Source organism: Toxotes jaculatrix, chromosome 2 (genome assembly GCF_017976425.1).
Source record: "Toxotes jaculatrix isolate fToxJac2 chromosome 2, fToxJac2.pri, whole genome shotgun sequence".
In the NCBI taxonomy this organism is placed as follows: Eukaryota; Metazoa; Chordata; class Actinopteri; family Toxotidae; genus Toxotes; species Toxotes jaculatrix.
Genome location: NC_054395.1, coordinates 11,641,754 through 11,878,186, shown reverse-complemented (window position 1 = coordinate 11,878,186; position 236,433 = coordinate 11,641,754). Strand labels below are relative to the sequence as shown.

The 236,433-nt window shown below is 41.9% G+C and overlaps 5 protein-coding genes and 4 long non-coding RNA genes across 12 annotated transcripts; 5 read left to right on the top strand and 4 right to left on the bottom strand.

Annotated features, from left to right (window-relative positions):
* Positions 1 to 27,639: 27,639 nt before the first annotated feature.
* dalrd3 (DALR anticodon binding domain containing 3) lies at positions 27,640 to 38,263 on the bottom strand. The gene is made up of 13 exons (XM_041047083.1): positions 37,831 to 38,263; positions 36,386 to 36,693; positions 35,879 to 36,189; positions 34,865 to 34,923; positions 34,590 to 34,691; positions 34,429 to 34,493; positions 34,002 to 34,060; positions 33,804 to 33,886; positions 33,491 to 33,617; positions 32,901 to 32,959; positions 32,599 to 32,715; positions 32,445 to 32,513; positions 27,640 to 32,174 (listed from the first exon to the last, which is right to left on the bottom strand). The coding sequence occupies exons 1-13, from the start codon at positions 38,062 to 38,064 to the stop codon at positions 32,055 to 32,057; spliced, it is 1,713 nt and encodes a 570-aa protein (XP_040903017.1). The 5' UTR covers positions 38,065 to 38,263; the 3' UTR covers positions 27,640 to 32,054.
* Positions 38,264 to 39,448: 1,185 nt separating this feature from the next.
* LOC121187723 (formin-like protein 10) lies at positions 39,449 to 43,026 on the top strand. The gene is made up of 2 exons (XM_041047116.1): positions 39,449 to 40,029; positions 40,181 to 43,026. The coding sequence occupies exons 1-2, from the start codon at positions 39,495 to 39,497 to the stop codon at positions 40,468 to 40,470; spliced, it is 825 nt and encodes a 274-aa protein (XP_040903050.1). The 5' UTR covers positions 39,449 to 39,494; the 3' UTR covers positions 40,471 to 43,026.
* A 5,194-nt stretch (positions 43,027 to 48,220) lies between these two features.
* Positions 48,221 to 158,812, bottom strand: impdh2 (IMP (inosine 5'-monophosphate) dehydrogenase 2). 2 transcript variants are annotated; one of them, XM_041047095.1, is made up of 15 exons: positions 158,347 to 158,812; positions 155,914 to 155,962; positions 56,301 to 56,402; positions 56,110 to 56,184; positions 55,486 to 55,692; positions 54,902 to 54,989; positions 54,550 to 54,749; positions 54,156 to 54,246; positions 53,750 to 53,845; positions 52,613 to 52,684; positions 50,708 to 50,851; positions 50,178 to 50,322; positions 49,469 to 49,612; positions 48,856 to 48,939; positions 48,221 to 48,662 (listed from the first exon to the last, which is right to left on the bottom strand). In XM_041047095.1, exons 1-15 carry the CDS (start codon positions 158,442 to 158,444, stop codon positions 48,641 to 48,643), a joined length of 1,617 nt encoding a protein of 538 aa, XP_040903029.1. In that variant the 5' UTR covers positions 158,445 to 158,812; the 3' UTR covers positions 48,221 to 48,640. The 2 variants fall into 2 exon arrangements, with proteins under 2 accessions (XP_040903029.1, XP_040903038.1); XM_041047104.1 differs by lacking the exon at positions 52,613 to 52,684.
* Positions 68,863 to 69,307, top strand: LOC121187750. Its single transcript, XR_005894622.1, has 3 exons — positions 68,863 to 68,975; positions 69,076 to 69,153; positions 69,241 to 69,307. It is a non-coding gene; the product is annotated as an uncharacterized LOC121187750 (long non-coding RNA).
* On the top strand, positions 78,348 to 78,830 carry LOC121187736. Its single transcript, XR_005894619.1, has 3 exons — positions 78,348 to 78,487; positions 78,576 to 78,650; positions 78,776 to 78,830. It is a non-coding gene; the product is annotated as an uncharacterized LOC121187736 (long non-coding RNA).
* LOC121187742 lies at positions 102,699 to 103,143 on the top strand. The gene is made up of 3 exons (XR_005894620.1): positions 102,699 to 102,811; positions 102,912 to 102,989; positions 103,077 to 103,143. It is a non-coding gene; the product is annotated as an uncharacterized LOC121187742 (long non-coding RNA).
* LOC121187731 lies at positions 112,185 to 112,667 on the top strand. Its single transcript, XR_005894618.1, has 3 exons — positions 112,185 to 112,324; positions 112,413 to 112,487; positions 112,613 to 112,667. It is a non-coding gene; the product is annotated as an uncharacterized LOC121187731 (long non-coding RNA).
* A 2,365-nt stretch (positions 158,813 to 161,177) lies between the features above and the next one.
* arih2 (ariadne homolog 2 (Drosophila)) lies at positions 161,178 to 178,622 on the bottom strand. Of its 2 annotated transcripts, none has more exons than XM_041051907.1 (15): positions 178,466 to 178,622; positions 174,200 to 174,731; positions 170,531 to 170,598; positions 170,064 to 170,136; positions 169,229 to 169,370; positions 168,108 to 168,229; positions 167,349 to 167,458; positions 166,820 to 166,937; positions 166,540 to 166,590; positions 166,178 to 166,199; positions 165,592 to 165,743; positions 165,170 to 165,313; positions 164,552 to 164,620; positions 164,206 to 164,331; positions 161,178 to 162,945 (listed from the first exon to the last, which is right to left on the bottom strand). In XM_041051907.1, the coding sequence occupies exons 2-15, from the start codon at positions 174,464 to 174,466 to the stop codon at positions 162,874 to 162,876; spliced, it is 1,536 nt and encodes a 511-aa protein (XP_040907841.1). In that variant the 5' UTR covers positions 174,467 to 174,731; positions 178,466 to 178,622; the 3' UTR covers positions 161,178 to 162,873. The 2 variants fall into 2 exon arrangements, with proteins under 2 accessions (XP_040907841.1, XP_040907851.1); XM_041051917.1 differs by lacking the exon at positions 178,466 to 178,622 and adding an exon at positions 177,352 to 177,652.
* A 1,388-nt stretch (positions 178,623 to 180,010) lies between these two features.
* xpc (xeroderma pigmentosum, complementation group C) lies at positions 180,011 to 190,590 on the bottom strand. 2 transcript variants are annotated; one of them, XM_041061591.1, is made up of 14 exons: positions 190,302 to 190,590; positions 188,911 to 189,228; positions 188,671 to 188,767; positions 188,358 to 188,442; positions 188,085 to 188,242; positions 187,787 to 187,907; positions 187,574 to 187,663; positions 186,465 to 187,337; positions 186,032 to 186,192; positions 185,006 to 185,087; positions 183,851 to 183,982; positions 183,263 to 183,432; positions 182,679 to 182,772; positions 180,011 to 181,994 (listed from the first exon to the last, which is right to left on the bottom strand). In XM_041061591.1, exons 1-14 carry the CDS (start codon positions 190,411 to 190,413, stop codon positions 181,662 to 181,664), a joined length of 2,826 nt encoding a protein of 941 aa, XP_040917525.1. In that variant the 5' UTR covers positions 190,414 to 190,590; the 3' UTR covers positions 180,011 to 181,661. The 2 variants fall into 2 exon arrangements, with proteins under 2 accessions (XP_040917525.1, XP_040917530.1); XM_041061596.1 differs by having other exon boundaries at positions 188,911 to 189,213.
* Between the last annotated feature and the right edge of the window lie 45,843 nt (positions 190,591 to 236,433).

Here is a 236,433-nt window from a genome sequence, read left to right as displayed (position 1 = left end):
CTTTTGCCTCTCTGTTGATCCGTCCCACAGGGGGGTTATGGAAGGGGGTTGTGGGTGTTGTGGGGCAGGCCACAGGCTGTCTACAGCCCGGCATCCCCCTCCTAACAACCCCCCCCAAAAAACCCAGGGAGATCCTGAGCGGCAGACCAGCAGGTGGCCACAGGCCTGCTGCTCATCTGTCCGGTCTGGAAGTGATGTAGCAGTGATGCATATTCAACACAGGGCGAGGGTGATGGAGGTGGGACAGGGTGTGTGTGTGTGTGTGTGTGTGTGTGAGAGAGAGAGAGAGAGAGAGAGAGAGAGGCAAGCATCTCCTGCCATTCAGACAAGCAGTCAGTGACAGAAGAGCCACTTGCTGGAAAAGCCCCCCCCCCCTCCACACACACACACACACACACACACACACACACATACACACACACACACATAGAGAGAGGATGGCATATGGCAGCAGCTGCCCGGCACGTGTCGTAATTGTGTGAATTAGAAGCTGTGTGGTGCGCGCTTGAATAATGAGCCTCGCCTCTCCGCGGGGACGCGCCTCACTTGATGAAAAGATGAAAGAATTATGGGAAGGAAAGAGGTGAGAACCTCCTGCAGAGCCGCTTTTCCTCCTGTGATCCATAACTGTTGATTTAACAGCTGGCTACTCATTTCATCATTAAACTCTCTGTCCTCAGCTTCTCTTCACTCTTTCTTTCTCTGTCTTGTTCTCCTCCAATTTATTTTTGTGGGCATTTTATTCCTTTTCAGTTTGAACATGGTCTCAGCTGTTTACCCTGCAAGAGCAGATTAAATGGAGTGTAATTACATAGGGGAAATGGCTCTCAACCTTTAGCTGGTTACTTCTTCAAACAAAGGTCATGTCTACCTGGGACCAACACTGACACGTGTGCTCTGACAAAAGCTTCCTAACATGTTCTGGGGGAAAGTTATTCCCCATAAGAACAACTGCTTGAGCGTGAAAATGATCTTGACTCAAGGTTTTCTTACTAGATTATTTGAGAGCTGTCATCTCCAGGTCACCAGTGGATGGAGTTTGCTTAATGTGCTTTGCTGTAAACTGGTCTCTCTTCCATGTTGCCCTAAATTGTGCAAACATGAATCTGCATTAATAGTTGCTCTGTATTAAAGTGATGGCAAACTTTCCTGCAACACACACTTTTACAGACCTGCAGAACAAATAATGCTCATTTGGTTGTATTTTGACATGGGAAGCCGAAGGAAATATATCTTTGTTAGCTTGTTTTGTTTGACACACAAAAGTGGAATAAATTAAAAAATCTGCTACTTTTACTAAAAAATTAGCCACATCTGTAAGATCTTTGATACAGAGCCATTCGGGTATAAAACATGTATAAATAGCTTTACAGATGTACGTTTACTTTTGGTAAGTGTTTACTATGAAGTTGTTTTAAGATGGAAAAAAATAAGTGCAAATAAAGTACAAATAAAATACAGAGTTTAGGACACTCTCCATTGACAGACAAGACAAAGGTGGTTCAATCCAACAAAACCAAGCTAACACAAGTTGTGCGTATGTTACTTGATCACTGCAAAATACTGGACCACCAAAGAACATGAGTAAAGATGGTTGAACATCTATCAAGCCAAAGAGAGACAGATCATTTCTGGTGCATTAAACAGGATTTAACACAGTGAACACTGGACTTTTAACAGGTGGTGAGAGTGAGTGAGGACTCCTGTGGGATGTTGGTTTGTTTCTGCTGGATGTGTGAGTAATGCCAGCCACTGGAACTTGATAAACTACTGTATATCCACAACAGGCTTTGTTGTTGTAACATTGTTTGTGGTTCTGCTTTCAGCTCTTCAGAGTTAATTTAATGCAGGTTCTGCAGCTTTTTCCATTTCATGCCTTGTTTCTCCTGATGCTCTCTACATAGGCTCATTTTTTAGACTTTACAATTGCTATAAAGTCTAGTGTAATAATAATAATGTGTCATGTATGTATGTCAACATTAACAAAATAACCAAAGCAGCTTAGAGTATGTTTAATTTTGTGATGATTACAAATCCAAATTGACTTCTTCCCCACTCACAACCCCCCTGTTTCTGTATTGTCTCTACATTTCAGCCCTTTATTTTCCTTCCTTCACCTTGTCTCTGAAATCTTTTCATCAGCCTCTCTCTCTGCTTCATGCACACTCTCTTTGTTCCTGTTGCTCTATTCTCTCTCTCCCTCCCTCTCTCTTTCTCTCTCTCTCTCTATTACCTCTGGCGACCAATTGGCTGACATCGTAGCTCCAACCAAAAATGATGTCATTAATTATTTGGGTAGAGATTATGTAGTTAAGCTTCTGTGTTGTGTGTGTGTGTGTGTGTGTGCCTCAGAGAGCATGCATTCATGTATGTATGTGTGACCGTGTGTTGTGTCTGGTGGCCACATTATTAGATTCAGATGAGAGTGGAGAGCCTGCATGCACAGGCAATTTGTTTTTTAAATTGTTGACCTACTGCTATTCCACTGATGCAACGCAAACAAACGCAAGAACAACAAACAATCAAAGCAATAAATAATATCAGCTCGGGATCTCTCCAGCTGTGAAAAGACAGTAAGGAAACAAAAAGTTGTGTCATCATTTGTGTGAAAAAAAAATGTCACTGATGTTCAAAGATCAAACACCTCCAGCAGAGATCTTTGAGATGGGAAAAGAGCAGGATGTGGACACACACGCGCACAACCACATACTCGCTTAGTAATTCTGTGGCACACTCTGTTTTATTCAGGTCACAGAGTTTTGTTTAGAACAATGAGGACCAGAAGTAATGAAAATAAAAGGAGAGCACAGAGGATAACAGGAGAAAGAGGTGAAGTATTGAAACTGAAATAAAGAAAATGTGATTAAAAAAAAAACAAAACAGGTACAAGTGAAGAAGTTAATACAGAAAGAGATTCAGGATGTGAAGTCCAGCATAGACTCACATGACCAAGTAAACAAATGGGTTTCAGGACACTGTCAGTTAGTGCCAGGGCCAGATTGTGATTCATCATACTGTGTGTGTGTGTGTATGTGTGTGTGTGGGAAGGGAGGGGAGGGGAGGGGAAGGGAGAGGAGGGCAGAGCGGTTTATAGGCCAGCTGTGTGTAGTCTTTTAGTCAGTCAGTGACCTAAATCACAGAATAAAAAGAGTGAGGGAGAATGAGAAGGGTAAAGCAAGAGAGAGTGTGTGAAAGGGGGGTTTATAGATAGAGGGATGTGGAGGGGAGATAAACTAAGAAGGAGTAAGTAAAAGACTGAGACAGGAGGGAAGAAAGAGGATAAGACACAAAGGTCGAGGAGGAAAAAAGGCATGAGGAAAAATTAAAATAAGGGGATGTTGACAGGGAGGGAAGGAGCAGGAAGGAGCTTGGATGTGAGCAAAGAAAGAAAGAAGGGGAGCGTGAGAGAGATGGCATTTATGAAGCTGAAATTATGCAGCGCTGATATAAATATCTGGGCTTGTTATTCGTTGTTCGCCTGCTTTACATTTCCAGAGCAAAAAAACTTCCTAACCGCCATGGTGCCTCACCGCTCAAACACACAACCGCTCCCTGCAGCCACTGCTTTCTTCCTCTCTGACTGAACACAGCATCACACCACAACATACATAATGGAAGAACAAATATCCAGAGCATGCCAAGCTGTAAAGTCGACACATCGAGGAGGATAATTAGCTGCATTTGGAGAGTAAAGTGCCCTTGACACAAAATGCCACATTAAGAATTTATCACTATGTTGCAAATCAAAGAAGAAATTCATCTTTTTAAATAATTAAATTGATGAAATCGTGTTGGGGTGTTTGTACCATCACACAACATATACAACAGATCAGAAAGAGAGAATCTGCCATATTTCCGTGTGTTGTAAATATTATCATGGTCAAATAATTACATTTGTGATTCAGAGCAGGGAAGCACACTACAGGGGATCAGAAACAAGGGCAGAATCCATTAGCCTCACTTTCAGACATCTGCTTGCTGCCCTGCCAGCTCAGGACCACAGCACTGCCGGGGCTTCTGCACCAGCGTGCGGTGCCTAATAGTTCAGCCACAGTTTGAGCTTTTTGTCTAATGTTGAAGAAATAAAAGGAAATGTCAAATATTTCTGTTTGAGTACCAAACACTCACTACTTTCACAGCCTCGAGGAAAGGCTGCGAATAGTTTGTGGTTTGCTGCTCCTCGGAGAACAGAGGCCGTTGGCCGGCGTGGATTCATGGTGGCTTCAATGCAGTGACAAGTTTTCATGGTTAGAAATGGTTTCTGCTAATGCAGTGTTTTCTTTGAGGTTGCTCCACAGTCTATGCAGCTGCTGGTTGTGAATGTCTTAAAGTGCATGGTGCTGGTTAAAAAAAACAGCTGATCTAGCAAAAACGTCTCCTGGATATCTAACAACATTAAAATTTGTGGTTCTCCTTCAAATGCTGGCTTTCTTCTAAAGAGTCTCTTCTTCTAAAGGTTGGTCACCTCATCCAGTAATAGTTGACAACCCACTAGCTCAGTGAGCCTTATTTTTTATATTTTATATAATTTTTTTGTTCACCTGTTGCAAAACAGCATGAAAAAAAAAAACCCATGATATTCTCATGTGAACGGCATTATGGTGTAGTGCTTTTTATGCAGATTCGGGGCCCACAGGCAACAACCGCAATCATAATCCACACCCACTTCTGCTGGGCTTTGCCATATTTCCGGCTGACTAGTCAGGCGGGATCTAAATGTTTGGGGGCCATGGTGCAGATGATACACAGAGCACCAGACCATCACCAGACACAGTCAAAAAAAAAAGTGGACCTTTTTTTTTTTTTCTCCCACTCTCTGAAATCAGATTTGAAAACACATTGGAACAGCCTGTGAAGCATGTAACACTTCAGGTCTCATATTGTTAAGTCTACATGGATTATTCAGCACAGTGGTTTAAGATCAGAATACTGTTTTCTGAGTGTCCTTAAATTCATATAATTAAATGGCTATGTGTTAAATAAATCTGAGTCCTTAATATTCACAAGACACTGAACGACCAACAACAACTGCTCAGCTAAGAGGACAGGTCAAACGATGCAAACTTACCTGATTGAGAGATTTCAGTAATTGTTTGGTAAAAGGAGCCAGTGGAGCCCGTGTCCAGTTTGTGTAATGCGCTGACTGGAATACGTCCAAAACAACCTGTGAACACAGATGGATTTTTAACCACTCAAACCAAATGAAATTTGAATAATGTTCTCATTTAATGGCTTTATTCGGATTATCACATAAATAGTGAAAAAGTTAGATTGTTCTAATTGAGCCTCTTTAAAACCACTTTAAAATCAATGGTTGTTAAATATTTTCAGCCTGGGGGGCATCTCTGTGTGGCCCATGTTGTTGTAGAGTTGTATAGCAAACACACTGACTTTCTCTAGACTTGTATTGTCTAATATGTGAGGTAGATATTTAGCTTATTATCATATAAATATGAACACATCTTGTAAACATCCGTGTATACTGGTTTCAGAGAGGCACATTAGAGTCAATGTGAATGAATATTTAGTTTTATCATGCAGTAGGTACAGATAAGCAGATTATTTTGAATCTGGAAAGAGGTCCTCCACAGCCTTTTAAATTGTTACATATTTCTATTCTGTTTGCATAATCTTTAAACAGTGATGGATAATAAATGACATATGCAAAGCCATAGGCTGGACAGTCTAGTCAGATTTATTTGTACAGTCCTTTTAGTGTGTCAGTGGGATTTACAGGCTCTCAGCAACGTTTCCCAGCCCAGCTCAAACTCTCTAAGGAAACAGGGAAAAGCTCTGCAAAAAGAAAAAAATAATAATAATAATGTAAGGAACCTCAGAAGGAAATTCAAAGAGAGTTCCCTCCTCCTCAGAAACCCAGGTGGTGAGTACACAACATGAGCAAACATTTCAAAAAGAGTTAAAAGAAATACAAAATACAACAACATGAAAATTATCCAATAATAACAAGATTTCTTAAATCCAGTGCTAATGTTGTAAATCCAGCATAGTAGCACTAGGAACTAGACTCACACTGAGCAATTAATACGTATAATGTATTGTAAATGGATATAATCCCACTAGAAAGACTGGGTGAGTGTTTGGAAGGCACATGACTTTTTTCCATGGAACTGGTTCAGATCTGTAACACTGTGAGAATGCGACAGACATCAGATCCCACTGAGCCAGCAGGACATTCAGGAACCCAGATTGGTTGTAAATTAGTTACACATGGTTACAGGGACAGACCTCCATGTTGGACAGAACAACAACGCTCCACAAACAAATCTTTACTGCAATTATGTTTATGACAGTGATGCAGTTTGATTTTCTGCACATGTCTGCAAGCTCAGAGGCATAATAGTCTTTATATAGGAGCATATCTGCATAACAATGCATGTGCAAATACTCACCTCATGCTGTACACATGCTGAACATTAGAAGAAATATCTAAATAATAACAGATAAAAAAAATATCATACAAGATAGGAAGATATTAAAAAAACAGCAGCTGGGACGTCTTTGATCAATCAAAACATGACACAAAAATTGCAGTGATTTTTTTTTTGTCTATAATTTCAATGCACTGTGGCTGTAAAACACTTTGATTCGTGCTGTGAATGAAGAAGAAAGCTATGTGTACTATCGGTGTGTTCCCTGCATCAAAATCTGGTTATTTGTATGTATTGTACCTCCTCCAAAAGAAATGCACAAAAATTAGATTTTTCTTCTAATCATTTTTCAATTCATTATATTTCCAGGCGCATGGCCCACAAATGCCAGCCTCTGTTTGTGAAGGAAATGAGGAGAGTTGTACAAAGTGCTTTGTTTAAGCCTGGTCTGATTTTCAGTTTGTGTGGAGCAGCATTTTCACAGCAGCATTTCCCTCTCTCGTTCCCTGAATCAAACACATGCCTTTTGGACCAGTGCATCACTTCCCTCTGCTTCTCTCAGTCTAGAATTCATTGAACATTGCTTCACATCCCTCCTACTGCTGCACACACAGTAATAACAAAGAGAGACACTCAGCAGATCAGACAACCAAACTGGTAATCAACCTCTAAACCAAATCTGTAATCTGACTCTAAGTACCACTCGTCACTGGATCCCATTCAGTTTCTGTTTCAGCCTGGACTTGATTCAAACTGCATTCATATTCAGATCAGCATAGCTTTGTGCAGCTCTGGCTCCGGTTCCCTCCAACACCCAGTCTGCCTGTTTGGCACCAGGCGAGTCGGTCTGTAGCCAGAGCTCAGATGGAAATCACACCAAATTGGATCAATATTGAATCCAGGAGGGAGAGCTGTGTCTTATTACAGCTAAGTATTGGAAAGTTAGGCTCCTGATTACCTGCAATAGGATTACAGTAATGCACAGAGGAAAAAAAAAAAAAAAAGGTAACTGCACCTGAACAATCTAATTTAACTCACACTGTTAGACAAAAAGCAGTAGGTGGTAATCAGACTGCATTGGATCAGCGTTTAATCCAACTGGGTGACTGAGTCTTTTAACTGGACAGAATTAGGAACTTACTCATTTTGTGTAATAGGATTACAGGATTACTGGGAATCTGGTTACAAAAAAACAGTATGATACATTTTCTAAAGAGGACTTAAAGCCATGATAGCAGCCCCACGGGGGCTGTGATGTTCATTACACAGCCTAAAACACATTTTTTGGATGGATGAGAAATGAAAAGGCAGCTTTGCTGTTCTCATTTCTTTTCCAGTAGTAAAAAAACGTAAAGTTCGTCATAAGGTCGACACCAGGGTAGAAGTCATATCACCTAAATCAGATGGGCTGAACCTCTATACGATGGGCATTTTACTTTACATCTCACACTGACCCTGCCAGCCTCAGCTTTACTGTGTAAGCATGAATTTACTTGGTCTTCGCTGAAGGAATCCACTGATTGCAGCAATTCCACTAAAATGAGATGTTTTCTGTGTGAAATGTTGGTTTTATAAACGCTGGTGTGATGGGACTCTTCCAACATCAATCAGTCTAAGCTGTATTTTGTTAGGCTTAGCTATTCTTAGGTTCAGCCAGACTTTGGCTTGAAGAAAGTCACCTGATGTAGAAAGACACTCTAATCTCCTGATGTAAGGGCATGTGGTAGGCTAAAGTGTAAACAAATTTCTTGTAATAAAAAAGAAATTGTAAAACGACTAAAACATAACACGTCAGTATTTCTTGCACGTGTACAACTAACAACAGCATTAGCATTGGGCATATTTTAACAAATAAACGGACTGATGGTAGCAGATGCTTCAGCTGAGTAGAGACATCCCCTGTAGTTTTCACTTGCAGTGCAGACCAGACAGAAACTGAAATTCTGCTCACTAATTCATCTTCACTGTTTGTGTTGACAAGGCCGTCAGCCTGATATCTGCAGACAGCTGGTTAACTGGCGTTAGCTTCCCGGCAGGGACAGACTGAATAACGCAGAATCACACATTGTTCACTCGACTTCCACGTGGAAGCAAACCATCAGGAGTCACAGCAGTCTCACACACTGCAGCAGGTCTGCAAAGACTGTAATTATTCACGTCCCAGTTTACAGGACGGTAGTGACTCCAAGCAGCTTAGATTGTCAGACTTGGTGCAGCCCAAACTGAACCACGAGCAACAGGTAACCAGTACACGTGGGTAACATTAAACTGAGAAAAGCGGCAAGTGCAAAGATCAATGTCAATATTTTAAGAATGGATGTTGGCGTATTCAAGTAAAATTCAAGATCAATCCAAAATCTTTTTTTTTTCTTTTTCAATCCAGCCTCACAATATGCTCCAGGTAGATACAAAAAGTGAGTGAAAAAAAGTGTTATTGAATAACTGAAGACGGAGAGAACTGGTTTACCAGCAGCTCCTCTATGTAGCAGTATTTCACCGTACTCCTGCTTGTGTGCAGTAAAAAGTTTAGACTTCAGTGGAAGAGACATCTGTAGAAGCTGCTTCAGAGTCAAGTCTGTCTTCACTGGGTATTGCAATTCAGATACACTGTGATTTTTTGCATTTTCATTTTTGCGACGTGAGGAAGATTCATCGCACTCACTACTTTTATTTCAGTCCCTTGTGTCCGGAAACAGAAGGCGAGCACTTTAGCTGTTCTCACGCAAACATGAAATATAAAAGATCTGATGTTTAAGTCTTTGTCTCACAGATCTGATCAGGCTCACAGTCGTCTCGGGGGCCTGAGAAGCTCTTATACCGAGCAGCCAATCACAAGCTGCCATTCAGCAAAGCACTAATAACCCTCCAACTCTCCACATTTACACCTGTGCTTCTCTGCTACGGTAAAAACCCAAACTACTGTAATAGGCATCCTATTATAGTAGACAATTTACATACATATTTCAATCATTCAGTTGACAGTGTAGTTGAAGTCAATACCAGTGGACTTTCCGTGGTGGAAAACCAATCCTATGGGGATATAGAGGGAACAGACTCATCTTTTTAACATAATCACAGAATCAGTGAGACGTGCATCAGAGCAGAACAGAAAGGAGTGCTCAGCAGAACAGAGGGAACATCTCATCTTGTATTCTTTATATGTGCCTGTAGACTGCAAGGCATTCCGGTGCATTTACATTTCCACATTTACATTTTAGCCTCATAAAACAACCCAGCCACTTATCATAAGTGCATTCAGCACGAGCCTGATGAGAACCCGAAGACTCATCATCTTATCGGAAAAACCCTCTCAGACAGATGACTGGGGTTTGGATGCAGACATCATCTTTCCTGCAAATATGGATGGAAATTGGCCTCATTTATTCCTCATTCACCACCTTTTATCACATGAAATGTGACAAGAAATGGTGCTAACCACCTCGGAGGGCCGTCGCCGACACGTCAGAGAGCGTTCTCCGGATAACCATTTCTTTTTCATCATCTGGTCCAGCAATTTAACTCAGTCCTAGTCTGTTCAACTCATTTTGATAACTGAAACGGCACTCACGTTAATCAGCTGTGTCCTGTGTGCACAGATAAAAATCTTCCCCTTCTCCCATGCAATCAGCCTGTCAGCCTGTCCGCCTGCTGTCGGCCATCCCCGGGCCAAAGTTGAGCCACAGTTTACTGTAGCTTTGGGGGTGTCCAGCACTGTTGGCACTTATCTGCTCAGAAGTGGAGGCAGTCAGTGAGAGAGAGTTATTGATTTCACCCCTTCAATGCTGTTTCTCCTTACTGCTTCAGTTTACCTCAAGAAGTTATCAGTTTTTTCCTGGGCTGACAACACAAGCAGAAAACTAAGCATTCTCTGTGCCAGCTGCAACTTTTCACCAGACATATTCTGTCTTTGCTGTCCAAGCATATAACACGATTCACGAGCGTCTGGTTAGTTGGTTTGGATTGTCTTTTGTTTGTTTTTTTCTCCAGGTTTTCATGTTGGGATTAGAATCTGACGGGTTATTTTCCTTTCACACAGGCACAGAACGTGTGTGCACGTTGGCCGTAGGCTGCGTTTTTTTTTTGTTTTTTTTTTGCTACGTGTTCATGAAAAGGGGATTTGAGGCGCTGTGAAGAGATGCAAAGCATTTGATCATTTAGCCTTTGTTCCTGCTGGTTCTTTGAGATTGGCTTGGTGTGTCAACAACAACAACAGCAACTACAAGAGTGAGTACAAAGATCAATAAACGAAAGCGTTCTCTAACTGAACGATCAAAGAAAACTGACTGTGGGGAATTTAAGTAGATCATGGAGAGACATACCAGTTAGTGGGTGTTTTGAATAAGTAGCAAACCACCACAGATAATTTGGTATTGAATATTTCAGAAACACACTTATTATTGTACATTTTTAAACTTTTTCTAAAATCCTTCAGTCCAAGTTGATCATTGAAATGTTATTAATCGCTAAAGTGTTTTTGACCTCAGTATGAGGATTAGCTTCTTTTCCTCTGTGTGTATGTGCTGACGTCCGTTGACAGACAGGACTTCTTCAAGTCTGGTTCGAGCAGAACTTGACAGTCACACTGTCAGACAGCATTTGACAGGGTCTTGTCTTTGCTGTGTGACGTTAAGTGTCGTGCTGTTCCTCAGTGATGTAACTGAGACTTGAGGAAGTCCCATCCAAACCAGATGGGACTCACAGATCGTGTCACTCTAGCCAGTGATATTTCAGTCGTGTCTGTCACCAGAGCATGTGTGCTGCCACCTGACTGAGGCTTATTGAGCAGCCACAATGACATGAAAAGTTAAATTTCAGTTTCTGTTTAGTGTTGCTTTCTCACTGGCTGTTTTTAGGAATACAATTCCCTTCTGTTGCTACTAGAAAATGAAAAGGAAAAGATGTGATTTACGAGTCAAACTTTGGGAGAAATGGAGTTGAACCAAAGCACACATGATTTTTACCAAGCTTGTGTGCTGACAAACAACAAACTGAATCAGAATGGGTTTATTTCTCTGGGGAAGGTGGGGTGATTTTAACACTACCTGCTCTGGTCAGTGGTTTTAATTCTATTCATAGAGCATATGTTGGTCATTTTTCACCCCTACCCCAGAAATTATTACAGCCCCCAATTACCTACTGTTTTTTAAATACACTGGATGTCCTGAAATTTAAGTAATTTTCACAGTTAAGTCCTGTTTTTCAAAGTGATCTCTGAAAAAATGTCCTTGTGTTTTTTTTTCTCAGGGTGAAATTTGATTGAGAACACTGAAAATGTTTTTCCTAAACTAAATGCCTGTGTTACACATGCTCATAAAAACATGTATGTTTATTTGGAGAAAGACTCCATAACAGATCAAGTGGGCGGTTGTAATGTCAGCTACTGGGAAGTACTGGTTTGGTTTTTTGGCTAGTCCATGTTCACAGCTATTACAGACCACATCCTGTAATTTCACAACGGTTAAACTACCATTCAGAATGATGAAGGCGTATTTCATACCCCATGTCCCCCTGTAATGTTAGTCCTGTCCTAACAGGGTTCTATAATATGCAGCCTCATGTCCGTAATACTTCCACGTGTTGTAACTTTGGTAAATGAGACGTGGCTTCAGATGAAACATCTTAAAATGAGCGCTGGACTGAGTGAAATGGGAGTGTGTGTGTGTGTGTCGGCGAGAATGTGTGTAAGCTTGGTGAGAACTGTACTGTGTCCCAGTGGCTCATGCCAGTATTAGAAACCTCCTCCCTTCACACACACACACACACACACACATACACACACACACACACACACACACACATTCACCAACTGTGGAGTGCTTTCAGCTCAATGGGGGTTCATTACACACTCACACACACCCAGGACTCCCTGCTGGTCCTTCCCAATCACTAATGCTGGATATGCACTTTGATAGGAGTGTGTGTGCGTGTGTGTAATGGTGAAAAGAGATGGAGAAAATGAGCATATTAGCATATGTGTGTGCCAGCTTGCATGTTTAAAGCTGTTGTACGTGTGCACGCGCGTGTGTGTGTGTTTGTGTGAGTGCTGGCACAGGGCTTGGATGTGCATTTTTAAAGACACAGCATAATAAAAGGACTTGAATAGACAACTTGAAGATCAATTGGGACACTGACAGATTTTGAAGCATCCAATTGAACTTGTGCAAAATTAGGTTAAATGCAGTTTTGTAGCTTAATGACCTGCAATTCCAGGCTAAATGTTCATTCAAAGTTAATACAGGGAGTTTATAAATACAAAAGCAGTGAAATGGAAAAAAGAATTGATGGTCTTCTGTTACTCAGAGCTGCTGAGATCAAAACCATTCGGCTGTAAGTCATGGTGGAGAAATATGTTCCCTAGCCACTACTGAAGTGCCTTTAATGAGGGCCCTCAGATGAAAACCCCTTTGAACCAGTTGCACAGAGAACTATTGCGATGTTTGGTTCGTCCGAGGTGTTAATTGATGGTTTTAGTTAGTGTGTTAATCTACCTTGTTTCTCAAGTGTTCCCTCAAGCTGCCTTGTTTAGTTTGACTCAGTTGTTGATTTCCAATATTTTCCTGAATGCTTTTCCCTCATGTCCACAAATCAGACCTGAACCTTTAGGTTTTGAAATTCTCAGGTTAAACAAAGGAACTACTCAGCATAGAAAAAGGTCTGTGGTTGTACTGGGGATCTGTGGATGTGTGCAGTAAGGTCAGCGAACCTTACTCAGACAAATAAATAAGTAAAGACCCTAAAAACAAAGGACTATTTAATGCACAGACTGTATGTTTTTCTCAGTTCATTAATCTGTTCCTGCTCTGACTGTACACACACACACAGCTCATTTTTCCAGCCTGCGATGAAAAAGAAAAAACAAAATTTCTTATCCTGGGAATGAGTCATTAAATCAGACTTGCACCTACGCGGAGATACTCACCACAGACTGCACGGCCACTGATAATCGAGATGTGGAAAATGTCTGTGTCAGCGTCTGTATGTAGAAAAGAAAGCTGCATAAATAAACATGAACAGCTCTCACTCTCACTGTCCTGTATAGATGCACAGCATCTTCAAGTTTTTATTTGAGCAATATTTTTGACTGAGGTTTGAATTAGTTTTTTTTCGCATAGTAAAAAAAACAAAAAAAGAAACATATAGAATATATAGAACAAATAAATATTTAATGTTATTTGAAATGCAGTACATTTCATCAAAATGTCCCACAGTGAGCTTTACTTGATATTTGAGCGTGGAAGCATGGGGAGCCGGGTAGGTTCCTTTATCTATAACAACGTCCTAATGATGGCTGAACAAAGCCTCCTCACCATCTTATAACAGCCATAGATTACTTAATGCCCATGTAATCCAACGGCAGAGATAAGTAAAGCTTACTGGGAGAATGGGGAGGCAGGTCAACCCAGTGACACTCTGCCATAATAAAAAGGTCAAAGGTTTGATCTCTACAACACCGAGTGTTGTGTTCATCAGCTGCCAATGTGTCCTTCAGGGGGACACTGAATGCCCATGCAGCCCACTCACGGTAATTCAATCTGTGCCAGAGCATCTGATAAAGGACTAAAAAAAAAAAAAAAGAAATCGAACAATAAATGTGAGCAGCAGGTCAATGCGTTTGTGTGTGTGTTTGCTTGTCTTTGTTAAAAAGAAAGCTTCAACGAGCCAGATCCTCTGCAGCTGGATTAGAGACTGAGGTAGATAATGGACAGTACATGAGCTGTCCTCTGACCTGATAGTGTGTGTCTCTTTATGTGTGTGTGTGTGTCTACATGCACACACTGAGGGTACGCTTATATGTGTTTTTCTAAGTACACTCTCATGCACACACTGACAAACTGAGAGAGGCCCGGATACAGAGAAGAGATATGGAGACAGAGAAAGGCATTAAGCAGAGATGGAGAGGAAGAGGGGGAGAGGAAGAGGGGGAGAGGAAGAGAGAGAGAGATGCAGGGTAAGCAGAGAGATTGGGTCATAGGCAGGCCGGGCCTGGGTGACAGCTGTTGCAGTGAGAGTTTATCAGATTAAATCTGACCATCTCCGCTGTGGGAGGGAGGGACCCGGTTAACTGATGCCCAAAAGACACAAACACACAGATGCAGAGACACAAACACACACACACACACACACAGACACACACCTCAGAGGACACATTTTAGACTTTATACTTTGAGCTGCTTTATCCAAAATTTTTTTTAAAAATGGATGCTTCTCATATGATAAATAGCCTAAATCACAAAGTAGGGTTGCAAAAGAGAAAAACATCCTCTCCTAATGAGTAATTAGACCGCGTTTTAACCCAGTTTCCCTGTAAAGGATTGTCTGGTGTGTTTTATAATCACTGGTGAGAAAGTGACAAATTAAACAAGTTAGAGTAAGTTAGAGTGTAGCAGCAGGTCAGAATTTTATCCAAAAAAAGTTCATGAACAGCACTATTTCTCTTCATCACCTCCACCTTCCAAATCCAAAACCTGAGACAGTATCTGGACATTAAAGTAATATAAACCCAAAAAAAGGAAGTTTCACTTCCTGTCAGGGTCACCGAGGTGCAGCTTTAAAGTCAAGATAACCCACGTCTCCATTTAAGGAAAAGCCTGTTTTCCTTTCTGGCAATGATACTTCCACTGTGAAAACCTTCAGATTAGATGACCTCAACATTTAGTATAAGATCCTGATCAGCAAACTGTGCATGTCGTATCAGTCGATCTCAGCCATTACTCACTGGTGTGTTCCTTTCTGGTTTCAACGGCTGAAACAGGAGCAGCGATTCCTCCTGAGGATGAGGGCGATGGATGAAGTCAGACAGGTTAAAATCTGTCCCAGTTAACAGCTGTGAAGAGAGCGCAGCTGCCCCATAAACACAACCAGCCCTAAAAAGACATAAAGTTCACAGTTTATCATCATTATCATGTACAGATTCATATTTTAAAATCAAACACAGAGAAGCTGCCATTTAGTTTAATTCTGCTTCTGCTGCAGTTACACACTGTTGTAGGCATGATGTGTAGCAATAAACGTTTACTGTAATACTGATAAGCACCCAGGAAATATAGTTTATGATGTGAGTATTTAGTTCTGTTATATAACATCTGGTGCAGATTAGGTTTCAGAGGTTCCTGCATTATAAAATCAGGATGGACTGAGGTGATGTGAGGGGTGCATATACTGTCAGACCCACCTCAGCTACAGCAGCATCTCTGCCTTGGCTTCGAAATCCTGTCTTATGAATTCTCAGTTTAATTTGATTCACTTACCAAATTTATTCTGGTGCACAGCCACAGTTAGATTAACACCAAGCTTAATTCAGCCATTGAGAAATATACCGAGTCTTTATCAGTCTGAGGGACTGTCCCTGGTGCTACTTTGTCATCAAAACTTTTTTAGTGTCCATTTTATTTTCATCCACCTTCTGAGAAGAATCTGCACATGAGCATGAGATTATATTTTTATATCCAGTCTTGTTTATCTGACACCGAGAAGGTTATAATGACGCTCAATCAAGAAATAAGCGAGAACTATTGAAAAAACTATAAGTCAGGCTCTGCCTCTCATTCAAATCACAGCCTGTCCTTTTGGATTGCATTGGATTCTGGTCTATTTTCTGTTGCTGTGGGTGCAGAAATTGATTTCATGATGGATTTCTCCCTGTATGATTGTTAAACATCAGTGCAAAATGGCATCTTTACAAAGCCCCTGCTCTTTGATTCTGAGGGTCAGATCTCATGGTTCACACTCATGGACTGGTAAAAGAAATCTTTTTCTTTTACCAGTCTCCATTTGTAGCTGGAGTAGGAACATTTTCTATTATAACGCTGTGTAAATATTCCAAACAGCAGCACTGGGGCAGGAATGTAAATGTACATTCTTTTCAGGTAGCTTTTATTTTTTTTTTTATTAACCTCCGTTTACACCATTATGAATGGATGGCAGAGGCAATTCCTTCGCCGTTTTTATGTCTACAAAAGAACAAAAAAAAATGCAGAATAATTTCTCCCAAGGGCACAGCATCATTGCCATTTCCTCGCATCCACCCAGCCCCCCATCTCAACCACGAGCTGTAGCCTTGGGCAAGCAACCACAGTTCACAGCAATTAGACATACCCAGAATCCTGATTTATACAATTTAATTTAATTTAATTCTCAATTTATTCAATTATTGTATAACACAGACCCTGATTCTACTACTCAGCCTCCCCTCCTCCATCCTTGTCATGGCCAGACCCCCGCCACCCTCCTGTATGTCGCTTACACCGCTGCTGCACTTGACAGGCACGTTTGCAACTGTTTTGGAAATTAATTGAAGGGGCAACGGTTCAGAAAATACTCCACATGTTGTATCCAGCAGAATGTCTCTGCTGTTGAGAGATTATTCCACACTGGTAGGCACAGTGATATCTGCAGCTCGCCGTCAGTCTCACTCTCATCCTCTTACTAAATCAATTTTAAGTGCAGCACTGTTTCCACTGAATCGGTGTGTGCTTCCTCGCAAAAAAAAATAAAAAAATAAAGTTACAAGAACATGCAGGAGGTCTTGAGAGCCGTGCAGCCCTGCCCTCGCTCCAGTGCACCAATAAACCAAACAACTCCCTGTTAGCGCTCAGAAATATCTTAAATAGAATTAAAGGAAAACTACACCTTTAAAAACACAGTTTCTTTTCTAGTTTGGTTTTGTTTGGTTCGACATATTCTGACCACAAATAAATGATGCATCATCACAGAGATCTTAAAGTCCAGCTCCACTCTAAAATGTGTTAATGCTTATTGTTAATTCACTGGGATCTTCAACCTTACAGAAGAGTCGTGGAAACTTCTAGCACAGATACACAGTATCAGACATCATGTGTCCAGCAGTTGAACTTTTGAATTGAGAAATATTTTCATATTCACATTTTACTTTACACAGTCCTGCTGCAGTGAGTGACTCACTATGTGCACTAAATACAAACACGTGACAAATGCCAAACATCACAATACCACACTTCTAAATATAAGTGCTCTATCATGTTATTAAATTAGGTTTTGACACTGATCCATACAACAACAGAACTACAGAAAAGAGCCAGTAACTACACCTGCTAAGTAACAACCAGAGCTGGAGTCAGGGGGTAATTCACTCACACACAGTGAGTAAAATTTAACACAATTCAGTCTCCGTTTTAGCCCCAACCATGTAAATCAAGAAAATTACAAGTCAGAGGCTACATTTATTATATAAAGCATGTGGGCTGGTCAAACCAGCAGTGGTTCACCACCTGCCTGACAGCTCCAGCCTTCCCAGCATCCTCCTCTTTCTCGCTCTGAGCTTTCCTGCTGAGTCAATAAGGAACTCTTTGCCTTGTGGAGGATGAAAATATCTCAAAATAGAGCGTCTTAGCTTCCGCGCCGCCAAGATATGAGCTGCGTGCAGTCTTGAGCAGTGTGTTAAATCTGTTGACATGAATGTGTCAGAGGCCTAGACGAAGCGGACGTCACACCCGGCTGCGTCTCTCTTCACATGGAGAGGGGAGATAAATCTGCTGCTTGTTGGCTGCTGGTTGAGATCGGAGGGTATTAATATTTCACAGCCCACTGTACTGTATTGTCAGTGTTTCTTTTATCTTGTGTTTTTTCTCGCCGCCCTCTTGAGTGAGCCTCTGTGGTTCACAAACACACACAATAATGCATACACATACGCATGTAGACAGGGGAGGCTCAGTTCCACTTTCACATCTCCTGTCACACACACACACACACACACACACACACACACACATTATTCTTTACAGACCCCATTTACGCCTGATACTAACATGGCATCTGTATCTGTGTGTCTTCTCTGGCTAAGGAAAAACACAACAAGCAACAAACTCCATATCTTCCTGCTCCCTCAAGCAACCCCAGAAAGAAAAGCTACAGCCCGTACAACAGCATCTTGATCTGAGATGCACTGCTGTTTGGCAGCTACAAGTTTGCTCACTGAGATCTGACAGTTAATACCAGGTATAAATGCAAGGACCATGATGAAATGTTACTGTATCAGCTTGGGGATGTCGGTGATTGATCAATAATCGATTAATTACTGTTACGGCTGTAACAGAAGAAGAAGAAGACGAGGACATGGCTTGTGTCAGAAAATGTACTGCAGTTTTTTGTAGTAGCCAGTTGCATGAACTGAACTGGATAAAGTTTTACTCACTGATTTCATTTAATGACAAAGCTGATGCCACAGTATTTGTGAACAATGTGAACAATGAATGATATACAAGTTGCTCCCAGTACAGAGATAACTTTTCGTATTGTCATATATAAAAGCCTGTAAAACCAGAGTCTGCTGTGGGGAGACCACAGCCCTTTAAATGAAGGGAAAATGGGTCAGACGTAGCTTTAATTGAATTTAAATTGTGAGGTGTGTTCAATATGTTATGTCTGATCCAATTTATCTTTAATTAAACCTGGAAGTTGTGCATCACTGATTTTGCGGTGAACATTGGTCACATCTGTAGTGCACAGTTAAATGGTTTTATCATGGACAATGACTTCTGTATTGATCGTTAATTATGCCGACTATTGACTGAGGAAACTGATTAAAAATGGCATCCGTTGTATTTAATAATAATAATATATTCAGATAGAGATAACATATTGATGCCAGGTGTTGTATAATGGGTCAAAACACAGATCTTACACACACACACTCTCAGATTGAGAGGAGTGTTTTGACTGATGGACACAAGGACACTGGATATAATGGAAACAATATAGAGTAGCAAAGTGGAGAGAATTATTCTGGGTGTCCAGTTGGGTGAAAGTCTCCTGGTGAAATCATCTGTGCAAAAGATGCACAGCTGTAAAATATCTGATACTTTGACAAAGAAAAGAAAGTCTTTCCCTTCTTACTGTAATCTCCCCTCTCTGCTGCTCTCCCTCAATCCCTCTGTCTTCTCTTTCTCTTTCTTCCTCATTAAACTATGCTCCACTCTCTTTCTCCTCTTTTTTTAAGCTCTTCTTTTCTCTTTCTATTTATCTCCCACCAATTTACACCTCATCTCACCCCCACTTTCTCTCCTCCTCTTTTTTTATCCTCTTCTTTCCTGCTGGCTCTCACTCTTCTTTTCCACTCTGTCTTTACACACTTCTCTTCCTCATATCCGTGTTTTCTCTCCATTTCTCTCTGCTATTTAATTGCTTGTTGCTGTAGCTTTCAGTCCATTTCCACCTCGTGCATTTACTCCGTCCTACCTTCTGTTATCCCCCTTTCTCTCACTCTATCAAGCCTCCTCTTTTTATTCTCAGGGGCATCCCTGACCCCATTCATTCATCATCATTCAAGACGGTGGACCCGTTTTCTGCGATTACTCTACATGCTCCGCTCTCATCCCATCCCTGTGTCTTCCAACCACTTTCACGTTCAACCCCCCCCCATACCATTTTATCCTCCCTCCCTTTCTCTCGCTCTTCTCTCTCTTTTGTCTCGCTCCAACCTATTGCCTGAGGCGAGTGATTGACAAGCAAGCGGGGGTCTTGTAAAGGGGAGTTTCTGGTTGGTGGTGAGGGAGATGAAAAGGATAAAGCGTCCTGGACCTGCCCTGACAGCACTATTGAAGAAAAAAAAAAAAAGACTCAGTGTAATTTGTCTTGTGCTCAGTCAGCAGTGCTATCCAAAACTCAGATGGCGCTAGAGTACGAAACTGATTAACAATGAAAATGGAGTTACTATTTACACACAAAAAAAGAGTAGAAGAAGGTGTCCCCAGCAGACTTACTCAGACAGCATGTCTGCATGATCATTCAAACCGGTATGTCCCACATGTGAACAGCCAAAGGTTTTATTTTGAAAAGCAAAACGTAAGTGAACCACGGCTACAAATTTGAAACACTTAAACGTTTTCGTGCATCTGCACCTGCAACAGTTGTGGTCAGAGACATTATGTCTGCCGGTTGTCCATCCCATCCTAACATAACACAATATCTCAGGAACACCTTGAGGACTCACGGATGAACTGATTAGATTTTGGTAGTGAAAGGTCAAAGGTTAAGGTCACTGTGACTTCACAAGAGCCTGTAGCACACACACTGAAGGATCTCAGTCTCCTCAGGTATAACAGTCTGCTCTGTCCACCAGCTTTACTTCCTCTCCCTGTATGATAACCAGGACAGGGGGACTCCAGTTCCTCTGGTAGTCCAGCAAAAGCTCACTGGTACTGAGCTTCAGGTGACTGTCTGTACTCCTCTGTTGAAACAGTACCTAAGTGAAGACAACATGTTTCTCACTGGAAATTATTCCCTGGCATCATACATGACAACACAGTAATAAATACACTTAATAACTCTCATTAAATTCCTTCAAAGTCTTCACTGCAACTTGACGGGTGGGCAGAGGTGGGATTTCTACTTTTATATCACATCAAACCAACTGCTTTAGGTAGTCAGTTAAAGTCTTGGGGGATTTTTGTTATAAACAGCAAATAATCTTTTTTCCAGTTTTCTGACCATAAAACACCCAAATGTGAAGATGCAGTTCTGCCGTATTTTCAACTTGGAGAAAACTAGAACAACACTTGAAAGAAGGATCATCTGGGCTCTTTTAAGACAGCTGCCATGTAGTTAATTAGGACTGATGACATAACAAACAATAGGAAACAACCCTCAAACCAAAGGGGTTTGTGGGTATGAAGAGATAAATGTTGGCATCTGGCAGCCAGCAGTTCCTCATGCTTGGAAAGCTGAGCACAACAAAATGAGCTGAACCACGATGCTCGTATTCAGCTGCATCTTCCTGTGACCTTAAAATGTATGAGCACCAAAGAAGAAGAGCGTTGACACACTTTTCAGGGGTTACAGGAGCCGAATTCAGTTTTTTAACTACTACCATACCAAAGATTTCTCCAAAATTATTATTATTATGATTGTTTAAATTGTTTAAAAAAAAAAAAAAAATCAGGTCTCATAATACACTTAGCCGATTGAGCTTGAGTTTTATACATACTCTGCCAACATAACATATATTGAAACCATTTGAACTACATTCCAATGGTGCAGGCTTTTTTTTTTTTTTTTTTTTTTGCAAAACCTCTGGCTGAGTTCAGGACTTGTCAGCTCAGTGAAAACCTGTCGAAACATCGCCACCATGTGGTGAACCTGGTGAACTGTGCTGAGATTACATCATATCTCTACATGCCTTCAAGTCAATTTGCGCTGTGTTAAATGTCAAGAGTTGTGAACGCTGTGACCAAACCCAAATGACGGCACACACATGACATGGTGTAGGCAACGCTCAGCAAGAACAGAGTACAGAGCCTGACATAAGGCCTCTGACACACACAGTTTGTGATACACACCATGATATGTTATAGAATGTACAGTTTGAACATAAGGGCATTTAACGCGTGTTCACACACACACACACAATCTGTAAAAAAGAAAAAGAGAGAAGCAAACAGCAATGAGAGCATTTGCAGTGCAACCATGCTCAGTAATCGAATATTCAAACTAAAGAAACGTCTTTGTGAAAATAAAGCATGTAAATATGCAGAAACAGGGAGTGAAAAGCTCCAGCTGTGCTGCTGCTCTTGCTAAAACACACAACAGACCTTGGAAGCAGATGATTCTCCAAATGAGAAAATCAAACAGTGACCTCTTTATCACCTGATTCATGCATCTGCGCGCGCACACGCACACGCACACGCACACGCACACGCACACACAGCAACCTTGAACACACTCCCTTTGAGACTTAAACCCACCTGTCTTCATCTGCATCATCCAGAGAACATTGTGTGTGTGTGTGTGTTCATAGTGGATATAACAGCATAAACATTGGGAATAAAACAGATGAACAAGGATGAGACAGCATATTTGTGTGTTTGTGTACTTGTGACTGTATAAGTAAGTGCTTCTAAATTTGGAGTAACTGTAATACATACAGGATGTAAACAGAGTTGAGAAAATTACATTTTCAAACAGCAAAACTGAGCTCAGTGTGTTTTTTTTTAACAGTGCTACAAGTTTTCGTGCCATGGAAAGTTGAGAAAAAGTGACAGGATCTAACATCAGGGAAATGCTCTCCTTCAAGCATGATTTTAAATCATTTGTGAGACATTTTGTTTGACATTTGTGAAAAATCAAAACCTTTAAGAATCTGAGACCAAGAGAAGTCTCCCGTCCTCGTTGGCAAATTGTAATTAAAGCTGCAGGTCTTTCAGGCTTGAATGATAACTATTAAAATGAAAGGACAGCTTGCAAATTTCCTTCCAAAGCCGTGTCAGCAGTGATCTTTACATACCCGAGACCAGATCCTCTCACGAGACTGGGTGTGTGGCTATGGAAGGACTGCCCGGCACTGTCTTATTTCTGGTTTCATCATTCCTGTAGTGAACAAGGTCAAAACATAAAACCTGTTAACTTGAATGTTGATGTTTTTGGGTGTCAGAGTTGTCAGGTCCAAGTCATGTCTATGTCTCTGTGAATGACTTATAGGAGTCTGACTGGTCACCTTTTCACTAATGAAATATAGCAATGTTGTTATGGGAAATTAAGCTTCTGCAAATGTTAGATTAAAAAAATTCTTGCTATACCTGCTTGGATGTCCATTTCTAAAACCTACATACACTTATTTTGTCCGCATCGTAGTTTTTTTTTCTATGCACATTTTCTAACTGTAACTGAAAAAGGAGCATTGGCTAAATATGTGTGTGTATGTGCATGACTTTGTGTTGTGAACTCCGTGTTCTGTAACAGATACTTATACAGCTGACTGACGCTCATTACTGCAGGTCAGGACAGGTTGTGAGAAGGAGGAAACACATCATTAAACTGCTCTGTGGGCTCAACACATCTATTGGTTATCACTCCTCATTTATGGCTGTAAATGTCACGAGTTTATGCCACAATTTCCAATCAAATCTAAAATCTATACATTAAAACAGTTATCCTGTTATCAGTTATCCTGTTTTAATGTGCTCAGGGCCCTGCATCTCAGTGTTGATTAACACTTTGCCTTTGTGAAATGGTCTGTCAGTTGCTTTCTAAGTGCTGTGCTGGCAGGGAGATGGATCAAGACTGCGTGGGCTGGGACCATCTCTCACTCTGCGCACTGTCCTGGAAGAAATGCTGGAAAGGGAAGAAGCTGACAGCCTGAACAGGTGGAAGTGTCTTGTCCCTGGAAACACCATAAGTCAACAATCAATTTTTTTCCTCTCCTCTTTACAAAGATAAAGTACCTTCTGTAAACACACTAATATACACTTGTATTTCCAGCATATCAGATTTTATTCTTTCCCTCCACTATTTTTACAGTATTTACGCATATTTAAATTGTAGTACCTGTAGTAATAAACCCACAGAGATTTAAGACCTGACTCCTTCTCTCAGCTTTACATACACTGTAAATAATTACCACAATTTCACAATTTTCAGCTGTAAAATTTCACACTAAATTGCCATATTTTTACTTTACAGGATTTAACTGTAATGTCCACAGTATGAGACTGCACTTTCAAAGTTTACAATAAAAACAGTGTCATCACATTAAACTACGGTATTATTTTCTGTTTTAATTATTACCAGGATTTCGCTGTATTTTATTGTGTTATTTCACCGCAAAATACTGTATAACAGGCCGTTTCCAATACAGCGAGGGAGAAGTCAAAGTCTGGCCATCATGGCGGTCATAAGCGGAGTCAGTAGTGTGAAAACACTTACACGATTAAAACGTTTCTTGTTGACCAGAAATTTGTTCATCAACACAGATTGTTGTTTAGACGTGATATGAATATAATCGAGGCAAATACACTATCGTAGACTGCCATATAAGCATTCGTTTTTCAGATAGCTGCCTGCTATTAGTTAGCTAACTAGCCATGTCACCAATTCTTTAAAGTATGCTCACGTGGGCTATCATCGGGGAAATACTGAATAATTAAATGATTTAGGAGGACTTTGTTGAAACCATGAACACAGATTCTTGGCGACGAATACTGAAAATTATATAACAGACTAAGGTGACAACTTTTTCCATGATTTCGACGGATTTTCATCAAGATCGAAGACCCTGGTGTCTTTGCGTCGTATCCCAGGCAACAGGCAACAACACAGCAAATTACATGATTTGCAATGAATTGTGGGACCTGCTACCGCCAGTTATTTCAAATATCAACCGTTAGCAGTACCTGGACTTAATACTACCCGCCCGCAGGAGAACAAGAGAGAAACCACTGAGAAGGTAATTTCCCCTCTTTTTTCCCCTTTGCATTCGCTCCATATTGACATTTTAAGTGTTGTCATGATGATTGTCATATTCATTGTTATTCTCTGACCATTTATTTCTACAGTCACACCAAGTGACACCCACCACCTCACCGAAGTGGAAACCACACAGGTTAGTTCAGTTGGTTTTATTAACTGTTTGTGTGAGCTAAAAGGACGTGTTGTGTCACGGCAGAATGAATATTTGCTCCACATTTTGATTTGAGGCTATGCTGCGGTAACGTTAGCAAGTTAGATAGTTGGTTTAGCACTGTCGAAGACACCCACGCTGACGTTTCTCTCTCATGTGTAAAATTCTCAGTAGAGCAGCACGTAAGCTAAAATAAAGTGTTTTTTTCAAGCATTTCTTGCGTTGTTTTCAACGCCCAAATCCGTTGCATTAAACGTAGTGCAATAACCGAAATCTTCTGTTGAAAACTCGGTCAAACTTTGAGACGTATGTTTTAGCAAATGAACCCTTCATATTCTGTAGCGTTTGATGTGAATTGGTCGTCCTGTTTTTTCAGTTAACGACATTTTGCATAGGCAGCGGTACATTTTCCTCTTTACATAGCAAGTTATTTTAATTGCCTGTATTTTGGATTGTTGATTAAGGAATAATGTTCCACTGTAAATTTAGTGGGTGTGTTTATGTGTCTGATAACGTTAGTCACTTTATTAAGCACATAAAGCTGCACAGTAACACTCACAATTATCGCTATAAGTGTGGTGCGCCTGACTGCACACAAATGTACCTCAAAGCTCCTGTTCTACAAACGCATATGTATAGAGAGTACAAATCAGTTAGATTGCCATGCAAAAAAGTGGACACAGTCTTAAAGTGTGTGGCTCACCCTTGTGCATTCAAGTGTGATACTGTAACCTCTCTTATACAGCATTTGAAGACACACACAAAAGAGGGATTGGAAATGGATCCAAGACAAAGAGGAAGCGTGGAGGCATCAAAGCACATGTAAGCACTCTAATGCGCAAACTGGTAGATTTTGAGTGGCAGGGAGTGTAGGATTTTTTCAACTTGAGAGTATCCAAAAAAAGTTGAACTATCCATACATTAGTTGGAATCGTTGTACTGTTGTACATTTTTGCACATTTTAATTTTAATTTTTAAAGCTGTTTGTAAAGGGTGTCCCATTTGTCATGACCCCTTGTTTCCATTTGCAGCCATTTTGATTTCATTTATTGTTTTTAATATTTACGATTTGTTCTGAATAAGTTGGGGGCATGTTTAACTGCCTATGAATGTTGCTGTTGAATGTAATTGTACTTTGCACTTATAAGCTTGATTAAAAAGTGAAAACAAATCATCATCATCTTTGTTCTGTTTTCTTTTTTGAGCATAAAGCGAGAGGGTGCAGTAAATTTCTAATTAAAAATGGATTTTACAATATATTATTCTGCTAATTAAATTGTAAATTTACAGTAAATTATTGGTTAATAATTGCATTACTTTTACAGTAATTCAAAGTGAATATTTTCACAGCAGTTTACTGTATTTATGTCACAGCTAATTATTGCTATATCACGGTAATTCCTTGGGTGTGACAACCATGAATTTGCAGTAAAGTATTGTTGTTTTGACATAAATTACTGTAAAATAATTACAGTAACATGCTGTGAATTAATTACAGTAAACTGCTGTGAAAATATTTATGTTTAATTACCGTGAAAGTAATGCAATTATTAACCAATAATTTACTGTAATTTCACAGTGAAAATTCTTACAGTGTAGTTTCATACTGTCTTCCAGCTCAGAGTTTAGCTGCATGGCCCACAGCTCTGCTGCTGTGGTTCACACTTATCGCTCTCATCAGCACTGTTTTCAGCTCCAACAGTCAAATTTATTCAGCAAAAAAAAGCCACTGGTCACTACCTGCTCAGCACCAAACAGCAGAAAGTCAAAGTTAGCAACTAAACTAACAAGTGGATGAACATATAGGAACGGTTAGAGGTTATACAGACAGATATTTCCTGCAGGAGTTGGTAGTGACCAAAACGGATTTAAAATAGAGTCAATACTGTACTGGAGCTAATGTTGCTCTGTATCTGGGGGGGGGGGGGGGGGGGGGGGGGGGGGGGGGGTGGATTTCAGACATGCTGATGTTGAAATCATGAAGGGAAAGCTTTAACTCTGCTTTTTGCTATTCATAGAAGTACATGGGGAAAAAAATGACTTTACCTGAACAAGTAGGGACTTCATCCGGGGAAGCCTCGACACCAGTATCAAATCCAGAGAGTCCACTATGAAGATGTCCAAGTATTTACCCACTTCTACAGACGACAAGACAAACACAAATAAGTCAATTCATGTAATTAATGTAGAGGTTTTGGTTTGTGGGAAATGGCACTTTTCACTGATGCTGTGAGGATTCCAAATGTACCATAAACACAATCAAAATAAATTTTTTAAAAAGGAAAAAAACACAAATGGTATTTGGCAGACAGCCTACTTTTATCTACCAAGCTCATTCTTAATGGTTTCAGGAAAAATGCCACTACAGCATAATCGCCCTCTTATCATCTGTCCTATTATTTTAAGTTGATTATAATAATCTGTTAGTGGATAATTAAAATTTTAATTCCTTCATTGTTAAGTTGAGCTAATTGGGAAGCAGCTGTGCAGGATTATTGTCGACACTAACCAACAACACTCAGTTACAATCTTCTCTCAAACAGCAAATGAAATTTAGAGGTTCCAGTAACTGCCAACATGGTCTCCTATCTAGACTACATACTAATTGGTGCTAGTGACCTTCCCCATGGTGAAATACTCCACTAATAGCATTACTATTATTAAGACAGTCAATTGATTTGTCTGTACTCCTCAGTTCATTAAAACAGAACCAGTTCCTCCAGTTATTACCTTATTATACATGTCTACCAACTTGTGCCTGACTCTTAGTTTCACTATGTCATTAAATCAAAATGTCACATTAAACATCAACAGGTCACAGGAGTTAGAAATAATTTATTGATCCCACACGTGTACAAGAAGCATAGATTGGAAAGTACAGGTTAGATTCAAGGAAGGAAAAAAGTTGTAAGTGAGACACACAGATGTGTGTGTGTGTGTGTTAGGCTTAGACAGATACAACCCTTTTACTTCTCTGGTTTTAAGACTCGTGTGATTGGATAAATATTTTCTCCCAAGCTTTTCAACCCAGACAAGAATTTAATTCTGGAGGAAAGGACACTTATTCGATTATAATATAAGTAATGCTAAATTTATACGTACACTGAACATCAGCACTACAGTTAACTGGTCCAACCCTTGTGTGTGCACGTGTGTGATTTGTGCCACATATAATGGCACAGAACATCAGACAGGAACAGTGAGAAAGAATGGAAATGCAGGACCTTCTGCAGTGGTACATGTCACATTAAAGTTTGAAATTTACTGTCTGGTTCATAATCAGTCTGTCACTTCTTTTCCTTCCACCTTCCTATTTATTTTATTGACTGAATGAAAAGAGAGAACAATAGGGGAACAAACAATGGATAAATGTTTGGAAATCAGGAGGACAGCTGAGGGATTAGAGAGGAAATAAACAGGGAAAGGAACATAAGAACAAAAGAAGAAAGAAAATGATTCACAGTAAGAACAAACCGCATAAGGAAGAAATCAAATGAGAGGAAAAAGAGTCCGGGGCCAAGTGGCATCATAAATACGGTATATATCAAGTTTCATAAACCCACGATCACACAGTTGCATCTGTATGTAATAACACATAAAGATAGTATGGATTTCCAATCTGAATCCAGAAGAACCAACTGCTTTGATGCCGGTTTACTCACCAAAACAAGGATCAAAGAAGAGCTGCATTACAGTATATGTAACATACAGGTCAAAGGTCTGTGCATTGACAGCAGATACAGGAGGAGATGGAGGGAGAAAAAAAAGCAGGATGGAGATTAAACTGGGACAGACTACACCATTCAGGGTAGATGTATATTCACAAAGTCAGCAGACAGCCTCATTTATAAAATATGAAAACGTATATTTCATGTGAGCAAATAAAATCATCTGTTTCTGCACTGTTCCTACTCTGGCAAAGGAGTAGCAAATCTTTGGCTTGAAATCAGCCATTAATCGGTGCCTTCTTTTTGTAACTGAGCTTCCAAGAAGGGAAATGATGATCAACAGACAGAAGGGAAGAAAACACAGAGTTAGAAATCCATGCAAGAGGAAAGGATGTACACAGAGAAAAAGGGCAAAGACAAATGGTACGTCACATTACCAGGGTTGTATCTACAATGATGGATCACCGTTAACAGCATATACTGTGCATCCATGCAGAGTGTGGGTTATTGTTGTATCTATGTAACTGACCTAAGGGCAGTGCGCTGCAACGGAGCACAGGGGGATGTATCTACAGAATAACAGCATCAGTATGTACATCTGTCTGACGCTGAAGCCAGAGACAAACACACAGCGAGAGAGTCCGTCATGGTGGTTTTAATTCTGCAGATGGGAGAGTCACCGAAAGTGTGGGTGGACAGATGTGTGTAGGAGTACGTTTGGCAGTATTATTTAGATTCAGATGGGCGGATATACTTCTGGGTCAGAGACAAAGGGACGTTTTCCAGGATAAGAAAGAATGTCCTGTGAAGCTGAGGCAAATACTGTAAATGTTACCGGATGCAAAGCTATGCACTGGTGTTGCTGATTTTTATTTGGTTTCAGAATTTTTTTTTTTTTCACTATTGAAAACAAGAGAAAAGAAATTGATGGTGTTCGTCACAAAGCTGTAAAATAATGAGTTAGTTTCTCAAACTAATGAGAAACTCATTTTGAGAAGGTTTCTCATTGTTTTTGAGAAACTAAGTCATTATTTCGAGAAAGTTTCTCATTATATGGACTTCCAGGATATTTTTTTTCATCACATTGGCAGAAATGGGCTTCCACAGTTTCAGCTGAAAAAACCCTCATATCAGGATTTCCAGACATCTGCATGAAGAAAATTAATCCCAAGTACTTGAACATCCAAAACCTGTGGAACTAAAATTAGGAAAGGTCGGCTTAAGCGCCACATGTGAGGACTCATGTAGTGAGTGACGTACAAGGGCTCTTATCAGAGAGATGGAGGAAATGATGACAAAGGGGAAGAAGAAAAGAACAAGAAATGGCTGAAGGTCAGAGATGTTGAAGCCTGATGGGTGAAAACATGGCAGCACCAGAAACACACCATTGTAAGTGAACACACTGCATCTATACTTACAATAAATCTGTTTATAGACACAGTGGGACAGTATAAGTCCCTCATCCTGCATCTCTCATGCTTTAATACTGTGGTAATTACAGTGACAGTTAACGAGACAGTTACTGTAAATAAATAAATCAGCATGTTGTAAACATCCCCTTCCCTTTTCTTTAGTAAATGAATTGTCCATTGAAGTAGTCCATTAAAAAAAATTCATAGTTGAAACAGGAGCAAACAACATTTCATGCAGTGAGAAGTGAATATGTAAGATATTTGATCTTTGTGTACGACACAACTGAAATTAAAACAAGATTAAAACAAGTAAACAAGTTATGGCACATTTTAACAAACAGTAGGTAACTGAAACGGCAACAACCCATTTCCCATTTCAGAACTACCAAAGGATCAACTTTAGGTCAGTATTTTTCCCTTCCCAAAATTTAAAAATAACATTTTTGGCATAAAATTCTTCATATACATTATTTTCATGCCACTTCATGCATATTCTAACATTTTGGCACGTGGTCCTAAATGCTGCTAATGTACTGTTTTTGTCACACCTGTTTATCTGGTACATGTTTGTTTGATACTGAACATTTGTGATTTGTCAAGCACAAAGAGTATAACTAATCTGAGGGCTGTGAATTATCATATGAACACAGCAAATAAGACTCATTATGCAGAATCTCTCTCTCTCTATATATATATATATATATATTTGTATAATGTACAGGTCTACAGTTTTTTTCTAAACTGACAATAAATATTTGTGTGGTATGGATAAATGCAAGGTGGCCAACATACATGAAACTGGACCCTCAACAACAAAGCCTCATAAAAAGTAAGATTTTTTTAGGCAGTGACTAAGACATTTGTGTTTCAAAGAGGGGAGACTGTTAGTGACATTAAATAGTAGGTACTGAGATGATAAGGCAATTTAGAATCTCACTACAGTTTAGCTGGGTTGCCTATACTGATGCTGGGATTTTGGCACCAGAATCATGGTGGGTTTTGTTGTTAGGTTAAAATGTACTGTATGGTCACATAAGTAGGGAACTTATAATTACAAAGTAGAACTTCAACAGGAAAATATAAAACATCCCATGTTTGCTAACTGAGACACTGTACCTTTTGCCCCATTTAGCTGTTAAAATTCTGCTGCGGGGTATCCATAATGGAGGGAAATCTACACCCAAATGTAGCTAATCCAGATTTAAAGGAATAGTTTGATATTTTGGGAACTACCCCATTAGCTTAGCTTAGCACAAAGGCTGCAAACAGGGAACAGTTTACCCAGCTCTGTCCAAAGAATCTACCTACCAGCAATTCAGGCTCACTAACTGATTCTTGTTTGTTTAAATCTGTACAAAAACTGAAGTGCAAAAACAACAATTAGCTCTTTTAGTGGGTTTATGTGCCAGACTATTTCTTGAGAACAGTAACTTCCTGGAGTCTCTGCTGGTTGCCTGGCAACTGGCCCAAGCCAAGAAACAATCCAATAAATAATAGCCCCATGAAATATCAAATTGTCCTTCTTACACATTTTTGTATGGATTAAACAAACAAGATATAACGTGCTAATTAGTGAGTTTCAGAGATGCTGGCAGGCACATTTTGTTACCCAGGCAACCAGTGGAGACTCCGGGAGGTTCCTGGCATGACCAAGAAATCATTACAGCACGTAACGCCCTGTAAAGCCACAAATGTCATCACCGCCTAGGGTCTATTACACAGAACACAGAAGAAACAATGCATTAATAAGTGAGCTTTAAAGGTGCCGCCAGGCTAGCTTTTGTTTGTGCTAAGCTAAGCTAAGCTAAGAAGCAAATTTAAAAAAAAATACATTTCCCAAAATAGCAAATCATTCCTTAAACAATATAAAAACACTTTCTAACCACATTAATCTGTCCCGATCAAGCTGAACTCACTCACAGTGTGCAGAGTTCAGAGTTTACCAATGTCACCTTACATGATTGATGAGTTCCGGCATCTGTCCAGCCACAGGGATCAATCACAAAGAGCTGTAGAAGCTACATAGGGGGAAACTGACTGTAACAATGCCAGAAAATAGGGAAGGCTAAGAATGTGTTTCTACGATGAAGCTACAGTTGCAAAACATAGGTGAGTGTGTGTTTTGAGGGGTGTTTGTGAGGGGTGTGTGTGTGTGTGTGTGAGGTGGGTGGGGAGGTAGGGCTAACGGTGGTCAAAGCAGGAGTGAATCGTGTCGAGGCTATAGTTGCCTGATGGGGGGAAGGTTGAGGGTGTCCAGAGCGCTGTGGTAGAGCTCTCTCAAGGCTCTCAACAGATACAGACGACAAAACATCTGGTTGAAGAGATGAGGCAACGGCTCCTGGAAAGAAGGAAAGAAAGAAAGATGAGATGAGGAGGAAGGATATGGTAAGAGCATATGTGGAGGTTAAAAAGGGAAAAAAGAGAAAGGGAGCAGATGATCCAGAGAGAGACACACAGCATTCATCTACAAAGACAACTCTGGAGCACTTAAAAGTCCACTCCAGTGTATGCATGTACTATACGAACACAAAACCAACATAACATCTATGACGTAATCCAGTTTAATCAATCTTATCTCTTCTATGGCAACACACAAATGCATCCTCACCCCCAGCACGTGGACTCTGTTGTAGTACGAGCTGAAGTCTTTACTGAGAGACACGAGAAATTTACAGATCTGAGGAACACAAACACATTTCTGAGTTACATTAACACCAGACTATGCAGCTTGTTGAATCAGTTCATCTAAATCCTTCTCCTACCTGTTCAGTCTTAATATTGACCCTGGCTCCTCCCCCTTCTCCGTCTAACGCTCGTCCCGATTGGTCCAGCAGCTCGGAGAACGGAATGAGGTAATTGAACAGGAGAAGCCACTCGCCCTGTCAGTCACAGCACAGAGACAGGACGTCAGTATCACCACAGAAATGTTGCTGTGAAAAGCTTTTAGTCGAACATGTCCCTTAATGGAACGAGAAAAATGAAAACAAAGGAAAACAGAGGAAAGGGGAGACATATAAGCATAATACAGAGCACAATAACATAACAGTATAAAATAAAGTGGCACCTCCTCTTTCAGGGCAGAGAAATCTAGCTGGGAAGCCTCAGGGATTTCTGGGTACAGACCTGTACATAAAACAGTCACATAAACTACATGAAAGTGCATGCTGATACACAAATCAAATTCAAGCTTATTATAAGTAATAACTGTAAACAAAAAACAAAACAAAAAAATAGCTCCATAAAGCTGTGATTCCAAACATGAAAAAATTGTGGAGTAGCTCAACTAATTTGAGAAAATTAGAAATGGTTTCAATTTTTAAAAAATATCCACCAATTTGTGTTTAGGTGGAAATTAAACAGTTATATAGGATTTCAAATTGGTGTGAGGCTGATCTTCAGTATATTGACTGTCAAAATAAGCAGTAGCCTTCTAGCCACAGCAGGCCTGTCACACTGGATATGTCTCAGTTTCTCGCTGACGCAGAGTCCGTTTTAGCACCTTAAAGCCATGTCTTGCTACTTAAAAGCATATGAAACCTAGTTGACAAGCAAAGAATAATAAAGAAATGAATTAAATCATTCAGCTTCTGCTAGGCCTTGTGGTTGGAAAAAAAAAACCTGATTAAAAGGACATCAAGCCTAAACAAATCTCACCCTTCTCCACTCCTCTCTCGTAGCTGTCGAACAGAGTGTGCAGTCTGGCGCAGTTGTACATCACAAACACTCCTCCTCTTGGCCCTTTGGTGGACACACCCCCTTCCTTCTGGACGTCAAGTGTCACCTGCACACACACACACACACAGGTGTCAATCATTCTGACTCAGCTAATTATATCACAGAGTAAACTGTCATCAGTTTCTCTGTGAACAGAGAAGGTGTTTGGGAGAAATACACATTCTTAAACACACACACACACACACGTAGTGCATCTCCAAGCACAAAACAAACAGCTGTAACAATCACTCACAGGACTAGTGTGGACCGTTGACAGCAGCTCAAATCTGACAGTGGCAGAGGTCATGACCCTGATGATGTCATCCCACGTCTGACCTGGAGGGGGACGAGGCATTACATGACCTCATCATTTCAGGTGAGTTTCATAAGTGAGGACCATACAAGCACTGACCATGTACATAAACGCACACTGTTTTAAGTGCACACGCACCTTCTACTTGATCGCCATACTTCATCTCTGAGGCCTCCTTCATTTGTCCTCTTCTCAGCCTGGAGGAGAGGAGGGAGACAGAAACAACAAAGGCCTCATTTCCACAGACAGCTGGGCTAAAAATATACTGCGATCACACAGAGCTGAAGAAAACCACCATCGACGCCCTGTAGTGTTCTTTTAATTTAGTTCAATTACAACTGCAACTTTACAGAGCAGAGAGGATCATAGTTAAACTGTCTTTTGTGCTAATAAATATCTGTGTGGTGGAGAGCTGGGCAGGGGGAGTGGAGGCGGAGAAGAGGAGGGGAGGGTAAGAGAGACAGGGAAGACAAGAAAACCTAAAGACTAGGTAAGAAATGGTGAAAAGAGATGAGAAGAGATACAACTGTCGACAAAAAAAAAACAAAACAGTGATGTGTCTTACTGCAGGTACTGTGCAGCAGTGAGGTGAGAACCAGGAGTCTTCACAGGCCCACACACCAGATGTCTCTGCAGACACAGAGAGCAGAGTGGGTAAAAATAGGAACACAATGCAGTACATGATTATGTGTGTATGTGTGTGTGTGTGTGTATGTGTGTGGCTACCTGTGTATGTGTCGCTCCACTGGCTCTCCACAGCATTGCGATCTGCTGCTGGCGGAACTCATCCTGACAGGAAGTCACATGCAACGCTGTTGCCATGGCTACCTATGAAAGATGCAGAAAGAATGGACAAATCAGTGCTTTGTCTGTTGCTTTTAATTGAGAAAAAAGGAAATTGTCAGTGTGTAGTGCACATTTGTGTGTGTGTGTGTGTGTGTGTGTGTGTGTGTGTGTGTGTGTGTGTGTGTGTGTGTGGTTGTTTTTTGTGCGTGTCTCACTGTGCAGTCAGTTGTAGCTAGGTCCAGTTGTGCCAGGTGGGAGACACTGTCCCTGTGTACTGAAACAGATTTACCAAAAATCTCTAATCAGAAAATATATAACACCAACTACCTGTTACCCTACCACTATTTTCTCTTGCTTAAAGCTGTGATAACACATGAAACATGTCTGTCATGTCTGTCCATTAAGTATGGAGTTGGAGCCAGGAGACTGTTTTATGAGCTTGGCATGAATTAAAACATATTTTTTAGAAATGTTTTTGCAAATTTATTAAAGATCTAAAGCTGAAATTTCTCATTCACCAAAGCATGCAGGCCCTTAATTAAGTATTTTGTAAAAGCCCCTTTGGCAGCAATTACAGCTTCAAGTCTTTACAAGCTTTGCACATCTGGATTTGGGCTCTTTACTCCGTTCTTTCTCTCAAGCTCCATCAGATAAGACGGGTCTGTGGCAGTGAGTGAAATGCCATCTTTACAAATTGGCAGCTTTATCCATTTACAATTAAAGGCTCAACACAATGAAGTGTGCTAAAAGTGAGGGGGAATGAATACTTTCTGGAAAATGTTTGAGACATGAACAAAGAAATGAATGTAGACAGAAAGAAAGGAATGATGAAGGGTTGGAGCCTAATTTAGTTTCTTCAATTGATGTACAATCATTAATAGACCATCGGACAAAGACCACATCTCAGACTACCAAATGCAGGGTCTGTTGAGACTATTTTTCAACACAAAACAAAAGGAACAATGGTGTAGACCAGACAGAAAGACAGTTCAGGTTTTTAAATGGCACCACCTGCAAGTCTGAGGGGCAATTTTCTTAAATTGCAACCTTCATTTAGACATTGTGAAAACAAAGTGATTGTCACACAACCTGTTTTCCCCTCACAAAAAGCAGCACAGCGCAAACACACTCATAGAATATAACAATAAACTATAGCAAAAATCAACAGTACCGGATTCTCAAAAAACAAACAAAGAAAAAAAATCAAATGTACCTCTTTGTGGTCTTACCTGTGCAGGTACCAAGGCTAGGGTCATATCCCAGCAGCCCCTCTTCCTGGAACACTCGTTTCAGGTTGACCCTGAGCGCTCCCTCGTCCTCCCCCTCCTCCACCTTCCTTCCTCCCCCTCCGCTCGCCCTCCTGCCTCTCTCTGTTTCCCTCTCTCTGTATGGGCAGTTCTCCAGCGCCTCCTGGATCTTCTCCTCACGCTCCTCATTGGTCCAGTTGGCCGGCGCTGTCGGCCAATCGATTCCTAGAGCTCGGAGAAAGGTGATGATGTCGCTGTCTTCTGGGAGCGTGGGACAACAGGACACTGCAAATCTAAGACAGGCAAGGAGATGCACATCAGCATGTTACACCTATAGCTGCAAAAAACTTATTTTCATAAGCAGTTTATCTGTGTGCTATTTTTTAAATGACTGATTAAATTATTTAGTCTTTCAAAAGTCAGAAAATATTGAAATATGGGTCGTGGATGTGGTGGATTTAAGAGAGAGTCATGCTGGAATTAACTCACCCCTGTCCTCTCAGCAGCGCCCCCATGTGGTCAGCCAACAGAACAGTCCTCAGCTGGCCCAGAGTCAGTGTATCAGGAGTGGGTGTGTTGGGTTTAGGGTGCAGCGCGGGGCAGTTAAGCACCACACAGCCCTGCCTCTCACTTGAGGGCTTCAGGTACTCGGTGGCTCCACCTGACAGAACGGCTCTGAAGGCCGCAGCCCGGTCCACCCTCACCCTCAGCCCCTCACCCATCACCTCCCCACCAGCCACAGGGAGAACCCCACTGCCACGAAGGGACAGGACCCGGGACATCACTGCTGGAGGAACCTGGGTGGATACAAGGAAGGATTAGAACATCATCATATTCACGCATGGATAACAATGACATGAGGGGGGGAAAAACCTGCTTCAAAAAATCCATATCAGTGCATTTCTAGTGTGTAAACACATTACAGATGCTCATATTGCAGTCCACTACATGCAAACACAACATCCTCCTACACAAGGACGCATGAGCACGCTCACAGATGCAATGTGCCAGAGGTGGTGGTTGAAGGATGAATTTATTATAATTGTTTACACTCCAACACACTGTTTATATAACAGAGTCACACGATCAAGCTATGAAACAGCCATATGTGTGTTTTTGTGCCTTCCTGTTTCTTGGCCTGCTGCTGTGCGTGTCTGTCTGACCCATATTGTATATGCCACTCATGGGTTAATAATTACTGCCGCAGGCTGCTAGTGTCTGGTCGATCATGATGGGGCAAAGTCAGCGGACTCCATGGGGTTCTGCCTGTCTCGGTATGACTGAAACACACTGATGATTTAGTAATTTTACGCGTCTTTACTAAAGATCTGTGAGAGTCCACTCTGCTCTGATTTTCTATTTTCAGGCAGGCAGCTGGAATCAGCTGAGCCTTATAAAGCAGATAGTTCCGGTCCTCTGCTCCTATTGGTCGAGTCACGTTCGAAACGGTTGCAAACACTTTCCATCCATTTAAATATTCTATTCAATTCAATTCAATTCATTTCATTTCATTTCATTTGAATGTCAGGTGAACACTGAATATTGCTAAAGCGTTTAGGATAATACAATTAAATACAAATGAGAATAAATGAACCATAATCATTATTATTCTTAGCATTTAACATTCATTTGCTCCCTAGCAAACGTGATTCCCTCAGTACCTATCTCGGAACTATACTGATTAACGGAGAAATAAAATGTAGACCTTCTTAGCATATATAGTTTAGCGTGTTAACCAACGTTAGCTGTGTTTAACATCAGAGGATGACACCGTTTAATGAGAGGGTCCGGCGGTGACTCCTGTTTTCTTTAAACGAGCGTTCAGCTGATAGCTCCATTCGGTGAATTTGGTGACAAAAAAAAAAAAACACAGCGAAGCGAACATTAAGCCCAATAAAATGCCTGCAAACCCAACAGGTATCAGTCAAACCAACCTGTCCGTCCGCATACAGCGTGTTAAGCATCGTGGTCGGCGACAGAAAGTCCCTGTTTCGCAGGTTTTTTGCGCTGCTCTCCTTGAACCAAAGCTTCTCCGGCTCTGGGAAGATCCTGTCGCCGTTTCCGCGGCTGGAATCGGGGACATTTTCACGCTTCCCCCGCAGTGCGGAGCTCAGCGCTCGGACTGTAGGGGTGATCCGGAGGGGCGAAGGCTCCTCGAGATTCTCCATCACCACCCCGACACAAACAGGTAAGCGTGCTACCAGGCTTTCAGCACATCCACACCCCGCTCATGTCTGCTGTTAAAACGCGCTCACGCTGGTCGGTGCTGAGGCACGCTGCCGAGTTACATGCGATATTCCAGCCGCACGGTTGATCAGTGATCGATATTGGCTGTAAGGAGACGACTGCATTGGCTGTTTTTCCTCCGTGGAACTAGTGAAGTGCAGTCGTGTTTCTGTCGGGGTGATTTTTCGTGTTGGACCAGTGGGACGTCCCTAATAGCGCCACCCAGTGCATGGCAATAGTAAAATGCAATCTTAACTGCACTACATGGCCAAAAGTATGTGGACACATACTGTCTGTGCCTCTGGTCTGAGCACCTACTTTAATTTGTGGGAATCTTAATGCTGCGACATACAGTAATATTTTAGACAGCAGTATGGTTCCTACTTTGTTTCAGCTTGACAGTACCCATGTGTGCAAAGTGAAGCCCACAAAGAAATAGTGTTTCCAGTTGATCTAAAAAATCTTGATTGATTTGCATAGAGTTCTGACCTCAGCTGCACCAAACACTTTTTTTTCTCTCCTGTGGGTGAATGGGAGCAAATCCCTGTGGACATAAGAGGAGGCTTTTATAGGAGCACATTAACGGCCATGTCTTTTTAAGTTTTGGAATGAGATGTTCAGCAGACACATAGGGGTATGAATATAATAGAACATAAAACTTTATTGTCATTGTATTAGGGTACAATGAGATTGCAGAGCAACTCCCGTCAGTGCAATAAAGAAACACACAGTAAGACATTAAAACACACAGGGATGTTAAAAAACAAACAGTGAAATAAAATATGAATATACATGTAATGTTTCTGTTCACATACATTTGACCATGTAGCATATTTGCATGAATATATAAATTAGGAGCAATGACATGACTAATATCACTCACTACTACTACTACTACTATTATTACTACTTCTTATGATAATAACAGCTGATAATAGCTTTTGATTAAGCATGTTCAGGACCTGAAAATACAATACATTATTTGATTCATCAAATAAGTTCCTCTCCACTCAAAAATGTGTGTAGCTTCAGAAGGCTGTTTTCTCATTCATCTGCTGAATGCAATGCTTTAATACCACTGTGACTGGGTTGTAATTAACAATAACAAAACAAGAAGTTGAAATATATGATTATTATTAATATTTTAAAGATTTACTATTTTAAAAAGCATCAGATTATTCTCATCATACTTTCATGCTTAACTGACTACACTTTTTTTTTAAACCTTCTGAGTGAGCCATCTACAGTAGATTATTTTTGAGCTCGTCTTCTTCCGGCTCAAAAATATGACGTAAAGGGGCGCACATATACAAGGGAGGTCTTTGTAGTAAGTTGAGACGCTTCAGCTGCAGTATTTTCCACAAGAGATAAGATGCACAACTGGCAGGAGAACGAAATCAAAGAACTTCTGACCATCCGGGGGTCGGAGGCGATCCGTAACCAGATCACGGGCACGGTGAAGGACTCTGTAGTTTACAGCCGGATGACCAAACTGCTGGCGGAGAGGGGGGTGTACAGGTCTCACATGCAGGTGATCAGCAAACTGAAGGCGCTCAGGAAGCAGTACATCAAGTACCACCAGCAGAAGACCCGCTGCGGGAGCGACCGTGTCGACTGGCCGTTTTACGAGCAGTGCCACAGGGTTTTCGGGAATGCCCCCGCGGGGAACCCGGTGAAACGGCACAGGAGTCCCACACCCCCACCTGCACCCTCACCCCCACTGCAACCTCCTCCTCCTCCTCCTCCTCCTCCACCGCCCCCGCCGCCGTCGTCTGCCCTCAGCGAGGAGCATCAGGAGGTGGTAGTCGGCCTCTGGGATGAAGTTGACAAACATCTGGGACCAGTGGAGGCAGAGGACGACGAGGACCAGTACAGTCCATCAGAACAACTACACACCATTAACGCCAGTAAGTATTTGTGTTTCTGTTATAAGAAAGGATAGGTGGATGAGCTGCATGGTCCTGAGGTTGCAGACACCACTGAGGGTGGGGGATGGAGTTTGACAGCTGTGTCACTGTCCTGTCACTGACTGACTGTGTTGTGTCTCTGGTTTTCCAGCATACACGGTTCCCACGAAGAAGAAGAAGACAACGGTAATGGAGCAAGTCTCTACTTTAGTGTCAGCGACTGTTGCCCAGCTCAGAGAGATGGACGCCGCCATGCAGGCGCAGGAGGACGCGCGACTGCAGAGGTTAATGGACCATGAGAAGGAAATGCAGAACAATCTAATGAGCCAGCTCGTGGCCATGCATGAACGTATCAGTCGAGAAAACCACGAGAGACACCTTGAACTCGTGGACAGGATACTCTCTAGGTTCCCTTCGCCGTCGGCACCTTCGGGCCGCTGACCGACTCTTCCCATGTGAGTTGAAGACGGCTTTCGACATGATTATTAAGGTGCAGGGAACACTTCTGACTCTCTCCTCCACCAGCTGACTAGTGCCTGAGCTCCAGTTACTTTTATTTTCAATGTATTTTCAAAAAAAGTCACTGAGATCATCTTGCCTTTGACCTCAACTCGGATCACCTGCAGCTCTCACAGATCCAGGTTTAAACCAGGCCCTGCTCACACTACAGACCCACGTCCTCTGTTCTGATTCACTGCTCATGTTATCTGTTTAGTTAATCCACAGACATACATTACCATAAAATACCATAGTAAACTAACAGTGAAAAAGACACGAGTGCACAGGAATAACAACTCAACACTACTTTGAAAAGGACAGAAACACTGCACCATAATAAACAACTGTAGCACCATCATTTCACTTCTAAAACCAGTCTGTTAAATGCTTATTGCAGGTGCAATATACCAAAAATATTGGTAGTACTCTTTTTAATCTTTTAAACTCAAAATTCAGTATCACATTGGACTCCCATAAAACACATATAACTATAAGCTATACAATAACTGTATGGTACTTTATACTAAAAGTATAATCATGTAATAATTTAAAGATGTGTTAATGTCTTTTGCTGACTCCACACACTCTGTGTACAATCTGCTGAATGTGTGAATTGGCTCAGCTGCTGAACTCAGTGTCAGTGTGTTAGTCATATTTCATCCCCAGCTTCTCCCAGTCTCACTTTTACCACCCAGTCTTTGTTTATACCCTTTGTGCAGAGTAAATCTGAGTCAATACCAGACGGCAGCTGTGCTGGTTTGAGTAGAAAAGATCAGACCTGCCATGTGAGGCTGAAAATCTGAAATTTAGAGAACTTAGCACCTGCAGTGTGAACACAGCCTTCAGTTTACAGGAAAGAAGACAAATGTGTCCCAAAAACAATGTCATGTCATATCTGACGTATGGATGGATGTACTGTGCCTCTTTACCACCTCAGCTGAGCACGTTGGTGTGAACAGGGAACCAAACTCCTCAGCAAAAAGTCACACAGACAGCTGCAGCCTTTTGTTGTAGGAAACTCTTTACTAAGCATTTGCTTTCATGTGGTATCATTCATACGCTGGACGAGCTGTTCAACAGTCTCACTTCAGTAAATCATAGACGGTTACTGTGCGACGTGGGTGGTAACACTGTTGAAATTTGGCATTTAGAGAAAGCATTGCTGTGTCAGACATTGATGTAAATATCATGTTTCAGTTATGCCATCCAGTAGTGCACAATGAAACCAGAACGCACCGTGGTAAGACTGCAGTAGAAAAAACGCTGCTCTTTATTGGTTCATGAAGCGTATTACAGGTCATAAAATGATGTATGGCGAAGGATAATGTAAAAATTTAGAAAAAATTGTACCCTGAACAATGTGCTGTTACAAACGAAGAATATAAAATAATGTGCGGTGAGCTCTTGAGTCGCCGCTCTAGGTGTCATTCTTGGCTGACACGAAATTCCCGGTTGCGTTTACTGTCGTCAGCAATCCGGGAGAAAACGTGTCATTGAGGAAAAACACCTTATGCGTCAGACATCGAACAAAGCTAAATTCACTCTTTGCACACGGTAATACCCATTTTCAAAATGGCAGAACAACTTTGAGCTGCCTCAGTGGTGTTAGTTTCACTTTTTTTCACTGATGGTGAGCAGTTAGCACAGGTTTTATGAATCAGAATGGGAACTTAAGCTAAATAGGCTTTGGTTTGTCCATGCAGTGCCATCAGCTTGGATGTGTATTAAACAAACAAACAAGTTTTCAGCTTCATTTTCAAACTGACTGAAGAAAAACAGAGTAATCTGCAGTTGGAAGGTGAGGATATAAAAACACAATTCCTGGTAGGAGAGAAGATGCTGATGAAGAAAGATGAGCTCACCGTCAGCCCATCTACTTAGGATGTCTTGTGCGTTATGGGATGGAAACGGACCCCATAACCAGCTGGAGCACAGAATCACAGCTGCATTATGGGTTCCGTTACAATCCCATCCACCAAAACGAGGTTCAGGGCTGGCCTCGGGTCTGGTCTGGATAGCACAGCTAATAAGAAGAAAAAATATGGTTATAGACAGGGAAAAAAAAGTGAATTTACATTACATGAGTGGGACAGATCAATCAAAATTTTATGCTGTATAAAGTAACTAAAGGTCACATAGCATGCACTTGAATAAAAATATGGAGCTTTAAAGAGTCAGTTCACTAGAAGTATATGAAACTTCTGTAAATCTTTTTCTAATTAGGGTGGACTGATCCTTTAAATCCAGTTTTATGTAGCAGCAACAAGACCTCAAACAGCTTAGATTTATTTGTGGTGTCTCACTATAAACCACAGTAATGATTATCTAAAGCCCCTGAGCCTTGTTTCCAGTGTGGGACTGTGTAAGCAGCAGAAAGTTCAGATAAATAATTCATTTGACAGTTGTTACACATCAGCTTCCTCTGGCTCACTTTGTTCTGTTTTTGTTTTTCAGCGGCGATAAGATCTAATTTTACATCACCAGCAATGATTCATGTAGTCTAATGAATCCTCTGCTCTGTAGGCTGTGGTTTTAGTTACATCTGAACCAAATGGCAAATGTCTCATCCTGAGTTTCATACAAAGCAACAGCTGACTGACAGTATTTTACTTGAAACTGGACTCGACATATTTCACTTACAAATAACTGAAACATTTTGGATGCTCTAAGAAAATATTCTTTCACCTTATGGCATTAACACTAAAACTGACTTTAGTTTTTACAGAAAATAGAAACATTGATCACATTAGTCCTTTTAAATTTAAGCACAGCTCTGAAAATGGAATAGGCATTACAAAGTATAAATCATGTTATTTTTAACCTCCTATTTTAAAGATTACTCTTAAAGTGTTTCCTTATAAATGTATCACAGAAGCACATTTTGGGAATCCACCAATCTGCTTCATTTGGAGCATTGAACCTTATTATACTGTAACCCTGCATGCGGAGGAGCAGCAGCAAAATGCCACTGACACTTCTGTCACAACCTTGCAGCTTCCTCAAGATGCAGGAATCCGAAAGAAGAATGAAAAACAAATGGGTTCATCTTTGGAGAAAAACTGATAAAGCTTACTTTTTTTTTTTTTTTAAACCAGGCTCAACATGTGGGATTTTGAATTGCAGACACTAAAGCCTTATCAAATTTTCCGCAAGGCTGTCTGTTACATATTGGAGGCAAGGATTGTTGACTTATCATTTACAGTATTACTCTTACAAACAGTCCTTTTTGTATTGGTGCCCCATCTTGAAAAACCTGTTGTGTGTTATCTGTTAAGAGGGAAGAGAGAAAAAGAAAGCAAGCTGCGTGGGGCACGAGAGGTCAGTCTGACGAGGAAGAGCTGATAGAACGATAAAAGGAAGGAGAGAGAGAGCTAAAAAATTTAAGGAAGAGATTTACATCGTAGGACTCCTTCCTGTGGAGCTTAAAATGGGCTTTGAGAGCCTGATCTGAAGCTGCCTTAAACTCTAATGTCCTCAAACGCTTCAAATAAACCTGGAATATAACAAAATAATAAGGAAGTTGAAGAAAGAAAGTGGACTTAGATAAAACAGCACAAGCTCCAACATGCTTTCAGTTTGCCATGTATACTTCAAGCCTTGATAAGAAAACCTTTTTAGCTGTCCAACAATGACTGAAGTGATTTAACAAATATGTTCCTTACAAACAATGAAACAAGGTAAAAGGAAAAAAAAATATTGAGATATATATTGAGAAGTGAAGAGGTCAAATAAGGAGAAAAAGACAGGTGGAAAGAAGACTGACACAAACAGAAGAGGACAGAAACAAAGCCAGAAGAATGAGAGAAAGCAAAGTGAAAGTACACAAGGAGCTGCCAAAAAGACACTTACTCACAGCAAGTTACTGACAGTGGTGAGACAGTTTGCAAAATAGAGACTAAAAGTTCTGCAGCTCACCATCATCTCTGAGCGGTGTGTCCCTCTTTGTGGTCCCGGCTGCCAACAGCTCAGGCAGTCCAGACTTCCTCTTTAAATACTCTAGAGATTCATTTCACTTTCACTTCTCCTGATCAGACCAAACTCCTCCTTTCTATCCTGTAAAAACAAAAAAAAAAAAAAGAAGAGAGAAATCCACTCCCTCCCACCAGCGAGGGGGTGGATTTCTCTTCTTTTTTTTCAGATATTCACTAGAAGAACATAAATTAAATTGATAATTGTTCATTTTTAATTGAACTTTACAGTTTTACCTGCTTGTTTGTGAATTGAAAGGCACTAAGTTGTCATGTAAAGTTGGGTTTCTTTTCTTATCTTGAAACTCTTTCAGTTTATTTACTAAACTTGTGCTGATTAGATACAATTTGAATTAAACATTTTCAATTAGATACCCAGATGTTTATTTAATCTTGTTTTAGTATCTTAAGGTCAGAAAAGTGAAATAAAATAAGCTCATCATGTAAACTGATCCACCCCATGGTCTTAATAGTTTTGTGTTATTACCGAAATGTATTTATTTTACACAGTTTGTGCGTCCTGACCGAATCATTGTTTCTTTTCTAGCCTTCTGCCATTTTTACATGTCTTCACTAGTTAATATCAAATTATTAATGTACAAAACAGGCTTCACTGTGGAAGAAAAGAAGTCCCTATGAAAACTGCTGACCTTGTGTTGTTTGTATTATTCAGATTAACACTTTTAGGACACTTTTTCTGGAAAAGAGATGTTGCTTTTTTCATTTCTCACTGTTTAATATAAATTCTTTTCACCTTCAGTGTATTAGGGTGGAGGCAGAAATCTCAGAGACAGTATCTCATAACCTGGACAAATAAATGGTGGCTGTATATCACCATGTGGAAGTGAGTAAATTTTCTTGTTTTATTCAGGTTTTTTTCCATTTTTTCTTTTACTTTGTTTATAATTTCATTGAATGTTTTTAGTTGCTGTGACTGAAGCTCCTCGACGCTTCCTGACCCTTTAGTTCCCTGTGAACCAGACAGATGCTCCGACCTGTCGACAGTGTTTTACAGTCCAGAGATAACTGCACTTTCAGCTTAAACTTTTAACTTTAATTTAAACACTTTAATTCTCACTACAAGCATTTTACTAGGTGTTTTTTTGTAATTTGCCCAGTTTTTCCATTTTTGCCCTAAAATTTTACCGTTTCATTTCGAAAATAACAAACATTCTTTGGGTAATTTCATAGAAGAATATGTCCTAATAGTCTTCATGTAGTTTTGGTCCAGTCCTGCCAATAATGTTTATGTTTTTAATCTGGAATTTAAGCCTAGGTAGTGACTCTGTTTGCTATGTCTGCCATGAAAACTACAAATTTTGTACCCTAAATTTGCACCACATTTTCAATGCGTGTACATGTTTTTAGATTCTTTGCTATTTTATATTGTTAAATATAATAACATTAAGTCAGGTTTTAGATACGTGGCACACAAAAACCACTGACTATCTTTAGGATATTAGTAGTAGTAGTAATAATATTTTTTTTTGTCCTGGTAGTAGGTGTAGCAATAGTTGCAGTAACAGTAGTAGTACTCGTGGATGGATTATGACACAATGGGCCTACTGTAGCCTGAGTATGATGTGCAGCTGTAATATGAGGTATAAAATTACCCGAAACTGGATCGGATTTAGTTGGCAGATACTCACAAGACTGCGATCAGGATCAGGAGCAGAACAGTGTGATCAGGACATCTCTACTTTAAACTAAGCCCTGTGACTCTCCAACAACAGTCCCATCAAACAGAGAGACCCATAATCCATCCACGGCTGTACTGACATTAACAGTAGTCATAATCGTAGTAGTGAGACCTGGAAAGTCCCAGTAAGCTTTGAATTTGATGATTTGCACATAAAAACTCATCTAGTTGTTTAGGGTCTAAACTTGGATGAGTTCGATTGAAAAGTAAGCTTTTTATTTTATTTTTTTAAGACGTTTAGGTCACATGCAACCTTTGTTTCAACAGCATTTCAACAATACATTTCAGTGGCTAGTTAGAACCTGCTGCACACTGAAATATGGTCATTAAATGCAGACTTCTATACAAACTACATGACATTAAAAACTAACTTTTCTCACCAAATTTAGACCTAAATTTAGAATTAACATCTAAACATCTGGACGTCCTTTGATAAGCAAATCACTACATCAATGTGTACTGGGTTTTTACTAATTGCATCAGTTGTTGCAGAGGTAGTAGCAGTGCTAACAATTATAGTGGTATTTGTTGTAAGAAGGAAGTATCTGCAGTGATAGGGGCAGCGGTAAATGGTGGTAGTACTAGTTTTTCATGGATCCATGTGTTCCCTCGAGTAAAACCCTGATCTTTCAGCTGTCCTAACTGCAGCCTGTAAATTGACTCTTTCCATGTGTGTTAATTATAAACGTCTGCATGAGACATGATGGATGATGTGAGACAGGTGTGGCCAACAGAGTGTGACCAGAGGAGTCCTATCAGTCTGTGTGGGTTTCAGCTTGGAAAGTCCGGTGGATTCAGCAGAGCACCTGATCCTCCCTGGAGACCTTCAGCAGACAGGAGGAAGGTGAGGTAGGTGGAGAAAAGGTGGCTGCTCGGTCTCTGATGGAGGAAACCTGGGCATCACTCCCACGCTTTGTCCTTGAATGTACTTCAGTAATTAACAGTTTAGCAGTAATGCAGCGTGGTCAGATTGACGTGGCAGCGTGGCAGCAAACTGGGCTTCTACTTCCCTAAAGTGAATACAGAAATTAATGCCACGTTGCAGACGGTTATTCAGAAGTGCACAAATTTAGTTTCCGTGTTAACCTTGGCTTCTCAGGGAAGCTCCATTTCTTTAAAATCTCACTTTATCATGTGTTATACCAATTAAATTCATCCAGATGCAAACTGTTAACAATCGATCGACAGTTTTCACACTATTTGATAATTTGGTTTCCTAATAATTTCCTAAAGATACTAATGTGTAGTTAGTAACTGCCAATGTGACCTTGTGTCTTTTAGTCTGAACATGTGATCAAATTTGTCGACAGTCAAACACACAATTACATTTTTTTGTTGAAGAATTGAAGAATAGTTTCCAATAGTTTAGGTAGTTTTTTTTAACCTGGGTTTAGATGGATCTGTCAGTTTTTGCAATTATTTATCAAATGTCTCCAAATATTTTTTAGTTGTAGGGTATTATTTGTCCTAAAATGTTTTTAATTCTTTCGGAAACTTGGAAATTTTAGGAACACAAAAAATAAAGTTAGAAGGAAAATATGCCCTAATAGTTTGGCCCAGTCCTGCCTTAATCCTGTGCATATGCAGGTCTACCTTTAAAAAATAAATATCAGAAATATGCATTATATAATTTAGTCAATGCTTGAATTTACAACAGGATTACATGTTTAGCTACAGGAATGATAGTCACATCTCTGTACAGACTGCATGTTAAATGAAGGGTTTTTCTGCCTTGGTTTCCTACATCAGATGAACAGAAACTAAATCTCTCGGTTGTTGAGGTGACAGTTTCTCATTAGACACCACAAGCTGCAGCACGTCTTTTTTTGCAATACGCTTCTCTTCACAGGTAACACGACAATCCAGAAGCACTGAACTTGCATCAGTTCATAAATTGTCTCTATGTTGTATAATCAATTCAAAGCAAAATCTTAAATTACTAGAACTACAATTTAAAATTCTTAAACTATTCTTTCCCGCATTGTAAACAAAGTTGTACAATTGACAAAAATGAGACAACAGCAGCTTGTGGAAAAACATGAGTTTTATTTTTGGACAACTTTTTTTTTTTTGCCTTAAAATTAACAAACCATTATACTGGAGACATTTTATATTAATACAGCAAGACAGGCATTGGAGGATTCAATCACACATGTGCCAATTGATAAATGCTTAGTTCCCCTCCTTCACACACAAACAGCTATACTAAACACAGACAATGCATAGATGACACTGGAAGGAAGACTGATGGATCCTTGGTGTGTGTTATTTAGTTATAAGTGTAAACTTGTTTTTTTATGAACTAATTGTATGAGAAGTTAGTTGTGCATGTCTAGTGTATGAATACGAGAGGGTCTGGCAAGTAGTGCGTTTGAGTGTGTGTGTGTTTGCATAATGCGTCTGTTGGAAGGATTCCTCGTCTGCACACTGAGCGACTGGCTTCCTCTCAAAACAGACGCTTCTCATAACTGTGGGAGGGACAGGAAAAGATCACACGACTATCCATATGATGCTCCCTGAGGTTTCTCATTAAGACAGACACAGCAGTTTAAATTCAAGATTTATGTGGTTGTGGCAAGACATGAAACTAAGAACTGTAATATGAAACAGAACAAAGAACTAAGCTCAGTAAGTTGATGAAACACAAGTGTGTGTTTGTACCTGTGCAGGCTGTGGACTCCACCCTCCATCTGAGCTGACGTTGTTCTCTTTTCAAATTTCAGATCTCCAGAGTACATCATGGCTCTGCAGGGAGGAAAAAAAAACTCTGTTACACACAATCCCAACATCACGGGGAAGAAACACAGTCAGACACAAGCACAAGGGAGGGAGTGACACAAACACCAGGCAAGTAACGAAACTAAAAACCTACAGCAAAGCTCCATGAGGTTGTACTTAGGCAGAGCGCTGCTCTGAGCTTGCTAATGTCGACCTGCTAACATGTTGATGTTTAGAAAGTAAACAGTGTTTACCACCTTATTTTTAGTGTATTACCATGCTCACATTTGCTAACTGGCACTAATGTACAGCTGAGGCTGTATTTTAAACTGTTGAGCATTTTTTGACATCAGTTATTAGAATGTGTTTTCAAGATTGTAGAATTATAATTTAACACTTTTCTTCAAGATTAAATGGGGAAAAAAGAAAAACAAAAATCTGTGCACACACATTTCCACACCAATCATTTTCTTATTGATTATGTAACCATACGAGGGCTCGGTAAAATGCACTGTTGCACTGGCTGACAGATAATTGAGCGTTTGTGTGTCTTTACCTGAGCTGTGTGAGGCTCTTGGCACCGATGTCCTGACAGGAGTGCTGAATGCCAGCCAGGAGGTAGGGAACAAACTTGTGGATGGAGCCTTTGTCCTGCACTGCTCCAGAAACACCCTGAGCAACTTTAATCTTATCACTCTCACTGTGAGGGGAGAGGAGGAATAAAGAGGAATGAGGAGAGTTGGGGGGTCAGGTGGCAAGTTAGCCAGCTTTTCACTGACATTTAAAGCACATGATCTTCTACGTGTACTGCCACCTTGTGGCTTAAGTTTTGATCCATAATAATGCAAATCTGAAACGGTTTGTTTTGTGAACACCCTCCTCCTTTTGAGAGTGTTGTGATATTAACTTTCAAACCCAAACAAACGTTAAACATTTGTTTGAAAGTATGACTACATGAAATGTCTGCCACCCTGTCTCTTTTTTAGTATGCTCATCATTCTACACCACCAGCTATGCTGAACTGCTCTGAAAACCACTGAAAATCAAATGGGGAAGTGTTGTCATCTGGGAAAACCTGGCAAAGAATCGTCTCAATGGCAAAGTGGTGAGACGAGCTGTGCTGTGTAGAGAGGAACGGCCCCCTTTCGTTTTCTTCTCTCTTTCTGTATTGTTGTGATTTTAACCTGCAGAATTATAATAAAAGTCTGGGGATGATGTTACCCAACCATAAAACTGTTAGTCCACTTTTTTGTTTGTGTCTGTACCTGAAGTATCTGGTCTGGGAGCCCAGGTTTTTGTCCATGGCATCCAAGGAGCCCATGCCGCGGTACTTCTTCAGCCTGATGCCGTCAGAGAAGAAATATTCACCGGGGGCTTCACTAGTGGCGGCGAGCAGAGAACCCATCATCACTGGACACACAGACAGAGACGTTTGTGGGTGGAATTAATAAGTATTTTAATAAGTTAGAATACTGGATCATGAGGATGACAAATGAAAGGGTTAAACTGAGTAAAAATAGGGGGGAAATAGTCTTTTTTCTTTTATTTTATTTTTTGTGTAATCACAGTTTCACACTGAGGATAGTAAACACCATAATCCAAAATCTGAAAATCTACTGTTCATGTTATAATCCTCTCTGTAACATGGATTAAAAAAATAAAAATAAATAAAAACAAAGCACATCAGAGATGACCGGGAGCGGGGGGACGGTAATCTAAAACTAATCCTCGTTATTTATATCCATCTCATCTAACATCCAAATATTTACATTATAAAACACCCATCTATCCATACCTGTGGATGCTCCCAGTGCCAGGGCTTTGGCGATGTGCCCGACGGTCTGGATGCCCCCGTCGGCGATGACCGGCACACCGAAACGCCGAGCGTATTCGGATACCTTATAGACAGCTGTGGCCTGGGGTCTGCCGCAAGCCAGCACTAATGGGGATGCAGGGAGAGAGACAGAGGAGGATTAAGAGCTGGAGAAGTTAGCCATCTTAACTACAGGTTTCTTGTCTCATCATAACCACTGGCTATATATCACCTACCAAAGGAAACTGCACGTAATTTCCCCATTGTGGGACTAATAAAGGTGTATCTTAAACACAACTGAAGATCAAAAGAAAAAAAAACAAAAGAAACAAAAAAAACACAGTGAATGAGCAGACAGGCTGGGAGTCCATTTGTGTTGTCACATTTGTCAAAGAAACATGGGAATGAGGAAGTTAAAGTTGTTACATCAGCACATGAATACCACGCTGCACCAAGTTCAAATCTAACTCACATAACGTTTGCTGCCTTTATTAAGCTGAAAGCTGCCAGTTAACTGATTTTAATTACATCTTTTAAGATTTTAGTATATTCCAAGTAAGGAATACTGCCACTCAGATTTATGGAGAGCCAACAAAGAGAAACACCCCACTTCCTTTTTTTTTTGGAGTTGTTTTGATTTCTGTGAACTGGGGGCTGCACGGTACTTACCAAACTAATAAGCATAATCATCCTGAGTATTTATTTTTCATAATCTAAGACAGGAAATGTTGTGATAAAATGGTTATATCACATATGTTATTGTATCAAGCAGGTACATACACAAATTAAATTAAGTCTTCCTGGGTGGTGATACTGATATTACTACACCACATATTACAACATGTGATGATACATGGTGCAACCAAATATGTTTAAGCTAAAGACTACAATATTTCTCACGGTTTGGCTCAGGTCTCATTTCAGAAACGCGTGAACCGAACAGAATAAATAAAAACGTGACAGAAACAGCAACAAAGCTGTATAAATAAATATCTCCTCATCCTTTCCCAGCTGCTCAGGCTGCACACACAGCAGGTCAGTCCTGTCTTCTCATACAGCCATGCCACAAGTCAACACTGTGTCACCTCAGAGTGCAACAATCACAGGCGTGTGCAGGCGTGCCACAGTACGACTGTATGCAGACTGAATATACTATGTCGACTATTAGAGAATGAGGCACAGACATTAGATCATGGCACAAACTGAATGGAGATTCAGCTCCTTAATAACACTGATTATTTAAGGTCATTTAAGTCTTGAAGCAAAGCTGCCAGCTGGAAAATAAAAAAAACAGGCTGCCTGGTCCCAACCAGCCCGCCAGCATTACCACCTCTGCTGAACAGACACCCCGTGGCTGGCAGCTTCACGACTGAGCCACTCTCTTTTGTTTGCTCATTCCACTGTCATATGTTAAGGAATGGGTGTTAGAGATGGATGAGAGTTGTGGCCTACAACAGATACAATGGAGAGGGTGGGAGGGCGGAGGATGGGGGCAATAAATCACAATCCCTGTCACAGAAGCGGCACACAGACGGTTTGGACTTATACCAGCCACCGTCAGACCAATGCTATCCAGAGGCAACCAAAAGACACAAGTGGATGGGTCAGTTAAGTGGGTGGATGGAAGAGGCAACGTCCACTCAGGATGACTGATAGATTAGTGAGGACAATGAGGGAACAAGCAAACCCCAAAACCCCTACAGCCAGCTCTCAAAAACAAACAAACAAAAAAAAAAACACTACGACCACTACCTCAACTACTTCTACTGAAGCAAAGCTGTTAACCAATCAATGCAGCAGGCTGTGAAGTGAGAAGGGGGGGGGGCACACTGTAATACTGGAGCTGATGGGAGTCCAGCGCAGGCCAAAGGGGGTGGGGAAACTTACTGCTGTATCCCGTAACAGTGGTTGGGGTTTTGGGGCTGTGGAGCTTTATTGCTGGTGGTACACTGGGGGGAGCTGGACATAGACACATACACACGTACACACACACACACACACACACACACACACACACAGACATACAGACACACACACAGACACACGCCACACAAACACGAGGGTGGGAGGTGGGAGAGAGAATTTAAGAGGGAGAAAGCACAGAAAAAAATAATGAGAAAGAAGGGGAGGAGGTAGGTAGGACGACAACGTGATGAAAATGATAGACAAAAATGATAAAAACAATAAGCACAAGAAAATGAAGAACAAGCTAATGGTTTGAGAGGTATTTTGGGAAACATGAAAAGACAACAAGAAGCACAGAGACAAACTGCATCTGTACACCTTCACTATGCCTGACAAATCACAACAAACTATATCCTGATGACAATTTAGATTCAAAATCCAAACCCAGTTTTTGCACCAAAACAAGCAAAATTCAAATCTGGGAAACTGACTTACAACAACCTTAGCTGCACAATTTAACCAACAACTTTGTTTGTAAACTCAGGATCAGACTATACAGCTTGTATTTACAGATGGTCACAATATCACATCAGATGATCATAGAACCGTACATTCCTGACTTGACTTGAGCGAGAGAAATATCAGATGGCTCACTGATGGCCCCAATCAGACGCAGCGCATGTTCTTTTACAACCTGCGTGACTTGCAGAGATAATCAGACACGACCGCTGCACCAAAAGCATCACAGAGAACATCAACAAACTGAGAGAAGGCATAAATAAAATAAAAAAAATGCTCATGCTTTCATCTGAGCCTCCCGAGGCACCCTGCACCACCTGTCTTGCACTAAGACACACTACACAATATAAAACGAATTGTGCTCACAGCCCATTTTGTGCCATTGTCAAACTGATACAGTGTTGTTTGATCCAGGTGTCAGGATCCAGTAAAGCAAAGCGGACATTTAGCACTATGCTTTATCTTCCTCTTACTTTCATCCGTTGGCACATTCAGTAACCACATTAGAGGCTTTGCACTGGCTGCTGGCTGCTTCGTGGTTGGGAGCAGTTAGTGAGGCTGGTGGTGTCTGTTCAGTTTGCCTGTCAGTCAGTCACTCACCTTCCTGTGTGATGCAGATGGAGCCGCTGCCCATCCCTACTCTCAGTGCATCCGCTCCTGCATCGATCAGGTTCTTTGCCTGAGCAGCAGTCACCACTGCAGCAGACAGGGAGAGACAGAGGAACCTTTACGGCTGGATGATGGTCGAAAAGTACGTAACACTTCAGCTTAGTCGGTTTTTATTAGTTGCTGAGGCATCAAGGACATTCAGTCATTAAACAAGGCTGATCTGTTTGCTGTCAGACCAATGATAAATATCAGATATGTGTGTTTTCTCTTTTCTGTAATGATATGATTTTGATAAACAGTTGAGAGAAGTCAGTTTGATGCATGCAAATGTAAGAAGACAGTGTCTATTCTATAGCATTCTACAACTTGGTGCGCAGTTAAGCGTAAGAGTTGTTACCATTGCCTCCGATGACTTGTAGGTGGGGGTACTTTTCTTTGATATATTTGATCATGTTGATCTGGAAGATTGAGTTGCCCTGAGACGAGTCCTGGAGGTAGAGAAGGAACAAACACTATCACATATCTACATAAGTATCATTACTTTTACTTTGTTTACTTCACAGATAAAATCAAAAGGAGCCTGCACGCCATTAACATTTCTCCCGCATTTGAGAGATCAAGATTTTCATCCCACACAGACCTTCACAGATCAAAAACATCATCTCTCATTAATACACTCAGTGGAAACAAATTCAACAGTACGCAGACACATCAGTGATTTTCATGTCTAGTCCCGGTTTTCATTTTCATTAATTCTCTGCCTCTAAAACCTGCACTGACGTCCTCCTTACCAGTACGACTACATCCACCCCGCTCTGCACCAGCAGATCCAGTCGGTACTTGTCATCGTTGTGGGTGCCGATGGCAGCACCACACAGCAGTTGTTTACGGGAATCTTTGGAGGCCAGAGGAAAGTCCCTGTTCTTCTTCAGGTCTGTGCGGGCGATGATGGACACCAGGGATCCCTCTTCGTTCACTATGGGTAGTTTACCTGCAGGGGAGAGTCAGACAGCTTAAACACGTGCAGACATTTGCACCTGGATGTAGGTTCATCAGCTTTAGGTCATATTTGTAATTCATCATTCAAAAATCACGAGCGTCATAAATAATTCTTGTGAGAAATGGATTTAACGTTCGACTCACCTTTCTTACTCCTCTGGAGGATTTCATTGGCTTCTTTCAGAGTCACTCCAGCAGGTGCAACCACCAGATCCTCTCTCTTTGTCATCACCTGTGAAGAAGGTGACACAGGAAGAGAGTAAGCTCTGCATCTACACTAATGAGGTTTCAGAGTACGTGAACATTTCTCGTATTCGTGTTTCTTTGAGACAAATCAAATCAGTTTCAAATTCAGTATTAAACGCTGCTAATTTAAATTACTTGCTGTTTAATACATTTGGGCAATAAGCAAGTATTTAAGTTTCAAATGTTCAAAAATTAACAAAGGTCATCAACAGAATGTGAAGACATAACAATTTTGACATTATGTCAAAGACATCTATGTACTGTGTTATAGAGCTATCTACTGAAGTTAGCATGCTAACCAGTTAAGCTCAGCCACTGATGCTGCTGCTCACCATTACATTTTCCTTGTCTCTCTGACTGGGCAGACTGGGTATAAAATCGTCTTTGTCAGTCAAACAGTAACTGAAGAAAACAACTTAGAAGTTACACAATAAGCTTTAAACGTCATAGCACTAATACTTCCATGTCTAAACTTTACCCACCTCGCTGAGTGGCAGGTCATGGTCCTCCTCCTTGAGGAAGTCAATGTCTCTGGAAGAAATGATGCCCACCAGCTTGCCGCCCATTTTGCCGTTGTCTGTGATGGGGATGCCACAAAAGCCGTGGCGAGCCTTGGCCTGGAAGACATCCCGTACGCGCTCGTTGGGGCTCATCACCACAGGGTCTGTGATGAAACCCTGCTCATAACGCTGGAGGAGGGAGGGAAGGAAGGAGGTGAGGAAAATGTGGGGATGGGTATGAGGAGGAGTAAAGGGGGGGGGAGCAGAGGTGTAGAAGAAAAAAATCACTGCCTACAGCAGAGGAGCAAAGGATACAGGGAAATATACAGTTCTACTGGATCTATCTACATTCAAACTGTTGCAGCAACTAAAAGGAAAAAAAGACACAAAAGAAAAGATTATGTGAGATGAGGAAGATGAAGATGAACACAGAATAAAGAACAATGAGGCTGAGTTGTGACACTGAGGGGATAGGAAACAATAATGAAGAGAAAAGTGCCTGAAGCAAAGAAAAAGATAACAAATGAGAAGATAAATAAAAAGAAAGCTGAGAAGAAGGGAAGAAAAACCAGAAAACATAGCCACGCAGACAGTCATCATCACTACCTTGACTTTGCGAACTTCATTGGCCTGGAACTCTGGAGTGCAGTTATGATGGATGAAGCCGATGCCACCCGTTAGCTGGGAGGAGACACAGTACATCAGAGCGTGTCATGGCAAGCAAACATGACGGCAGGAACAGGCTAAAAAACAGGCTAACAACGTAATGAAACCTTGTGTTTGTGAGTCAGACTCACCGCCATAGCGATGGCCATGTTGGCCTCTGTGACGGTGTCCATGGGAGAGGAGACGAAGGGGGTCTTCATGGTGATTTGTTTGGTGAGTGCTGATGTCAGGTCCTGGATGAGAGACATCCGTTGTATGTATAGGAACAATACAGTTCAGACTTTTATCCTTTCAACATGTCCTTCATGTCTCACTGTCACTTTGACATATCACAACAGGAAAGGCACAGGTGTAAATATTTAGCTGTTTCAGTTTCAGGGTCCTGGTATTGTGACATGGAAAACAGGGACAACTGAAAAGTAAAACCTGTTTTTCTCTGACTACGACTGCTTGGTTGGAACAAAAACTTGCAGCCACATGGCCCTTTGTGGAACTGTTTGGACACCTCTGGTATAAAGTATATATTATGTAGTGATATATACTCTATAGTATTTATATGGTTAATACACACAAAATCAACACATCATGATTTTATATTAACAGGAAATAGTGAAAGACACGTCCCATGCAAAGGCAATCAAATTCTGACTTTAGAATGACACTGTCAACTACACATCACACAGAAAGAGCAAAATGTTTTTCTATAAGTGTATTTGTTTTGTTGTTGTTCCAATAGTTTTGTTTTTTTCGCCAACATTCATAATTGATTTAATTAGTGGTGCATTGCTTTGCATGCACACTAGGCACCTCTATAGCAAAGCTATAGAGGTACCTAGTGTGCAATGCAAAGCATGCACACTATTGTTCTTGCGGTTCATTAGTGGTGCATTGCTTTGCATGCACACTAGGCACCTCTATAGCAAAGCTATAGAGGTACCTAGTGTGCAATGCAAAGCATGCACACTATTGTTCTCCCCGTTTTTCTTCTTCTTCTTCTTCCTTCCCGATTTTCGGTTCGTAACTCGTCCCACACCGTTGAGCGCATACTAACAAATGATACATCAAAACGTGCGGCTCGATCGGACTCGGTGTGCTTGTATTTTGTTCTCCAGAATATTCACGTTTCGCAAAGTTATTCGTAAAAAACTGCGAAAAATTTCCCATAGAGAATGAATGGGAATTTTTCAAAAAAGTCGCAAATTCTCCCCCTTTTTCAAACATCAACTGCTCTGGCATACTTTCACCTAGAAACACCATTCAAACTGTAAAATGTAGACACAAGTCTCGTGTATTCAGGGTGTATTCAACTTTTTCATAAGTTGTGTAGTTTTTAAACTGTGAGCTCCAACTGATCTTGAGTGATTTTGAAAAAATTCAGGCTTTTCAATGATTGTGTATTGCGGAATGTTCCAGGCTAGAGTGGGAGGTTAGAGTGGAGAGGCTTTAAAAAAACTCTCTGAAATTTTTTCTTTACACGACGACTACGGCCACAAATTTTACTGTAGAGCAGTGAAATTCTCCAAAGTTGTAGCCACACTTGTCCTCTCTCTCACAATGTGTTTACTTTTTCTTTAGGATTTACAGTTTTTCTTTGGCGTGCCTTTTAGCGACAAGAGGAGCTCTCAACTGCTCCATTGACTCCAATGTTAATCGAGCAGAGGATTTTTGGAGAAAAGCAGAAAATCCCCCTTTTTGAAACTTGCTGTAAAATCCACATTTTAGACAGTAGGACCATAAAAAATAGATTCAGGTCTTCCTTAAACTCTTGTCTCTTTGACGGTGCCGTTTGTTTAGCCATACCATGTTTTGTTTTTCCATGGATAGCAGTTGTTCGGCAGGCCCGATTCGGCCGAAAACGAGCTCGTCAGAGCACCTGTGAGCTGCCTCAGCGGCGGGAAAGCTCATCCCCATGGCAACCGTGACTGCAAGAGCTGTGGCTCTCTCTCTCCCTGTAATAACTCTATGTCTCTCTGTCTTTGTAATTAAAACTACAGCAGAACTATAGGGGTCAAGAACTATAGGGGTGTGTGTGTCTTTGACACAGACACACATACACACACATAGACTGACACAAACAAAGTCAATATTGTGCGGTGCGCCAGCACCGCACAATATTGACAGAGGCACACAAACACAAACACACACACACACACACAGACTCACACACAGACTCATACACACACACACACACACAATAGTCAATACAGTATTGACACAGATCCACTCAGGTACACACAGACAAACACAAACACAGACACACACAGACAGACTGACACACACACACACACACACACACACACACATTCAGACACAAACACACACACACACACAAACACACACAAACACACACACACACACATACACAGAGACTCACACACACAAACACACAATAGTCAATACTGTAGTATTGACACAGACCCACTCAGGCACACACAGACAAACACAAACACAGACACACACATAGACAGACTGACACACACAAAGTCAATATTGTGCGGTGCGCCAGCACCGCACAATATTGACAGAGGCACACAGGACAGAGGCACTCAAACACAGACACACGCACACACACAATAGTCAATACTGAGTAGTATTGACACAGACCCACTCAGGCACACACAGACACAGACACAGACACACAAACACACACACACACAGACACACACAGGACAGAGGCACACAAACACAGACACGCACAAACACACAATAGTCAATACTGGGTTGTGCGAAGCACAACCCAGTATTGACACAGACCCACTCAGGCACACACAGACAGAGACACACAAACACACACACACACACAATAGTCAATACTGGGTTGTGCGAAGCACAACCCAGTATTGACTCAGACCCACTCAGGCACACACAGACAAACACACACACCCACAGTCAATATTGTGCGGTGCGGGAGCACCGCACAATATTTACAGAGGCACACAGACACACACACACAATAGTCAATACTGGGTTGTGCGAAGCACAACCCAGTATTGACTCAGACCCACTCAGGCACACACAGACACGCACACACACACAATAGTCAATACTGGGTTGTGCGAAGCACAACCCAGTATTGACACAGACCCACTCAGGCACACACAGACAAACACAAACACAGACACACACACACACACACACACACACACACACAGAGGCACACAGACACACACACACAATAGTCAATACTGGGTTTTGCGAAGCACACAACATTACTAGCAGTGCAATGCACCACTCTCGCGATTTCCCAAAGGGAAATTGTCTAGTTAGTGGTGCATTGCTTTGCATGCACACTAGGCACCTCTATAGCAAAGCTATAGAGGTACCTAGTGTGCAATGCAAAGCATGCACACTATTGTTCTCCCCGTTTTTAGTGGTGCATTGCTATGCATGCACACTAGGCACCTCTATAGCAAAGCTATAGAGGTACCTAGTGTGCAATGCAAAGCATGCACACTATTGTTCTTGCGAATAAACTTCTTACTTCTTCTTCCTTCCCGATTTTCGGTTCGTAACTCGTCCCACACCGTTGAGCGCACATCAACAAATGATACATCAAAACGTGCGGCTCGATCGGACTCGGTGTGCTTGTATTTTGTTCTCCAGAATATTCACGTTTCGCAAAGTTATTCGCAAAAAACTGCGAAAAATTTCCCATAGAGAATGAATGGGAAATTTTCAAAAAAGTCGCAAATTCTCCCCCTTTTTCAAACATCTACTGCTCTGGCATACTTTCACCTAGAAACACCATTCAAACTGTAAAATGTAGACACAAGTCTTGTGTATTCGGGGTGTATTCAACTTTTTCATTAGTTGTGTAGTTTTTAAACTGTGAGCTCTAACTGATCATGAGTGATTTTGAAAAAAATCAGGGTTTTCAATGAGTGTGTATTGCGGAATGTTCCAGGCTAGAGTGGGAGGTTAGAGTGGAGAGGCTTTAAAAAAACTCTCTGAAATTTTTTCTTTACACGACGACTACGGCCACAAATTTTACTCTACAGCAGTGAAATTCTCCAAGGTTGTAGCCACACTTGTCCTCTCTCTCACAATGTGTTTACTTTTTCTGTAGGATTTACAGTTTTTCTTTGGCGTGCCTTTTAGCGACAAGAGGAGCTCTCAACTGCTCCATTGACTCCAATGTTAATCGAGCAGAGGATTTTTGGAGAAAAGCAGAAAATCCCCTTTTTTGAAACTTGCTGTAAAATCCACATTTTAGACAGTAGGACCATAAAAAATAGATTCAGGTCTTCCTTAAAGTCTTGTCTCTTTGACGGTGCCGTTTGTTTAGCGATACCACGTTTTGTTTTTCCATGGATAGCAGTTGTTCGGCAGGCCCGATTCGGCCGAAAATGAGCTCGTCAGAGCACCTGTGAGCTGCCTCAGCGGCGGGAAAGCTCATCCCCATGGCAACCGTGACTGCAAGAGCTGTGGCTCTCTCTCTCCCTGTAACAACTCTATGTCTCTCTGTCTTTGTAATTAAAACTATAGCAGAACTATAGGGGTCAAAAGGGGGCTGTGCGTAGCACAGCCCCCTTTTGACACAGACACAGATATAGACAGACTGATACACACAAAGTCAATATTGTGCGGTGCGCCAGCACCGCACAATATTGACAGAGGCACACAAACACAAACACACAGACTCATACACACACACACACACACACAAAAGTCAATACTGGGTTGTGCGAAGCACAACCCAGTATTGACACAGACCCACTCAGGCACACACAGACACAAACAAACACAGACACACACATAGACAGACTGACACACACAAAGTCAATATTGTGCGGTGCGCCAGCACCGCACAATATTGACAGAGGCACTCAAACACAGACACACGCACAGACTCATACACACACACACACACACAATAGTCAATACTGGGTTGTGCGAAGCACAACCCAGTATTGACACAGACCCACTCAGGCACACACAGACAAACACAAACACAGACACACACACACACACACACAGAGGCACACAGACACACACACACAATAGTCAATACTGGGTTTTGCGAAGCACACAACATTACTAGCAGTGCAATGCACCACTCTCGCGATTTCCCAAAGGGAAATTGTCTAGTTAGTGGTGCATTGCTATGCATGCACACTAGGCACCTCTATAGCAAAGCTATAGAGGTACCTAGTGTGCAATGCAAAGCAATGCACACTACTGTTATTCTGTGGATTTTTCTTCTTCTTCTTCCGCCCCGACTTTCGGTTCGTAACTCGTCCCACACCGTTGAGCGCACACTAACAAATGATACATCAAAACGTGCGGCTCGATCGGACTCGGTGTGCTTGTATTTTGTTCTCCAGAATATTCACGTTTCGCGAAGAAATTTGCGAAAAACCGGCCGAAATTTTCCCATAGAGAATGGCTGGGAAATTTTCAAAAAAGTCGCAAATTCTCCCCTTTTTCAAACAGTATCTCCTCTGGCATACTTTCACCTAGAAACACCATTCAAACTGTAAAATGTAGACACAAGTCTCGTGTATTCGGGGTGTATTCAACTTTTTCAAAAGTTGTGTAGTTTTTTAACTGTGAGCTCTAACTGATCAGCAGTGAATTTGGAAAAAATCAGGGTTTACAATGAGTGTGTATTGCGGAATGTTCCGGGCTAGAGTGGGAGGTTAGAGTGGAGAGGCTTTAAAAGAACTCTCTGAAATTTTTTATTTACACGATGACTACGGCCACAAATTTTACTCTAGAGCAGTGAAATTCTCCACACTTGTAGCCACACTTGTCCTCTCTCTCACAATGTGTTCATTTTTTCTGTAGGATTTACGGTTTTTCTTTGGCGGGCCTTTTAGCGACAAGAGGAGCTCTCAACTGCTCCATTGACTCCAATGTTAATCGAGCAGAGGATTTTTGGAGAAGAGCAGAAAATCCCCTTTTTTGAAACTTGCTGTAAAATCCACATTTTAGACAGTAGGACCATAAAAAATAGATTCAGGTCTTCCTTAAAGTCTTGTCTCTTTGACGGTGCTGTTTGTTTAGCGATACCATGTTTTGTTTTTCCATGAATAGCAGTTGTTCGGCAGGCCTGATTCGGCCGAAAATGAGCTCGTCAGAGCACCTGTGAGCTGCCTCAGCGGCGGGAAAGCTCATCCCCATGGCAACCGTGACTGCAAGAGCTGTGGCTCTCTCTCTCCCTGTAATAACTCTATGTCTCTCTGTCTTTGTAATTAAAACTATAGCAGAACTATAGAAGTCAAAAGGGAGCTGTGCGTAGCACAGCTCCCTTTTGACAAAGACACAGACACACTTACACATACACACACACACACACAGTCAATATTTACAGAGGCACACAGACACACACACAATAGTCAATACTGGGTTGTGCGAAGCACAACCCAGTATTGACACAGACCCACTCAGGCACACACAGACTCATACACACACACACACACACACACAGTCAATATTGTGCGGTGCGGTAGCACCGCACAATATTGGCAGAGGCACTCAAACACAAACACAAACACACACACACACACAGACTCACACACAGACTCATACACACACACACACACACACACAATAGTCAATACTGGGTTGTGCGAAGCACAACCCAGTATTGACACAGACCCACTCAGGCACACACAGACACACACAAACACAGACACACACATAGACAGACTGACACACACAAAGTCAATATTGTGCGGTGCGCCAGCACCGCACAATTGACAAAGACCCACTCAGGCACACACAGACACACAGATACACTGAGACACACACACAATAGTGTCAATAATGGGTTGTGCGAAGCACAACCCATTATTGACACAGACCCACTCAGGCATACAGAAACACAAGTACACACAAATACAGACACACTCTGACACACACAGAATACACACAGACACAGACATAGACATAGACATAGACATATATATATATATATATATATATATATATATATATATGTATATGTATATGTATACATATAAATGCGTGTGTGCATATGTGTATATATATGTGTGTGTCTATATATATAAAAAGAGAGAGAGAGAGAATTACCAACTCAGAGTTTCCATCTCATTTTATAACATTCATTTGTTGGAATTATGTCAGTTTTTATACTTTTTTTAAATTTACATCTTTGAAATAAATTTCATTTCAGAGTTGAAAATATAACATACATGTGTTATGTTTTATATTTTTATGAAGGTTATTTATTTATGGAAATTCTTTTAGAGATAATATTATTTTTTTAAAATATTTTTTCTAATATTACAAAAAGGGATAACTTTTCAAAATCAGTGTTGTTGACATATCCTAAACTGATAATCCCTGCACAAGAAAATACACTTTGCATTTGCATTTAAAGGGTAAAAATTAATTCACAGTCTCTATACATTGTGAGGAGTGGAGTTAATCACCAAAAAAATAAAAAAAGAAAGTAAAAAAGTTAACGTTTGTGTTTTCATTAATGTGTTGTATTATAATACATTAATAAAAATAAATATTAATAATGAAATGCAGTGTGACTGCTCGGACTCGAACGTGTGAACGGCGCATACGTGTCTGTGTCAAGTTCACAGATATCGGCCATCTGATTTGACAGATCACGTCGGATGAGACACAGGAAGACTCTGATTGGACAGTTCCGTGTGCATTTTATTTCGCCTTGATATAAAAGCACTGGCCCGGGGCTGATCGACACCCTTTGATCTCATCATAGGTAAGAGGCTGTTCTGTTTGACACACATTAGCATACTGAAATTGTTAGTAAAGGTGGTTTTACTGAAGCTAGATATTATTGACGTGTGATATATAGTGATTTCTCATTATTGTGGAACAAGTGGATGTACTTGTTTTTGGTCGGTCTGTTTCTGTACAACTATGTTAATCCGAGCTAGCTGCGCCGTTAGCTCCGCTAGCGTCGTCCGCTAGCGCCGTTTGCTTGCTTCGTCCGCTTCCTTTGCTTCGCCAGTTAACTGTTGAGGAAGAAGTAGCTAAAGAAGCTAACCAAGCTGCGTATGTCCGTTATTCTTTAGCGGAGCAGCAGACGGAGCCTCCTAGCTCCGTTAGCCTCCGCTAACAGAGCCGGAGCTCCCCTCCACTGCTCGGAGTCACGCTCTAAGCCAATAGCGGTGACAAACATTAGCGTACTGACATCGTTAATAGACGTGAGATTACGCTAGACATTACTGTATTGTGATTTCGGTTAATGTGTTTAATTATTTGTGGTCGGCCTGTTGCTATATAAGAACCTTAAGTCTTGCTATCAGCTAACGCCGGTACACGGTTGTGGTACATCGGTGACATCAAAGTCAACGCTGTTCGCTCCGCTGCTGAGAATCGCGCTATAAGCAACAGCAGTGACTTTGTCTTTTCTATAGAAAAGCATTACGCTCAGCGAAAAGCTAACGGTGCTAAAAGTAAGCTTGCTGAAGCTAGACATTACTGCCTCATGATTTGTTGTTTAGTGTGTGACTGTAGTATTAAATACTGCCTTTTGACCAGGGAAAAACACCGTTCTCCCTGTGTTTTTGCTTTTGGTAATGTGCATTTTGCTGTTGGTAAAATCTGTTACATTTGCTGAAGTTGGTGTTATTTGTGGGTGCATATTTATAGTGTTATAGCAGTGACTTTGCTTTTTCTATAGAAAAACATTACGCTCAGTGAAAAGCTAACGCTGCTAAAAGTAAGGTTGCTGAAGCTAGACATTACTGCCTCATGATTTGTTGTTTAGTGTGTGACTGTAGTTTTAAATACTGCCTTTAGACCAGGGAAAAACACCTTTCTCCCTGTGTTTGTTTGGTTGTCTGTGATAAACTGTGACTTAAAGTATTTTTTCTGGAGTTGGAAAAATATCATTCTTAATTTTTTTTAAATAAAGTTTTACACTCTACCTTGATTAAGTAGAAAATGAAGTATTTCATACATGAGTGTTTTTGCTTTTGGTAATGTGCATTTTGCTGTTGGTAAAATCTGTTACATTTGCTGAAGTTGGTGTTATTTGTGGGTGCATATTTATAGTGTTATAGCAGTGACTTTGCTTTTTCTATAGAAAAACATTACGCTCAGCGAAAAGCTAACGGTGCTAAAAGTAAGCTTGCTGAAGCTAGACATTACTGCCTCATGATTTGTTGTTTAGTGTGTGACTGTAGTTTTAAATACTGCCTTTTGACCAGGGAAAAACACCTTTCTCCCTGTGTTTTTGCTTTTGGTAATGTGCATTTTGCTGTTGATAAAATCTGTTACATTTGCTGAAGTTGGTGTTATTTGTTGGTGCATATTTATAGTGTTATGGTAATTCTTTGTCTTGAGGAATAAACTATTACTATAATACCATGTATTATAAAAATGTATATAGTATTATAATTACAATCTATTATTGTTATAAATTATGAGATAGAATTATAAAGTAAATTCTGTGCCCACAGACACACACATCATGACAAGCATAGATGTTTAACGTGTCTGTTATGCTATGAGCATGTTCCTACTATTGACTTGTAACATTTGAGACATTTCTTTTTTTTGCAGATAAGATTGAAGGTTTCCAGTGCTGTCCCAGCTATTGATCGTCTTTCTCAGAGCAGTATCACCACATCACCCACACACAAATTCACTACATCATTGTTTCATCACTCTCTCTCTCTGCTGTAATCTGTCCTCACATCTGTGTCACATTTCATTTTATATATTAAGTTAGGCATATTAGGTATAGTTTAGATTTAGGTTAGGTTCAGGTTAGTTCGTTAGGTTAGTCTATCTAACGTTTGAGAAGCATTTCTCTTGTTTTTTTTTTTTTTTTGTCTTGAACTTCTGTCGGCAGGATGCCAAGGAAGTCCAAGAAGTCGGCGGCGGCGAAGCAGCGATGGAGGAAGCTCGACCTGGAGGAGCTGACGTCGTTCGCCCCCCCCCTGGAGGTACTTACACAGTAGATACGTTTCTGTGTTACAATGACAAATGTCTGCATGAAAATGGCTGTAGAAATGTTACATCTGTTGCTTTCTTCATAAGTGCTGAGTTCAGTATGGAACTGCCATGTCTTTGATGTTACTGTTTCATCAGACGGTGTCCCCCCCGGCTGGAGAGGAGCCTTCCAGAGGGTCAAGGACCAAGAGGACCAAGGAGACCCGCCCCCCCTGCTCCCGAGCTCCAGTCAGCAACGTACGTTACTACCACAACTCACTCTCACACAGACATAGAGAGACAAGTTTAATGTGCTTACAGTCACACATGTACTTGTGTTTAAAATGTTTGTATTACTTTTTAAATTTGTGTTATATTTTGTTTGAAAGTGTTTGTTTTTATCTTAGCTTTATTAAATTTCACTGTTCATTTTATGAGATGTAAAGTCACCTAGAGAGTTTTGAAAAATGTTTATGATTATTATTGTTATTGTATCTGTCATCAGGCGGTTGGATCTTCACCCCCAGCCAAGCCGTTCTGGAGCCCGGGTGATGTGCGTGCCGAAGTTCGTGCACGTGAGTATCTACCTGTTTTATCCCTAAATGATCCGTAAATCTATTCATCATCAATATTAAACTTTTGAAAGTCATTTTCTTTCCTGTACTTTTTTACTGGTAAAAATGAATGATTGTTGACATTTCCTGCTTTGCTTTCCTTCATTCAATTTTACATTTATCTGTCTTGTTCTTTACTAAACAGGCCGCGGTACTGGTTACCGCCATCGGGTGCTGAGGTGGCCAACTTCAAAGCTCACTGGACGGAGCCACAAGTTGGTCATCCCACCGGAGTCTCCTGACAAGAAGGTATTGTTATTATTGTGCAGTTTATGAAGGAAGTAGTTGATCTGGAGAGGCGTAAATGATTTTCATGCTAAAGAAATCTTCTCTGTTGCAGTTCATTCTGATTGTTGGGGACTCCCATCTCCGGTCCATTGCTGACGGGTTCGCCGTGATGCCAGAAGCTAAGTATTCTTTTGGTATCATGTCAACCCCTGGGGCTCACGCCGCTGAGCTGCGGACTGAGGTCCAACATGTTGTACTTCCTCGGTCCCCTCATGCTGTCTGTGTTCTAGCCCCCAGTAACAACCTGACTGCCAGCAGGACCATCGACGAGGCGGCCGTCGACTTTGCTCGTTTCCTCACTGCTGTGAGGAGCCGCTGGCCGGAGGTAAGCTTTATTTTATGCCTGTTGTATTAGTAGTAGAAGTACATTGATTAATTAGATTAAATGTATGAGTTTTTAAAAATTAATGTGTTATTATTTTAATGTGTGTGATTTTGAATGAAAATGTAAATTGGTAAGAAACATGTTTTGTTTTGTAAAATTTTGTTTTCTACAGGTCTTTGTGCTGGACTTCCCGCCCCGCCTGAAGGAGGATGAGACGCACCAGGTCCTCCTTCGGCAAGAGTACCACCGCGTGGCAGCTCGTATGGGTGTGTAAAAAAATAAATATCATCTCAATAAAGAGAAGAATAAGAAATGTACTTAAAATGTGTGTGAAAATATAGTAATGAACAAAAAGTCAAAATACATGTATGGATGTTTTAATGACTGTTATTTTTTTTTTCTCCCTTTTATATTTTTAGGGTTGAGGTACTTCCCTGCGGCGGAGCACTTCCCCCGTACGCGCTTGGAGCTGTGGAGCAGAGACGGCGTAAGTAGTATATCTATGTGTGATAGAAATATTCTAATAATTCCTTGTGTGTTTATGTGAAATATTTAGTCAACAGCACCTACTTTTTTTTTTTTTTTTTTTTTACAGTTGAACTTTGTCTGTAAATGGGTTTCTATTGTTATGTCTGCAGGTCCATCTGTCCGACCGTGAGGGGATGGGGATCCTCACGCAGTTGCTGTGGAGCACCACGGACTGGTTCCTCGAGACACCGCCTCCACCTCCCCAGGTGTCTCCTACACCTTCACCGCCACTTAGGAGATTCTCTCCTAAGCTGGTTGTGAAGGGTGAGGTACGTGCTCCACTGTCTCCTGACCCCTTCCAGTGGAGGGTTGTGGGTCAGAGCAGCAAGGTAAGGTTTTTCTTTTATACTATTTTGTGTGTTTACATGTGTTTATGAATACATTTTTCTCAACGGGTTCACAGTCGTAATTATAAAAGCACCTATTTAATCAAATATGTCATCTAAACTTTACCAGTCGCAGGTTTCCGGCCAGGCCAGTGTGGCTCAGCAGCGGGTGAGTTATTTTTCTAACTTTTTTTTTTTTTTTTTGTCCTTCAAGTTAACTGGTGAGTATTTAAACTTTGTGTATTTAACCAGACAAATGTTCATGTGTCTTTGTCTTTTTTTGTGTCTTTCACAGAAGGAGGAGTCCTTCCTTCCACTGAATCCAAAGTGGTTCAGTGGCATGGCTCTTCGTGCCATGGAGGAAGTGTCTCCTTCTGACCTGTGTGGCGTGGTGGACTGCAAGTCTCCTCCAGCGGGCAAGAAGGTAAATTGTGTGACATCTCTTCTCAGCTGTATTATAAAGTTTCATCTTGTTCCTTACAGTTACTGGTGCTATGCTTTATTTGACCGTGCAGGTGGCCTCCCCGGCAGCAGCCAGGCGTCGCAGGACCAGGGAGAGACGCCCCCACAGCCGCCAGTCTCCAGTGAACAACGTATGTTACACAATTGGCACACACCGTCAGTGTTTACAGTTGACATGGCGTTTTCATGGAGACATAACTACACTGTCCTCTCTGTCTGAATTTTAATATATTTGTCATCTGTCAACAGCTGGTTGGATTACCTCCAACCGGGGTGTCACGGGGACTGGAGGACGACGCCCCCTCCAGCCCGGTTCCTGTGGTGAGACGGTCCAGGACCATGGACGGACACCCCCCCCGCACCCAAACTTCAGTGACCAACGTATGTTACTTTCTGCCAGAACAAACACAATCTCACACAGAACACACAATGTCTTCACTGAGACATGAAGTTTAACATGTTTGTTATCATGTGTCAACAGCTGGTTGGATCGCCTCCAGTCAGGTTGTCCTGTGGTTTGGGTGATGCAGCGACCCCCTGCTGTTCTCCGGTTGCGAAGGTAAATATTATTCCTCTTGAATCAAGTCAATAATGTCATTAAAGTCTCTATTGTACTGAATTATTATTATTTTTCCCAGACGGCCAGGATGAAGACCCCTTCACCCCCTTCACCAGCTGTACCCAGAGCCCGTCGCTCTCCTCGCCCAGCTAAGGTATTTACTCCACAACTGACAAACACAGAACATTTACTGTAAAATCAGCTGTAACTACATAAAACTGCTTAATTTAACATTTGTGATAGCATTATCTTTCTCTGCAGTTCACAGATGCCAGTGAGTTATTGAAATACATTTGGGAAACTTTTCTTGTATCAACTTGGTGTATTGTGTTGCCTCATATATAAATATTAATTGGTGTTATCTCTTATTAAAGACCGTCCAGACGCCATTTCCCTCATCAACCAGCTGGCCCTGGATCATCGATGATGGACTCTCCACCTCTTGTTCCCCAGCTAAAAAAGTAAGAACTTTTATATTCGGGTCTATCGTTGGCTTCATAAAGTGTTTTTGTTTGAGGCAGAGCGCTCTTGGTTTTAACTGAAATGCATAACAAAACTAGTTTTCATTTTTAAGCCTTTTAATAATTAAAAAAAAAAAAAACCTTTCTGTGCCATTGACTCACATTTCAATTCAATTCAATTCAATTTTATTTATATAGCGCCTTCCACAATCAAAATTGTCTCAAAGCGCTTTACACATGTAAAGAAGATTTTTTTTTAATACACTGCCATTGCAGTATAAATTAAAATGTTTATGAATATTTTCATTTAGGGAAAGGTGTGACAAGTCTTAGGGATGTAGGAGGCACAAATTTCTCTTTCAAACTTTGTTCAAGATAACAAGGGGTGACTAGTAATTTGATTAAATCTGCACTAGGTAAAATGCTATTAATCACATTTGCTGAAACTCATTTCATGATTGTAGCACATGAAACAGGTCATTACTACAACTAATGTTAATAACTAATAATAAATCTAATAACAAGTGATGTAATAATGATATGATAAAATTAAATTAAAAGTAAACCTTTATGATAATGATAATAATTTATCCCTATTTCAGGTTACTCAGCCGTTTAATGTAAGTGTTAGGGCCAGTCATAGTCAGAGCGACATGAGGTACAGCGACTTCTCTAGAAACCACCAGTGTACCTGCATGTCCCTGACTTTTCTGGCGTATGAGAACGAGGGCTGTCAGTTTAACACTGCGGCCCTCGATAGGGTGCTGGCAAAGGGAGATTCGCTTTATGTAGGTGTAAAGCGACAGCTCATCCTGGAGAACAGATTCCAGAGTGACCATCTCACTGTGGAAGAATTACCAAAACAAGTCCTGACTGACACAGCAATGTATACTGTCCACATGCCTGAAATTAGGTGTGGACTTGTAAAACTCAGTGGCAACCAGGATTGGTGTCTGCCCCTTGCCACACAGTTAGAGTGTCTGTCAGGTGAAGTCAATCTGGCTTTAATTATAGTAAGTCCAGAATGCATTGCAGTTTTCCGCAACCGATCAGGCATGTATGGTGTGTATGATTCACACTCAAGAAACACGGTGGGCTTACCTCACCCCAACGGAACTGCAATTATGAAGACCTTCTCAAAAATCAGTGACTTGGCTGAACACCTGCTCAAACTCTTCGCAAATCGCGGACCTTCTGCCACTTATGAGTTTGTGCCGGTGTCATTCGAAGCCATTGGTTCCCAAGAACGTCCTGATGCATCTCTGGCACAAAATGTATCCAGGACAGCTCTCCCACCAGCACCAGAAGTTCCTAGTGAAGTTCCTAGTGAAGTTCCTAGTGAAGTTCTCCTTCCGCCTGCCAAAGCCTCTAGGAAAGTTCTCCCTCCTGTAGCAGAACATGTCTCGAGGGCACCCCTCTCATCAGCAAGTGTCTCAAAGCTGCCTAAGCAACGGCGACGAAAAGCCATTCGAAAAGCCAGTGTCAGAACAGAGCAACAAGCACTAGTGTCATGTGAACTTAAAAGGAAAAAACGAGCCCAAAGTCAAAAAATCAAATATGCAACGTGTTCAAGATTTAGAATGAAAAAAATTCAGAAAGAAAAAAGGAAATATTCCCAAGATTTTCTTTATCGAATCAGAAAGCAAAAAAGCTTCACCGAAAAGTACAAGGCAGATCCTGCTTTTCGAACTCAAAAACAGAAATCTATGTCCCAGAAATATAAAATTAATCTTGATGCTAGAAGACATAAGAAAGCATATATGCAAGCAAGGTACGCATGCAACCAGGAGTACAGGCAAAAAAAGAAGAAAAATGCCAAAGCGAGATATAGTGATGATGCACAATTTAGATTGCGCTGTATTCTTCGTAATCAGCAGAGATTGAATGAATTGACCAAAGATAATGTAAATTGCATTTTTTTCAAAATGCATAAAGCTCTCAAAATTAAAAGAAAATACAGACAAATTGTCCCCCACCGTCCCCAGCCCCTGATCGATCCCGTAATGGAAGTAGCCATAGCTTCTTTTCGGGAATCTATTAGACATGGCCCAACTTATATTTGTACAGTGTGTAACCGAACAATGTTTCCAAATCAGGTCAAAGCATGTAACAGGGGAAAATATAGCAAAAACCTAAAAGTGGCAGCAGCATGCTTGACAGGAAACTTTGTTCATTTTTGTGATAGCGAGTGCTCTTCCCCTTGCACTATGCCACAAGAGAGACTGTCTGAGTGGATATGCTATACCTGCGACAATCACCTTAGCAGAGGATGCATGCCACCCATGGCAGTCTGCAACAATTTGGAGTTAGCGCCCATCCCCCCAGAATTGGCTGTACTTAATGTGCTAGAAAGGCAGTTGATTGCAAAAATCCTGCCTTTTGCGAAAATTGTTGCTCTGCCAAAAGGCCAACAGAGAGCTGTTCACGGAGCCGTTGTTTGCGTTCCATCAGAGGTGGAAGCAACCGTGAACAGTCTGCCAAGGCCTAGGTCTGAAGCGCAGCTGCTTCAAGTAAAACTAAAAAGGCGTATCCAGTACAAAGGATACCAACATTTTTATACTGTCAACATGAAGAATGTACTTGCTGGCCTGGCTAAATTAAAAGAACAACATTCGGACTACAGGGACATAAATGTTGACGAGAGTGTCTCTTTCGACAGTCTGCATGGTGAAGAGGAGAACATTCCAGAGGCAGACTGGGACATTGATTTAGAAGAGGTGTTTAAAAGTGAAAATGAGCCAGAACAGCTAGAGGTTCCTCGTCAGCAAACCACGGCCGCTGACGAAGAACAGGAGGAGCTGAGACCGGGCCTGACACTGGACACTTGCATGCAGCCCCCCGACATTGCACAGGAAATCCTTTCGTATGGCGATGGCATATTTAGTGTTGCACCCGCGCAAGGCAACCAACCGGTCGCGTTTTTCGCCGTACCAAACTTAGAGGCCATGGCCTTTCCTGTGCAGTTTCCGACAGGTGAGAACACATTGGATGAGCGTCGAACCGTCTCCCTGTCCCCGAGCCTGTACTTTAATTGTCGGCTCTTTGCTGCAGATCCGCGCTTTGCAAGTGACCAGAGTTATCTTTTCTTTGCGCAATTTGTTACAGAGACTCACCTCGCGACGCATAGCATGTCTATTCAAATGCGTAAAGGAAAGTCTAAAACCCGTGACGGCCGTACGGTTAATAATCTCATGCTCCAGAATAGGGACGAACTTGAACGGCTCATTATGGACCAAGATGCGACCAGGTTCATGCAGCCCCTTAGAGGCACTCCAGCCTATTGGCACAAAACCCTTCGAGATGTCCACGCCATGGTTCGTCAAATTGGGAAACCGACATTTTTTGCCACCTTCTCCGCTGCTGAGATGAGATGGCCTGAGGTCATAGAGATCCTCAAAGCTCAGCAGGGCGAACGAGGCGACTTTTCAGACTTAGACTGGAAAGCCAAATGCGATATTTTAAGAAGCAACCCCGTAACAGTGATGCGCGTGTTTGAAAAAAGAGTGGACGCTCTGATGACGAACCTCATCCTCTCACCGGCGCAACCGATTGGCGAAGTAGAGGATTATTTTTACCGCGTGGAGTTCCAAGCCAGGGGAAGCCCGCACATTCACATGCTAATTTGGATTAAAAATGCGCCTAAATTTGAAGACGACCTCGATGTAACGGTTATGGAATTTATCGATCGATACATTAGTTGTAAAATGCCCGACCCTGACACAGATCCGGAACTGCACAAAATAGTGTCAGAGGTCCAGGTGCACAGCAGGAAACATTCAAAGTCCTGTAAGAAGGGAAATGTTTCCTGCAGGTTCGGCTTTCCAAAACTTCCGATGGATAAAACATTCATCACCAGGCCCCCCACTATTGATACCCTCCAAAAGAAATGTCCAAAAGATGCAGACTACATCGCGCACGTAATGGAGCAAAAGAAGTCCCTCGATAGACAGCGAAAATCGGCCAAGAAAAAGCTCCAGCCGCTCAGAGATCTGCTTATGGATCCAGGCGCTTCGTTCAGTAGTTTGACAGACTTGCTTTGCCAGTGCAAATTAACTTACGATGAATACTTCGATGCCGTCGAGCTACTGGCAAACAGCCATGTCGTGATACTGAGGCGCCATCCAAATGATTGTTGGGTTAATGCCTACAATCCCACATTAATTAGAGCCTGGAACGCCAACATGGACATCCAATACGTCATAGACGACTACAGCTGCATCATGTACATGATGTCGTATGTGTCCAAACCGGAGCACGAGATGACGGAATTCCTTAAGAACGTCGTCAAAGATGTTAAAAATTCGAACGTCAACGAGCGAGACGAAATGAAAAAAATTATGCAGGCCTACTCTAAACACAGAGAGGTCAGCGCTCAAGAGGCCGTAGCTCGTACCTGCAGCTTGCGCCTCAAGAGGTGCTCCCGATCCGTGGTGTTTCTTCAGACCGACGAAGAAGGTCTGAAAATGAGTCACCCCATGGGTAGACTGGAGAAAATGGAACCCGGGTCAGAGGACGTATGGATGTCGGGGTTGCCTGAAAAATACGCCAACAGACCTCTCAGTGCAGAGTTTGAGCGTATGTGTCTGGCCGAGTTTGCGTCCGAGTACAGGGTACTCTACGGCCAGCAGATGGAAAGCCAAAAAGCCATTCCTTTACAAAATAATCAAGGCTATATTGTTAAGAGAACCACAGGAAAACCAGCAATCATTAGATATACTCGCTTCTCTGAAAAAAAGACTCCGGAAAAATTTTATAGAAGATTGCTGAAACTTTATCTCCCACATCGATTCGACGACGATCTGAGAGATGAAGCGTACCCCACTTACGAACAGTATTATAAGCGCGGTGTGAAGTGGGGTATGAGAGTAGATGACATCGTGGGTCGCAACCAAAAACGTTACGAGGGCAAAGGAAAAAATATTGAAGCTGCGTTGAAAAAGCTTCAAGAGTGCGGTCCTCTCGTGAATGCCTGGAACTCTTTCGCGCCCGAAGTCGAAGTGGACCGGCTGGAGTGCCTGGCTGAGCGTGAACCTGTAGATCAGGACCAATCTAATGAAGATGTCCCGGAATTTGACACTCGGAAGGACAGGGGGAGCTCTATCATTAGGATAGAAGCTCCAGAGTTGAGTCCAGACTTTGTTAGGAAAATGTACCAAAGTCTGAACGAAACTCAGGCTTCCGTTTTCTACAGCGTTCGACAGTGGTGCTTTGATCTTGTCTGGGGCCACGATCCAGAACCTTTTTATTACTTCCTGACGGGAGGGGCTGGATGTGGCAAATCACACGTGATTAAGTGCATTCACCAGGAGGCAACCAGAATTCTGCGCGAGCTCCCGAGATTTCGGGACTACGCAGACATGTCCCAACCCGCAGTGCTGCTGACCGCATTCACAGGTACAGCAGCATTTAACATATCAGGCCACACGTTGCACTCCATCCTAAAACTGCCAAGGTCCTTGAAGCCACCTTATCAAGGTCTTGGGAATGCACTGGACGAAGTCAGAGCGACACTGTCCAACGCTGAGATTCTCATCATCGATGAGATATCTATGGTCTCCAAAGAGCTCTTTGCCTACGTGCATTGGCGATTTCAGCAGATCAGGGGAAACCGGAAGCCATTTGGAGGCATGTCTGTCCTCGCTGTAGGCGACTTTTATCAACTGCCGCCCCTTGGTAAAGCCAAGCCACTGTGTGTGTACGAGGAGACCCAGTTTGATCTCTGGAAGGATAACTTCAAAATGGTGGTCCTGACGGAGATCATGCGACAGAAAGACGATCGAGCTTTTGCTGAACTCTTGAACCGTCTCAGGGTGAAGCAAAAGCAAGATCCTTTGTTAGATGAAGACAGGGTCTTACTTACGCAGGCAGTGGCTGATGGTCAACATTGTCCAGCACAGAGTCTACACATCTACGCCACAAACAAAGAAGTAGACCGTCACAACGCCGACACCGTAACTGCCCTCCACAAAGATGCGATTGGCATTGCAGCTCAGGATTTCAGAAAAGACCCCGCAACTGGCTGCATGACGTTTGTGTTTGGGGAAATTAAAGGACACAAACGAGATCTGCCTGACAACATAATGGCTGCTCCAGGAGTACGCGTTATGTTGATCCGAAATTTAGATGTGGAAGACGGCCTTGTGAACGGTACATTTGGAACCATTGGCCACATTGTAACTAAAGCACCAGAAGGCGTCAAGCTGATTGGACTGGTGCTGGACAATCCTACAGCAGGACAGAGATTCCGCCGAAAAATCTTAGGTCCCTCAGATAACTTGGTGTACATCGAAAGATCTGAGGAGAGCCTAAGTAAAAAGAAAGGGGTTGTTCGGCGGCAGTTCCCCATGAAGTTAGCTTTTGCCTGTACGGCCCACAAAGTTCAAGGAATGACCATGGCGTCGGCGGTTGTGTGTCTGAAGCGTGTTTTTGAACCGGGTATGGCGTACGTCGCTCTCAGCCGCGCAACCTCACTCCAAGGTCTCACCATCCTTGACTTTGATGAGAAAAAGATTTATGCTGACCCCGAGATCAAAGCAGCTCTGGAAAGTATGGATCATGCATCTTTCCAGAGCTGTAGACCATTGTTACAGTTTTTACAGTCTGTAAAAGAAACTCCAAAGGTTCTGACCATTGTCCACCACAACACTCAGGGCCTGCCGTGTCACATGGTAGACCTGAGAGCACATCACGAGCTCCAACGAGCAGATGTGCTTTGCCTTACAGAGACTCATTTGTCGGGGTCTTCTGTAGCCCAAATTTTTCAATTGGAGGGATACACCGTGTTCACACGTAGCCGACAGCTGTCTTACAACAGCTGTGTGGACATGGCCAAAAAAGAGGGAGGTGGAGTTGCCGTGTACTGTCGAGACAATGTCCAGGCAGAGCCTCGCCGGTACATGCAACAGGTCAGTGATTTGGAGTTTCTTGTTGTTAAAATTGAGGCTCCAGTCAAAGTTCTAATCGCGACTGTGTACAGACCGCCAAATTTTGCATTGGGAATCTTTCTCCAAAATTTGAAAAACCTCCTGGACTCATTGGACATGCTCAATCACCAGCCCATCATTGTTTGTGGCGATTTTAATGAGGACCTCCTTTCAAAAGGAAAAAAAAGTATCAAAGATTTCTTTCAGTCCAGAGGTTACACTCAATTGATAACCAATTCCACAACCCAAAAGAACACGCTCATTGACCACATTTATATTTCAAATTCAGATAAATGTCTTCAATCAGGTGTTCTGCAAACATATTACAGTTACCACAGTCCGGTTTATTGTATTTTGACTGAGTAATAGCCTCTCCAGCCAACACGTAGCTAATTTAGATGTAATTTATGTCAGGATTGTGTTTAAGTTTTTAGGAACTATGTATGTATTTTTATATATATATATATTTGTTAATATGTAAATGTTTTTGTTTGATAGCTTTGTTGTTACAGTGGCACGTCTTGGCTGGAAATGCTTTTATATTGTCATTATGTAAATGTAATTGTATGTATGTATTTGTGTATTAATTTATTTAAGAATGGGGTCAGCATTATTTTCTCATGTTCTTCTTACCATCTATTGAGATGATGAGAACAACTGGGTCACTATTTAAGATGTATTGTAGGACGTTATTGCTAAGTTTCCTTAATATTTATTTATTTATTTATTTATTAACATTGTAATATCTTATTTCATGTCCTTCTCATCATCTATTTAGATGATGAGAACGGCATGTGTAAGATAATGTTAGCTGTAAAACAGTAGAATTTTGTAATTTATTGCTAAGTTTCCTTAGTATTTATGTATTTATTTATTTATTTATTTAACATAATTTATTGCTAAGTTTCCTTAACGTTTATTTATGTATTTATTTATTTATTTAAGATTGTAATATCTTATTTCATGTCCTTCTCATCATCTATTTAGATGATGAGAACGGCATGTGTAAGATAATGTAAGGTGTACTGTCATAGAATTTTTAAATTAATGCTAAGTTTCCTTAATATTTTTGTATTTATTTATTTAACATTTAACATATTTTTTGCTAAGTTTCCTTAATATTTTTGTATTTATTTATTTAACATTTAACATATTTTTTTGCTAAGTTTCCTTAACATTTATTTATGTATTTATATATTTATCTATGCTAAGTTTCCTTAATATTTTTGTATTTATTTATTTATTTTTATAACATTGTAATATCTTATTTCATGTCCTTCTCATTATCTATTTTGATAATGAGAACAACATGTATAAGATAACTTAAGCTGTAATGTAATAGCTTAGCTAACGTAATTAGTTACATTAGCTAAGCTAAGCTTACATAAGCAATCATGTGTTTTTGTTATTGCATGCAATGTTTCTTTTATTTTTTGCTGGGGTGAGGAGTGTCTTTCAGGAAGGGGTACATCCAGCTAAGATGAAGACCGAGCTGCATGTCAACCAGGTGCATCACAAAGTAAGTATGTCTCCTTTTTTAAGTTATTCGTGTGCATTGAGTGATTAAACTAAATGATGATGTCATTGTTTTATAGGATGATCCAGTGAGAAGACCTCCACAGGACTTCAACAAATCTCTCCACTGAAGACAACCAAAAAAAAAAAAGGGAAGTCATATTTCATTAAATTCTCAACCTTCTCTTCAACTGTTTTCATCATTCTTTGAAACCTGTAATCAATTTGTTTTTTAAATCTTTCAATTATACAAGATACAGAAAGAAGACCTCCAGAAATCTGCAGCAAAAATAAGGTAATATTTCATAAAATTTTAAACTTTCTCTTCAAATGTTTATATCAGTCTTTGAAACCTGTAACTAAATTGTCTTTTAAATCTCTCAATTATACAGACTACAGGAAGATGAAGAACCAGAAGACTGCAGCAAAAATAAGGTATGTAATATTACATGAAATTGTAATTTTCTTTTAAAATGTTTACATGGGTCTTTTAAACTAATTTGTCTTTTAAATCTAACAACAGTGACCCAGGAAGAAGACCTCCAGAGGACTGCAGCAAGTCACTCTTCATTGAAGACATCAAGCCAGCAGCAGAGAAGTAAGGGACATTTAACATTTTATGTTCTATCTTATACTGTCAGTTTAGGTATGTATGTGTAAATACATGCTTGGACAACACTTTCAACCCACCTGACTCAATGAATAATGTTTTTAATATTTTAGGAAGAACAACAGCAGACTCAGGATGAAGAGCTCTACGAAGACGGCCTCCTATGCTCGTCTTTTGTAAAAAGTTCATCTCTTTTGTGAAATGTTTATCAGTTTTTGGAAAAAACAAGTTTATCTTTGTTGTGAAATGTTAGTTTATTACTTTTTGAAAAAAAAATATTAAGTTCATCTTTTCTGAAATGTTAGATTGTTACTTTTTGGAAAAAACATTTGTGTTGCAAAATGTTAGTTTATCACTTTTTGGAAAAATTAAGTTCATCTTTGTTAAAAAAAAAAAGGTTACTGTATAGCTTTTTGGAAAAAATAAAATGTTCATCTGTGTTGCAAAATGTCGGTGTATGGCTGTTGAATTGCTAATTATGTTTCAAGTTTATGTTTAGTTTGTGACAAAGACTACAGATGGATACACAGAATGAATGGTAGGAGGTGAAATGAATTCATTGTATCATTGTGGTATCATAGTATTGTATCATAGTATCATAGCATTGGCAATCCTCATTTCCTAATGAAAATGATTGGGACTGGATGAAAAATGAAAAATTCTTTTTTAAACATCTACAGCTCTGCCATACGTAAACCTAGAAACACAATTCAATGTACATGAAGTCCAAATAATCAATGTGGTATTCAACATTTTCACAGCTTTTAGTCATAGGGCACACACTCAGAGATTTGCACAGACACACAATAGTGACAATACTGTGCTGGACGTAGTCAAAGATTTGCACAGACACACAATAGTGACAATACTGTGCTGTGCGTAGCACAGCACAGTATTGTCACTATTGTGTGACATAGCTACATAAAGACACACACACTTACATTGACACAGACACACACACAGACACCCACTCAGATAGATACACACTCAGATAGACTTATACAGGAATGCATTGGTATTAATACTAGCGGTGCAATGCACCACTCTCGCGATTTCCCAAAGGGAAATTGTCTAGTTAGTGGTGCATTGCTATGCATGCACACTAGGCACCTCTATAGCAAAGCTATAGAGGTACCTAGTGTGCAATGCAAAGCAATGCACACTACTGTTCTTCCCGTTTTTCTTCTTCTTCTTCCGTGTCGACTTTCGGTTCGTAACTCGTCCCACACCGTTGAACGCACATCAACAAATGATACATCAAAACGTGCGGCTCGATCGGACTCGGTGTGCTTGTATTTTGTTCTCCAGAATATTCACGTTTCGCGAAGAAATTCGCGAAAAACCGGCCGAAATTTTCCCATAGAGAATGGCTGGGAAATTTTCAAAAAAGTCGCAAATTCTCCCCTTTTTCAAACAGTATCTCCTCTGGCATACTTTCACCTAGAAACACCATTCAAACTGTAAAATGTAGACACAAGTCTCGTGTATTCGGGGTGTATTCAACTTTTTCAAAAGTTGTGTAGTTTTTGAACTGTGAGCTCCAACTGATCATGAGTGATTTTGAAAAAATTCAGGCTTTTCAATGATTGTGTATTGCGGAATGTTCCAGGCTAGAGTGGGAGGTTAGAGTGGAGAGGCTTTAAAAAAACTCTCTGAAATTTTTTCTTTACACGACGACTACGGCCACAAATTTTACTCTAGAGCAGTGAAATTCTCCAGAGTTGTAGCCACACTTGTCCTCTCTCTCACAATGTGTTTACTTTTTCTGTAGGATTTACGGTTTCTCTTTGGCGTGCCTTTTAGCGACAAGAGGAGCTCTCAACTGCTCCATTGACTCCAATGTTAATCGAGCAGAGGATTTTTGGAGAAAAGCAGAAAATCCCCTTTTTTGAAACTTGCTGTAAAATCCACATTTTAGACAGTAGGACCATAAAAAATAGATTCAGGTCTTCCTTAAAGTCTTGTCTCTTTGACGGTGCCGTTTGTTTAGCGATACCATGTTTTGTTTTTCCATGGATAGCAGTTGTTCGGCAGGCCCGATTCGGCCGAAAATGAGCTCGTCAGAGCACCTGTGAGCTGCCTCAGCGGCGGGAAAGCTCATCCCCATGGCAACCGTGACTGCAAGAGCTGTGGCTCTCTCTCTCCCTGTAACAACTCTATGTCTCTCTGTCTTTGTAATTAGAACTATAGCAGAACTATAGGGGTCAAAAGGACCCTTTTGACACAGACACACACACATAGACAGACTGACACACACAAAGTCAATATTGTGCGGTGCGCCAGCACCGCACAATATTGACAGAGGCACACAAACACAGACTCACACACACACACAATAGTCAATACTGGGTTGTGCGAAGCACAACCCAGTATTTACACAGACCCACTCAGGCACACACAGACACAGACACACACAAACACAGACACACACATAGATAGACTGACACACACAAAGTCAATATTGTGCGGTGCGCCAGCACCGCACAATATTGACAGAGGCACACAGGACAGAGGCACTCAAACACAGACACACGCACAGACTCATATACACACACACACACACACACAATAGTCAATACTGGGTTGTGCGAAGCACAACCCAGTATTGACACAGATCCACTCAGGCACACACAGACAAACACAAACACAGACACACACAGACACACACACACACACACACACAGTCAATATTGTGCAGTGCAGAAGCACCGCACAATATTGACAGAGGCACACAAACACATTCAGACACACACACACAATAGTGTCAATACTGGGTTTTGCGAAGCACACAACATTACTAGCAGTGCAATGCACCACTCTCGCGATTTCCCAAAGGGAAATTGTCTAGTTAGTGGTGCATTGCTTTGCATGCACACTAGGCACCTCTATAGCAAAGCTATAGAGGTACCTAGTGTGCAATGCAAAGCATGCACACTATTGTTCTTGCGGTTCATCTTCTTCTTCTTCTTCCGTGTCGACTTTCGGTTCGCTACTCCTCCCACACCGTTGAGCGCACCCCAACAAATGATACATCAAAACGTGCGGCTTGATCGGACTCGGTGTGCTTGTATTTTGTTCTCCAGAATATTCACGTTTCGCGAAGAAATTCGCGAAAAACCGGCCGAAATTTTCCCATAGAGAATGGCTGGGAAATTTTCAAAAAAGTCGCAAATTCTCCCCTTTTTCAAACAGTATCTCCTCTGGCATACTTTCACCTAGAAACACCATTCAAACTGTAAAATGTAGACACAAGTCTCGTGTATTCGGGGTGTATTCAACTTTTTCAAAAGTTGTGTAGTTTTTGAACTGTGAGCCCTAATTGATCAGCAGTGAATTTGGAAAAAATCAGGCTTTACAATGAGTGTGTATTGCGGAATGTTCCGGGCTAGAGTGGGAGGTTAGAGTGGAGAGGCTTTAAAAGAACTCTCTGAAATTTTTTATTTACACGATGACTACGGCCACAAATTTTACTCTAGAGCAGTGAAATTCTCCACACTTGTAGCCACACTTGTCCTCTCTCTCACAATGTGTTTACTTTTTCTGTAGGATTTACGGTTTTTCTTTGGTGTGCCTTTTAGTGACAAGAGGAGCTCTCAACTGCTCCATTGACTCCAATGTTAATCGAGCAGAGGATTTTTGGAGAAAAGCAGAAAATCCCCTTTTTTGAAACTTGCTGTAAAATCCACATTTTAGACAGTAGGACCATAAAAAATAGATTCAGGTCTTCCTTAAAGTCTTGTCTCTTTGACGGTGCCGTTTGTTTAGCGATACCATGTTTTGTTTTTCCATGGATAGCAGTTGTTCGGCAGGCCCGATTCGGCCGAAAATGAGCTCGTCAGAGCACCTGTGAGCTGCCTCAGCGGCGGGAAAGCTCATCCCCATGGCAACCGTGACTGCAAGAGCTGTGGCTCTCTCTCTCCCTGTAACAACTCTATGTCTCTCTGTCTTTGTAATTAAAACTATAGCAGAACTATAGGGGTCAAAAGGGGGCTGTGCGTAGCACAGCCCCCTTTTGACACAGACACAGATATAGACAGACTGATACACACAAAGTCAATATTGTGCGGTGCGCCAGCACCGCACAATATTGACAGAGGCACACAAACACAAACACACACACACACACAGACTCATACACACACACACACACACACAAAAGTCAATACTGGGTTGTGCGAAGCACAACCCAGTATTGACACAGACCCACTCAGGCACACACAGACACAAACAAACACAGACACACACATAGACAGACTGACACACACAAAGTTAATAATGTGCGGTGCGCCAGCACCGCACAATATTGACAGAGGCACACAGGACAGAGGCACTCAAACACAGACACACGCACAGACTCATATACACACACACACACACACACAATAGTCAATACTGGGTTGTGCGAAGCACAACCCAGTATTGACACAGATCCACTCAGGCACACACAGACAAACACAAACACAGACACACACACACACACACACACACACACACACAGTCAATATTGTGCAGTGCAGAAGCACCGCACAATATTGACAGAGGCACACAAACACATTCAGACACACACACACAATAGTGTCAATACTGGGTTTTGCGAAGCACACAACATTACTAGCAGTGCAATGCACCACTCTCGCGATTTCCCAAAGGGAAATTGTCTAGTGTTTACTTTCAAATGCTCAGTTTTCTTCCTTCCCAATTTTCGGTTCGCTACTCCTCCCACACCGTTGAGCGCATACCAACAAATGATATATCAAAACGTGCGGCTCGGTCGGACTCGGTGTGCTTGTATTTTGTTCTCCAGAATATTCACGTTTCGCAAAGTTATTCGCAAGAAACGGGCCGAAATTTTCCCATAGAGAATGAATGGGACAAGCTCAAAAAAGTCCCAATTTCCCCCCTTTTGACAAAGACACAGACACACACACACATACACACAGTCAATATTGACAATATTGACAGAAGCACACAAACACAGACTCACACACACACACAATAGTCAATACTGGGTTGTGCGAAGCACAACCCAGTATTGACACAGACCCACTCAGGCACACACAGACACAGACACACACAAACAGAGACACACACATAGATAGACTGACACACACAAAGTCAATATTGTGCGGTGCGCTAGCACCGCACAATATTGACAGAGGCACACAGGACAGAGGCACTCAAACACAGACACACGCACAGACTCATACACACACACACACACACACACACAATAGTCAATACTGGGTTGTGCGAGGCACAACCCAGTATTGACACAGATCCACTCAGGCACACACAGACAAACACAGACACACACAGACAGACTGACACACACACACACACACACAGTCAATATTGTGTAGTGCAGAAGCACCGCACAATATTGACAGAGGCACACAAACACATTCAGACACACACACACACACACAATAGTGTCAATACTGGGTTTTGCGAAGCACACAACATTACTAGCAGTGCAATGCACCACTCTCGCGATTTCCCAAAGGGAAATTGTCTAGTCTTCTTCTTACTTCTTCTTCCTTCCCGATTTTCGGTTCGCTACTCCTCCCACACCGTTGAGCGCATACTAACAAATGATACATCAAAACGTGCGGCTCGATCGGACTCGGTGTGCTTGTATTTTGTTCTCCAGAATATTCACGTTTCGCAAAGTTATTCGCAAAAAACTGCGAAAAATTTCCCATAGAGAATGAATGGGAAATTTTCAAAAAAGTCGCAAATTCTCCCCCTTTTTCAAACATCTACTGCTCTGGCATACTTTCACCTAGAAACACCATTCAAACTGTAAAATGTAGACACAAGTCTTGTGTATTTGGGGTGTATTCAACTTTTTCATTAGTTGTGTAGTTTTTAAACTGTGAGCCCTAATTGATCATGAGTGATTTTGAAAAAATTCAGGGTTTTCAATGAGTGTGTATTGCGGAATGTTCCAGGCTAGAGTGGGAGGTTAGAGTGGAGAGGCTTTAAAAAAACTCTCTGAAATTTTTTCTTTACACGATGACTACGGCCACAAATTTTACTCTACAGCAGTGAAATTCTCCAAAGTTGTAGCCACACTTGTCCTCTCTCTCACAATGTGTTAATTTTTTCTGTAGGATTTACGGTTTTTCTTTGGCGTGCCTTTTAGCGGCAAGAGGAGCTCTAAACTGCTCCATTGACTCCAATGTTAATCGAGCAGAGGATTTTTGGAGAAAAGCAGAAAGTCCCCCTTTTTGAAACTTGCTGTAAAATCCACATTTTAGACAGTAGGACCATAAAAAATAGATTCAGGTCTTCCTTAAAGTCTTGTCTCTTTGACGGTGCCGTTTGTTTAGCCATACCATGTTTTGTTTTTCCATGGATAGCAGTTGTTCGGCAGGCCCGATTCGGCCGAAAATGAGCTCGTCAGAGCACCTGTGAGCTGCCTCAGCGGCGGGAAAGCTCATCCCCATGGCAACCGTGACTGCAAGAGCTGTGGCTCTCTCTCTTCCTGTAACAACTCTATGTCTCTCTGTCTTTGTAATTAAAACTATAGCAGAACTATAGGGGTCAAAAGGGGGCTGTGCGTAGCACAGCCCCCTTTTGACACAGACACAGATATAGACAGACTGATACACACAAAGTCAATATTGTGCGGTGCGCAAGCACCGCACAATATTGACAGAGGCACACAAACACAAACACACACACACACACAAACACAAACACAAACACACACACACACACACACACAAAAGTCAATACTGGGTTGTGCGAAGCACAACCCAGTATTGACACAGACCCACTCAGGCACACACAGACACAAACAAACACAGACACACACATAGACAGACTGACACACACAAAGTCAATATTGTGCGGTGCGCCAGCACCGCACAATATTGACAGAGGCACACAGGACAGAGGCACTCAAACACAGACACACGCACAGACTCATACACACACACACACACACACACAATAGTCAATACTGGGTTGTGCGAAGCACAACCCAGTATTGACACAGACCCACTCAGGCACACACAGACAAACACAAACACAGACACACACACACACACACACACACACAGAGGCACACAGACACACACACACAATAGTCAATACTGGGTTTTGCGAAGCACACAACATTACTAGCAGTGCAATGCACCACTCTCGCGATTTCCCAAAGGGAAATTGTCTAGTTAGTGGTGCATTGCTTTGCATGCACACTAGGCACCTCTATAGCACAGCTATAGAGGTACCTAGTGTGCAATGCAAAGCATGCACACTCTTGTTCTCCCGGTTCTTCTTCTTTTTCTTCTTCTACTTCCTTCCCGATTTTCGGTTCGTAACTCGTCCCACACCGTTGAGCGCACATCAACAAATGATACATCAAAACGTGCGGCTCGATCTAACTCGCTATGCTATTATTTTGTTCTACAGAATATTCACGTTTCGCAAAGTTATTCGCAAAAAACTGCGAAAAATTTCCCATAGAGAATGAATGGGAAACGGTCAAAAAAGTCGCAAATTCTCCCCCTTTTTCAAACATCTACTGCTCTGGCATACTTTCACCTAGAAACACCATTCAAACTGTAAAATGTAGACACAAGTCTCGTGTATTCGGGGTGTATTCAACTTTTTCATTAGTTGTGTAGTTTTTAAACTGTGAGCTCCAACTGATCATGAGTGATTTTGAAAAAATTCAGGCTTTTCAATGAGTGTGTATTGCGGAATGTTCCAGGCTAGAGTGGGAGGTTAGAGTGGAGAGGCTTTAAAAAAACTCTCTGAAATTTTTTCTTTACACGACGACTACGGCCACAAATTTTACTCTAGAGCAGTGAAATTCTCCAGAGTTGTAGCCACACTTGTCCTCTCTCTCACAATGTGTTTACTTTTTCTGTAGGATTTACGGTTTCTCTTTGGCGTGCCTTTTAGCGACAAGAGGAGCTCTCAACTGCTCCATTGACTCCAATGTTAATCGAGCAGAGGATTTTTGGAGAAAAGCAGAAAATCCCCTTTTTTGAAACTTGCTGTAAAACCCACATTTTAGACAGTAGGACCATAAAAAATAGATTCAGGTCTTCCTTAAAGTCTTGTCTCTTTGACGGTGCCGTTTGTTTAGCGATACCATGTTTTGTTTTTCCATGGATAGCAGTTGTTCGGCAGGCCCGATTCGGCCGAAAATGAGCTCGTCAGAGCACCTGTGAGCTGCCTCAGCGGCGGGAAAGCTCATCCCCATGGCAACCGTGACTGCAAGAGCTGTGGCTCTCTCTCTCCCTGTAACAACTCTATGTCTCTCTGTCTTTGTAATAAAAACTATAGCAGAACTATAGGGGTCAAAAGGGGGCTGTGCGTAGCACAGCTCCCTTTTGACACAGACACAGATATAGACAGACTGACACACACAAAGTCAATATTGTGCGGTGCGCCAGCACCGCACAATATTGACAGAGGCACACAAACACACACACACACACACACACAGACTCACACACAGACTCATACACACACACACACACACACAATAGTCAATACTGGGTTGTGCGAAGCACAACCCAGTATTGACACAGACCCACTCAGGCACACACAGACACACACATAGACAGACTGACACACACAAAGCCAATATTGTGCGGTGCGCCAGCACCGCACAATATTGACAGAGGCACACAGGACAGAGGCACTCAAACACAGACACACGCACAGACTCATACACACACACAAACACACACACACACACACACAATAGTCAATACTGGGTTGTGCGAAGCACAACCCAGTATTGACACAGATCCACTCAGGCACACACAGACAAACACAAACACATTCAGACACACACACACACAATAGTGTCAATACTGGGTTTTGCGAAGCACACAACATTACTAGCAGTGCAATGCACCACTCTCGCGATTTCCCAAAGGGAAATTGTCTAGTTAGTGGTGCATTGCTATGCATGCACACTAGGCACCTCTATAGCAAAGCTATAGAGGTACCTAGTGTGCAATGCAAAGCAATGCACACTACTGTTATTCTGTGGATTTTTCTTCTTCTTCTTCCGCCCCGACTTTCGGTTCGTAACTCGTCTCACACCGTTGAGCGCACACTAACAAATGATACATCAAAACGTGCGGCTCGATCGGACTCGGTGTGCTTGTATTTTGTTCTCCAGAATATTCACGTTTCGCGAAGAAATTTGCGAAAAACCGGCCGAAATTTTCCCATAGAGAATGGCTGGGAAATTTTCAAAAAAGTCGCAAATTCTCCCCTTTTTCAAACAGTATCTCCTCTGGCATACTTTCACCTAGAAACACCATTCAAACTGTAAAATGTAGACACAAGTCTCGTGTATTCGGGGTGTATTCAACTTTTTCAAAAGTTGTGTAGTTTTTGAACTGTGAGCTCCAACTGATCATGAGTGATTTTGAAAAAATTCAGGCTTTTCAATGATTGTGTATTGCGGAATGTTCCAGGCTAGAGTGGGAGGTTAGAGTGGAGAGGCTTTAAAAAAACTCTCTGAAATTTTTTCTTTACACGACGACTACGGCCACAAATTTTACTCTAGAGCAGTGAAATTCTCCAAAGTTATAGCCACACTTGTCCTCTCTCTCAAAATATGTTTACTTTTTCTGTAGGATTTACGGTTTCTCTTTGGCGTGCCTTTTAGCGACAAGAGGAGGTCTCAACTGCTCCATTGACTCCAATGTTAATCGAGCAGAGGATTTTTGGAGAAAAGCAGAAAATCCCCTTTTTTGAAACTTGCTGTAAAACCCACATTTTAGACAGTAGGACCATAAAAAATAGATTCAGGTCTTCCTTAAAGTCTTGTCTCTCTGACGGTGCCGTTTGTTTAGCGATACCATGTTTTGTTTTCCCATGGATAGCAGTTGTTCGGCAGGCCCGATTCGGCCGAAAATGAGCTCGTCAGAGCACCTGTGAGCTGCCTCAGCGGCGGGAAAGCTCATCCCCATGGCAACCGTGACTGCAAGAGCTGTGGCTCTCTCTCTCCCTGTAATAACTCTATGTCTCTCTGTCTTTGTAATTAGAACTATAGCAGAACTATAGGGGTCAAAAGGGGGCTGTGCGTAGCACAGGCCCCTTTTGACACAGACACAGACACACACACACATACACACAGTCAATATTTACAGAGGCACACAGACACACACACAATAGTCAATACTGGGTTGTGCGAAGCACAACCCAGTATTGACACAGACCCACTCAGGCACACACAGACAAACACACACACACACACACCCACAGTCAATATTGTGCGGTGCGGCAGCACCGCACAATATTGACAGAGGCACTCAAACACAGACACACGCACAGACTCATACACACACACACACACACACAATAGTCAATACTGGGTTGTGCGAAGCACAACCCAGTATTGACACAGACCCACTCAGGCACACACAGACACAAACAAACACAGACACACACATAGACAGACTGACACACACAAAGTCAATATTGTGCGGTGCGCCAGCACCGCACAATATTGACAGAGGCACACAGGACAGAGGCACTCAAACACAGACACACGCACAGACTCATACACACACACACACACACAATAGTCAATACTGGGTTGTGCGAAGCACAACCCAGTATTGACACAGATCCACTCAGGCACACACAGACAAACACAAACACATTCAGACACACACACACACAATAGTGTCAATACTGGGTTTTGCGAAGCACACAACATTACTAGCAGTGCAATGCACCACTCTCGCGATTTCCCAAAGGGAAATTGTCTAGTGTTTACTTTCAAATGCTCAGTTTTCTTCCTTCCCAATTTTCGGTTCGCTACTCCTCCCACACCGTTGAGCGCATACCAACAAATGATATATCAAAACGTGCGGCTCGGTCGGACTCGGTGTGCTTGTATTTTGTTCTACAGAATATTCACGTTTCGCAAAGTTATTCGCAAGAAACGGGCCGAAATTTTCCCATAGAGAATGAATGGGACAAGCTCAAAAAATTCCCAATTTCCCCCCTTTTTCAAACATCGACTGCTCTGGTATGCCTTCATCTAGAAACACCATTCAAACTGTAAAATGTAGACACAAGCCTTGTGTATTCGGGGTGTATTCAACTTTTTCCTAAGTTGTGTAGTTTTTGAACTGTGAGCCCCAACTGGTCAGCAGTGAATTTGGAAAAAATCAGGGTTTACAATGAGTGTGTATTGCGGAATGTTCCAGGCTAGAGTGAGAGGTTAGAGTGGAGAGGCTTTAAAAAAAATTCTCTGAAATTTTTTCTTTACACTACAACTACGGCCACAAATGTTACTCTACAGCAGTGAAATTCTCCAAGGTTGTAGCCACACTTGTCCTCTTTCTCACAATGTGTTCACTTTTTCTGTAGGATTTACGGTTTATCTTTGGTGTGCCTTTTAGCCACAAGAGGAGCTCTCAACTGCTCCATTGACTCCAATGTTAATCGAGCACAGGATTTCTGGAGAAAAGCAGAAACCCCCTTTTTTAAAACTCAATGACCTCGTCAGAGCACACACACACACAGCACAACCCAGTATTGACAGAGGAACACAGGACAGAGGCACACAAACACAGACACGCACAAACACACAATAGTCAATACTGGGTTGTGCGAAGCACAACCCAGTATTGACACAGACCCACTCAGGCACACACACACACACACAAACACAGACACACACATAGACAGACTGACACACACAAAGCCAATATTGTGCGGTGCGCCAGCACCGCACAATATTGACAGAGGCACTCAAACACAGACACACGCACAGACTCATACACACACGCACAGACTCATACACACACACACACACACACACACACACAATAGTCAATACTGGGTTGTGCGAAGCACAACCCAGTATTGACACAGACCCACTCAGGCACACACAGACAAACACAAACACAGACACACACAAACACAGACACACACAGACAGACAGACACACACACGCACACACACATTCAGACACACACACACACAATAGTGTCAATACTGGGTTTTGCGAAGCACACAACATTACTAGCAGTGCAATGCACCACTCTCGCGATTTCCCAAAGGGAAATTGTCTAGTGTTTACTTTCAAATGCTCAGTTTTCTTCCTTCCCAATTTTCGGTTCGCTACTCCTCCCACACCGTTGAGCGCATACCAACAAATGATATATCAAAACGTGCGGCTCGGTCGGACTCGGTGTGCTTGTATTTTGTTCTACAGAATATTCACGTTTCGCAAAGTTATTCGCAAGAAACGGGCCGAAATTTTCCCATAGAGAATGAATGGGACAAGCTCAAAAAATTCCCAATTTCCCCCCTTTTTCAAACATCGACTGCTCTGGTATGCCTTCATCTAGAAACACCATTCAAACTGTAAAATGTAGACACAAGCCTTGTGTATTCGGGGTGTATTCAACTTTTTCCTAAGTTGTGTAGTTTTTGAACTGTGAGCCCCAACTGGTCAGCAGTGAATTTGGAAAAAATCAGGGTTTACAATGAGTGTGTATTGCGGAATGTTCCAGGCTAGAGTGAGAGGTTAGAGTGGAGAGGCTTTAAAAAAAATTCTCTGAAATTTTTTCTTTACACTACAACTACGGCCACAAATGTTACTCTACAGCAGTGAAATTCTCCAAGGTTGTAGCCACACTTGTCCTCTTTCTCACAATGTGTTCACTTTTTCTGTAGGATTTACGGTTTATCTTTGGTGTGCCTTTTAGCCACAAGAGGAGCTCTCAACTGCTCCATTGACTCCAATGTTAATCGAGCACAGGATTTCTGGAGAAAAGCAGAAACCCCCTTTTTTAAAACTCAATGACCTCGTCAGAGCACACACACACACAGCACAACCCAGTATTGACAGAGGAACACAGGACAGAGGCACACAAACACAGACACGCACAAACACACAATAGTCAATACTGGGTTGTGCGAAGCACAACCCAGTATTGACACAGACCCACTCAGGCACACACACACACACACAAACACAGACACACACATAGACAGACTGACACACACAAAGCCAATATTGTGCGGTGCGCCAGCACCGCACAATATTGACAGAGGCACTCAAACACAGACACACGCACAGACTCATACACACACACACACACACACACACACACACACACACACACACACACAATAGTCAATACTGGGTTGTGCGAAGCACAACCCAGTATTGACACAGACCCACTCAGGCACACACAGACAAACACAAACACAGACACACACAAACACAGACACACACAGACAGACAGACACACACACGCACACACACATTCAGACACACACACACACAATAGTGTCAATACTGGGTTTTGCGAAGCACACAACATTACTAGCAGTGCAATGCACCACTCTCGCGATTTCCCAAAGGGAAATTGTCTAGTTAGTGGTGCATTGCTATGCATGCACACTAGGCACCTCTATAGCAAAGCTATAGAGGTACCTAGTGTGCAATGCAAAGCAATGCACACTACTGTTCTCCCCGTTCATCTTTTTCTTCTTCTACTTCCTTCCCGATTTTCGGTTCGTAACTCGTCCCACACCGTTGAGCGCATACTAACAAATGATACATCAAAACGTGCGGCTCGATCTAACTCGCTATGCTTGTATTTTGTTCTACAGAATATTCACGTTTCGCAAAGTTATTCGCAAAAAACTGCGAAAAATTTCCCATAGAGAATGAATGGGAAATTTTCAAAAAAGTCGCAAATTCTCCCCCTTTTTCAAACATCTACTGCTCTGGCATACTTTCACCTAGAAACACCATTCAAACTGTAAAATGTAGACACAAGTCTCGTGTATTCAGGGTGTATTCAACTTTTTCCTAAGTTGTGTAGTTTTTAAACTGTGAGCTCCAACTGATCATGAGTGATTTTGGAAAAATTCAGGGTTTTCAATGAGTGTGTATTGCGGAATGTTCCAGGCTAGAGTGGGAGGTTAGAGTGGAGAGGCTTTAAAAAAACTCTCAGAAATTTTTTCTTTACACGACGACTACGGCCACAAATTTTACTCTAGAGCAGTGAAATTCTCAAAAGTTGTAGCCACACTTGTCCTCTCTCTCACAATGTGTTCATTTTTTCTGTAGGATTTACGGTTTTTCTTTGGCGTGCCTTTTAGTGACAAGAGGAGCTCTCAACTGCTCCATTGACTCCAATGTTAATTGAGCAGAGGATTTTTGGAGAAAAGCAGAAAATCCCCCTTTTTGAAACTTGCTGTAAAATCCCCATTTTAGACAGTAGGACCATAAAAAATAGATTCAGGTCTTCCTTAAAGTCTTCTCTCTTTGACGGTGCCGTTTGTTTAGCCATACCATGTTTTGTTTTTCCATGGATAGCAGTTGTTCGGCAGGCCCGATTCGGCCGAAAATGAGCTCGTCAGAGCACCTGTGAGCTGCCTCAGCGGCGGGAAAGCTCATCCCCATGGCAACCGTGACTGCAAGAGCTGTGGCTCTCTCTCTCCCTGTAACAACTCTATGTCTCTCTGTCTTTGTAATTAAAACTATAGCAGAACTATAGGGGTCAAAAGGGGGCTGTGCGTAGCACAGCCCCCTTTTGACACAGACACAGATATAGACAGACTGACACACACAAAGTCAATATTGTGCGGTGCGCCAGCACCGCACAATATTGACAGAGGCACACAAACACAAACACAAACACACACACACACACACAATAGTCAATACTGGGTTGTGCGAAGCACAACCCAGTATTGACACAGACCCACTCAGGCACACACAGACACACACAAACACAGACACACACATAGACAGACTGACACATACAAAGCCAATATTGTGCGGTGCGCCAGCACCGCACAATATTGACAGAGGCACTCAAACACAGACATACGCACAGACTCATACACACACACACACACACACAATAGTCAATACTGGGTTGTGCGAAGCACAACCCAGTATTGACACAGACCCACTCAGGCACACACAGACAAACACAAACACAGACACACACAGACAGACAGACACACACACACGCACACACACATTCAGACACACACACACACACAATAGTGTCAATACTGGGTTTTGCGAAGCACACAACATTACTAGCAGTGCAATGCACCACTCTCGCGATTTCCCAAAGGGAAATTGTCTAGTGTTTACTTTCAAATGCTCAGTTTTCTTCCTTCCCAATTTTCGGTTCGCTACTCCTCCCACACCGTTGAGCGCATACCAACAAATGATATATCAAAACGTGCGGCTCGGTCGGACTCGGTGTGCTTGTATTTTGTTCTACAGAATATTCACGTTTCGCAAAGTTATTCGCAAGAAACGGGCCGAAATTTTCCCATAGAGAATGAATGGGACAAGCTCAAAAAATTCCCAATTTCCCCCCTTTTTCAAACATCGACTGCTCTGGTATGCCTTCATCTAGAAACACCATTCAAACTGTAAAATGTAGACACAAGCCTTGTGTATTCGGGGTGTATTCAACTTTTTCCTAAGTTGTGTAGTTTTTGAACTGTGAGCCCCAACTGGTCAGCAGTGAATTTGGAAAAAATCAGGGTTTACAATGAGTGTGTATTGCGGAATGTTCCAGGCTAGAGTGAGAGGTTAGAGTGGAGAGGCTTTAAAAAAAATTCTCTGAAATTTTTTCTTTACACTACAACTACGGCCACAAATGTTACTCTACAGCAGTGAAATTCTCCAAGGTTGTAGCCACACTTGTCCTCTTTCTCACAATGTGTTCACTTTTTCTGTAGGATTTACGGTTTATCTTTGGTGTGCCTTTTAGCCACAAGAGGAGCTCTCAACTGCTCCATTGACTCCAATGTTAATCGAGCACAGGATTTCTGGAGAAAAGCAGAAACCCCCTTTTTTAAAACTCAATGACCTCGTCAGAGCACACACACACACAGCACAACCCAGTATTGACAGAGGAACACAGGACAGAGGCACACAAACACAGACACGCACAAACACACAATAGTCAATACTGGGTTGTGCGAAGCACAACCCAGTATTGACACAGACCCACTCAGGCACACACACACACACACAAACACAGACACACACATAGACAGACTGACACACACAAAGCCAATATTGTGCGGTGCGCCAGCACCGCACAATATTGACAGAGGCACTCAAACACAGACACACGCACAGACTCATACATACACACACACACACACACACACACACACACACACACACACACACAATAGTCAATACTGGGTTGTGCGAAGCACAACCCAGTATTGACACAGACCCACTCAGGCACACACAGACAAACACAAACACAGACACACACAAACACAGACACACACAGACAGACAGACACACACACGCACACACACATTCAGACACACACACACACAATAGTGTCAATACTGGGTTTTGCGAAGCACACAACATTACTAGCAGTGCAATGCACCACTCTCGCGATTTCCCAAAGGGAAATTGTCTAGTTAGTGGTGCATTGCTATGCATGCACACTAGGCACCTCTATAGCAAAGCTATAGAGGTACCTAGTGTGCAATGCAAAGCAATGCACACTACTGTTATTCTGTGGATTTTTCTTCTTCTTCTTCCGCCCCGACTTTCGGTTCGTAACTCGTCCCACACCGTTGAGCGCACACTAACAAATGATACATCAAAACGTGCGGCTCGATCGGACTCGGTGTGCTTGTATTTTGTTCTCCAGAATATTCACGTTTCGCGAAGAAATTTGCGAAAAACCGGCCGAAATTTTCCCATAGAGAATGGCTGGGAAATTTTCAAAAAAGTCGCAAATTCTCCCCTTTTTCAAACAGTATCTCCTCTGGCATACTTTCACCTAGAAACACCATTCAAACTGTAAAATGTAGACACAAGTCTCGTGTATTCGGGGTGTATTCAACTTTTTCAAAAGTTGTGTAGTTTTTTAACTGTGAGCTCTAACTGATCAGCAGTGAATTTGGAAAAAATCAGGGTTTACAATGAGTGTGTATTGCGGAATGTTCCGGGCTAGAGTGGGAGGTTAGAGTGGAGAGGCTTTAAAAGAACTCTCTGAAATTTTTTATTTACACGATGACTACGGCCACAAATTTTACTCTAGAGCAGTGAAATTCTCCACACTTGTAGCCACACTTGTCCTCTCTCTCACAATGTGTTCATTTTTTCTGTAGGATTTACGGTTTTTCTTTGGCGGGCCTTTTAGCGACAAGAGGAGCTCTCAACTGCTCCATTGACTCCAATGTTAATCGAGCAGAGGATTTTTGGAGAAGAGCAGAAAATCCCCTTTTTTGAAACTTGCTGTAAAATCCACATTTTAGACAGTAGGACCATAAAAAATAGATTCAGGTCTTCCTTAAAGTCTTGTCTCTTTGACGGTGCTGTTTGTTTAGCGATACCATGTTTTGTTTTTCCATGAATAGCAGTTGTTCGGCAGGCCTGATTCGGCCGAAAATGAGCTCGTCAGAGCACCTGTGAGCTGCCTCAGCGGCGGGAAAGCTCATCCCCATGGCAACCGTGACTGCAAGAGCTGTGGCTCTCTCTCTCCCTGTAATAACTCTATGTCTCTCTGTCTTTGTAATTAAAACTATAGCAGAACTATAGAAGTCAAAAGGGAGCTGTGCGTAGCACAGCTCCCTTTTGACAAAGACACAGACACACTTACACATACACACACACACACACAGTCAATATTTACAGAGGCACACAGACACACACACAATAGTCAATACTGGGTTGTGCGAAGCACAACCCAGTATTGACACAGACCCACTCAGGCACACACAGACTCATACACACACACACACACACACACAGTCAATATTGTGCGGTGCGGTAGCACCGCACAATATTGGCAGAGGCACTCAAACACAAACACAAACACACACACACACACAGACTCACACACAGACTCATACACACACACACACACACACACAATAGTCAATACTGGGTTGTGCGAAGCACAACCCAGTATTGACACAGACCCACTCAGGCACACACAGACACACACAAACACAGACACACACATAGACAGACTGACACACACAAAGTCAATATTGTGCGGTGCGCCAGCACCGCACAATTGACAAAGACCCACTCAGGCACACACAGACACACAGATACACTGAGACACACACACAATAGTGTCAATAATGGGTTGTGCGAAGCACAACCCATTATTGACACAGACCCACTCAGGCATACAGAAACACAAGTACACACAAATACAGACACACTCTGACACACACAGAATACACACAGACACAGACATAGACATAGACATAGACATATATATATATATATATATATATATATATATATATATGTATATGTATATGTATACATATAAATGCGTGTGTGCATATGTGTATATATATGTGTGTGTCTATATATATAAAAAGAGAGAGAGAGAGAATTACCAACTCAGAGTTTCCATCTCATTTTATAACATTCATTTGTTGGAATTATGTCAGTTTTTATACTTTTTTTAAATTTACATCTTTGAAATAAATTTCATTTCAGAGTTGAAAATATAACATACATGTGTTATGTTTTATATTTTTATGAAGGTTATTTATTTATGGAAATTCTTTTAGAGATAATATTATTTTTTTAAAATATTTTTTCTAATATTACAAAAAGGGATAACTTTTCAAAATCAGTGTTGTTGACATATCCTAAACTGATAATCCCTGCACAAGAAAATACACTTTGCATTTGCATTTAAAGGGTAAAAATTAATTCACAGTCTCTATACATTGTGAGGAGTGGAGTTAATCACCAAAAAAATAAAAAAAGAAAGTAAAAAAGTTAACGTTTGTGTTTTCATTAATGTGTTGTATTATAATACATTAATAAAAATAAATATTAATAATGAAATGCAGTGTGACTGCTCGGACTCGAACGTGTGAACGGCGCATACGTGTCTGTGTCAAGTTCACAGATATCGGCCATCTGATTTGACAGATCACGTCGGATGAGACACAGGAAGACTCTGATTGGACAGTTCCGTGTGCATTTTATTTCGCCTTGATATAAAAGCACTGGCCCGGGGCTGATCGACACCCTTTGATCTCATCATAGGTAAGAGGCTGTTCTGTTTGACACACATTAGCATACTGAAATTGTTAGTAAAGGTGGTTTTACTGAAGCTAGATATTATTGACGTGTGATATATAGTGATTTCTCATTATTGTGGAACAAGTGGATGTACTTGTTTTTGGTCGGTCTGTTTCTGTACAACTATGTTAATCCGAGCTAGCTGCGCCGTTAGCTCCGCTAGCGTCGTCCGCTAGCGCCGTTTGCTTGCTTCGTCCGCTTCCTTTGCTTCGCCAGTTAACTGTTGAGGAAGAAGTAGCTAAAGAAGCTAACCAAGCTGCGTATGTCCGTTATTCTTTAGCGGAGCAGCAGACGGAGCCTCCTAGCTCCGTTAGCCTCCGCTAACAGAGCCGGAGCTCCCCTCCACTGCTCGGAGTCACGCTCTAAGCCAATAGCGGTGACAAACATTAGCGTACTGACATCGTTAATAGACGTGAGATTACGCTAGACATTACTGTATTGTGATTTCGGTTAATGTGTTTAATTATTTGTGGTCGGCCTGTTGCTATATAAGAACCTTAAGTCTTGCTATCAGCTAACGCCGGTACACGGTTGTGGTACATCGGTGACATCAAAGTCAACGCTGTTCGCTCCGCTGCTGAGAATCGCGCTATAAGCAACAGCAGTGACTTTGTCTTTTCTATAGAAAAGCATTACGCTCAGCGAAAAGCTAACGGTGCTAAAAGTAAGCTTGCTGAAGCTAGACATTACTGCCTCATGATTTGTTGTTTAGTGTGTGACTGTAGTATTAAATACTGCCTTTTGACCAGGGAAAAACACCGTTCTCCCTGTGTTTTTGCTTTTGGTAATGTGCATTTTGCTGTTGGTAAAATCTGTTACATTTGCTGAAGTTGGTGTTATTTGTGGGTGCATATTTATAGTGTTATAGCAGTGACTTTGCTTTTTCTATAGAAAAACATTACGCTCAGTGAAAAGCTAACGCTGCTAAAAGTAAGGTTGCTGAAGCTAGACATTACTGCCTCATGATTTGTTGTTTAGTGTGTGACTGTAGTTTTAAATACTGCCTTTAGACCAGGGAAAAACACCTTTCTCCCTGTGTTTGTTTGGTTGTCTGTGATAAACTGTGACTTAAAGTATTTTTTCTGGAGTTGGAAAAATATCATTCTTAATTTTTTTTAAATAAAGTTTTACACTCTACCTTGATTAAGTAGAAAATGAAGTATTTCATACATGAGTGTTTTTGCTTTTGGTAATGTGCATTTTGCTGTTGGTAAAATCTGTTACATTTGCTGAAGTTGGTGTTATTTGTGGGTGCATATTTATAGTGTTATAGCAGTGACTTTGCTTTTTCTATAGAAAAACATTACGCTCAGCGAAAAGCTAACGGTGCTAAAAGTAAGCTTGCTGAAGCTAGACATTACTGCCTCATGATTTGTTGTTTAGTGTGTGACTGTAGTTTTAAATACTGCCTTTTGACCAGGGAAAAACACCTTTCTCCCTGTGTTTTTGCTTTTGGTAATGTGCATTTTGCTGTTGATAAAATCTGTTACATTTGCTGAAGTTGGTGTTATTTGTTGGTGCATATTTATAGTGTTATGGTAATTCTTTGTCTTGAGGAATAAACTATTACTATAATACCATGTATTATAAAAATGTATATAGTATTATAATTACAATCTATTATTGTTATAAATTATGAGATAGAATTATAAAGTAAATTCTGTGCCCACAGACACACACATCATGACAAGCATAGATGTTTAACGTGTCTGTTATGCTATGAGCATGTTCCTACTATTGACTTGTAACATTTGAGACATTTCTTTTTTTTGCAGATAAGATTGAAGGTTTCCAGTGCTGTCCCAGCTATTGATCGTCTTTCTCAGAGCAGTATCACCACATCACCCACACACAAATTCACTACATCATTGTTTCATCACTCTCTCTCTCTGCTGTAATCTGTCCTCACATCTGTGTCACATTTCATTTTATATATTAAGTTAGGCATATTAGGTATAGTTTAGATTTAGGTTAGGTTCAGGTTAGTTCGTTAGGTTAGTCTATCTAACGTTTGAGAAGCATTTCTCTTGTTTTTTTTTTTTTTTTGTCTTGAACTTCTGTCGGCAGGATGCCAAGGAAGTCCAAGAAGTCGGCGGCGGCGAAGCAGCGATGGAGGAAGCTCGACCTGGAGGAGCTGACGTCGTTCGCCCCCCCCCTGGAGGTACTTACACAGTAGATACGTTTCTGTGTTACAATGACAAATGTCTGCATGAAAATGGCTGTAGAAATGTTACATCTGTTGCTTTCTTCATAAGTGCTGAGTTCAGTATGGAACTGCCATGTCTTTGATGTTACTGTTTCATCAGACGGTGTCCCCCCCGGCTGGAGAGGAGCCTTCCAGAGGGTCAAGGACCAAGAGGACCAAGGAGACCCGCCCCCCCTGCTCCCGAGCTCCAGTCAGCAACGTACGTTACTACCACAACTCACTCTCACACAGACATAGAGAGACAAGTTTAATGTGCTTACAGTCACACATGTACTTGTGTTTAAAATGTTTGTATTACTTTTTAAATTTGTGTTATATTTTGTTTGAAAGTGTTTGTTTTTATCTTAGCTTTATTAAATTTCACTGTTCATTTTATGAGATGTAAAGTCACCTAGAGAGTTTTGAAAAATGTTTATGATTATTATTGTTATTGTATCTGTCATCAGGCGGTTGGATCTTCACCCCCAGCCAAGCCGTTCTGGAGCCCGGGTGATGTGCGTGCCGAAGTTCGTGCACGTGAGTATCTACCTGTTTTATCCCTAAATGATCCGTAAATCTATTCATCATCAATATTAAACTTTTGAAAGTCATTTTCTTTCCTGTACTTTTTTACTGGTAAAAATGAATGATTGTTGACATTTCCTGCTTTGCTTTCCTTCATTCAATTTTACATTTATCTGTCTTGTTCTTTACTAAACAGGCCGCGGTACTGGTTACCGCCATCGGGTGCTGAGGTGGCCAACTTCAAAGCTCACTGGACGGAGCCACAAGTTGGTCATCCCACCGGAGTCTCCTGACAAGAAGGTATTGTTATTATTGTGCAGTTTATGAAGGAAGTAGTTGATCTGGAGAGGCGTAAATGATTTTCATGCTAAAGAAATCTTCTCTGTTGCAGTTCATTCTGATTGTTGGGGACTCCCATCTCCGGTCCATTGCTGACGGGTTCGCCGTGATGCCAGAAGCTAAGTATTCTTTTGGTATCATGTCAACCCCTGGGGCTCACGCCGCTGAGCTGCGGACTGAGGTCCAACATGTTGTACTTCCTCGGTCCCCTCATGCTGTCTGTGTTCTAGCCCCCAGTAACAACCTGACTGCCAGCAGGACCATCGACGAGGCGGCCGTCGACTTTGCTCGTTTCCTCACTGCTGTGAGGAGCCGCTGGCCGGAGGTAAGCTTTATTTTATGCCTGTTGTATTAGTAGTAGAAGTACATTGATTAATTAGATTAAATGTATGAGTTTTTAAAAATTAATGTGTTATTATTTTAATGTGTGTGATTTTGAATGAAAATGTAAATTGGTAAGAAACATGTTTTGTTTTGTAAAATTTTGTTTTCTACAGGTCTTTGTGCTGGACTTCCCGCCCCGCCTGAAGGAGGATGAGACGCACCAGGTCCTCCTTCGGCAAGAGTACCACCGCGTGGCAGCTCGTATGGGTGTGTAAAAAAATAAATATCATCTCAATAAAGAGAAGAATAAGAAATGTACTTAAAATGTGTGTGAAAATATAGTAATGAACAAAAAGTCAAAATACATGTATGGATGTTTTAATGACTGTTATTTTTTTTTTCTCCCTTTTATATTTTTAGGGTTGAGGTACTTCCCTGCGGCGGAGCACTTCCCCCGTACGCGCTTGGAGCTGTGGAGCAGAGACGGCGTAAGTAGTATATCTATGTGTGATAGAAATATTCTAATAATTCCTTGTGTGTTTATGTGAAATATTTAGTCAACAGCACCTACTTTTTTTTTTTTTTTTTTTTTACAGTTGAACTTTGTCTGTAAATGGGTTTCTATTGTTATGTCTGCAGGTCCATCTGTCCGACCGTGAGGGGATGGGGATCCTCACGCAGTTGCTGTGGAGCACCACGGACTGGTTCCTCGAGACACCGCCTCCACCTCCCCAGGTGTCTCCTACACCTTCACCGCCACTTAGGAGATTCTCTCCTAAGCTGGTTGTGAAGGGTGAGGTACGTGCTCCACTGTCTCCTGACCCCTTCCAGTGGAGGGTTGTGGGTCAGAGCAGCAAGGTAAGGTTTTTCTTTTATACTATTTTGTGTGTTTACATGTGTTTATGAATACATTTTTCTCAACGGGTTCACAGTCGTAATTATAAAAGCACCTATTTAATCAAATATGTCATCTAAACTTTACCAGTCGCAGGTTTCCGGCCAGGCCAGTGTGGCTCAGCAGCGGGTGAGTTATTTTTCTAACTTTTTTTTTTTTTTTTTGTCCTTCAAGTTAACTGGTGAGTATTTAAACTTTGTGTATTTAACCAGACAAATGTTCATGTGTCTTTGTCTTTTTTTGTGTCTTTCACAGAAGGAGGAGTCCTTCCTTCCACTGAATCCAAAGTGGTTCAGTGGCATGGCTCTTCGTGCCATGGAGGAAGTGTCTCCTTCTGACCTGTGTGGCGTGGTGGACTGCAAGTCTCCTCCAGCGGGCAAGAAGGTAAATTGTGTGACATCTCTTCTCAGCTGTATTATAAAGTTTCATCTTGTTCCTTACAGTTACTGGTGCTATGCTTTATTTGACCGTGCAGGTGGCCTCCCCGGCAGCAGCCAGGCGTCGCAGGACCAGGGAGAGACGCCCCCACAGCCGCCAGTCTCCAGTGAACAACGTATGTTACACAATTGGCACACACCGTCAGTGTTTACAGTTGACATGGCGTTTTCATGGAGACATAACTACACTGTCCTCTCTGTCTGAATTTTAATATATTTGTCATCTGTCAACAGCTGGTTGGATTACCTCCAACCGGGGTGTCACGGGGACTGGAGGACGACGCCCCCTCCAGCCCGGTTCCTGTGGTGAGACGGTCCAGGACCATGGACGGACACCCCCCCCGCACCCAAACTTCAGTGACCAACGTATGTTACTTTCTGCCAGAACAAACACAATCTCACACAGAACACACAATGTCTTCACTGAGACATGAAGTTTAACATGTTTGTTATCATGTGTCAACAGCTGGTTGGATCGCCTCCAGTCAGGTTGTCCTGTGGTTTGGGTGATGCAGCGACCCCCTGCTGTTCTCCGGTTGCGAAGGTAAATATTATTCCTCTTGAATCAAGTCAATAATGTCATTAAAGTCTCTATTGTACTGAATTATTATTATTTTTCCCAGACGGCCAGGATGAAGACCCCTTCACCCCCTTCACCAGCTGTACCCAGAGCCCGTCGCTCTCCTCGCCCAGCTAAGGTATTTACTCCACAACTGACAAACACAGAACATTTACTGTAAAATCAGCTGTAACTACATAAAACTGCTTAATTTAACATTTGTGATAGCATTATCTTTCTCTGCAGTTCACAGATGCCAGTGAGTTATTGAAATACATTTGGGAAACTTTTCTTGTATCAACTTGGTGTATTGTGTTGCCTCATATATAAATATTAATTGGTGTTATCTCTTATTAAAGACCGTCCAGACGCCATTTCCCTCATCAACCAGCTGGCCCTGGATCATCGATGATGGACTCTCCACCTCTTGTTCCCCAGCTAAAAAAGTAAGAACTTTTATATTCGGGTCTATCGTTGGCTTCATAAAGTGTTTTTGTTTGAGGCAGAGCGCTCTTGGTTTTAACTGAAATGCATAACAAAACTAGTTTTCATTTTTAAGCCTTTTAATAATTAAAAAAAAAAAAAACCTTTCTGTGCCATTGACTCACATTTCAATTCAATTCAATTCAATTTTATTTATATAGCGCCTTCCACAATCAAAATTGTCTCAAAGCGCTTTACACATGTAAAGAAGATTTTTTTTTAATACACTGCCATTGCAGTATAAATTAAAATGTTTATGAATATTTTCATTTAGGGAAAGGTGTGACAAGTCTTAGGGATGTAGGAGGCACAAATTTCTCTTTCAAACTTTGTTCAAGATAACAAGGGGTGACTAGTAATTTGATTAAATCTGCACTAGGTAAAATGCTATTAATCACATTTGCTGAAACTCATTTCATGATTGTAGCACATGAAACAGGTCATTACTACAACTAATGTTAATAACTAATAATAAATCTAATAACAAGTGATGTAATAATGATATGATAAAATTAAATTAAAAGTAAACCTTTATGATAATGATAATAATTTATCCCTATTTCAGGTTACTCAGCCGTTTAATGTAAGTGTTAGGGCCAGTCATAGTCAGAGCGACATGAGGTACAGCGACTTCTCTAGAAACCACCAGTGTACCTGCATGTCCCTGACTTTTCTGGCGTATGAGAACGAGGGCTGTCAGTTTAACACTGCGGCCCTCGATAGGGTGCTGGCAAAGGGAGATTCGCTTTATGTAGGTGTAAAGCGACAGCTCATCCTGGAGAACAGATTCCAGAGTGACCATCTCACTGTGGAAGAATTACCAAAACAAGTCCTGACTGACACAGCAATGTATACTGTCCACATGCCTGAAATTAGGTGTGGACTTGTAAAACTCAGTGGCAACCAGGATTGGTGTCTGCCCCTTGCCACACAGTTAGAGTGTCTGTCAGGTGAAGTCAATCTGGCTTTAATTATAGTAAGTCCAGAATGCATTGCAGTTTTCCGCAACCGATCAGGCATGTATGGTGTGTATGATTCACACTCAAGAAACACGGTGGGCTTACCTCACCCCAACGGAACTGCAATTATGAAGACCTTCTCAAAAATCAGTGACTTGGCTGAACACCTGCTCAAACTCTTCGCAAATCGCGGACCTTCTGCCACTTATGAGTTTGTGCCGGTGTCATTCGAAGCCATTGGTTCCCAAGAACGTCCTGATGCATCTCTGGCACAAAATGTATCCAGGACAGCTCTCCCACCAGCACCAGAAGTTCCTAGTGAAGTTCCTAGTGAAGTTCCTAGTGAAGTTCTCCTTCCGCCTGCCAAAGCCTCTAGGAAAGTTCTCCCTCCTGTAGCAGAACATGTCTCGAGGGCACCCCTCTCATCAGCAAGTGTCTCAAAGCTGCCTAAGCAACGGCGACGAAAAGCCATTCGAAAAGCCAGTGTCAGAACAGAGCAACAAGCACTAGTGTCATGTGAACTTAAAAGGAAAAAACGAGCCCAAAGTCAAAAAATCAAATATGCAACGTGTTCAAGATTTAGAATGAAAAAAATTCAGAAAGAAAAAAGGAAATATTCCCAAGATTTTCTTTATCGAATCAGAAAGCAAAAAAGCTTCACCGAAAAGTACAAGGCAGATCCTGCTTTTCGAACTCAAAAACAGAAATCTATGTCCCAGAAATATAAAATTAATCTTGATGCTAGAAGACATAAGAAAGCATATATGCAAGCAAGGTACGCATGCAACCAGGAGTACAGGCAAAAAAAGAAGAAAAATGCCAAAGCGAGATATAGTGATGATGCACAATTTAGATTGCGCTGTATTCTTCGTAATCAGCAGAGATTGAATGAATTGACCAAAGATAATGTAAATTGCATTTTTTTCAAAATGCATAAAGCTCTCAAAATTAAAAGAAAATACAGACAAATTGTCCCCCACCGTCCCCAGCCCCTGATCGATCCCGTAATGGAAGTAGCCATAGCTTCTTTTCGGGAATCTATTAGACATGGCCCAACTTATATTTGTACAGTGTGTAACCGAACAATGTTTCCAAATCAGGTCAAAGCATGTAACAGGGGAAAATATAGCAAAAACCTAAAAGTGGCAGCAGCATGCTTGACAGGAAACTTTGTTCATTTTTGTGATAGCGAGTGCTCTTCCCCTTGCACTATGCCACAAGAGAGACTGTCTGAGTGGATATGCTATACCTGCGACAATCACCTTAGCAGAGGATGCATGCCACCCATGGCAGTCTGCAACAATTTGGAGTTAGCGCCCATCCCCCCAGAATTGGCTGTACTTAATGTGCTAGAAAGGCAGTTGATTGCAAAAATCCTGCCTTTTGCGAAAATTGTTGCTCTGCCAAAAGGCCAACAGAGAGCTGTTCACGGAGCCGTTGTTTGCGTTCCATCAGAGGTGGAAGCAACCGTGAACAGTCTGCCAAGGCCTAGGTCTGAAGCGCAGCTGCTTCAAGTAAAACTAAAAAGGCGTATCCAGTACAAAGGATACCAACATTTTTATACTGTCAACATGAAGAATGTACTTGCTGGCCTGGCTAAATTAAAAGAACAACATTCGGACTACAGGGACATAAATGTTGACGAGAGTGTCTCTTTCGACAGTCTGCATGGTGAAGAGGAGAACATTCCAGAGGCAGACTGGGACATTGATTTAGAAGAGGTGTTTAAAAGTGAAAATGAGCCAGAACAGCTAGAGGTTCCTCGTCAGCAAACCACGGCCGCTGACGAAGAACAGGAGGAGCTGAGACCGGGCCTGACACTGGACACTTGCATGCAGCCCCCCGACATTGCACAGGAAATCCTTTCGTATGGCGATGGCATATTTAGTGTTGCACCCGCGCAAGGCAACCAACCGGTCGCGTTTTTCGCCGTACCAAACTTAGAGGCCATGGCCTTTCCTGTGCAGTTTCCGACAGGTGAGAACACATTGGATGAGCGTCGAACCGTCTCCCTGTCCCCGAGCCTGTACTTTAATTGTCGGCTCTTTGCTGCAGATCCGCGCTTTGCAAGTGACCAGAGTTATCTTTTCTTTGCGCAATTTGTTACAGAGACTCACCTCGCGACGCATAGCATGTCTATTCAAATGCGTAAAGGAAAGTCTAAAACCCGTGACGGCCGTACGGTTAATAATCTCATGCTCCAGAATAGGGACGAACTTGAACGGCTCATTATGGACCAAGATGCGACCAGGTTCATGCAGCCCCTTAGAGGCACTCCAGCCTATTGGCACAAAACCCTTCGAGATGTCCACGCCATGGTTCGTCAAATTGGGAAACCGACATTTTTTGCCACCTTCTCCGCTGCTGAGATGAGATGGCCTGAGGTCATAGAGATCCTCAAAGCTCAGCAGGGCGAACGAGGCGACTTTTCAGACTTAGACTGGAAAGCCAAATGCGATATTTTAAGAAGCAACCCCGTAACAGTGATGCGCGTGTTTGAAAAAAGAGTGGACGCTCTGATGACGAACCTCATCCTCTCACCGGCGCAACCGATTGGCGAAGTAGAGGATTATTTTTACCGCGTGGAGTTCCAAGCCAGGGGAAGCCCGCACATTCACATGCTAATTTGGATTAAAAATGCGCCTAAATTTGAAGACGACCTCGATGTAACGGTTATGGAATTTATCGATCGATACATTAGTTGTAAAATGCCCGACCCTGACACAGATCCGGAACTGCACAAAATAGTGTCAGAGGTCCAGGTGCACAGCAGGAAACATTCAAAGTCCTGTAAGAAGGGAAATGTTTCCTGCAGGTTCGGCTTTCCAAAACTTCCGATGGATAAAACATTCATCACCAGGCCCCCCACTATTGATACCCTCCAAAAGAAATGTCCAAAAGATGCAGACTACATCGCGCACGTAATGGAGCAAAAGAAGTCCCTCGATAGACAGCGAAAATCGGCCAAGAAAAAGCTCCAGCCGCTCAGAGATCTGCTTATGGATCCAGGCGCTTCGTTCAGTAGTTTGACAGACTTGCTTTGCCAGTGCAAATTAACTTACGATGAATACTTCGATGCCGTCGAGCTACTGGCAAACAGCCATGTCGTGATACTGAGGCGCCATCCAAATGATTGTTGGGTTAATGCCTACAATCCCACATTAATTAGAGCCTGGAACGCCAACATGGACATCCAATACGTCATAGACGACTACAGCTGCATCATGTACATGATGTCGTATGTGTCCAAACCGGAGCACGAGATGACGGAATTCCTTAAGAACGTCGTCAAAGATGTTAAAAATTCGAACGTCAACGAGCGAGACGAAATGAAAAAAATTATGCAGGCCTACTCTAAACACAGAGAGGTCAGCGCTCAAGAGGCCGTAGCTCGTACCTGCAGCTTGCGCCTCAAGAGGTGCTCCCGATCCGTGGTGTTTCTTCAGACCGACGAAGAAGGTCTGAAAATGAGTCACCCCATGGGTAGACTGGAGAAAATGGAACCCGGGTCAGAGGACGTATGGATGTCGGGGTTGCCTGAAAAATACGCCAACAGACCTCTCAGTGCAGAGTTTGAGCGTATGTGTCTGGCCGAGTTTGCGTCCGAGTACAGGGTACTCTACGGCCAGCAGATGGAAAGCCAAAAAGCCATTCCTTTACAAAATAATCAAGGCTATATTGTTAAGAGAACCACAGGAAAACCAGCAATCATTAGATATACTCGCTTCTCTGAAAAAAAGACTCCGGAAAAATTTTATAGAAGATTGCTGAAACTTTATCTCCCACATCGATTCGACGACGATCTGAGAGATGAAGCGTACCCCACTTACGAACAGTATTATAAGCGCGGTGTGAAGTGGGGTATGAGAGTAGATGACATCGTGGGTCGCAACCAAAAACGTTACGAGGGCAAAGGAAAAAATATTGAAGCTGCGTTGAAAAAGCTTCAAGAGTGCGGTCCTCTCGTGAATGCCTGGAACTCTTTCGCGCCCGAAGTCGAAGTGGACCGGCTGGAGTGCCTGGCTGAGCGTGAACCTGTAGATCAGGACCAATCTAATGAAGATGTCCCGGAATTTGACACTCGGAAGGACAGGGGGAGCTCTATCATTAGGATAGAAGCTCCAGAGTTGAGTCCAGACTTTGTTAGGAAAATGTACCAAAGTCTGAACGAAACTCAGGCTTCCGTTTTCTACAGCGTTCGACAGTGGTGCTTTGATCTTGTCTGGGGCCACGATCCAGAACCTTTTTATTACTTCCTGACGGGAGGGGCTGGATGTGGCAAATCACACGTGATTAAGTGCATTCACCAGGAGGCAACCAGAATTCTGCGCGAGCTCCCGAGATTTCGGGACTACGCAGACATGTCCCAACCCGCAGTGCTGCTGACCGCATTCACAGGTACAGCAGCATTTAACATATCAGGCCACACGTTGCACTCCATCCTAAAACTGCCAAGGTCCTTGAAGCCACCTTATCAAGGTCTTGGGAATGCACTGGACGAAGTCAGAGCGACACTGTCCAACGCTGAGATTCTCATCATCGATGAGATATCTATGGTCTCCAAAGAGCTCTTTGCCTACGTGCATTGGCGATTTCAGCAGATCAGGGGAAACCGGAAGCCATTTGGAGGCATGTCTGTCCTCGCTGTAGGCGACTTTTATCAACTGCCGCCCCTTGGTAAAGCCAAGCCACTGTGTGTGTACGAGGAGACCCAGTTTGATCTCTGGAAGGATAACTTCAAAATGGTGGTCCTGACGGAGATCATGCGACAGAAAGACGATCGAGCTTTTGCTGAACTCTTGAACCGTCTCAGGGTGAAGCAAAAGCAAGATCCTTTGTTAGATGAAGACAGGGTCTTACTTACGCAGGCAGTGGCTGATGGTCAACATTGTCCAGCACAGAGTCTACACATCTACGCCACAAACAAAGAAGTAGACCGTCACAACGCCGACACCGTAACTGCCCTCCACAAAGATGCGATTGGCATTGCAGCTCAGGATTTCAGAAAAGACCCCGCAACTGGCTGCATGACGTTTGTGTTTGGGGAAATTAAAGGACACAAACGAGATCTGCCTGACAACATAATGGCTGCTCCAGGAGTACGCGTTATGTTGATCCGAAATTTAGATGTGGAAGACGGCCTTGTGAACGGTACATTTGGAACCATTGGCCACATTGTAACTAAAGCACCAGAAGGCGTCAAGCTGATTGGACTCGTGCTGGACAATCCTACAGCAGGACAGAGATTCCGCCGAAAAATCTTAGGTCCCTCAGATAACTTGGTGTACATCGAAAGATCTGAGGAGAGCCTAAGTAAAAAGAAAGGGGTTGTTCGGCGGCAGTTCCCCATGAAGTTAGCTTTTGCCTGTACGGCCCACAAAGTTCAAGGAATGACCATGGCGTCGGCGGTTGTGTGTCTGAAGCGTGTTTTTGAACCGGGTATGGCGTACGTCGCTCTCAGCCGCGCAACCTCACTCCAAGGTCTCACCATCCTTGACTTTGATGAGAAAAAGATTTATGCTGACCCCGAGATCAAAGCAGCTCTGGAAAGTATGGATCATGCATCTTTCCAGAGCTGTAGACCATTGTTACAGTTTTTACAGTCTGTAAAAGAAACTCCAAAGGTTCTGACCATTGTCCACCACAACACTCAGGGCCTGCCGTGTCACATGGTAGACCTGAGAGCACATCACGAGCTCCAACGAGCAGATGTGCTTTGCCTTACAGAGACTCATTTGTCGGGGTCTTCTGTAGCCCAAATTTTTCAATTGGAGGGATACACCGTGTTCACACGTAGCCGACAGCTGTCTTACAACAGCTGTGTGGACATGGCCAAAAAAGAGGGAGGTGGAGTTGCCGTGTACTGTCGAGACAATGTCCAGGCAGAGCCTCGCCGGTACATGCAACAGGTCAGTGATTTGGAGTTTCTTGTTGTTAAAATTGAGGCTCCAGTCAAAGTTCTAATCGCGACTGTGTACAGACCGCCAAATTTTGCATTGGGAATCTTTCTCCAAAATTTGAAAAACCTCCTGGACTCATTGGACATGCTCAATCACCAGCCCATCATTGTTTGTGGCGATTTTAATGAGGACCTCCTTTCAAAAGGAAAAAAAAGTATCAAAGATTTCTTTCAGTCCAGAGGTTACACTCAATTGATAACCAATTCCACAACCCAAAAGAACACGCTCATTGACCACATTTATATTTCAAATTCAGATAAATGTCTTCAATCAGGTGTTCTGCAAACATATTACAGTTACCACAGTCCGGTTTATTGTATTTTGACTGAGTAATAGCCTCTCCAGCCAACACGTAGCTAATTTAGATGTAATTTATGTCAGGATTGTGTTTAAGTTTTTAGGAACTATGTATGTATTTTTATATATATATATATTTGTTAATATGTAAATGTTTTTGTTTGATAGCTTTGTTGTTACAGTGGCACGTCTTGGCTGGAAATGCTTTTATATTGTCATTATGTAAATGTAATTGTATGTATGTATTTGTGTATTAATTTATTTAAGAATGGGGTCAGCATTATTTTCTCATGTTCTTCTTACCATCTATTGAGATGATGAGAACAACTGGGTCACTATTTAAGATGTATTGTAGGACGTTATTGCTAAGTTTCCTTAATATTTATTTATTTATTTATTTATTAACATTGTAATATCTTATTTCATGTCCTTCTCATCATCTATTTAGATGATGAGAACGGCATGTGTAAGATAATGTTAGCTGTAAAACAGTAGAATTTTGTAATTTATTGCTAAGTTTCCTTAGTATTTATGTATTTATTTATTTATTTATTTAACATAATTTATTGCTAAGTTTCCTTAACGTTTATTTATGTATTTATTTATTTATTTAAGATTGTAATATCTTATTTCATGTCCTTCTCATCATCTATTTAGATGATGAGAACGGCATGTGTAAGATAATGTAAGGTGTACTGTCATAGAATTTTTAAATTAATGCTAAGTTTCCTTAATATTTTTGTATTTATTTATTTAACATTTAACATATTTTTTGCTAAGTTTCCTTAATATTTTTGTATTTATTTATTTAACATTTAACATATTTTTTTGCTAAGTTTCCTTAACATTTATTTATGTATTTATATATTTATCTATGCTAAGTTTCCTTAATATTTTTGTATTTATTTATTTATTTTTATAACATTGTAATATCTTATTTCATGTCCTTCTCATTATCTATTTTGATAATGAGAACAACATGTATAAGATAACTTAAGCTGTAATGTAATAGCTTAGCTAACGTAATTAGTTACATTAGCTAAGCTAAGCTTACATAAGCAATCATGTGTTTTTGTTATTGCATGCAATGTTTCTTTTATTTTTTGCTGGGGTGAGGAGTGTCTTTCAGGAAGGGGTACATCCAGCTAAGATGAAGACCGAGCTGCATGTCAACCAGGTGCATCACAAAGTAAGTATGTCTCCTTTTTTAAGTTATTCGTGTGCATTGAGTGATTAAACTAAATGATGATGTCATTGTTTTATAGGATGATCCAGTGAGAAGACCTCCACAGGACTTCAACAAATCTCTCCACTGAAGACAACCAAAAAAAAAAAAAGGGAAGTCATATTTCATTAAATTCTCAACCTTCTCTTCAACTGTTTTCATCATTCTTTGAAACCTGTAATCAATTTGTTTTTTAAATCTTTCAATTATACAAGATACAGAAAGAAGACCTCCAGAAATCTGCAGCAAAAATAAGGTAATATTTCATAAAATTTTAAACTTTCTCTTCAAATGTTTATATCAGTCTTTGAAACCTGTAACTAAATTGTCTTTTAAATCTCTCAATTATACAGACTACAGGAAGATGAAGAACCAGAAGACTGCAGCAAAAATAAGGTATGTAATATTACATGAAATTGTAATTTTCTTTTAAAATGTTTACATGGGTCTTTTAAACTAATTTGTCTTTTAAATCTAACAACAGTGACCCAGGAAGAAGACCTCCAGAGGACTGCAGCAAGTCACTCTTCATTGAAGACATCAAGCCAGCAGCAGAGAAGTAAGGGACATTTAACATTTTATGTTCTATCTTATACTGTCAGTTTAGGTATGTATGTGTAAATACATGCTTGGACAACACTTTCAACCCACCTGACTCAATGAATAATGTTTTTAATATTTTAGGAAGAACAACAGCAGACTCAGGATGAAGAGCTCTACGAAGACGGCCTCCTATGCTCGTCTTTTGTAAAAAGTTCATCTCTTTTGTGAAATGTTTATCAGTTTTTGGAAAAAACAAGTTTATCTTTGTTGTGAAATGTTAGTTTATTACTTTTTGAAAAAAAAATATTAAGTTCATCTTTTCTGAAATGTTAGATTGTTACTTTTTGGAAAAAACATTTGTGTTGCAAAATGTTAGTTTATCACTTTTTGGAAAAATTAAGTTCATCTTTGTTAAAAAAAAAAAGGTTACTGTATAGCTTTTTGGAAAAAATAAAATGTTCATCTGTGTTGCAAAATGTCGGTGTATGGCTGTTGAATTGCTAATTATGTTTCAAGTTTATGTTTAGTTTGTGACAAAGACTACAGATGGATACACAGAATGAATGGTAGGAGGTGAAATGAATTCATTGTATCATTGTGGTATCATAGTATTGTATCATAGTATCATAGCATTGGCAATCCTCATTTCCTAATGAAAATGATTGGGACTGGATGAAAAATGAAAAATTCTTTTTTAAACATCTACAGCTCTGCCATACGTAAACCTAGAAACACAATTCAATGTACATGAAGTCCAAATAATCAATGTGGTATTCAACATTTTCACAGCTTTTAGTCATAGGGCACACACTCAGAGATTTGCACAGACACACAATAGTGACAATACTGTGCTGGACGTAGTCAAAGATTTGCACAGACACACAATAGTGACAATACTGTGCTGTGCGTAGCACAGCACAGTATTGTCACTATTGTGTGACATAGCTACATAAAGACACACACACTTACATTGACACAGACACACACACAGACACCCACTCAGATAGATACACACTCAGATAGACTTATACAGGAATGCATTGGTATTAATACTAGCGGTGCAATGCACCACTCTCGCGATTTCCCAAAGGGAAATTGTCTAGTGTTTACTTTCAAATGCTCAGTTTTCTTCCTTCCCAATTTTCGGTTCGCTACTCCTCCCACACCGTTGAGCGCATACCAACAAATGATATATCAAAACGTGCGGCTCGGTCGGACTCGGTGTGCTTGTATTTTGTTCTACAGAATATTCACGTTTCGCAAAGTTATTCGCAAGAAACGGGCCGAAATTTTCCCATAGAGAATGAATGGGACAAGCTCAAAAAATTCCCAATTTCCCCCCTTTTTCAAACATCGACTGCTCTGGTATGCCTTCATCTAGAAACACCATTCAAACTGTAAAATGTAGACACAAGCCTTGTGTATTCGGGGTGTATTCAACTTTTTCCTAAGTTGTGTAGTTTTTGAACTGTGAGCCCCAACTGGTCAGCAGTGAATTTGGAAAAAATCAGGGTTTACAATGAGTGTGTATTGCGGAATGTTCCAGGCTAGAGTGAGAGGTTAGAGTGGAGAGGCTTTAAAAAAAATTCTCTGAAATTTTTTCTTTACACTACAACTACGGCCACAAATGTTACTCTACAGCAGTGAAATTCTCCAAGGTTGTAGCCACACTTGTCCTCTTTCTCACAATGTGTTCACTTTTTCTGTAGGATTTACGGTTTATCTTTGGTGTGCCTTTTAGCCACAAGAGGAGCTCTCAACTGCTCCATTGACTCCAATGTTAATCGAGCACAGGATTTCTGGAGAAAAGCAGAAACCCCCTTTTTTAAAACTCAATGACCTCGTCAGAGCACACACACACACAGCACAACCCAGTATTGACAGAGGAACACAGGACAGAGGCACACAAACACAGACACGCACAAACACACAATAGTCAATACTGGGTTGTGCGAAGCACAACCCAGTATTGACACAGACCCACTCAGGCACACACACACACACACAAACACAGACACACACATAGACAGACTGACACACACAAAGCCAATATTGTGCGGTGCGCCAGCACCGCACAATATTGACAGAGGCACTCAAACACAGACACACGCACAGACTCATACACACACACACACACACACACACACACACACACACACACACACAATAGTCAATACTGGGTTGTGCGAAGCACAACCCAGTATTGACACAGACCCACTCAGGCACACACAGACAAACACAGACACACACAAACACAGACACACACAGACAGACAGACACACACACGCACACACACATTCAGACACACACACACACAATAGTGTCAATACTGGGTTTTGCGAAGCACACAACATTACTAGCAGTGCAATGCACCACTCTCGCGATTTCCCAAAGGGAAATTGTCTAGTTAGTGGTGCATTGCTATGCATGCACACTAGGCACCTCTATAGCAAAGCTATAGAGGTACCTAGTGTGCAATGCAAAGCATGCACACTCTTGTTCTTCCCGTTCATCTTCTTCTTACTTCTTCTTCCTTCCCGATTTTCGGTTCGTAACTCGTCCCACACCGTTGAGCGCACATCAACAAATGATACATCAAAACGTGCGGCTCGATCGGACTCGGTGTGCTTGTATTTTGTTCTCCAGAATATTCACGTTTCGCGAAGAAATTCGCAAAAAACTGCGAAAAATTTCCCATAGAGAATGAATGGGAAATTTTCAAAAAAGTCGCAAATTCTCCCCCTTTTTCAAACATCAACTGCTCTGGCATACTTTCACCTAGAAACACCATTCAAACTGTAAAATGTAGACACAAGTCTCGTGTATTCGGGGTGTATTCAACTTTTTCATAAGTTGTGTAGTTTTTGAACTGTGAGCCCTAATTGATCAGCAGTGATTTTGAAAAAATTCAGGCTTTTCAATGAGTGTGTATTGCGGAATGTTCCAGGCTAGAGTGGGAGGTTAGAGTGGAGAGGCTTTAAAAAAACTCTCTGAAATTTTTTCTTTACACGACGACTACGGCCACAAATTTTACTCTAGAGCAGTGAAATTCTCCAAAGTTGTAGCCACACTTGTCCTCTCTCTCACAATGTGTTTACTTTTTCTGTAGGATTTACAGTTTTTCTTTGGCGTGCCTTTTAGCGACAAAAGGAGCTCTCAACTGCTCCATTGACTCCAATGTTAATCGAGCAGAGGATTTTTGGAGAAAAGCAGAAAATCCCCTTTTTTGAAACTTGCTTTAAAATCCACATTTTAGACAGTAGGACCATAAAAAATAGATTCAGGTCTTCCTTAAAGTCTTGTCTCTTTGACGGTGCCGTTTGTTTAGCGATACCATGTTTTGTTTTTCCATGGATAGCAGTTGTTCGGCAGGCCCGATTCGGCCGAAAATGAGCTCGTCAGAGCACCTGTGAGCTGCCTCAGCGGCGGGAAAGCTCATCCCCATGGCAACCGTGACTGCAAGAGCTGTGGCTCTCTCTCTCCCTGTAATAACTCTATGTCTCTCTGTCTTTGTAATTAAAACTATAGCAGAACTATAGGAGTCAAAAGGGGGCTGTGCATAGCACAGCCCCCTTTTGACAAAGACACAGACACACACACACATACACACAGTGCTACCGCACCGCACAATATTTAAAGAGGCACACAGACACACACACACCCACACAATAGTCAATACTGGGTTGTGCTTCGCACAACCCAGTATTGACTCAGACCCACTCAGGCACACACAGACAAACACAAACACAGACACACACAGACAGACTGACACACACACACACACAGTCAATATTGTGCGGTGCGGTAGCACCGCACAATATTGATCGCACCGCACAAAGACACAGACACACACACACATACACACAGTCAATATTTAAAGAGGCACACAGACACACAGACACACACGCCCACACAATAGTCAATACTGGGTTGTGCGAAGCACAACCCAGTATTGACAGAGGAACACAGACACACACAGGACAGAGGCACTCAAACACAGACACGCACACACACACAATAGTCAATACTGGGTTGTGCGAAGCACAACCCAGTATTGACACAGACCCACTCAGGCACACACAGACACACAGACACACACACCCACACAATAGTCAATACTGGGTTGTGCGAAGCACAACCCAGTATTGACACAGACCCACTCAGGCACACACAGACAAACACAGACAGACTGACACACACACACACACAGTCAATATTGACAGAGGCACACAAACACAGACACACAGACACACAATAGTCAATACTGGGTTGTGCGAAGCACAACCCAGTATTGACACAGACCCACTCACGCACAGAGGCACACAGGCACACACAGGACAGAGGCACTCAAACACAGACACACGCACAGACTCATATACACACACACACAATAGTCAATACTGGGTTGTGCGAAGCACAACCCAGTATTGACACAGATCCACTCAGGCACACACAGACAAACACAAACACAGACACACACAGACACACACACACACACACACACACAGTCAATATTGTGCAGTGCAGAAGCACCGCACAATATTGACAGAGGCACACAAACACATTCAGACACACACACACAATAGTGTCAATACTGGGTTTTGCGAAGCACACAACATTACTAGCAGTGCAATGCACCACTCTCGCGATTTCCCAAAGGGAAATTGTCTAGTGTTTACTTTCAAATGCTCAGTTTTCTTCCTTCCCAATTTTCGGTTCGCTACTCCTCCCACACCGTTGAGCGCATACCAACAAATGATATATCAAAACGTGCGGCTCGGTCGGACTCGGTGTGCTTGTATTTTGTTCTACAGAATATTCACGTTTCGCAAAGTTATTCGCAAGAAACGGGCCGAAATTTTCCCATAGAGAATGAATGGGACAAGCTCAAAAAATTCCCAATTTCCCCCCTTTTTCAAACATCGACTGCTCTGGTATGCCTTCATCTAGAAACACCATTCAAACTGTAAAATGTAGACACAAGCCTTGTGTATTCGGGGTGTATTCAACTTTTTCCTAAGTTGTGTAGTTTTTGAACTGTGAGCCCCAACTGGTCAGCAGTGAATTTGGAAAAAATCAGGGTTTACAATGAGTGTGTATTGCGGAATGTTCCAGGCTAGAGTGAGAGGTTAGAGTGGAGAGGCTTTAAAAAAAATTCTCTGAAATTTTTTCTTTACACTACAACTACGGCCACAAATGTTACTCTACAGCAGTGAAATTCTCCAAGGTTGTAGCCACACTTGTCCTCTTTCTCACAATGTGTTCACTTTTTCTGTAGGATTTACGGTTTATCTTTGGTGTGCCTTTTAGCCACAAGAGGAGCTCTCAACTGCTCCATTGACTCCAATGTTAATCGAGCACAGGATTTCTGGAGAAAAGCAGAAACCCCCTTTTTTAAAACTCAATGACCTCGTCAGAGCACACACACACACAGCACAACCCAGTATTGACAGAGGAACACAGGACAGAGGCACACAAACACAGACACGCACAAACACACAATAGTCAATACTGGGTTGTGCGAAGCACAACCCAGTATTGACACAGACCCACTCAGGCACACACACACACACACAAACACAGACACACACATAGACAGACTGACACACACAAAGCCAATATTGTGCGGTGCGCCAGCACCGCACAATATTGACAGAGGCACTCAAACACAGACACACGCACAGACTCATACACACACACACACACACACACACACACACACACACACACACACACAATAGTCAATACTGGGTTGTGCGAAGCACAACCCAGTATTGACACAGACCCACTCAGGCACACACAGACAAACACAAACACAGACACACACAAACACAGACACACACAGACAGACAGACACACACACGCACACACACATTCAGACACACACACACACAATAGTGTCAATACTGGGTTTTGCGAAGCACACAACATTACTAGCAGTGCAATGCACCACTCTCGCGATTTCCCAAAGGGAAATTGTCTAGTTAGTGGTGCATTGCTTTGCATGCACACTAGGCACCTCTATAGCAAAGCTATAGAGGTACCTAGTGTGCAATGCAAAGCATGCACACTATTGTTCTCCCGGTTCTTCTTTTTCTTCTTCTTCTTCCGGACGATTTTCGGTTCGTAACTCGTCCCACACCGTTGAGCGCATACTAACAAATGATACATCAAAACGTGCGGCTCGATCTAACTCGGTATGCTTGTATTTTAATCTCCAGAATATTCACGTTTCGCGAAGAAATTCGCGAAAAACCGGCCGAAATTTTCCCATAGAGAATGGCTGGGAAATTTTCAAAAAAGTCGCAAATTCTCCCCTTTTTCAAACAGTATCTCCTCTGGCATACTTTCACCTAGAAACACCATTCAAACTGTAAAATGTAGACACAAGTCTCGTGTATTCGGGGTGTATTCAACTTTTTCAAAAGTTGTGTAGTTTTTGAACTGTGAGCCCTAATTGATCAGCAGTGAATTTGGAAAAAATCAGGGTTTACAATGAGTGTGTATTGCGGAATGTTCCGGGCTAGAGTGGGAGGTTAGAGTGGAGAGGCTTTAAAAGAACTCTCTGAAATTTTTTATTTACACGATGACTACGGCCACAAATTTTACTCTAGAGCAGTGAAATTCTCCACACTTGTAGCCACACTTGTCCTCTCTCTCACAATGTGTTCACTTTTCCTGTAGGATTTACGGTTTTTCTTTGGCGTGCCTTTTAGCGACAAGAGGAGCTCTCAACTGCTCCATTGACTCCAATGTTAATCGAGCAGAGGATTTTTGGAGAAAAGCAGAAAATCCCCTTTTTTGAAACTTGCTGTAAAATCCACATTTTAGACAGTAGGACCATAAAAAATAGATTCAGGTCTTCCTTAAAGTCTTCTCTCTTTGACGGTGCCGTTTGTTTAGCGATACCATGTTTTGTTTTTCCATGGATAGCAGTTGTTCGGCAGGCCCGATTCGGCCGAAAATGAGCTCGTCAGAGCACCTGTGAGCTGCCTCAGCGGCGGGAAAGCTCATCCCCATGGCAACCGTGACTGCAAGAGCTGTGGCTCTCTCTCCCCCTGTAACAACTCTATGTCTCTCTGTCTTTGTAATTAAAACTATAGCAGAACTATAGGGGTCAAAAGGGGGCTGTGCGTAGCACAGCCCCCTTTTGACAAAGACACAGACACACACACACATACACACAGTCAATATTGTGCGGTGCGCCAGCACCGCACAATATTGACAGAGGCACACAAACACACACACACACACACACACACACACAGACTCACACACACACACAATAGTCAATACTGGGTTGTGCGAAGCACAACCCAGTATTGACACAGACCCACTCAGGCACACACAGACACAGACACACACAAACACAGACACACACATAGATAGACTGACACACACAAAGTCAATATTGTGCGGTGCGCCAGCACCGCACAATATTGACAGAGGCACACAGGACAGAGGCACTCAAACACAGACACCCGCACAGACTCATACACACACACACACACACAATAGTCAATACTGGGTTGTGCGAAGCACAGCCCAGTATTGACACAGATCCACTCAGGCACACACAGACAAACACAAACACAGACACACACAGACAGACTGACACACATACACACACACACACACACAGTCAATATTGTGCGGTGCAGAAGCACCGCACAATATTGACAGAGGCACACAAACACATTCAGACACACACACACAATAGTGTCAATACTGGGTTTTGCGAAGCACACAACATTACTAGCAGTGCAATGCACCACTCTCGCGATTTCCCAAAGGGAAATTGTCTAGTTAGTGGTGCATTGCTATGCATGCACACTAGGCACCTCTATAGCAAAGCTATAGAGGTACCTAGTGTGCAATGCAAAGCAATGCACACTACTGTTATTCTGTGGATTTTTCTTCTTCTTCTTCCGCCCCGACTTTCGGTTCGTAACTCGTCTCACACCGTTGAGCGCACACTAACAAATGATACATCAAAACGTGCGGCTCGATCGGACTCGGTGTGCTTGTATTTTGTTCTCCAGAATATTCACGTTTCGCGAAGAAATTTGCGAAAAACCGGCCGAAATTTTCCCATAGAGAATGGCTGGGAAATTTTCAAAAAAGTCGCAAATTCTCCCCTTTTTCAAACAGTATCTCCTCTGGCATACTTTCACCTAGAAACACCATTCAAACTGTAAAATGTAGACACAAGTCTCGTGTATTCGGGGTGTATTCAACTTTTTCAAAAGTTGTGTAGTTTTTGAACTGTGAGCTCCAACTGATCATGAGTGATTTTGAAAAAATTCAGGCTTTTCAATGATTGTGTATTGCGGAATGTTCCAGGCTAGAGTGGGAGGTTAGAGTGGAGAGGCTTTAAAAAAACTCTCTGAAATTTTTTCTTTACACGACGACTACGGCCACAAATTTTACTCTAGAGCAGTGAAATTCTCCAGAGTTGTAGCCACACTTGTCCTCTCTCTCACAATGTGTTTACTTTTTCTGTAGGATTTACGGTTTCTCTTTGGCGTGCCTTTTAGCGACAAGAGGAGGTCTCAACTGCTCCATTGACTCCAATGTTAATCGAGCAGAGGATTTTTGGAGAAAAGCAGAAAATCCCCTTTTTTGAAACTTGCTGTAAAACCCACATTTTAGACAGTAGGACCATAAAAAATAGATTCAGGTCTTCCTTAAAGTCTTGTCTCTTTGACGGTGCCGTTTGTTTAGCCATACCATGTTTTGTTTTTCCATGGATAGCAGTTGTTCGGCAGGCCCGATTCGGCCGAAAATGAGCTCGTCAGAGCACCTGTGAGCTGCCTCAGCGGCGGGAAAGCTCATCCCCATGGCAACCGTGACTGCAAGAGCTGTGGCTCTCTCTCTCCCTGTAACAACTCTATGTCTCTCTGTCTTTGTAATAAAAACTATAGCAGAACTATAGGGGTCAAAAGGGGGCTGTGCGTAGCACAGCCCCCTTTTGACACAGACACAGATATAGACAGACTGACACACACAAAGTCAATATTGTGCGGTGCGCCAGCACCGCACAATATTGACAGAGGCACACAAACACACACACACACACACACACAGACTCACACACAGACTCATACACACACACACACACACACAATAGTCAATACTGGGTTGTGCGAAGCACAACCCAGTATTGACACAGACCCACTCAGGCACACACAGACACACACATAGACAGACTGACACACACAAAGCCAATATTGTGCGGTGCGCCAGCACCGCACAATATTGACAGAGGCACACAGGACAGAGGCACTCAAACACAGACACACGCACAGACTCATACACACACACAAACACACACACACACACACACACAATAGTCAATACTGGGTTGTGCGAAGCACAACCCAGTATTGACACAGATCCACTCAGGCACACACAGACAAACACAAACACATTCAGACACACACACACACAATAGTGTCAATACTGGGTTTTGCGAAGCACACAACATTACTAGCAGTGCAATGCACCACTCTCGCGATTTCCCAAAGGGAAATTGTCTAGTTAGTGGTGCATTGCTTTGCATGCACACTAGGCACCTCTATAGCACAGCTATAGAGGTACCTAGTGTGCAATGCAAAGCATGCACACTCTTGTTCTCCCGGTTCTTCTTCTTTTTCTTCTTCTACTTCCTTCCCGATTTTCGGTTCGTAACTCGTCCCACACCGTTGAGCGCACATCAACAAATGATACATCAAAACGTGCGGCTCGATCTAACTCGCTATGCTATTATTTTGTTCTACAGAATATTCACGTTTCGCAAAGTTATTCGCAAAAAACTGCGAAAAATTTCCCATAGAGAATGAATGGGAAACGGTCAAAAAAGTCGCAAATTCTCCCCCTTTTTCAAACATCTACTGCTCTGGCATACTTTCACCTAGAAACACCATTCAAACTGTAAAATGTAGACACAAGTCTCGTGTATTCGGGGTGTATTCAACTTTTTCATTAGTTGTGTAGTTTTTAAACTGTGAGCTCTAACTGATCATGAGTGATTTTGAAAAAATTCAGGGTTTTCAATGAGTGTGTATTGCGGAATGTTCCAGGCTAGAGTGGGAGGTTAGAGTGGAGAGGCTTTAAAAAAACTCTCTGAAATTTTTTCTTTACACGACGACTACGGCCACAAATTTTACTGTAGAGCAGTGAAATTCTCCAAAGTTGTAGCCACACTTGTGCTCTCTCTCACAATGTGTTTACTTTTTCTGTAGGATTTACAGTTTTTCTTTGGCATGCCTTTTAGCGACAAGAGGAGCTCTCAACTGCTCCATTGACTCCAATGTTAATCGAGCAGAGGATTTTTGGAGAAAAGCAGAAAATCCCCTTTTTTGAAACTTGCTGTAAAATCCACATTTTAGACAGTAGGACCATAAAAAATAGATTCAGGTCTTCCTTAAAGTCTTGTCTCTTTGACGGTGCCGTTTGTTTAGCGATACCATGTTTTGTTTTTCCATGGATAGCAGTTGTTCGGCAGGCCCGATTCGGCCGAAAATGAGCTCGTCAGAGCACCTGTGAGCTGCCTCAGCGGCGGGAAAGCTCATCCCCATGGCAACCGTGACTGCAAGAGCTGTGGCTCTCTCTCTCCCTGTAACAACTCTATGTCTCTCTGTCTTTGTAATTAAAACTATAGCAGAACTATAGGGGTCAAAAGGGGGCTGTGCGTAGCACAGCCCCCTTTTGACACAGACACAGATATAGACAGACTGATACACACAAAGTCAATATTGTGCGGTGCGCCAGCACCGCACAATATTGACAGAGGCACACAAACACAAACACACACACACACACAGACTCATACACACACACACACACACACAAAAGTCAATACTGGGTTGTGCGAAGCACAACCCAGTATTGACACAGACCCACTCAGGCACACACAGACACAAACAAACACAGACACACACATAGACAGACTGACACACACAAAGTTAATAATGTGCGGTGCGCCAGCACCGCACAATATTGACAGAGGCACACAGGACAGAGGCACTCAAACACAGACACACGCACAGACTCATATACACACACACACACACACACAATAGTCAATACTGGGTTGTGCGAAGCACAACCCAGTATTGACACAGATCCACTCAGGCACACACAGACAAACACAAACACAGACACACACACACACACACACACACACACACACAGTCAATATTGTGCAGTGCAGAAGCACCGCACAATATTGACAGAGGCACACAAACACATTCAGACACACACACACAATAGTGTCAATACTGGGTTTTGCGAAGCACACAACATTACTAGCAGTGCAATGCACCACTCTCGCGATTTCCCAAAGGGAAATTGTCTAGTGTTTACTTTCAAATGCTCAGTTTTCTTCCTTCCCAATTTTCGGTTCGCTACTCCTCCCACACCGTTGAGCGCATACCAACAAATGATATATCAAAACGTGCGGCTCGGTCGGACTCGGTGTGCTTGTATTTTGTTCTACAGAATATTCACGTTTCGCAAAGTTATTCGCAAGAAACGGGCCGAAATTTTCCCATAGAGAATGAATGGGACAAGCTCAAAAAATTCCCAATTTCCCCCCTTTTTCAAACATCGACTGCTCTGGTATGCCTTCATCTAGAAACACCATTCAAACTGTAAAATGTAGACACAAGCCTTGTGTATTCGGGGTGTATTCAACTTTTTCCTAAGTTGTGTAGTTTTTGAACTGTGAGCCCCAACTGGTCAGCAGTGAATTTGGAAAAAATCAGGGTTTACAATGAGTGTGTATTGCGGAATGTTCCAGGCTAGAGTGAGAGGTTAGAGTGGAGAGGCTTTAAAAAATAATTCTCTGAAATTTTTTCTTTACACTACAACTACGGCCACAAATGTTACTCTACAGCAGTGAAATTCTCCAAGGTTGTAGCCACACTTGTCCTCTTTCTCACAATGTGTTCACTTTTTCTGTAGGATTTACGGTTTATCTTTGGTGTGCCTTTTAGCCACAAGAGGAGCTCTCAACTGCTCCATTGACTCCAATGTTAATCGAGCACAGGATTTCTGGAGAAAAGCAGAAACCCCCTTTTTTAAAACTCAATGACCTCGTCAGAGCACACACACACACAGCACAACCCAGTATTGACAGAGGAACACAGGACAGAGGCACACAAACACAGACACGCACAAACACACAATAGTCAATACTGGGTTGTGCGAAGCACAACCCAGTATTGACACAGACCCACTCAGGCACACACACACACACACAAACACAGACACACACATAGACAGACTGACACACACAAAGCCAATATTGTGCGGTGCGCCAGCACCGCACAATATTGACAGAGGCACTCAAACACAGACACACGCACAGACTCATACACACACACACACACACACACACACACACACACACACACACACACAATAGTCAATACTGGGTTGTGCGAAGCACAACCCAGTATTGACACAGACCCACTCAGGCACACACAGACAAACACAAACACAGACACACACAAACACAGACACACACAGACAGACAGACACACACACGCACACACACATTCAGACACACACACACACAATAGTGTCAATACTGGGTTTTGCGAAGCACACAACATTACTAGCAGTGCAATGCACCACTCTCGCGATTTCCCAAAGGGAAATTGTCTAGTTAGTGGTGCATTGCTATGCATGCACACTAGGCACCTCTATAGCAAAGCTATAGAGGTACCTAGTGTGCAATGCAAAGCAATGCACACTACTGTTATTCTGTGGATTTTTCTTCTTCTTCTTCCGCCCCGACTTTCGGTTCGTAACTCGTCTCACACCGTTGAGCGCACACTAACAAATGATACATCAAAACGTGCGGCTCGATCGGACTCGGTGTGCTTGTATTTTGTTCTCCAGAATATTCACGTTTCGCGAAGAAATTTGCGAAAAACCGGCCGAAATTTTCCCATAGAGAATGGCTGGGAAATTTTCAAAAAAGTCGCAAATTCTCCCCTTTTTCAAACAGTATCTCCTCTGGCATACTTTCACCTAGAAACACCATTCAAACTGTAAAATGTAGACACAAGTCTCGTGTATTCGGGGTGTATTCAACTTTTTCAAAAGTTGTGTAGTTTTTGAACTGTGAGCTCCAACTGATCATGAGTGATTTTGAAAAAATTCAGGCTTTTCAATGATTGTGTATTGCGGAATGTTCCAGGCTAGAGTGGGAGGTTAGAGTGGAGAGGCTTTAAAAAAACTCTCTGAAATTTTTTCTTTACACGACGACTACGGCCACAAATTTTACTCTAGAGCAGTGAAATTCTCCAAAGTTATAGCCACACTTGTCCTCTCTCTCAAAATATGTTTACTTTTTCTGTAGGATTTACGGTTTCTCTTTGGCGTGCCTTTTAGCGACAAGAGGAGGTCTCAACTGCTCCATTGACTCCAATGTTAATCGAGCAGAGGATTTTTGGAGAAAAGCAGAAAATCCCCTTTTTTGAAACTTGCTGTAAAACCCACATTTTAGACAGTAGGACCATAAAAAATAGATTCAGGTCTTCCTTAAAGTCTTGTCTCTCTGACGGTGCCGTTTGTTTAGCGATACCATGTTTTGTTTTCCCATGGATAGCAGTTGTTCGGCAGGCCCGATTCGGCCGAAAATGAGCTCGTCAGAGCACCTGTGAGCTGCCTCAGCGGCGGGAAAGCTCATCCCCATGGCAACCGTGACTGCAAGAGCTGTGGCTCTCTCTCTCCCTGTAATAACTCTATGTCTCTCTGTCTTTGTAATTAGAACTATAGCAGAACTATAGGGGTCAAAAGGGGGCTGTGCGTAGCACAGGCCCCTTTTGACACAGACACAGACACACACACACATACACACAGTCAATATTTACAGAGGCACACAGACACACACACAATAGTCAATACTGGGTTGTGCGAAGCACAACCCAGTATTGACACAGACCCACTCAGGCACACACAGACAAACACACACACACACACACCCACAGTCAATATTGTGCGGTGCGGCAGCACCGCACAATATTGACAGAGGCACTCAAACACAGACACACGCACAGACTCATACACACACACACACACACACAATAGTCAATACTGGGTTGTGCGAAGCACAACCCAGTATTGACACAGACCCACTCAGGCACACACAGACACAAACAAACACAGACACACACATAGACAGACTGACACACACAAAGTCAATATTGTGCGGTGCGCCAGCACCGCACAATATTGACAGAGGCACACAGGACAGAGGCACTCAAACACAGACACACGCACAGACTCATACACACACACACACACACAATAGTCAATACTGGGTTGTGCGAAGCACAACCCAGTATTGACACAGATCCACTCAGGCACACACAGACAAACACAAACACATTCAGACACACACACACACAATAGTGTCAATACTGGGTTTTGCGAAGCACACAACATTACTAGCAGTGCAATGCACCACTCTCGCGATTTCCCAAAGGGAAATTGTCTAGTGTTTACTTTCAAATGCTCAGTTTTCTTCCTTCCCAATTTTCGGTTCGCTACTCCTCCCACACCGTTGAGCGCATACCAACAAATGATATATCAAAACGTGCGGCTCGGTCGGACTCGGTGTGCTTGTATTTTGTTCTACAGAATATTCACGTTTCGCAAAGTTATTCGCAAGAAACGGGCCGAAATTTTCCCATAGAGAATGAATGGGACAAGCTCAAAAAATTCCCAATTTCCCCCCTTTTTCAAACATCGACTGCTCTGGTATGCCTTCATCTAGAAACACCATTCAAACTGTAAAATGTAGACACAAGCCTTGTGTATTCGGGGTGTATTCAACTTTTTCCTAAGTTGTGTAGTTTTTGAACTGTGAGCCCCAACTGGTCAGCAGTGAATTTGGAAAAAATCAGGGTTTACAATGAGTGTGTATTGCGGAATGTTCCAGGCTAGAGTGAGAGGTTAGAGTGGAGAGGCTTTAAAAAAAATTCTCTGAAATTTTTTCTTTACACTACAACTACGGCCACAAATGTTACTCTACAGCAGTGAAATTCTCCAAGGTTGTAGCCACACTTGTCCTCTTTCTCACAATGTGTTCACTTTTTCTGTAGGATTTACGGTTTATCTTTGGTGTGCCTTTTAGCCACAAGAGGAGCTCTCAACTGCTCCATTGACTCCAATGTTAATCGAGCACAGGATTTCTGGAGAAAAGCAGAAACCCCCTTTTTTAAAACTCAATGACCTCGTCAGAGCACACACACACACAGCACAACCCAGTATTGACAGAGGAACACAGGACAGAGGCACACAAACACAGACACGCACAAACACACAATAGTCAATACTGGGTTGTGCGAAGCACAACCCAGTATTGACACAGACCCACTCAGGCACACACACACACACACAAACACAGACACACACATAGACAGACTGACACACACAAAGCCAATATTGTGCGGTGCGCCAGCACCGCACAATATTGACAGAGGCACTCAAACACAGACACACGCACAGACTCATACACACACACACACACACACACACACACACACACACACACACACACAATAGTCAATACTGGGTTGTGCGAAGCACAACCCAGTATTGACACAGACCCACTCAGGCACACACAGACAAACACAAACACAGACACACACAAACACAGACACACACAGACAGACAGACACACACACGCACACACACATTCAGACACACACACACACAATAGTGTCAATACTGGGTTTTGCGAAGCACACAACATTACTAGCAGTGCAATGCACCACTCTCGCGATTTCCCAAAGGGAAATTGTCTAGTGTTTACTTTCAAATGCTCAGTTTTCTTCCTTCCCAATTTTCGGTTCGCTACTCCTCCCACACCGTTGAGCGCATACCAACAAATGATATATCAAAACGTGTGGCTCGGTCGGACTCGGTGTGCTTGTATTTTGTTCTCCAGAATATTCACGTTTCGCAAAGTTATTCGCAAGAAACGGGCCGAAATTTTCCCATAGAGAATTAATGGGACAAGCTCAAAAAAGTCCCAATTTCCCCCCTTTTTCAAACATCGACTGCTCTGGTATGCCTTCACCTAGAAACACCATTCAAACTGTAAAATGTAGACACAAACCTTGTGTATTCGGGGTGTATTCAACTTTTTCCTAAGTTGTGTAGTTTTTGAACTGTGAGCCCCAACTGGTCGGCAGTGAATTTGGAAAAAATCAGGGTTTACAATGAGTGTGTATTGCGGAATGTTCCAGGCTAGAGTGAGAGGTTAGAGTGGAGAGGCTTTAAAAAAAATTCTCTGAAATTTTTTCTTTACACTACAACTACGGCCACAAATGTTACTCTACAGCAGTGAAATTCTCCAAGGTTGTAGCCACACTTGTCCTCTTTCTCACAATGTGTTCACTTTTTCTGTAGGATTTACGGTTTATCTTTGGTGTGCCTTTTAGCCACAAGAGGAGCTCTCAACTGCTCCATTGACTCCAATGTTAATCGAGCACAGGATTTCTGGAGAAAAGCAGAAACCCCCTTTTTTAAAACTCAATGACCTCGTCAGAGCACACACACACACACAGCACAACCCAGTATTGACTCAGACCCACTCAGACCCACTCAGACTTTTGACAAAGACACAGACACACACACACATACACACAGTCAATATTGTGCGGTGCTACTGCACCGCACAACAATATTTACAGAGGCACACAGACACACACACAATAGTCAATACTGGGTTGTGCTTCGCACAACCCAGTATTGACTCAGACCCACTCAGGCACACACAGACACGCACACACACACAATAGTCAATACTGGGTTGTGCGAAGCACAACCCAGTATTGACACAGACCCACTCAGGCACACACAGACAAACACAAACACAGACACACACACACACACACACACACACAGAGGCACACAGACACACACACACAATAGTCAATACTGGGTTTTGCGAAGCACACAACATTACTAGCAGTGCAATGCACCACTCTCGCGATTTCCCAAAGGGAAATTGTCTAGTTAGTGGTGCATTGCTATGCATGCACACTAGGCACCTCTATAGCAAAGCTATAGAGGTACCTAGTGTGCAATGCAAAGCAATGCACACTACTGTTATTCTGTGGATTTTTCTTCTTCTTCTTCCGCCCCGACTTTCGGTTCGTAACTCGTCTCACACCGTTGAGCGCACACTAACAAATGATACATCAAAACGTGCGGCTCGATCGGACTCGGTGTGCTTGTATTTTGTTCTCCAGAATATTCACGTTTCGCGAAGAAATTTGCGAAAAACCGGCCGAAATTTTCCCATAGAGAATGGCTGGGAAATTTTCAAAAAAGTCGCAAATTCTCCCCTTTTTCAAACAGTATCTCCTCTGGCATACTTTCACCTAGAAACACCATTCAAACTGTAAAATGTAGACACAAGTCTCGTGTATTCGGGGTGTATTCAACTTTTTCAAAAGTTGTGTAGTTTTTGAACTGTGAGCTCCAACTGATCATGAGTGATTTTGAAAAAATTCAGGCTTTTCAATGATTGTGTATTGCGGAATGTTCCAGGCTAGAGTGGGAGGTTAGAGTGGAGAGGCTTTAAAAAAACTCTCTGAAATTTTTTCTTTACACGACGACTACGGCCACAAATTTTACTCTAGAGCAGTGAAATTCTCCAGAGTTGTAGCCACACTTGTCCTCTCTCTCACAATGTGTTTACTTTTTCTGTAGGATTTACGGTTTCTCTTTGGCGTGCCTTTTAGCGACAAGAGGAGGTCTCAACTGCTCCATTGACTCCAATGTTAATCGAGCAGAGGATTTTTGGAGAAAAGCAGAAAATCCCCTTTTTTGAAACTTGCTGTAAAACCCACATTTTAGACAGTAGGACCATAAAAAATAGATTCAGGTCTTCCTTAAAGTCTTGTCTCTTTGACGGTGCCGTTTGTTTAGCCATACCATGTTTTGTTTTTCCATGGATAGCAGTTGTTCGGCAGGCCCGATTCGGCCGAAAATGAGCTCGTCAGAGCACCTGTGAGCTGCCTCAGCGGCGGGAAAGCTCATCCCCATGGCAACCGTGACTGCAAGAGCTGTGGCTCTCTCTCTCCCTGTAACAACTCTATGTCTCTCTGTCTTTGTAATAAAAACTATAGCAGAACTATAGGGGTCAAAAGGGGGCTGTGCGTAGCACAGCCCCCTTTTGACACAGACACAGATATAGACAGACTGACACACACAAAGTCAATATTGTGCGGTGCGCCAGCACCGCACAATATTGACAGAGGCACACAAACACACACACACACACACACACAGACTCACACACAGACTCATACACACACACACACACACACAATAGTCAATACTGGGTTGTGCGAAGCACAACCCAGTATTGACACAGACCCACTCAGGCACACACAGACACACACATAGACAGACTGACACACACAAAGCCAATATTGTGCGGTGCGCCAGCACCGCACAATATTGACAGAGGCACACAGGACAGAGGCACTCAAACACAGACACACGCACAGACTCATACACACACACAAACACACACACACACACACACACAATAGTCAATACTGGGTTGTGCGAAGCACAACCCAGTATTGACACAGATCCACTCAGGCACACACAGACAAACACAAACACATTCAGACACACACACACACAATAGTGTCAATACTGGGTTTTGCGAAGCACACAACATTACTAGCAGTGCAATGCACCACTCTCGCGATTTCCCAAAGGGAAATTGTCTAGTGTTTACTTTCAAATGCTCAGTTTTCTTCCTTCCCAATTTTCGGTTCGCTACTCCTCCCACACCGTTGAGCGCATACCAACAAATGATATATCAAAACGTGCGGCTCGGTCGGACTCGGTGTGCTTGTATTTTGTTCTACAGAATATTCACGTTTCGCAAAGTTATTCGCAAGAAACGGGCGGAAATTTTCCCATAGAGAATTAATGGGACAAGCTCAAAAAAGTCCCAATTTCCCCCCTTTTTCAAACATCGACTGCTCTGGTATGCCTTCATCTTGAAACACCATTCAAACTGTAAAATGTAGACACAAGCCTTGTGTATTCGGGGTGTATTCAACTTTTTCATAAGTTGTGTAGTTTTTGAACTGTGAGCCCCAACTGGTCAGCAGTGAATTTGGAAAAAATCAGGGTTTACAATGAGTGTGTATTGCGGAATGTTCCAGGCTAGAGTGAGAGGTTAGAGTGGAGAGGCTTTAAAAAAAATTCTCTGAAATTTTTTCTTTACACTACAACTACGGCCACAAATGTTACTCTACAGCAGTGAAATTCTCCAAGGTTGTAGCCACACTTGTCCTCTTTCTCACAATGTGTTCACTTTTTCTGTAGGATTTACGGTTTATCTTTGGTGTGCCTTTTAGCCACAAGAGGAGCTCTCAACTGCTCCATTGACTCCAATGTTAATCGAGCACAGGATTTCTGGAGAAAAGCAGAAACCCCCTTTTTTAAAACTCAATGACCTCGTCAGAGCACACACACACACAGCACAACCCAGTATTGACTCAGACCCACTCAGGCACACACAGACAAACACACACACACACATACACACAGTCAATATTGTGCGGTGCGACAGCACACACACACACACACAGAATAGTCAATACTGGGTTGTGCGAAGCACAACCCAGTATTGACAGAGGAACACAGGACAGAGGCACACAAACACAGACACGCACAAACACACAATAGTCAATACTGGGTTGTGCGAAGCACAACCCAGTATTGACACAGACCCACTCAGGCACACACACACACACACAAACACAGACACACACATAGACAGACTGACACACACAAAGCCAATATTGTGCGGTGCGCCAGCACCGCACAATATTGACAGAGGCACTCAAACACAGACACACGCACAGACTCATACACACGCACAGACTCATACACACACACACACACACACACACACACACACAATAGTCAATACTGGGTTGTGCGAAGCACAACCCAGTATTGACACAGACCCACTCAGGCACACACAGACAAACACAAACACAGACACACACAAACAGAGACACACACAGACAGACAGACACACACACGCACAAACACATTCAGACACACACACACACAATAGTGTCAATACTGGGTTTTGCGAAGCACACAACATTACTAGCAGTGCAATGCACCACTCTCGCGATTTCCCAAAGGGAAATTGTCTAGTGTTTACTTTCAAATGCTCAGTTTTCTTCCTTCCCAATTTTCGGTTCGCTACTCCTCCCACACCGTTGAGCGCATACCAACAAATGATATATCAAAACGTGCGGCTTGATCGGACTCGGTGTGCTTGTATTTTGTTCTACAGAATATTCACGTTTCGCAAAGTTATACGCAAGAAACGGGCCGAAATTTTCCCATAGAGAATGAATGGGACAAGCTCAAAGAATTCCCAATTTCCCCCCTTTTGACAAAGACACAGACACAGACACACACAAACACAGACACACACATAGATAGACTGACACACACAAAGTCAATATTGTGCGGTGCGCCAGCACCGCACAATATTGACAGAGGCACACAGGACAGAGGCACTCAAACACAGAAACACGCACAGACTCATACACACACACACACACACACACACAATAGTCAATACTGGGTTGTGCGAAGCACAACCCAGTATTGACACAGACCCACTCAGGCACACACAGACAAACACAAACACAGACACACACACACACACACACACACAGAGACACACAGACACACACACACAATAGTCAATACTGGGTTTTGCGAAGCACACAACATTACTAGCAGTGCAATGCACCACTCTCGCGATTTCCCAAAGGGAAATTGTCTAGTTAGTGGTGCATTGCTATGCATGCACACTAGGCACCTCTATAGCAAAGCTATAGAGGTACCTAGTGTGCAATGCAAAGCAATGCACACTACTGTTATTCTGTGGATTTTTCTTCTTCTTCTTCCGCCCCGACTTTCGGTTCGTAACTCGTCTCACACCGTTGAGCGCACACTAACAAATGATACATCAAAACGTGCGGCTCGATCGGACTCGGTGTGCTTGTATTTTGTTCTCCAGAATATTCACGTTTCGCGAAGAAATTTGCGAAAAACCGGCCGAAATTTTCCCATAGAGAATGGCTGGGAAATTTTCAAAAAAGTCGCAAATTCTCCCCTTTTTCAAACAGTATCTCCTCTGGCATACTTTCACCTAGAAACACCATTCAAACTGTAAAATGTAGACACAAGTCTCGTGTATTCGGGGTGTATTCAACTTTTTCAAAAGTTGTGTAGTTTTTGAACTGTGAGCTCCAACTGATCATGAGTGATTTTGAAAAAATTCAGGCTTTTCAATGATTGTGTATTGCGGAATGTTCCAGGCTAGAGTGGGAGGTTAGAGTGGAGAGGCTTTAAAAAAACTCTCTGAAATTTTTTCTTTACACGACGACTACGGCCACAAATTTTACTCTAGAGCAGTGAAATTCTCCAAAGTTATAGCCACACTTGTCCTCTCTCTCAAAATATGTTTACTTTTTCTGTAGGATTTACGGTTTCTCTTTGGCGTGCCTTTTAGCGACAAGAGGAGGTCTCAACTGCTCCATTGACTCCAATGTTAATCGAGCAGAGGATTTTTGGAGAAAAGCAGAAAATCCCCTTTTTTGAAACTTGCTGTAAAACCCACATTTTAGACAGTAGGACCATAAAAAATAGATTCAGGTCTTCCTTAAAGTCTTGTCTCTCTGACGGTGCCGTTTGTTTAGCGATACCATGTTTTGTTTTCCCATGGATAGCAGTTGTTCGGCAGGCCCGATTCGGCCGAAAATGAGCTCGTCAGAGCACCTGTGAGCTGCCTCAGCGGCGGGAAAGCTCATCCCCATGGCAACCGTGACTGCAAGAGCTGTGGCTCTCTCTCTCCCTGTAATAACTCTATGTCTCTCTGTCTTTGTAATTAGAACTATAGCAGAACTATAGGGGTCAAAAGGGGGCTGTGCGTAGCACAGGCCCCTTTTGACACAGACACAGACACACACACACATACACACAGTCAATATTTACAGAGGCACACAGACACACACACAATAGTCAATACTGGGTTGTGCGAAGCACAACCCAGTATTGACACAGACCCACTCAGGCACACACAGACAAACACACACACACACACACCCACAGTCAATATTGTGCGGTGCGGCAGCACCGCACAATATTGACAGAGGCACTCAAACACAGACACACGCACAGACTCATACACACACACACACACACACAATAGTCAATACTGGGTTGTGCGAAGCACAACCCAGTATTGACACAGACCCACTCAGGCACACACAGACACAAACAAACACAGACACACACATAGACAGACTGACACACACAAAGTCAATATTGTGCGGTGCGCCAGCACCGCACAATATTGACAGAGGCACACAGGACAGAGGCACTCAAACACAGACACACGCACAGACTCATACACACACACACACACACAATAGTCAATACTGGGTTGTGCGAAGCACAACCCAGTATTGACACAGATCCACTCAGGCACACACAGACAAACACAAACACATTCAGACACACACACACACAATAGTGTCAATACTGGGTTTTGCGAAGCACACAACATTACTAGCAGTGCAATGCACCACTCTCGCGATTTCCCAAAGGGAAATTGTCTAGTGTTTACTTTCAAATGCTCAGTTTTCTTCCTTCCCAATTTTCGGTTCGCTACTCCTCCCACACCGTTGAGCGCATACCAACAAATGATATATCAAAACGTGCGGCTCGGTCGGACTCGGTGTGCTTGTATTTTGTTCTACAGAATATTCACGTTTCGCAAAGTTATTCGCAAGAAACGGGCCGAAATTTTCCCATAGAGAATGAATGGGACAAGCTCAAAAAATTCCCAATTTCCCCCCTTTTTCAAACATCGACTGCTCTGGTATGCCTTCATCTAGAAACACCATTCAAACTGTAAAATGTAGACACAAGCCTTGTGTATTCGGGGTGTATTCAACTTTTTCCTAAGTTGTGTAGTTTTTGAACTGTGAGCCCCAACTGGTCAGCAGTGAATTTGGAAAAAATCAGGGTTTACAATGAGTGTGTATTGCGGAATGTTCCAGGCTAGAGTGAGAGGTTAGAGTGGAGAGGCTTTAAAAAAAATTCTCTGAAATTTTTTCTTTACACTACAACTACGGCCACAAATGTTACTCTACAGCAGTGAAATTCTCCAAGGTTGTAGCCACACTTGTCCTCTTTCTCACAATGTGTTCACTTTTTCTGTAGGATTTACGGTTTATCTTTGGTGTGCCTTTTAGCCACAAGAGGAGCTCTCAACTGCTCCATTGACTCCAATGTTAATCGAGCACAGGATTTCTGGAGAAAAGCAGAAACCCCCTTTTTTAAAACTCAATGACCTCGTCAGAGCACACACACACACAGCACAACCCAGTATTGACAGAGGAACACAGGACAGAGGCACACAAACACAGACACGCACAAACACACAATAGTCAATACTGGGTTGTGCGAAGCACAACCCAGTATTGACACAGACCCACTCAGGCACACACACACACACACAAACACAGACACACACATAGACAGACTGACACACACAAAGCCAATATTGTGCGGTGCGCCAGCACCGCACAATATTGACAGAGGCACTCAAACACAGACACACGCACAGACTCATACACACACACACACACACACACACACACACACACACACACACACACAATAGTCAATACTGGGTTGTGCGAAGCACAACCCAGTATTGACACAGACCCACTCAGGCACACACAGACAAACACAAACACAGACACACACAAACACAGACACACACAGACAGACAGACACACACACGCACACACACATTCAGACACACACACACACAATAGTGTCAATACTGGGTTTTGCGAAGCACACAACATTACTAGCAGTGCAATGCACCACTCTCGCGATTTCCCAAAGGGAAATTGTCTAGTTAGTGGTGCATTGCTATGCATGCACACTAGGCACCTCTATAGCAAAGCTATAGAGGTACCTAGTGTGCAATGCAAAGCAATGCACACTACTGTTCTCCCCGTTCATCTTTTTCTTCTTCTACTTCCTTCCCGATTTTCGGTTCGTAACTCGTCCCACACCGTTGAGCGCATACTAACAAATGATACATCAAAACGTGCGGCTCGATCTAACTCGCTATGCTTGTATTTTGTTCTACAGAATATTCACGTTTCGCAAAGTTATTCGCAAAAAACTGCGAAAAATTTCCCATAGAGAATGAATGGGAAATTTTCAAAAAAGTCGCAAATTCTCCCCCTTTTTCAAACATCTACTGCTCTGGCATACTTTCACCTAGAAACACCATTCAAACTGTAAAATGTAGACACAAGTCTCGTGTATTCAGGGTGTATTCAACTTTTTCCTAAGTTGTGTAGTTTTTAAACTGTGAGCTCCAACTGATCATGAGTGATTTTGGAAAAATTCAGGGTTTTCAATGAGTGTGTATTGCGGAATGTTCCAGGCTAGAGTGGGAGGTTAGAGTGGAGAGGCTTTAAAAAAACTCTCAGAAATTTTTTCTTTACACGACGACTACGGCCACAAATTTTACTCTAGAGCAGTGAAATTCTCAAAAGTTGTAGCCACACTTGTCCTCTCTCTCACAATGTGTTCATTTTTTCTGTAGGATTTACGGTTTTTCTTTGGCGTGCCTTTTAGTGACAAGAGGAGCTCTCAACTGCTCCATTGACTCCAATGTTAATTGAGCAGAGGATTTTTGGAGAAAAGCAGAAAATCCCCCTTTTTGAAACTTGCTGTAAAATCCCCATTTTAGACAGTAGGACCATAAAAAATAGATTCAGGTCTTCCTTAAAGTCTTCTCTCTTTGACGGTGCCGTTTGTTTAGCCATACCATGTTTTGTTTTTCCATGGATAGCAGTTGTTCGGCAGGCCCGATTCGGCCGAAAATGAGCTCGTCAGAGCACCTGTGAGCTGCCTCAGCGGCGGGAAAGCTCATCCCCATGGCAACCGTGACTGCAAGAGCTGTGGCTCTCTCTCTCCCTGTAACAACTCTATGTCTCTCTGTCTTTGTAATTAAAACTATAGCAGAACTATAGGGGTCAAAAGGGGGCTGTGCGTAGCACAGCCCCCTTTTGACACAGACACAGATATAGACAGACTGACACACACAAAGTCAATATTGTGCGGTGCGCCAGCACCGCACAATATTGACAGAGGCACACAAACACAAACACAAACACACACACACACACACAATAGTCAATACTGGGTTGTGCGAAGCACAACCCAGTATTGACACAGACCCACTCAGGCACACACAGACACACACAAACACAGACACACACATAGACAGACTGACACATACAAAGCCAATATTGTGCGGTGCGCCAGCACCGCACAATATTGACAGAGGCACTCAAACACAGACATACGCACAGACTCATACACACACACACACACACACAATAGTCAATACTGGGTTGTGCGAAGCACAACCCAGTATTGACACAGACCCACTCAGGCACACACAGACAAACACAAACACAGACACACACAGACAGACAGACACACACACACGCACACACACATTCAGACACACACACACACACAATAGTGTCAATACTGGGTTTTGCGAAGCACACAACATTACTAGCAGTGCAATGCACCACTCTCGCGATTTCCCAAAGGGAAATTGTCTAGTTAGTGGTGCATTGCTATGCATGCACACTAGGCACCTCTATAGCAAAGCTATAGAGGTACCTAGTGTGCAATGCAAAGCAATGCACACTACTGTTATTCTGTGGATTTTTCTTCTTCTTCTTCCGCCCCGACTTTCGGTTCGTAACTCGTCTCACACCGTTGAGCGCACACTAACAAATGATACATCAAAACGTGCGGCTCGATCGGACTCGGTGTGCTTGTATTTTGTTCTCCAGAATATTCACGTTTCGCGAAGAAATTTGCGAAAAACCGGCCGAAATTTTCCCATAGAGAATGGCTGGGAAATTTTCAAAAAAGTCGCAAATTCTCCCCTTTTTCAAACAGTATCTCCTCTGGCATACTTTCACCTAGAAACACCATTCAAACTGTAAAATGTAGACACAAGTCTCGTGTATTCGGGGTGTATTCAACTTTTTCAAAAGTTGTGTAGTTTTTGAACTGTGAGCTCCAACTGATCATGAGTGATTTTGAAAAAATTCAGGCTTTTCAATGATTGTGTATTGCGGAATGTTCCAGGCTAGAGTGGGAGGTTAGAGTGGAGAGGCTTTAAAAAAACTCTCTGAAATTTTTTCTTTACACGACGACTACGGCCACAAATTTTACTCTAGAGCAGTGAAATTCTCCAAAGTTATAGCCACACTTGTCCTCTCTCTCAAAATATGTTTACTTTTTCTGTAGGATTTACGGTTTCTCTTTGGCGTGCCTTTTAGCGACAAGAGGAGGTCTCAACTGCTCCATTGACTCCAATGTTAATCGAGCAGAGGATTTTTGGAGAAAAGCAGAAAATCCCCTTTTTTGAAACTTGCTGTAAAACCCACATTTTAGACAGTAGGACCATAAAAAATAGATTCAGGTCTTCCTTAAAGTCTTGTCTCTCTGACGGTGCCGTTTGTTTAGCGATACCATGTTTTGTTTTCCCATGGATAGCAGTTGTTCGGCAGGCCCGATTCGGCCGAAAATGAGCTCGTCAGAGCACCTGTGAGCTGCCTCAGCGGCGGGAAAGCTCATCCCCATGGCAACCGTGACTGCAAGAGCTGTGGCTCTCTCTCTCCCTGTAATAACTCTATGTCTCTCTGTCTTTGTAATTAGAACTATAGCAGAACTATAGGGGTCAAAAGGGGGCTGTGCGTAGCACAGGCCCCTTTTGACACAGACACAGACACACACACACATACACACAGTCAATATTTACAGAGGCACACAGACACACACACAATAGTCAATACTGGGTTGTGCGAAGCACAACCCAGTATTGACACAGACCCACTCAGGCACACACAGACAAACACACACACACACACACCCACAGTCAATATTGTGCGGTGCGGCAGCACCGCACAATATTGACAGAGGCACTCAAACACAGACACACGCACAGACTCATACACACACACACACACACACAATAGTCAATACTGGGTTGTGCGAAGCACAACCCAGTATTGACACAGACCCACTCAGGCACACACAGACACAAACAAACACAGACACACACATAGACAGACTGACACACACAAAGTCAATATTGTGCGGTGCGCCAGCACCGCACAATATTGACAGAGGCACACAGGACAGAGGCACTCAAACACAGACACACGCACAGACTCATACACACACACACACACACAATAGTCAATACTGGGTTGTGCGAAGCACAACCCAGTATTGACACAGATCCACTCAGGCACACACAGACAAACACAAACACATTCAGACACACACACACACAATAGTGTCAATACTGGGTTTTGCGAAGCACACAACATTACTAGCAGTGCAATGCACCACTCTCGCGATTTCCCAAAGGGAAATTGTCTAGTGTTTACTTTCAAATGCTCAGTTTTCTTCCTTCCCAATTTTCGGTTCGCTACTCCTCCCACACCGTTGAGCGCATACCAACAAATGATATATCAAAACGTGTGGCTCGGTCGGACTCGGTGTGCTTGTATTTTGTTCTACAGAATATTCACGTTTCGCAAAGTTATTCGCAAGAAACGGGCGGAAATTTTCCCATAGAGAATTAATGGGACAAGCTCAAAAAAGTCCCAATTTCCCCCCTTTTTCAAACATCGACTGCTCTGGTATGCCTTCATCTAGAAACACCATTCAAACTGTAAAATGTAGACACAAGCCTTGTGTATTCGGGGTGTATTCAACTTTTTCCTAAGTTGTGTAGTTTTTGAACTGTGAGCTGCCTCAGTGGCGGGAAAGTTCATCCCCATGGCAACCGTGACTGCAAGAGCTGTGGCTCTCTCTCTCCCTGTAACAACTCTATCTCTCTCTGTCTTTGTAATTAAAACTATAGCAGAACTATAGGGGTCAAAAGGGGCCTGTGCGTAGCACAGCCCCCTTTTGACACAGACACACACACATAGACAGACTGACACACACAAAGTCAATATTGTGCGGTGCGCAAGCTCCGCACAATATTGACAGAGGCACACAAACACACACACACACACACTCACACAATAGTCAATACTGGGTTGTGCTTCGCACAACCCAGTATTGACACAGACCCACTCAGGCCCACACAGACAGACTGACACACACACATACACACACAGTCAATATTGTGCGGTGCGGTAGCAGAGGCACACAGACACACACACACAGACTCACACACAGACTCATACACACACACACACACACACAATAGTCAATACTGGGTTGTGCGAAGCACAACCCAGTATTGACACAGACCCACTCAGGCACACACAGACACACACATAGACAGACTGACACACACAAAGCCAATATTGTGCGGTGCGCCAGCACCGCACAATATTGACAGAGGCACACAGGACAGAGGCACTCAAACACAGACACACGCACAGACTCATACACACACACAAACACACACACACACACACACAATAGTCAATACTGTCAGTCAATACTGGGTTGTGCTTCGCACAACCCAGTATTGACACAGATCCACTCAGGCACACACAGACAAACACAAACACATTCAGACACACACACACACAATAGTGTCAATACTGGGTTTTGCGAAGCACACAACATTACTAGCAGTGCAATGCACCACTCTCGCGATTTCCCAAAGGGAAATTGTCTAGTGTTTACTTTCAAATGCTCAGTTTTCTTCCTTCCCAATTTTCGGTTCGCTACTCCTCCCACACCGTTGAGCGCATACCAACAAATGATATATCAAAACGTGCGGCTCGGTCGGACTCGGTGTGCTTGTATTTTGTTCTACAGAATATTCACGTTTCGCAAAGTTATTCGCAAGAAACGGGCCGAAATTTTCCCATAGAGAATGAATGGGACAAGCTCAAAAAATTCCCAATTTCCCCCCTTTTTCAAACATCGACTGCTCTGGTATGCCTTCATCTAGAAACACCATTCAAACTGTAAAATGTAGACACAAGCCTTGTGTATTCGGGGTGTATTCAACTTTTTCCTAAGTTGTGTAGTTTTTGAACTGTGAGCCCCAACTGGTCAGCAGTGAATTTGGAAAAAATCAGGGTTTACAATGAGTGTGTATTGCGGAATGTTCCAGGCTAGAGTGAGAGGTTAGAGTGGAGAGGCTTTAAAAAAAATTCTCTGAAATTTTTTCTTTACACTACAACTACGGCCACAAATGTTACTCTACAGCAGTGAAATTCTCCAAGGTTGTAGCCACACTTGTCCTCTTTCTCACAATGTGTTCACTTTTTCTGTAGGATTTACGGTTTATCTTTGGTGTGCCTTTTAGCCACAAGAGGAGCTCTCAACTGCTCCATTGACTCCAATGTTAATCGAGCACAGGATTTCTGGAGAAAAGCAGAAACCCCCTTTTTTAAAACTCAATGACCTCGTCAGAGCACACACACACACAGCACAACCCAGTATTGACAGAGGAACACAGGACAGAGGCACACAAACACAGACACGCACAAACACACAATAGTCAATACTGGGTTGTGCGAAGCACAACCCAGTATTGACACAGACCCACTCAGGCACACACACACACACACAAACACAGACACACACATAGACAGACTGACACACACAAAGCCAATATTGTGCGGTGCGCCAGCACCGCACAATATTGACAGAGGCACTCAAACACAGACACACGCACAGACTCATACACACACACACACACACACACACACACACACACACACAATAGTCAATACTGGGTTGTGCAAAGCACAACCCAGTATTGACACAGACCCACTCAGGCACACACAGACAAACACAAACACAGACACACACAAACACAGACACACACAGACAGACAGACACACACACGCACACACACATTCAGACACACACACACACAATAGTGTCAATACTGGGTTTTGCGAAGCACACAACATTACTAGCAGTGCAATGCACCACTCTCGCGATTTCCCAAAGGGAAATTGTCTAGTTAGTGGTGCATTGCTATGCATGCACACTAGGCACCTCTATAGCAAAGCTATAGAGGTACCTAGTGTGCAATGCAAAGCAATGCACACTACTGTTATTCTGTGGATTTTTCTTCTTCTTCTTCCGCCCCGACTTTCGGTTCGTAACTCGTCTCACACCGTTGAGCGCACACTAACAAATGATACATCAAAACGTGCGGCTCGATCGGACTCGGTGTGCTTGTATTTTGTTCTCCAGAATATTCACGTTTCGCGAAGAAATTTGCGAAAAACCGGCCGAAATTTTCCCATAGAGAATGGCTGGGAAATTTTCAAAAAAGTCGCAAATTCTCCCCTTTTTCAAACAGTATCTCCTCTGGCATACTTTCACCTAGAAACACCATTCAAACTGTAAAATGTAGACACAAGTCTCGTGTATTCGGGGTGTATTCAACTTTTTCAAAAGTTGTGTAGTTTTTGAACTGTGAGCTCCAACTGATCATGAGTGATTTTGAAAAAATTCAGGCTTTTCAATGATTGTGTATTGCGGAATGTTCCAGGCTAGAGTGGGAGGTTAGAGTGGAGAGGCTTTAAAAAAACTCTCTGAAATTTTTTCTTTACACGACGACTACGGCCACAAATTTTACTCTAGAGCAGTGAAATTCTCCAAAGTTATAGCCACACTTGTCCTCTCTCTCAAAATATGTTTACTTTTTCTGTAGGATTTACGGTTTCTCTTTGGCGTGCCTTTTAGCGACAAGAGGAGGTCTCAACTGCTCCATTGACTCCAATGTTAATCGAGCAGAGGATTTTTGGAGAAAAGCAGAAAATCCCCTTTTTTGAAACTTGCTGTAAAACCCACATTTTAGACAGTAGGACCATAAAAAATAGATTCAGGTCTTCCTTAAAGTCTTGTCTCTCTGACGGTGCCGTTTGTTTAGCGATACCATGTTTTGTTTTCCCATGGATAGCAGTTGTTCGGCAGGCCCGATTCGGCCGAAAATGAGCTCGTCAGAGCACCTGTGAGCTGCCTCAGCGGCGGGAAAGCTCATCCCCATGGCAACCGTGACTGCAAGAGCTGTGGCTCTCTCTCTCCCTGTAATAACTCTATGTCTCTCTGTCTTTGTAATTAGAACTATAGCAGAACTATAGGGGTCAAAAGGGGGCTGTGCGTAGCACAGGCCCCTTTTGACACAGACACAGACACACACACACATACACACAGTCAATATTTACAGAGGCACACAGACACACACACAATAGTCAATACTGGGTTGTGCGAAGCACAACCCAGTATTGACACAGACCCACTCAGGCACACACAGACAAACACACACACACACACACCCACAGTCAATATTGTGCGGTGCGGCAGCACCGCACAATATTGACAGAGGCACTCAAACACAGACACACGCACAGACTCATACACACACACACACACACACAATAGTCAATACTGGGTTGTGCGAAGCACAACCCAGTATTGACACAGACCCACTCAGGCACACACAGACACAAACAAACACAGACACACACATAGACAGACTGACACACACAAAGTCAATATTGTGCGGTGCGCCAGCACCGCACAATATTGACAGAGGCACACAGGACAGAGGCACTCAAACACAGACACACGCACAGACTCATACACACACACACACACACAATAGTCAATACTGGGTTGTGCGAAGCACAACCCAGTATTGACACAGATCCACTCAGGCACACACAGACAAACACAAACACATTCAGACACACACACACACAATAGTGTCAATACTGGGTTTTGCGAAGCACACAACATTACTAGCAGTGCAATGCACCACTCTCGCGATTTCCCAAAGGGAAATTGTCTAGTGTTTACTTTCAAATGCTCAGTTTTCTTCCTTCCCAATTTTCGGTTCGCTACTCCTCCCACACCGTTGAGCGCATACCAACAAATGATATATCAAAACGTGCGGCTCGGTCGGACTCGGTGTGCTTGTATTTTGTTCTCCAGAATATTCACGTTTCGCAAAGTTATTCGCAAGAAACGGGCCGAAATTTTCCCATAGAGAATGAATGGGACAAGCTCAAAAAAGTCCCAATTTCCCCCCTTTTGACAAAGACACAGACACACACACACATACACACAGTCAATATTGACAATATTGACAGAAGCACACAAACACAGACTCACACACACACACAATAGTCAATACTGGGTTGTGCGAAGCACAACCCAGTATTGACACAGACCCACTCAGGCACACACAGACACAGACACACACAAACAGAGACACACACATAGATAGACTGACACACACAAAGTCAATATTGTGCGGTGCGCTAGCACCGCACAATATTGACAGAGGCACACAGGACAGAGGCACTCAAACACAGACACACGCACAGACTCATACACACACACACACACACACACACAATAGTCAATACTGGGTTGTGCGAGGCACAACCCAGTATTGACACAGATCCACTCAGGCACACACAGACAAACACAGACACACACAGACAGACTGACACACACACACACACACACAGTCAATATTGTGTAGTGCAGAAGCACCGCACAATATTGACAGAGGCACACAAACACATTCAGACACACACACACACACACAATAGTGTCAATACTGGGTTTTGCGAAGCACACAACATTACTAGCAGTGCAATGCACCACTCTCGCGATTTCCCAAAGGGAAATTGTCTAGTGTTTACTTTCAAATGCTCAGTTTTCTTCCTTCCCAATTTTCGGTTCGCTACTCCTCCCACACCGTTGAGCGCATACCAACAAATGATATATCAAAACGTGTGGCTCGGTCGGACTCGGTGTGCTTGTATTTTGTTCTCCAGAATATTCACGTTTCGCAAAGTTATTCGCAAGAAACGGGCCGAAATTTTCCCATAGAGAATGAATGGGACAAGCTCAAAAAAGTCCCAATTTCCCCCCTTTTTCAAACATCGACTGCTCTGGTATGCCTTCACCTAGAAACACCATTCAAACTGTAAAATGTAGACACAAACCTTGTGTATTCGGGGTGTATTCAACTTTTTCCTAAGTTGTGTAGTTTTTGAACTGTGAGCCCCAACTGGTCGGCAGTGAATTTGGAAAAAATCAGGGTTTACAATGAGTGTGTATTGCGGAATGTTCCAGGCTAGAGTGAGAGGTTAGAGTGGAGAGGCTTTAAAAAAAATTCTCTGAAATTTTTTCTTTACACTACAACTACGGCCACAAATGTTACTCTACAGCAGTGAAATTCTCCAAGGTTGTAGCCACACTTGTCCTCTTTCTCACAATGTGTTCACTTTTTCTGTAGGATTTACGGTTTATCTTTGGTGTGCCTTTTAGCCACAAGAGGAGCTCTCAACTGCTCCATTGACTCCAATGTTAATCGAGCACAGGATTTCTGGAGAAAAGCAGAAACCCCCTTTTTTAAAACTCAATGACCTCGTCAGAGCACACACACACACACAGCACAACCCAGTATTGACTCAGACCCACTCAGACCCACTCAGACTTTTGACAAAGACACAGACACACACACACATACACACAGTCAATATTGTGCGGTGCTACTGCACCGCACAACAATATTTACAGAGGCACACAGACACACACACAATAGTCAATACTGGGTTGTGCGAAGCACAACCCAGTATTGACTCAGACCCACTCAGGCACACACAGACACGCACACACACACAATAGTCAATACTGGGTTGTGCGAAGCACAACCCAGTATTGACACAGACCCACTCAGGCACACACAGACAAACACAAACACAGACACACACACACACACACACACACACAGAGGCACACAGACACACACACACAATAGTCAATACTGGGTTTTGCGAAGCACACAACATTACTAGCAGTGCAATGCACCACTCTCGCGATTTCCCAAAGGGAAATTGTCTAGTTAGTGGTGCATTGCTATGCATGCACACTAGGCACCTCTATAGCAAAGCTATAGAGGTACCTAGTGTGCAATGCAAAGCAATGCACACTACTGTTCTTCCCGTTTTTCTTCTTCTTCTTCCGTGTCGACTTTCGGTTCGTAACTCGTCCCACACCGTTGAACGCACATCAACAAATGATACATCAAAACGTGCGGCTCGATCGGACTCGGTGTGCTTGTATTTTGTTCTCCAGAATATTCACGTTTCGCGAAGAAATTCGCGAAAAACCGGCCGAAATTTTCCCATAGAGAATGGCTGGGAAATTTTCAAAAAAGTCGCAAATTCTCCCCTTTTTCAAACAGTATCTCCTCTGGCATACTTTCACCTAGAAACACCATTCAAACTGTAAAATGTAGACACAAGTCTCGTGTATTCGGGGTGTATTCAACTTTTTCAAAAGTTGTGTAGTTTTTGAACTGTGAGCTCCAACTGATCATGAGTGATTTTGAAAAAATTCAGGCTTTTCAATGATTGTGTATTGCGGAATGTTCCAGGCTAGAGTGGGAGGTTAGAGTGGAGAGGCTTTAAAAAAACTCTCTGAAATTTTTTCTTTACACGACGACTACGGCCACAAATTTTACTCTAGAGCAGTGAAATTCTCCAGAGTTGTAGCCACACTTGTCCTCTCTCTCACAATGTGTTTACTTTTTCTGTAGGATTTACGGTTTCTCTTTGGCGTGCCTTTTAGCGACAAGAGGAGCTCTCAACTGCTCCATTGACTCCAATGTTAATCGAGCAGAGGATTTTTGGAGAAAAGCAGAAAATCCCCTTTTTTGAAACTTGCTGTAAAATCCACATTTTAGACAGTAGGACCATAAAAAATAGATTCAGGTCTTCCTTAAAGTCTTGTCTCTTTGACGGTGCCGTTTGTTTAGCGATACCATGTTTTGTTTTTCCATGGATAGCAGTTGTTCGGCAGGCCCGATTCGGCCGAAAATGAGCTCGTCAGAGCACCTGTGAGCTGCCTCAGCGGCGGGAAAGCTCATCCCCATGGCAACCGTGACTGCAAGAGCTGTGGCTCTCTCTCTCCCTGTAACAACTCTATGTCTCTCTGTCTTTGTAATTAGAACTATAGCAGAACTATAGGGGTCAAAAGGGGGCTGTGCATAGCACAGCCCCCTTTTGACACAGACACACACACATAGACAGACTGACACACACAAAGTCAATATTGACAGAGGCACACAAACACAGACTCACACACACACACAATAGTCAATACTGGGTTGTGCGAAGCACAACCCAGTATTGACACAGACCCACTCAGGCACACACAGACACAGACACACACAAACACAGACACACACATAGATAGACTGACACACACAAAGTCAATATTGTGCGGTGCGCCAGCACCGCACAATATTGACAGAGGCACACAGGACAGAGGCACTCAAACACAGACACACGCACAGACTCATATACACACACACACACACACACAATAGTCAATACTGGGTTGTGCGAAGCACAACCCAGTATTGACACAGATCCACTCAGGCACACACAGACAAACACAAACACAGACACACACAGACACACACACACACACACACACAGTCAATATTGTGCAGTGCAGAAGCACCGCACAATATTGACAGAGGCACACAAACACATTCAGACACACACACACAATAGTGTCAATACTGGGTTTTGCGAAGCACACAACATTACTAGCAGTGCAATGCACCACTCTCGCGATTTCCCAAAGGGAAATTGTCTAGTGTTTACTTTCAAATGCTCAGTTTTCTTCCTTCCCAATTTTCGGTTCGCTACTCCTCCCACACCGTTGAGCGCATACCAACAAATGATATATCAAAACGTGCGGCTCGGTCGGACTCGGTGTGCTTGTATTTTGTTCTACAGAATATTCACGTTTCGCAAAGTTATTCGCAAGAAACGGGCCGAAATTTTCCCATAGAGAATGAATGGGACAAGCTCAAAAAATTCCCAATTTCCCCCCTTTTTCAAACATCGACTGCTCTGGTATGCCTTCATCTAGAAACACCATTCAAACTGTAAAATGTAGACACAAGCCTTGTGTATTCGGGGTGTATTCAACTTTTTCCTAAGTTGTGTAGTTTTTGAACTGTGAGCCCCAACTGGTCAGCAGTGAATTTGGAAAAAATCAGGGTTTACAATGAGTGTGTATTGCGGAATGTTCCAGGCTAGAGTGAGAGGTTAGAGTGGAGAGGCTTTAAAAAAAATTCTCTGAAATTTTTTCTTTACACTACAACTACGGCCACAAATGTTACTCTACAGCAGTGAAATTCTCCAAGGTTGTAGCCACACTTGTCCTCTTTCTCACAATGTGTTCACTTTTTCTGTAGGATTTACGGTTTATCTTTGGTGTGCCTTTTAGCCACAAGAGGAGCTCTCAACTGCTCCATTGACTCCAATGTTAATCGAGCACAGGATTTCTGGAGAAAAGCAGAAACCCCCTTTTTTAAAACTCAATGACCTCGTCAGAGCACACACACACACAGCACAACCCAGTATTGACAGAGGAACACAGGACAGAGGCACACAAACACAGACACGCACAAACACACAATAGTCAATACTGGGTTGTGCGAAGCACAACCCAGTATTGACACAGACCCACTCAGGCACACACACACACACACAAACACAGACACACACATAGACAGACTGACACACACAAAGCCAATATTGTGCGGTGCGCCAGCACCGCACAATATTGACAGAGGCACTCAAACACAGACACACGCACAGACTCATACACACACACACACACACACACACACACACACACACACACACACACAATAGTCAATACTGGGTTGTGCGAAGCACAACCCAGTATTGACACAGACCCACTCAGGCACACACAGACAAACACAAACACAGACACACACAAACACAGACACACACAGACAGACAGACACACACACGCACACACACATTCAGACACACACACACACAATAGTGTCAATACTGGGTTTTGCGAAGCACACAACATTACTAGCAGTGCAATGCACCACTCTCGCGATTTCCCAAAGGGAAATTGTCTAGTGTTTACTTTCAAATGCTCAGTTTTCTTCCTTCCCAATTTTCGGTTCGCTACTCCTCCCACACCGTTGAGCGCATACCAACAAATGATATATCAAAACGTGCGGCTCGGTCGGACTCGGTGTGCTTGTATTTTGTTCTACAGAATATTCACGTTTCGCAAAGTTATTCGCAAGAAACGGGCCGAAATTTTCCCATAGAGAATGAATGGGACAAGCTCAAAAAATTCCCAATTTCCCCCCTTTTTCAAACATCGACTGCTCTGGTATGCCTTCATCTAGAAACACCATTCAAACTGTAAAATGTAGACACAAGCCTTGTGTATTCGGGGTGTATTCAACTTTTTCCTAAGTTGTGTAGTTTTTGAACTGTGAGCCCCAACTGGTCAGCAGTGAATTTGGAAAAAATCAGGGTTTACAATGAGTGTGTATTGCGGAATGTTCCAGGCTAGAGTGAGAGGTTAGAGTGGAGAGGCTTTAAAAAAAATTCTCTGAAATTTTTTCTTTACACTACAACTACGGCCACAAATGTTACTCTACAGCAGTGAAATTCTCCAAGGTTGTAGCCACACTTGTCCTCTTTCTCACAATGTGTTCACTTTTTCTGTAGGATTTACGGTTTATCTTTGGTGTGCCTTTTAGCCACAAGAGGAGCTCTCAACTGCTCCATTGACTCCAATGTTAATCGAGCACAGGATTTCTGGAGAAAAGCAGAAACCCCCTTTTTTAAAACTCAATGACCTCGTCAGAGCACACACACACACAGCACAACCCAGTATTGACAGAGGAACACAGGACAGAGGCACACAAACACAGACACGCACAAACACACAATAGTCAATACTGGGTTGTGCGAAGCACAACCCAGTATTGACACAGACCCACTCAGGCACACACACACACACACAAACACAGACACACACATAGACAGACTGACACACACAAAGCCAATATTGTGCGGTGCGCCAGCACCGCACAATATTGACAGAGGCACTCAAACACAGACACACGCACAGACTCATACACACACACACACACACACACACACACACACACACACACACACACAATAGTCAATACTGGGTTGTGCGAAGCACAACCCAGTATTGACACAGACCCACTCAGGCACACACAGACAAACACAAACACAGACACACACAAACACAGACACACACAGACAGACAGACACACACACGCACACACACATTCAGACACACACACACACAATAGTGTCAATACTGGGTTTTGCGAAGCACACAACATTACTAGCAGTGCAATGCACCACTCTCGCGATTTCCCAAAGGGAAATTGTCTAGTTAGTGGTGCATTGCTATGCATGCACACTAGGCACCTCTATAGCAAAGCTATAGAGGTACCTAGTGTGCAATGCAAAGCAATGCACACTACTGTTCTCCCCGTTCATCTTTTTCTTCTTCTACTTCCTTCCCGATTTTCGGTTCGTAACTCGTCCCACACCGTTGAGCGCATACTAACAAATGATACATCAAAACGTGCGGCTCGATCTAACTCGCTATGCTTGTATTTTGTTCTACAGAATATTCACGTTTCGCAAAGTTATTCGCAAAAAACTGCGAAAAATTTCCCATAGAGAATGAATGGGAAATTTTCAAAAAAGTCGCAAATTCTCCCCCTTTTTCAAACATCTACTGCTCTGGCATACTTTCACCTAGAAACACCATTCAAACTGTAAAATGTAGACACAAGTCTTGTGTATTCAGGGTGTATTCAACTTTTTCCTAAGTTGTGTAGTTTTTAAACTGTGAGCTCTAACTGATCATGAGTGATTTTGGAAAAATTCAGGGTTTTCAATGAGTGTGTATTGCGGAATGTTCCAGGCTAGAGTGGGAGGTTAGAGTGGAGAGGCTTTAAAAAAACTCTCAGAAATTTTTTCTTTACACGACGACTACGGCCACAAATTTTACTCTAGAGCAGTGAAATTCTCAAAAGTTGTAGCCACACTTGTCCTCTCTCTCACAATGTGTTCATTTTTTCTGTAGGATTTACGGTTTTTCTTTGGCGTGCCTTTTAGTGACAAGAGGAGCTCTCAACTGCTCCATTGACTCCAATGTTAATTGAGCAGAGGATTTTTGGAGAAAAGCAGAAAATCCCCCTTTTTGAAACTTGCTGTAAAATCCCCATTTTAGACAGTAGGACCATAAAAAATAGATTCAGGTCTTCCTTAAAGTCTTGTCTCTTTGACGGTGCCGTTTGTTTAGCCATACCATGTTTTGTTTTTCCATGGATAGCAGTTGTTCGGCAGGCCCGATTCGGCCGAAAATGAGCTCGTCAGAGCACCTGTGAGCTGCCTCAGCGGCGGGAAAGCTCATCCCCATGGCAACCGTGACTGCAAGAGCTGTGGCTCTCTCTCTCCCTGTAACAACTCTATGTCTCTCTGTCTTTGTAATTAAAACTATAGCAGAACTATAGGGGTCAAAAGGGGGCTGTGCGTAGCACAGCCCCCTTTTGACAAAGACACACACACACATACACACAGTCAATATTGTGCGGTGCGGTAGCACCGCACAATATTTACAGAGGCACACAGACACACACACAAAATAGTCAATACTGGGTTGTGCGAAGCACAACCCAGTATTGACACAGACCCACTCAGGCACACACAGACACACACAAACACAGACACACACATAGACAGACTGACACACACAAAGTCAATATTGTGCGGTGCGCCAGCACCGCACAATATTGACAGAGGCACACAAACACAGACTCACACACACACACAATAGTCAATACTGGGTTGTGCGAAGCACAACCCAGTATTGACACAGACCCACTCAGGCACACACAGACACAGACACACACAAACACAGACACACACATAGATAGACTGACACACACAAAGTCAATATTGTGCGGTGCGCCAGCACCGCACAATATTGACAGAGGCACACAGGACAGAGGCACTCAAACACAGACACACGCACAGACTCATACACACACACACACACACAATAGTCAATACTGGGTTGTGCGAAGCACAACCCAGTATTGACACAGACCCACTCAGGCACACACAGACAAACACAAACACAGACACACACACACACACACACACACACACACACACACACAGACACACACACACAATAGTCAATACTGGGTTTTGCGAAGCACACAACATTACTAGCAGTGCAATGCACCACTCTCGCGATTTCCCAAAGGGAAATTGTCTAGTCTTCTTCTTACTTCTTCTTCCGTATCAATTTTCGGTTCGTAACTCGTCCCACACCGTTGAGCGCACATCGACAAATGATACATCAAAACGTGCGGCTCAATCGGACTCGGTGTGCTTGTATTTTGTTCTCCAGAATATTCACGTTTCGCAAAGTTATTCGCAAAAAACTGCGAAAAATTTCCCATAGAGAATGAATGGGAAACGGTCAAAAAAGTCGCAAATTATCATCGAATTCTCCCCCTTTTTCAAACATCTACTGCTCTGGCATATTTTCACCTAGAAACACCATTCAAACTGTAAAATGTAGACACAAGTCTCGTGTATTCGGGGTGTATTCAACTTTTTCATAAGTTGTGTAGTTTTTAAACTGTGAGCTCCAACTGATCATGAGTGATTTTGAAAAAAATCTGGGTTTTCAATGAGTGTGTATTGCGGAATGTTCCAGGCTAGAGTGGGAGGTTAGAGTGGAGAGGCTTTAAAAATACTCTCTGAAATGTTTTTTTTACACGACGACTACGGCCACAAATTTTACTCTACAGCAGTGAAATTCTCCAAAGTTGTAGCCACACTTGTCCTCTCTCTCACAATGTGTTCATTTTTTCTGTAGGATTTACGGTTTTTCTTTGGCGTGCCTTTTAGCGACAAGAGGAGCTCTCAACTGCTCCATTGACTCCAATGCTAATCGAGCAGAGGATTTTTGGAGAAAAGCAGAAAATCCCCTTTTTTGAAACTTGCTGTAAAATCCACATTTTAGACAGTAGGACCATAAAAAATAGATTCAGGTCTTCCTTAAAGTCTTGTCTCTTTGACGGTGCCGTTTGTTTAGTGATACCATGTTTTGTTTTTCCATGGATAGCAGTTGTTCGGCAGGCCCGATTCGGCCGAAAATGAGCTCGTCAGAGCACCTGTGAGCTGCCTCAGCGGCGGGAAAGCTCATCCCCATGGCAACCGTGACTGCAAGAGCTGTGGCTCTCTCTCTCCCTGTAACAACTCTGTCTCTCTGTCTTTGTAATTAAAACTATAGCAGAACTATAGGGGTCACACAGACACACATACACACAGTCAATATTGTGCGGTGCGTTAGCACCGCACAATATTTACAGAGGCACACAGACACACACACACAATAGTCAATACTGGGTTGTGCGAAGCACAACCCAGTATTGACTCAGACCCACTCAGGCACACACAGACAAACACACACACCCACAGTCAATATTGACAGAGGCACACAGACACACACACACAAACACAATATTTACAGAGGCACATAGACCCACACACACAATAGTCAATTGACTATTGACTCAGACCCACTCAGGCACACACAGACAAACACACACACACACACCCACAGTCAATATTGTGCGGTGCGGGAGCACCGCACAATATTTACAGAGGCACACAGACACACACACAATAGTCAATACTGGGTTGTGCGCAGCACAACCCAGTATTGACTCAGACCCACTCAGACTTTTGACAAAGACACAGACACACACACACACACACAGTCAATATTGTGCGGTGCGGTAGCACCGCACAATATTTACAGAGGCACACAGACACACACACAATAGTCAATACTGGGTTGTGCGAAGCACCCACTCAGACCCACTCAGACCCACTCAGGCACACACAGACAAACACACACACCTTTTGACACAGACACACACATAGACACACACACAGTCAATATTGACAGAGGCACACAGACACACACACACATACACACAATAGTCAATACTGGGTTGTGCGCAGCACAACCCAGTATTGACTCAGACCCACTCAGGCACACACAGACAAACACACACACGCACCCACAGTCAATATTGATAGAGGAACACAGACACACACAGGACAGAGGCACACAAACACACACACAATTGTGTTGTAGATACACACTCAGATAGACTTATACAGGAATGCATTGGTATGAATACTAGCGGTGCAATGCACCACTCTCGCGATTTCCCAAAGGGAAATTGTCTAGTTTTTATTTCTAGCTGAGACAAGAGATACATGAACAGCAAGATGTTTTTTTTTAAGTCTGCATACAATTAAATATAACAAAGATTTTTGTTATATTTAATTTAGTCTCTCTTCTAGTGTGAACCCACTACACACTCCAAACTGTTAGACTGCTGCTGAAGTTGTCATGAAAATCTGCCCTCCCATACTAACATCATTTTGTAAGTCAAAAAGAAAAGAGAACTCACAGTCACATACATTATTTGTTAATTGCATATAACATGCACATAACTTTCTTGTTTTTTTTCATGACTGGTAAAGCATATATGAAAAAGAGAAAGGTGAACAGCCATGTTTTTAATGAAGTGTTTCAGTTCCCATGTGTAGAGCCTGTATGTGATTACAGCACCTTTAAAGTAATTCTGAAAACATGTTTTTATTTGTAGTAAAAACTGCAGTGAAATAAGGAACCGTGACACTTGGAACAGTTACTGCCATCTGCCACAATGAGTTTTCTTTATGCTACTAATTTTAAGATCGTACATACTGGGAGTTTTAAATTGTGAGGTTAGATGCTGTTTATATTGATGAAGTATTAACTGGACTCAGAGTGAAATGTATCATACATGATAATAAGACTGTGTAATGCAAATGACACCTTATTACAAACTGAAAATTGAATGCATTCATTAAAAAAGCACTGCTAATTAATTGCACTTCAGGCATCACTTGTAGCTTATGATGACCTTTTTACTATTATATTGTGACTCTTCTCTTCTGGTGCTACTGTTACTTTATATTTTACAATTTACTATTATTCCATAAATGTTACAGTGGCAGCTTTTAGCAAAAGTTAAGTAGTGTGGATTTGAAGTGAAAACATCAGGATCAACTATAAATTCTGGGAAGCCATAATTTACTGCCCGGGCTTATGAAGTATTGCGAGCCTAATTCAGGGAATATTTGTGACGGGAGGCTGATAATCCTCGCTTTCGCCTCATGTGCTCCCTCCCCGGACATCATCCCAGACTGAGATTAGTTTAATGCTACAGCACCAGTGTTAATCACATTTTGTGTGTTGGTAAATAAACGTTTGTTACGACTCACCACTTGATCTGCTGTGAAGTCGATGTAACCTGGAAGAATCAGAAAGTCGCTGAAGGAGAGACAAGAAAGAAAAAAAAAAGAGGTCAGAACAAAACCTGTTCATCTCAGCAGCTTAGAACCTGCCTCGGCCAATCCAAACCAAAGTCTGAAAAGATTTAGGTTTCACAATCTGCAACCTCACACTACCTTCATACTAAAACTTTGGGTTTGATCATGCTTCACTATACAATTAAGATATTGGTTTTAAATGTAAAAAGTAACATGCACTTAACAAAATATGTTTATGAGGTTCACGTGTCTGCAAACAGTGAGCAACTCATGTCTGAGTAAATATTTTCCAGTTCAGAAATAGAAAACCAAAAAGGTATTCGAGGAACAAAATGTGACTTAAACTACTCAGAGCAGGACATAACATGAATTTCTTTCCTCTTTCCTCAGGAATCCTCAGATGGTGTCATGTTACAGTACAAGCGCATGTGTAAAATGTTTCTGCAAAGAATTTCTTAAATGTAAGGCATGACAATTCATGTGGCACACAAGTTGCAGTGAGGCCCGTGTGACAGTGAGACCAGAAAGAGACACAACAAAATGGCGTGTTCCAACATGTGACATGAGTGGCTGTCATGGTCATTTAACTACTATACTTTAATACACTGTGATTCGAACCAATCAATAAAATCATATTTGCTTCAATTCTACTGTACGTCCTTACTCGTAAATCAGCACTGAAACATAACATGGTAGATTAATTAACAGAGAAATTAAAATTTGATTGATTATTTTAAAGAATTACCAGATAAAAATCATTTTTACACATTTTTGCTTTTCAAATGCAAGGATTAACTTGCTTTTCTCCATTTCATAATAACTCTGAACACTTTTTGAATGTTGGTTAGAATAACTATGCAAATTTAATACATAATGTTGAAGAGCTGATAAACGCTGCAGTGTGTCACTGCCTTGATATAATTCTTGTTACATTTTTTTTATTCTTCAATTAATCACTTAAATAAAATTCCTTGACATAATGAAAAATGTCCATCAGAGTCTCCCAGAGGCCAATGTGCCAACTTCAGATTAATTGTTTGATTAAACCAACAATCCTAAACCCAGAAATTCAGTTAGAGTGACCTGCTTTCCTCTATTTCGTGTCATTGTAATTTAAATACTTTTTTGGCTTCAATTTTCCAGTGGTACCAACAACTATTAAGTACGCCACATTAATATTTTTGCTTTGTTGTATAGAGGACTGCCACGCCGATGCTCTAAATATAGTCGGACCACACAGTTCAGCATAACACAGGCTTGAGTAAGCAGGGACCCAAATTTGTGTGTGTGTGCAGAAGGAATGTGCACCCATCTCACTTACAAGAAGCTGTAATCCAAATTACTCCACTGTTTTCACTTTTTAAACCAGGTCCTTCAATTACCAGCAATTTGTTTTGATAGACAATGTAATTTTAAAAGGTGGCAAAAAAAAATTAGTCTGGGGGTAAAGTTCACAGACGTGATAAAACTTCACTGAAGGCTCAAAGACAATGTGTGTCTGTTTTGCTGCCAACAACAGTGATCACCCAGTTGGTAATGCAAACACAAGAGCACTAGTTACACAAACTCTGTACTCATAATTCAACCCTGACAGTGGATTAACCATGCAACTTCTATTTTCTAAGTTTAGTTCTGTTTTTTTTTTTTAATTAACTGGAATGTTGAAAGATTTTTTTCACTTTCTTGTTATAAATTTCATTCTTTGGGCTTGTTTCTAAAAAAAAAAAAAAAAAAAAAAAAAAAGACATTTTGAGCTCTGGTACGTTCTAGTGTAAAATAAGAGATTGATTTGGACGATTAAAGGGAAATTCCACCAGTTTCAAAAATGAAGTTTGGATTACTTGTGAGCCAGTGAAAACAGCCGTATTTGAAGTTTGAAAAGGGTAACCCTGGTTGTGCGATTTGCATTGTGGGAGATGTAGGATCCATCGTATTTGGTTCTTGACGCATACAAGGGACTGTCCCCTTTTTACATGAGTTGTGGCTCCATGTTTCTGTGAACAAGTAATGGATCGATTAATCAGTAATTAAACTGTCAGGCGGCCGCAAAAGACGGACCCAGGCCCGAGCGCCACTTTGGTTACGAGTTAAAGCAAGCATGCCACCACTCATTCACCCAGTTGTGGCATGTGTTTGACATGCTTTGTGTTAACATTACATCAATGATGTTTCCTATTTGGTCAGCAAGTCGGTTGGATAACTTAGACTGACATAACCTAATGTTATATACAATGTCATACTCTAACCGAAGGAGTGTTGCCCTAAAACCAGGTTATTACTGTTAGCACGCTAAGCTAAATCACACAACTAGACGTTCGTCAAGTGTTGTGCCGTGTTAGAGCCGGCTAGCCCGGGGCAGAGGAGTGGGACTGGTTGTGTCTTTACTTGTATGTGAGCCCGTCTCCGCCGTTGAATAGCTGCTGTCCCGTCAGCCCGTCGTCGGGGACGTAACCGGTCTGCCCGCTGATCAGGTAGTCCGCCATGACGTCCAAACAACCCACACGAGTCCTCCGTTCAGGTTTAGCTAACTATAAACCCACTTAACGAGCTGCGAAGGTAACGAGTGAATACAAAAACACACAGTACACACTCAGGCCCGGGAACAGACACCGAGAACTTTCTTCCTCCGCCGTCTGTTGCTCTCCCTCTCGGCCACTTCACCGTCCGGCAGTCGTCCTGCTCCGTGCCCTCTCCTAGCTGCAGAGATGATACGAGCCGTGTGAGAGTGTTACCGGCTACAAACTGACCAGAAAGTGTTGGTATGGACGTTTATTTGTTCTCTGTCAGCACGAGCTCAATGCGCTCATATTCTCTCTGCAGCTCTCTGCAACACGTGCGTTATTCCCGTCTGACAGCGTTTCCGACACTGACGTAATATCCGGCTGACCCGCCCCCTCATTTTATCATTTGTAATAATTAGTGGTGCATTGCTTCGCATGCACACTATTGTTATTATTACTTCTATTCTTCTTCTTCTTCTTCTTCTTCTTCTTATTATTATTATTATTATTATTCGCCATTGTATTCATAATAATATGTATGTTGCCGAGGAGAATACAGAACTCAAGATCCCTCCATGCTTTCCATCATCAGCCCTCATCGTAGTTAAGTTGGTGTATGAACTCATATCTTTGATGAATTAATTCATGTGTCTTGAGAGCTGCAACTCTCTGGAATGCTCTCCCTGTAAAAATACCTATGGTAAGGCTGGATTACCAACCAGGCAATGCGGGCAACTGCCCAGGGGCCCCAGATATCCAGGGGCTCCAAAAGCCCCATGTTTACTTCATGTCATGTTAGAGTAATTGCAAATTTGCACCTCTGAAGTGAAGTCCTCCATCTCATGGCCCTGCATGGAACCTGCAAACAGCTATTATTTCCATCATCTCACAATTATTATTATATATATTATATATTATATATATATTTATTATTTTCTAAAGAACAGTTTGACAGTGAATAAAATGTCAGAAAATATAATGAAGTGATGAAACTGCCGTGTACAGTGGGGGTAAAGAGGGGCTCAATAACAAATCTTTGCCCTGAGTCTTAAAATATAGTTAAAATCAACTTTAGAGCTGTACTGTTTAAAGATTTTTTTTTTTTTACAGATTTGTTTGTAGAGTTTTATACTTGATTATATTGTTACTTTAAGATTGTTAGGACAATGTGTTGCTACATTTCCTCCAATTTCCTATGTCTCTTATTTTTATTGAAATTTTATTACGTGGTCTTTATCACTCTTTGAAATTGAATCGAAGGCAACTGGACATATGTTTGTCTGGGAAGACGTTTCGCCTCTTATCCAAGGGGCTTCATCAGTTCGTAATTGACTTTCAATTTCAAAGAGAGAACTATGACCTGGATGAATGAGAACATTCACAGACGTGGTCTTTATCATTTTTCATTTTTGTTTGTGTTGCGACTATGGGTGAAAATTTGCTGCAGAACCCTGGCACATTTACATTGATTGTAAACCTCAGTGTTGATTAATGTGCACTGCCCCATATACATAAATATGACGTTTGGGTTTAGGAATAAACAGTTGTGTCATGAATCTTATGATTTCGACATGACCTCCTTTGTTTGCATTTAAAAATTCATTGTGTCTCCAAAAAATACATCATACTGTATGTTGGGCTGGTATTTTGAAAGGAGTTGGTGAATCAAGAGTCAGAAATTCAAAATGTATCATCCTATTTATAACTCATCCTATTTTGCAGTGGCTTCAAAACATCCTTCAGCCACATTTAGCTGTTCAATGTTAGGAAGCACAAGGCCGTCCTGCTCTGGAATAAACACTTGAGGGTGCAATTTTCCCCTCGCTCCATGTTACTCTGTGAAGGTGAAAATAGGTCACACACATTAAGGTCAAGCAGAGCAGTGGAGCAGTTAAAACTGTCTTGGCACACAATTACACTTAACTATATTAGGCTGTAGCTGACACACCAAGTGTGGCATGAAATGAGGTGCCAATCTGATAATGTCAGAGGTGGCCTGGGTTTCTGCAGAACGTGTCAACATTGCAGTGACTGTTGAAAACATTAAATGATTTTTTTTAATCCCATCGTTTCAATTTACATTCACTTAATGTACTTTCTTTAGTGGAGGACTCCTTCCAACTTTTAACAGTTCGTCTGTAATAACTAATCAAAGGCACTTACAGGATAGGAAACACCTACAGTGTATGAATATTTCTTTCTTCTATCATTCACATTTGCAGCACATACTTGAAAGACTCAAAAACGAATCTAAAGTCCCAGTATAACCAATGAGTGGACAACGAGTACTTATGTTAGAGGGCTGGGAGGTATGAATGAAAATATTTCAGGAATCTTAAGGATTTCTTCCCTTATCACTATTTAATCACATTATGAACTGAGCATTAAAAACAGTGCTTCAGTGCAGCGCAGTTATTTCTCTGCCAACAGTATACAAATGATAAGGAAGAGTGAAGCATGAAATCAGTTAAGTTCATAATGACCAAATGTCATATGAGCCTCTTTTGAAGATAGTAATAAAATATTTCACTACAAGAATCATTAAATTATCACATTTTCCTCTGTAATATGAAAACAAAAAATTCTGAAAAGACAACCACCCCATTGCATATTTGGAAATGTATCACTTCTACCTGACTCCTATCCATTTAAATTGTGTGTGTGTGTGTGTGTGTGTGTGTGTGTATATGTGTAATGAACACACAAGACACAGGGTCCGGTTTTAAAAACTCTCTCAGTAACTCTATTTCTGTATTAATGTACAACCGTTGAAAATTACAGTAATTTTTTTTTTTTTTTGGTATTTTTTTCTTTTTTTTTTCCTTTTTTTTTTTAAACGATCTATCTATCAACAGCCATTTTCCAGAAGAAAAGTGAACAATGTGAGCAGGAAGAAAAGAGAAAATAAAGAGCAAAATAAAAGTGAGGAGATGAACGTAAAGAAAGAGAAGAGAGCACGAGATGGGAGGGGGAGCGGGAGGAGGCAAATGAAAAGGTAACGTTTATTTTCCGCAGTGGAGTGTTTGAGCATGAGTGTGTCGATATGTGCATGCTATGTCAGTGTCAGTGGGTGGTGCTGTAGTGTGCGCGAATGGCTGTGATTACACCTGCTGCTTCAAAACAACTTTATCATCTGCTGAGTGGAGGTGTTAAGATTTTTTTTTTTTTTTTTTATGAGAGAAGGTCAGGCTCACGCTCGTTTCCATCTACTTTAGCTGAACACAGTCAAGCACCAGTATGAGAATGTAAAGAGACAAGAATGGGAGTAATTTAGTAGTTTTACTTTGCTGACAATGACTAGCAGCTACTTGCTGTCAGAAGTGGCTGGAGCACCTCCCGGTTTGGCACTAACACAAACCAAGTGGGCAGGTGTGCTTATTATGAAATACTGGTGACAAAATCTTTAAAAACTTGTCATGTCAACACACATTCATCTAAGTATTTAATATCTTGCATATATGAACATGCATCAAAAGTAGGAAAATACTGTATTTTTCTTTGCTTTTTTAAAAGTAAAATAAGGAGCATGTGGGGCCATGAAGTCATGTCAAGCTGCACCTGTCCCGTTTGGTAACAAAGTTTCTTCTAACCACCGCCAGGGAAGTGGCAGGGACATGTTTTGTCTGGAATTATTTCCATGAACCTGTTGCAGCTCAGGAGGAGGAAACTCAAATTAAAATGTGTGGAAAGTTCTGGATTTCAGCTTTGCATGTGTCAAGATCGAGTAAGCGCTACAGGTACGACTACCCATAAGTGCCTGCTAGTCATTATGGTCTATTTAAAACCACTAAATGTAGATCCACAATCAGCACCATCTCTTTAAAGAAAAAATGTACCTTCCTCCAAATGTTCCTCGTCCGCTTAATAACAAAAGCTTCTCCATCTTTAGTAGTTCTACCTCTCTTATGGTTTTTCTCTCTGCTGATTATTCACAGGAATAATGTTGGAGCTCTCACTCTTACACTCTTTTCAACGGGCAACATGTTGCTTTTAGCAGCTCATTTCAGCGTCTAAATGCTTAATGTGAAATAAAAGCTTACCCACTGTTTTCTGACACTAGAAACCTCAAAATCTGACCTCTCTGCTCAGACCTGAAAAGCTGCAATAAGTGTAACCACAGTGAATGTGATGCTCTGAAGCCAAAACATGTAAATGAGGTGACGGTGAGGATGAGAGGAGGAAGGGGAGATACAATCGTGCCATTCTGTGACCCTGCAGCATTATGGGAGTGAGGGGGGGCGGGGCAGAACGAAAGAAGCAAATGTCGAGAAGCAAAGTGTCGAGAAGCAAAAGGAAGGGTCAGTATAACTGCACCAAGGGATGTTCATGGAAAGAAGCAAAGGCAGGAGGCAAGGAAGAAAGGAAGGAGGTAAGGAGGGAGATGCTGGTGCTTTGCAGTCGCGATGGAGCTTCAGGTGTCGTGGAAATCCTTCAGCAGCGTGCGTCGCCTCTGCTCAGCAATGTGCATCTGATTCTCCAGATCCTGCAAAAAAACAGACAAGTTATCAGCCACTATAGTTAAATGAGAAGTCAATAAATATTCAGAGCACCACAGTTGTCCAAGAATGATTAAAAACAATCAATAATTCCACAGTGTTGTACTGGGTGACATGTTCCTTTATTACATAAACAAAAAAACTGTGGTTTATATTGACTCAAACCCAGAAACACCTTCCTGCTGCTGTAAATATTCACTAGAGCACCAATCAATACACAAAGTGTTTTCATGCAGAAAAAGTCCCCAACAAATCTAAAAAAAAACAAAACAAAAAACAAAACTTTTTGTTTTAGGAAAATACTAAACTTTTTTTCCCAAAATGAAACGATGTGTTTGTGGCCTGTTTTCCAAAGATTTACATCCTCAGTAGGAACCAATGGGCTTGACATAGTAGGAAAGTTCTAATGTACTGTGAGATGGTTTTGATCTGTTCATGAAAAACAACAAAAAAGAACAATACCAGCCTTTTGCTTGAAGACTCACATGGACCAAATTTAAATTAAAGTCATTCGTGTGCCTCTGGCACTTTCGCTATTCTTTCCTTTTGAAAATACATATAATAAATAAAGAAACAGAATTACTTTTTTAGGACATTAGCCTATTAGTCAGTGAACCTACCCAATAAAAGATGAGCACATAAGACAGCAAAAACATCTGTGTCCACAAATAACTGCACCATATGACCTCTTTAATATCCACTATGCTTTGGGACAGCAAGAAAAAAAAAAAAAAAACTTTATATAATAAAATGATTAATGAAAATTAACTTAACTCAACAGCTAATGTAGCTACAATTTATGCTTGAACTAGAGTATCTGAGGCAAACAGCTATGTATTTATCCAGTTTGAAGTGATTTTAAATGTTGCCCTTCAACTTTATTTCCCACAAAACTGCATCAAGTTCTCTGTAGTATTTTAAAACAGTAGATGAGTACAGTAATCAGTAGATATAAAACAATTATATTTAATGTAGGTTTTACCAGTCCTCTGAGCAACACTGCCAAATGTGACCATGTAAATGTTTCTATATAAATACTTGACCAGGCACAGATGGATGACTTTTGTGTTTGCAGTCTCTGTGCTCTCCTCACTTAATACGTAATTTGACCAGCACAGCAAATTCCTAAAAACATTATGCATTCCTGTGGTGGTCATCCTCTAGTATAATGTTCCTCTCCCTAATTAGTCGCTTAAACTCCCCCTCTCCCCCCCTTTTTATGCCTCCTATATATTATCCTCTCTTACCCCTCTGTCACTGGCACTGAGCTCCCCCTCGCCTCCCACCACTCCTCTCTCGTAGCTGTCGGCTCGCTCCACCTTCCACGAGAGGTTTTCTATCTCTGCTTCCAGCTGAGCCTGCTGATACTCAAACTGCAAAGGACAGATTAAAAAAAAAATCAGACCAAATAAATCACTTCCTCGTCCACTGAGAAAAACAAAGATGATTAAAGACGCAATGGACATTACTGGTTGAAACTCAAAACAGTCAGGATGTAACCAACATCAGCCTGGATATAGTTAGTACACTTACTACATCATTATAAAGTGTTCTGCAATATGGAACAGGAAGGGAGGAAAGTTTGTCTCTCACCAGTTTCTTGCGTGGGCCGGACTCCATATAATAGGCGTAGGGGTATGTATACTGCAGTGTGTAGCGACACTGGGAATGAAAAGACACACTCATCATGAACCCACTGAGGAAAGTTTCGAAAATAGTCATTCATAGTCAGGCTGTAGAATTTATCGACATAATTTCTGTTCTATCACATCACTAGTGTAGATCTTAATATATAAAGAGACTAAATATTAAAACCTTAGAAGTAAGAATATCATAACACACGGGCAAATTACAGGGCTGCTCTTCACTTTTGAAATCGTCCAATCAGGAAAGAGGAAGTGGATCAGATGACCTGAGTTTTTCCCAGAACATTTCACAACAGAAGAGGCGTGACAAGGATGATATTCCTCGAATGGGTGCTGATTAATGATTAACATTTTCACACTTAGTTATGAGTATGAGCTGTGTTGTATGAAAAGCTGCAACATAAATAAATTCCAAAGAAACATTTGATGATTCGATATTTTTTGTGTACTCTGTGTAACTGTCTTTCTGCATTTACCCATTCACTCCCTCCCCTGCATATCACTCATTTACTACCTCTGCAACAAGTACACACACACACAGAGTCGCTGTTTAGTGTCTAAGTACCTTAGCCAGTAGCTTTGCAGCGTTATGCAGGTACTGCCAGTCGATCCAGGTTCCCAGGTTGTTCATCACTCTCTCCTGGATCTTCTCCTGGATCCTCTGGTACGTCTGAGCCTCCAACTGCAGAGACTTGTTGTGATTCTCCCACTGGTGAGAAAAAAGGATGAGGGGAAAAAAAGGAAAAGCAGAATAAATACAAATAATTCTTAAGTAGATCTAGAGCTATATTGGACTGAAACTCGTTTGTTAATAAAATGTTCTAGCTGTGAGAGTGCAGGAGGAAATCTGTTTAAATCAGTTAAGTTTTGTACTCTTTTTATCCAGGAAGAAGCTTTACTGAGCATTGCTCTTAATACATTTATATTTATATAAAATATAAATGGGGAAATGAATAAAATATAAATAAGGATACAAAAAAACCTCACCCTCTCAAAGTAGAAGAGGTATTTCTTGAGGGCCTCTCTGGCCTGAGCCTGCTGGCTCTGGTTGACTATATCAGGGTTTTCTTTGTAGCGACTGCACTCGTAGTATTCACTGCCGTGAGTCTTCCAGTCACCAAGACACATCCAGCAGAAGTCTGTCAGGAGGCACCACAACACACACTTTTATGGAATCTCAACCAAGAACACGCATTACACAGCTTGTGCAGTAAGTGACTCTTGTTTATAAACCACTGTTTACAATTTTTAATCACAGAGCTGCCTGAAGGGTCAGCTGGCTGTGGCTGATATTTCCTTTTCCTCCAGACGACTAACCAGTTCGGTTTAACCGTACTCCTGGTCAAACCGACACAATCCAACTTGTGCAGACACGAGTCTTCCATTCTAACCAAGTCCCATCTTTCACTTAGAATTTCCTGAAAATCGAGTCCCGTCTTATAATTATGTCTGATAACTTTTGTCTGTGTGATGTATCATGCCACTAGGTGGATGCAAAGTGCATCACTGAACGGGGAGCTCATACTTCACTGGATCTCACAGGAAGTGTGAAACTTTGAGCCAACCTACTTACCGTGTTTGCACTTGGAGCATTGCTGAAACAAACAAAGACATGGGAGGAAGTCAAATTGGTGACTTTGATAAAAACAACCATTTAAATTCACTCTTTGACTTTGAATGAATTGGAGCACATCAGCAACTGTTTTTATACAAACATATTTACTGCCTGATTTAACACAACTGGGATGTCACACATGAAATTTAGATGCTAATAAAAAAATAATAAGACACAAACAGCAGGTAACATGTATCTGCTCAGGACTGATTTCACCAACTGTCAAACTGTTGAAGCTGAGGACTTCAGCTCTCAGAATCTGAATATATTTTTAGCATTTCCTGTGTTCTGGGAAAGTGTGATATTCAGCTCTGACTCACCATGTGATTGCACCCGCCGTTCTTCTCAATGCAGATATTGCACTTTGGACACTAGAGGAGAAACACACATCATTTCAATCTGTGCTGCACAATTATGATCACATTAGAGCAAAGTTACAGCACAGTATTAGTAGAAATATATGTATTCTCATGTGTTTTCAAACTGATTATGCGTAGCAATGTGAATGTGCAGAACATGCATGTTCAAGTAACAGTGGTTACAGTGAGTGAGTGTGTGAGTGTGTGTGTGTGTGTGTGTTTACGAGCAGAGTCATCATACATCTTTAGTGTGTGCGCTGATGTAGTTGGCCGTCTCTGAGTCGTCGGCACATTTGGTCAGCCATTTTCGGATTGTTGCACAGTCTGTAGGTGCATGGTACATCTGACGGCATTTAAAACTGAAACAGCAGAACAGAATCAGACAATGAAGAGATTTACATTTTTACTGTTTACAGGGATGTGACAAAAGGCCCCAAAATAAACTCATGTGTTAAACCAATGTTCTCTCTACAGATAAATAAAATGTTAAAGAACTATCATGCAAATATGCAACAGTGTAAAGTCTATTTAAGTAAGACATTGAACTGCTAGAATGGGATTTGCACGAGCTCTCTGCACACAATTCAGGACTGACTCTGAAAACATTTAATGGGCTAGTAACAGTAAAACAACACAGGTAACTGAAAGGGCTTAAATAAATGTGGTAAAACTTATTAATACTGTAGTTTTGTGAAACTATTTGTATGATTTTAAGATGAAACCTGTTCATGAATGGCCCTGGTTGTGTTGTGTATGCGTGTGTGTCCTACCAGAAGACTTCACTGCAGCGGCTACACTGCACCCTGCGCGCCCGGGGCTCCTGCACCTTGATGACAATGGGACAGTCGGCACCCGGACACAACTGCAACTGGAAGTGACTCTGCGGGTCAAAAAGACAGAGATGAAGAAGGTTAGGTAAAACATGAAATGGAGATGAATCATTATAATGATGTGTATAATTGTCCATCCTAGGACTGAACCGAGAAGTTTTATGTTCCTTTAGCAGTGAAATCCTGTTTTTAAAAGGGTCGGTTTGCTTATATTATTTAAAAAAAAGACACAGAAAGTTGACTTCTGATGAACATTGTTTTGATGAAAATTTGACACTGTGCTCTGTGGATTATATCGAGTTATAGGGACAATCATTGTGGGAAGACGTGCTGAATTTTCCAAAGTTTCGAGCACTGCAATTTCAGCAAAAGTGTATTTCATTGTAATCGGGGTGAACGATCCTTCAAGAAAACATGCGTGTCTAATTTGAGACACCATGCACAAATATATTTAGATGGAAACTCAGATGGTGAGCCAGCCAGACAGTGAAGAGAGTGAGAGAGGTGATTCAGACTTAATGCTGCATAAAGGAGATTCAAAGATTCACTTTTTGAATCAAAACAAATGAGGTTTCACTGAGATTTTCTCTCTTTCTCACTCCCTCTCCACATGCCTCTGGCATCTCATTTACTATACATGCAGACCTTGACGCAGCATCTGAGCAAACAGGTTCAGCACACACAGACACACACACACACCTCGACGTAGTCTCTGAAGAGGTAGCGTCTGTATTTGTCCTTCAGCTCCTCTCCTGGCAGCAGCGGCAGGACAAAGTCTTCAGGCATCTGCAGGGAACAGTCCTGAGCCATACACGAGATGCCTGAACACACACACACACACACACACCATTACTGATAGTCAAAAAAGCAACTTATACACTTGCTGACCTAGTGAGGCTTTAAAGAATAAACCTCACTTGTCATTTAAAATTGATCAGTGAAAGTTCCACTGTAGTTGTGTGTGTAGTGTGTTGTTTTCTAGTATTACAGTGACCCCGAAAGTGGATTGGACTCATCTGTCATCATAAACATGTCCTTCGCCCATCTGATAGTGAAGTACTTATCAAACCCAGAAGGACTCGGTTACATGGACTGACTTTATCAGAGAGACTGTTACAAACTAGCCCAGGGGCACACATTGGGTTCACGCACACACACGTTCAAAGGGATTTGTGCTCCCACACACTGACAAATACAGGACAGGGAGTCCAGTGCACTGTATGCACGTTACCACACAGATACAGTATACTGTACAAAAACTTGCAATGGTCCGTGTACACACCCACACACCCATCTGCTCTCCTGCTGACACAAGCACACTCTTCCACATACAAACACTTATCATCATATGGCTGCCGTAGGAGCAGGCCTGCCTGGTAAAAATGTTACACCAGATGGGAGCCATCAAAACCTCATATTACACCTCCCTTATCCTCAAAGTCACAAGCTACTCTTGGATGTTACACACAAGCATGTAAACAACTATGGACATGCGCACAAACATCCAGCCGGGATCTGCAGTGTTTTCTCTGATTAAACACAGTCTCATTAAGTGACTGATGTAGCTCGCCCTGTTAAACCAAAAAAAAAAAAAACAGTCTGCAAATGCTGCAGGTCTGGCCGGAAAAAATGTTTGAAAGGATCAGAGGCTGAAACTGTGATGAAACACTGAGCGGACACACACACACACCAACACAAGAAGAGACACTCAGATACATGAACAGACACTTGGGATCTCAGATCAAAGTGTGACTCACCCACTCTAATACAAGCTTTGATGACTACACAAATGCACACAAACACACACACACGCTACTCACCCACTCCCATGCCATCTTTGACCAGTACGGTGCAGTGCTGCTCCCAGCATGCTTTGCAGAAGGAGTGCTGACAGGGCAGTGCCAGCAGGGAGTCTCTCCGCACGACTTGTAGACACACACCACACTGGAGGGACTGAGGGGCCTAAAACACACAAGCAAATAAATCATGAACACGCCAGCAAACACACCAGGTAAATGACATCTGCAGTGCTGGTACTTAGGAAGATTTAGAAATGCCACATAAAACTGAGACTCTTCCAATGATGGGAAACTGAGAACAGCAGCAAATCCTTGCATTTGAGGAGTAGCAGTAAGAAAATGTTTGCAATGTTATCCTAATAAATGACTTGGTCAGTTCTTATTTTATGCCAACCAATTAATCAAATGATATTTTCAAAACTGAGGATTATCCGCTTCATTACGACAACCAGATAACTATTTGTCCTCAAAGTTACTGTCTTTGTAAATATGGGCACAGCAATGAATCAGTGGCTACTAGAAACAAATGAATATATATTCCAGGTACAAACTACTCACTTTACCCATAGTGAACAATGTCTCCAAGGATTTTACAGCTTTATTGTGGCTTTTATACAGTGTTTACCAATGTACGTGTACCGCCTGAAAGGTTTTACTCAAAGTCGGGTTCACACAAATGTACACAAAGGACCAGTGCCACAAGAACTAGGTTGGGTCAGTTGTAATAAATCTTTTTCCACAAGACATATGAACGATATAAAAAAAATTATAAAAGGTAAGAACGAAGAATATCAAAAGCATTTGTGCTTAAGTCGACAAGTAAGTCCTCTTTTATCGCATGTGGTCTGTTACTCACAGTGACTGATCTGCAGGTGCTGCTGGGCTGGACCAGAGCGTCTGACAACAGCAGAGACGAGTTGGACTTATATCTGTACAGAACATGGACAGAACCAGGGGTCATATGAGGACGAGGGACAGGAAAAGTTAAAGTTAAAGCTGCAGTACAGAAGAATATGAGCGAGAGAAAAAATGAGAAAACCAATGAGAAATAAGCAAACAATGAGAAGCTGAGAATATGAGAGTAGACTCAAGAGTGAGAGAAAATAGTTGCAGGGGGAAATTAGAGACAGAAAAATACTACGGTAAAGAGAGTGAGGAGGAGGAAGAATAAGACAAAAGTAAGAGAGACTAGAGAATCAGGACAAACGGAGAGAGAAAGGTAAATTCAAGAAGCAGGAAAGGAGTGATGAAAAAGAAAGACTGCATGAATGAAAATTTAAAAAAAATAAAGGCAAGAATAGGGAAGGAGCAGAAGAGACATACCTGTCCAGTATTTGTGAAACCTGCCAGTGAAAATGCACCAGGATCAGTTTTGCTACTGCTGGTAAAACCTGAGAGAGAGAAAGAGACGGAGGCAGAGACCACAGAGAAGCTGCTTCAGTGACATTCAACTTAAAGAAATCACATGATGATTCAGTAACAGATCGGTGACTTGGGTAAAAGTCTGCTAATCTGCATTTGGGTCCCCAGTTTGCCTGTTTTTACTGTAATGGACAAAAAGCTCACACTACTGCTGATGAGCAGGAAATGCATCATGATCCTGACCCTTCTGTAAACACTGATAATGCCATGTTTTTTAGTGTTTATGGCTTAGCTACTTCTACAGCAGTAAAATGAGTGTATTTTTGTTTACTGATCACTGACTACACAAAATAAGGCATTTTAAGAGATCACTTTGAACACCAACATTATTACACAGACTAAAAGATTCAGCAAAAAGTGAAACAAAATAGGTAGCTTCATCTATAATGACACTATTTTAAAACAAAAAGCTGCACTGACTCCATTACACCCATCTGTCTTGATGATCAGACTTGAAAACTGAAATGTCCCTGATGTTCAATTCATGTGGCCTCTCAGCTCTTCCTGTATAGCGCATAGCAGATGAGGGAGGAAGATAACTGAGAGTATCTAGGATAACATCAGCATCAGTACCACCTCGCACTACAGCCCAGACATCAAAGGTTTGTATTAATACCAGTGATGAGAAAAGCCCTGAGGTCAACCATTCAAATCCAGTGAATATGACTGAGAAGGAGAATTCCTTCTTTCAGCTACTGCCTACTGTCGAGAAACACACAACTGTTCCTCTGGGAGCTGCTCAGTCCTGCTGACAGAAGACTGTGCAGCTCCCAGGTGTGATTATGTGTAAGTGTGAGAGTACAGTGAGGTGTTACTGCATAACAGTATGCACACTCAGCAAAGTTAGCCCAAATAAATAAAACCAAAAAAAGGAAAAGAAAAAAAAAACACTGCTCATTGTGAAGCATGAAAGGCCATATTTAAGATGATCAAGGTTAGCCTCCTTCAGCTCCAATGTATGAACGTATACACATTAAAGTGTGCACTCAGAATAATGTAAACTAGACTAAGATTATAATTAGCTTGCTGTAAGAGAGTAATCACTGCAACTACTTCAGGATAAAGGTAACCTCAACCAATAAGTGCAGCCGTGTGCACACAAATACTGATATACACCTTGTTATATACACTACTGTGGAAACTGTTTTAAGCACTTTGGATGTTTAGATTTTTATCCATCATGCAGTGCCATCAGGGAGTCATCTGATCAGTCCCAAATTCATTCTGCAGCTTGACAACAAGCCCAAATGTACAGCCAAAGTCAAAGAAAGAACTATCTTCAGGGACAAGAACAAGGAGTCCACAACAGATGGCCTGGCCTCCACTGAGCCCAGATCTCAATATTGGTCTAGGATTACATGAAGAGACAGAAGACACTGAGATAGCCTAAATCCACAGAGGAACTGAGGCAAACAAGATGATGCTTGGAACAACCCACCAGGCAAGTACCTTGAAAAACTGGTGCACCAAGGACAACTGGTGCTGTATTGGATGGGAAAGGGTGGTCACACCAAATATTGATTTAACTTTTTTCCAGATTACTGTACTTTGTATGAAGGTAACTGATAAAGAGTCTATTCATGGTCTTATTTTTGAAAGCATCTTCACTTTTCTTTTCGTGCCTGAAACATTTGCAAAGCAACACAAAAGGTAGGCAAACTAGCATTTACTGTCATACAAGTTTGATATAGCTCAAATAATATTTTGGAGACTTTTCCCATAATTTTGGAAGATATGCATTAACAATTCAGGTGGCAACAATCAGGACTCTTGGTACATCGACAAGTGGCCTTATGTAACTTGTGGACCCTCACAGCACTGACTAAACTACACTTAACAAGATATGTTGACAAGACTACACTCTATTAACACAAAAACGATCAAGATGTCTCAGACAACATCCTGACTAATGCAGCTTGTTTTGAAAACACATTGTTCCCTCTTGTTTTGGCCTTTCATGCATGCTGAAGTACCATCTGCTTTTCAGAAACCGTTATTCTCCTGTGGACAAAAGGAAAGCTTTCCCACAACTATGGCATTTCCCCTCAAAAAACACATTTGGCTACAATATAGCACAAATGTTATGAGGGCAATTCTGGTCGCCTCCAATGTTTTCTGTGATGACTTTCATTAAAATAAAGCTTTGGCAAAAGTTCAATGAGGAATCCCTCTATAGGTGAATATCCACTATTTGCTGCTCTTCTAATTTTCTAGGTCACTTTGGCTTTTCCATACTGGCAAAACCCCAACATTCCCTCTTCCCCATCACTACCTTGACCACCATGACTTCCAGGGAGTCTCAAACGAACGTTTCCACCATCCACCTGCTGCCTTTATTCCACCACCATCAGTATCTTGACTCTGGGAATCCCATCCTATCTCCTCTCTTCACTGGGTCCTGTGCTTAATGAAGATGCTTCTCGTCGTAAGCATCTAATCGCCAAAACTTTCCTCTGTTGCTTCCTAAATAAATATTGTAATATATTTAAATCTGATCTCCCCTTACTGAAATAGCTTTGCAAGCATGAAAGAATGATTTGATTGACACTTGCAGATCAGGAGTAACCATTTTATTAGGGTGTGCAATGATCAACTGGCAGAGATGTTCATCAATATCTTCAACCTCTTCCTGAGCCAGTCTGGGGCCTCCATCCCCTTCAAGGCATCATTCCTGTCTGTGCTGGCCATTGTGCTTGGCAGCAATTGTGCAATGGCCACCTGCATGGCTACCTGCGCTGGCCATTGCACAGTAGTAAGTGACACCATGCTCATGAAAGCTTGTCAGGAGCTTTATTGCCAACATCCTCCTGAACGTCTACAGGTGTACCATCGAGAGCTAGCCAGTGGGCTGCCTCAGGTACAGGAACTGCTCAGCCTACAGCTGCAAATCACTACAGAGTGTGGTGGAGGCCACACAATACATCACTAGCAAAAGAATCACAGCCACTCAGGATATATTCCACCGGCGGTGACACACAGCCTCATCAAGAACCACAGCCACCCAGCACGTGGACTGATCTCCATGTTCTCCACCAGACTCAAGGACAGTTTATACCACAAGGCCATCAGGCGTCTCAACTGATATCTAAATATTCCACATCAAATATCCGCTTGCCTCCACTGCTTTCATAAAAACCAGCTAGGACTGCTACATAATCAGTGTGCAATACTTTCACTTCCAAAATTCTTTTATATGACTAGTGCTGTTACTGCTGAGTTGGCCTGTTTCCTCTTACAACATTTCAATGTATCTTTGACCCTTTATTAACCAATGTTGTGACAAATAAAACAAAACTGAACTGTTCAATGCGATACACAGCCAAAAGCCCGTCTGAGATGATTTTGATTTAAAATGCTTTCCTCGTGGTGATATGAAGCATATGTTGGCTTGTGAGGATGAAATCTGAAAGCCGGTCTCAAAAGTTATGAATAAAATGTGACAGTGACCTTGTTCCTGCGCAGTTTAATTTCAGATCGTGCTTCTGCAAATACTCCAAAGAGAATATTTTATTTCAATCACAGAACTTTGACAATAGTGTAGCATTGAAAAAAAAATCCAGCTGCGCTCACCTTCAGTGCAGCAGCCACAGTGTTAACCTCCTCTGTCAGCACCCTTTGACTCTCTTTGTAGGTCAGGCAGGTGAACTGGTACTCCTCTGGGTCAAAGGAATCAGCGCCCTGTTGCTCCACGTCGCTGGCCACGCCCTCGTAGTAGGCTGCAATGTCACCCTGGTCCTCCTCCTCTCCTCCATCATCTTCATCCTCCTCTTCTTCAGAGTTCACCCCGAAGTCTTCCTCGTTGCTGTCTGACGCCTGGCTGTTCATATCCACAGACATCCAGTCGACTAAATCAATCACCCGGACAGGTAGACAACCCGCCTACCTGTCGGATCCTAGTGGTCCGATGGGATGAAATGGCTCGTTTGAAGCACCACCTCCCCGCTTCTCCCCGCCCCCCTTTCCACCTGCTCGTGTCACTCCTCAGAGACACCCTGCCTTCTTGTCTGTCTGAGGCGCGTGAGAAGCGCGCTCAGCAGCAGCGGAAGAAGCAGAAGAAGTCACACTCCCCGTCACTCATTTGGAAAGCTGGTAATAGGGTGATCTGAGAAGGCAAAAAAAAAAAAAAATGACTGAAGAGAAGGAGAGAGGATGAAGGAGGAGAGGGAAAAGGGGAGAAGACATTAAAAAGATGAGAGCAAGAGAGTTTAAAGGGACAAACAGGTGAAAAAGAAATGGAGGAACAGAAAGAAGTGGAGTACGAAAGGAAAAAAGGAAAAATTCAGGGAAAAAACAGGTATCAGTGATCAAAGTTGTCGAGTACTCCTGCCAATTCTTTTTTTATAAAATGATATTTAATTCTTAGATAAAATTCTTCACACATAAAGTTAGTCGCTCTCCTGTAACATTAGACTGTGTGTCTGACTGGGTTAATAAAAATATTTTTACCCATATATTCTGTTTAAGTTTCCCAAACTTTTTCAATTACATTTTCAAGACTTATCCAAACACATGGGAACTCACATGGGAATTTACTAAAGTACATCCCAGAAGTTCAGTGCACTTTAAATTTTATGAAAAATATGACCCAGTATTGCATGGCAACAAAAGTGATTAGCACAAAAGGTGATGTTGCTACCCAAATGTCTTGTCAATTAATTTAAGCTTGTGGACAAAATGTCAAAGATTTCTAAAATTTCTTAAAGAAATTAAATTTTTTAATATGTTAAATGGTCAGTGTATTTACATCATTTGACTTTATTCTACTCCCATTCCTGTCATTCACATTCAGCATATAAGTTACATGTTTATAGTACATCAATTTTGTGTTTATGTTGGTTCTTCCTGCATACTATTCTTGGAACTGTACACGAGATCTGGGGCCAAATTCCTTGTATGCATAAACATACTTGGTGAATTCAGGTGACTGTGATTCACAAAAGTGAGTTGACGAGGGTGGCAGCGGCACATCCAGCCATGTACACAATAAATCAATAAAAACCATATCGGAAAACATAAAAGCTAGAGGTTACAACTGATAGATAAACTAAAATACAACACTGTATTAGCGGTCAAACATCTACAGTGTCCTGACAGCTCTCAGAAATTTCATGGTATTCTTTCTAGGAATCTTCAACCCTTTGGCCGACAGGGTGAAGATGTATTTACAGGAAACAACCGGAGTATTTCAATCATACTGACAACACAATAAATCCCTACTGTTCTCAGCTCGTCATCCTGAATTTAGAGAAAGAAACAGTCACAAAGTCAGTCACTGACAGGAAGCCCAGATATCTGCATTATCACCACAGAGGAGATCCAACACAAAGCTGTAACTAACTGTAGTTTCTTACAGTACAAACTACAAACTAAAATATTTTCCTCAGGGATGATTCAGATTCACATTATTTAAAAAATTAGCAAAATTCTAAACTTACAATCTGTGCTAACGAGGTGAGAAAAGCTAATCCCATTACTTTTTCTTTGGGCCATGTCCACAGTCCAGCATAGCACTGTGTTTTCTTCATATCTTACATTATTGGTCTATTAAAAAGACATTTCCTAGTATTTAACTTTGCTGACTGGATGAGAAAATGGTAGACTCCACTAAACACTTATGGGAATGCACTTTGGGAGATGTGTTATTAAAACCATTTTGACTGTGAAGTGAATTTTAATACTTTTTTGTTCCTGTGGCATGTGGGTAAAATGCTAGCTTGCTGACTAAGGCACTCATAACAGCAAAATCCACTGAGCAAGTGATTCAGTAATAATTTTCTAATAGATATCAAAAACTTATTACATTAGGTACAATTTTTTCCAACATCTAAATTATGCTTTTCTTAAAAATATCTTTCCGTCACATAGTGTCCCTTAGAAGTCTTAGAAGTCTACTCCATAATACAAGATTAAATGTAGTGTTAACAGTGAAAGTATCTCCTGAATTTGGCTTATTTATAAAATGCTGTGTCAAACTGTAAATTTTCTTTGCAGGCTAGAAGATAAACCTACCTACCCTATTCACCAAGTGACTTGCTGCTTCTCTATTCAACGAACAATTAACATCCTCCTCCATATTTCCTTCCGAAGGATCTACTTCTCTCTCAGGTTGTGTCTCTTTCTGCAGCCCTACTTCTGCTCCCCATGTCTGCCCTTAGCTTTGGATTAAACTTCACAAAGACAAGATTTAAAATCAGCTCTTGCTCACACGTCCTGTATTTTTCTATCCTAAAATATTGTTGATCTGTTAAACATGTGCAGGACACAAGGCACGGGTTCAGGCTTAATGTCACAGTTTAGAGGATTAGCTGAAGATGCTTTAGCTTTGGGGATGAGGGAGACAAACCATAACTGCAGTTAACTCAGTGGCAACAGTACAAAACAATCCTGTGTGCAAAAAAGTGCAAGCACACAACAGCAAAGCAAAGCAGTGGTACATGACTGCATCGGGATATAAATGACAGCAAAAAGCCTGGCCGATACATCTTTTTTTGGCAACAACTGTAACCATTAGTGGGATTTTTAAAATATATTGTGAAGAATGATACACATGTCTAAAATACCCAGTAAGATGTCCCCTAGGAAGACTTAGAAAATACTTGAGACAGTCAGTTTAGAATGACTACAGTAGTGAAGTCCAACCTCACAGCTGGACAAGCGATTTTCCATATCTAAAACATATTACGTGATATTTATTTATTTTATTTATTTATTTTGTTCCCTACTATCGCCCAGCCACTTGGCAGAGCAATTACATTCCTCTCCAAACAGAAAATCCATTGTGGAAAGTAAGTTTCCCAACATTTCTGTGCAGCACCGGTGTCAAATTATAAGTTCTTGTAAGAGTGGGTTTTCCCTTCCTCTCGCACAGTTTTTTTTTTAATCCATGTCCATATTGTGGTAATTGAATGTAGAGGAATGAGTAGCTGGTCTTTTCTTCTTGCCAAATGTGTCCCTCAGTGTAACGTTGGTTAAAGAATCTCCTAACTTTGAGAAGTCTACTCCGGAGATGACACAAACTTTGACACCACGGAGGGCCTGAACAGACTTATTTCGACATGTGCTGTAATCGCTATGATCAACAGACACCGGATCATAGGCGTGCTCTGGCAACGGGCTTCAAATGTGACTTCGCAAATATCCACCTGGACAGAAAACAAGGTTAGCCGGGAAAGCCTGCCAGCCGGCACCGATGCCAGCCCGGCGACAGACGAATGGTCGCATTCCGGTCCAGGCTAAAAATAGGCAGCAAACTGGGTGACACACATCTTGCTAGGCTAATATATCACAGCGACTCAGCACAGGTTTGATAACCCGTCTTGGGGGATGGGAAGTGAGGGATTCGGGACGAGATTAAGCAACGTAAAAAAGAAATTAAAAAAAACCCGGCTTGGTTGTAGCTGGACATCTGCATCTGGGACCGACCTCGGCGCCGAAGCTGAAAACGGCATTGAAATCAAATCCACAAACCGACCCGCTAACTTACCGTTAGCCAGATTAGCTTCCCGGCTAGCGTGCTGACAGTTATATTCAGCAGCGAAGTAACGGCATGCCATACTAACGAGTTTGACGGGTTAAACTGTGACGTGCTTTCAGAGCACACTTGCAAAAAAAAATTCAAGAAAAAGTTCATTTTGTCCTCTAACAAGAATTTAAGACATAATAGCTACGTGGGTTAGCCACCCCCTTTATCGTTCCCTCCCCGCTGTGCCTCCGCCTCTCACCCACTCTAGTCCGGGGATTTAGATGTAAACAAGGCCCTCCGGAGCTCGGGAGTAAACACACACATTTACACAACCGCTGCGTTAATTTCGACTGGATAAAGTCGGTGGTGTTTACCTCTCGGGGCAGCGTCGGCTTGGCCCGCGGCGACAGGCAGAAGTGGTTTTGTGTGGGGAAAATCCAAAGAGCGATTTACACTGTGTTCGCCTGGATGGTAGGCGGAAGATAGACAGTTACAGAGGTACTTATCAATGACGCCACATCCGCGTTTCTCATGCCAGCCTCCTCTCTCTTCACTTCATTTCTGTTCTAGGAGAGATGCAGCCGCTTCACCTCATGCATTAGTGCTGCCCATGAATACTTAAGCAATAAGAGAGAGCAGCATCTTTTTACTTTTTTTTTTTTTTTTTAACAGACATCTGCATTGTAGTAGGGATGTTGAGTTTAACTTTGCACCAAGCACAATTTACCTTAAGTTAGTTGCATGGTTCAAGTTTTTGCATGACTTTATGATAGTTCTTATATCCCAGTGTACTGAACATATACGTACATCAAAGTGACAAAAGCCAGACAGAAGGAAAAATGTTTGCAAACTCTGTCCTTACTCATGCCCAGATGACCACATCATATGAATGTTTATCTTAATCAAAAGGAATATCTAAATCCCTTTAAAACACATATTTTAAGGGCTGCATAGGTTTTAGTCTGCCCGTAGTTTGTTTTTTTCTTTTATATTTTAACTCTGTACAGTACATATTCTTTGTTCATGTTACAGAACTTTTCAGCTACTTAAGGTATCTGGTTTTTAGGTGTTTTTTTTTTTTTTTTTTAAATTTTGGACTTGTACCACCTGTTTGCGAATTAAATTAATATGAGTGTTGCATCACTGTTACCCTGTTGGATATTAGATGCTCTTAAATTAAGTACTACGTTGCTTCTATGTAGTGCCCAACACTCTGACATCACTTTATGTGGTCTGTAGATGGCATTTTTAACCTAACACATTACCGTATAATAAATCTACAGGTCTAAATCGCTCAGTTGTCTCTTTCCTTGCTATAGGTGGCACGTATTGGGCTGTAACTGCAGATGTTGTGGTTCTATGACTAAATGGAGCACTCAAAGTGCTTTAGGTCTGAAGGTATAGGATTGATGGCTTTATAAACAATGCATGACCCTCTGCTGTGCTTCTCTGCAGCGCCTGAGAGAAGCAGAGGGCCGAGCCCCTGGGGTTAATGCACTGGTAATTGGTTTTCAGTTTCTGAGGAGGAAGATACATGATCTAATGTAGCTGAAGTTGCTGTTTATGCACACAAAGTATCAGCCACAAAGCCCCTGTCAGTAGTTAGAGATGAAAAATCACTCACAGATTTTTAATTTTGTTAATTTTCAGTTTAAGGAATTCTTGCACAATTTTCCTGACAAATATTTAAGCCTAGTCATAAGTCTTGGCTTGGCTGGTCTTTGCTATTGCTCTGGTGTGTGTGTCTGTGTGTGTGTGTTTCCCTGAATCCTGCAAAGAACACAGAACACCTGGGTTATCTCTGTGTGGATGTCCCACAGATCAGCACAACTCAAATCTACTCATGGCCAAATGATGAAGGAAATGTGAAACAAAAATAGAATGATTACCAGTGAAGTTTTTTTTTATTTTTTTGACTATTGATGATTTGGAAATTTGGAAAAAGCTGTGTCATGGTCATTTGCATAAAATTACTATTTTTTCTACTACTAACATTACTAATATGGGGATATATTTATACTTTTAGAAATGTCTAATAAACATAACAAGAAAAAAAAAAACACATACCAAAGTCTATTTAAAAAAGACTACAAAATGAAATTCAGTTGTTTTGCTTTTTACTTGTATTTAAAGATTCCTTACAAAAATACTTTTCGTACAAAACTGCTTACTGCTTACTGCTTTAAACACAGCCATCAGCTGCTGTGTGCGAACACGTATAGACACAGGGTGTGAAACAGTGACAAAAAGTGTGAAAGAGATCAGTGTGAGATAAAGAGGCTGAATTTGACAACGATATACCAGAATACAGCAGGAACAAGTGAACCTCCAGGGCTATAGCAGCCTAACAAAAGGAAGAAGAGAACAATGGTAGGTACGGTATTTTTGAGAAATCAAGACAGGGAGTGTGAGCTAAGATGACAAACAACCTGCTCTTGTCTTAGTGTGGTTTTCATATTATACCTCCATATAAAGGATTACACGCTCTTCTGTCAGATGACAACACTCTTCAACCCAAAGTCAGTTACATCAACTCAAAAGTGCATAGTGGTTGAGCTAAAAACACGGTGAACAGTCAGACCAGTAACAATGGCTGTGCTCCATTTGGTCGTACTGGAGTGCTACAGGTCATGTATTTGCAGGGTTGGTGAAACCTGCTTACATGGAATGTGATAAAATGAGACTATAGCAAGTAGTGGCCGGGCTAACAGCTAATAGCTTTAATGTGTTGGCAGTTTTTCCATTTTGATTCAGCTGCTACAAGACATTAGAAATGTGTGTTTATTAGCCTGTGTTGTTGGCAGGTGCTGTTGTTACACACGGTATTTGCGTTTACTTTCCACACACACACCATCGATCCAAGCCGACATAAGCTGTATACCGTTTAGTGTGCTGAGCTGAAATGAAAACTACGCCCACTGGGCTCAAACCAGCACTGTACAGGTTTTGGAGCACACCCACTGAATATTTGCAAGAGAGCTGAGTGCATCACAGCTGTCTGAGCACAATGGCCAGCTGCGTGTCTTTATGTAATGTTAAACACACATGAAACTGCAAGGACACTTTCCTGGTTCTCACATTCATTTTGAGTTTGTTCTCTTCAAGAAAAGCTGAAAACACTGTTCAACACAAGAGCACATGTGTCAGCTTGCTGGATTTGATACTGACCATGCACATTTCGCACTGGCACGTACTGTATCTCTATTAAGTTTTCATACAGAACACTAACAATACAGAATGTGAACTAATGGGAATACATACAGTGATAGTGGAGGAGGATTAATGCATATATTATCTGAAAATCAGTTCACTATGAAACATTCCTTCTTCTTCTTCGTCCTTTCTTTCTGTCATTCGCTCCTCCTTGTAGTGCTGCTGCCAAAAGTTCCAGGGTCGATTAGACTTGCTAAAATGATCTCACATCTGTTGCTCCTCAGACACATTCTGTCCTGCTTTAAAGGCAAGTGAAGAAAGTAATATCAGTAGTAGTTGGAGCAGTAAATCAAGTGCTTTTAGAAAGCAGAGCTTTCAACCTTGATTTATCAAAACTTGGTAAGAGTTTCAACGACACTACACTTTCTCAAAGGGGAACAAATGTTTCTCTTGTCCTCTCTTCTCTCGTTTTGCTGTCGACTTCCTCTTCAGACCGCTGGTGTTCCCGCCATCCTCCTCTGCTTGTCTGTTCTGGGGCCAGGACATGGCCAAAGTTTCAGATGCAGTCTTGGCTCCAGGACTTTCACCCTCAACCGCCTCCTCGTCAGATGAGAAGCCACCGGTGTTGTCTCCTTGAACAAGGCTCCCCAACCCCTGGTTCTTCTTGCCGTAGCGCTGCTTAAGCCTTTCTCTGATCAGGAGTCCTTTCACCAGCAGAGTCCAGTTGGAGATTGCCCTCTTTTCTCTTTTCTGGACAGTGGAGGAAAAACAGTTAATAAAACAGTTTGAGGCTGAGTGTGATAGGACATATTTATCAAGTCTATAAGTGACTTTTGAGTAATCATGTATATGCTCAGAGAAAGAACACCCAATCATATATATAGAGGAACCCTACATCTGCCATTTTGTACATAAAAACACACATTATAAACAAAAATCATTACAGTTTACTCAGTGGTATGTTTTTTCGGAACACACACATTAATAATTAACATGGGAAATTAACAACAATGTAATATATTTATAGTGTTTAATGTTAATGTTTTTTAAGTTGGTAGACGTGGTGCATCAGAAAAATCATACACATTATAAGGAGAATTTAGCATCATTCTGACAAATGCAGACAATGAAGATACTCAGACAGTGATTGCAAATAAAATCAAAGCCAGATTGTTGTTGTGTTTCCACTCCTGATAAATACCAAAAAGAGTGGTATATCATTATTATTAATATTAATATATTATTATTGTATACTTTAAAAATTAAAGTCTAAAAAAACTAAACTAAACTAAAGCCCCTAAAAGCACAGACAAAATAAACAAATAAGTAGTAAAATTAAGACAAAAACAATGGAGAAATAATCCAAAATTATTTACTAAATTTTACTTGTGTGTACATGTGTTCAAAATGAATCCCACTGGAGAAAACACACACCTCTTTCTCCTTCTGTTTCTGAAGCTCTTGTTCTTCCACCCAGGCGGCTCTGAGAACCTCCTCGTGCTCCTCACACACAATGTAGCCATCAGTCCTGAAACACACACACACACAAAATAATGTTTTTTCCCCTACACTTAAGATGTTTTTGTAACAGCTGTGCTTGTTTTACTTTCTTCCTTCAGTAGTAGAGGAACATATTCATGTCCTGTGAGCACATTTTACATTTTAGTCTGAAAGCCAAAAGATTTTGGAGGCAGACACTAATATAAGTAGAAAAAACATGTAGGCCGATATTTCCTTTCTCACGTAACAAACATTTTCGGGAAAGGTTGTGATCCACGTCTTTTCTTTGTATGATTAAGAAGAGATTATGATACACATGGGATTATGTGTCATATCTGTAATGACGGTTAGCAACCTCAGATGAACGAAACTATTAAAAACATCAGCAATAAAAAACTGTCTTGACTATGTGCATGGTTGCTGAACCCTGTAACTGCTCTGGTACTGATCACGTTTCCCCCACTTCAGTGTGTCTAACTGATCTCATCCCAGCGGGAGGTCTCTCAGTGTTGTCTTACACAGCGTGCGAGTATCCTCCATGGAAGTCAAAGCCTGTGACGGCAGGAGCGGCGTCCATGTTCAGCTTCTTGGCCACGCGGTGCAGGTTGGGCAGCCTGAGGTGAACACAGCCCACCGGTAACATACAGGGCTTAAACAGGTACACGTTACCGTAGTCGTTACGGGGAACCTGAAGGGAAAAGACACAGATGACAGGTCAACAATACTGGTCCATCACTGGACCATGCTGAGAAGTTCAGTCAGTTAATTAACTAACTGACAACCGATAAATGACAGGTCTGATATTTGATTATTTGTTTAGCTCAAGGACAAATGCCAAATACTTTCTGGGTTATACTTTTATGAGTGTGACATTCACCATTTCACAGTAAACTGAAAACCTTTTGGTTTGGTCAGTTAGGTGAAAAAATAAGTGACAGGTTGTGGTAATGTAATTTGTCACTAATAAGCACGTTAGACTTTACATTTTCTTCAGAAATTATTGGTTGCTCAAGAAACTTAAGCTCCATTCTGTCTGCTGTATCTTAATAATATTTGCTACTACAGTGACCCACACAACTTTCATTGCAGTCCACAGAGACAGTTACCTTCCCATCCACAGCTATAGGCGGTTGGTACTCTTCAGTCTGCCATTCTCCAAACAGAGGCAGGTCGTTTTCTTCCTTCAGCTCAGACATCATCCTGGCCTTACGGGAACGATTCGAGAAGCCCTTCACCATCTGATTAAGTGAGACACAATGGTGTGATTGTTCACGTTTTATGTAAAAATTTAAGACGTGATTTAATTTTCAGTGTCTTTTTGTGTTGCAAAGCCGTGTTTGTATACGCCACATTAACTTTGTGTCTAATCAGCGCTTGCTGGCTGAAATATTAAAGCGCCGACTCACCGAGTCAAAGGTGTCACCACCATCAGATCATTGATCCTATTAAGACAAACTTTGATTTAACAGCATCATTGCCCCCCAGAGTATTCAATACATCTGCACTCAGCAAAACATCTCTGCCTTAACAAAAAACTGGTGCCATGAGTTCACCTGGAAATTATGTTAACAACTGACATCAACAGACAGTCGCATTAATCATTCTTCAGGACAATGTGTGGCCTTACAAAGCAACACATTTAACTTCCTTAAATGTGTGGCTGGCTTTGCATTGCTAAACTCAGTCTACAACGAAAATGACTCATGTGGAAATTCTCCTTAGAGGCCACCCTACCTGGTCCCTGTGTGAGAGAAAATATAGCAGTAGCTGACCATAAGAGGGCAAAGCTGCATGTCATGAGTTGCTATTCTGAGTAATCTATGAAAAGTCAGTATCTCCACTGCAGAAAAACAAGCAGATTTCCTTTTGAAGCTGAATAATATGCCACATACAGAGGTCAAACTTGCTTGTTTGGCAAACATGAATGTTTAAGAGGAATCTGTGATGGAACCATGGTGGTTAACCTTGTTGAGACTACATGTCTGGTGGTTATGGACTTAAATGGAGTGTTGATTTACATTTCAATAAGAAGACTGTAACCAAGTTTTTGTTTTGAGGTTTAAGTTGTTCCTCTTTTTTGCTGGCATCAGTCATGAGTCACACAAATAAAGACAGCTGAAAAGATTTGGCTAGAGGCTAGAGTGGGATTAAGTTAAAGAGGAGCAGAAATAACACAGAAACAAACTGAAAGACGAGAATTGATGGATGGAAGAGGGACAAATAAGAGAAAAAAATCTGAGAAAAACTACTCTCTCTCTCACTTTGTATGGCTCTTCTCCTAGTCTGACAGTTCTTGCTTCTTTCAGCCAAGTGTCTCGGGAGTGGAGAGTGTGCACACAATCCCTAGAGAGAAAGATTTAAACAAGATGACGACAATGAAAAAACATTCATTTATCATAGTGAAATTCCCAAGAGATTCTCTAATGGCAGATGCATTTTGGATGTAGTATGAACAGTGCCCAACAAACAGTCAACAGCACCACCAGGTGGACACTAATGCTCACAGCTACAATTAATTCAGACATGCAGGCCTACATTGGCAGTGTCCTGCTGAGTTGATCTTTTAAAGCAGCTGGCCGATAAAGTTATCTCCTCCTTCAGAGGACCAGGACGGTCTAAACTCCCAGAGACCAAAACTCACAAAGCATTCGGCTGCTTCTATTCAGCTCATGAAGTAAAACAGGTCCAAGTTTATGAGGAGGACATTGCCCTTCAGTGACCAGTAAAGTGTAAATACCTTTGGTAAACTGGGGACAACTTCCATGATGCTCTTAGTTGCAGTACAAGTGGTGATGTTTTAGTTAAATCAAAAAAGTGAAGGCAAGAAACTACCAGATTACTGGAAAATATATCCATATATAATAGATCCATCTGTAACACCCGAAGATTCACAACATGTCCAGGTTTCATGTTGTTGTTGTTTTTTTAATTCTAGTTTTTTAATTCAAGTTATAGATCAACCAGAGGTTGGTGGCCATGTGTGTGAAGATACCGAATAAATAAAACACATGACATTTGGTCTAAGGATTCTGAGATCCCGTGGGCTACAGGGGATACACCGGTGTATTCTTCAAATTCTCACACATCTCACCTGCATATGTTATATAAAAGTAATATGGACAAGAGAATCTGGGACTAAAAATAACAGCTTTACCTTTGTTTAGTTCATAGTCCTGTCCAAACTGAAACTAGGTTCACACAGATTACACTGTATAAATACAAGCAATGCAGTGCATTTTAAGATATGGTTTAATTAAAATGGCTGACTCCTCTACTGTACTACAGACCTGGAGTAGACCGGCTCTCCTCTGCAGTATCCCAGTACAGTGGCCGTTGAAGGGTAGATGGCTTCATACTTCAGCAGGTGTCTCTTTAAGGCGTACAGTGGGTGGTTCTTGTACTCTGTTATGGAGATTGGCAGGGGTTTGTTCAGAAGCTTGTTCTGGAGCTAAGTGTGGGAAAACACAGAGAGAACAGGGATGGTTAATTAGTATAAGAGGTGTGAGTGAAACATTTCATTTTTGAGTCTCATTTAAATTTACTGAATTCAAATGTTCACTTTTTGTAAGCAACACCGGGTTGCTGAGGGTTGGACCACACTGGGCCACTTAAAAAGTCTTTTTCTCGTACTGTTATTGATGTAAGGCCCACTGTTTATTGTCTTTTATAGCTTGTACATGAATCTTGTAAAAGACCATAAAGCAGGTCTGCCTGTCTCACCTCCTTGTCCTCCTTCATGTCCCTCTCATCCTCAGGTCCCAGGAATGGCTCGAGCGTTTCCTCCCACCATTCCTCATCCACCCGCCTCTTCCTGGACGATGTCATCCAGGTGGGGTCGTACTTTCTTCCCAGGTCCTTCACAAACCCATCCCCATCCACTGACACCACGTACGTCACCGGTGCTGTTGCATTCTGGGAGCAGAGGTGAGGCATCCCGACACCGTGCTCAACATCCACGCAAACCCAGGAAGACGTTTTTTCCAGATACACCTCCAACCACTCATCCGCTCCAGGCCCTTCCTTCTTCTTTCCACTCTTTCGCTTTGTTCCGTTATTTGTTGTTCCTTCTGCTTCTTCGTCATTGTCCTCCCCTTCCTCCCACTCTTTGTCCCCCTCGTCTTTTACCTGTTTTTTCCCTCCGCCACTCCTTCTCTTTGGAGCTGCGGTGTTCTTGTTGTTGCTCACTTTGGCTTTGCTCTTCCCTCTGCCCTTCTTCCCCTTTGTGGATTTAGCCTCACTGTCTGAATCCTCACTGTCCTCCTCACTGGTCGCTTGAAATTCATCCGCGCTAAGCCCTTCATCGCCTTCGCTGTTGCTTTCCTCCTTGTAGCTGACTTTTGAGGCAACACTGCGGCGTTTTGAGTTCTTTGGTCTCTGTCCTCCTGATGTTATAGTCTTCTCCTCTTCTTCCTCCTCCTCCTTTATATCCTTTCTCTTTGCTTTCTTTCCTCCTCTGTCACCTTTGGCTTTCCCTTCTCCAGCTGGTCTCTTGGTGCCAGGAGAGACCTTCGGCTCCGGTGAGGTGGTCTTGGAGGCTTCTTGGTTTGTGTGGCTCTTTCCTGGGGCACCAGTGGACGTTCTTGCCCCTTTGCCCTGCAGAAAAGACAAAGGTATTTACAATATTTCTATTTGTAAAAACAGAAGACTCTTAAGATTAAACACCAGCTAATCACAATAATCAAAGCAATAGCATGTATAAATTTAGCAGAACATGAATAGAATGGTTAAGGACAGAATTCTCTGTATATTAAACTGTAGCTGCTGACTGGGTACAGCTGCTGTAATAACATCAGAATCCTTTACAGGGCTCAGTAACAGATTGTCGGTACCTTGGCTGATGGGGCTTTGAAAGAAATCGCCTGTAGAGAAAGAACCAGTCGGCAGAAGAGCTGCAGAGACCTCAGGACCAACAGGAACAGCTGCAGGAAACACAAAACATACAGGGAAATAATCACCTCACCAATTAATTCTACCTTTGTGTGTTTGTTCAACGGCTGTATTTCATGCCATTAAATTGACTATTTCTGTGCCAAAGTACCAACATGAGTCATCTCTTGGTGGTTCCTGGCTGAAAGGCTGGCCAGCCGCCTCTCCAGGAGAGCCCGGGGGTCTGGACGCTCCTCACAGGGAAGACTGGGATTGAGGGTGAATGTTGCTCTGAACCTGGAAAGAGGAAGGTAATAACTGATCAGATGAGGTTGATGACTCAGGACTCAGGATTTAAGCCTTTCATCCTGCAACCTCAGCTGCATCACAGGTTAAGTTCAAAGTGAGTTTACATTCTGACATAAAAAGCATCTTCAGGCCCTACAATACATAACACGTGACAAGCGCACACACCATTTGAGCAGTCCAGAGAGGTAGTTTTGGTCCATGCGTTCCTTAGCGACCACGCCGAAGTGGGCGGGTAGCAGCGACAGAGTGATGGCCAGCAGGTCCGGTTCGCTGCACAGACGGTTGCGAAACATCCCGCTGGCTATGAGGCACATGAGGTGGACCTGAGAGAGGCAATGAGAGGTTTTGTAACAGCCGAAATCCTACTGCGGTGGATTCAAATCAGACATCAGATGGAGAAGCAGCATGAAGGAAAATGTACAGGGTGTGTGTTTTCACCTTGTGTGTGTCCATCAGCAGGTCTTTCTTATATCTGTTCATCATCCGCTTCAGATACGTCTCAAACTCCGCCTGCCTCTTCTGCCTGGCCAAACAAGACAGAGTGAAATAGAGACATTACTATAAACGTATTGTATATACTCCCATAGGAAGAATCATCGTCTGCAGGTTTCAAACAGTCCAATTCAAGACTTAGAGATATATAGTTGTATTTAGTTGTATTAATGCTATCTGACACTGGACTTAAGATGGGAAAATAAACTTTCATATGTCAGTACAGTCAGTCTGAACACATTCCAACACGTTCACTTACTTCTTCCTGACTTCTGGAGTCTCGATCTCTATCTCTACCGGCTGAGAGGGCAGGAGGGGGTCAGATGGTTCAGCTGGATCAGGTGGCTCAGCTAGCTCTGAACATACACAGTACATATATCACCTAACATACTACAGACCTTTTAAAAAAAATGTGTCTTCCAACTTTCTCACCTTTGGATAAAAAATTACTAAACAGTGGAAATGTAGTATCACTCTCAACAGGCTAACTGATTTTTACCTTCCACTTCCTCCCAATCATCCTCATCTTCCTCACTGTCATCATCATCGTCCTCCTCCTCCTCTTCTTCTTCTTTCACTGGTTTCTTGGCATTCGCTGTAACCACACGTGGTGGTGAGGTCACCATGTCAAAGTCATCCTCACTGTCACTCTCCTCCTCCTTCACTGGTGACTGGAAGTATTTACTGGTTCTGTCAGCAGAGGTGGTGGTGGCGGATTTGGAGGAAGAGTTAGTCTTTGCTGCTGCTTTTGAGGACTGACGTGACTTGGGTTTGAACTTCCTCTCGAGCTTCTCCTCTTTCTCTGTGATGCCATTACCTGGATGGACAGGCAGAAAGAAATGGCTTTGAGTTGCTGTGTTTGAGTAATGATGAAGACTGAATACTCTGGCTTTCAGTTTTCTTTGAAACACTTTTTGTTGGCTTGTATAGTTAAAATTCTACTGTATACCATCAATAAATCTAAATCACATTAATGCAAAACATATGTAGAATCGCTCTGAACAACATAACTATCAAAGAAAACTCAGACGTGAATTAAGACTAAAAAGCAAAGTGAGAGAGGCACACAGATCAGCAGGATCAAGACACACAAATATGACTGACGGCTGAGAGTGATGCACAACTGAACACTTACAAAAACACCAGTTTTTCACAGAGACACTTTTCATGTTTTGATGAAGTGGAGCACAGCTGTGTATCTGGGCTGGCAGATCCACTTCAGCAACCATGATTCTCATCCATCCATGCACCTGCACACTGGCTGCTTGAGTAGTGTATTTTTGGTGGCAACAAAAATAAAAACAGCCAGATGCCTGAACACAAATCAGACACCACTGACAATTTGTGTATTTTCTACCTCAGAAGACTCTGACAACATCAAAAGACCACTCCACCACAACACCACACACTGAGGTCATGAGTAGTTTTGTTCCACTTGTGAAGAGTTTTATCTGATGCATGACAACAAAGCAGAATTCACTGGAATAAAATTCATTTTATATGATACTGGAATATTCTAATTCACTGTTGTTGATATTAACAAGTCTACACTGACAATCAGCTATTATTTACAACCTTATGACCATATACAAACTATACAAACCGAGCATTGTAGGCTATGTTCATTAAGATACAGGCATATTCTTCCTGTATCTGTGAAAAGGAGCTGTAACTTCACACTCACACACCCCTCTGCTGTTGGAAAAAGTAGAGTGACCGACCTTATTTTACAATCTCAGCGTTTCCTACACAGATTAACACTTGTTAGCTAGCTAGTATGGATGCACCCATTCAATTTTTACGCACACTCGCACATCATTTACAGGAGACAGAGAGTACAAGAGTTAGAATTTATTAGTAAACAGACGTATCAGTTCTGACTCTTCATACCTGCATCTTTCTTCTTCGCTCTTGTTTTTGCTGCGCTGCTCTTCGCCTTCAGCACCTGCTTGGTTTTCTTTGTATTGGCCTGCGTCTCTGCGGGCTCTCTCCGCTTCGCCATTGCCGTCTTGTCTCTCCCCTTGTTTTCTCATTCACAAAAACACTCGCTTCAGACGTCTTTTGGAAAACCTAGACAAGCGGGAGCCCCCCAGCTGTCCGCATGGCGTTGTGTAAGCGCAGGAAACCAGCAGTTATCCAACATTTCACTCTTTCATAACGCAAGAAAACTGCGCTCCGGTTGTTTTGGAGGCAGGGCTCTGACGTCATTTCCGCCCCCTCTTCTTCTTCTTCGCTTCTTGCATGGCTCTTGCCTCCTACTTAAACCCTCCACATTCTCCACTTACCTCATCAAGTCAACACAAGTTATATTTCTGCTGCTCTTTCAACTGAAGGACATCTATATGTGCGAACAGTAGTTTTACACCAATGTAATACCGCATTTTCTACACCAAGGGGCGCTGTTGTGCTATATTTTAGGCTCAGCTACAACAAGTCTCAGGTTCTGTGTTCAACAGGAGCCATCGCCTCTGTTCCAGCTCCTCATACTCCTACTATTAAAATGTCATCATGTCAGCTTTGACAATTTTTTTTTTCCCAGTGACACTCATGGGGTTTCATATAAGAGGCACTCATGCTGGGTGGCTGCACAACCATCTGGCAACAAAGGTCTTCTACACTTGTGCATTTTAGCCAGAGGGATAAACAATAAATTCAACAGTAGAAAAACTCCAGCTTGTAGATCCTCTGTAATGCAAATGACTGTACCCGCGTTTGTAGATGTTTGATTTCGTTTACTACTGATCTAATTTTGCAGAGCACCACCGCAGCACGAATGCACCACACTGGCACTGAGACAGTCTACACTTCCATCTGTTTCATGCATCATATTAATCTATCCGAGATACAATAAAACCCACTGGTGAATGTGATGAGTTACTCAAGTTTCAGGTTAATTTTACAATATTGTGTGATCTGAATGGAAATGGTGGTATGTAAAAAAAAAATAAATAAATAAATAAATAAATAAATAAATATATATATATATATATATATATATATATATATATATATATATATATATATATATATATATAAAAGTTTAAGGTCAGAGTCAAATTATTTATATATATATAAAATATATATCAGGGATTTTTGTCACTTTGTCTTTAATAATGAATGTTTATTTTTACCTCAAGAGATGTTGGTACCTTTTATAATGTGTTGGAAAATAAGCAATAATATCACACACACACACACACACACACACACACACACACACACACACACACACACACACAAAGACCGTAATTCATGAATTCAGGTGACGATCTTACTTCAAGATGATGAATAGATTCTACACAGGAGCACAGGAGCATGAGGCCATTAGCCAACACTGCCCATCTATCTAACAAAATCACCTGGCTAAATAAGAGCAGATTCAGATGAAAATAAAAAGTCACAAGCAGAAGAGATACGTTATACATATACGTTTGCACCTCAGGTTTCTGAATGTGCAGTAAGTCATTTGCACCTCTGAACGTGCAGTCGGTCATTTCACACCATGACAGAAGTGTGATGTTCTTTTCAGGGTTGAAAAAAAAATCTGCTCTGTTCCAAATGTTATTTTCCCTTTTTTTCCTCCAAGTTTTCTGATACTACGATGAACCTATTCACTGAGGAGATTCTACTCTGTTGTGAAGGTTTTATGAATATGTTGTCACTGGGGTATCACAATGTCTCAGTCCCATCCCTAACAAAAAGATCTTCTATTCAATCCCCATCCCATTTGCACAGGATTTTTCACAACTATGCCAGGAAGAGCTCAGACTCTAAAGCAGCTTCAGAAGTGAACGTGGTTATAGTCGTCTCTCTGTGCATCAGCCTGTCTCCTGGGAATTTCTCTGCTTTCCACCTACTGCATGCTGGGATGCTTGTCTTCATACCCCTGGGACCCTGAATAAAGAATTAAGTAAGTGAAAGACCATGACTGAATGAATTCTTTATCTTGTTATTTGGCGAAAGGTCTAGGTGATTCCCCTGAAACGAGTTCTGCCTCTTCCCTCCGAATCAATTGGTTCATTTCAGTTCAATTTAATTTTCATTCAGCTCTGTTGTGATCCGTATTGATCATGTTGAGATTCTGTGGCAGATGTGTGTGTCTCACTTCAGAGAGCCGTCTGTCAGCTGATACAGTCCAACAGCTTCAGACTGACTTGCTGCAGTTGGGGCCTGATGGGACCAGGGTACCATTTCTGCCCTGAGTGTGTGTGTATGTATGTGTAGAGCAGGCACCTTGCATATGCATTGCTATTGCATGCATACGCATAAATGAATGCACGTTTATGTGTGCAGTGCATGTGTATCCATATTTCTGTGTGACAGGTTTTCACTTCACAGCCTCCTGGATGTGTGCATGCATTTATTGCTTTGTGTGAGTATGTAGGCTCCTGAGAGTGTGCTCATATGCATATAGAAATGTATGTTTGTGCATTTGTGCATTTGTGTGTGTGTGTGTGTGTGTGTGTGTGTGTGTGTGTGTGTGTGTGTGTGTGTGTGTGTGTGTGTGTGTGTGTGTGAGGTGACAGGGCTTGAGTCCATGGTCCAGTGGGCTGGGCTCCCAGCGCGGTGCATGGCTTCCATCCCTATATGAACCATCAGTACAGTCAGATAGGAATAAAAAGCCATACAGCGCACTGGGCATTGGGAAGACTGGATTTAAAGAGCAAGGAAACACACACACACACACACACACAGATTCAGATGATAGATAGAAAGACACTGAAATAAAACCCCTGGGGCCTGAAAAACTGGAAACCGGGACAACAGCAGGCAGAGGACACAGACATCCAGAGAGCTGCTAAAAGACAACACTGGGCCCTGCAGACTGGGTATACTGGGAGTAGACAGACAGATAGTGTGAGTGTGTGAGTCAGAGGGAGAGCACTGGAAGGCTCAGCAAGGACAAGCGACGAGCGATGCCACCCGGTGTTGAGGTGTGGCAACAGGTCTGACATCCACCCACAAAGCACGAAATAGCTGGATTTCCACTGATGCAGCTCTTAGCTCATGATGATCAGACAGAATCCTGGTATGTGACGTTTTCCTAAGAACTTGAGGAATTTTGATCTGTTAACACTGTCATATTTTAGATGGAGCAGTCACAGTAAGTCCTTTTTTAATATTATGCTACCACACAGATATGTCCTTCTCCTTCCCACTGTATCCATACTATATTGTCCTTAAACACAAGTACATTCCCTCCCTTCAGCTTTTCCAAGGGCACAATAACACACAGAAGCACACGTGTTGTACTGTCTCATCCACATACCTGTTCCCCTCATGGATGTCTAAACCTTGAAAAAAGAAAAGAAGGAAAAAGAAACGCTCATTCAGGTGTCTCTCTCAGCCATGGACAAAAATGTTGGCTATGCCCCAAAAAGGCATTCAGCTGAAATATAGTTTTTTTCTTGACAACTGAAGATCTACAAACTGATTTTGGCCCATGTTTATTTTTTATAAACTCAACCTATAAGCTTCAAACTTATTCTAAAACTCTGTAGCATTATGGGGTTTTTTTTTTCAATAAATTAAATTCGAACACATTTTTTCCTTCATGTTTGTATGAATGATAATGTTGGAATGCCTATGCACAGAAAGAACTCACCTGTCCCAGAAAGACAAACACAAATCAGGCATTTATGGACTTTTTTTAAAAGCTCCCCTTAAATAATTTCTTCTTAAAGGGGAAGGATCATCTTTTCCACCACTAAGCGTGGTGGCACCTGTTGTCCTCTTGGATCGGAATTAGATGCTGAAAACACATCCAGATTAATACATTCTTATGAACATTATTTAAACCAGTTTGAAAGTGATAGGATGATTTCACTTCTTTCGCAGAACAACCAACTTGTTGCAGTGTTACTGTTTAATCGAGAGTCACGTGTGGAGATCCTCCACATTATGGACACTAGGAATATTCCTAAAACAAGACACTGTGAACTTTTAAGATCTATTGGGAGTCAGTAAGAGAGATATTCCTGCAACGGAGGTTATGTTTTGTTCACTAGGTGAAATATAAAAATAATAATCCCTCTCTTCTCTCTGAAATACATATCCTGTCCTGTCCTGCATACTTGGGCCTCATAAGCTCCAGGCATGACTTGGAAAAGGATTGAGAATTTGGCAAGTGGCTGCATTAAAATTAGAATAAAACCCTCCAAAAATCCCTCCAAGTCTAGAGTAGGTGTGTTATTATTGTTTTTCTACAGAAATAAAGCCTGAGAAACCATTCCTGTCGCGTCTTAAGAGGCTTCACAACTTCAAGGAGCGGATATGAAATAAATCCAATTACCGAGCTGTCAATCAAGCCGCTAATTAGTAAGACTCCGGCAGACTAAGTGGCATCAAAGCTGGAAACTCAAAATAGAGGCGACGAGAGAGACAAAAAAAAAAAAGAAAGAAAGAAAAAAAAGACGAAAATGGGAATACTGAAAATGTAACTACTACCGCAAATAAACATCATCAGACGCTTCCTCTAGACGGGCTGCTGCTATTTCTGGATCGCCACCGACGAGCGACAGCAGCTTGTCCAATAAATAAATAAATAAATAAAATAAGGAGAAGGAGAAGAAGGAGAGGCGAGCATCCATGTATCCGAGGCGGGACACCGCGGGTCCTCCTTCGCCTCTGTACCCGCGCTTCCTGTGTCCTCCGGCCCGTGCTGCTGGGGCTCCTGAGCCCCGCCGGGTGATCCGAGCAACCACGCTCCACGTTTTCAAACAGGTGGGCTCCAGGCTCGTGTTTGGGCTTCTGCTGGCTTCTGGTTTTGGCCTGAACAACTGTCCATAAAAATAGAAGCTTGTCCCCCTGCTCAGTCCTCTTGTCCAAAGAGACGGGATCGGTGATGCTGCCGCTGCCACCGGTGGATATGTGGAGTTTGACCGCCCCTTTACGCATCTGTGCGTATTTCCATTCAACGGCAGAGGCAAACAGACACAGCGAGAGAGAAAGAGAGAGAGGGGGAGAGAGAGTGAGAGGAGGGAGGGAGGTGTGGTGGAAAAGATGTGGAGGAGGAGGAGGGTGAGGTAACAAAAGCCCCTGAGTGAGGAGGAGCCAACGAAAAAGAGGGATGAGAGAAAAGGCAGAGGAAAAAAAAAAAAGCAAGGAGGGGGCATCATCACACCTGAACAGGAGACCTCCCTCTGCTTGTGTGTGTGTGTGTGTGTGTGTGTGAGAGAGAGAGAGAGAGAGAGAGAAAGAGAGAGAGTGGGTGTGTGTGGAGACAGACAGAGGGTGTGAGGGAGGGGAGGCTTATGTCGCCTCAGTGACGCGCAGTGTTAATAAAAGCCGGGCAGAGGGGCTGAATAGAGCTCTTTTCTGTCTCATTCAAATACCGCCAGAAAGCACTTTCATTCTGCTGATAAAGTAGAGAGAGAGAGAGAGAGAGAGAGAGAGAGAGAGAGTGTGTGTGTGTGTGTGTGCTATGGCATGCTGGAGCAAGGGAATGTGTGAATGTGTTTGAGTGTGTATCCATCTGCATCTCCATGTGTTTGCCCTCTCTCTCTCGCTCTCTCCCCGTCTCTCCCTCTGTCTCTCGCTGGCATTTACATTGCGAACAGCCAGACAAACAGACGGCTGGGTGCACATCCTGACCGACGGTCGATAAACAGAAGCCCCAAAGTCAGACAAGACTAGAGAGTACAGATTTTAAAAAGGAAAAGAAATAATGAATCAAGCTATAAACTATGCACTATGAGGTAAAATATGAGGTAAGAGACAGGTGAACAAGTCGGAAAGGAGATTTGGAGAGACAGCAGCAATGAGAGGGATAAAGAGGAAGAATAACAGTCCTTGGTACCCTCTTTTCAAAGACAGAAGAGGGGGAAATAAAAAGGAAGGAGTCCAAAATGTTCCACAGACAACACATAAAGAGACAAAGAGAGACGAGAGATTAGATTGAAAACAAAAAGGAGGAGAAAAAGGCGAGAAAAAGACAGAAAAAGAGAATTTCTGAGAAACACTTCATAGGGATAAAGTGGGAATACTTGCTCTCGACCTTCCCTCACTCCTCCTCCTCCTCCTCCTCCTCTCTTCCTCCTCCTCCTCCTCCTCTTCTCAGGGGCTCGGCTGGAGTTGCATTCCAACGCGTCGCTCTCAATCCCCGTTACTCCCGGCAACACGGTTCCTTGATCTGGTCCCACGTCATGCCGGGCAGAGGAGGAGGAGGATGAGGGAGGAAGGGAGAGAGGAGAAGGGGGAGGAGGTGGCGGTGAAGGTGGGAGCCTCGGAGGGGGGCAAGATGAATGAGAAAATGGATAAGACGAAGGAAAGGGGGGCATCCAGGGTGAGAAGACATGAGAGAAAGGAGAGGACGGAGATGAGGAAGGATGCAAGAGGAAAAGAAAGAGAGAAGGTGAAAGAAGAAGAGGGGAGGAAGGAGTGCGAAGGAGAAAAGAGGGTTAAGATGAAGGGATGGTAGGGGAATGGGACAGAAGAAGAGGGAGGAAATGCAAGGGGAGAGGTGAGAGGAGGCGAAGGAGGTGACAGCGGACACAAGGGAGGAAGAGGAAAGAGGAGAAAGGACTGGGGAGGAAGAAAAGGAGAGAATGAGAGGAAGTGCCAAGACACAAAGTATGAAAGAAGAATGGAGCTGCTGAGAGGGAGGGAAGGATGGAGGGGTGAGAAAAAGGAGGAGCCAGTATGTGTGGGAGGAGAAAATAGCAGGAGATGCAATAGAAGAGGACAGAAAATGAAGTGTCCTGGGAGTGTAAAAGTCACAACACCCCCCAACCGTCCCCCGAGTCCTCATTCCTGATCACTGTAAAATTAAAAGTAAAATCAGTGTTCAGGATCATTTGCTTCTCTCGAGGCCATGAAAGTCAGATGGGTTTGTTCTGAACTGCCTGGTTTTAATAAAGCCCAATAAAGTAGAGTTAAATAGAGTGAAAGAAAACATAGAGGATAATAAAGGAGAGTGAAAGGTGACACAGCACACATGGCTGAAGTCATATTTGGAAAGTTGTGGTGTTTGTTTAAAAATGCTTGCAGTGGCACACAGGTGGGACATTGGCCAATAGGAGACCTGTGAATGTTTAGATGATCAAAGGAAGGTCAGAATAGTTTTTTTTGGCATCTCACCTGGCACAGCCTTACACAGGCAGAGAGATATCACTGACACTGTCTTCTGTAGTGTTGTGATGGTAAAACAGGTGAACTGTGATTTATTCAGTGTTACTAACCCTTACACACTTTAACCTGTGTTAGTATTGACATATGTTTTGTTGAAATATTCCCATGTTTGATACAAGGAATGGACAACGTTAAACCTGGTTAGTCGCAAACGTAGGATGTTCCATGTGGTCCTGGTGAAACATACTGTAGCAGGAACAGCCACAGAGATGGATTTGACTGTGCTGGCAGGTGTTTATATATCTGTCTGTTTCTCTGTGGACAGATTTTGTCATTGTGACACCACTGAGATCAAAATGAAGCCTAAATTCAAAGATCGGTGTGGTCTCATGAGTCGGAACGTCAACATGTTGATGGGGTGTCATATACAATGGATGGGAGTGATTGAAACTGGGATACAATGATCCTCGACTTAAAGTAAATGTAGGTGTGGTTTGGCAGCTTGCTCAGACTATACTCATCTTTGAACCTGGCCTTGAACTCACACCTATAAAGTTTCGTGACTGAATCTCACATGATTTTGACATCGAAGTGACGAAATCTGTCAACAGACAGGCACATAAACACCTGCCAAGGTATTCATATCCATCTCTGTTAGCTCCTGCTACAGTAGCTGTCTCCAGGACTACATTTTGCCATGATGACACATATAGACACACATGCAAAGACTCACAACGTGATAACAATAGCTGTCACATGCTGTCGTGGCTGGTAACAACTTTTTTTTTTAGAGCAAATGACGAATGAATTTCAGGTGTTATTTATGAAATTATCTAAATGTGGTTTAGATAATTCCCTCATTGATTCCATAAGTTTAGAATACTTCAGTTACTTCCAACTTCCAGCTGGGTGAACAATATAAACCCTCTAAACCCATGAAAGTGACATAGACAGAGCTGTTAGGAGCCTCACCGTGTTCAGACGTTGCTGCTGTAACGGAGGCCAGTGAAATATCGCAAAAATCACCAGCACTGTGGCAGCTTTAAAAGACTAAACAGAATAAGGCTGAAAGCATTCCAGCTGAACCGTGTAAGGAAATGGACACAGTTTCCTCTGAACACATGTAAACAATAGGCAGTTTTCAACAGGAGAAACTGCTACATGTTACACTGATAAAAGACCTTGAGGATGAAATCAACCCAGTGTTGTTTATCTGGAATCACAAGTAGCAACCGTTGGCTCTCAAGTACATACAAACAGAAAACAGGATGTTTTCACAAAGTAAACATGAGTTTGTGTCCGACTGTCCATTTAAGACGAGATGCTGAATACAAACATAAAGACATGCACATTAAGTGCTAAGTTTGGGCTACATAATGGTCACAATGGGTGGACTCTGGCATCCTGATGTAGTAAACCATCAAACCATGTGTGAGGAGAGGGGTTATATAAAATGGGATTGTTTGAGACAAGAACTAAGGTCAATGGTCAGCTCATCTGAGTTTTGAAGGCCAAAATTTTACACTGATTATTAAGTTCATCCAAACAACAACTATTCATATTTTCTTCTTCTGAAAAGCCTTTAAAACAGCATTTAACAGGACAACAAAACTCCCTCGAAAAACAGACTAACAAAATAGACTCAAGGAGTTAAGCAAATTGGAGAGATGGAAGAGGGAAAATACAGAAGCTCTGAGGTATGAAAGGACAAACCAACATGGCATGGGGCGATAGAGGGAGAGAAAATACAGCCGAGTGAATCCTCGGATAAAGACAGGCGAGTTTAAAAAGGGGGAAGCAGGTGTGTGAAGACAGGATGAGATGAGAGTTTCCTCATGTTGACGACAACCACTCAGCTCCAAATGTCAAATGATGTCACTGCTAAGATCTCATTTTCTAACTCAAACACTCTCACAGGTTTGTGTGTCTTTAGGACCCGCTGGCGACACGATACATCCCTTAGCCCCTTTACCCTCACAGCAACAGTACTGATGTTGTGTTTAAACCCCTAAATAGCAATGCTACTCCCAAACTGAATATACAGTGACTTCTGACATATTAAGCCTTGAATTGGAGAAGGAACTTTAACGGATTTGAATTTAAATTTTGGAGACATCTCACAGTTTCTCAGTTGCTTTTACAAGCAGAAATATAAATGCGGACAATAACAAGAGTGTAATTGTGCATCACTGAAAGGCTGCAGATAGATTTCATTTCTTTCACATCTTAAACGTCTCTTCAGAGTGCTAATGGACATGTTGGAGTGCCCTTTGCCTGGCTTCATCTCAACAAATAGCTTGGTTGCCCTTCACAGATCAAGTGCAAATAGGAAAAACATGAAAGCCACAAGATGTTACTTGCTGTAATGACCCGTCATGATTATTTGTAATCATAAAAAGGCAGTTTACTCAGTTACTCCTATCACAGAAACACAAATTCAAAGTTTTGCATCTTAATGTACTAGTGTCAGGTAGGTGTCTCTGGAAAGTGTTTCACAGTGCAGAGCAAATGATTAGCTTTATGTTTAAGAAATCAACAGCAGAAGCTTGTTTGGAATAAATAAAAGAACTGGGCAGTTAGCTTGAATAGCAACACCAAGAGCGCACGAACGAAAAAAACATCAGAGGAAGAAGCTGACAGGTGACCTTTGGAGAGTCCAGAAACATCACAAAAATAAATGCCTAAAACCAAAGATTGAGACACAGTAAAATAATACTAAGAGTCGACAATCATGCTAGCACACCTGTGAAGCTAAACTAGGTTTTGAGCTAAATGCAAATTTCTAAATGTCTGCAAATTCCCCATTATGGCGTGTTACGTTGAAGTGACAAAGCTCTCTAGCAGCTGTACCACTGTTCGTATTAAAAAGCACTTATAAGTGTTGCTGTAGAGGGGCATGGACAAATGATGTTTTTTTTTTGTTTGTTTTAATTTGGAGGAATTGCTGTCTGGGAACCAAGAATTTTTGTGCAAAATTTTGTGGCACTCCATTAAGTCCATTTTGAGATATTTACAGTTTAAATGAAACCTTTGAGTTGTTGGTGGTGCTAGAGGAAAAAAAGGGTAACACTGAATGAAATATCACAGTAAAACATCTAGAGACATGATGCTACGATGTCAAAAAACAAACAAACAAACAAACAAACAAACAAACAAACAAACAAACAAACAAACAAAAAATCTTAAGTGCCACTTAAAGCAATTAGAAATATCAAATATGTACAGTGGAAAACACGGCTAATTATTTTTCTAAATGTCTTCAGTTTTCTCTTTGGGTTTATACGACTCTGAACGAGACTTATTAGTTAGCACACGTGGTGGCAACTGTAGTAAAAAATGCCATAAAATGCAGAAGGCTGATCTGTACTTTGAATATGGATGTAAACATGATGTATCAGGCAGCAGTGAAGCATATCCAACATTTTACAGCTGTAATCAAACATGTAGCAGTCAGTGCTGCAATGAAAAATACCCATGTCTTACCAGCGTTGGAAAAGGATCTCTGTATGTTATATAGATTTGTTCCCTTCTTTAAGTAGTGTCAAAAAGTGATCATCAGAGAAGGAGAGAAAGGTCTGTTCACCTCATTAGAAAGATAGAAAAATGCATATCAGACGTAAAAATGTCACATAAAATACATAAAATATAACAACATCCAAAAACAATTATTTTACAAGCTTATTTGAAATAAAATCTTTTGGTGGTAAGGCTGTATATATTTTTCAGAACTACATTTACATCAGCTGTTACAAATGGTCATTAGTAAAAGACCAGAATGATAATGTAAGGGAAAATGAGATGGGTCTTTTGATCATTGCCTTATGTGTTTGATCCTCTAAAAAACAGAACAGGCAGAATCAGGTTTTTTATGTTTACTGCACACTGTGGCTGCTACTGCCTGACTGTGGTACGCTACGTGATTATACACAAAACATTAGTGAGGTAAGAGAAGGTGAGAAAAGATTGAAATGGGCGAGAGAAAAAAAACAGCAGAAAATGAATAGTGCGAGTCAGAATTGAACACAACAGAGGAGAATAGGCTGCAATAGAAAACATGAAATATGAATAGGCCCTTGATGATATTCCCACTCTATCTGCCTGTCAGAGGGGCTTCATTGATATTCAGGGGAGGGCTCCCCTTCTAGCAGCACATATCAAAAGGCAGTATTATGATCAATAAATATGTCATGGGAATCAAAGCTTTTTTCTTTGATAGCATTGGTCATTTGCCCAGAAACTGTTTGGAAGTGGGAGCCAGCTTTGATGGCAGTCTGATATGAGTCACTGGTTACATTTACAAGAGAGCAGAAAATCAGATTTTTAACCTTTTGTGGGTCAGCTGAGCCGCTGATCCTCTCACCGCTGTCTCAACCACGGAGAATGTCCCCGCTTTGGACAGCCTTGAAAAGAACAGCTGTAAAAAAGAAAGTTGGGATTGATTGTAAAAGATGTCTATAAACAGCTTCGACTTTTTGATTGATAAAACTGGAGTAATAACAAATAGTGTGACATTTCTGCCCGCGTTAACCTGTGGGTTTAGGACTGATTGACTGTTTGGAGCTGCATGAAACTGGTGTATATAAAATCTCTGAGGAAAGACTGAGTAGTGAAAATATTTCCTGCACCTGTGCTGTGTCACTCTCAGGTAAAAACCATATATCAGCAAAAATAACCTACTAAGTATTTTTAAAATCAAATAATGCAGTTATATCAGCTGCTGGGTCTAAACACCCTTGGGGCATCACAATGAACATGAAGTTTGTCTCATGTCTCTTGTTTATAAACTCAAGCAGAAAATGGGTGAAAATGAGAAACATAACTAGTTCCGCTTTATACTGTACATATCTCATAACTGTGATTGCTTGGCATTGTTATTTTTTGTTCATGTTGGCCTAGATAGCTTAGAATTCAATCCCAGAAGAACGCCGGATAAGAACAGCCTCACAGAGACACTAGCATGGCTGTGGACTCTTAGTCTTGTTTTGTTACACTTCTCTGAATACTCTTCTTTAGTAGAATATTTAAGGAAGAGCTGACGTCTGAAATTCGAGAGTTGACAGCCAAATAGCACTGACCAGCAGCTGCACTCACCAAGTCTGTTGTCAAAAAATTCAAATCCAGAATCAACAAAATGTGAAAACAACAAAGTGAAATAAAGAAAAAACATGTAAAATATAAAATATAAAAAATTATTTCCATGCGGGCGCTGAAAAAAATCTACTGGACACTTGTGTGATACAAATGAAAGCTCCAGAATTTATCCCCATTTCACTGTAAAATGGCTGCTGTTAGCCGACTCTTAGATGTCTCATTTGTCACAGTTTATAAAATAGTCTGTGTATCTGCATTAACACAAAAGGATAATGTATCTATCCAAAATTAATGTATGAATGTACACAAGTTGATTTTCATCCCGTTCTGAGGTAAATTGAAACAAATGGCCACCTCCAAGGTAGTTTAACACCTGCGCTTTGGGAAATTGTTGGCAGTAACGTAGCTTATACATGATTCATACTTGATGTGATAAAAGATGGAAAATCAAAGGAATCATCCTCCATTTCACCAGTCCATATTCCACCACTTATCCTGCTCTGGGTCATGGTGGCAGCAGGCCAAGCAAAGCAACTCAGATATCCCTGTCAACAGCTACGTCCTCTAGCTCTTCCTGGGGGATCCTGAGAGATTCCAAGGCCAGATGGGATTCACAATCCCTGCAGGATACTCTAGGACACTTCTGAGGTCTCCTCTCAGTAGTACAGAATACCTCCACAGGGCCAATCTGATTAGATGTCCAATCTACAATCAACTGGCTCTTCTCAGCTCGTGAAAAATAAAGAATTGGCCAAGCAGTGTAACACTGCAGATCTTGAAGCATTGCTCATTTGCTTTAGACATTTCTCCTCTGCCTTTGTCATAGACAGACTGGCCATTGGGCATCCCAGGCCTGCAGGGTAGCTGTATCAGTGAGCTGATGGACTGTCAAAAAATACCATGAAGTTTTTACCAGCCCTCAATAAATGGGGTTCAGTGGCCTCTCAGTCCCAGGCCAGACCCAGAGTATAAGTTCAGGGCTAAATTTTTCCCAGTACACCTCTGGCCTTTTTATTGTATTTAAATTATTTAACTCTAACCCTAACTTTCATTGCAAACAAGAGAAATGAAACATCCAAACCACAATTACATGTTTGTTTGTTTGTTTTTTAAAAAACACGTCACTGAGTCGCATCAAAGACCTTCTGATGTCCGTTTCTGAAGAGGTGATTGGTCCCAGCAGCCGCTCGGCTGCTCATCACACTTCTATTAGCACTGGAGCCAAATACTGCTGCAATTACTTTCACTGTCATGGCAGACACAAGTGGCACAATCCTGGTGATTAGAGTCAGGCTTTGACACACTCTCTTGGAAATGTGCACACACACACACACACACACACACACAGTTCGTGGTTGTAACTTGGCTAAGTGGATGCTCCATCGCTGTGCTACACTCAGCCACCTGCTGCCGTCTCCATACCTTCGCTTCAGGCAGGAACATAACAGTGCTGGAGACATTAGACATTAGTCATTAATTGAGCTTTAATCGTCTCATTGTTTAATTGTCTGAGACCAACCTAATGATTATGCCGAACTCAAGCGCACTTAACACCTGGCTGCAATAAACTCAAAGCCAGAGTTTCTTAAGCTAAGGGTGGGGACTGGAAATGGGTCACAGGCTCTCTTTTGCTGGGTCCATGTGTGATGAGAACAGGTAACTTTTAATGAGCCCGGGACAAAGCTGAACTCAAATCCAGGGTGTAAAACTTTATAAACACATTTTCAGAGCTAATGGAGTAAGTAAGTAAGTAAGTAAGTGTGTGAGCGCGTGAATCACTTTCCAGAACAGAAACTCTCTCAAGTTTTATGCCACTGATACTTCTGCAAAGAGAGGTGATTTTTGGATGAATCTATGGTTAAAATTATAATTAGTATTCAGGGACAAAGACAGGCACTGTAACTGTCCTCACACTCGTAGCAATATAAATGTGTGTGAGTGTGTATTTGTGTTTGTGTGTGCCTGGAGCAAAACTCCAATTACCACAACTATGACATTCCTGTTTGGCAGGACAGTGACAGTTGGCTAAAATCTCCAGGATTTGTTAGGTGAGTGTTTGTGCGCGCGCACACACACACACACACACACACACACCCTCACACTCATTGTTTCAGTCGGCTGGCTACTGATTCAGGAGGCTGCAGCAGCCATCGGTGGTCAGATTGAATGGAAGGCCGTGTGGATGGAGAGATGAAGTATGGGTCGATGAGAGGAGGGATGCATGCGGCAGGGTGGTGGGGGGTTTTGAGGGTTATTGGGTGGACAACTGCCCACCCTTTGTGCTCCAAATCCGGGGGAATCTGCTGGCCATTGTGGCTCCCTGCTTGTTCACCATCCAGAGAGCTGAGAGAGGGGATTTCAGCTCCACAGAGCCGATGACTAGCAGGGTTTTTTTTAATCATCCTCTCTGGTTTTCTCTCTTCCTCTTTTATCCTCTCTGTCTTTTCTCGCTGTCTCTCTGCTTTGTTCTGGATACTGTGCACAGTCAGCCCCGGCCAGCTATAGTATAGTAATCTGTGAGTGACCGAGGTTAGTGATCCAGTTCTGTGGTCTGATTTAGGTTTTAGGGGTAACACCTGTGTGTGCTGTGGAGCACGTACTGCAGCTTATGATAGTTTTCGTGCAGGCGGTTTAATGCTGCATTTTTACATTTTGTCTTGGTTAACATGCGAGGCAGAAATAGCTCGCATTCATTTAGACCAGGCTATTTTTGTTAAGTCAAAATCCATGCTTATCCTGTTATTACCTGCACAGCGCTGTTTCCCTCCCAAATCGTCAGCGTGGAAAAGCCTCTAAAACAGCATGTAGGCCGTCAGACATCAGACAAGTCTCAGCTGAAACTAATAGTAATGAGATTCTTTCAGGTGGGTTGGCAGCGTCTCAAGGCACAGAGACGCACCATTTCTAGAGGCAGAGAGAGCTGCTGTACAAATGTATTTAATGTGACACAATCAGATTTAAATTTGCTCCCAAGTGAAAACAGTTAAGCAGGGCCCCAAACATTAGTCCCAGTGTTATATCTGAAGAAACTGCGTGTTGTAAGGAGCCATTTTGAGGCTCCGGTAGCTGCCATATAGCCGCTGAACTGACATTTACGGTTTATATTCTTTTCTGCAGCAACAAATGCAGGCCAACATATTACTAATGCAGGATGTGGTTTGCATTATATAAGGTATTCAGGAGACAACAACATCTCTGGTGGTCATATTAAACATTTGGAACATAATAAATGTGTTTTATGATTCTTGTGACAGCACAAGTGACTGTTTCACAACACAAAGAGTAATCTGATTCAGCAAGTGCCAAAAATATCACTTAAAAGAGTTCTCCACTGATTTAGCAAAGCACTGCTACAACGCTGTCGGATTCATAATAGACAGTTTTTAAAAAGGATGAACACACCAGAAGCTGAAATAGGAAAATCATTTTTCTTCTCTCTTGGCAGTTCCGTCTGAGATTTAGGTGTGTTATGCTAGTATTGGCTAATGTAGCTTTGAGCACCTATAGCCTCAAGCAGAGCCGGGGAGTGGGCTTCAGGTCTGGTAAACTCGCATCTTTCTAACTCTACACCACAAGGTTTCTAGTCTCAAGTGACATCACACTTCTCACAGCTCTCTCTGGTGCCACAAAAGGTTTTATACAACAACTTTATATCAGACATAATGTAGTAACACCCCCCAACACTGATAAACAGACTGTGATTTGTAAAATTGTTGTTGTTCCCCTTTAATGGGATTACAGAGCCACAGTCTAACAGGGGAAGACTATTTGTTAATATTTATGCTTGGCATAGATTTTAACATTCACAGTTATGCTGCACATCAAAACCATTTGGGTTCATAACTGCTTTCTGACTACTGTTGCTTGATTGAAGTCCTGGGGAGCCAATGAAACGTAATGCTCATAGTCTGAGCATATTTCTTTTTGAGCAACTTGTCTGGCTTCAAGATGGAGTAAAGCCAGACAATTCTACTTTTCCAAGCCTGTAGACGCTGGTTAGCTTGATAGGTGCTAGTTCTTACATTCTAGTATTGCATGCTTTGAAAAATTAACCTGCTTAACCTGTTTACTGGCAGCTAATACTGCTGAAACACAATTATTTTGGATAACTAAGCTGGCTGCAGCCTAGCATCATATTAAAACATTTACTAAAACACTGTACCACAAACTTGGAAGTAAATGCAAAAAAAAAGAAAAAGAAAAATAAGAAAAGATATAGGAGATTATGAACTTCAAAGGCTCTGCAGCTAATAGGGGTTGCCCACCACAGGTTTAGAGGTCAAAATACTTCCTGACGTGGGATCCAAACATTCATAGCTTATTTTAAAACTATGTCCCAGCATGTTGGACATGTGGGGAATAATCAGTTGTGAGTGAAGCAGAAAAGCATCTCTGGGGGCGACAAGTTAGAAAACAAATGGGGCTTCCTGGTGGTTTTGGTGTATCAGTGCAGATGTGTGTGTCAGTGGGTTTGGTTCCAGTCTCGTGCTGGGCTGTCGCGTCTCTCTGCTCCATTTCCTGTCTCTCTGCTCAGTGGGCTGTCGCAGGGCCGGCAGGAGGGGATGTGGATATGAAGGGAGGTGGGATGCCCGCTCTCCTTTAAAATGAAAGAGACGTAACATGAATCAGTGGTTCATGATGAGGGGAGGGAGGGGTTGAATCACTCCAGTGATCGCAGGGACGATGGTCCAGCAGTGTATAGATTTTCACTGAGGTTGTAACCCCTTGACAAAATAAAATATATCCTTTAGCAGAATTAGTGCTATATTACAAGTCTTTTAATATTTTCATAGAGTGATAATCAAGCAATGGTAATATCTTGGTGGTGAAAGTGAGGCCATCCTCAGGCAGTAACACCAAATGTTAATAAACACAGTAAAAACAAGATATATCAAACGAGGTCTGCCTTCGACGAAAAGAACCACTAAAAGGGAAGAGAGGAGAAAGATGAATGTAGAGAGAGAAGGAGGGGAGGAAGGAGGAGGAGGAGGAAGAATACAGAAAGAACTGCAACAAATTAAAATGTGAAAACTGTGTTGATATGTAATGTGAACAATTGACAAAAAAAAGGAATGCAACCCTGTGTCCTGAAAAATCTTTTTCTGCAAGTTCATATGCATATATTTTGTATTAGCCATTACAATTTACCAGCCAGAAACAATGAGGCCATGAGTAATAACACATTTCTTGTCATTACATTTAATGATAATATTAGATGTCTTCACAGGAAACTGGGTGACATTTAAATAGTGTAACAGAAAGTAAGGGTGTAATCTTTTGTTTTCAACAGTGGAAAACCAGGATAAAAAAAGCAATCAACAACATCTAAAATTTGAAATGGGTATTATTTGACTGTGACTACAATCAGTGTGCAACATTATTCAGGTGGTTTTAGTTTCCTAACCTATAGCATAGGCTTATTTTTATTATATAAACATTCGGTTTGACATATAATAAGACTACATGTTATATATTGTCAGTTGCTATGTAATTTTGAGTATGATTGTAATGTAGTTACAATTTGTAGAAGGTACAGTTAAACGATGTGCGAATAAAACAAGAAAATAATGAATGAAGAAAATAGCTGCCACGCAGAAGGAAAGAGAGAGGGAGGAAAGAAAAGTGACAATATAAAGACTCTTTACTAGAGAAAGAAGTGAGGATGCATGAGAAATGGTGGAAAAAGAGAGAACATAGTAGGCTGAGCTGAAAGTCTCAAACAGCGAATCTAACAACAAAGTGAGCAGAATAAGAATGAATTTAAAGAAAGAAACTGTGAACCAGCACGAGAAGCACAACAAAAAATGCGGTGTAACAGCAAGATGAGCCTGCAGGAGAAGAGCGGGAGACAACACGCGGCCAGGCATTAAACAGAGAACTTTTAACTTGGGAACTGAGGCAGAGGAACACACAGCGCAATGTAAAGAAAAAAGAAAAGAAATGAATAAGGAATCAGAGGGATAAAAGACACGGAACAGGAGAGGAGAAGTGTGCATGTATGTGTGTATATATGTGTGTGCGTGTGTGTGTGTGATCTTGTATGAGCCGTGTGGAGCGTGGGCTGCATGGCTGAGCAATTCCTGTCCAGTTGGCTGGTTGTGTGAGTGTGTACGGTAGGGGGTCCCAGGGAGAGCTTTGATCATTACAGAGTGTGACAGAAGAGTTCTGACAGAGAGGTAGCCCCCTAACACACACACACACACACACACACACACACACACACACACACACACACACACACACACACACGCACCATAATGTTACTCCCATACATGGATAGAGGCAGAGCTGTAGCAGAGCGTGAACCTAAAGTCAGTTTATCAGCTTTTTAAATGGAAATCACACTACGAGCACGATTTTTCAAAGCGAATAAGGGCTGAAATTAACAAGTGTTACCGTTGTCATTTAAACTGAGACAAGTGCCCATCTCATGTCGTGACTTAACTGAGCTTATTTTGACTGATTTGTCTGTTAGTTATGTTTTACCTGTTTTGCCTAACGCATACACACACACATACTGTTATCATCTGTACAACAGAGTAAGCTGTGTAAACACACAAACTCACATTCTACTCAAAACTCATATAAGCTCATGTCATAAACATGGTTCTACACAAAAACTCACTCATCGATATTCAGCTGCAGCCAAAACCCCACCTGGGAACACAACTGACTACCACTGGGTCAGAAAATTAAAACAGGTTAAAGACCAATGATTTTTTTTTTACATTTTTTAACTTTAGACATATTAAAATAAAATGGGCAAAAGTTCACCTGCAAATCCTGAAGCAACAGAAAAACCATTTGCTCATTGCTGTTTACAATTTGGCATTCAGTAATTTAAAACTGAAGTAATCCACCAAGCCTCACAAGCTCAGTATTTATGTGCCAATATGCAGCGGGAACTGTATTATTTTTCATGGTTCAATAAAAGTGCCCCTGCAAAGGACCAAAAGTGACCCTAAAGGTGATCAAATCATCAGACACTGTGAAAATACCAGCCCACACACACCCTCAGTCCAATAATAGAACATTAATTTCCAAATTTATTTTGTCTCTAGTTCCTAGCCTGCCAGTCCTTCAGGTGTTTTCATTGAGGTTCAGGTTTCTCAGACACTCCGTGAACTGGTAATTAGTTTCTCCTGGCTTTCTGTCTCATAGCCTCTGTGAGTGTGTGTGCGCGTGTGTATGTGTGTGAGTCACATCCAGACAGAAATCAATTTCAGGCGGAGATCTATCAGCTTTTGTAGCCAGCGATCCAATCATCAAATAATGCATCTGATATCACGCTGTCGAGGTGGTCTGTTCAGGGAATGATTCACTCTCTCTCTCTTTCTCTTGTTCACTTTCTCATTCTCTCTCTCACCGTCCAATTCTTCCCTCCACCACCCACACACCTGCAGTATCTCACACATTCTGTCACACACACACACACACACACACACACACACACACACACACACACACACACACACACACACACACACACACAGAGCGAGGTGATGGATAGTATTTGGAAACACGACTTCACCTCAATATCATCAGAGGGAAAACCCTCCTTCAGATTCTTTTATACTGTTAGATATCATCAGTCTGAGATGTTCACAGCACGCCAGGAGATATTTTCAGATGGAGTGCGATTTATTTATTTATTTTTCTCCTAAAACTGTTTTGTGTGCCTCTAATTCACTTAGTAATTTCTACATTTCCCTGAAAGCACCGACATTGCATCCAACTGTGTTACCAACAGGTGGAAAGAGCAACAGTGAGGGTGACAGAATAGTACGAGTGTGTAGGTTTATTTTAATGGTGAGAGCTGTGCCCCCACTCATTTAAACCACTCTTGCTGCTGTTGCATAGCTTTTTGGTTCATTAAGGCGACCGCTGGTGCAGAAAATGTACATGTCTACCTCTCGAATGATGGATGTAGAGGCAGGTTTACATGTGTCTAAAAATTATACGCACCACAGTCAGTTGTGTGGTTAACAACACACAACATTTATTAAGTTCCAGTGTTTCACAGCACAGCAGGATAATAACCAAGGCTCCGCAGAACGAGGCAAGAAACTGTGTGCCCCCACAGCTACGTCACTCATTAACAGCCTGACCTGGCTCATTGCCAATGTATTTAAGCGAGGATGTTCTATCTGTCCACTATATGGTGTCCTCTGTCAGTAGCTGCAGCTCTTTCCCTAGCATTTTGTCCACATGTAGTGCCAGATCGTGTGCCAAGGTAGCTGTAATGAGCTGTAAATGAAGGATTGTCATGTGCTTCAGTGGGGAAAGTGATTTTCCCAACACAAAGACACAGTGGACTTGATTGGGCTGTTTCATTGGACCATCCCATTGTCCTTCTCCCTAGCATCTGCAAAATGATGCAGCAGAGCAGATGTAGGTTGTCCAAAACGTGAAACACAAGTTGACTGCGGTCAGTTAACGCTTGCACTACCCATCTGAACCACTGCTGAACAATGTGTTCTTGTAGAGTCTTGATAGGTTTCTTTGCCTGCCCCCCCCCCCCCCCGGAGTCTAGGATCACCACTGCTTCTAGTAGGGAGCCTTTTGGATGAAGACTGAACTTGATCCTTGCATGCTTAATACTCTTTCCAGAATAAAGAAGTCTTTATCCAGGTCTAGGTCCTTCATTTCTATGGACTTCCCCTCTTCTGGAATGGCTGCCAACACCATTAGACTGTTGCTGATCCACTTTGTCAGCCTGAAGCCTCCCATTTGACATATGGTCTTCAAGTTATGGTAGAGAAACACAGCCTTTTCGACGGTCTCAACTGACTTTGGGCAGTCGTCAAAGTCGCAAAACTGTGTTTGTGACCAACGCATCAAACAAATGCATGCTGTCTGCTACACATCATGTGATGAAGTTGTACCAAACAGGTGCACATCCATCCTTTACTCCATCAGCTGGTTGGTGTCACCATCTGACCACCACAAGAACCGGAGTAAGTCAGCATCCTCTGGAAGGCCCGTTGCCTGGTGGAACATGGCCTCCACATCAGCCATTATTGACAAAACTGTGAAAGGACAACAGTCATGTTACTGGTGAGATTTCATCCTTAGAAGAACTTATAATTTAATGTGGTTCCCTGACAAGAAGCTGCACAGTCAAAGCCACAGTGTTTCTTAGGGTGATTCACACTTTGGCAATCAAAAAATGTGGGTGGGAGGAGTGGATGAACAGCACTTCCCCTCCCACAATATCCACAGCTGAAGTTCTCTTGAGCAAAGCACCTAACCCTCCAACTGGTCCTGCTGCGCTGCAGCTGCCCACTACTCTGTGTGTGTGTGTGGGTGTGTCCAGTGCTCATGGATGGACTAAATTCTTGTGTATGTAAAAACATGCTTGATGAACACAGGTGACAGATTTGAACAGCTGACTCCACATCTCCTCAAGTTTGGCCACAGATATGCAATCTGACCATACCTGTGTGACCTCTATTTTATGTTCTGATGCAGCAGCCTTCTTTCAGTGGCCCATTCACTGTCTACCCCAGCATAGTTTTTACAGCATAAGGCCTATAGTTTATGTTAGGAATGACTGCCTCTCCTCCATTGCCTTTGCAAAGTAGTCCTATTTCTGCATTTATGAGAGCTATTTGCACTCCTTTAAGATGGGGCCACTTATCTACATATTCTTGCTGTGGGATGTTGTCATTGCTGGCTGGAATACTTCTCTGAGAGAAGACTTTGTTTAGCTCTATGAAGTCTTTCCTTCCACGTGGCTCTCCTCCAGCTCTGTGAGAACATTCACAACCTTTTGCTCTCCCACATTTGTTAGGAGATTAGCCTATTTTGCATGTAGATTCAACTTATTCAGCAAAAGACGTCTGTGCCATCGTAGTCCAAGAATACATATGAAGTTATCACTTTACTGCCATTTTTGCCTTTACTGGGACTAGAACTATGGCAAGAATGCTGTCTGTGTCCCCAGCCCCAGTAGCCAAATGTTCATTACCATGAGTGTTCCCAAATCTGGCAATTTATTTTCTCCTCCCAAACTCTGCTCATATGCCTTGGTTTCAGACAACTGAAACATAAGCCTTTGCTCCTGGGGAAGTCTATCTTTTCCTTGTCAAGAGATTTTCTGAATTTTTTTTTTTACAGTGTTTCCAAAATGTGATCATCTTGGCAGAGTAGACAAAATAGAATGCCTCACTGGGAGTGGTAGGGCTCTTCTTGATAGAGTTAGACTACACGCTGACACTTTTATGGCTGCTCACTTGTGTTGCTGTGGTGGTGAAACTATTTTACCACCACCACCTGCTCTCCCTGGCTTGATGTCTAAGACAAGACAAGACTTTGCTTGTTCTTTGTTTTTGTCCCTTATGTCACCAAACAAGGGATGCAGTGCAACACTGGCTTGTTTGCTGACAAACTCCACAATGTCTTTACACTTAGGTTTTCACTCCTTTTTCTCTTTTGAATATTGAAGGCAACATTCCTACACTTCTCTCTCAACTTGTATGGAAGAAATGATTGCTTGCATGTTAGTTGCATCATCCATTTACTCCAAGTCTGTCATTGCATTTCCACAGTTGGTCAGAAAGATGGGTAAAGGAGCTGAGTGCATTGTTTGCCAACTAAAGGCTTTATCCATGTAAGCTACAGAGATTTTATATGCATTGCCAAAAGGCTCCTACAAAAATCTCTTGGCCTCTTTTTTTTTTATCTCTGGTCTGGTTCCATGTCAAAACAACTCACCACAATGTCCCTATAGTTGTCCATGTGTGTACTGCTCTTAAAAAGTAGAGCTGACCACTGCCTTTCTCTGTTTTGCTCTCCGCCCAATGCTCTGATGAAGAGTCCAAAGGGTCTCTTGTGTAGATGAGAATATTTTGAGGTGGTAGACAGCATTTGATGCTTCACCAGAAATTCTGTTATGTAATTTTGGCGCAGCTTGACAGTGAACGAAGCATGTGAAGTTTTAATGCATGTAAGCTGGCTAGCTGAACAAGCATGGGGACCATGGTGCGCTTCTGATTCTGCATTCTGACTAGGCTGCACAGTAGGACATCTTGAATTAGACCCATCCCTTGCATCGTCATGCAACAGCGGCATGCACTTCAAGTTGTTCTTTCTGCACTCTGAGGCTTACCTCTAATTCTTCTTGTTCTGCATTAAACTGAGCCTCTTGTTCCTATAGAGCTTGCTTTAGTTTAATGCCTCTGCATTGGCTAATAAAGCTGCTCTTTCTAATTCAGCCTTAAGACGTGCAGAAAATCCTGAACATGCTGCAGAACACAGGCTACTTGTTTTTGACTTTCTAGACACACTATCTCCAGGACATACATTCTCACTGGCTTTGTTTGCTTCCTCCATGTGCAGATACACTTCTGCAACCTAAGGACCAACCTTTACAGGACATCTATCTGATTGATTTATCTGCCTTTGGCAGAAAGCAGCCTTGCTGATCACTCCCTTTGTCTTACTCTACAAAACGTTGGCAGTTTTACCTGCTGTTTTATTCACCATGGCTTTCGCTCCTCCATGCCTCTTTATGCTGTTGAAGATTAGCCTTTCCGCATGCTAGCCTATACAACAAAATGCTCAATACCTTTCAAAGCCACTCCTGATACACGTTTGGTGTTCTTAATGCATCATTAGCAACTAATTAAAATAATATAGCTGCAAATGTTTCCTTGCACAGTCAATGTCAAGACAGTTTCTTACTCACACAGTGGCAGGCTTACTCATGGCCACGGTCTAAAATGTTTACACTTCACAGTCTGTGTTATAAAAACAGTAGTGAGGTCCAATGATTGACAGCATAGTAGCAAAACAACAGAGGATCCACAGACCAAGGTAAAAAAGAAAACCCCAAAACAAAACAAAACAAAACAAAACAAACAAAAAAGTGTGCACCACCCCACAGCTGCACCACTCATTAACTACCTGACTCCCCACTTGTGCTCACAGGTGTAGCCAAAATCCCAGACAGTAAAGTGACAGTACTCAGCAGGTATTCTTAACTTCTTGCAATATCTGTAAAGTACTAAAATAAATTATAAATCTAATATTAAATGCTTAACTGTAGTTATTCATTCTAATAAATGTAAATGCTCATTATAAATATTAAACTTAAACAATTAACTGTTAAACAGTTTGACTCTCCCAGTGGTCTGATTATTGAATGTTGGTCTTCAATGAAAAACCCACCGTTGACAAACTAAAGTTAAAGGATGATATCGGTTTATTACAACCTGATCTTATTTGGACTGTTTTGGCCATTATTTCTATGTTATTAATAAGATTGCACTCACCAATTCAGTTTATGGGAGCTGAAAACAGAGTGATTTTGCTGAAAAGAAGTCCGATGGGGAAATAAACACAATCAGTGAGATGATCAGACAGGCTGTAAACAAACCCCCTGCCTGACCAAATTTATTTGGAAGAGAAAATGAAGGCAAATGGAAAATTACTACCTGAATTATCAGAAGTCTGAATGTCTGACTGCTGGTGTTTCTTGTGCTTGGAGTAGCAATGTTGCCACATCCCCCACATTTCAGCAGTTACTATTGTGAGCACAGCGAGACCTTAACTGATATAATAATACTGCTCAAAACTACAAAAATAAGATACAGACAGACAGTGGTTGCTGCTAGAGGATGAATTGTAATGAATTTGTTGACCCCCTGACCTTTTATCTAATTGCACAGGCAGGTCAAAATCAATGTTTTAGTCCACATGACAGGATAACCTAAAAACTGGTTGAATTCCAATTAGCCTCAGCTGTACTTTGACCTTAATACTAACACACAATGCAAATATAGCATGCTAAATTACTGAACCTTACTTATATAGAGGATTGATGTACACGCGCCCTAAGTGGTTTCTAGTTAATGAAATATGTTCTGCAAACATGAAAAACGACAACACACACACACACACACACACACTGCATTGCCACTCTACAGTGTGTTCTCAGAGTACTTGAGGGACTAGCACGCTTCCCCCTGTGAGTGTTAACAGGTTTTCTTTCTACTCCACTTGAGTGTGTATGCATCTAACTCTGTGTGTGTGTGTGTGCTTGTCAGGGTAAGAGCTGTGTATGTTTCTCCACTCGAGGCTGGAGTGCTGCACACCTGCAGCCTAAATGCATGATTTGTGTGTGTAGCCAAGCAGCAGCTGTGTGTGTGTGTGTGTGTGTGTGTGTATTTACCATCTATATTCACTAACAATGACAGTATGTTGGCTGGATATAGTGTGTATGCATGTATGCTTTCGTGTGCGTGTGTGTGTGTTGCGGGTTAAACATTGATGTCACAATACATTGAGACAGACAGCCTCTCCTACTGTGACGTCGTCATGGTTACCACATGAAGACACAATGCTGCAAATATCTCTATTTACCATCAGTTCACCACACATACACACACACACACACACACTTGTGTGTGCGTGTGTGTAGGCTGGACATATGGTATGCACGCACATGTTTAATCACACCCCCCTTTTCCTCTTTCTCACTCACACATTTTACCAAGTGTGACACACAACACACATGAACACATTAACACACAATCACTTTCATGCATATGTTGAAAAACAGAAGCTGACATGCACACACAAACACAAACACACACTCATTCACTTCACCACCTAGCCAGGAATACACCACAACACACAAACAAATACCTTTCTATCGCACTAAATTGTCATTCACTCATTTACACAAAGTTCCCTCTCTCACTTCATTTGCTGCCTCTCTCTCTCTGTCTCTCTCTCTCTCTCCTTCAGGAGAAAGGTCATCTCTCACCAGGAGACCCACCAGCCTGTCAGAGAGAAGGGGGAGGGATGATGGAGCAGTCCACACTCAGCCAGCTAAATTTAAAAATGCCATTTCTGTGTAAAAATGATGCGATTTCAGGTCGTATTCCTAAAAAAATTCTCACCACAACTGAAACAACTAAACAAAAGGACAAAATAGGCTTCCTACATTTTTTGTCCGAACTGACTGAAGCTCAGTCAGGTCTGTCTCCTCCTGCTCTCTGTGAGCAGAAAAACACAAACACACAGGACCTGAATTAACAATTAACTTGTTCTCATTTACATGTTTGTCTGTTTCTGTTGTCAGATGACTGAACAATATGAAATATTGGATCATGGGTCATGAACACCACCTGCAAGCCCGGGAAACAGCAGTGGCTGCTGCGAGTCAATCGAATCACTATTGCGCTGTGCGACCATGACATTGTTTGACAAAATAAACATAGACGCAGGTTAATGAAAACATTTGTGCTGCGTGATCATCTATACTGACATTTAAAATGAATCAGAGCAGGTTGGAGGTGAGAGAAAATTGTTTTACTATTTTACTAATGCAAATTCCCGAGCGTGACTGGGCAGGCATGTCTCAGCACACACTGTTGAACAGAACAGAACATGATTTATCTACTGATTTCAACGGTGTTTCATTGCTGTGAGTCTGGATCTTTCTGTGGATTATCTCAGGGCAGGAGTTCTGGGGTATGATACAACCAAGGCAATCCTTTTGGTTTTTTTTTTTTGTTAATTTAAATTTGGGATGTTACTGTTTAGATCAGGACGGAGATTCTACAAGGGTGTGCTGGGTATAAATATGTACCAGATGTACGGATGTGAGGGGGGGTTTTGACTGGAAAACATTAGAGGGAAACAGTTAAACAAGTTTGGAGATTGGAAAATTGCTGCCTTAGTGTGGACCTAAAACGAAAACTTAGCCAGTGAGGAATCAGGGCACGATGTGAAGAAGAGGGGCTTTCACACATTTCAGTAACTGTGTAAAATAAAACCCAGGAGATACCACTAACGATTGTCGTGGTTACATGAAGTGTTGGCATGCCAACTTTAACCAAGACTATCTTTATCATTATGTGAAGGTTTGGCTTCAGTGACAATTTGCACATTTCTTGTTGTTTTATGACCTTGTTCTTATACTATATTTGGTGATATCTTTGTTAATAAATGCTCATTGCAGTTGTATTACTGCACAGCACCTCACATGATCACCTGTCAGTTAAACAAAGATGGTTCCGTGATGGTTCTTTTCCAGGTTTTTATGCTGATGAAATTTGAATTTGTGTTGTTAATTTTGTTGTCTCTTGCCCATGGTACCAATCACTGCTCACACTGATCCTATTCATTCAAGCAGAAGAAAACTTATATTGCAAAAAAAACATCCTCACTTCCAGTGTCATGCCTCCCTGAGATCACTGCTTTTAAAACTTCATCCTCCTGAACAACTGTCAGAGAAACGTTGCTGTATAAATGAATTCTGTGAAGAAGAAACTATGATCACTTTACTCAGCATAACTTTACCACACAGCTACTTTAATTACCAGTTGTAAAGGTCTGTGTGTTCATCTTTTCTCACTTCACTGGTGAGTCATACATACACACTCTTAGCCACCCTGCTGTAGGCAGGGTCATCAAAAATAAAACAGGTTTCTTTGTACACAGAGAATTTGTTGGCCATGCCCACAAACTGTAACTGATAAATACCAAAGCAAACAGAGTGGTCAACGGCAGAGTGAACACTGATGCACACGCTGGTTTTATGCAAGACCGGTCAAGTGAAAGCAAGATATGTGAGACCATGGTTACTGCTTCAAAACAAATGTGAAATGGCAAACTCCATTCTGCAATGGAAAACAATCATATTCAGCCAAAGGAACTACATAAGCCTGGTCTGTAGACAATGAAATTGTCAATGTGGCACTGCGAAAAAGGTTCTAAACCTACAAAAACAGTTTCAGCTCATTGTTTAGCTGTTCAGTCTACAACTTCACAGTTTTGGTTCACCCTCACCGCTCTCATAGTGTCGTTGTCGGCTTCAGCAGGCAGCAAAAAAAGCTCTAAAAACCCGCTATACACTATCTGCTCAACACCAAACAGAAGACAGACACAGTTAGCTACTAGCCGGTGAACATAGTGGAACCTTTAGCAGCACTCCTTTAGGAGGAGTTGGTAGAGACTCAAACCAGAGCTAAAAGAGAGTGAATATTGGACTTACATTCATCAGGTGGCCAGAAACACAACACTAAATCAATGTAACTGCTAGATGTGCAACAAAGGGACTGAATCACCACATCAACTGAAAAGGTGATATTTCACGGCTGTGTTTGCAGCTTGTTTCTACTGCCTCTAGGTTGCCAAAAAAAAAACAAACTTATTGCAGGTTTAATTACTTACAAGGAGACAAATATGTTTGTAAATATAGTGCATTTGGTTTAGTGTCATGCATTTTGGTGGGTAACATTTGGCGGGATACATTTTTATTATGTGTCTGGCAGTACTGGCAGTTTTTATAAAGGAAATTTAAAACTGTATTGCCAGCAGCACTTGAAGTTCATTCTTGACCTCGGGAAAATAGTCTGAGCTCAAAGGTCTAGTTGGAGATTTCAGCCACATATCATAGTCTTTATTCAGCAAATGGAGTTTCATCACATTACCTGAGTGTGGAACTTAGGTCATGTGATATCAGTGATATCAAGGCAGGGGCTATACTGTACTATCACCTGTTATCATGTGCTCGTGTGTGGTTGAGAGCTTTGACAGCTCATGAGTGGGCCATAGCACTTTTTGTTGCACATTGGAAAACAAATCTATTCAAGGTAAAAATGTTCTCTGCTTTACCTCTGACTCCGCTCTGAGTTTCTTTCTTTTTTTTTTTTTTGCTGCTTTGCTGGCAAGAGATGTAACAGTGCTTCTTAATGGAAAAAAGAAAATAATTAAATAATAGCTGTGATACCCTTAAAAGCTCCAAGTATCATTGACTGTCCTCTACAGAGACTAGACAGGATTTTCCTCTTTTATTCTTCCTGTTTTTTTCTTACATTTCACCTTGTCCTTGCCTGTTATATGTTTTGCTTTCAGTGAGATCTCTTCGGCAGAAATTCAGACACAAAATGCAAATTTGTGCCCGTGTGTGGATACCAAATGAATGACTGCTGATTGTACCTTGTACACAGAATTTGTGTGAGTGTTTTTTTTTCATATGTTTGCCTTGGTGTAAACAACAAAATCTGAAAGTAAATCTACACAGATCATTACACTTACTCACCCAAACGCAAACCACAAGAGAGGAGAAGAATAGAGAAAAGAATAAGACCTTGAGTCAGAGAGGGAATAAGAAGAATAAAAAGATGAATTTGAAGGTGGATTTGATTCCCTCAGACAACTCCAAGGAGACTGACACAGGTGGAATATGAATGAGGAAAGTGTGTGTGTGCGTGCGTGTGTGTGTGTGCGTGCGTGTGTGTGTGCGCGCGCGCGAGGGGGTGGTGGGATGGGGGGCAAGGAGAGTGAGTGGTGGCAGAGAGACCCAGAGTTTCAAAGAAAGAGACAGTGAGAAAGGGAGAAATGGCAGTGAGAGAGGGAGTAAGGAGCTAAAGGAACAGAAAAAGTGGAGTGGAAAGAGGGGAAGGAGGGTCAAAGAGCCTGGAAGAAAAACTGATGAAAGGAGGGAAAGACAGACTGGTAAGATAATGGCAGAAGACAATAAGAGAGAGACAAAGGGAAATGATAGATGAAAGGTAAAAAAAAATGTGCAGGCATTAAAGAGAAGGGAGAGAGAGAAAGAGAGAATAACAGGCTATGAGACAAAAATTGTGGGAAGGTCATAGAGGAAAAAGAGAAAAAGGGTGGAACTTGAAGAAGATGTGCAGAACAGCACAGACAAAGCTGAAAAAGCAGCTTTTTAAACAATATTTTAAACCAGCTAGAAGATTTTTTTTTTCAAAAGTGGTTTAAAATGGTTTAATGTAACAGAGAATTTGAGCTTACGGGAAAATTCTGACCTGTGATTGTCATGTGATAAATTGTCATGGTCTTTGTGCGTTTTTGCCATCAATGTACAGAGGACATTTTCTGTCGCCTCTGCTGAGAGACAGAAAAGTTCAGCGTAGCGTAATGGAGAAAGTCAGATGGAAATGCAGTAGATGAGGAGAATGGGAGACAGAAAAATGGAAGGGTCGAAGAAAGGAAGAAAGAGAGACTGGTAACAGGAAGGGATGGGGAATGAAAGGAGGGACTAGGGAAAGTTGGATTAAAGAGAAAAAATGGGAAATGGGAATGGACAGAAAAGAGAAGGAAGGTCGGGAGAAGAGAAAAAGGCATGTAAGGTGACAAGAGAGAAGGAACAGAAGTGAAAGAGAGTGAGAAAAAGGCAGTCAGATGAGAATAAGAATGAAAGAGACTGAAAAAAAAGGTAGACAATCAGGAACAGAGCGAGACTGACAGATCGACGGGAGGGAAGGAGGAGGAAGCTGGTCTGGGGATCAAACCAGTCTCAGAGATCATTTGACAAGAGATGAAAAAAGGAGGTGATGAGGAGCGAAACGGTGCAGATGAACAGACAGGGAGGAAGAATGCAGACGAGTAGTGGAGGTGATGAGATAAAAGAAAGACTGACGGAAGAAAAAAAAACAGCTGTGGAAGACTTAAGTACCTGTGGTGTCACCTTTGTTGGTGCATGACGCCACCGCTCTGCAATAATATGAATGAAGACGGCGTGGGCTGCTTCGAATCCCAAAATTTCACCTGTACTATACATAGCTATGCGCTGTTTGGGTTTTCATTGTGTTTTGGCTTTAATGGAGGCTCAGATTTAGTGTGGAGAAGGAAGCACAATAAAAATGATAAGAAAGCGAACAGAAGAAGAAACAGGCAAAATTTCATCTCATGTCACAAACGAGTTTGGTTATTTGACCTAAAAATAAAGCGACAGAACTGGTGCGATGAAGCTTTGATCACAGGTTTTAGTTGACATCATCCCCATCTTTGATTTTCATAGCGGTACCATGTGCTGTATTACCACATTCATTTTGGAACAGTAACTCCACTAATTACTCTATGAAACCATCAACGGCAACATCAGTTAGAAAATTATAAACTTTTAAAATGCATTTTAAATTCTGTGATACAGAGTCGGATTTGGAACAAAATGTGATTACTTTATGAAACAAAAGACAATCAGGGTTCACACAGGCAAAGCTTTTAATTTCCTGCAACAACAGATGGTGGAAGTTGTTACATGGAGATCAGAAAATGACTTTACCCTGTAGAACAGATTAAAAAGCAAAAACATACATGCAAACTTGAGGAGAGCAATGGGGGTGGGAGTCAGAGGAGACCAAAGAAAAGCTGTGGAAAGAAGGAAGAACTGGTGGAAGAACCTGTTTGTTTCTGTTGGGACATTTTTGCAGTGTGGAGTTTACCACATCAAACATTAAGAGACAGAAAATCTATATTTTGGTTAACGGAGCGGAGCCGGAGCAGAGCTGATGTGGCACAATTGAGCAGCAACCACCAAGGCAGAGTGTGACAGGCTGAGACTCCCTTCAATCAATATCCTCAAACATTCTGGAGTTTAGCCTTATTTTCCTAAACAATGCATTTAAAAATTTCCACTGAGACAAAGTAGTTAAATTAGCTGACATGAAGTCCTTTTCACTGGCATGGAATAATAAAACGGTGTAAATCATCATGTTTGCACAGCATTTTCTTTTCTACAGCAGCACCACTATTTTATTCTTTGGGGAACTTTGGGGAAATTTTTGTTTGAGAAATTTACACCGAGGTGAGAAATTCACACTTTTTCCACTTTTCTCCAGTTTGGACTGAATCCTCACACTTTTGTTGAACCAGTCAGTCGAAGTCGCGGGTGCTGTTACAGAGGGCGTGATCCCTCACTCGCTTCCCACCAACGGACCATGACATACAATCAAAAATACAAAATAACGATTTCTTTGAACATTTCTCGACATCATAACTTTTTGTTTTGACAGTTTATCACATCTATGTTGTGGAATAAATATTTATGATGTCAAGATTACAAAAAGAGAAAGGAAAACACTTCTCATTTTCAAAACAATTACTTTTACCATCACTGGCCTCACTGTTTACCTCTTTACACTGATCTTCCAAACAGTTTAACACATCTTTGTGTTTAAAAATGTTTGCATTCTCTGTAAAGAGACTAAGAAAAAGAGACAAGAGCCAAATGCACATGAAAAGCAGCAACTCTGAGCAGAAAAACAAGACAAAACAAACTTGCTTGAAACTAGCTGGAAACATGTCATGACATGATACTGGCCTTGAACCACTGTCCCACCCTGATACAGGGCTTGTTCACTTTTTGACACAGTCAGTGTCATTTTCTAATCACACCATCGTAAAGGTGTGAAGGATGTGTCCGTGTCAGCAGATATTAACACAGCATGTGTCAATAAAAGCCAAACACTACACTGTCAAAACAGATTTTCAACATATCTCCGTTTTTATAAATTAAATAAATTAAATAAATGCTCACTGATGTTGATATGCAACATTAACTGCTGAAACAACGTCATGAAAGTGACACAACAAAAAGGTAAACAACAGGTTAAATAAGGAGCAGTTTTGTTCTGCCTTTCTTCAGTAGGTGACAGATTGCTGCTGTTGAGGAGAAAAACTTCACATTTCAGATTTTCAGGTTTTTCTTCGATCTGGAGTTTTTTTTTTTTTTATGTGGTGTTTTATAGGTAGTGCAAGTTTTCTAACCCTGAGGCCTGCAAAATCCATTCAGTATCCTTAATAAGATTTCAAAGATCCATAGTCATCAATCTTAAAATGAGCCTGCCTCTCTAAATTTCAGAAAAATTGACTTTTTGAAAGTGCAGCAAACAGCAGGTGAACAGAGGTGTTCACCTCTGCAGACACACAAAGGAGCAGCTCATCACTCTTCTTACCAATTCAATTTAGGGGACAGCAGAGGAAAACCTTCTCTTACTTCCCACTCATTTAACATTTGCTAAGTATGAAACCTGTTGTTAACTGTACCATTACAAGCCACCCTCGACAGTGTGGCCTGTCTGTGCTGTAACAGACCTCCAGGACTTCCTGTCTGAAACCATGAAGGTCAGACATGTTCACCAACAAAAACTCAGATCAGTCACATTTATGTGTAGAGGCCAGGAAGTAGTGATTAGAAAAGTAGTGATGCTGTCATGGCGGCAAAGTTTGCCGCCGTTTGTCTGTCAATCATCAGGACCTGTTTGATGGAAATTGTTGGAATCAATGGAACAAATGTGTCTTTTATTTTTTGTTTTATTGTCCTTTTAGCAACTGAGCTAAGCTAACTGACTGTCAGCAGGTTCCTAGAGAGGTTTATTTTCCCTGTTCAATAATTTTTTATTGAATGAAATAGTGTGCAATGCATGCAGATTGCAGCAACGTTAGTGGTTAGCTCGCTAGCTACAGCAGCTTCACCACTTAGCCCTGCAAGTATCATCACCGCATCATCATCTGGCAAAACCTATTTTCTCATGGACGAACCATTGTGATTTTGTGGTGTGACCGCTGCTCACCACCAGGCTTACAAATGATTTATCACAAATTTCACTGGCTGTATCAAAACCTGCAGCCACAATGGAAAACAGTGGCCTGTTCTCACTGATGAGGAAGCTGCATGTTGCACCCGAGATGTCGGCTATGATCACTAATGGGCACTAAAGTCACAGGAGCAAACAGCCTTCTAAACAAAAAAGAAACCTGCGCTCACCAGTGTCAGATCTTTTTTCCCTTGAGTGAGCCCCTTTGGTTTCTCTGGAATAAAGAATCACTGAATAGCCACATTGATAAACATGAAGGTGCTGTTTGTGTCACCTCAGATTGTTTCCTGGTGCTTGCATTTTGGGGCTGCCTTTCAATTTGAACAAACTATGTACTGTTTTCATCCTCTCACTAAATCCCAGTGTCTGTTTTGATAAAACTCTTGCTGAGAAACTTACGGCAGGTAAAAAGGATAAAAAAGAGAAGAGAAGAAAAGGTGTTGAGGAAACAGGAAATGTCTTTGACTAAACTCAAGTTACTGGGAAGTCTGGTTAGTGTGTAAACAACTTAAGTGCTCTTACTGTCAACAAATCCCACGAAAAGACCAAAACCAACAATACGTTAGTGCTCTTCTCGAAACTTTCCAACCTCCCTACCCTGTCTGTGCCACCAGTTCCAAGCCCATTAACAACTACAGACATCAATCTTTAAAAATAAGGCACCAATATATAGTTGTAGTTTTAAAAAAGGCTCAGGAACTTCCTAAAATAGCTGGCCACTGTTGTTTGTAGTGAACAACAACTCAAACAGGAATAACTTGTGCATTTGTTTGCTATCATTGCTATTTTCAACAGCAGATGAGGGCACATTTGGTGAGTGAATATTAACAGCAACAGGATGGCATATGTGGGATTTACTCAAAATTAACTACCATGCTAGTGTTAATGGTAACAAAGAAACATGTCACACAGTGCACAGTTTTTAGAAAACAGCTCTACGTTTGATAGAAATAAGTTTTATCAGGCTATTGATACACAGACGTTTGTTAGTCGGACACATTCACTGTTAGTTTTACTCTTTTCGTTGGAGTTGCTTACAATAGAAATAGTATCAAATAATGGCAACTGGCGTTGGCGGGGGGTGGGGGGGCTGGACAGAGAGAACAACAGATGATGGAGAGCACACCTGGCTGGTGTTTTGAGGATCGACTAATAGCACTGGTGAATGGAGAGAGTCACTGAGGGAGGAGAGCAGGGTGGGGTAGGGAGAGTAGGGAGCAAGAGAGGAGGAGGAGGAGGAGGAGTGGAGGGCGAGTAAAGGGAGTAACGGTCGTCTCCATGGTGAAGCAGTGGTCGCCATGGTTACCCACAGAGCCCGGGTCAGCGGCTCCAGGAATGTGCATGCTGTTTGCACACACACACACACACACACACGATGGTCATTATTTTCTCCCCCTCTGTTGTATGTGCGTGTGTGTGTGTGTGTGTGTGATGACAGATGAGCCCTGTTGTCACAGTCACCGAGGGGTGTGAATGTCTACACTTTAGGAGGTAAGAAAAGAGGTGTGTGTTTTTGGTGTGTGTCAGAATGAGAAAGAGGCACTGAGTGTGTGTTATTTCGTCTTTTTTACTTCCTTTTGGGGATACAAATACATGTTCACATCTGGTGTGTGTCGCTGTTTGTGTGTTTGGTTTGTGTAGGTGTGTGTGGCCTGGGTCAAATAGGTTCATAGCAAGGAGGGGTGACAAGACAACTGTCACTCAACTGAAGCTGCCTCATGCAGGCGCCTGGCTGTTTGTGTATCTGTGTGTATCTTTGTGTGTGTGTGTGTGTGTGTGTTTAACACAGCAAGAAGCACAAGTTAACCAACATGCTGTGCTGCCATTTCTGTATCACAAAACATCCAGATTTTCTTACGAGTGGTGGTTTAGCACACACACACACACACACACACACACACACACACACACACACACACGTCTCCACCTCCAGACACGCTCACCCGAGCACAAAATCAGAAGTTCAAGCAAGAAATTCACTCACTATTTTCCCTGCGTCTTTCCACTACATTTAGGTTTCAACTACGATTCACATGGTTACCATGACACGCAGGCACGCCACAAACATGCCACACCACACTCCTCTAATGTGCTCTAATGTGTCTGGATGCATGCGACCGTTTGTGTCCCACTGATGTGCCTCCCATTTGAACCAGCGTGCCCACCTGCTCTGAAACCCCTGGATCCACTGAACTGTGAAGCCATCTGCAAACAGCCAGTGGACGACCCAGGATTTAACCACTACAAACAGTTTAGTCCATCAAAAACTGTAACATGTACAATTTTCACACTTGAGTAACAGTAGGATAAGTGTATGATAAATGTGCTCACGCCTAATTGGCTAATTATAGGCATATTAACTTGCTAATGTCAGATCTAGCTTGCTAATAGTAACATGTTACCATGGAAGCATTAGAACAACATTACAATAACAGCTGAGCCAGGGTTTGGCAGAACAGAGATAAGCCTGACAAGCTTAATCTCATATGTCCCATTATGGCCATCATACAGAGGATTAACTTCTCTAATTTAGATAACAACATGGGCATTCGTCTGCTGCTCAGGCCAAGCATTTAATTTTCACTTAGGATCTAAGTGTAACAAGGTAATCTCTCCATTTCCCATCTAACCGTCAATACTACCTTCACTGCACTGAACGTTGGCACTGGATGTACAGTGTGCACTGCAGAACTGCCCAGTATTGATAGTCATTCCTGAGCTGATATCAGTGTGACAACACTGATGCTTGAATGCTCTTGTTAAAATGTCCCACATCAAGGTAAAAAGCTGCATTTTGTTGCTCTGAGTGACACATGAACCACTCAAGTGAAGCAGTGATAAGCAGCAGGATGCAGTGAGCCTGATAATCAAAGGGCCTGTGATTAAGCTGTGTTACACAGACATCCACCCAGCTGAAGCGCGCCTGATGAAGACCCTGATGTCTGACCTCTCTGTGGATGCGGCGTTGAAAAGAGAAAGGAGAATGTCCCTCTAATACATTATCTTGCTATGTTCTGTCGGGGCCCTGAAAAATCAGTTCGTCTACACTAACAGGTTTCATGACCTGGGGGCAAAGCAGACCTATTGAAAAGGCTTTCTGAAAGGTCATAAATTCACAGACATCAACAGGGAGAGTGGAGCAGGTTCCCCAGTTCCTGGATAGTCTCATGTAGGTCTGAGGTGTTTTGAAGGTCACTGACAATACAGAGCATGCCTGGCTGAGCCAACCGGAGTACTACTAGTACTGAAGCTGCTGCCCTTTCCAGCACTGACTTAACATTCAGGAGGGATTTCTCCTCTGCTAAGTGTTAAAGTGTTGCACTGTTCACTCACTTTCACCTTATTTTCACACATCAGATCCTGAGAGTTATTTAAGCACTTAAATTATTTCAAAAGAGCCCAAAAACAGGAAGAAAAATGTTACCGAGCAAACAATTTAACTGTCGTCTGCTTTGGTAAGAAGTATGAAATTAGTTTTTTCTGTCCCATTTCCTTGATGAAAAACGTTTTCAGTGGAAAAATTATCATGGCTTCAATTTGCAATTTTCTTGTTAGTTATTAAACGCCACAATTTTCAGTGAAATAAGAGATATAATGTCTCATGCAATTTGCATCAAAAAGTTAACAAAGAAGTAACATTTTCCTGTCTGTGACTTTGCTTGATTTACCTTGGTGTAAAGACTTAAACACAAGTACCACACTGTTGAAAGGCAGTCTCAACAAAAACAACAAAATCTTGCACATCATCTGCACATCAGCAACTGCAGCAACAAACTGGAGATCCATTTTTCCCTTGTGATGAATCCAGATCCCTTAAGTCCAAATTGTATTCGGCATATCACATGAGTGCATACACCCAGTGTGGCTCATTTTGGAGAAAATCAACAACTTAAGACTGAGAATCAAAACCTGCATTAAAATCTGATCACGCCTGAACCACAGGGCTATCTGGTTATTATTCATACTGAAAGTGGCTTGTATTTGAATACACATTTCAAAACCAGTGGGCCACAAGAAGCAGTTTACTGATGCTCACCACATGTGCAGTTAAAATAAAAACAAATAAAACTATATATAACATCAAGTCCTTTGAGCATAGGCTTAGTGCCATGCAAAGAACTATTTGAAGAGACTTGTTCTTATTGGTGTTTATATTTTCTAAAACTTAGACAACAAAGTCACACATAAACTTGAACTCTCGTGCTCTTGACCTTGACCCCGCTCTGACACGCGACTCTGCGGCCCCTACAGATGACCTTTGACCTCTGTGACATCATTCATCATCCAACTCAAACCCCTTGTACGTGTTGTGAAAGGCCTTTGAAAGGACCTGAATGGACCTCCCACTTCACCTTTATTGTCACTCTATTCAGTCTTGATCTGGGCTCTCAATGCTACGTCGGGCCCCATCTGTGAATGCGCTGGGCCGCATTGCGTGGTACTCACTGAAAGGCATTAAATACATCAACACAGATATCAACAGTCCTTCTGAAAGCACCCTGGATGCTGTATAATACCACTTGAGGCTCCTTCAATTAAATTTTGGACAAATAACTCAAATCTAATGTCTCTTGTGGCGCCAAGATGGCCCCTCTGCCAGCTTTTTTATGTTTGTGGGGTCACACCGCCTGTCTTCAGTGACAGATATTGTGAAGTGTTAAACATCTCAAGCTAGATATGTCCAGGCTTTGAAATAAAAGGGAAAGTCAAGAATTTTAGTCAAATGTCACTTGTGGCGCCAAGATGACTCCACCTGGCCTTCGCCTGTCCTCAAAGGGAGATAGAAAAACAAACAATACATCAATGTCCCAGCTGAAGACAATTATTCTCAGTCTTCAAAAAAAATTTGACGTTTATGTCACTTGAGCTCTTAGATACATTCTGGCTTTGCTTGTGATGACTGGCCTGCATTTTCAGCAGGACACAGAGTACCAGAAAAAGGAGTAAATATACATCAGTATTTGAATAATGCTGTTCAAATTTTGCTCCGCCAAAACAACCCCACTGTTGGCTGTGTTCATTCAATGGAATTGATCATTTCATTCTCACGCTGTTTGGCTAAGTTGCTGATGACTACACCGACACTATGATCCCAGAGTTAGAGTTGAACCTATTCTGTTGCTGTCACACTTGGTTTACCTTTGTTTTGTCTGTAACAAATTGGTACAGAATCAAATAAATTTTTATTTTATCTCAAGGTATCAATGAGATTGTTTTACCTCAGCTTGTCTCACCCTTCAAGAAAATTACCTGAATCTCAGACTGAGGCTTCTGTATTTTGATCTTTTTGTCTGCGAGGCAGCATGCTGTGTTTGAGGTAAACAACATTCCAGTCCATTTTCAGCCCTGGGAGGAGGGCATGAACCATTAGCTTCCAGAAGCCAGCCCATTCCTCCACTGTCTGTCGGTCTGAGAGGAGAGAGCTGGCAGGCAGGCAGGATAGCTGGCTTCCTGGTTCAATGGCTGGATGGCTGGCTGTTACACTCTGGTGGACAGAGATGCCAAAAAAGTGGGAATGGAAAAGCCTCAGGGGGCTAGAGAATAACAAATGGCATAAAAAAAAAAAGGATCTTGTAATTTAAATGCAATTGTGAGTTTTTCTGTTTTGTCTGAAATATGCTGCTGCTCACAATAACAACACAAAGTGAGGTTTGTCTTCAGGAGGTAATGACTCGTGTGTTCTGCATTTGGACGCCACAAATCACTCATAGATGCAAAGATAGTCTGAAAGCTGTGCAATGCTTTGAAAACGGCATTACCATTTGTATTGTCACTTTACTGAAATAAAAGATTTTCATTACATTGCAAGACATTTTGTTTGTTTCATTTTTGACTTATTTGTGGTGTACATTTTCTGATTTGATGATGTATTTTTCTCACCCTTGATAGCTTTGTGCCATCATACTGAAATTCTTTCACATTGCATATTTCAAATACAGCTACAACAGCTGTAGCTGTGATGTTGCACTGATGTTTTGACTTGATATACAGGGAGAAACTTATCATCGAGGAAGCACAGAGACCAATTTGCCCCTCTACCACACACAACAACCACACACTGGTCCAGTGTCCTCTCTGGACCCAACAAAGGTTTGGCTGCAGACACACAGTGTTTTCCTCCATAACATCTCCATGGTTAGATGTGTGGCTCTCCAGCCAGCCAGCTGGCACGGAGACACAAGTTACTGAGCAACATCCACAGAGCAGGACTTTAGAGCTAAGATGGCTGCGGCGTAATACTACAAAGGCCAAAATGTGGGCGCTTACACTGGTTGGCACGATGCGTGCCAGTCCGCATTCTGGCACCAAACCGGACTGTTTGTAATTAGAGGATTTTGGCCCAGACCGTACTCTGGCCACTCTGGGCCGAGCACTAAAGAGCAAGAAAGCATTTGAATGTTTCCAAAGTTCCAAGGCAACATTTTCTGCTTCTACACCAGAATGGAAATGACTCTTCTTCATATCTGCAGCTTTTCTGTTTACTCGCCAACAAATGGATTCAAACAGTTTGACACATTTCATCTTTACATCCACATATCTGTCCAAACTGTTCGAAAAGGACTCCATTACTCTTGCACTTGCTTTTCTTTCAATCCTTCTTCTGAATATATAGGCAGGCCTGGTTAGCTGTAGCCTGTAATTAATCACAAATAGATACAGCAGGGAACAGATCAGTCCTGCATCATTTTGTACAAACAGTTGACTAGTTGTATCGTCAGTGCACTGCTAGGAGGGAAGATTTACACTGGAAATGGATTTGCCAGATCCACAAAAATACAGCCACATTTTGCCACGGTCACTGAAAAGGACAAGACAAGTGACAGGGGCTTCAACTTGTCCATGTTGTCTTCACTGTGAACAGACTGCTGTTTGTTAATGGGCAGATAGCGTACAGCATTTTCTGTTTTTTTTTTTTTTTCTTTAGAGCTGCCTACCATGAAAATGATGAACCAAAACAGTAAAGCTGCAGACTGGAAAAACAAAAAACAATGAGCTGACAGAAGCTTTAAAGCTCCAAGAGGTGAGACAAACTGCAGAGTCAGGTGGTGACTCTCTATGGGTTCAACACCACGAGTGATCCTTGTCACATACCATACAAGTAATCGTGTGATCCATTGGTAATAAAATAAATATTCATTACAGCTGCTTTAATGAGTTTGCCCTGTCGCCCTCATGCACAGAGCTCACCAACAGGCTGGAAACACTTTTTGCTTGTTTACTCCATGCATCACAGTACGTAGAAATGAGTGAAGTCCTGATCTATTCTGCTCGAGTACTGCTGGAAAAACAGGACCAAGACACAGGAGCGACAGTGCACCCAGTGTGTGTGAGGAAGAGAAATTTCTATGCCAGCTGGCAGCTTACCAGATGCAGAGCTGACCTGTGGAACTTCAAACAAGGTTCCCTTGTGTGACCTTTGGGGTGCTTTAAACCAAATAAAAGACAGTTGTATTGTTCACAGATAAGTGGTTTCTGTCTGACAACAGAGATGGGCACTGCAAATAGCAGCAGAGGAAGCGAAACTGGCCAAACAGGCACTTTGGAACCGAGCACTGCTCAGGCTTCATGCTACTTACTGTGAGTGGAGCTTAAGATTGTTTATTTCACTGTGGAGGAAAACATTTTGTGCCAGATATTACTATCTACTAAAAATAACATGACACTAAGGCTACCTTTGTAAAAAAAAAAAAATCTTTCATTGTATGTTTGTATTTGTCATTGTAAAACAGACACACAGTTTAACGGTCCCCTGGTCTCCCACTTAAATTTATCTTCCACTGAGCATACATCAATATAAGAACACTTCAACAAATTACAGTAAAGTGCTGCCAGCAAGCAGCATCTGTCAGAAAGTTGTGCTGTGCCTGGTTTCAGTCTGCTGCTGCTGAGCCTCTCCACGAAACACACAGATGGGGCATCGTTCTCCTCCGTCTTCAAGTGCTTGTTTCTTAAAAGCCGAACCGCCTCTCAAAAATCTCACGGATCAGCTGCTGTTGAAACTAGTGGTTGCCTCTTCAGCTCATCTCTTCTTCTCTGTCTCTGAGACTTTTTTTTTTCTGAGTAAATTTGACAGAGTACGTTTGAGACACCTCATCTCAGATGTCTCAGTGTCTCAGATCTGTGGTGCTGAGACGGAAAAGGTCACATTGAAGCCAATTAACAATTGCTCAGAAGAGTTAAGAATTTCAAGATTATCCAAGTGGAGTCTTCTTTTCATTTGATGCCTCCCTGGTCTCATCTGCAATCACGCCCACAGGCGCTTTGTCTTCTTGGTCACAACCACATTGGATCAGTTCACTTTATTGCGTTTGTGTTCTGAGTTTGTTTAGGCCCAGTTACACAATTACTAGCCAACCAGGGGTGTATTCAGCGTGAAAATGTTATTCCAGTGGAGTGTTTTCTCCCAGTGGTACACAACATTTTGGAACAGCCTGTTAGCTCCCATTCAGTGGGAGTGTTAGGAGTGAAAAACCAATATATCCTCTGTGGAAACCCATCAGAGCAGTGATGTATGGAAACACCACAGTGTTCCCAATAGCAGCTTCTGCATGAGGCACATTTTACACCATCAGGGAAAGTGTCTGAACCCTCACTTTCAAATGTCTTTGAGAAGTACTTCAAGATGTTGTACATATAGCTCCATTTATGTGCAGGTATATCAACACTTGGCAACAGCACATTTGATCCAGTGAACATTTAAAGCAACATACGGCCTGTAAACAAAACAAACAAATGAAAACAAAAGAGCACACAAGGATAAACAGAATATGAACATCAGCACTAAATTTCCAGTTCCTGATACCCATAGTCACTTGTGTTCCAAGTTGTTTACTAAAATTAGATAATGTTTTGTTCTAATAAACAGCAGACAGCACCACAGCTCTCTGTGATTCTGTTTGCTGTTTGTCTCCTACTCCTGCGGTCCAGACAGAAGTTACTGAACCTTTAAAATTAATCTAATCAATAGTTAAAGTGGGATTTGGGGGAACCCTTCCACGCAGCCAGGCAGCACGCTCTCATGCTCTCACCCCAAATGACTGGCACACAGAGAGGGCCGGTAAAAACTTTATGGATTTTTTGATGGTCCACTGATGTGGCAGCCCACCGGGATTTATCCTGGTATGCCCGATGACCAGTCCAACTATGGATGAGAACGGAGAAAAGATGTGTGTTGAGTGTGGGGGCAGGGTGGCTGTGGGGTGACATTACTTTCTGATTTGTCTATTCAGTATCTCGACAGCATCAGCGGGAAGGAACTGTGGCACATGAATAATGAACTCACTTGACATTATTAGGTATGAACTGTCACACTGTCACTCACTGACTTTTATTACTTATTAAGCAAAGTTGCCAAAATGCCGTTCTGGATCATTCTGTCGCAATTAAACCCCTAAATCTTGTTGGGGGTTCCCAGATGATGAATCCCACTGACATTACTGGCTTTTGCTCTGTTGTAATTTGTAAGATTCTTTAGTTTATGACCAAAGTCAAGTCCAAATTCCTGCCAAACAAACGACCCTTCTATCAGCTGCACTTTGGGTTTATTGTTAGAAAATTTTAGCAAAACAAAGATGGTAGACATGACAAACATTATACATTAACATCAGCATGTTAGCACTATCCTTATGTTTGCATGCTAATTCTAACATTTAGCTCAAAGACCACTGTACCCAATCACAGCCTCACAGAGCTGCTATACATGGCAGCAGACTCCTAGCCTTGCTAATAACATTGGTCTGTGTGAGCATGGTTGCTACCCAGCTGTAGTATTAAAGTTCAGAGTGGAAACATGTCAGAAAATGTATTTTGCTATCCTTGACATCAAAGCTAAAGTGTATCTGTGACAGCGTCATTTTTCTTACTATATCAAATAAACTAAACCAAAACTAAATTCCTCAAGTTCAAACTGCACGGTCCTCCTCTGATTTAATTAATTAAATTGATGTAAACAGTCTAAAGTTGAAATAAATCACATCACATTCACTCCAAACATGCTCGGCCTATTCAGAGTTAATCCCTTTGCATTTTTTTTCTCTCTGTTTCTGTCTGCGTCTCTCTCCGTCTGTCACTTTCTCAATTTAATTTCTCAGCTTGAATCGCTGCACTGGCACGACTGTTAACTAGACAAAACACTGCCAAAGTGGTTTATGAAATGTAAAATTTCTGCCAGTCTTTCCTTCCCTCCCTGTCTCGGTGTTTCTCCTCTCCCTCCTGTTTACCCCCTGCCAGCCCCCCCTCTCCCTCCCCCCCCCCCCCTTTTCCTCCTCACCCCCTGCCGTCCTGTCTTGAAGACAGCGTTGCGTTGCGGCTCTGTGCTCCTAAAGAGCTGAAACTGTCGGCCGGGGAAGCGGTGAAATGGAAAAATTTAATCGCATTAAGAGAAAAACCTTCTCTTTTCATTTGTAAATTCCTGGGACACGCTTTTTTTTCCCACCCTCTTTTTTCCCCTTTTACACATACCTCTCTCTCTCTGTGTCCTTACCCCGACACGGCTGCTGAGATCAGAAAACATCCGCCTAGGCCTCAACACACACACACACACACACACACACTTAGAAGTACGCACACATACAGTACATGTAAGAACACACACACTCAAACACCCAAGTTCTTACTTTACTTCAGCTGTGGATTTGACACACACACATTCACCCACCCACCCACACACAGAGCAGTGTTTGCTCCACTATCCCCGTGGGGACCTGTCATTGACACAATGTATTCCCTAGCCCCTTACCCTAAGGTTAACCATCACAACTAAATGCTTAATCCCAACCTTAACCCTGACCCCAACCTAAACCTGATTTTAACCTGAACCCTAGACCAAGTCTTAACCCTTAAAAAGCAGTCTCTACAGACAGGGACCTAAATTTTTGTCCTCACATTGACACGAGTCTCCATAGTGTGCTTTCAGGTTAAAGTCCCCACTGGGATACAAGAACAAGCTCACACACACACACACATTGTAATTGTAATTCCTTTCCTTTTTCCCCTTAAACGAGACAGAGATCAAACACCGTTTCACTGACTCCTCCTCTGTTCCCTCCCTCCTTCTTGCTTTTCCCTCCTCCAAATCGGCCAATGTATCTCAACGGTTTTTCCTTCCTCCTGTTTCACCTTCCTTCCTTCCTTATTTCCTCATTTTTCTTTCACTTCTACTGATTTTCTCCTTCCTCCCTCTTTCTCTAACCCTACATCTCTCCTTCTTTAACGGCCACTTTTCCCTCATTTTCTGTTAAAGAATTATCTTCAACAGAACGTTAAACTTCTCAGGGATTAAGAGTTAAAGGTATTTGCTTTGGAACCATCCCCTTTCAGGCTGCAATCAGTAATGGTTTTCTTCTTCTTGAAATTGTGATTTGCAGCTTTTAGTGAAGTTGAGTTAAAAGGAAAGCTTCCTGAAGGACTGTATGTGAAAACATTGCAGAGATTTTAGCAGATGCTCTCTCAGAGCAGAATACATTCGGCAAGTGTCTCATTCTGAAGTAAAATGTGGCCATTTAACTGTTGTCGGTACAGTTGTGATTTGTTTCATAAATTATTCTTGCTAGTTGGAGATAGCAATATACTAGCTGCAACCCCCCCACCTCCCCAGTTTCTCTCTTTTCTTGTTTTTTTTTTGAACGTCAGCTCTAAACTCTGCGGCTGGTGTCCCCACTGAACTCGATCGTATCTATTGTGTGTAAAAAAGACCAGTTAGCTTCACATTCCTGCTGGATACTGTCACACTAAAAAGCACAATAGAGGTGCTTTCACACTGCAAATCTTTTAGTTCAGAGCCGCAACGTCAGCCAAACTGTAATACCACTCTCTCTGGCGTGTGTGTGTGTGTGTGTGTGTCCCCTGGTTCTTTCATTCTCTGCTCCTCTCTCTCTCTCTCTCTCTCTCTCTCTCTCTCTCTCTCTCTCTCTCTCTCTCCATCAGAGGGAGCTCTCTCTCTGCAACCAGATTACTTCAAATCCACCTGAATGTTATTTATATCACCATCATAACGGAAATCATCAGTTAACAGCCCAAGACTTCATGTGCGTCTTTCTGCACAATGCATGTACGTATGTAATGTATGCACTGAGCTGAAGAAACTGCTCAGCGTCTCGTCCCATTATGACTCTATTTAAACATGACAGGACCATTATGCTCAGAGTTGCAATGGTCACATGATATTTGGCACCTGGTGTACGAGTTAGCACGGTAGCACAGCAGAAAAACAGCAGTGAGATGGAAAATATTCATTTCTTTTCATTACAGAATCTGTAATGTTTCTAAAATTTTGCAGTTCAATGAGTGTTCATCTCCAAAGCTTAATTACTGACCAGCGTCAGTGTCAGGGATACTTGTCACTGCTTCTCACTTGTCTAATCCACACTCCACATCTGTGATAAATTTTCACACTGGTGTTTTCATTCATTAGATAAAATGTAGAATTCTGCTCTTTATAATTCTTCAATCCACAGGTGTCCAACCATAGATAAAAATAACAAGATGCTGGGCTGCGG

Excerpts from the sequence above, each read along its gene's own strand:
- dalrd3 (XM_041047083.1), bottom strand. The coding sequence starts at position 38,064 with ATGGAGAATCTCGAGGAGCCTTCGCCCCTCCGGATCACCCCTACAGTC. Across the intron at positions 34,924-35,878 it reads TAGCCTTGGTACCTGCACAG|TACACAGGGACAGTGTCTCC; the intron begins GTAAGACCACAA and ends AATCTGTTTCAG. Across the intron at positions 32,175-32,444 it reads ACAGAGTCCACGTGCTGGGG|GAGCCGTTGCCTCATCTCTT; the intron begins GTGAGGATGCAT and ends CCTTCTTTCCAG.
- LOC121187723 (XM_041047116.1), top strand. The coding sequence starts at position 39,495 with ATGCACAACTGGCAGGAGAACGAAATCAAAGAACTTCTGACCATCCGG. Across the intron at positions 40,030-40,180 it reads ACTACACACCATTAACGCCA|CATACACGGTTCCCACGAAG; the intron begins GTAAGTATTTGT and ends CTGGTTTTCCAG.
- impdh2 (XM_041047095.1), bottom strand. The coding sequence starts at position 158,444 with ATGGCGGACTACCTGATCAGCGGGCAGACCGGTTACGTCCCCGACGAC. Across the intron at positions 50,852-52,612 it reads CACTGTTACGGGATACAGCA|TGCTGGCTTGCGGCAGACCC; the intron begins GTAAGTTTCCCC and ends CATCCCCATTAG. Across the intron at positions 48,940-49,468 it reads AAGAGCCTCACACAGCTCAG|AGCCATGATGTACTCTGGAG; the intron begins GTAAAGACACAC and ends TCCTCCCTGCAG.
- arih2 (XM_041051907.1), bottom strand. The coding sequence starts at position 174,466 with ATGTCTGTGGATATGAACAGCCAGGCGTCAGACAGCAACGAGGAAGAC. Across the intron at positions 170,137-170,530 it reads GTTTCACAAATACTGGACAG|ATATAAGTCCAACTCGTCTC; the intron begins GTATGTCTCTTC and ends TGTTCTGTACAG. Across the intron at positions 165,744-166,177 it reads ATGCTCCAAGTGCAAACACG|ACTTCTGCTGGATGTGTCTT; the intron begins GTAAGTAGGTTG and ends GCCTCCTGACAG.
- xpc (XM_041061591.1), bottom strand. The coding sequence starts at position 190,413 with ATGGCGAAGCGGAGAGAGCCCGCAGAGACGCAGGCCAATACAAAGAAA. Across the intron at positions 185,088-186,031 it reads GGAGAGCCGGTCTACTCCAG|GGATTGTGTGCACACTCTCC; the intron begins GTCTGTAGTACA and ends CTTTCTCTCTAG. Across the intron at positions 183,983-185,005 it reads TAGGAGAAGAGCCATACAAA|ATGGTGAAGGGCTTCTCGAA; the intron begins GTGAGAGAGAGA and ends TCACTTAATCAG.